The sequence below is a fragment of the Perissodus microlepis genome, chromosome 11 (assembly GCF_051167445.1).
Source record: "Perissodus microlepis isolate ML-2025 ecotype Zambia chromosome 11, ASM5116744v1, whole genome shotgun sequence".
NCBI lineage: Eukaryota > Metazoa > Chordata > Actinopteri > Cichliformes > Cichlidae > Perissodus > Perissodus microlepis.
In genome coordinates this window covers 28,100,476-28,333,284 of record NC_140471.1, presented here as the reverse complement: position 1 = coordinate 28,333,284, position 232,809 = coordinate 28,100,476, and the positions used below count along the sequence as shown (strand labels likewise).

The following is a 232,809-nucleotide window of genomic DNA, read 5'->3' as shown; positions in this document are numbered from 1 at the left end:
TGAGAGGTTGTAATTACATCCTTTAGACTGAGCAATGGATATTCCAAAGTGGCTCCTTCTCCTTAGTGAAGGATTTCCTGGGTCGAAACAAGTGCGACTCAGTCAGCCATGCAATAGATTGACCTATGCTGTCTAGGCCTTTTGCTGGAGAAAGTACTGTGCTCTTACCAGGGTTCCTCCAGAACAAAAGTCCAATTTACATAATACATATTGCTCTCAGAGATTGTAAAAATAATGGTCTCCAGCAGCGTGTTCATGTGTGGAATTATGTTCTCACAGTGGAAAGTTATTCCCTTAAAAACTCTGTAGATGATTTCATATCTTTCTCAGACACTGGGACCCCACAATCAAAAATAGATCAGTGAATTTCCCCTAGTATTGCAGAACTACAGTAAGGAGAAATGAAGAGGTCAAAAACTTCCCCATTGGGTAACTGTTGCCAGGAAAGGGCTGGGCCTCCAGCAGCGATGAGGCAATACTGAGCCCAACTGTGTATAAAAACCAACACAGTCAGCATACCATCAAACAGGAGAAGGACACGAGCTGACAAGGGTCAGTGAAATATCTAAAGAAATCCACTTGCCCAGGCAATCACCATCCATCACTGGACCTGAAGAATAAATTGAAGGTATTGTGGTGTTCTTCGCTGCACCGGCACCCATGAGAGGGAAGACCCATCAACTCTAATCTTCAAAGGGTACAACAACTTAACCATTTAAACCCCGACCAAAATGAAGGCATTCAGCATTGCAGTTGCAGTGACACTCGTGCTCGCCTTTATTTGCATTCTGGAGAGCTCTGCCATCCCATTTGCTGGGGTAAGAATTCGTCTTAAACTCACTTCATTTGCTTATTAGATATAAATGTTTTGCCAGGACGCTGAGATGCGCCTCCTCAATGTGCATAATTCATTAACAGGTGCAAGAGCCGGAGGAGGCAGGGAGCAATGACACTCCAGTTGTGGCACATCAAGAGATGTCAGCGGAGTCATCAATGGTATGTTCAATCGACTGAATGAATTAAACCAATTACCAAGAGCAAATTAAAATTTAAGTGGATGCATTTTCCCTTCAGAGTACCTTGGTATATAGAGCGGATGGAGTTGAACACCTTGCTCACGTCTTTTGTCTTTCCCACAGATGCCAGATCACATCAGGCAAAAGCGTCAGAGCCATCTTTCCCTGTGCCGCTGGTGCTGCAATTGCTGCCGAAGCAACAAGGGCTGCGGCTTCTGCTGCAAGTTCTGAGGATTCCCGCAACAGCCACAAAATATTAATTTATTATGCTTATTGTCTGACTCTTTCTTAAAGACTTTCTCCATAGCATTTACTGTGCTATACACATTTTACATAATTTTGAGGAGATGTGAATTATGAAACAGCACCGAAAAATGAAGAGCTTCTCTACTGTATTTATTTTATACATTTCAACCATTTTGTGAATTTCTTTTAAAGAGAAAGTCAGATGTGGACATTTCTTTCATTGGAAAAAAGTTGATATTTGGCACTGAATAAAGAATACAAATTAAAAGCAGCTGCAAAAATGTTTTCTGTCATTTTTATGGAAATGTTCATCTACAACAGTTAGCAAGAGATTAGGTCTCAGGTTTGTGTTATTATTAATCAATATCCTATCCCAATTTTACCTTTTGAGATTCTACTTTGTTACATTAAATCATTATATCACTAGAAACAGCTGGCATGTTGCATATGCAATGTTTAATACTCACTACACACAACACACAACGCACAACTCATACACAATTAACATCAAAATTTGTTCTGCTCTCCATCGCTGCCAAATCGTTTACACACTAGTAACTGAACTGACAGTTTATGGTCACATTTATTGTTAATTACTATACATAGTGTTCTATTAGACTCTTAAAATAATGCACAATGAGTTTTTCTTGTTGAGACAAATTACATAGTAAAAAAAAACGTTCTTGCATGTTACCTGAGGTTTATCTGGGGAACAATAAGCAGAAGGTGAGAGCAGAAGCAATATAAACATGAATTAGCCTTCTCAGCTGGGGCTATATTACAGATCATTATCATAATTTCTTATCCGCTGAAATGCATATTGTGATCAGCTCAAATTGATTATCTTTTAAAATGATCTCTAGAGTAAAGGGAAATAATGGAAAGCAAATAAAAGAAATCAGTGCTTATGTGGAAGAAGAGTCTCCTTCTCTGTCTTGTAAAGCATGTTAGGTAAGGATGTAAGAGTGTGCCGGGACCTTCAGGTTACCGTCGTGCTTAGCTAGTAGTATTAGAGTTACTACTGGTAAGAAAAAAGTTTGTGAAGTCGACTCAAACTCAAACATGTGGCTTTCACTAGTTGACCTCGATGAGGATGGTGAAAAAATGGTAACAAAATGTATTGTTTACTAATAATAATACATCAAGTTATGGGGAGTAATGAGGAGTGATGGGGGGTGTTTATGGTTTATAATAAAAGTTTAACTGATCAGGTTTCAGGTAGAATGATAAATTATTGTATAATTAGAACTATATTGTGTATTTTTGCGTAAATTATTATATAAACAAAATTTGCACAGAAAGAGCATTTCTGTCATCCTTTTATGGATTTCTTTTCTACCACTTAGTATCGTGCATATTATGTATGCTATATTATTATCACACCAGACCTTAGAATAGGTGAGCTAAATATAAAAGCTCGTACTACTAAATTATTTTGGGGAAATGCACTGCAATGCCACAGCAGGAATAAACTCACAGCAACAGCATCAAAAATGCTGCCAGAATAAACAAGCTCATAATTTGTGATAAGCTGTGACCAGCTAGGGGAGCTTGCTAACATAGCAAAGTCAGTTCAGGCTTCTACGCATATGTTTAATGATTTCCCCAGAGCAGACAACAAACACAGGCGAAGGTGCATGCATAAAAGCAGCATACACAAATAAATTCACTGGAATTAGTCAATTTGAACAAAGAATTTGTTTTATAGCAATAAATGTAAAATGGTGGGAAAGCATTGTAAAAGCACTCTCCTGCACATTGTGCATATTTTTGCATCACCACAACTGTCATGCACACTCTAGAGGAAAATTCCAACTGACACCCTTCAACATTTATTATAATCTAACAGCAGCGAGTTTAAGTGTGGCTGTTACGCCTTTCATTGGTGCATGCATGAGGAATCAAAACATATTCCTTGTGTTTTGGGCAGATTAGCAGATGAACATACACAGGAGCAGGAATAAATAGGAGCTGAAATGTTCCAGTAGGCAACAAAAATTGAACAAAAAAATAAAGATCTTAAATGTAGAAAAAGAAAAAATATATATATATTACTAGACCCTTTTCTTTCAGAAAAGCTCTACCTCGAAAGATTCAAAATCTTTTTTGAATCATTTTTACATACAGCAGTGTCTTTTCAAAATAAATTGAGTAAACAACATGCTTTTAAACTGCACTTTCATTTAAGTGCCTGGGAAAATGAAAGAAAGAAAAGAAATTGCCTACTCAATGGCCAAGAAATCTTATTAATGGCGCTATACACTATACATCCAAGCTTTTAAAGCAGAATTTCGCCTTCTTCATAAATCTGAGCTGCTATGTTTATTTCCAGTTAATTTGTGGAATGATCATTACAAATATTCATTATTTAAGTTATTATAGGCCCCAATACAGTAGATGGTGTATCCACCAAAGCAAATGTTTTACCTCTTGTGCCTTTAAGACCATGCAACTTTTAAACTAACTTTCTAATTCTAATTAGAAATTAATTCCTTCAGCCATAAGCTGCATAAAAATGTGCATACACCCCTGTTGAAAGGTGTACCTGACGGAAATGCGCTGAAATACCAAATTAAGAAAATTCTGATGTCAGGAAGTAGCAAAGGTAACGAAGCACAGCTTTCAATAGTTAGCAGAATGATTAATAGCAGCTATGAGACAATTCGGTCTGAATATCAATACACATTTTAGTGGTATCATGTATACTTATCTGGTTCTGATTCCTCAACACTGCTTCATCTTTTAACTTTAGCTGCCTGAACATCCAGCATTATATTGGACTGGATTAATAAAAGACTTCTCTGGGAAGTAGTGTGAAGAACAAAAAAATGTAACAAAGCATGGCCCAAAACAAAAAGAAAACAAAATAAAAAAGTCCAGCGCTAAGTATCAACTGTTGTCATTTTCTTGTTAGAAAAGGTAATCAAATTGAACTTTCATTCACATTTTTTTCCATAAACGTCTAAAATTCATAGATTACTTAATATTGGGTGGTTCTGTCCTTTTCACATGCAGAGCTCTGTGTTTCTTCAACACCATGCACGCAAGAGTAAGAAAACAAAACAAAGCAACATATAATGGAAATCGAGCATTTAGAACAGTCTGATACTTGGGCTTGCACAGAGGTTACTTGTGCACATACTGACCATGTTTAATATGAGCATCTATTACTGTACCAGTATTTGACAGAAAATAAGGAAAATCCAAATAGGTCAGCTCTGAGAATAATTTTGAACCAAAAACAGAATTATTCTAGAAATCAAGTGGCCTGCATTTGCTTACTGCTTACACATCTTAGGCTACCTCTGAGTAGAAGATTTTCAGAGAACCGAATGAACCTGAGTGAACTGTTGAATCCAAGCACGACTTCATGCAATAAACTCAGACCTACTTAATAAAGCCAGGCTTTGGCCTTTATTATGTCCGGGCCACTCAAATGCTAAGAGGAGAAAAGAATCATCAAAAGAAAATCAACATCACTGAGGGCAAATAGAACTTCAATAAGCATTTTTAATGACACAACAAGAATGAATGCCAAAGGCATAACAAGCACAATGATCCCTGCGTTGTCTCGTCTTTGATAGTTTAGCATTTCCACCCCAGGCAAGTTTGTTTATTGGATTTTATTCAAATTAAAGTAGCCTCGTTGAGTGTAATAGTGCGTGTGCGGAATTTTATGTGTAGGAGGGAAAGTGACGAAGTGTCCATAAAAGTTGAAGGCTTCACAGGCAGTATATTGTCAGTAAGATCAGGCTGACACCTGGCAACAAGCCGCCAGATGGACGAGGCAAACAAACAGGTAGACTTTGAAGCTCAAACAACACATAACATAACATAAGTCTAGCAAGCTGAAAAACTCCCTTTACTGTGCAGTGGGGACTTAAAGAGTAAATGAGAAACAGCTGTTCAGGCAGGTATCAAGTAAAACATACTGAGGGCATCTAGTGGACAGGTATGACATTACAAGAACAAAAAAAAATAAACTTATAAATGTAGCAAGTAATGGCCCCACCTTACATTCACTCCTCCACATGGCTGATATTGCAAATTTTCTGTGTGTCATCAAAATGACACAAAGGCTACAATGCTGAGATCAATGAAAATTGATGGAGAAGTGCAGCATGGGCTGTAGAATCTGTTCATCTATTGTGTGTTTGTGCATCACTTTCTTTGAACATTGAAAACATGTTCAAAAAACATGTTGAAGCTGTAGCTCCAAAGGGAAGCAGTGGACTGGGAAGGAACCAACCCCCTTATAGGAAAAAAGACTATAAAATCAGGGAAGCCTGGAAACATGTTAGCAGGTTAACTGAGGTGCAGAATAGCATCCAGAGAGACAGGTCCTGGAAATAAAAGGGAAAACAAGATGTCCATAACTGAGGCTCACAACCAGAGATATACCAGAGAATAGGAGAATAAATGGGCTGCTCTCCAAAGATCAATCCAGGGTGTACTCTCAATGATAAGGATAATAGCATAATAGCAAAAAGGGCAGACTCACCCTGATAGAAGAAAGAGGGAGAAAGAGGCATTACCATTACCATCACACTACTGCCAATTGGCTAATGGATCTATCTATCTATCTATCTATCTATCTATCTATCTATCTATCTATCTATCTATCTATCTATCTATCTATCTATCTATCTATCTATCTATCTATCTATCTATCTATCTATCTATCTATCTTGGACCCCTATCAAGGCTTGGACCCCAACTAATATTTGGTTAAATGCCCCTTAGGAAGCTGCACCCCTACCACATGCTTTGGTAGCCTGTCTAAACTGTTTTAACTTGCAGCATTTATCAGGGTTTGATACCTGCCAACAGTATTGAAATTTCATATTGAATTAAATGACCAAAATCTTCTTCGAAGTACCTTTATACTCAAATCGATTTTCTAGAATTAAATTCGAACATATTTTACAGTTGTGATAGTGCCTGCGGTATCAAGAAGGTAACTATTTGTCATAATTACATATAGATCTAGGCAGTACACCCTTTGGGTAGAGGAGCACTCCACAATGCATTTGTGTGTGTGTGTGTGTGTGTGTGTGTGTGTGTGTGTGTGTGTGTATGTGTGTGTGTGCTAAGATGGAATGCCAAGATGGCCTAAGGACGCTTGAGACCCAGTGTGATTTAAAAGGACAGGGATGGGAATAGACAGTTGCTCTCTCACTCTCTTCCCCGTCTTTCATTGATCACCAGATACCTCAGAGGCTGAAGAGTGAACATGTTAATCGACTCCTTAGCTGCCGAGAAACAACCTTCTCCATCCCAAAGCTTTTGGAGAACATTAAGAAGAGTGGTATTGCTATTGACCTGCAGCCATCATTGAGATTCCAACCCTTTTGCCTGAAGAAAGGATCTTCCTCCTGCTGCCCATATCACTTCTCTATACACCTTGTATAATGCATCACACCATACCATTTGCATTTAGATCACCTTTTTTTTTTCTAACATTGCACATTGTGTGTTGGGATCCGAGTCGATACTGCGGTGCGCTCCTAAGGAGAATGGATGGAGGTGGTAATGAAGGCGAACCACCAACACAAACAAGCCACCCGGCCGTTCCTCTGCCTAGCACCATGCAGCACCTGGAGTCGTTAGTTTTAATTAGGGGAGGGGAGTGATAGGAGCTCCTCACCCCCTCCTCTCCCACCTATCCACCCACCTATCCCCTCTGGTAAAGAGCAGCTGAGTACTGCTGTTCTCTCACACTTAGACTCATTCCGCATATTTTCTTTCCTTTCATTAGTAGTGCTTAATTGCTAAAACAAAAGGAGAAAATAAACGGTGCTTCTACGATCTTCTAGGTCAATATATTGGTGAGAACAGTCAGGACTAGCCAATTAAAGCCTTTTTTCCTGTTTAGTTGTCCATCCCAGTTTTTCTCTTAACATATGCTGGACTGACAAATGTACAGACATTATTTGTTTAAGTATAAGTACAGATGCCAGTGGATTAGGGCTAAAAAATTAAATACTGATTGAATTTCTTTACTCAATTAAAAGTGAAAGAGTACAGTCTCTGAAATGTACTCAGAGTTAAAAAGTATGTCTTTGAAGGATGTTTCTACCAGCTATTTCTGTGCAAAGTTAACTAAACCTCATGCTAAATTATTGCAATAATAAAATAACATCAATAGCTGGAAAGACAAAGTTTTCTTGCTTTGCTTTCCATACCTGAACACAAAAATTAATACAGTGAGGGGTTAAAATAGAATTTACCCGTAGATCAGCTGCAGAAGCACAACTCTCAGTAATTTCTATTGAGAGTTCAAGTAGATTTTCTTTGGGTACAAGCTGTAATTGGCTGACCTCTGCTGCTGCCTCACTTTGTTGATTTACACAACGAAATTCAACAAGACATTAGCAGATGCTCCACAAGCGATCTTGGCTGATTTCCATCCCCTACACTGAAAGTATGCTGTTTATACTGCCTTTATACTAGGCAGTATACAGCTGTTATAACAGTTGAACTCAGTGAATGAACCTGATGTAACCTAACACTGACCATGAACATCAAAAGCCACTGTGCGTCGGTCCGACACAATGCTTTGCTGTAAATTTGCACAGCATATCAAAGCAACCCAATTTATCCTGCACTAAACTGCTGAGTGTTTTCATGCAACCTTTTGACAAAACAAAGTTAGAATGCCTAGGTTTGTTTTGCAGGACGTTTGGCAACATAAAAAATGTAAAAGAACTTAGCATCATATGCAGATTCAAAATCTGATTTAAAAAATGAGGACACTGCAGGTTTAAGATTTCAGTTTATCGAAGGCCGCTGAAGAGTCTTTAACTTTAAATACAACTTCTCTTCTTCCTCTCCTGTCCTGTCTTTCTTACATCTTTCCCCATCTCTGAGTGAACCTATCTCGTACTCTTTTCTCTCCCTGGGGAATACAGCAGCTGGACCTTTAGCTAGCAGGTACACTGCAACGAAATGCACACAGTCTCTATGTTTGTCATTATTTGTTGAGTTGATAGAGACTTTACATTTGAAATTACCTGCCACTTAAAAAACATTACCCACTTTATGCTCCTCTTTAGCGTTAGTGCCACTTTAACCATTGAATATAGTGCTATAGAGTCTAATAATCCATACATATATATTGCCTCTTTCATCTCATGGTGCCTGTGCATGTACCACCTTTTATATGTTATTGTTCTTTCCATTCAGGCTCAGTAATATCTTACCTCAAAGCATTAAACCTAAAATAATGAGACTAAGGTACGTGTGTAGAAATGTAGGGAGTACAACAAAAAAATGTCAGATAAATAACTATGAAACTGTGAAAATTCTACCTAAGTAGAAACCGTGAACATGTGGCTGCGAGAATCTTTAGAATCTGTGCTGGCAAAAAAGTCAGTTGAGAGCGAGAGAGAGTGATATATAGTTTCTCAAGTGGACAGCACTCAATAGCTATTTCATGAAATTAACCTCCTGACAGTTGCAGAAACTCGAACAGTAGATTCCAGCATCCTTAAACATCGCTTCCCCTTTGTGACCCTGCTCTCAACACTGATAAGACCATAGTCACCTACACTGCCCTGACATTCCACCCACACACTACACAGATGCCTTGTTAGCTCAAGAAGAGGAAAAAGCAAAGGCACCGTCCTCTAAATTCAGGCAAAAGCATGAGATTAGTCAGTAGGCACTGACAATGTCTTCTGATATTTTAGAGAACAGTATTGCAAATCTCCTGTTTGTCTAATGTTACGGTCCCTATGATGGCTCCTCCAAGCTTTATCTATTTCATTCTTATTCAAAGCTGCATTTGGAGGATTTGGTTCTTGATAGAATCGCTCTGCTCTAACCCCCTCCCTCCTCTCCACTCCACTCCTCTCCATGATTTACATTACCTATCAAATCTTCCAGTCTCTTGCTGTCAAATACTTTACACAGACTTCCAGCCTATACTGCAAAAGCTTAGGCCCTACCTCATCCTCACAGTGCATATATGCCAAACTGATGGGATTGGAGGGTGCAGCATTTTTTGCAGACTTGTTTCTGAAAAATAAGTCCAGTGTTTTGGAAACCTGTAACACTTGGGTAATCACATTGGTATGTAAAGTCCTGTTCAGACTTGGTTCAGACATGTGGAACTTTTTTCTCATTTTCCAAAGCTTCTCCAGTCCCAGCCACACAGTAAAAATGTATACAGTGTAAAACTATTGTATGCTCCAAGTCCATGCTTGCACTGGGAAATGAGGCAACTTGTGTAGGAGAGGTAATGCCTCTGAGGTGAAGCAGAACTCCGAATCGTCCTCTCTTACAGTTCGTTTCAGCAAAGCTGAAAATGCACTTATGGAATAGTCTTTCTTGGATTGTGAATATACACACATCCACATGAGAATTTCCACACTGTGTGCTCATATAGTGACCTTTAAATATTTCACTGTTTGTCAAAACCTGCACAAAAAAAAGAAAAAAAAATGCTACTCTTATATAAAATATTGCACATAGCCATGTGGTGAAATCTGCATAAATCATGTCAGTGTTACTCAGACTTATATTACCCTTGGGAGGGCTATGTGTTTGAGTGCTGCGCAGTACCCCCTGGTCCATGTTGATTATATCAAACAATATGCAGCACGACTGGAATACATAAGGAGACTGGGCACACTCCCCTCGTGGCTAAAACTCTGCAAGAAGAAGCTTTATCTCAGGGCTCAGTTTAATACTCCAGACTTCGGAGAAGCCACCCTGGGGTGGATAGATAGGCCTTGTCATTGTTTTACTGGCTCACACTCCACAATGCAGCTGTATATGCTCCCCTGTGTGCCTCTAGTCAATGTAACGGTGCTACAAAATCGTAGAGCATGGATTTGTCATTCCAGATTTCACGTGTGTTTCATCTCCTAGCAGCCGAAGTGTAGTGAGTCACAAAAATGGATGTCATTTCATAAATGCCTCTGCATAAATGTAACTGTTTCATATCAGAATGAAAGAAAAAAAAAGATAATGAGTTTCTTTTTTGTGCCCTACTTCAAAGAGACACTTTGTCATTTGGTGCATGTTAATATGTTATTGTACGAACTTGTATGGATTCATACCTGTAGCAAAGGAACAGACTGTGAAAGCGTATCTAGAGATAAGTAGCTAAATTAGTCGCAGATTTATATAACAAACTAATACAAGACATATACATTGCTCGGTGATCATGCATCAGTGCATTTCCATGTAATACTGTAATGCCTTAGAAGACTTATTTAATCTGTTTTCACACTCTAAAGGTCTTTCTCTTTCTCTGTCCGTCCCTCAGCCTTCAATCACATCCATCACGGTGAATGGCCGGTGGCCTGAAACAAGCTTTCCGCCATATAATGGATGGTTCCGATTAGCCGCTTCTGCGTATATGCTCAACGGAGGCATGGTGTGTTGAGCACTGTGAGGCTGGTGATTTGTTAGGCCACGTGTGGCGGTACAGTGGGGATGGATATTAGCGAGCCGTTTGGAGTCCCAGGAGAGCTGACTCCATCAGATCTGCAGGGAAATGTGCATCTATGTTTACTGATGCTCAGTTACCATTCACACTGCTCTTGCGCAAATAGCTTCCTCCCATACTTAAAAATGAGCTTTAGTTGCATCATGCATTGATCTGGAATTCCTTTTCCATCTCCCTTCCCCCAGTGTTTGTAAGGTTCTTTGTCAAGGCATCCCACTTCTCATGCTTCAGCTTGCTTCCCTGCTACATAGTTACACAAACTGCTCTTTTCTTTTGGTGAAAATTCAATTCAACTTCATTTCAATTCAGATTGTGCCAAGAAAGTCTGGATGAGTATTAAAGAAAGAAAAAAAATATGATGGGGACTTTCTGGAAAAAAAAAAACAGCTAAAAAGGGGGGAAAGTACATTCTTTTATCTGAAAGTGGGTCAGTAAACAAGAAGATGACACATGAATATATTTTGGTGAATAGCGCATGTTCTGATTTCTGGACAGCTGAGTATCTGTGTAACTCATCTCTAGTGGTGCAGACAATCCAAGGACGCCCCAGACCAAAGCATTATGGGAAAGGAAGAAAATGCATTTGAAGCTAGTGCTGGAGGAAAATCATCCCTAATTAAGAAAACCCTTGTGTGGTTTGTTTAGTGTGCTGCGCTGTGCTCTTACATGCATACGCCCCCCAAATTCCTTGCATCCTCTTATGTAATTCTGAACTGATTCCCTAAGAGAGAGCCTTAAAGGGATTTCCTAAGCACCTCTTGAAAGGAACATGTTAACGATAACAACACAGCATTATTTGTTCTTCATGTCACCTCGAGGGGCTTTCAAGAAGGGTCTTTCTGTTTGTTCCTTGGGAAACTAGCTACAGCTTCCTTCCAAGCTTCGCTGAATAATCCTGTGTGGATAAGAGTGAACGTTTGTGAAAACTTAGCTGTTTCGTTATGATTGAAATGATCAATAAACTTGTTCAAATAGTTGTTATGTCAGCCTATGTCATAATGGTCCTCATTAAAAAATTATCATATATACACTACATGGGGGGGGGGGCAAAGACTTTCCAAAGGGGCCTCTTTACTCCTTCGGGTAAAGACACTAACTCGAAGAGGAGTTATTTATTAGAGAGGCATGCAGCATCTTTCCATCCTGCTGACTCGGCTCTCTAGTGGCACTCCAGAGCATAAATCAGCAAACCCGGGCCTCATTCCCTAAACATTCATCTATATATCCCTGCCCCTGGCCCTGTGAAGTGCTGCAGTATGTGTCTATCATCTGTTGAAACCAAATCTCCATCCAAACTAACGTTTTCCAGTGTGATTACATTCTGGGAGTCAAATGGCTACTGTACAGCATAGCCTGGAGGGGTCCCCCTGGTGCTCAACTGTGACTCTCCTCAAAACACATCCCATCTGTGCTTGCTGCTGCATGACAAGCTAAATGGAGAGGAACAGAGTTTTGGGAAGGGGAGCAAAGATGCACCCAGCTGTTCTCCCCCATCAGATGAGCTGTGCCTGTCCTGGCTTCAGTAAGGGAATCGTGTTAATCCAGTACAATCCCACCTATCCTCTGAATGCTAATTCGCATTCTGGAAGACTTGTTTTCCAGCAAAAGATCAAGGATGAAAAGAACCAAAGTGTTGGCTGGTTGAGTGGGAACTTAGAAAGGGAGCATTGGCCATTAGCATTGTGGATGGATTACTAAACATCGTACTAGCACAGGCCAATTGCCCCTTGGATCAGATTCAAATTAAATTCTTGCATTCAGTAACATGAAATTTTTGCAGCCAACTTGGAACACCTCTGGGCAATTACACAAACTGGACACTTCATTAGGTACACCTTACTTACTGCTAGGTTTGACCCTTTTTTTGCTTTCAAAATTGCCTCAAGTCTTCACGGCACAGACACAACAAGGTTCTTGAAACACTCCTCAGACAATTTGGTCCACAGTGGAAAAATAGCATCACACTGTTTATGCAAGGAAAGATGGATCAATACTTTAATGTAGTTTGTGCAAAAAGGTGACTGTAGCATCCAGATGCTGTAGCAGAAATTGGGACTAATCAAACCAGGAAACAGTTCTCCAGTCTTCTAATGTCCAGTTCTGTTGAGCATGTGCAAACTGTAGCCCCAGCTTCCTGTTCTCTGTTGACAGAAGAGGCACCTGGTCTGGTCTTACACTTCTGTGGTGTATCTACATCAAGGTTCAATAAGTTGTATGTCCAGAGAGGCTCATTTGTATACTTTAGCATTAATTGAGTTATTTGATTTACTGCTGCCATTGCAAAACTGGCCGTTCTCCTCTGACCTCTGGCATAAAAAAGCAATTTTCACCCAGAGAGCTGCCACTCATTGGATAGTTTCTCTTTTTGGACCATTCTCTGTAAACCTGAGAGGGGAATCTGATCTGCCAGTAAAATCCCAGTAGATCAGCAGTTTCTGAAATACAGAGATCAGCCTGTCTGGCACAAACAACCATATCATGTTCAAAGCCCCTTAAATCACCTTTCCTTCTTGTTCTGATGCTGAGTCTCAGCAGATCATCTTGACCATGTCTGAATGCTCAAATTCACTGAGTTGCTGTGATGTGGCTGGCTGAATTAATAAGCATTTAAATAGGTGTAACTAACAGAGCGGCAGATGAGTATATTACCTTAATGAAATTGCGTTTCAGATATAAATGGAACATGAAAATAACATGTACACAATAGTGAGTCAAATTTACATGACCAAACCATAAATAATTTATATAGCACTTTAAAAGCAACAGATGGCCAACCAAATTGCAGCAGAAATATAAAAAGTACAATAAGAACAATAAATAAATAACAATTTGATTAAACAGGGTTTAAAAAGTCTGCTGATTTTGACCTGAAATAGAATTTTAAAGAGCTGTTGCTGTTTTCCCATATATTTCAATTCAGACATTTCTAAGTCTCATATCTCCTCATCATACAATCTTTATACTAATCTTTTACTACCAGCAATGTTGGGAAGGTTACTTTTAAAATGTATGCCACTACAGATTACAGAATACATGGCCCAAAATGTACGTATTAAGTTCAGTTACTTAATCTGAGTAAAGTATTCTGAATACTTTGGATTACTTGATATATTGTTATGAATGTACTATTGCTGTGTGATTTATTCTCATTACTGAAGGCTACTCGCCACCTAGCTGACATTGTTAGCTGGCGTTAGTTCATAGACCACAGACTGTAGAGTTGATGGATAGCATTAACAACCTGCTAGCTGAAATAATCATGTGCAGTTCTGAAAGCAATACCAACTAGATTTTTAAATCTTAATATAAAATGAGTAACAGTAGGGTGGACATTAGGTAAGGCTTCACTTTTTGCAGTGATCTTGTATAGAAAACTATTTCTGTGTCAATAACATGTTTTCTTTCTGTTTGCTTTGAGAACTGCACATGATCATTTGCAGCTAGCAGGTTGTAATGCAGCCTTCAGCAATAATAATAGATCACACAGCAATAGTACATCGAAGATACTGAAGTGGCACATAACCCAGGTAGCTGCAGTAGGCTAAGGTTAATTTTCTAAAAAGAAATTACTGCCAGATGTTTCTTTAGGTTGGAGATGGAGTCTTTTGACACTGAAAGCAGCTCGGTTGCTGGCAAACAGAGTTTGCATTGCACAGTCAGATTTCTGGTCAGAACCTCTTATTGGATGTTCTGTTTGGCAATCCATGGAATTACAAAAATTAGAGAGGAGATAAAGAGCAGATAGTCTAACACAGGAAAAGACCGCCGTGTAATCCATTTATTTCAACAAAGTAACTGTATTCTAACTATCACTTATTTAAGCAGTAACTGTAACAGAATACAGTTACTCATATTTAGTATTTTAAATACGTAACGCTGGTACATGTATCCCCAACACTGATTACCAGTAGTGCAGGACTTGCTGCACTTCGTTCAACACAAATTGATTTAGGAGTGTCCATGGCTGCAGGGTATTTGAATTCACATAGCTGATACTTGAAGTCATTACTTAAGTAATACTTAAGGTTATATGTGATTCATTGTTGCATTAAATGCATACATATAAATGTAACTGTTAGACTGAGTAAGCGATGAAGCAAAGAACCAAGAGTTTCAATGTGCGCCTTAACATATTTTTTATTCAGTTTACAAATGCCTCCACTACCAATACAAAAGTACAGAGAATGTACTGCAGCTGTCAAGGCCAAACCTGACTAACTCTACAAGAAAAAAAATGTTATGCTCAGAAAGGCTTTTCATTTTCTCATCTTCTCTAAAAATAGTTTGTGTTAAGATAAGGTCCCTGGGGGAACTTGTATAAAAACCCACTCCTTGCTCTTCCTTTTTTATGTTCTCCATTATTCTAGCAAAGCTGATAAAGTATTGACTTTTGAGCTTGTAAACCATTATGACCTTTAGTTGTTTTTCTGTGGAACAATTGTGGAAAGACAAAACAAAGCCACCAAAAATTTACCAGTGACTGTTTACTCTGGCTGAAAGCTGGAAGGGAATTATAAAATATGCAAAAGTGACACCAAATGAATACTAAGAACAACAGTTACTGATTAAACTTTAATTTGAGCTTTTTATTCATATAAAAGTTTTGAAACTTGAGGATTGTCAGCAAGCTTTAGACAGCTATAAACTGATTCCTAACCATTCAAAATTTCTTGAAATATAATTTGTCAATAAATCATAACGAATAGCATTATGAATTTGAGCCTCTTTTTATTCGGTTGCATCCTAAGTGCTTTGGGTATTTTTTTTATAGAGCACTTTACTTCTCAAATGTAATATCTCTTTCTTCTCCGCCTTCTGAGCCTCCCCTAAAACATAAATCCACTCTAGACTAGCGTGCTCCATAGTCCGCAACGATTCCACCGTCTCGCAGATTAAGGCAGAGTGATCCAAACAACTTGGCAACACTCTTCCTGACACTGCACTGATTTGCAAACTGATTACCATGTAAGAGGGGAAAAAACACAGCAGTGGATCTGTAGGGGTGTCATTTTTTTTCTAAAAAGGAAGCAAATGACACAGAAAGTGTAAAAAAGGCAGAAGATGGCAGAGCAGGGAGGAGGGAATAGAGTGAGGGAAGAGGAAAAAGGGGAAAAGGAAAGCTACAATACTACTGATTGGGATGATCTATCTGACAAGATGGGAAGAAAATGGAGAGTCACAAAAGAAGATGGGTTACCTGCTTTTAGAAAAGAATAAGTGGGGATGGGAGGGGGGAGTGATGATGATAAATTTGCAACTCCTTGCAAAAAGTAAAAAAAAAAAGATGTATTTCAGTCAGCTTTTAAAGTACCTATAGTGTAGCTACTTTAAAATAAGACAAATAAGACAATAAGACAAAATAAGACAGCATGCACAACAGACATGCAACACTTTGCCAGAAATAAATGTCATGGAAAAGATAGTGTTGCCATGTGGCTGTGGGGAGTCCTAATGTCTGCTTTTGTGTATTTGTGTGCAAAGCCATAAGCTTGCAGCCAACCTCCCAACATGGAGATGGGCCACAGTCCAGAGAGCTTAGGTAATTTGACAGATCGTGCCACTCAGGCTGGTGATGCTTGCAGCTCTCCCTTGCTATGGATTGTTTCCCCAAGCTTGTTTGGCCAGGCTGGCATGCCGACATAAGATGAATAGCGGCTCCTTCGCCCGGCCTGTCTGTCTCTGATCTGTCCTCGCTGCTCCAAGGTCAGCCAGCCGCAGAGTTGTGGAGAATAGGAATGTGGGCCTGGGTGGGCTGTTTGGCTGGCAGGCTGAGTGGAGAGAGAGGGATGGGGGCAGAAGCACCAGCAGAGGTGAGAGGAAGGTATGTGTGTGTGTATTAAAGGAAGAAGATAGATTTCAGGGATTCTACAAGGAAGGTACATGACTTGGGTGTGAGCAGGTCTGCAAGTGCCCTGTCTTTGTCCTGTGTGTGCTTTTCTATTTTTGTGTGTGCAAAGAAAGAAAAGCGGTGAGAAATACATCAAACACCATCAGCATGCTGCTGTGATGGAGCCTGCATTCAGTTTGCTTGGCCACCTGCAGTTAAGTGCATTGGTCTCGCTTTGATTTCCGCAGCCTCTTGGAATGGAAATCACCACAACTTCTTCTGTTTACCCAATGCTGCTGTTAGATGAGAAATCATCAGCCCTAATAGATAATCTGCAGGAAGAGATACAGGCTGTATTTCAGTCAGAAACACTTACCTACAAAAAAACTGAAATGGTTATGTAATTTTGTTGTTGGAAACCAGCTCAAGGTTTTGAGGATGCTCTTGATGAATATGAACAAAAAAGATTAATCAAGAAGAGAGCCGATCAGCTAATAAAAACATTCACTAACATATTATCAAACAAACAAAATGCAATTTATGAAACGGTTTTCAGCCGTTGAGTTTTATGTTAGGTGACTAAAACTGATTAAAGGGTTAAAGGAAAGCTAACCCAACACATGCTGGTCTTGGATATCCGGATCTTGAAAGTACGTGATGCATGTCTAATCACCAAAGTGACATCTTTTTTTAAATTTTTTTTATCTGGTCCTCACTGAAGCAAGGAAAAGAAAAGAAATGCAGGGTTGTGATGGATTGGATGTAAAGGAAAGCTTGAAATTTGGGAGACATGTAACTTATAGGTGTTTGAGCACAGGCCTCTTCTGAGCCATAAAACGTATCATTTTCAAACCAGATGCTCAAATAAACCAGAACACAATGCAGTGCTGTGGTATGGAGGTCATTTTTGGATATGTGATTTGTTTTCCTGTGCTACCTGAGATCAAATTCTTTTTTTTTCCCAGATTGTGACAAATTTGCTTTTGGCTATTGTTGTTACTCTTTACACCCACTTGTTCAGATGTGGGTTTTATGTACAGTGTGTATCTCTGGCTCTAGTACCTTTCTGTTTGCATACCTGAGGGGTGTGTGTATGTGTGTGCATGCATGTGTGTACATGTGTGTCTGAGTGAGTATGTGAGCCTCATGAGTGTACTGTATAAATGTCACTAGATCATCTCTTTGTGGATGCGGCTCAGTAAGTATAGCTCAGAAAAATCAATTTTGTGGCCCATAGGGGAAACATAAAACCACATTTTTTCATCATTTCAAGGCATGTTAGATAAGCTTTAGTCTTAAATCGTGGCCCCTAAATCATGTGGCCATTTTTTTTAGAATAATGCTGTTGATATAAAAATAAAAATCCATGTACACTGCATTTTTTAGATTTTGAGCAGGTGACTGCTAAGTTAATTTAGGAAATTTGACAGATGGTGCCACTCCTGTCGCTCCTCCCAGCTACTTTAATCAACTTTCCTTTTACATGTCATATGATTTGTGTTGGGATGCTGTATTTATAGCAAACAATCTCTTGCTTGGGGACATGTGTTTCGAGTGGCCTCTTGAGCTTTCCAACTTCCAGTAATGATGTTTTTCTGATGTGCAGTCCGACATAGAGCCTCCTTATTTCATCAGCCCACACTTCACCCCTGTGCCTTTCACTTTTGCTCTTAACTTATTTCCCTCTCCTCTCTCTTCCACCATGCCCGCACCCCCTTGTTCAATCTCTGCACTGTCAGTTTGTGGCTCTCACCTCTCCTTCAGTCATTGATCATGGTGGCAATAGTGTAGTGTTTGCTGGTCTGGAAATGTGTGGCTCAGCAGGGAAGGAAAGGAGATCAAACACTTTAATTACAGCAGACTTGTAGGTGGTGCCAGCTACAGGCAGCAGTCATGTAACAAGGACAGGTAGAAGAGAAACGCCTGGGAAAACACGGCAGCATCAGAGCAAATACCTCCTTAATCCAGATGCACTCATTCTCGCACCTGCACACATACATTGACAAACATCATAAATACCTTGCCATTCTTGTGCTCATATATCGTGCTGACATTGATGTGCCCTGAATATGTATCAAATATGAATGCTAGTGAAAGCTCTGCTGAACATATTTATAGGAGAGGGGATCAGTCACTCATGTGTGCAAACACCGCAAGTGCATTAGCATACATCAAAAGTCAAAAACCAGCATGTGCATAGCGTACAATGCATAAACATTCATGCAGTTCATCCATAGCTCACTTACTAATCAAACTAACAAGCTTCATTAGCCAGTCTTCCACTAAAGATTCATCATCCTGTAAGACCTAAAAACCTTTTGTCATCCAGCTTTTATCGCACCGCTGATTCATTTGTACGACCTGCGTCGATTCTGCAGAGAACTACATAGAACGGAGAGAAGCCTGACACACACTGGCACTGTGATTGATGTCCTGTCTCGCTCATCCCAATGCTGATTCAGAGCTCCAGGCACTGTGGGAACCAACTCTCTACTTGACTGGTTTTTATTCCTACCAGGTAGTGCCTCACTGTCACTCAGGACCCAGTCATGACTGCACACGGTGTCAACCAGCTGATCGGGCGGGTTGAGACACCAGGACCTACAGTGCTTTGAAGACAGGCTCAAATGGTTGAATGAGGTCGAGAGATTGGGCTATGTGACCTAAAGGTTAAGAAATCAATATGGAATTGTAATCAGCTTTGGCAATGTGGTAACAGAGTGGGAGAGAGGAATAAGTGAGAGACTGATGAAATATAAGAGATAGGATCAAGGAATAGGTAAATCATGAAAAGTCAACGGAGAAAGAGCGAGATAAAGAATGGGCACTCTAATTAAGATAGCTACACAAAGCCTTTTGCTGTTAGGATTAGGTTATAATTGTTTGGCTGCTTTGTGGGTGTCTGCCTTAGAAAGCAAATTAACTCAATACTGATTTTAGTTCAGCCTGAGCAAAGTGTTTTCATTTTTCCTTGTGAAAAAACAGAATTGCAATAAAACAAGTTGGCACAATGTAATCAAGGAGCCCAATCCTGCGTTATTGTTTGTGAACATAATTGATATTTTAATTCAGATTCTCCACATATGTATTGCCCCTGACAAAGACATTGAGGACAAATTTAGAAAGATGTGTGAAATAATACATGACAACTGACAGTTGTATTAATTTTGGTGTTTCATCATTTCACATTCTGCAGTATTACTTTTTATCTGCTTAAATGTAGTGTTTCAACCATTCCCACAGAGACTGCCGAACACATATCAGCTTTATGGTTGTTTGGTCTGGCTTGCACCACAGAAATTGATTTTTTTTTTTTTCATAAAGAAGCGAGGTCTTTGATATGGAGCATCAATTTTTCAGAAGTGTTTTTCTTTGATAAACAAGGGCCTTTTCCTCACCGGCTGAACACAGGCGCAGGTTTGGACCTAACCCAGTGCAGGCTGGAACGAGAGCAGTCAAAGAAATTATGGAGAAAATAGAGAGAGTGAGACAGAAAGATGGAGGAAGGGGGGGGGGTCTTGGAGGGGAACAGCTGAAGATGGAGGCTGCAGCGATGAAGAGTAGAGAATAAATATTTATTTCCTGTAATGTTTTTGCATGACAGATTCTATATTATATTTCAATGTGGTGCTGCACCTCAACCATGAGAAATGTGCTGGCAATGAATTGCACACGCCAATAAAGCACATTGGGGGATTTGGAAAAAAAGAGGAAGGGTAAACAGATAGTAGAGCTGTGCAAGAGGGAGAAAGCTGTAAAAGATAAGTGAGAGAGGAAGCGAAGGAATAGGAAAGAAAGAAGAAAATAACTGATATGAAAGGAGGAGCCGAGGGAGGAGATACAAACAAAGCGCCGACATCAGAAATTGACATCACGGGCACGGCAAATGGGACAACGTACATCAAGCAGATCACAATAGTGTACACAGGGAAAGATGGCAAAAGAATGAAAGAGAGATTTGTGGCCTGCGGAGTGAAGGGCATGAAATGAATTGATCCAGGAACCCACTGGAGTGTGCCCTGGAGGATATGTGCGGTTGGGTCATGGAGAGGAGTGGGCTGTGGGAGCAGGGATGGTTTGGGGCTCTATAGAGCCAGCTAAAAGAAAGAAGAAGGAACAGACAAGGCCCATTAACTCAGGAATAGTAAGATCACCCAGGGAGGGGTGGCAATTTACATCTGCACTGACATGGGAGGGGAATGAGGATGTTTTAAATGGGAATCTGTAAAATCTTCTGTTTTCTGTATTTATGCCGTATCGCTTTTGGTGAGCTGCACAGTTTTGCACCATACTTACACCAACTTTAAGACACAATCTAGAGTTTTTTCTTAATATATGTAATTATAACAATATTTACTTTACACTTTGAGCCATGCTTAACAACTAAACTACAGAAATATATATAAAGAAAGAGAGGGCAGAAAGATTTTTAACAGTATCTCATCATGTGAAACTAAGGATTGTTGGAATATTTTGCCATTGTTGGGAATTGTGTTCATTAATTTATGGTTTAATGACATTATTTAGCATCGTAATGTTGGTCTGCTGGCGAAAAAAACATGGAAAACCGGAAATAAATGTATGGAAACTACATGTGCAAATTTCAGGAAGAGTGAAGGAGTGGTCATGGGCAACATTATGCAAATACTCATATAGAACTGTAGTGGCCATGAGTTTCACACCAGCAAATTTTAACAGCATAGCCAAACATGTACAGTTTAACAAACTTATGTGCTTTAGCAACAATTAAAAGAAATTATCATATACAATCTTTAAAACCTACATTACAGTAAAGACATAAAACCAGCCATGTGGGACCACAAACCAGAGTATTCCTGTGGTAGGTACTTCAAAAATTGGGAGGAACATAGGGTTACGTAAAAGAGTGGATGAAAATGTACACTGCTGGATTTATCCTCTAAAAAAGTTGCCAACTGAAGGAGAGAAGAGAGTGCAAGGTGGTGTCAGGGGAGAGTATAGCAAGGCAGTATCGAACGCTAGTCTGTAGGATGACTTTGGAAATCAAGAAGGAAGAGGGTGAAGGCAGAGGCAAGGATTTAGTGGTGAAAGTTGAAGAAGAAGAATGTTGTGCTGAATTCAGAGAAGAGTTGAGAAAGACTGTGTGGTGGGGAAGAGTTACCAGACAACTGCGAAGGTACAGCTGTACTGCTGAGGGTAACTACCAAGAAGGCGTTTGGTGCCTTTGGAAAAAGACAAGAAGAGTCAGTGGTGAAATGAGGAAATACAGGAAAGTATTCAAAGGAAGAGGTTAACAGGAAGCCCCGGGGCAGACTCAGGACACGCTAGAGAGATTATATCTCTCTGCTGGCCTGGGAACGCCTTAGTGTTCCCACAGACAAGTGGAGGAGGGGAGGTCTGTTGATTTTTGTTTAAATATCTGAAAATTAGTTTGTAAAAACATACATTTAGACACACAGTGGGTTTTTTTGGGGGTTTTTTTTACATGGACATCATATATTTTATCTGTCTGTATTTTACATATAGCTGGGACCTTACACCAGATTGTGTTCACTCATCAACAATTAATAGAACATAACATTTGTGTGCAGTTATCAGTTGGTAATAGGTTCTCTAGTGTGTGAGATAAACTGTGAGCAATAACACATACATTTGTATTTCTACATAATTATATTAACATAATATTGCCAGAGTTTAGCGATTTAAGACTTTGGCTGGTTCCTAGCTTCAGACTTTTAATGCAGACAGAAAATATGTGGATGGTACACCACAAGGAGCACATGTTTCAAACTGAGTTACAAATGTGATAATGAATGAATAATAAGAAATAATGAAATATATAACAAAGACAGACTGGAATAGGGGAAAAATCCAATTCACAAAAGATTAATTTAACTGGGGTGTATCAAGTGGTTTGTAATAATTGCAGTGCTCGATTTTAGTTTAATCCACAGGGAATCTGTCACGTCTACTCTTTCAATATTCCTTGTGCCAGGAAAAGTGGTGGCAAATGGTGGTGAAATCAATGAAGGCATTTGTGTTTTGCTGAATCAGACAGATGTGAACCTGCAGAAACCTGCATTCAGACTTACAGTTAAAGAGAAGGAGTTATAACTGTGGCGTTATCGCCAATATTGTCATGGAGAATTGGGTTAAAGGACTCAGGTGCGAGACTCCTTGCAGAGTGACAGTGAATTTATTCACAGTGAAAAGGTGAGTCAACAGTTCGAGTCTGTAATCCAAAAAGGGCAGTGCAGTGATACGGTGACTTCTCCCCGTGGTGACAGTGCAGTGACAATCCAAAACAACTCCTTGTGCCCGCTCCTCCTCCGATCCCTGAATCCTGGAAGCAGATGAGAAAAACACACGCACAGTAACGAAAACGTTCTCTCCTTCACAAACTGGGTATGCTAGTCGCGACTACGCTACCCGGTTTAGTTCAACGTTCCAGCGTTGGTTGTGACTCGACCGCACCGTTAAATAGGTCTGCTTCAGATTAGTTGTAGCCGGCGAAGTGATTACGCACAGGTGCGACGATTCCAGCTCAGGACACTCCCCTCGGGTCAGCTGCCGTTCCGTGCCACGGCTTCCGGAAGTACATGTTCCAGCAGAAAAACACACATGCACAGGATGGAGAGGAGAACACGACAAAGTACACACAAACACCACCAAAAATTGGCAAGGCGATCGGTGAGGACCATCTAGCCGTGACAAATATACGATAAATACAGTTTTAGATTTTAGCCACTTCTACTTACTGTTTTAGTTTGCTGTTCTATATTGTTAAGTCACTTCTGACTCAAAAACTCCATGTTTAACTGTGGGCAGCCACATTCATGCACACACAATCTGATTGTAGGCTTCCTGCCCAGTGTGAAATGATGGCAAGCCAAATTATTTGAGTGGCTAGTGAACACATCCGAACACCCAGGAAGCCAGAGGGAGGCAGCTGTTTTACTGAGGAGTTGGCTGACTAAAGTGTGGCAAAAGTGCCAGTGAATATTGGACTTCATTCAACAGGTGGTGAGAAAGAGACATCCAACTGAACACTTATGTTGCTCTGCTTCTCCTGTATGTGTAAGCAATGCTTGCTAAATGTTTTCTAACACATTAACACTTTGATAAATGAACTCTTTATGAGAAATGTTGCTCTGAGCTTGATTTAGAGTCTGATTTCTGTGTACTACCCATCAAACTAATTCGCACACCATTAATTTTGCCATCCAAGTTGAAGGTGTCTAACAGAATGCACTGATTAGAACGTAATAGTAATAACAAGGACAAACTCAGTCCAAAGCCTTTGCAGTTTGTTCACATTGCAGCCTTGCACTATATATGCACACGAGTTTGCCCATGCACTTAAATGCCGTACAACACTGAGAGGAAGCACTGATGTGTGACAGACTTGCCTGATGGCTGGCAATGTGCTTTGCAGGCCATATCAATGGAAGTGTCTTCCTTGCTTCCCCTAAATGCACTCAGACAGTGACAAAGACAGAGGCTGCAGTCTGAATCACTGAAATGGACAGCCTTAGGACGCTGAGTGAAAGTCAGACAGTTTAGTGGAAAGTAGTTAGAGACTGAAGCCTAGTCTCCCGGATCCTGGTGAAACAGGTGAGTGTTGCAGTGGTGCAGAAGCTGACATATGCCAAGGTGGAGGGATAAGACCTCCTGGCTTCAATGTCATCTGTCGCCATTAGAAAATATGTGCCCATGTGGTCAAAAGAAAGAAAAATTATAGAGAAAGGGCAGAAAAAAGGGCAGAAAACCTAGGGAAGAAGGAAATGCAGCTCTGTATTCAGAAAGATAGGCTGGTATATTTCATAATCCAGAGCTGACAATCTAAACTATCAGTAGTACTCAACATAAAAGTGAAAACTTACTTAAAAATCCAGCTTGACATTTAAAATTGGCTTTATAGCTGTGGATGTTGGATCTATTTATCAGAAAAACTAAAGAGACTCAATGTTATTTAATTTCAAAGTCTTAAAAGGTCTCAACCACTGTGCAGTGTCAAGGTACATTATTGTGAGGTCAAGCTGGCACTTAATTGATATATATATATTTGATAGAAATGCTGCCTATTCCTTCCCTACCAAGATTAAAAAGAAGCCATGCATTAAAGAAGCTTGATTCATTCCCAATTCTCTATGTCCCTTCAACTTTGCTCTTTTGGTACACTCTCACTGCTGTGATATAAATTTCAGATGGTGCACTCAACTGTAGTCTAAAAACAACTGGCCCTTATCTGCCCACTATCAAATGTCCAGCAAACACGATTAGAAACTGGCAGGTGAATATAGCGGTGCATTCAGCAGCTAAGTGGCTAGGTCTTTCCCTCAGCACCTGGTGTCAACCAAAACCAGGAGTAAATGAGAACTATTACTTCATGCTCACGAGACCTCTGTATCAAATTATAAATATTGTTGTGTTCAAAGGTTGTTTTCCTGTCCCCAAATGTCCCCAGAATCAGTTCAATAAGGACAGATCATTCGAAAGAATTGGACATGATTTATAGAAGAACAGAGTTTGAGTAAAAAGTTGTTTGGTGATTACGCCAAGTTACACAGCAGAGTGGAGTCCAAAGTGGTAGAAGTAGGTCAGGACCCCCCGGAATCTCGACACTGGTTGTAGCGGAAGAAATGTGGCAGGTGGAGACTTGGATGAGGATCTCTAACTGGCCAGAATGAGCTGGAGGCAGGAAGGATGCAGGTTGCACGAATGAGACCTGATAGGGGGAATGACACTGCCTCTGAGGTGTGGAAAATGCAATTAGAAAGACAGTAACGATAGCTGGTAACTTGGTGGGAATTGCACTACCAAGCTTAGAAAACATTTATAGGGACCAGGCAAATAACATTGTGAGTGATTTGAGACACCCATTTGCCTCCTCCTTTGAATTTCTACCATCTGCACAGTGCTATTGTTCACCAAAAACAGGTCTAAACGGTCTTTTATTCCTCAAGCCATCAAACTTCTGAACACGAGCAACACATAGGCTGCCAAGCTGGCCAAAATCGTCCTTGAAATACAAGGAGAGTGAAAGCCTCAGTACATCATGTGCTTTATGTGTTTTGTTGATTCATTTTTTTCTTTTCTTTTTTTTCCTGTCCTGTCCATGTAGCAACCAGAATTCTTGCATGAAGGCCAAAAAATTCCCAACAGATTAACTTTTCCAAGTGGACCATTATGGCATTTGCTATAATGGTCCTCTTAATAGTTATTAGATCTTTATTAGGAGTTTTTTATTTTGAGTTCAATTCCACCATCAGGCCGGGGTCTTTCTGTGTGGAGTTTGCAGGTTCTCCCCGTGTTTGCGTGGGTTCTCTCCGGGTACTCCGGCTTCCTCCCACCATCCAAAGACATGCAGCTTGTGGGGATAGGTTAATTGGATAATCCAAATTGTCACTAGGTATGAATGTGAGTGCGAATGGTTGTCTGTCCCTGTGTGTTGGCCCTGCGACAGACTGGCGACCTGTCCAGGGTGTACCCCGCCTCTCGCCCTATGACAGCTGGGATAGGCTCCAGCGCCCCCCGCGACCCTGAAAAGGATAAGCGGAAGCGAATGGATGGATGGATGGATGGACAATTACAGCGGACAAGACTGGGAGATGGAAAAGAAAAGAATAATGAAAGAGAAGTTGGAGAGAAAGTTAACAGAAGGGGAGGGAGAGGGAAAATGGAGAAGAAGATGGATAGAGAGAGAAGACAACAACAACACAGCTGACAAACCACAGCAACAACCGACATATGCATTAATTATAGTAAATAATAAATATTAAATGTTCCTGAACAGAATACTTGTTTTACTCATTTAGTGAGTAAATGAGCCTCAGTCATTTGGCATTGTAACAGATGAGGTTCCTCTTGCTAAACACCTTGGCCAGCATAGACTATGAAAAAGTCGGTTTCTTCTATAGTAGATTAACAAGGAATGCCGTAACCATGATGGAGAGGAGACAGCAGCTCTGACCATGTTCGGTCTAATAAAACAGGCAAGTTGAGCAGGTGCAGGCTCACCAGCACTTTCAGGTTAGCATCTATAAGAATGTCTGAATCTAGCAAATGTTGACAGTTAACCATGTCACCCAATGCTCAAGCCTTTTTAATTAAGATCGTTTTTTGCTATTGTTACATTTTAATATACTTAAAAAAAAAATTCATTTGTAAATCAGTGTTTCTGAGCTCATGAGCAACAATTTTTTTTTCAGGACAGCTGCTATAAACGTATGATTTATAGGATATGATGCTGGACATTAAACAGAATATAAAGCACTTAAAATGAGATTAATCTTAAACATATACGGAAGCAGTAATGCTAATCCATTTAACACCGATTTAAGTCTTCAGCCAGGATGGAGTGCAGAAAGGTGAAGACGTCCTGGTGGGGTACTGACAGGCAGCACAACGGAGGTCGTTTCTGCTTGCCTTTGTGTAAAAGTCACTGCACGCCACTGACATGGTGTATACAAATGTGTAATGATTTCTGCTGTAATCAAATTTCTTGACGGGAACAAATAAATTGATCTAGCTATCATTAGAAACACATGAAACAGAGACTGACTGGTTCACAGAACGCGGACCAGTAAATGATTGGGCCAGAGTGATGACGACAGAATTACGTTGTTATTATTAATGTAGATAAGGGTAAAGAGTTAGACTTCTGCTAATTAAATCAAAATGTATTTCAACATTTGGTAGATTAAAAATATTCCACAGATTAAAGAGCAAGCCTAGCTTCAACTTTACAGATGCAATAAGTAAACTTTTTTTGTCTGTTTTTCCATCATTTGGGGGCCTATGCAACGTTCTTCAGTGGCTTACAAAAGTAATTTTCACTAAATCTAAAATATTCTGTCATCACCAAAGACTTCCCTTGCAGAGCCTGAAATAAAGCTGGATGAGAAAAAGAAAAAGTTCATTCAGCAGAGCCGAACTTCAAGAAATGACACACACTCGAGCACATAGGCACTATACTTTATCATTCAAGTAATGCAAGCAATTTCTCATTTTATTTGTACTCCCCCCCAACCCCCTTTTGATGACAAGCTGCAAAGCCAGGCCCTTACATGACACACTTTCTTTTTGAGCCTATACACCTTATAACCCCTCTTGAGTTCCAATTTATTATCAGGCAGCCGAATGAATAGTAGTTGAGGGACTTACAACCTATGATGTTCCCGTTCTTCTTTTTGTAGTCAAGGTAAAAAGGACACAGCTCAGCAATAAAGCCGTAAAGCTAATCACAGCTCAATGTGTGCCCAGCATGCATTTAATACTTTAATACATTTACTGCGCAATCTACATTGTGCCTCTACCCATCCATGCACTTTTATAGGTGGACTTAATAATTAAAACAAATTTGAGGACGTTGTTCTTTAGTATAACACAATTTAATTTACTGACTAGAATTTCCAATTAACTTCACCCACATCAAAACAAAATGTTTAATCATTTGTGAATTAAATAACATATTTGGTCCTCTTTTCTTTTATACCACAATATGTATCTGTTTGGAGAGTTTGGCCTGTCAAAAAATGCTACTTAATCCGCCTCCCTCTCGATTTAGTAAAGACCTCGCTTCACCTCCATCACTGCACTGTGAAACATTTTGTTCTGAATACAGAGCCTTCTGCTTCTGCCCAGTGTCTGCCTATTTTTCTTTTTTCATTTACTTCTTTTCTTCTCTTTTGCCGCAGGGCACAGCATGTCATTGTGCATAGCCGGTATTGCTGACAGAGTGTGACGTTTAGGTGAGAATGCACAATGGCCTTGCAGGTCACTTTTATTCATTATCAAACTTAGATCACAGTGAAATATTCAGCACAGCTCTTAATACGCGTCACCTGCATTGTCACTGTCGAGGTTGAGTCAAATCTCCCGAGTGTAATATCTGCCAATAGCCAGATGAGCTGATCACTTATTCTGAAATTACTTTCCACCTTCCCCAGAGCTCTCCTGTTGTGCTTTGAAATTATCTCTCTGGGTTCTAATATGCTGCTTTCAGAGGTAATCTAACAACATTACAATGTTAAATTGCTTTTGCTTAAGACTTGTGGAAGTGGTCACTATAATAAATCATTTTCTTTATGCAATGAAGTCAAATGGATGCTTTTGTTGTTAGCGCAGTTACTTTACAATCACTGCTGAGAAGGTGCAGGTGTTTGCTTTGACTTATTTATTCCGTATGAATATATGAAATGTAATCACTCAAAATAAATATTCTGTTTGTTGACAGCCACTGTGTCTCCTACATTAATATTCTCGAATGTGACCAAATTTAGATCCAAATAGTCAACAATTTGATCGGTGCAAAAATTCAGTGGGCATGGCTTTTCACCGTGCTGGGTTAGGTGGCAGTTTTAGTGGTGTAGCTAAATCCTATTAATTAATTTGCTCATCACATGGATTATATTGGAACAATATACACACACACACACATATATATACATATATATATATACACATATACATATACATACACATATATATACATATACACACACACACACACACACACACACACACACATATATATATGTATGTGTATATATATATATATATATATATATATATATATATATATATATATATACATACATACATATATACACATACATATATATATGTGTGTGTGTGTGTGTGTGTGTGTGTGTGTGTGTATATGTATATATATGTAAGTGTTTTCATTTACAGAATTTGATCCATTCAGTTCATTAGGACTAGAAGACTGTTTTCTCCTATTGATGTGTGTGCAGTGCAGCAAATGAAGGATACTAATGCGTATGCTCTACAGGCCTTAAATTGAAGAGTCCAGCATCCAGTATTCGTTTCTGCATAATACATTAATAATGAGTCCTTGCAGGCAGTGAGGGTGATGGTGTTAGCTTTTGGTTAGACCAATCTATAATGTAGGTACGCCTTTTATTATTCTGATTTGATCTGAATCACTAGGTGTGTGAGCGTTGAGAATGACTCAGGAGGTTTTGAAATAACAAAAATGAATAGGCCTAATAATGTTATACATGAGATGATTAAGTTTAGATGTTATTAAATACAAACTGTAATTTAGGCTGATGATAAGCATTTGAGTTTATTTTAAATCCATGTTTTTAAGAATCTATTGTGTACACATGTACTTTTGAATATAAGAATATGAAGGATGGATGTGACCACCATGACATTTGTGATCTTTAAAACTTTTCAGTTGAGCCTTATGGCATTGACAGACCATATTTAAATGAGAGGGTGGAATGCTAAGTTATCAACTATTACTATCAAGTTAGCAAGCTGCAGCTATTAAGTGTATTATGAGTACAACGCAGACTATTAAAATTTCATTTTCACACACCAAAACATGACCACAGACTTCTTTGTGAGAGTATACTTCACAGCAAGTTGCATTACTTCCATTAAAAGCCATCAGCGCCACAAACACAGTGGAGAGGTCCAGCTCAATTACTTAAATTAGAGGACTTAGAGCTCAGCAGACAGCTGTTGGCTACATTTACTCATGTCGGCACACCTGACATTTTAACACACCTAACTATAAACCTTGAAAAATTCCAAATATAGGGATTTACACACAAAAAATTAACTCACCCACTGTACATTTGTTGTGAAGGGCCAAACCAGCTATAGATGAAGTTCTTCCCTGGAGTTGGACTTTTTAGAGGCAGTATCAAATCATCATTTCATGTTGAATTGCTGCTTTTGGGACTTCTGCACTGGCTTCATATTCATTCATCCAGCCATCCATTACTGTCTGCCACTGGTCTATCTGTGTTTTGATCTTTTGTGTTGGAAGTGCAGAAGCTCTCCACCCCTTTAGGGTGGAATTGGAGCCTTTTCCACTCCCTGGCTGGACCACCTGTGCCTCATCAGTTTAATCAGCTGCAGTGCAAAGGGACCAGCTCAGCCACTCAGACCTTGTCAGATTATCACTTAACTCAGTGTGCTAAACAGGCCAGTCTCTTTGCTGATCCTTTTGTAATAATTTCCTTTGAGAACAAACAATATCTTCATTATCTCTAGTGTCTGCCTCTGCCGGTGGTTTAGCCATCATACTCACCTTTCTCCACAGAACGTTGGTTATCTCTCTTTCCTTAACCAATCGGACACTCAACTGCTTCCTCCACTGATCGTCCTCCTCAAACTAACACCTGCCTGCTCACTCTCTGATGGCTCCTTCTTTCTCACGATGACAGTACTCCTCGCTGGCGCACTGGCGATGCACTTTGCCCGGTGCAGTGGAAACCGTTATTGTGTGGCGCAAGCAATCGACCCTTATCCCCTCTCCACCATAAGACTCATGTTTGTGTGTTTGTGTGTGTGAACCACAAGGACCACACTGCTGTCCTTGTGCAGTTCTTGCGCTTGAGTCCATTAGCCTCCGGTTTAGCCGGTCATGACACCATCCATCCATCTTCTTCCGCTTATCTATGACCTACCCCAGCTGTCATAGAGCGTGAGATAAGGTAGACTCTGGACAGGTCGACAGTCTATTGCAGGGCTAACACAGGGAGATAGACAACCACTCATACTCATAGCCAACTAAATGCCTTCTTACTGTACCAGAGAGAAGCCACACAGACACAAGGACAACATTGACCCCATATTGCTAATATGAGGAATTTGGAGTTATAATAACTACATTTGTTTAATTCAGTTTGATTTATTTTACAGTTGCATTAAGACAACTGAAAAGAGCCACATTTTGTGAACAGCCTTTGACCTCTGATGGGTGAGTATGTCTGATGAATGAATAATAAGCACACCCTAACTGGTCAGATGTCTTTTTGAGTTTGCCTTTGAACTCATTTGTGTAACAATAGCTAGAATATATGTTCCTGCTTTATGACTTGTGTATTTCAAACCTATAATTACTTGATATCTTTTTCTCTTGTGTATGAAAACGTTGCCTGTGATTCTATAGTTTGTGGTTCAAGTCAGACCCTAACTTGTATCAGATCCCTTGTGACCTCATATTAATTTGAACTCCTTCCTAAAGTTACTTACAGCTAGTTAAAAATACTTATTATAAAAAAAGAAACTAAAATATTTATTCAGCTGACAGTTAGATTGTGTAACTGGACACCATAGTCAAGCTAATTTTGCCACATGGATGTTAATGAGTTAAACATATTTTTCTCTGGCAGTAAATTATAAGGGTTCAAGATTGTGTGACTCACAAACCATTTGGAGCAAACTGAAGCCACACTCTTAGTCAGAAATATGAGGGAACTGAGTTCAGCAGGGAAATGCATGCTACTTGGATGGAAGACCAGCAGTGCATCTTGAAGCTAAGCTTTTGGAAGCAGCCACCCAGAAGTGGTGCCTGAAGCTAGAATTATACTGCTCCACTCTCAGAGTCAATCTTTGCTGTGGGGAAATTGGCACTTTTGGCCTACTTAAGCAGGCTCAGCATCCAACACCTGCTGCAGTCTTGGGTTACAGGTGCATTTCTGTCCCTTTAGGGCACTAGTTAGCAGCTCAGCCCATCTTCCCAAGACAGGAATGATGCAAACTCATGTCAAATGTTATCTGAAAGACAACAGAATCCATATCATGAGATTAGTGATTATTTGAAAATGCATTTGACATGTACAAGCATGCAAGCTCTTGGGAATATAATGAGCTATTTTGCATATAAAATACTTTTTGTCACCCACATTTTTCATTTAGTGTATCCTGGGAGTATATCCCCATTTGAATTTTGTGATTTTTATCACAACGCAATCAGCAGAGCAATGTGCTTATGCAACTGCCTTAAAAAAAACATGTCTATCTGGAAAACCTTGAGAGAAATGTTTTTCTCAAGGCAGCTTTTTCATTGCCTTCACAGTGAGAAACCTTTCACAGCAAGCCTTAAATGCTTGGGCCTGAACATGAGGGCCATCACTCACTGACGCCTTCTGCCAAAGCCACTTTCTACCGATGAAGCTTGGCACATCTTCTTTTTAAAAAAAGTCAAATTCTAAGCAGTGTTTTTAGAGTGTCAAGACCTCGTGTCACGTCAGTTCAAAGACAAAGGACCAGAGGAGTCCCAGAGAATCAGATTCTCCACTTTTATTCTGTCAATCGCAAGACAGCGTCACAAGCATTTCTGCTGTGGAAGGATTTTTTGAAGGCACTGGAGGGGAAAAAGGGGGACACAGAACGAGATCAGTGAACACTTCTCCACTTTCCCAGGGAGGACTTCTCCAAAGGTCACAGTGCCCATTCACACACCAATTTACATTGAGTAGCACTCTCCACAGTTCTTCTGCGCCAAGAGTTTTGCCCAGAAAGCCCGCCATAAATCAGTCATGGACTGAATCTAGCATCAAGTAAAATCTAAAATCTCTTCTTCCATATAGACAGTAGCTGCAAAGGAAGCTTTTTTTTCTTGAGATATTTCTTTGTGATGTTAGATATCGTTTGGTTTTGCTTCCCTAAGTTTAGTTCGCAATTGATGTAGATCAAAGCACAGAACATTTCACAAAGAATCAGACTGTGAATCCCAGCGGTCACTTGAAAGCACTGACAAAATCAGTAAATAAAGAGTGATGATAAATTCTCCTGACATTTATTCAGTTAATCTGTGTTTGAACATTGTTGAGCTGTTTGTATGATTAATATATCACTGCACGCTTGTCTTAATTGAGTTAAAGTGAACAATTATTATGATGATCAAGTCAGAGTTAACCCCCTATTTTGCTGTGTCTTCTTTTTGTTGCTCTGCACCTTCAGTTGTTTTCCCAGGACACCAGATATTAGACTTGCATGTGCATCTCAGCCAGCTGAATATATGCATACTACAACACATGCAAGTCCATGAATATGAAAACTGAGCACACCAGGTGGTGAGAGCCTAACAGCGATGTATGATTTTTCTTAGTATATATGTAACAAATGTGTAGTCATGTGGAACTCGGCACCAGAGCAACTGCTTCAGCATCACCACATAGACAAGCAGCATACAGAAAAGCCATTATCGCCTGTCATCACTCTCATAGTTATTGTTTAGACGTTTTTGTTGCCAATCCAGAAGGTGTGTTATCTTGCTGTGATAAACAGAAAACAACAAGTATGTAGTACACTTCAACCTTTTCAAGTGAATAAGTCAGTGAAGAGTTTCTGTGAAGTTATTAAATGCTATCCTTGAAAATGTTTTTGAAAATGAAGTTGATATTGTGGAAAGTTGTTGATGTTGATGTTTTTCCAACTCCAATCAAGTCATTGTTAGTACTTATTAATTACCTTAGTACTTATTTAGTGCCTTATTAAGTAGTTTTGTTCTCCAAACCTAACCAAAAGACTGACAATCAGGTGTCAAAGTCATGTCACTGTCATTATACTGATTAGTTGTGGTAGAGGTTTTCGTCTAACTAGAGGTATAGAAGTGATATCAACTGATAATAGCTATTAATGTCAGGTATTATTCAAAATATGACACAAAAAGCTATAGGCGGATACAGTTAGCAATTTATGAGATTATTTAATAGGAAAAGAACAAATACATGTGTTATCACAAGTTCAAATACTTTTATGTATGTAGATAGAGAGTAGCAACATACTTACCTTATGTCACTTCTAATGTAAAAATCACAGACAAGCTATGAATGCCCATATAACATGTCTTTCTTGTCCTGCTCTCTCCCTCTTCCCTTTCCACCTCATCCTCTTTCTCCTCTTCCCAAGCCTCACTTCCTGAGCTGAAGTCAGGGCTCTGACACATGAAAACGTGTATAAACATTTTTATTTATTCTTGATATTATTGCAGTTACTTACTGTCAGCAGATTAGACACGCTACTATCATCACCATCACCATCAGCAAGCTAGCTACAGAACAACAGTTGATTATAAACTAACTCGTGCCGAGCAATGTAAGGCTTGCGTATCCTATAAAATCGCATTTTTCCTCTAATAAACAGTTCAATTACATTCTCACATCATATGAGTTTATTTGCTAACCATCCAAGTCCAGCAATTTTAGATCTACTCTGAAGAAAGTTTGACTAATGCTGACTAACAGCAGCTAACAGCGGCAAAAATAACAGCACTTACTGACAGACAGCCGCCTCCAGAGTTAATGGACATCGACACCAGACATATTGCTAAGGTAAATGGCAAGCTGACAGTCTACACTCACTACAGATGAATGGTCTCCATAACTAGGATAATACACTTGATTTAGGAAGGGTAAAGTCGGCTGGTTTCAGTCATTATGCAAATGTACTGTTTATAAGATTAGGGAAACCTGCAGTCAGCTGAGACTGAAGAAGTCACTTGGATGAGTGACGAAATGTTTCTCCCACTGAAAACGCTACATCCAGATGAACACAATCAACTTTTGGAGATTTACTTACCTGGATGATTGAGCATGCATCAAGACATAATCCAGTAGATTGAAGTATGCAATGTATTGATATCTAGTATTGACATTTTACACACCATACCTTTAATAAATCATCTGATACATCCTAATTCTGATTAATATGACGAACTGACAAAAAATACATAACTAAACTAAACTAAAGACAAACTGTGAGAGCAGGAACACAAAGCAGAGAACCAGGAGAACACAGGAGGTAGACTCAGGAAGGCGAGCAGACAATCTGACAAAGACAGAGTGAAAGACAAAACTAAAGGCTTTTCTCATATCTCTAATTTGTGCCTTATTGTCTCCTCTGTCCTCTGTCCTGTGACCCAGAAATCAATCTCAGTGTGCCATGCTGAAGAGTGTCTCAGTGATATTGCAATTCCTAAAATGCATCTGGAGGACAGACGAGATTTGAGACAGCAGACTAGCTAGTTGTAATCGAGGATGCACAGGTGTGTCCTTTGCAGAAATGTTCTTACCTTTGATGACAGCATGACACACAGCTGCAATAAACACAACACAGTGGGAGGAGGAGTCTTCTGAAAATCAGTCCTTTGTATTTATAGCTCGTTTCAGTTAGGTGATCAACTGCATGACTGAAATGACTGAACTGCATTTCACTGTACGTCTGTGTGGGTGATTAAAATTGGCCTCATATCGTGTCATATTATACCGTATTGGGAACTTAATCAGAAGTAGTCCCATATATAAAAAATGTCATGAATGCTCTGAGATCATAAAATACAGCAATAGTTTATTGATTTGTTGAGCTAGAACAATTTATGATGCAGCTGAGCCTACGGTCATATTTAATTGACATGGCTTTAAAATGACAGCTCAGAAGCAAAGATGTCTCATTCAGTTAAATAACGCTGTTGCCACAGCTTCTCTCTCCTCGTGTATATTCCTCATCTCCCCCTCTTGCATCTTTGGTGAGAGACACTAAGGATGTGCTCGCAAATTTCCCTCAGAAAGTTCTTAACTGAATGAAGTAACCCAGACGTTTCTGCTTAGCCGACTATTTGGAAAGGTGCTTCAGTGCTTTCTTATTTTAGCAAAGGATACACTGGCACATCCTTTATGAAAGGAAAAGTGATAAGGCCATCCCATAATTCATAGCAACACATCATCAAACAAACCAACTTGTGGCAGTAATGGCATGTGAGTGTTCATTTTTATTTGATGCCATAAGCTGCTGATATGTTTTTGCCTTGTGGTGTTTTCAGTCGAGGTCAAGGAAAAGCGATTAGGAAATGGAGGCAGGGAGTGAATTTTTTTTTTTTTTTTTTTTTGAAAGAAACAAGGAGATAAATCTAGGATATATAACTGAGAAAGAGGTTAAATAGCCACAGAGGGTTGATTGAGATAGAGGTGGGAACAAATCACATGTGAAAGCACTTAAGGTGGGGCAGATGGTCAGTAAACGAGGGAAAGGAACAACGGCACAAAGTAAACACCACAACAAGAAACAAGGAAACCTTGTAGCACAAAAACAAGCAAAAGTATTAAAGGGACATGTCAAAACCATCATATAATAACATTTGAAGCAGGTGAATAAGACCTTGATTTCCCCCACTTATTCTATAGTTCATTATAGTCATAAAAATAACAAAACTGATGTTTTAGAGCCAAAGCCTTTAGCATCTTTATCTGCCATTGTCCTGCATTTCCAAAGCGCTATGAACACATGTAAGTAAGCCACACCTTGGGCTGCGATTCTTAAATTGTCATAAGTAAAAGTATCAAGATGGTATATCTGATATGTTAACATGTAACACGATTATATGTTATTTGTCTAGGTATGCTCTGCTTTTATATATATATGTATATATATATATATATATATATATATATATATATATATATATATATATATATATATATATGTGTGTGTGTGTGTGTGTGTGTGTGTGTATTGCAGGCCTTTTATGACTACTGCACTAAACACTCTGTCTCCCTCCTATAGCACAGATACATTCTTTTTAATGTGCAATTCAAAATTGGCTGTAGGTGTTAATGCGTGGGTTGATAATTGTCTATTTTCAGTGTTATCCCAGCTCTCACCTTATAGCTCCATCTGCTACACAAACCTAAGCTGGATAAATTGTTCAATAGGTGGATGGATGCATGGATGGATGGAATACTTTGATTGTGGCTGCTGTTTGTAAATTGTTCCTTAGAAGTCCCATTCTAACTGTTTAACTTTCCTAGAGTGTGCGACTAGTATGGGTGCTGTGTTGGTGTGGCTTAAAAAAAACCACTTCAGTATACTGTAATGAGCCGTACACCGGCATTTTACGCTACACATCATATTTGCACCAAAATGTCTCCTTCAGATGCCTCAGGATATTTCAGTAGAACCTGAGGAATTCTACTTGAACTGGCTATTAGTGCGCAAAAAAAGATGACCAAGCAAATGTTTGTGCTCCTGCTGCCTGATGCCTCACCTCGTAGTTATATTCTGCAGCGTCATCCAATGAAAACTGCTGTTTGGTCTCTGGGAAACAGCCTGAAGCCCCCTGGTGATGATCCTTGACAAGAACACTCAGACAGTTTTACACAAAAGTTGATGTTTGCTTTCTCTTCAAGTCTGAGGTCCATTGTAAAATGTCATACATGGAGGTGACCAAAATAGGCCATCTAGGGATCTAAAAATAGTAACTGGTCTGGGAAGAAGTCAACATGACATGACCTGAAGAAGATCAAGAAGAAATCTGTTTGTTATAAATCAGGTATGTTTATGATTTTTCATGACCTGCCTTGTAACATCTTTACAGTATATAGCACACTTATGTTTACGCATTAACACAAAGTGTGGACATGTAATTATTCTGGTATTTGGCCATAAACAAGTGTGGACTATGGAAAAACAAGATAAAGTTATAATTTAATGTGAGTTCTTTCAACAGTTCAGTTTCAGTTTCTCAGTTTCAGTCTGAGTCAACGTGGTTGACAAACCAGCCAATATTCCCATTCTAAGAATCACACAAGTCATTAGCATGGCTGCAGAGCAAAGTGCCCATCTATTTTAGAAAATTGAATTATATATTTGGATGCATTTTTAAAGATTTATACTTGGAGCTGAGTGGCAAACACAATATTGCTTTTGGACTTAATAGGACAAATGTAATGGTAACACCTCCATTATCCTTTTATTCAATAATTTTGTCTCATAAAAAATGATTTTCAGAGTTGGTGGCCTCCTAACAGGTGGCATGCTGCCACGGTCTCAATGCCAAAATAGATTATCCTAAAGGTGATGCTATTTTGCAAATGCATGATAATGAGATTCTCACTGAGTTGCAAATCTGTTAGCTTCAGAAATTTCAGTGAACGGCATTATAGCAACATCTGCTGTCCTGTCATGACAACTCTATCAAACAAGACAAAGCATTCGGTCTCAGTGTTCATTTCCACTCCAAATTGTCCTGTATAATTTCGCTAAGAACATTACATAACACCCAAAACTTGGACATGACATCTGGTTAAACTTGATCAATGTGAATCCAGAAAAGAGATTTTGAGGGAGGTCAAAAGCGATGGAAGAAAAAGCTGCAGGGGCTGAGAGATAGATGGATATCAGCTGGGTGATTGAAATGCAGAGCAACACGGACGGACAAGTTGAGAAGCCGGTGATGCATCATTGATTGGCACCGTCTCAGAGTCAGGACAGATACTGCATCACCGCTGAGGTGTTCGATTCAAATTGACAAATGTTCAATCATGTTTTGGAAGGGTAGAATGTGTTTAATTATTGGGTGAAATGAGGGGTATATGTGACCAGTAAGCAGGGCAGAGGGGAAGGGCAAAACTGTAACTCCTTTACACAAATTGCAGAGAAGCTTGGCGCTGTCAACAATCAATACATTAATTACGGTAGTGTGTGATAATCAAGGAGCGATGCTGATGACAGTCCTACTTTGATTAATGATTTCGCTGGGAATCGGCCCAAGCTCAAAGCAAATGTGCCAGAACCGTGACATTAACAGTATAGCATATCTGGTATACGACTGTTTAAATGTCTCTTGATAGACCGTGGTAAATGGGTTAAGGCACAGCCAAGAAATGAATGGCAGCACCATAAACAATCAAACATTTAATGGCACATTCCATTCCACTTAGCGTATTCAGTTCTGTGCAGTAATTGATTTTAAAAGCCAACTAGTTTGGTATCAAGAGTGCTGAATCTGTGTCTGGATAGAACTGAATGCACTGTAAGCATATTAAAGTCATGTTGAAACCTTTAATACTTCAGCTCACACAGTGCTTTATCTTCCTTCATCTCACAATTCGAGCCCTTGTTTTTTTTCCTCTCTTCCTCTAAATCTTTTTTCTTTGCAAGCATTACAAACACAGCAGAAACCTTCTGAGAAAATACAGTGTGGCACAGATTGATTATAGGTCTCTGTTAATACATTGGAGACCATCACAGTGTTGGGATGCTGCCGAGTTTTGAGGGGAAATGAATAAATCTAGCAGTAAATGCTTGTCTGATTGAACTGCACAAACAGCTGACTTTAGCTTCTTTTAGAATTTCGGTAAGTCTACGAACTGATGAGAAGTTTATAGCGATGATGAGTGTAAATACTTTTGTATACATTTCTGTTTGTCAGTGGAAACCTGCTTATCAATTCTCTTTCATTTTCCCCCATCAATCACACGTCCCACACTGCGGTACTTCTCGAGGCAAAAAATAATAATTTAAAAATGTTTCCAAGCAACTGCAGAACAGCTGAGACACAACTATCAAAGACAAGAATAAAAACACAGCACAGTCGTGTGCAAGGCCATTTAGCTGCTTCTTCAAAATAGTTTGGGGGTTAAGCTGAAAGAATCGATAGCTGCCCTTTCTGGTTCTTGTAAAAACATTTGTTATACTATGAGGCAGCACTGAAGTTATTACTACAAAACAACTTGCATGTTTAGCATGCTTTTGTAGGTTTAAGGGTCTCATTCATCATTCAGTGGATTTTTTTTTTTTTTTTATCTGACTTCCACGGTTGCATTTCTTTTTCAGTGTCAGAAATCATCTCTTTAGTTTGTTTAAACACAGGCAGAAGGCATTTTTAAAATCCAGGCACTCATTATTTTGAAAGGCAATGAGACATAGCTGTATATTGCTTCTGAGAGGAATGTACTGGATTTTTCATTAAGCCATGAACAGAAGTCAATATGGTACTTACATGTTTGGCAATTTTTCCTTCTGCTTTGAAAACTTGCTCCATGTGTTGCTGCTAAAGGCTTGGCAAATGATGGATTCACTCTGTCGCTTTACTCGAGCATCTCTTAATATCAGTATACTGACTTTGAAACAAACATTCACACTTGGTAATCTTTCTTGCAAAACTGTACGGCAGCCACATCAGCACTCTGCTGATAATGAACTAATGGCTGCCAACATATTGCATGCGCAGCACCAGTTCTGCAGCACAGAATGCTTAGCAATGCCAGCCACATCCAATCAAGACATTGCTCCAGAACTCTGTGGAGGTTACCAAGTACGAGGACAGAGCAAAGGAAGCACATATCTAATGAGTTGCAGTGGAAACTAGAGCAGGGTAGATAGAGAATGCGATAGAGGAGTAGAAAAAGAGTGAAACATATAAGGCGAATGGACTGGATGAGCTGGCGAGAGCGGATTGCAGAATTGCGTCAATGATAAGAAATGGTGAAATCAATTCTGCACAAATTGAGGCAGATTGATTTGTGAGTGAAAAAAAGGAAATAGTGATGAGAGTAGTTACGGGAGAAAGGAGGGAGCGATGGAAGGATGGTAGAGAAATGGATGTCACCTTTAGGTGACTAGACGCCAGTGAAGAAGTTTATTTTTAGGTTAGTTTAATGTTCTTACTTTGGACTAATTTGTACTTTGATAAAAGCATCATCAATAACACTATCATCATTTATTAACTCTTTGGTTTATTTATTCTCTTTTATTCACAATTCATTTCCTCTCTTCATTAAAGCCATGGTAATATCAGTCCCCAGTGATCTTTAAGATAAATGAGAATATCTACAGTACCATTATTCTTTCACCTCCTCTTGGCAGAGTTGCTGGACTGTGTGGGTTGCCTTGTGTGTCTGACAGCGTGTATCATCATTCGATTTTTACTTTTCTTAACTAGGGGAACCTTGGAGAAGCAATTAACAGATGAATCTGATGATTCCCAGTGGCTTAATTGTTTATTGTACTCAAATTATAGATACTGTGATAATAATCACAGATGATTTATGGATCATTACAACTCTAAAAGAGCTGCACATGCTCAGATGGTCCTAAAAAGCAACTATTAATTTAAACATATAGCTCTCATTTTGCACACAGCCCACTGCCAGTCTTGCTTGACTACAGTCACACTGAGAGGCAGGAGTGCATTTGTGCATCTGCTAAATTCATTACTGCAAATGTAAGAACTACCTGTCTGTTTGTCTGTGTCCCTGGCCTTGCTCTCTCTCTTTTTCACTCATCCACTTATTCCCTTTTTACACCTCAGGCAAAAAGCGAGGTTCCTCTCCTCATTAACCTCCCTGCCTCTCTCTAGTTCACCTCAGGCCAGCCCCACCTTAAGCTGCACTCATTACTGCTGAATGGGCTCAAGCTGGGTAGACGAAAACTGAACTGAAGTTGGGAAGCAGAGAGAAGGTAAAACGGGGCGAGACAAATAGTCGGTTGAAGAGGGAAGACAGTCATAATGGGTGAGAGACGGGATAAAAAAAAGAAAGAAAGTGAGACAACAACTGGGGGGGAAAAGAAAAGGTGCTTTAGTGTGGTTAAAGGAGAAAAGAATAAAAGAGACCGAGCGACCAAGACTTCCAGGGCAGAGAATCCATTAGAGAACTCATGAGTGGCTAAGATGATATAAGCAGACATGCTCAAAGCTTAAAACTGTGGCACTTGCCGTGGTTATCCTTGATAGATACCTACCTTCAGAAACCAGTTATTCATCAATGCCACATTTCTGTTGGAACAAGACCAACAATTCAGGCTCTGAACAAAGTGTTTCACGGTGTGGACCTATCTTTTCTAACATTTTCACCAGACTGAAGTGCTTTTATAGACCTGTCTGCAGCACCTTTATTGCTGAGTCAGAGTTCAGTAATCCCAACAGATTTATCAATGATTAATGAGTTGCTGCTTTAAGTACAACAATTATGGATAGAAATGGATGCAAAAGTACTCTTGATGATAATGAAGCAAACTGTTTTGTTTCTGCCACTGCTAAATGTTCTGCTTTTTGCTACCCAGATCTATAGGATATGTAGGTGATTAATGGCTTAAGGAATGCTCTTTAAGTGCTATCATTAAGATTTTCATCTTCTGTTTTTTTAATTAGAAGGGGATCGTTTGCGGAGTGAGAGGCAGAACTTGTTCTCAGAGAGAGGAAAATTAACAGCGCTCAGCATCAAAAGCCTCCTCAAGGCCACAAGGCAAACAGCGGACGCTAACTAAGGCAATGATGTGACATGAAACATGACTGGCCGTTCTGACATCAGTCTTCTCTAATAAAGTAATTATGCTGATGTTTTTTTGTCATTATACTTCAATAACACCAGTGACTTGGATCTAGAAAGTAAGAATGCTGCGATGATGGAAAGATTTGATAGAGTGGAGAATTAAAACGAATGAAAAATAGCAGTTGCGTTTTAAAAGCCATGAAACAGAGTGAGCGCAAAAGAAGGAGAGAGTGTTAAGCAGCAGATATGATTAAATTCCATCATCTATTACAGCTCGGCTCGACGCTTTCATCTGGTTTCAAGGCCGAACTCTCTGACGCGCTCGGGCTCCATTCTCAAAAGGTGACTCTTCCTGTGCCTTGTTTTGTCATTTATTATTACTATTACTCCATGCCTATGAGGAAACACATCCATGTATATATGCCCATGTATGCCCACACACACTTGCCCAGACACTCATCATTAGCAGGGGTAAGATCCTTTCAATTTGACCTTCAAAGGGAGAAACTTTTAGTCTCCCTCTATTCACTTCTTATTTTTTTCCTTCCATTAAACATTTTTTGTTCGTCTTTTCTCTTGTCGAGCTTGCCTTTGTCATCTTCTCTTCAGATTCTAATGCACTTTCTCTATTTCAAGGTACTTTGCAAGCATGGAACGTTGTGGCAGCAGCAATCAGCAATAAAAACAATTGCGTGCTTAAAAAGGATGTTATAACGTTAACTAGTGAGGCTCTAGCAGCAAAGGTTGTGTCAGCGGTGGAAATGAACTAAATTAGCAGGTTCTGGTTAAAGAATCCATTTTTTAAAATTAAAATCTAAAGCTGATCTATCCTAACATTTTTTCTCAATTTTAAAAGTTTGCACAGGATGAAAACCAATTAAATTACAGGCGAAGTGTTAACGTCAATCGACCTCTCTCGTCTTCTTCTGACCTACCACTCCCAGCTTTTTCCATCTCATCTTTTTCACATCAATCAAATATCCTAACACCCCCTCCACACACACACACACACCTCCCACCACACCTAGTCCCACAGATCCAGCTATCAATCTTCGTCCGTAATCCCCCATATGAATCTCCTACTTCTTCCCCATTCTTGCCTTCTTCCATCTGCAGTCCTCCATTTTCCTGGCAACAGGGAGCTCATATCACAATTCCTCTTCAGCTTCTTTCTTTCTTATCCCTCCATGTTCCATATCATCCTTTCTTGCTTTTCCCCTCCCTGTCTGTATGCTTCCTTGCACCTCTTGGGATGACATAATTCAGAGGACAAGCCTTTCAAGACCAAAGACTCTCACTCGCTCTGCCTGTGTCCCGCTTCCCTTCAATCCTTCTCTGTGGGGTTCTCAGAGGGACAATGATTACAACCAAGTGACTGATGCCTCTGCCATGCCAATTAATGTGGGGGGCTTAAAGATGGAGCAAAGAGAAAGAAGGAAAATGTGCCTGTGCCCGCATCTCCACACATTACCATACTAAACAGGCTGGTGGGGCATCTCAGCCCAACTGGTAGCTTTACAGCAGACACTTCAGGGACAGGTTTCCCCAGCCAGACGTACTCCAAGTCAGACATGTTTGCATAAACTGCCCCACTCTCTACAGACAAGCTTGGCGACGTGTCCTTCTGTGTTTGTCCTTACAGTCAAGGTGCCAACATTTGACATTATAGTATGGGTCTGCTTTGTAATTGGGTGTGAAATTACTGTCATTCCAGCCTAGGCGCTAACATTGTCTGAGTGACTCTGCCTGTGGGTGATAGGTGCATATAGTCAGGCATACACTGCACATTTGAGCACAGACAAACCTGGCCATGCTACAATGCATCATACACCAACGTGTTTTAAAGTTATAATCCATCAAACTAACTTCAATGTTCCTCCTCCTGTTGAGTAATGATGCACTCAATCCCACTGTGGCCATTCATACTCAGCCATGCATCATGACCCGCTTCGTACATTAGTTATACTGAGCAAAAAACCCAAAAAACAAAACACAGTGACTCTTAACAGTTTGCCACAAGAAAGCCAGGAAAGAATCAAAGAAGCATGCTAGCTCTGTTTAATTGCACCGCGACAGCACCGTGACGCTTGTTAGCCAAGTACAAGAAGAACTACAAGATAATGGTCACTCACTGAAGTCACAAAACATGGGAATGGTGATAGTGTAACATTTTTGTAGTGAGAATTGGATTATTAAGACAAAAGTTAGTTGCAGTAATTGGTTACTGTGGCTAAAAGAACCTTCACTTACAGAGAAATTAAAGACTGAAGCTAAAAACAGAAAATCTACTAAAGGTCAGAGCTCTGATATGACTACTCTAATTAGTGTTACTTTGGAACAAGATGAGGTCTTTCTCCTCGGCAGTGTCTCCTGCTGCACTGTCAGTAAGAGGGTCTTTTCATTCTGCTAGTATATTACAAATTTCTTTTTCTAAAAAAGGTGCCCAGTTCCTCTTTAAGCAGCCCCGTGCAGCCACTTCGCCTCAGCCAGTCTTTTGCATTACTTTGCCTTCAGCCAACATTTATAATTACTGCTGAAGTACACGCTCATGCTCATTCCTGACCTTAAACATGTACTTTGCAAGTTGTATTATGTACTTATCTTTTCGTGCTATTATGTTGATTTTGTTTCCTATTCCATTTTCTACTTGTTCATCACAAACATGTGCCCTCCATCAACACAGTTTGAGATGAAAAGGGGTCTTATTGAGCCCTTGTTTAGTGCAGCCTCTCCAAGTCTGCAGGAGCCCTCAATCCCAGCTCAATTCTCAACGCTGCACACTGATGCAGGATTAATATGATTGCTTGTGTTCTTCTCTGCAGTTTCGCCCTCCGTGGGACTGAAACCAGACACTGGACCATTAATGCCTTCAGATAAAAAATAATAATAATATTTAATAAAATAGAAAACATCAAACCAGGCTTAACAGCCATAATGACTCTAAAGTGAATAATCAGAACCTATGACGAGATAATAACGCTCTTTAATTCATTCCTGTATATTTCACCCTCAAATGATAAGAGAACCCCTATTCAGTAAATGATTATTTATCTTTGTAGCGCCAACATGAAATATCTGCCGTGTGCTCAAATTGGCACCTCTCAAAAGATGAAGCACAAAATAGGAGAAAATGATGGTCAGGCTCGTGCTGCTTTATCATCACATGCCATAAACACTAGGTGATTGTGTACAGTTTTTCAGTTGTTTATATTTATATATTTATTTTTGGGAGCTTTGATTTTCTTTGACTTCCCATCGATGTCACTTGAGGTCCTGTTGGGTAGAGGTGGGTTTATGCTATATTGCTTGTGCTGTTTCATTGTGAGACTGCAGCCTTGCCAATTTTTTTAAAAAGCCTACTGATAAATTTATATGTGCAGTGTAACACTTGTTAACCCACTTCCTGTGTGTCCTTCTGACTCATGTTTTTATTTCACTTACAGCCCACAATTTGCAAAGCTAACTTGTGTAATTTTGAGTAAAAAAAATAAAGAAACCTAAAAACAAAACGGGACAAATGATGTTTCCACTGATTCACAGGCCTCTAGTGCTCAGCAAGAATATCTAGTACCTTGCCATACTTTGGCCTCACTTTTTCATCGTGGGAGGAAGCAGAAATTTACATATGATGATGCATGTCACTCTTTGTAAAAATTAAGAAATATTCCTCTGGCTCAGCTCCGCTTTCCTGCTTACACTGTGCTCAAGGTGTCATGCAGTTTGATGGGAGCTGACGAGGTCTGAGGGTAATTGGCTGTGTAAAGTCTGCGTCAAAATGCAAATTTATGTCAACATTTTCTCAGGTGTTTCTACTTTTATCGCAAAACTTGGAACAACAGAGTACAAACAAACAGCAATTTGTGACAGGTCTATAAACAATATTTGTGAGTACACAGGAACTCAGTTGAATTACTGATTGCAATCATGAATACCATTAATGAAGCTTCCCAAGTGCAAATACTGTATCTCTTGTTTGGATCAGAGTTTTTAGCGTCACACAGAGCCAATCCTTCTATGCTAATGTGGACGCCGTAAAATGGCTGTCCTGCGGCATTTACTGAACGTCCAACTGAAGAGCAGGAGGAGGATATGCTGATTAGAGGAACAGTATACCATGCTGTGCTTGGCTGAGTTGTTTTGTGCAAACAATAGCAATATAAGCCCTTTTTAAAAATAAAAAATAACATAATTCAGGCCAAAGACCAGACCTAGACGGCATTTATCAAGCTCTTTTGTAGCGTTACTGACCACTCAAAGCACTTCACGCTATAAGCAATCTACACAGTGCTTCGTTCTATACACTTAAGTGCTTTGTTTCACATCTAAACCTATGGGCAATTTAGAAACACCAATTAACCCTGCATGAAGGTCTCTTTAATGTAGAAGGAAACCGAGGCAGGCACAAGCAGAACATTTAACTCACACAAAAAGACTTCTGGAAAGACCTGTTGTCTTTATGCTGGTGCTCCTGTGATCTTTATACCTTTGGCAAAATAAATAGAGGACTTGTATTGATTGTATGTCTCTGTCGGATCGTTTTCTTCATCACAAATAATGAAATCAGACAGTAGGATTTTAAAACAGCAGCCAATGGTTAATATTATAAACATTATTGGCTCCTGATTCACTCTACTTTATAAGATCTAATTAATATTGAATAATATTTATAAACAAATCACCCTCTATACATAACTAATGCTGAGCTTTGATTAGCTAATTCATTAATCAGAGTTTTCTTAGTGCTTGTCCGTTCACCTTCCTCCATCTTTCATCTGAGGGAGATATGTAGTCCATTTATCCCCAGCTGTATTTATTCTAACTCTCTATTATAAATCACCAAGCAAAGCTTTATTACTTATGCACTTAGGGGTAATAAAGCATTAATTGGTTATCCTGGGAATAAAGAAACAAATGGAACAGTTAATCAGCTAATATGAAAATAATAGTCTCAAGGATGTGATCAATTCTGCAAAAAAAAGAATGTACTCCAGGGCACTGAATAAGCTGTATGTTACTAACTGAAAAGGCCAGCCGATGTGATGCAATATGACTGTAATGAATTGCCAAATGTTGGGAAAGTATGCAAAAAAAAATGTTATCAAAGTTTTCTGAGATTCATAGCTGCCTATCTGTGTCTCTTTTTTTAGCTTTAAAGCAAGATGATTAACTCACAGTGTGAATGGCCCTTTAGATCTTTACAATAGGCAACTGCTTTTTCCGCTTTTAGTACCAGATGCAGCACAGACACTAACATGTTTACAAATGGCTCATTAGGACTCCTGCATAAATATAAAGTGTCTCTCTAAATGGGTTTATGTTGCCTACCATTAAGTCAGGAGCGTAATCAGATGGGGAATTTTCTGCAGCGCCACAGACATCAATCAGTCCAGCGCAAAACTTTAAAGTGTGCGGTTTTCTCGTGCTCTTCACAAACTTCACCCCTTTCTGTATCCCCTGACATATATTTACATCAACTGGGCAATATATTCCCACGACAAGATAGCCTGTCATTCTCCCTCATTTCGTTCTCATACATCATGTTCAAAGCCTACCAGCAGAGCCGATGTGGCTTCACCTGTCCCTTAGCCTTCACCTGTGTGCCCCTGTAGTTAAAACGCCTGCGTGTCCGCCCTCTGGACTGTTTTCTCTGAGTACTGCAGCATCACCAAACCGGCTATAAATCACATTGCATTATCACCGCGCCGTGCTTTGCCTCTCGCTGTGCCCGCCCACCGCACGGCTTCGATTGGCCGGTGCAGGTCCTTGGTCGGCCTCTCTGAGCGGGACATCGGCGCAATCGTAAATCCCGCCTCCTGCTTCGGGATCGGTGATTGGAAGAAGGGGTTTTCTGCTAACTGTCAGTCAGGCTCTTTTCTTTTCGTGAGTCTCGCATTCAGTGCTGCTGCCTGCGACGCGCTGAGTGCGGAGCGAGGAGACGCGCTGCATACCAACAGAGACATACGGAGAAGGCTAATTTTTTGGCCAGGACGCACACAGACCCCATCCCGCTCTGTGCCAAAAACAAATTTATATCTGGTCATTGGACAGTTTACATTTTAACCTTTCTTCTCATGCATTTTCTGAAATATTTTTTCTGTCCTTCAGTGAACTAAAAAGCCAATCAAGTGTCTGGGATATTTGTTCTTTCTGCTGTATTTTTTTTCTGGTTGAGAGATTTTGCTCCGAAGAAGATAAACAGCCCTACCCACCCTCTCTCCCCAACGGGAGTCACCAAAAGGAAAAGTCAAGACTGATGTTTTCATCCACTCACATGTAGAAGCGTTTGGACTATTACTGTTGACACTCGTTCACTGGGTCTTTGTTTTAATATATATATATTTATATATATTTAATCAGATTTCCCGCAACTGCACCCTAAGGGAGGAATACCGAGACATTTGGCTGCAAAAAAGGGAAAAAAACAAGCATAAAATCAATCAGAACTCCATCATGGGCTGCCCCCTCTTGCGGAACGTGTTTGCTGTTCTGATTCTGGTTCTGCTGTCTAAAGGTAAGTTCCTTATGAGCTACTTTAGTGATGTGCTGACGGTTCTGTGCTGCTGCGCCTCTACGCATGCATCTTTCATTTTCTGAAAAGCGGTTGTGGAGGTGAATACTAATGATGATGATGAGGAGGGGGGTGTTCTACCTGCTTGTGAATCACGCGTGTCTGCCGTGTACTACGCTCCAGCCTTCTATTTGCTTACACACGGAGATGTGGAGAAATGCTGTGTGTGTTTTTGTGCGGGCGCACACCAGTATGCGCGTACACGTGAGCGCAGCGCCAGGTTCATCTCTAAGCCAACCTCGTGGTTGAGTGTATAAGCACGAGTGATGCATATTAAGATGTTTACTACGGAAAGAATAGACTCGCATCCGCGGTCTTCTGTTAACATTCCTTTACGTGGCATGGACTGCCCGGTACCCCCGCGCGCACGACGCAGCATCAGTGCGGGTGGGGGTTGTGAAGTTAACGTGAGTAAGGGTAGTAGCAATGCAGAGAGACTCGGGAGATAGCCTGTGTTTTGTTCTCTCACTTCAAAACCAAGGTCGAGAGAGACAGAGGGCTACATGTTGAAGGATGGACAGTTGGGAAGGCTTAGGGTTTCCAATATGCGCTCGCTGGGTAGTCAAGCTTTAATTTCCTGTTTTATTACTGCTATAAAACATCCTCCCCACAGCTCTACAAAAGAGACAAACACACTTCATTCATCTCCTCTGAAATTCCTCCACTTAAAACTGTTTAGTCCTCAGATAACTTTCACAGCCCACATGATGTGGAGGGTATTTAGGCTTCTTTATTATGAGGAACACAAACTTGAGTGCTGATTTTCAAAAATATTCTAATATCTTCCTCTAATAATCTCTCCATGCTATGGGATGTCCCACCATATATTAACCTGTGCAGCAGATTCTCACCATGCACTGTAATTTCCCCCTGCCCATCCATCATGGAAAAACACACACAAACATGCACACACACATGAGCACACAAATATACACACCTGGCTCAATTAGTCCTGCCTTAGTCCTGTGGGAAATCAGTATATAAATAAATTACTCTGGCCCTTAATAACAATAATTGATGTGTCAGTGCAATAAGATGTGAGGTTAACAACCTGCAGATGCAGACGGGCCCAAGCCCCCTTCGCCTGGGCTCCTTGTGGGCAGGAGAGCCCAGCTGGTCATGGTTGGCTTGACACAGCAAGCCCCTTCTCCACACCAGGCAGCGAGCAGACGGACTGCCCTGCAGGATGTACACAGCACACAAACACAATAGGCTCAACACCTCACAAAACGAGCCCTGCAATCCCATTGAGTCTCGTTTCAGTTTTAAGCCGTTTGCGTTTGGACCCATGGGTTTTGTGATGTGAAGGTGTGACCGATAATTTAAGCCACAGTTGCGGAATGATTGAGTATTGATGGGAATTGTGCACACCAGATTCATCTTGGAGAGAGTTCCTGCCTGCTCCTATGAGTTTCTGTAGGTCCACAGTGTATCCATCTTTTGAGGTAAAGAGCATGCATTATACAGGAAGAACAAGACTGTTAAAAGGGCACCGTTCCCTGGTTGATAAATCATGCAGCAGTGGAATAATCTTTTGAATCTGTGCCCCTGACATTCAAGCAAGTGTCGTGTGCGTGGTTTAAATGGTTAACCAAAACTGTTTAGTAGATTTGTTATTTCCTGTGAGTTTTTATTTCCTGTTTAATGATGTACAAGATGAAAATCTCTAAATGGTTGTACAGCTTTTACGGTATGTTATTCATTTGAAGATATTTATTCATTTGAAGACATTTCTTCCTCTGGAGATATTTCATCCCCTTATTAATACTCATTTAGTCATTCATATCATGAATGACCAATATTTTTAAGAGAGCGGCAATGTACTTCACAGTGCCATACCAACCAGGTCAACAAAGGTCTTTTCTGTGCTGCATAACACCATTAGGCTATTCAATGGTTTCCTACTGGCTTGGCGTGTGAATGCACAAACCTCTCCATGGGTGTTGCAGCCAGACCCTGGCTTGACATCATATCTTTCTCTTCCTCATTAATTTTCTCTTTTTTCTTAAAATGCATGAGTACCATTAGGCTAGAATGGTGGATGGCCACTCATATGTGCAGTAAAATACCTGCATATTTCTTGCACAAAAGCTGTCTGCAATTACTCCAAAACTGTTTCATCAGTGAACCAGGCCAGTGATGAAAGATTAAGGCTGGAGTCGATCTCCACACACCTCCACACAAAATTAAACAATTTACCCTCTGTTCAGATGATTTCTGTTATGACAGAAACCTGAAATATCTAATAATGAGAATAACAGCCTCGCTGATTCAGTGAAAAGTGAAGATGACAAGAGAAATTGCTCCAGCTTAAAGGTCACAGCAGAGGACATTTAAGGTTATTTCAAAGGATATTATGTTAATGCTGTATTTGGATGTTAAAAGATTTCTACCTTACAGACATGGATCGGCTCCATTGCAAGAAATTCAACTTTGACAATATACTGAATACAAAACATAGTAAGTTACTAACGTTTAAATAGCCCAACAGATGGATTTCCCCACCAACATGATAGAGGTCGTTGTAAGAGGAAGTGTGCAGGGCAGGAACACAGGTGAAAACAAGTGGGGTCGCTTTGTAGCCCGCCATCCTTATTGTTTCAGCAACATATGGGGGCCAAGTGGGGTCAATGCACATTGCACATGTTAGCACGTAAGCACCTCCTTCTTCCCTGTTTCCTCTCCCTCTCTCTCTCTCTCTCTCTCTCTCTCACACACACACACACACACACACACACACACACACACACACACACACACACACACACACATTCAACTGGATCACCAGTCTTGGCTTGGAGATGAAGAGAAGGGAGATGCCAGCATCAACAGATGCCTAGTGCTCCTATTCTGGAGGGGTCTCTGCTTTTTCTCCCTCCCTTTGAAATCCATGGTCTCTCTGTGCTGTTGTTCTCCATGTTTGGCTTACAAATGCTTTGCCATTTTGGCAGGTTTTATGTATCTGCAAATGTTGGAGTAAGAGGGCCTGGATTTGGACTGAAGAGCCTTGGGGACTAAGGTTGGAGGTATAACCAGCCTTGAGAGGGCCTGTGGTCTGAATATTTTCCCTGAAGGTTTTGCTTTTTTATTTCGCTCGATGTTGTGTGGTCGACTTTAGTGCAGAGCATTGAGCGTCATAAACTGAATAATTTCCTCACATGTAGTGAAGCAGATCAGACCTAAAGAACACTCAGCTGTGACTGGGGTGGCTGTGGCTCAGGAGGTAGAGTGGGGCGTCTACCATTTGGAGGGTCAGATGTTTGCTCCCTGGCTCCTTCAGTCTGCACATTAAAGTATCCCTGGGCAAGATACCGAATCAGGAGTTGCCCCTGTTTGTTGCTGTGCTTTATTTCAAACCTCATATTAAAAAAGTGTAATAGAGGGGAGAATAAAGTTGAGATTTTTCCAGTCTTAAAGTACAAGAAGAATTTTGCAAATGTACCAAATGTTATTACTTCTGACTTAAGACGGTGTGAAATCACTTGAATTGTCTAAATTAAATGCTACCACCAGAAATGAAATGGCTATTGTAACTTTACTTGAATTGTGAATGCAGCACAATAAATTATGATTCATGGCAACCACTAGCAGTATTTGTATTGAATCAAGGTTTTAAGGATGCATCTCAGGGACTGTAAAATGCAACCAGTTCATTTTAATCTTTATTGTCTGCAGTAGGGAGCCTCTGCTTCCGGCATACAAGAACAGAACACTCCAAAGTTGATTGTTGGGTGCATAAAACAGATTAAAAGTGCAGTTGCGGTAGCAATAGTATTAAATGACCAAAAGACCAAAACAGAAAATGACTTCTGCTGTGCTGGTTCTTGTTGCCTTACTGTGTGAGGTTTTCCAGCCGTTTTCCAGCATATCCAATTAGTTTATCAGGGATGAATAACCCCTCAAGCAATGACCGTTTGATCTGTCGTGCTGAAGCTGAAATCTGCGTCTCATAGAGTTTGAAGCTATCTGAGGTCATGGGTTCAAGTCCTTTGAGGATGGTTACCTAGAGTACTGGTGTGGTTGGTAGGTGGGTTCAGCATCACCTTACTGCCCTTGAGATTGTTCCTGTCGGTCATGATTAACACTTTCATGGGCCTCACATATTGGTTTGGCAGGATTGGCAATTACATGTGATGTCAGTGTTATAAATAATAATTACTGCGAGGTTTGTTTACACTTATATTTATAGTTAAAATATAGGATATGGAGTTCAGCGTAATGGAAAGTAACCAGACTGCTTTCAACCTGGGACACGTGGTTATACAGACTAAAATTACCACTGTAATTCAGTTTGTTACAACCTCCCGTCATCTTCCTCTTCTCCCACTCCCAGCCTGAATATGAACTTTATTGGTGGTTTCTCAGTGTTATGAATCCTTATGTTTTATTTATTCCAAGTGAAGGATCATTCAAAAGGTAGCTGAGTGGGTGTATAAGCAGTAGCAAGCAGTGGCTTGCGTATTCATGTGGACCTGTGCCCACAGAGGGACATATGGACTATTGAACATATGTGTGCACACACCGTGGAATAGTCCCTTTACTCGGGCCATTGGGAAGATGAATTTCAGCAATTTTCCCACTAAAGGTGTTAGCAGTAAAATCAATGGAAAGTCAGTGAAAACGTGACATCTTTTCATATACATCAGTGTGTCTATTAATAACTCTCAATGTTCTTCTCAATAGCATTCACATAGAGAAATCAAATAAGTCTCTGAACAGTGCAAATTTCTTCCATTTGGGCCACGAGTCTTCAGTCCACAGTGCAGATTTAGCTATCTGCAGGGAAAAGGAGAAACACAAAACAGATGTTTTCTTGTTTGGTTATGTGGAGATGTTATACATTTAGGAGGAATGAATACTGTTGGAAACAGAGAGAGAGAATAGCTTGTGATTTTCTTGCCTCTATTCCGCTTCCTTCTAGTCTTTTTTTGTGCCACAGAGTTAGTGTCACTGGAAACACAATTCAGATTAGTGCAGGCGGCTTGTCCTCAGGGAGCCGGGAGGGACGAGGGTCCCGCTTTTCTCCCTGTCCTCATTACCAAAAGACAAGGAGCTCGCCGGCAAATCAATGGAAAAGGCTTAGGCACTAATGCAGGCCATGTCTGGCGATGGGACTTAGCTTTGTGTGCGTTTTTGTGCCTCTGTGTGTTCATGTCCCATTTTGTGTGTGTGTGAAAGTTTAATCATTTGTGCTACAACAGAAGGCTGGAGAAAAACATTAGTTTCAAACTACTGCTGAATTGCTCGCTGTTGGAATAACCTCAAAAGTCCTGGTTAACTGCGCTGATATTTACCATGGGGGCGTATAATAGCACAGAAGCCCTTTAATTATGCGGAGATAACGTAAGATTCATCTGTGAATCCATTTAGTCCAGTATTAACGCCGTTCCCATTGCAATTATAATGGCTCCGGGCATTGTTGCCATGGCTACTACTACTACTTCAATAGCCAGCAGTTGTGTACAACTTCCTTTACACAGGCAAAAAAAAAAGTGAAAAAAAGAGCAGCACCTTGGTCTTTCCCATCAACAGCCCCCTGCAGTGTATGTTGGTATAAAAATATGTGGAACGATCCACATGTCTCACCGCTCAATCTGTTCTTGCTCTGCTTGATGCGGCTGTCTGTCTGTTGTTCTTGCATTTGCCTTCATCCCTCGCGTGTCTTATTTTGTTTACACAGGTAAAACTACTGGGTGCAACAAATGCTAAATAATGGTTTTACGTTGTGGATTTTCAGCCGCGCTGCTGCCTCTGACATCTCGTGGTGCTGGAGGTGTTCCCGGGTCTGCGCGAAGGGGAAGGGAGAGCAAGAAGGAAGGGGGAGAAATAAATAAAACTGAGGAAAACAGATCAATAAATATTTCAGCAGCTGCTCCCTTCACAGACTTCTCCTGAAGCCATAAGAGATGGAAAGAGAGACAGGGAATGGGGAGGGATGGATAAAGTGGAAGAAAGACAGGGGGAGAACAGGGGTAATTGTGTTCCAGACACTCATTCGCAGTGAACGAGAAAGATGGAGAGTGAACGAGAGCAACAGAAAATGGGGATAATTGTGTCCCAGACTTTTATAGACAGAGAGAAGAGGCATGAGTGAGGGGTGGAGAAGCGACACAGGGCGTGCTAACGAGCACCACATACCAACATTGTCTTCCATGGGAACAAAAAAAGCCATCTGAGAGCAAGAGAGAGAGAGAGCTCCCAGACTTTGGCACTCTATAATAGTGACTATAATAGTAAGAGTCTCTCTCTTCCTGATTTTCACGTAATTTTAATTCCTGTCAGGAGTTAGCAGCAAACCGTGTGGGTGTTTGCAGTTTGCACAGCGAGTATCTCTAAATGATAATGAGCCGGTCAACAGCTGAGACGGCCAACATGTTGCTCCGAATCAGGCGTGGCCACTGTCATTGTCACTGTGCACCCACTCATCAGCTGATCTCTTCTCGCATTTCCATGAAGTCCTGGTGCCCAGGATGCATATTACATGCAGCTTTCGGTGCACGTAATGTATGTTTAATGCCTAGAGCAGAAAAGGAGAGGAAAAAGACAGAGGGAGCTTATGAGGATGGACAGGCCAGAGAGATAGAGGAGTTATGAAAAAATGATTGAAGGAGGGCTGTTGGGAGGGAGCAAGGGAAGAGAGACAGATGGTGTGAGGGAGGAAGGGGAGGAGGAATTCAAAGACCCGCAACAGGCAGTGATCGAGATGGATTGATTCTGCAGCCAGATGATTAGGTGGAATAAAAAACATGGCAGGTTTATCCTGCCAATGAAAACTGTGTTTGGGTGATATTGCTGTGAGTGGGAGTAGTAAAATTGTTTCAGGGTCACTTGTTGTGTGATATTGCAGCATTAAGGAGCTGGTGCTAATGCGATATGCCACTGATTAGGGAGTCATTCCAGTGAGGCAGCACACCTCTAATAAGACGCTCATGTAGTGTGCCCACATAATAACAAGTGGATTGGTGCTTGTCAAGAATCCAGACTACATAAAATATCATATTTAGATAGCCTTTTAAGTTGCCAACATAGCAATCAAATGTCAGCGCTACGTGTTTCGTTGTTGCTGTTTGGAAAGCTACATAATTAGGAAAACAAATCATGTTGATGCCCAGTTGCAGACAGTACTTGGTGCCATCCACCCAAGCTTGCGCTGCTATTTAGAGATATGCCACAATTCTCTTGTAGTTTGCGGCTGGCATGTGGCTCTGGCTCCAGCTGTGAAGGTGCCGGTGGGATTTCTTGTATTAAAGTGTCTATGTTAGCATGACATACTGACAGTAAAGACTCAGTTAGCCAGAATTTCACTAAGGATTTGTCTGTGACAGCCCATAAATTGTCTTGCAGGAAATGTTCCACAGCGTCTGATTCCTTTCTCCAAGCACAGTGTGTTTGATGCTTAAAAATTGCTGCAAAATCATTTTCAATCAGAAGATTAAAGAAAATATCGTATTCGTGATATCGTGGTCCTATTGTGTTAATTGGGATGTTAGGTGAGATTTCATTAAACATTCGTGCGCTATAGAATCTTAATTGGGTTTGGGAGAAGAGGCTTCCTGTATTATTGTGTTATGATATTTCACTAATTAAACGTGGAGTTGGATAACACTAAAAGCCCTTGCAGCTTTTCCCAGTTTTTGTAATGCACTGAGCGAAATTCCATTAGTGTTTGGACCAGCATCGGAACAAATAGGGGCACATTTTTCGACTCTGATTATTTAAGTCATTTCAAGGATATAGCATGCTTTTAAATTACGCTTCAATCACATTTTTCTTCCTGTATTTACTGAGGGATGTGGATGAATAGGGCTTACCTAATTTGTTGTGTAATATCATTCCTGGGGTGCCACTGTGACTTTCTCATTTCTTCTGAAGAATCAGCTTCTTTTTAACATTTCAAGGCTGTGCTACAACCCTTATCAATTACTTTATTTCTTGTCTTCTGTGCTTTAAGAATGAATATTAAATATATAAAGGGTTTTGCCCAAATTATGCTCAGTGCAATATATAATATGATTCTGGGGACGCAAATAAAATTCTCCTATCTTCCCGTCCTCATTCGGTTGCTATTCACTCCTAGTTGCAGCAGTTATTGCAAAAGTAGAGCACACGGAAATGTATCAATAAAAATGATTGCCAGAGCCTGTCATCCAAAGTCTACTGGGTTAATATAATGTTTGATATGCAGATTAAATATAGTGCTTGAAGCCACACATAGCTTTAAAATTCAAGTTTTTTAGCAACTCTCCCTTTAGAAATGACTTTGTGAAATCGTTTTGTCACAGCACCAAAACATCTCACTCTCTTCCCATCAAGGGGGCACAGGCTGTATCGATGTGACCTTTATCCGGCCAGCAGACCTTCAGTTCCATTAAGAAATAATGAAGGTGTCAGAAAAGGGCAATTAGCTGCTTAATGTTGGGCAACAGTACTCTAATACAACATAGTGTTTTTGCTGACAAGTCAATATCTATCTGACAACAAGCACTGTATTTTAGGACAGACTAAAATCTTATTGGAATAGCTGGCATTTGAGAAATGACTTGGATGAAATGGGCTTCTATGCCTCTTTAAGAAGAAGGCTATTTCTGCTGCGGTAGGTTGGAAAAACAACTATTATAGACTTTGTGATAATGTGATGATGAGATGCAAACAAAAGAAAATGTGGGAAGCATCAAGACAAACGCACGCAGACGCGCGTACACCTTTGCAAAACAACAAAACAAATTTAGTATCAGGGTGATATCAAAGCGAGACCCATAGTACTGAAGAATGAGATATTCAGATATCTGAACCGCTGGAAATAAAAAGAAACCCTTATTATGCCTCATGCTGGCCTGTTTACTGTAAGTATCTGCTTGATCAAACCTTCAGTTAGCTTTGTTTGTTATTTTGAATTTGACATCTGTAATCAGAATTGATCCGTATGCTACAGGGAGGCAGCTAAATCAGACATGACAAATGCAGGGCAGACAGTGCAGGTGCTTTCTCAATCAGGCCGACGTGATTGATCCTCTCTTGAATCCATCATGATCAAGCTTTATTGACATCGGGCTTCTATTAAGATTTCTTTTGACAGTAGAGAGAAAAGAAAGATGGCAGCTTATCACAAATGAAAAAAAAAAGTTTGAGTAAAAGATTGTATTTCACTTCAGCTCTACAGAGCATTTATAAAGCCCCAAAAAATGTTGAAGGACTTGTTCTAGTGCTATTGATTTTCCTTTAATTAGATTTTTTTTTCTTTTTTTACGATCAGACCAGTTTTGTGTGCTGAATTAATGTGAGTTATGATGGTGAGACCACACTTGTGTTAAGGCGCTGACTTCATACATGCAGAATTCTGGATGTAACTGAAACATAAACATTTGGTATAGAGCAGAGAATATGATTCACTTGAGAAAATCAGATTGATATCATGTACTCAATAAGAAGCACTTTTGCCAATGTCCATCATTTAATGCCTCATTTCTGCTCCCTGAATCACAGCAAAGCTTTTATTCTAAAAATGTCTGTTGTCAGCGTTTTGACAATAGAGTTTGATGTAGCGCGATGATTTTTTTTCTTCCTCCCCTCCTTAAAGATGGGACTTCTAAATGAGCAAAGATTCCCTTTCATATGAGTGTGCTGCACGGGCTGAAAGCAGAGATGGCACAACAGAAGCTGTCAAGCCATATAGACTAAATGGCTTTGAAATGCTGCCTCTTTGAAACTGCAACATTTCAATTCAGAGGACAGCAATTATGCAGTCAAACGTGGAAGTGGATAGAATTGCATTACAGTAGCGCCACATTTAATATAATGTAAAACCCAGCCAGTTTGTGCTTCACAAGTTATGCTTTAGTGCTTAGCCTGGGGGACCCTGCAGCCCTTCTAACTCTGCCCGCACTGCCAGAGCCCGCTCTCATCTCGTACTTAAAGACACGAGTGCATAACCTAAGGACATCTGCTTGCCTTTTCTCAGGTTCCTTTGTTTCTGCAGGGATGCGGACATATGTGATAAAAGTACCATCAGCGTTGTTAAGCTGTCTGCTCTTATTACCTGGGGAACACCACATCTTCACAACTGCTAATAAAAGCTGTCCCACCCTTGCTGTGGGGCCCCGGTAACATACTCCCTTTGCAGCAAGCTTAATGAGATCTTAATTACTTTATTCATGCCATGTTCGGTCCAACAAAGAGAGATATATCTATTGGTGAATATACTCCCCTGGCGGGCTGTTCACCTTAAATGGTAATATGGCTTTTTTCAATATCACAGTAATACAAATAGTTTTACAAAAGCTATACACAGATGGGCGACGAGTCAACGGAAAACCAAGCAGCAATGTCTTACTAGGTCTCGGGCCTCCATGTACCTCTATAACGGCTTTCAGCTTTTCTTTTAGTGTGTGATCTCTGAATCCTTTGATGAGTATGGAAATTATGTGATTCATATGCTGTGACCTTTGCAGTCACAACATCTCAACACAATTGAAAACCTGTGGGAGATTTTGGACTGACATATCAGATCGCACTCTTTAACCGTCATCCTAGATGAGAACACTCCCGTCTAGATAGAAATGTTTCATCATGTAATAAAGGTGATCCCTCAGAACAACCGGTATTGATTTGCAGTGAATCTTCCCTCTAGCTGGACACGAGGACCTCAGACCTGCCAGAAAGTACCCCCTCCCCACCCCCACCCCACAGAATAATAATGCCACTTTCATGGCAGAAGACAAGAGTTTAGGTTTTTCCTTAACTTTGTTAGTCGTCTTCTTCATTATTGTGGCACATTTATGTAAAATTGGCAGTTCCCAACTATGCTATTAAAATTAAAATCAGGATGTTTTGTTAAGTAGTTTAGTTTCTTTACACAAATTTTTTTTTGTAAACAATAGCACAGCACGAACATACAGGTTTGACCAAATTGTACAAATAGGACATCTGTGCTATGATTTTTATCTCAGTCTCTAGTTTCTTTATGAAGCACATTTCACAGGCATGTAGTCACAAAGCGATGTACGACAAAATAGAATAAAATAAATAAAAGAAGCAGGAAGAGACGCAATAAAAAAGTAGGCCTATAACAGACGAGTACAGTTAGTAGCAATTCAAAACCAAGACATGGAATAAAACAGAATAAAAGGAAATTGATCATTTAAAAAGCAGTCAACAGAAAGCTTGGTTGAACAAAAAAGTTTTTATCTGTTTCTTAAAGGAGTCCTTAGAGTCAGCTAAATGTAGCTGTATTGGGAGACTATTCTAAAATGCTGGTGCCAGTGTGTGAAAGACTCTGCCTTTCCCCCAAGTCTTCAATCTAGTATAAAGAACAACTAACAAATTCTGAGCCTGCAATTGAAGAGTACAAGCAGCAGTGTGTTTAAGGAGAGGATGGGCTAGACAGACTGGAGCTTGTCCATTTAGTGCTCTATATGTAAGTTTAAGCATCTTAAAACCATTTGTAAAATCCACCAGGGGACAATTTAGAGAATATAAAATAGGAATAATATGAGGCCACTTACTAGAATGCAACCGTAGTCTGGTTTCAGAATTTTATATTGCTTGTAGGCGTGAAAGAGAACTTTTTATCTATGCATTTAAAAAGTGCTATGCAAAATATTAACAACTGGTACCATGTTTATTTTCTGTCTTTTACACATTATATGTATTTTTTTTCTTATTATTATATACTAAAAATATGGTGCTTAGCAGTTTGGATAAAGCTAATCTAAAAACCGATCTATTAATAAAATAGATGTTAACATACACATTTATGGAAATTTAAATGCATATGGTCTTGATGAATGCTCAATCATCCAGGTAAGTAAATCCCCCAAAGATGATTGTGTTCATCTGGACGTAGCGTTTTCAATAAACTGAAATGCGTAACTGAAAATGCTACGTCCACGTGAACAGAATCAACTTTTGAGGAAATGCATATATGATTACATTTTAGTTCAAAGAAGTGTGAACCACAGCTAAATTTAAAGGATAAATCTCCTGAATACACTAACACCGGTATAAAAGGCTAGAAAAACGACAACCTATTAAACTGTGTTTTCAGCTCACATTTAAAACAACAAACCAATGATTGAACCTACCCGACTGAGGATGGCTTTTCCAAATGATGTCAAAACAAGCTGCCCATCATTTGAAAAGCAAAGTTTAGCGTTAGATGTTGGGAAATTTGCAAGACAAAGGGTACTGGTGTGACGTTTGAATTACATGGAAAAAATATTACTTGGGAACAGTCGATCGTGACAGTGCAACACTAAGGCAGTTACATTTCAGGGATACCAGGCTGTCCAGTTCAGAAGCACAAACTATTATGAATCTGTTTCACCTGCTTTGATACAAATGAAAGTGACAAGAGGAGCACCGGAGAGGCAAAAGCTGAGTATTTTTGCAGGTGGTGGTCACAGACCATTGCTCTCTCCTTATCCTTGCAAAACCATTATATTTTGGGGGGGTTGTCGTATTGTTGACTCTCCCGTGCACCTGTTGTCACTTTCATTTGCACCAAAGTAGGTTAAATGGATTCACATGCCTGATGGTTAACTGAATTTGTGTTGTACTGTGATTGAGCGTTCCCTTATTTATTTATTTAGTTATTTATTTATTTTACCAGTGTATGGAAACTGTGTCCGAAAAAGTAATGTTTCACATTCAAAGACAGGGTTGGCAGTGACCTTTATAACAATCCCAGAGACAAAAAAAAACTGCATAAATGATCATTTTTCATTTGACTGACATTTTTTTGGTAAATAGATTCATGCACAACACACAGAGGCCTGTAAAATAACTGACTTTAGAGTGACACTGAATCGAGCCCCGGTGTAATCCTTTTTACATTCAGGTCAGCAGAAAGCACCACCTGTAATGGTTCCTGCATGTAAAAAAGTGGAAGGTGAGGACAAAACTAGAAGGTTAGTGGTTTCACTGGAAAGTGTAAGGCCACTTCTGAGATGGACTGTGCTTTGTCCAAAGAATAATTGAGGCAGATAGAGTTAGCTGAGATCGAAACACAGCAGATGGAGGGTTGTGTTTGGCTGCGGTTGGTTGTTTTATTTATTAGCTCTGCCAGGTTGGTTGCTGCATTCATTTCATGCCTGTGTTACCCCACCTGCATCTTCAGTTGACTTCAAGTAGCTCAATAACAAGGGAATACAAGGTTTTCCTCAAAATAATAATTAAGCAGTGCCAAACTGTGCATTTATTGTAATTATAAATGATTAATGTGTTTAATTTGTATGTATTAGCTTTAAGCCTTTGATCGCGTGCACACACTGGCCTTTTGATCTCTTATATTCCCTTTTCAGTTATAGGTTGTATTATTGAATGCTGATTGCCTTTGATATAAATGCAAAGTCCTGATTTGAGCAGCAGCTTAACTGTGGGTGAAAAATCAACTCAGCTGTCGTGCATTGACTAATATTTACTCTTATCATGTTCCCTGGCATGTTAGCTTTACTTTCGTTTAATTTCACAGTTGTTCATCATAATGTTAATTATGAATTATGAACGGAGATTTTTTTGCTCATGACATGAAATGAAATATTTAGAGATTAAACAGTCCTCAATAGCCCCCGTTTCCAAAATGAGATGGTAAATCTGTGTTAAATTTGAGTTGCTTAAAAATCAGACTCGCACATCTGCTGTGTCACGGATTGGGTCTGTGTATTTAGATTTAGCCCTGGCCAGAAAGACAGGTTGCTTGTGAACTGGTAAATTGGCAGTGGCAGACCAAACTGAAAGGTGGTCGAGTCTGACCTCGTGGTCAATTAATCATGATTAGTTTTCAGAGTAGAGGCTGTCAGTGGCATACTTTTTCTATCACACTAAAAATAATTCCTGGAAGAGAAAAAAGCAAGCACAGCCTCAAGAATCCATAAAATACTTTCCGACATGCATAATATTTATTTATTTCATATCGTCTGTTCATCTCCTCTGCAGGTTTCCCATAACTAGTATAATAGGGAACAAGTGTGTCTGAGAACTGTACCCCACTTGGCTTCTTTTGTGTCTGTAACAGGATGACCTACCTGTCTAAAAGATTGTCTGAGACTGCGATTGAGGAAACCAACCCGAGAGTTGTCTCATGGTTCATCAAAACCTAAAGGGAAACCATTCTCTCTTTCCTTTTTTCTCATATTCCCTCCACATATCAAACAGGCAGCCACTGCTAAAAGATTCATGCATATGGACTTTAGGGTCATTAAAGAATGATCCACAGCAAAGCTGTTTTTTTCACCCTCATAATGAAATCCAATATTCATGAAATAGATTTTCCTCTCTGCTTGCCCACTCGCTCCAGTCACAGATGTGCGTTTACTGTGTATTTAGTCCATGTGTGCACAGGCTTGTTAGGCTAGCATGGGTTAATGGTATCCTAAAGGCGCATTTTCAGGCTACCCAGTTAATTACACAGGGTTGACGGATGACCTTGCCACACGTTACTTGTGTAAAGCAATGTAGAGTTGGGTCGTATCTAAGCTCTTCGAAGATTGGGGTCAGAGTAGAAAAATACATGCCAAGTGCTTCCAGTCGGAGGCGGCAAGATAATCAGATAAGCAAATATTTATCTAAAAAATATGGTATGCAAATTTAAAAATTAATATTATTATTCCATCTCATCCTAACCCAAGTGTCCTGCCACAGAGAAGATTCGTGCATGTAATGAGGGAGGAGATGCACAGTGCTGGTGTGACAGAGGAGGATGCTACGGTTAGGGTGAGGTGGAGGCAGATGAGATCATATCCATCAGTCTATTTTTAATAATGTAAAATTCAACATATGTTGGGCTGTATACCCTTTGCTGTGCATTTATCAATCATGTGGGCGTAGTACTTAAAGCTCTTTACCTGTAGCATCATTTTGCTCAAGGAATTTGATTTGCTGCATGTATGATTATCCATTAATCATACAGCATGACTCGGATGTTAAGGCATAATTCTTTTATGACGTGATACTCTCAACTGTGACAGCGCAATGTAATAATTCCTGAAACATAAAGGGAACCACGTCACAACCCTCTATCTCTAATTAGTCTGTAAAAGAGGATCTGATTTTTCAGGATCTGACCACCAGGTGGCATTTTCATATTGTTTGGTTTAACCATACCTCGATGGAACTCCTTAAAAATATGCAATTTATCAAATTTAAATTCTTTAATTTCTTCCAGACATATACTGGGCCTGAATGCCGCAGGTTATTTATTGGACAGCTCATCAGTATGGGTGACAGGAGTTAGGGTTGGACCTTCACTGTCTGAGGGGAAAGGGGGTGGAAAAGCTTAAAAGCTTAAAGTAATAACTCACTTCTGTATAAAATGGCCATGTAGGCTTAATTTAATTTTAGGGTTAGCAGTCGGATTAGATTTTAAATAAAAGAAAGCCAGTGACACCAGTGTTGATACCCCAGGGCAGTAATTGTGGTTGAATATTCATGAAGTCATATGGAGGATTGTGTTTTACAATGAGGAGCGAAGGAAAAAAAAACAAAGAACATGTAAAATCTGGAATCTCTGTGATTAAAATTGTGCCAGTAAAATACCACTATCATCACTTGCATCAGTAGCAATTTTAATCAAGTCATCTTTTTTGTCATATCATCAAGACATTATGCCACGTTTGATCCTCACCACCTTCATTATGATAACCACCAACACTGTTATCATCAACACTGATAATCAGCTGAATCTTTTCTCGCCATCTTCTTACTGTTATCTCCATCTTTATCACCATCTTTATAATTCCCAGCATCACACTCAGAGCTCTGTGTTTTGTTGTCGCAGCAAGTCACGGTGTTTTTTACTACAATTACATACTCCACTGAAGCAAAGGAGGTAATCCTTTCTCTCACTTTGATTATATTTTATTACACTCGTTCTTCAATCCACCATCACTCTGGTCATCACCCCTCCTCAATTCCATGCACTCTCTCCTGGAATTTCCTGGAATGTGACCCCTTTTTGCTCCTCTGATTTTTGACTCGTTTCGCTTTCATTAACACTTTTTCTGTCCGTATGGGTCTTCTTTAAAACTCATTTCCTCGTTTTACTTGAAATGTCTCTTTCTATGCCTTTGGGTGTTCCTCTCTCAACCCATCTGCTCATCATTTCTGTTTCATTTAACCCACCCTCCTGTTTCCTCGCTCTTATGTGATGGACCTCTGTTTCCCTTGCACTCATTCTGCGAGATTACTGTGTAGCACCAGGCATTCTTCTCTGTGTGGAGATGTTTGGGCTGCAGATGGTATGCAACAGGGGTGCAGGCTCTTCAATTGGAAGGGCAGAGTGTGTTTGTGCATATTTGTATGTGTGCATGGCCAGCATGCACACATGTACATGAGCGCATTTGTTAACCAGGCCTGTTCACAGTGTGAATCTAAGTGAATCCAGAATCCTGGAAGAAGTACTCATATCAGGAGATCTGTGTCTGTGTGCACACATCAGAATGTTCACGTATGTGTGCAGCTTGCGTGCATGGCTCCATCTTTGCGTGCATGTGTGTGACGACAGAGCGATGGGTCACGTCAGTGACGACTGAGGCTTTGAACACACAAGGAGGCTGTGAAAAGGTCAACACAGGGTAATCCCTCCTCCTCCTCTGAATGAGTCTTCACAGAAAGTGAAGGACAGCGGAGGGTCCAGTGCAATGCGTACCACACGACCCCCTGAGAGCATGGCCACCCATGGGGACAAATGTCATGTTATCTCAGCGACTGTGTCGTTCACACCTCCATTGCCCCTCACCAATACACACACACAGCGGCTGGAAGAAGAGCATTTGCTCCATTAGCAGGTGTTTTCAAATTGGCTCTGAGCATTGACAGACAGCCATGCAATGAACAAGAGCTTTCTATAAATACAATCTAACAGGCCCGCTTCATCCCATCGTGAGGTGCAGTAAAAGGAACGCTCGCATGCACACTGAATCATGCACACACACCTGGCTTCACACAGGCACACGTGTACACGCGTACGACGCACAAGTTCGACAAACAAGTGAATAAATCAAGGCTTGAATAAATCAGGAGATCTGGAGGGGTTTTTTTTTCGTTCTTTCCTGTTGCCTCATCCATTCCTACCTACTGCTTCATCTTTCAGCCCCAACAGGAAAAGAGAAATTGAATTAAAAAGTGCTTTTGATATCTCTTCCTTGCTGCAGATAAATAAAATGATCAGACCCTGTCAACGGGATGACTTCCGCTCCTGTTTCACCCTCCTCCTAGTCTTTTCAGCACACCCTCATCCTTCCATCTCTTTACCCCCTGCCTCACATCCCACTCCTTTTCTCTGATTGGAATCTGGAAACCCATTTGCTGTCTTGCTCTCAGACCCAACTCAGGCCGTGTCAGGTAGTCTGCACACGTCCCCTTCAGTGCTTGTTCCCTCATTCCCCTCCCTCTCTCCTCCCTTTCCCTTTTTTCTCTCTTTTGCTCTCCGCTTTCGTCTTTATCCCCTCGCCGTCTGCTGCAGACTCTGTGGAGAATTTGCCCAAATTACCTGTCATACTGGCAGCTACGTGTAAATAAGCCCGGAAAGTATGTCGCTTTTTCTGTGTCCCACTCCCTCCCTCCTTCTCTCTTCCCTTCCCTCTCCCCACCTCTACGCTATCTTGTCTCACTTCAAACCAGTCTTCCCCTTCGTTTCAATCCATCACATCTTTCCCCGATTTCTTTTTCTTTCTGTGGCCTCAACCTCAATCTTCCCTTCTTTCTTTTTTTGCATCTCCGCTCTCTCAGTTCTCCAACAGAACTATGGGGAGGCCGGGGAAGTCTTTGTGGTTCTTTCTAGTGGTGAAAATTAGTTTGTTGCTGGCTCTGTGGGAGGAATTGCATGCAGAGAAGCAGGCCATTGACTACCTGTCATTTAGCCTCTGGGCTTAGAGAATGAGAAATTTCAGCTTTTGGTCTGCTGTCCTGCTCCAAGCTGCTTTGGATGGTGGGGAACTGGGGAGCAGAGTGTCTTGTCTGTACTCACCAAAGAAAAACCAGAGTTTTGTGTTATTTCACTTTCATGTGCTAAATTTATATGTACTTCATCCAATAAATCCTCATGCTCGTTACTTTCCTTTTTAACTATACCCATATACCTCGATATGTAATAGTGCTTTCAGCAAATCCCCATAATAGTCAAGATGGATGGAGGTGGAGGTGTGCCAGTGAGGCCAGGGCCAACCTCTAAGTTCAATTTCTGCGTTGGAAGGTGTAATCATCTTTCACCCAGGGGTTACAGGTGCAAAGACTGTGATTTGGAGTGAGGGAAGTGGAGGATGTTCCAGAGAAGTGGAAAGAGCGATAAGGGAGAGGACATGAAGAGAAGGGGTCCTTAAACCTTGTCCTGGTAACAGTGGCAGGCTATAGCAAGCCATTTTTTAAAAAGTTTATGGAGACCCTCCCCCCACCACATACATACACACATACAAACGCAGGCACACGTGCACGCACTAACTATAAGCATGTATAGATGTTTGCTCTTGATAAATTAACAGAGTTCTTGGTTATTTCTGGGCTTTTCAGAGTCTGATGGGAGCAAACACGTTTAAAGCCTGTCCTAATTCTAGGACAGTGGTTTTAAAACCTGGGCTACTTCCTTCATCACAGTGTACTGTGGGTTTAACATCTTTAGATTGATTTAATACTGGCCGGCAGAGCTGGAACTCACTGGGGGTTTGCCTACACAAATCCAGGAAACCACCTCTGTTGCAGAAATTGAACACCTTTTTTTAGCTCTTATCCTGAAGTCCAAAAGCCCAATTTCAGTGTTCATTCAGTCTGGGATTTCACGCTGTGCCTCTCTTTGTCATCAGATAATTTATACATTTGTTCATCTTTTACACCTTTTGTGGAGGGCTATGAGTGTGAGGTGCTGGCAAAGGTTTGCAGAGATGATAGCACCTGTTAGCTAAAGGGGGCTCAATCATGAGCAGTCACGCACCACCTCACTATGATCCTGCCATGTGGGAAAGAGGGCAAGATATGCACATTGAGCCCAAGCTGTAATGGGGATGGAGTATAAGTCCCCTAATTGGGGATGGCCTGCAGGAGAAGGTGATAAAACATGGGCATTTTTGTTTGTTTTTTTGCCTGTACATGAATCTCAAAGGATATAAAACACCTTCTGAAGAAGCATACCAATACAAAATAACATATAATTTTCCATAACATCTTACTAATCAATCTACAGTAGTATAATATGTGTATGGCTCACATTTATTATGGAAGAAAACTAATGCTTCCTTTGAGTAAACTTTGAGTAAACTATTAACATGCCTGGTGTTATATGGACCTCAGGCTGTTTTTTCCACATGCGGAGAAAAAACAGAACATGTAAGAGATAAAGGTGGATGAGCAAGTGTGGGGGGACATTCAAAGAAAACAACAGGTGCTATTTCCCTGGTGCACCACCTTTTAGCTCTGCAGCTTTTTCTCAAAACCTTAAAAGATGACAGCGAATCTTAAAGGCAACACAAGGTATCAGGTGTTGTGAATTCCAACCTTCTGCACCTCCAGACTCACACACGCTGATAAAATCAGTGTGTTCCAGGCAGTGTCTTCAGATTTTTCTTTTGAGGCTAGCCTCTACCCATATTAGTCCAATCCCTCTACTAGTTAGTCAGTCAGGAAGCCAGAGCCAGAGAAGCAACAGAGAAGACGTTAAAAACTGACAGCAAACTGAGAGAGACCCCTTTGATCAGGGCAGCTCTGTGACTCCACACAGCCCTATTTACTCTGGTCTCCCTGACACACAGGACCCTCTTCCTCACTTCCTCTATGGCCCACTGTTAGTCTGACAAGCTAACGCCAGGTTTGATTTCTCCCACGGTTACTATGCCAAAGAATATCCTTAGAACAAAAACCCAAACAAACATTCGCAAATTAAAAAAGAATACATGAAAAATGTGGGAACCCGTGAGGAAAAAAAAATCTATCGGCATATTGTGCACCATTACGAGCGAAGAAGGAAACATGCTTTTCCTAATGAGCTCAGGATAAAATTCCCCTCCATGCCATGTTAGCTTTTCATGGCTTGATTTCACATCCATTTATCCGCCCCCTCACAGCAAATGGGCTTGAGAATTTATGCTTTTCTACGACAGTGGTGCTATCAAAGCGAAAGGCTGCCTTTGGATGGAAGAAGAGATAATAAAAGGGGGTATACGACTGGATCAATACCACAGCATTCGTTTGTGTTCAGGCAGCAGCATAAAGGTTTAACAGAGATTGAGCCAGATGGCGAAAAGACATGCTCTAGTAAAGAAGTTTTGTAGGTTTAATTTTGTTTCCATTTCCTGAAAGAGTAATTCATGTCCGAACTGCCAGGACATCCTTGGCTTTTTTGAAAAAGCGCCGCATTACGTTTTACGCTCTGCTGGTGTTTGGTTCAGTGTCTCCCTTTTTTCCCCCTCTCTGTTTGATCTTTTTTGTTTGTTTGTTTGTTTGTTTTCTTTTCATTCTTGCACGCACGACACAAACAGTAAGGCGGAGCTGGATCACATACAGTTTTGGCTCTCCAAAGATGATTGAATTCCTAAGCCCATTTCCCTTCAGAAAGCGAACGAGGGACGGCAAAAAATTACGCATCTCCCAGGCGCTGCAACAGTATCTTCTGCCTTTTCATTCTCTTTCCAATTTAACTGCGTAACAAAATCCCAAGTTCAGATTGAATGACATGACCTGCTTATTCACTCTTCTGTGGTACTTAATACAAGCAGAAGCATTTTTTTTTTCAAGCAGTGACACTAAAAACAAAACTTTTATTGGATTTTCTCCATAAATTAAATTTAAACTTTTTAAAAAGAAAGGGCTAAGAGACACAGGGGTTTTGAGACATTGATTTCTGCACATTTCCTTGATGGGAATGCTTTGCAGCTGTACAAATGAGAACATAATGGTATCCCCATGATGCATTCTTATTGGATTACTCCAGTTTACAGGAACGTGTCTGGTCTATATGTTGGCAGTGCAGTGAGTACCTGAACGTTCTCAGATTGGGATTGATTCAGCACCTTGCATTACTACAGCGCTTGTTACTCATCAGCATTTCCCCAACCACTAAATTCTCTGGAAAACCCAGAGCAAATTAGCCCTAATATCCAATTTACGAGCTAGCCTGAGTGTTCGTTCAACAATGTCCAAGAAACATGTCTTCCATGGTGACTCAAGGTTGAATTCTCAGAATTGTTGCAGCTGGCTACACCATTTAATGACAGTGAGTCTCCTAAGGAAAGTACATCTCCAAGGACTATTACTCATACTCTTTTTTTTGTTTTGTTTTTTACAAATGACATATTAGAGCAATGTGAGTTGATGTGATTCCTGAAGTTTGTGGATTTGTGCTGTAGCTCACTTGGAGACAGACCATAGCTTTCCTTTACTATTAAGAGGAACTCTGAATGTGCCACAGAGAATAGCTGGGATCCTGTCAGCTTCTCTACATTTTATTGGAAACAGAACTGAGTGCAAGTAAGAAGGGAGAAAGAGTGAAGGCATAAAGTGGGGTAAGATAGATGGGGAATAATACGAGTATTTGTTGTAATGGAGACAAGAAGTCATGGCAGTGTCGAGAGAAAACACTTTGCTGATGACAGCAACGCTGAAGAGTATCGTTAGCCGTGGTGGGAAGTCGTGCAAATGAAAGTGAAAGGTGAAAAATGATTGGTGAAGGTAGATGGTCAGAGCAGCTGCACATTTTACAGTGACGATGAGAAAAAAGAGACTGGGAGAAGGTGACATACAGACACAGAGACATAAACCCGGCTCATGTATTATTGCTGAACATGTTGACTAAGCTGGGAAGACAGAAAAAAAAGAGAATGACTGACTGCTGTGAAACCAGGTACTGATGGATGGGAGCAATGGATGGCAGAATGACAATAGTGTTATTTAGATGAATGAGGCATTCAATCTTCTTCGTGAACAACATTGTTGAGACTAGTGAGCATTGAGTGCATTGCATATAGTTCATCCTAACTCTGTAAACAACGCCCTTTCAGAAATTTATAAGGGAGGATTTGTTACCCTTCTAGGTTAGAGGCAGATGATCTGTCGACAGAATGATTGCTGCCAACACTCCCAGGGAGGGCAAAACGCATGTTTACCATTGCTGATTGTTTTTTGAATGACTAATACAGGCAAATGCAAAATGGTTGTTGTCTGTACCACTTTCTCCCCACAGGCCACAACCTCTTACAGAGGCAATTAGAAACTGAGCAAAGACATAGACGTGCGAACGGAGGGAGCGGTACGTCTGGCTCCTTCTCCCCTTGGGGGAAAACCAGTGTCTGTGACCTTGAGCAAGGTATGCAATTTTCAGTGAGTGAGCATGTGACAAGTGCAGCAGTTGCACTGAACAGAGTCTTATCAATGTGGGAGTGATCTCATCAAGCTGACATGCAGATAATAATATCACTGAAAGAGGAGAAAGACAAAATGTTTAGGGGGAACCGCTCTCGGCTCAGCACGTCTTTCTGCGAACAAGCTCTCGTCCTTGGCCTCAGCCCGGGTTTACTTGTTCTCTGGGACTGTGTGTGTGTGTGCGTGCAACATACCCAGCAATGTGTTTTCATTCTGTTTGCGTGCATCCCTGTGTGAGTCTGTGCGTGAGTGATCTGTGGTTAGGGCCATCCCTCAGGTGTCTGATATCTGATCGTCTGGATTGATCGGCCCAAGGAGAGCGTGACATTCAGCTCGTACTATCATGCCACACACTCACCCAACAAGAAGTCTGTGGAACGACAGTGGTGGTACAGCCCTTTGTTAAAGGGAGTTAATTAAGTCTTTTCGAATCACACGTGAAAAAAGGGGAAAAGGACAGAGTAACTACTAGGAGTTATGTTAATTTTCCGGAAGAGTAGACCCTGTGGTGGGGCTTTCCACAGCTATGATGCAGTGTTGCGGGGGGTTCCCCCATACTGCTGTAAGGTGAGTCCCCGGGGATGTCAGCTCCATCTTTAGACGAGACATAGAGGCTTTTAGTGCGGCTCCAGGCAGGAGAGGTAGTACCCTGCATTCACAGATCTCTCATCTCTTTATAAGGAATTGTCATCCATGACAACAAAATGCACCCAGGCATGTCTATAAGACATGGTGCCCTAAAGCGTAAACGTCAGAATGTCTATATGTCAAATGAAAGTTTCAGCGTGTGTGGATTGTTGCTAATGGACTAATGGAGTTTAATGGCCACGGTAAAGAGTGCATAGTACCTTTTAAATTCAGTGAATGTGTAACAGCTCTGACATCTCTGCATTTGCTTCCAGTATGTTGAGAGCTTACAATGCATATGCATTTCTATAGTTTTGGGATAAGAACCTTCTTTTGATGTTTGAGTCAAGAATTCAATCTGTGTTGCATCCTGCTGCCATGTCTTATAATATTTTTATTTTTGGTTTTATATGCTGTCTCTCTTTTGTTTTGTTTGTTTTATTTGTTTGCTTTTTGCTTTCTCATCTATGTAAAAAACTTTAACGGAAATCTTCTTTACTTATTTTATTTATTTAAAAAAAAAATCCCCTCAAGCTACCAGAGGCCTGGTAGCTTTTGGGACCTGTGCAACAACGTAGCTGTTTCTAGTACAGGAACAAGGATCTTGACAGGGATGCCAGTCCTGGGATCTGCTTGTGCCACTCACCCAGTTTGGAGGTCACTGCCCCAAATGTTCCAGTTTCCAATGGAAGGACCTTCACCCCCCACATCTTCTACCAACCCTCACCTGGCCTTTGGTATTTCTCAGGCTTTTTGTGTTCCTTCTTTCTGATGTTGCTGTTATTCGGTATAGCTGCATTTATCATTACAGCCTTCTTCTGCTTGTCCACCACTACTATGTCCAGTTGGTTAACCATCATTAGTTTGCCTGTTTTACAAGATCTTAACTTGGTCATTCTCAACTATCCTAGGAGGGGTGTCCTATTTTGACCTTGGGACTTCCAGGCCATACTTGGCACAGATATTCCTGTATACTATGCCAACCACTTGGCGTTCCATGTATTTCCTGCCTGCTAGCATCTTGCACCCTGCTGTTATATGCTGGATTGTCTCAGGGGCATCTTTACACAGCCTACACCTGGGGTTTTGCCTGGTGTGTTAGATCCCAGCCACTATCAATCTTGTGCTCAGGGCTTGCTCCTGTGCTGCCATGATTGTTGCCTCCAGGCTCTCTTTCAGTCCAGCTTTGTCCGAACTGATGTTTTGTCCACTCCTGGCATGCTTGATGTCATCCGTGTAGAGGAAGTAGCTCCTGATTCTTCCTTTCCATACTCGGTATCTGTAGCCAGTCTTGTTAATGATCTGGCTGAGGGGTTCAGAGCATCTGCTTTGTAAGTCCCACGCTTCGTGGTGACTTGTGCAATTGGCTAGAAATTGGCCTCTAATGTTGTCTTGTACATTCCCACCTCAATTCATGATGAAGGCTCTTAGGGTCCTGTTGATCTTGTATAGTTCTAAGCATTCCAGGATGTTTGAGGCTTGTAGTCAACTTGTAGTCAATCCAGTCAGTGTACAGGTTGGTAAGTTTGGTCTTGGAATCTCAAGTTTGTTTATCTCTGTTTACTAATAGCTGTGGGCCCTTCTTTGGAGGGATTTTTGCCAAATCCTTTCAATGCCCTTGTATTGGGCCATGTGCCTTTTCATTTTAGCATCTAAGATCTTTGACAGGACCTTCCATGCTGTGCTGATGTAAGTTTTTGGTCGGTAGTTGGACGGAACTGGGCCTTCTGAGGTCCTTGGGAATCAGAATTGTGCGGCCTTTGTTGCGGCCATTATGGGTGTGTTTCATCCATTAGTAGATGGTTCATTTGTGCTGCCAGACGGTCATGGAGTGCAGTTAGCTTCTTTACCCAGTAGGTGTGAATCAGGTACTGGGTAAGGAAGGTGATGGTTACTGGATCCTGATCAGGGGCTAGATTTTCCATTCAATAAAAGGTGTTGTGGCCAATAATTTAAACAAAATCTTGTGGTAAAACTTCAACACAAAACATATGATACCATTAGTGATCAAATATATAGAATATCATTTTAAGACTCACAGTGCATTAATACTGAATGATATATCAGAGATTGAAGCAACGCACAGTGCCAACATCTTTTTTCAGCAACATGGTGTCAAACTATATTCTGCACCCTAGTAAAGAATCCACTTGCTATCACACACTGGGGAAACTTATTTCAAACTGAAAATTATGACAACTACAGGGGCAATGAAATCCTATATTAAGCCAAAAAGGGAAACCGTTTCACTTCATCAAGGTCTGTTGTCAAAAGAAAAGGTGGTGCAGCACAGTGCCAAATCTGCCCATGTCATGAAATGTGCCACCGGCATCAAATCAATCAGAATAAATAAATACATAAAACAACTGAAATGTGATCTTCAGTTTTTGGATAGTTGTCCTTTAAGTCTTGGGCATACATTATTTGCAAATAATTACATGTATTTTAAATGTACATTTTTATGGAGCATACTCTTTTGAAAATAAGGATGTGCGCTTAATCATACAAGACATTCTTGGACTTCTCATAGTGCAGCGGAGGCCAAAAAAACATAAATATTGTTTACCTGTCTCTACAATTTATAACAAGGCTTTAAATACTCCAGAAGCTTGCTTATTGGGAAGGAGCTAATTAGAAAGACGTGACATTTTAATGGAAAACAGTTACTGTCAAATAAAGATCTGAGGATTTGTTTGTTTGATGGATCAATTCATCAGTTTTGTTGCTGGATTATAGTTTAAGCTTGCCTCAAAGTAATTCTGCAGATGATTTCCTTACATTCAGTTGTTCGTCCACAATTAATGTTATATTACCTTTAAATTTCCTCAAATTTGATCAGAATGTTTAGGAGAGAATTAAAGAGAGGTGAAAAAGAAGAAAAATTGAGACCAAAAATAAATAAATAAAAAGAAAAGAAAACTGATTTAAGATTTGAAGGACAAGTCAGAAAAGAGAAAACTGATTAAAAATCAGTCTCTGGCCTCACTGACAGGTAGAAAAGCAGGCTGGAAATAACGAGAAGGCAGAAAAACTTTTATGGTCTAACCTAATGATTTTTTTAAGACCTAATCTAAATCTAATCAAGTTCTAGACACAGCATTGAAACACCATAAAATACTTAACAAATGTGTTGGCAAAGGGCGCAGCTCTATGTAACAACTGCTATTTATTTATTGCTGAGGTTAGAGGGTATTTACATTAAAAGCTGATTAGTTACAGGAATAAAAGTAACCAGTCCTAATAGTTTAGTTTAGTTCACAAATTGGTTTGTGTATTTTAATTAAAAACACTGAAAATGACTATTGACAGTAAACTGTGTTTGAATTAAGTATGTTATTTTTTTCACCACAGCTCTGATGAGTGATATAATGTTCCTTTATGTGCAGTCTTTTCTGACGACAGATCTAACCCAGGCCATCAATTCAGTAAATAGTCTTTTCTTATGTGAGCCACAGGGCCACTTTCTCAAAGCAGAGCAGTGGGACAAGCACGACAGCTCTCCCCATTCAGTCTTTTTTTCTTCTTTTGTAAGTTCCCTCTTACAAAGCTTTCTCAGTAGTTGCCAATGGGGGGAAAGTTCTGCATCTGCATACACACGAAGACCTGTGCTCACATAGCATGACACTATAGATAATGATCTTATGAAGATTTTTTTTTTAATGAAGAGTCTAATTCTGTAAAAAAAAAAAAAGAATTATTAGCTGTTATCAGAAAGGTCCAGTGGTGCTAGAAGTCACAGTGGATCCCTTTGGATGTAGATCAAGAGTCCTTCTAGTTGATGATCCCACAAGACATCATTAACATTAGCTTGGATATCTGGCTGCAGGGACAAATACTGTCTCTAATTCCATTTCCTGAGTAATTCCAAGTCATGAAACCCTCTTTAAAATGTGCAACCTAAGCTTGGTCATTATGGACTAAATTAGGTAATTCAAGGTTAGTAAAAGCAGACAAAGGATTTCATGGACAACTAATGAGACATTATTCAGTTTTTGTGTTCAGTTTTCCGTGTGCTTGTGCTGTTGTTGCTGCAGTGCCAACAGTATTTTTCTAGCTGGCATTGTCTCGATAGAGCTGACATCGTAGTCTGCATTGTGCATTTCATCTGGCCAGCAGCCATGGTCATCAGTAGCCGTTATGCCCGTCTTTGATCATCAGCTGGGAGGGCAGTGCATCACACTTCACAGCACCTGGTTGCCTCACGCCCCCAGATACGATACACCTACCACTCTTCCCTGCAGTCTGTTGTGTCCTTCCAAACTCCTTTAGCTAGTCCTGCACTCCAGATGTCCACCACAGCAAACAGGATGGAAGCAGGGGTGGGGGTATGGAAAAGCAATATTTTATAAACTGGAATTTGCTGAAAGAACCAATCAAAGACTCCCTTGCCTTTCTATTTAAATAATTCCCACTGTTTTTATTACTAAAAGCAGCTATGTTGCAAGGATGCACACTATGTATTTGTTGCAATTCTAATTAGGGACTTGAAGAAGGAGCCGAAGAAGCAGCAGGTTCAGAATGAGGTGAATAATTTTTGTGGCGAGGCAAACAGTTTGTCACACTATTAGACATGTGGCCTTTAGATGTACCCTTGCTGATGTAATTGCATATGTTTAAGTCACTACTTGTTTTGCTCCCAGAGATCAAATGGCTTGACCAACAGTTTCTTAATGCGTGTATTTTCTGAGGTCAATGCCCCCTTTCTTCACCAGTCATTATATGCACGGCATCTTCTAAACCTTTCATAATTTGCTAATGTAGCATTTCAGCTCTGAGGTCTGCTGTAATAACACATTTCTCTGAACATTTAGCCTTATCCGGCGTTTTGCTCAGAAAGCACTATTAATGTTCCATTCCAATTTGTTATTGGTAAACACTGTGAAATTGCATGAGTCAACAGCTTCACTGAAGACCTGATTTGCATGAGTTTGCCTTTTGAAACAACATCCTCCCTCTTAAAGTATGTTTTAGTCGGTACCATCTGGTCCTTAGTTCAGTGCTGTATCAAGCACTGAATAGTCAATCTTGCACCAAGAACGGAAGGTTTCAATTTTCTTCTCAATATAGCCATTTGTAGCATTGAGTGTCAAAAAAACAGAGTAAATTATATGATGTAGGACGTGTCATGTCATTTGCCGTGCTGAGTAAACCCTAATAACTATTTTGTGGATGGACTAACATTCGTCTTCCCTGTAGATCTCTGATTCCCGTCTTTAAGTTTTTCCTGTGAAGAGTGTTTATTTTTCTCATCTTGAAATGCCAGACAGTACAGACCATAAAATTCTCTTCTGCATAGCAGTTGCAGTGAATGTACCTAATGTGTATTTTTATCACGCCTTTGAAAATGGGTGACTGCCAAGTGGAAGGATAATAAGATGTGGAACGTGCGGGTGAATTTTAAAACAATTCCAATTTTGCCCTCCGTTTCCATTATCATAATCTTCAAAGATGCTTGTCTTGTTCATTTTGCTCATGACCCCGGCAAGTAAGTCATTGAATTTCCTGAAATAACTGCAAATAAGAGAGCCATCATTAAGATCCCCAGTGTGTAGGAGTGATAGGACAGCAGAGACTTCAGATATGAAAGGACATCCAGTTGATGGCTTTGCAAATGATCTGAACTCCACTCATGACATGAATGCAAATCTGTCAAGTTTTCCACTTCCTTCTGCAGTGCTGGCTGACCCCCATAATTAGATGAGTGCTGAGAGATGTGTTCGGCTTGTGGCAGAGCTGATGTGAACGAGAATGTTTTTTACATAGTTTAAAGGTTGTAATACACAGGGCGACTCTGATAGTAACACTGTACCTTGAATAGACTGTACCTTGAATAGTCTCATAAGACTGCTTTACTGGGCTCTTTCTTTCCTGCTTGTTGCCAGCGCACTGCTGCCAAAAAATGGCTCCAGTATGTATAGAGGATTTTTCCATATCAGTGGTAACAATATAACAGAGAGCCCTTTTTGATCATTAGATAAATATATCAGCCTTTTCAAAGCATCTGTCTTTAATGTCATCTTTACGCAGGCAGCCATACAAAAGCTTTACATAAGCTAACACTATCCAAAGATCCAAAGACTGCTTGCATCATACCTGCTAATTAGTGCTACACAACATAATAAGAAAAATAAGCTCCTCTCCAAAAAAGGGAAAATAGGAGCACAAATTTCTTTTAAATCCTGTTAGTGCAGTAAAGCACACAGTAAACAATTTTATTTGCCAGGTAATTCGATTAAAAATGCTCCAAAAAGCACCAACACCTCAAACACAGTTTGAGAGGTCCAGTTCAGTGACTTGAATTGATACGGGTGACGCCAGGCAGACAGCTGCTGGCTACAGCTGCATCCTGTTCACACTGCCCATAACTTTAAAATCACACCCTATACAGCTGAAGGAGTAAATTAGCTATAAAGCCTAAATCATTTTGGTACTGTGCTGTAAACGTATTTATATCTGCTGTAAAGTTGGGCGACATGGAAATCTATTCCAAGATTTACTCACTTTTGGAGCCAACATCAGGAGGCCACTCGAGAAACTGCAATTTCTGGGATATCTGCAAAGAAGTGGAAGGCTGGACTGCAGTGAGCACAAAGAAAACCTAGGAGAGGTTAAGGAAAACAGAAAAGTGCATCTATACACAGAGTTTACTGTGCGTGAAAGCCAGGGGCAGGGGCATGAGGCATGACTATGGGAAGGTGAACAGATGACAACAAAACAAAGGATGCAAGACAAATAGAAATTGGTACACACAAGGTACAGAATTCACAAAATCATAAAAAGAACCTCAAGCCATTACAATTTTCAAACTTCTGGATATAAATTGGAAAATATATGCGATTACAGCATAATTAGATTAGATTTAAAAAGGATTGTGATTCTGACATTCAACATTCACACTGTACCGATTCTGAAGCACCTCGAAGCAAACTTGTGATACGTGATGTACGCTTATATAAATAAAACTGATGTGAGCTGACTTCTTACTCACAGCTGTAGTGACCCAAAGCAAGAGCAATTATGAGACAGCCACAGAGGCCAAACAACACCAAAAAAAAAAAAAAAAGGGAAGCATGCAAACAGGAAAATCACAGAAGAGACAGAGATCATGAACAGACAGACAACACTGAAAAGGACAACTGCTGGCCAGTATTGTAGCATAAAAGGCAGCCAGGCCTGCAGTAAACATGGGCAGAGGAGGGCTCAGCCTATCCAAATCAGACAGAGCTCCGAGGAGCTTTCTCACAGGCAGCCATGTAACTTTGGAACAAATCACACCTGCTCCAAAATGTGTGTAAAAACGGTTTAGTCTTCCTCATATTTAAAGATAGTTGGATTTTGTTTTGTCTATTAAAGTTTTATGGTATAAAAAAGTTTAAGAACAGGAAGAAATTTTAGCACAGTTCTCCCTCTTTGCCTTTTTTGGCTCCTATGACAGTCAGTTTTTCATTTTCTTTTCCTATTTAGAGTTTCCAATATTACTCCGTTTTTTTCCCCATCTGACATTTCTAATACCTGGGGAAAACACAAGCGTCATCCTCTTGCTGTCTTTTTTGCGTAATTGAGCCTTCATTTCCCCTTTGAGATTTTGCTCCCAGCGGTAATAAAGTGTTGCATAATCAAAGCAGTGTATCATTCCCTAAAAGCAAGCCTTATGCCTATTCAGTAGCCTACACATCCTTCATAATAATCCCAGCATTACCAGTTTAAATTTTGGAAAACACTTTCTCCATCTAGAGGAGACAGTCTGTGATTGCTTTTGTCTTTCAGAACATTATGAGGAGATCATTAGGAAAGGATCATTTCAGACATCAAGTGGAACTGGCCAATGAACCAAAATAAGCCATCCCACTTGGAGATGAATTAATGATAATAACCAATTCTAATTTTATATTTTTCAGTCTAATTAGCTGATTGTGTTGTTGTAGTCTATACACATGGCTTAAAACTCTTTTAGATGAACGAGACTGATTGAAAATCTATTTGATCAATCCCATTTTTTTATATTGACTCATTAGAATGAGTTATTTTCCTTGTGTAATGACATCTTTAGAGAATATAATCAGAAAAGTCAATATTGAGATAAAACAGGATAGTAAAAACCTCTACAGATGCATTCCAGTGGGAGTATGTTAATGATAATTGCAAAGTTCAATTGCATTTGAACTAGTTTTTTCCACCACATGTCTTTTTTCTCATGCTTAATAGCGGCGTGGTATCTGTCATTATTCATTTACATCATGACTTGTACATGTTACATATGAATTAGGACTACAGAGTTTTGTTTCTGTGGATAGGGAATTTTTGGTTGGCCCGGGGCTTCCATTGCACCGTTTTATGAGCTTCCATTGAAGTACACAAAGCCCCAAGGTGAGCTGGAGCATCCAATACTTGCCCTACTTTACTGAAGCATCCTTATTCTCCATTCCTCTACCAAACATTTCTCTTCTCTTAATACAATATTATCAAAAATGTATTAAAATATACTCCTTATAGCTTTGTGTTTGATTAATTCTTGTGTTTTACCATTCGGTGAAAATTATCCTTGAGCTAACTTTAAAAAAAGTGTCTGTACCACTTTGATTTGCTGTTTAATGAGAAAAAACCCTCTGAAATTTATATTTAAATAAGTTTTTTTTTTCCTAAAATGAGCCGCTGACCATACTAATCATTTTCTGAGACGTTTTCCATGAATATGGGAGCTGCTCTACAAAAGTTTGCTGCACTATGATGGTTTAAAAAGAGAAGAAACAGCAAATTGTGATAAGCTGCACAATAAATTATGCTTCTGGGTCTTTACTCTAATTAGCTACCATACTAGTTTCTGTTTTGAGAGTTGACTTTATGGGTTTATGAGTTATGGGGTGCTATTTTTTCACCATTTTAGTCTCAGTTAGAGATCATTCCAAATGATGCGAGTGAGAAATGTGTGCACACACCGTGCCACTGTGTAATGCAGTATTCTTTCAATGTGTACGTTTGATCTTTTTAAGAAACTATTTAATTGTGAAATGCAGCGATGAATGTCTAATTGTGTACATTACAGAACCGCATGGTGCTGCTCTAGGTCAGATGTGAGGTGCGCAGGGTTGAGGACACACATAATGGGAAATATGACTGTGCTGAGAAGCAGCTGCTGCACTTACACACAAAGTTCTGCTATAAGGCGTGCTGAATGGTAGTTTGGGATCAAGGGACACAGCAGGGGACAAAGAAAACTCTTGATTTGCTGTGTTAGAGAGCTTTACCAAGCACATTTCTACGTGGCACTGGAAAAAAGAAAAAAAAAACAAAGCTGAAAGTGGTGGAAAGAGAAATGCAGTGCAGCACTTTGATCCATTTTCAGGTTTGTCGCGGCCACATGGCGCTACGGTAATACAAATTGCCATAGCGTTACAGTAAATAAATAAAATAAATTTAAAAAAACGAAGTCGCAAGACCACATTTGAGGTTATAGGATTGTAATTTAACTCAGGGACAAGGTAACAAGCATAAAATCCCCTACACCTGGCTGTGGCGCGTGTCCAACTGGCTGTCGGCAGTGAGGAGCCAGCAGCAGGCCTAAGGACTAAAGTGACATGCTACATGCTTTTTTTCCCTCCGCTGGTGCTTCTCCCTTTGAGACTTATTGTTTTATTCTGTCACTTATTCGCCTCATGACCGCCCTAATCTAATGCAATTTAAGCCACTTACATTTTTCATACAGTGCGCATTAGCGACTTAGTACTGCCTCAATGGACCAGGTTAAGGACCTTCCTGAAGGGCAATGTCATTGTTAAATGGTCCCTCATCTTGGGTTTTATCTGTTGTCTTGTACATTTTTTCTTTACTGTTCTTTCTCCACCCTAGTGTGGAGTGGATGCAAGGGCTCCTTCATGCTGGGGTTCCTCAATGGGTGGCTTAAAACCCATTTGCAGGCTTGAATGGCCTGGTTCTGCTCCAAAACACAACCTTTTGTTTTCGTGACATTTTTTTCCCTTGTTTTGACTGGACAGTATATAACACTGCATGAGAGGAAAGGCCCAGACTGTGGTGGTATGGGGAAATAAAAAAGAAACATAAATCTCTCAGTGGCTCCCCTAAGCCAGAGCATAGTGAGTAAATGACAGAGTTGTGGCTTAACGTTAACATGACATGCACGGATAGAACAGAGACATTAACTTTTATGCGTGTTAGCCTTTATTTGTGTGTTTTTATGAACGTGTTCAGCCCTGATGTGCATATTCAACCTTGTAAGGAGACCCTCCCTTTGCTCACCTAATACAGCTTGTTAACTTATGCTGTGGCAGTCCAAGGGCAGAGCTTATTTTGCATTCAATATTCTCGATTACATAATAGTTATGTTTTACTTATGAAGCTGTGTACAGCCCAGGTGAAATAAATCCATCAGGGACAAGACATGGAGCAGAAAACAGATGTTATCCGGGGCTTTAAATATTAATAAATAAAAGAGTGCACTTGTTAATGTTGGTTGCAAAGATGTTAATGGCCTTGCACTCCACCACTCTTTTGCCCTCTTGCTTTGGTGCATTTCTGCTTTGCTTCCTTCATCTTCCATCCCATTGGTCTATCACGCCATCGTGGAGGTTGTCAGAGATGGAGGAGAGTAGTCTGGCTATAGAAACTCACATCGATCTGCTTGCCCGCAGTCCACACCCAAACCTGCTGACTCCCAGCAGAAAATAATGGGAGACAAAAAAAAAGTCAACCTTCAGCTCTTTTTATCCTTCTCCACCCTTCCATTATCACAACCATCGACAATACAGGTCACTCTCACACTTTTTTGGTCCTTCTTCCTTCCCTGTGATCATACCATGCCATTTTCTGTCACAACAACATCATCCTTACATCAGATGTGATTTTCCCTTCTGTTTGCTCTCCTATTAAGCATTTTTTTTCTCATTCTAAGATCCAATTTTGCAATTCTCCTAACCGTCTCTCATATTTCTACCTCTCATCCATCTATCTTTCACCCTCTCTTTGCATCCTCTCTGTTCTGCTTCCCCCTGCACATCTATTGCTCTGAGTACACAAACACAGATGATGAAACACACACATATGCTTGCATGTACACACACACACACTTCCATTTCGCTCCACTCCTGCCCCCCCCCCCCCCCCCCCCCACACACACACACACACACCCCTGCTGTTTGCAGCCCATATTGGAGGCTCAGTCATAGGGGATTAGCCACAGACTTGATCAGAGTCTCAGTGGTTGCCAAGGTTGAATCTGTGTGGCATGAAGATTTACACCAGACACTTAATAACACACATGTTAAGGCCTTGATCTTGATGTCTGTTTCTTAGCTTTACAGGGCAGGCCGGACTGCTCATTGTGTGCTTTGAAATTAGCTTTCTGAAGACATGAAAGGTCCATGCTGTACAAATTATCTCTACACCACCACATACAGCATTTCAACCTGAATACGTTTTGGCGTGCATCATCTATCTGATCCCATCAGTTTTACCTTCTGCCCTCTAGGTGTCACATTATCCCGAAGAGAAGATGAACGTTCCAAAAATATTCACTACAAACGAAATTCCGAAATAAAAAAAAAGAGATGTATATCTAACAGATTTATTAATGGATTAAAATGAAACAAATGAAGGTGTTTTTTGAAGATCATAACACTTCGTACCCTTGGATTTTTGGACATATTAAATGACGAGTTTCGAATAATTATTTTTTTCCTTCAAAATGGATAACACTTTGGAAAAGAACTCTTCAAATATTAACCGATCGAGGATTTCAAAGAGAAAGCGCAAAATTTCTTTGTCATGAGCCCACTGCTGTGCGATCGTGTGCACATGTGCCCTAGAAGATCTCTCATTCTTTTTCTCTCTCAGAAAAAAAGGTATGATATGAAATTCTTTGAAAATAACTTTTACTGAAATTTTCTTGATTGGTGGGATGAAATGCTTCTTTTTTTTTTTAAATCAATCACCATTTAGAGCTGTTAAAAGACTGTCAAAATACCTCAATGACGGCTGCTCTGTCCAGTGCTTGAGCATTAATTCAGAGCCCCTGTGATTTAACACATTGCATCTTCACTATCCAATAAGCATGGCAGGAGTACATTATATATTCAGTTTTCCATCATACAGCTCTAATTTATAGAACATTTTCATCAAAGCCTGAGCCAAGCTGCTGGATCAATGGGCGTCATGTCTCCTGATTTAGATTGATACTGAACGACAGGAGAATCAGTAACAATTCAGCTCGCGTCTGTTTACAGTTTGGTATGCAGCCATGCTATTACGATACAGCGGCTGCCAATGAGTTGACAGTCAGGAGGCTAAGAGCTTCCCCTCTCTCTACTGTGATAAGACAGATCTGATCCGCTCCTTCGCTTGGCTGATGTCAGCAGTATCATTAGAATAAATGAATCACCATATTGCACTGTCTCCGCTTCTTCGCTTCATGCATACAAGAGGAGGAGACTATCGGCAGAAACCTGTGTACACGCTCTGCTATTTTGCTTTTCATTTATTGACCTCTGTGCAAGAACACATGCGTTTGAGCTGTCCAAATCCAGTCAAAAAAACCCTGTTTATTTACACAAATGAGTGTCCATGTTCCTCGTTAGTTCTCCAAACGAGGACTTAATTAGTTAATTGGCTTGTTACCCCGATTGCTCCCAGGGCAGCCGGTGTGGGTTGGCTGTCATTCATAGGAGTCTTCAACATGCAGTAATAGAGGAGGAGCTCTCCAGACCAATGTGAGACAAGGAGGCAAGCAACAGGGGGAAGCACCGTGAGAAAAATGTGGTAGTTGCTGGCTGATTTAATAACGTGTGGCAGTTCAGTGGCTTGACATTCCAGAGTGGGATGCTTGCAATCTCTCAGTCTGCTCTCAATTTCACAGCAGAACAGTGGGTGAGGGGTGACTTTCAATTAGCAGAATGAGCTTAATTAATCAGTGAGGAGGTGATCTGTAATGGGGACCAGCGGTACGGCGTGCTCATCACCGTGACAGGGTGAGAGGTTTTGCTGGGTCTGTCGACATGTTGTGGTGACCTTTACTGCTGCAGATGGGGACCCGCAAAGTGCACATATGACAGCCCAGAATCACTCTCATCCTCATTACTGAGCAATATGGTTGAAGTTTTGTTCGTTGTCATATATATATTGCAAGTAACCTATGCATGACGCCATTGTCAGCTACAAGGTTTGGTACGTGACAGCAATACATAGATTTTGACTCATCATCATGTACTTGCTGTATACCTCATATATCGGAGGAGAGAGCTGTAAACATTTCTGATTAAATGAAGAGTGATCATTTCAAGGGACCAGAGAACCATTTTATTATAAAAGCGGTTATTTAACTTAAATGTGTGAAATTATGTTCAGTCACAATAAAGGAAATGGTAAATGGTCTGTATTTGTATAGCGCTTTACTAGTCCCTAAGGACCCCAAAGCGCTTTACACATCCAGTCATCCACCCATTCACACACTGGTGATGGCAAGCTACATTGTAGCCACAGCTGCCCTGGGGCGCACTGACAGAGGCGAGGCTGCCGGACACTGGCGCCACCGGGCCCTCTGACCACCACCAGTAGGCAACGGGTGAAGTGTCTTGCCCAAGGACACAACGACCAAGACTGTCCAAGCCGGGGCTCGAACCTGCAACCTTCCAATTACAAGGCGAATTCCCAACTCTTGAGCCACGATTGCCCGAATGATCGAAGGAAGCATAATATTAGCATAATGATGATATTTTACCACAAGAAGTGGGTGCAGGTACTCCTATGTCACACCAAGTTGACTTAGAATTACATAAACATAATTCACGAATATGGCTGACATAGAAGAAAATGATAATGGTTTTTGAAAAGTTTGTAGATTTTTGTGATGCCCTAAATTATTTTGGCTGTGAGTAGGTCAAAAATAAAAGGAAAGCAAAGTTGACTGTGTTACGACTGCTGTCGTAATGTTATCTCATTTGCAAATCTCAGTGTGCAGGTGCCTCTCCATGATTGGTGGATCCAGAGGACGGATCATACAGATTGTCTAACTAACTGGAGATGACTTATATGATGACACAGCTATGGACGGGCAGTCATTCATCCTCGGCTCATCCCAACCAGCAGACCTTTTGCAACATGCCCAACGCTGTTCGCCTTAATCAGGAGTTTGTAGGGGTGGACTTCCTTTTGTTTGATTATAGTTTTCTCCTGTTTTTCTTAGTTAGAGAGGCAAGTTCTGTCATTTGGTTTGATTCTTTTGGTTCGGTAAGTCTGGTAAATCCTTGAGCTCCTTTTGTTTGTTGTTTTGGCGTTGGCCTGAAGTTATAACCAGCTCCTTCTTTTGTGTCAAATAACCTAACAAAGTAATATATTGTAAAAAAAATAACTGTTAAACTTTACCAATTGTGTGATGTGGCTGCTTGGGGTCTGATGAGGATGGATCACCCTTATGTTGTGGACTGGCCACCCCTAGACAGGCCATAACAGCTGATTTTGATAACAGCCCATGCAAGTCAAAGACTACACCTCATTTTAATTTCTCCAATTTCACATTCAAACCATCTTCTCATGTATCTCCAGACCACTGACAGCACAGCTGCTGTTTTATATCACTCTTTAGAAATCTCATCACGGCCACTTTTACTGTGCTCTCGGCAACTTCACTATGAACATCAAAACTGAGGAAACAGAGCAAGCAACAACTTTTCAAAGTGACCTGAAGTAGGCATGATCAGTGGGAACAAGAGCCTGCTCATTAAAGCACTGTGAATTCATCCCCCAGGACTTGCCGATGCAAGTTTTACTGTTGTGTCCTGAGGTTTCTAGAGGAGAACAGTGCCTTTATTCTGTGGCTCACAGCACACTGAAGATGTAGGAGGATACAGCCACACCAACACAAGCGCCACCTGGTTTACCCACAAGTCTTGCCTCCTGTGATTTTGTCCATTTCCTCATGGCTAAAATCGAGTTGTAGGGTTGCTGTTTTGATCTGGAAGCATAAGTGCAAGGGGAGCAAACAAGACTTCCAGGGAGCAATCTGAAAAGTAAGAGGGAAAAAGGGGAAGTTGTCCAAAATCGCATATGGCCTTTGATTTTTATGGGCCAATTAATTCCTGTAATTTTTTCGCCTCTCAAGTTAAGTAGTCTAATGCAGTAAAGGAGGTTTTTTTGGCTTTTGATGATGCAGTGGGCCTCAGCTGTGAAAATTTCAACTCAGATGAGCTTCATAATACCTTCTGTTCTCCTCACTGTGCTGTGACGTAACAGACTAATTGGCCTGATGTGTGAATTTGCAAGGTCACATTAATACAATGTAGAGGTATGCTGGAGCATGAACCTATTTACGCATGAGTAAATATATGTGGAGAGCTCGTTTGCTGCGTGAGTTTGCTTGCTTCATATGTATGAGGTGTGTACATGAGTTACGGGGAATGGCGTGGGTGTTGATGGTGCATTCGCATTGGCAGTGGACTCGACAGATCTTCCTCTTAAGGCTAAAATGTTTGCACTTGACTAAAAGCAGAACACCCACATGCAACCAGGCTTTTCATAACTAGCTGGCTGTTATACAAGTTGAATGCTGATGCTACAGCTCCATGGGATCTCTCCTTTTTTTTCTTTTTTCTGCCTTTTCTCTGTCATGATAACTGCATCATAGATCGCTTCAGAAGCAAAGTTTCACAAATGATGTTACAAGGGTGCAAATTATTGTCAAATCCATTTGCTTTCTATTCATCACCGTAGCATTGTGTTTTGTTTAATTGACTGTGAACCTGCTGGTGTGCATCCAGCTCGTGTTCAACAGACGCCAGGCCTTGCAAATGAGTCTGGGGGGAAATAAGAGGAGGCAGCAAATTAGCCAATTCGCATGCATGTCACAGTGTTGAATTTAGGGTGACGGTGGTGTGATGGACTTGATAGACAGCAGAAACAATGTGAAAACACCAACAACTGTGAGAAGGTCTACTGCTGCATATTTTCTTCTTCACTGGCACAGAAGAGCATTGTACAGAGGTTTGTGCTCCTCTTCTCTATGTTCTGCACAGTCGCTCTCATGCTGAATAGACTACTAATTACTGAGGTACATGCACATAAAAACATTATTTTCTCCTCATTCCTGTTGCATTTAAATTTATGCCTTTGTACCAGATCCATTCACTGGAGGTGAACATTTGTGACACTGAAATTAATTTGCAAGACTACTGCATGGTGAATAAATGCTGAGCCAGAAACAAGCAAATGAAAACATACCATATGAGCCAGTTCGGATGTATATGATTTCCTTGATTTGCCAGGCGAAGTCTCTGTATGACTTTGAAAACTCAACCAGTGACATGGAGTGGCAAAGAGATCACAGATCACAGGATTTAATTGCCACTGAAGGGTCAATATGAGCTTGTGGAGTGTGTCTGTGTGTGTGAAAGAGAAGGACAGTAAAATGGAGACTAACGGAAAGTGAGTGGCATCTTCCTCCTACTTGCTTTCTGTTTTAGCTCTTATCACATCAAATGTCCTATCACTTTAACATCAATTTGTCACTCTCTCCACATCACAACTCCAGGGCCTCTTTCATTAGCTGCTATTTTCAGTTGCAGGCCTTGTTTTTTTTTTCTTTTTTTTTAAATTATACTTATTTATGCATTATGAAGCTGTCAACTTTAAGAATTCTGTCAGGATCTCAGCTACATTTGACCCTTTTTCCAGAAGGTCTTTAGTGGTGTGCAATCATGCGTCGGCTTGGTCTTACCGGCTGTCGCTCATATTGACTTCCTTTTTTTAATATCCTCACTCTAACCATTGGGCCACCAGGCATTTTTAAGCCTCCATCAAATAAAAGTGAGAGTTGATATTAGGGCTGTTCGATATAACGATATATATCGGATGACGATATAAAAACCTCTATCGTTTCATTTTACACTATTGTTTGTTTCGTGTTGTCGCAAAATAAACTGTTTACGACAATATTTTTTCATTGTTTTGATCAATGACTGTTTTCTACAGTCATTGGTTTTGATGGTCACTGTAGTGGCTATATTAATTTCCTAAAATTCTCTCTTTCTCTTATATTTAATATATCCACACTACAGACGGACAAGTGCCTGTTTTAATCCGTTGTCGTTAGCAACAACGACGGTAAAACTGTCGCGTTTCCGCTTGTTTATTTTCCACATAAACCTTTCACAATAAAGCTCAAGATCCTGTTGAGACTTTTCAAAATAAACTGAATCACGTGAAATAGTATGCAGAGTTTTGACGGATGAGAAGCAAAAAAGAGCGGTCAGGTGCTAAAAAATAAACCTTAGACTCAAACGTTAGAACAGGCTTTTCCCCGCAGCACGCTGTGTAATAAATACTCACAAAGAAAACGGCGGCCTTTAAAATATATAGTTTCACACATCAGTTAAAACACTTGACTCCAGGTACATGACGCGCAGCTGGAAACACTCCACGCAAGTCGAGCTGCCCTAGATTCACAGAATTTGCAGAAAATGTTAATTTTTTGTGATTTATATCGTTATCGGACGATAGATGTCTTATATCGGGATATGAGATTTTGGTCATATCGCACAGCCCTAGTTGATATTCCTGTCTGAGTGACATTTAAACTTGTGCAACTTGATATGCTAGCATTGGACTTTTTGTTACAGTGAGGGCTGCAGCCTACCACTTCAGGACTCATGTTTTCTGGAAGTCATATAAGTAGCCTAGGCTGTTCGGATAATTAGCAAATTGAGTGGTTTCTTTATATAAGTCAGTAAGCCCATCATGTTCGCCTCCTAGCAGGCTGACACTGACAGGCATGCATTTAATAACTATAATTAGTGATATCCCCTATTCCCTCATTCTGACAAGAGTTCATCTGTATGCAGAAAGGATTGTTGTGTCAAGATTTATGTCCAAGCTAATGTATTTCTTTGCTGTACAGGAAATCCCCATTATCCATATAACTATGGTGATTCTTATCATAGCAACACTGCTTCCATTCAGTTTTGTCACAGATTAGCTAATAATTACACAGCAGGGGTAATTATCTACTGTAATTGTTATGAATATTGTAGTATCAATAACTTTTAACTCCCAACTTTTGACTTTCAGAAACCCATGTGTACACCGCAGCTGTTACTGCAACAAATCAATGAAATTTTTTTTAGACCTGCTGTAAGAACATGTGAAGCTGACCTTGATTTTTGTCATAAAATTTTAAACCATTCACTAGGCCAGTATGGGAAATCCACCCCATGAACCTTACGTCTAGTGAATGTTGAGTGGTGATTCCCCTCCTAAGTAGAAAGTTAATGTAGGAAAATGTTAAAATTTAGTCCACAAAAGTCAATTTTCAGCATTTTAGGGGCTCATTTTAATTATACAGCTAAAATGCACGGTATATTAATAGGTTACATTTGTTGATACAGCTGGATAGGTTTCTTCTGAGGACAATTACTGGATATTACTGGTATTTTTTTTCTACAGAGCAATTCACCACCTGGCATCAAAGTCTACTTCAATATCAGCACCTCCTGCATCCACCCAAGCTGTGCCAAGAACTCATTAGAACTTCCACTGAGTAAAAATGAGCATCTTGGGACAGAGGGAATGGGGAGTAAGCAATACCACTGACTTTCAAAAATTTCAGCAAGTGCATCCCACAAATCCATACTTAATAAGGATTTTCAGCACAGGTGGAACTGGATCAGTCACTTTGGATTGGAAGAACAATTCACATGGGAAAATGTGCTGACCTGTATGGTGGTATAGGCTTAATGCATTGATTAGCACAGGGGTCGGCAACCTGCGCCTCCGGAGCCGCATGCAGCTCTTTAGTCCTTATAGTGCGGCTCCACGTGGTTTGGGAAAATAAATTAGAAGTATTTAGCTGACTGTCAATGAGATCAGTGGATGTAATAACCTCTTTGAGCCAAAGGTTCAGGCTTCACATTGCTCCAAAAGTTCAGTTTCCAGCTTGCTTTTGAATCTATATAATATCAAAAAGAGGGTATCACAATATCAATAACCTGACCTCATTATGACCGTATCATGATTATCTCAGGCTGTGAGCTGAGATTGGAGCTCCACCCACCAACTCTGGCTGACTCAGAAAGTTTTTCCACCATCTGCAGCAGATTACTCGATAACTCCTGGAGGTTGGCCAAAAATGCTTTTTCGATGGTGTAGAAAAGTTCAATTTGATTGCGTCACTTAAAAATGAATGTTCAGGACAACACTAGATACACTTTCTTTTTTCATTCCACCAACAGCCTTTTTCTTACCCAGCCCAGTGTGAAGCTAGTCCAGGCTAAAGATAGAATACAAGGCTCTTCCATCTGTAGCTGAAGGACAATGTTGAAGAAACAGAACTCAAATGACACTAACATTATTCACTGTGTGTGCCCCTGACTTAATATTTGGTCAAAATGGCTTCTGACCACATCTTCTATGAAGGCAGTGGTTGTATTTGCAATTTAGCTAACATAATTGTTTTTTAATTATGTTGCTTTTTTTGCACATTGAAATCTACAGCAAAGTTTGAACATGAATATGTAAAAACTATTAAACATAAAAGCCTAAAATTTTCACTGGTCTTTCTTGCTATCAAAGTAAATGAGAATATGTAATATAGGACATATACATGAAAAAACTGATGAGTATTGGGTAGTTCAACTATAGAAAAAAAGTCCATCATCCCGCAAAGTCAAATATTTGAGCACACACTAATACAAACAAGATTTACATACCAATTATTTTTCATGATATATATTTAGAAAATAATAATAGTGGGTTAGGGTTAATTAAACAAAAGGTCAATCGACAGGTCAATCTGGGCAGTCCAGAATTTTGTTCTATTGGGGTTAAATTATTTACTGATATGTTTGCTCTTATGGTACAGCTTGTGATATTTGTTCAATCCAACATGGAAGTTACAGTTTTTCTCAAATGTTAAAACACAAAAGCCAATCCTGTAACCCAAATGACCAGTAGTCTAAACACATTTACTAAATGTAGCCACCATATTCCAGTACCATAAACACATGTCACATGAAGACACAATTCACAAAACACAACCCTCTGTACTCATAAATCTAAACACATTTTTCCTTGCTAAAACACATGTTGCAAAACAACTCTGCTCATATTCTCAAATGAAAGCCCATGTGATGCAAAATGCTTGCCACAGTCACCAATCTTTGAACACAGGGAACACACCTGGCGTCAGTCACTACACACAACGACTCAAAATTGAAGACATGATGTGACCCCACCTATAAAAGCATAGTTTGGTGAAGATGCCAAACAATCACAATGGATGAAGGCATTCGAGCGTGCGGAAGGAGAAGAGCTGCAGGCCAAAGAGGAAGAGGGGTTGAGATCAGAGGAGGAAGAGGTGAAGGCCTAAGAAGAAGAGGAGTTCGGAGTAGAGGAGGAAGAGAAGGAGGCCAACAAGAGAGAGGAGAAGGTCCAGGTGGGAGAAGAAGACAACCTCGCACCATCATAACAGATGATATGCGAGCAACAGTAATTGATCATGTCATTGGCCATGGCATGACAATGGCTGAAGCGGGACGAAGAGTACATCCAAACCTGAGTAGGTTCACCGTGGCCACCATTATCAAGGCATTTAGACAACACAACAGGTATAGTACGCTATTGCTTTCTTTGTCACACTACAGTTTTACAGGCCTGTGAAAGTGGTCTGTTACTTTACATGTAGTTTTACATATAAATCAGTCAATTGACAACACATGTTTCTTTCTTTAGAGCTGAAAGGATGCCACATAGAGGTGGGAGGGTTGCCATATTCACAGCGGCACAAGAAACCCTCATTGCAGATATGGTCCGTGAGAACAACTGCATTAGACTCCGAGAGATCAGAGACAAAGTCATTGCAGATAATGTAAACTTTGAGAACATTGATGCTGTCAGCGTGTCCACAATAGACCGAGTTCTCCGGCGCCAACAGATGAGGATGAAACAGGTCTACAGGGTTCCCTTTGAGCGCAACTCTGCGCGACACATAGAACAACGTTACGAGTATGTGCAAGTACGTATACATCCATGTCCACAGTACAGTTAGTGGACATACTGTGTTGCTTAGTGGCCTACATTACTTCTGGACAATACTGTGCTACCTGATTGACCGTTCTGAACACCTGTACGCTTTTCCATGTTCACAGAGGATAATGCAGTTGGACGCGATGGCCAGACCCCATGAGTACCTCTTCCTGGATGAGGCTGGCTTCAACCTCCAGAAACGAAGGCGAAGAGGCCGTAACATCATTGGCCAAAGAGCCATCACTGAGGTTCCTGGCCAACGGGGGGGTTACTCTTTGTGCAGCTATGGGTACGGAGGGGCTTGTCCACCGGCATGCTGTCCTTGGGTCTTACAACACCCAACGTCTCCTCACCTTCCTAGAGGAGCTAAAAGACATCCTCCTGGACCGTCAACAACACCATCCTAGGCTAGCACATCACATGTATGTGATCATTTGGGACAACGTCCGCTTCCACAAAACACACCAAATCAGAGAGTGGTTCACCACCAACAGTGACCACTTTTTAAACGTCTGTCTGCCACCCTACTCCCCTTTCCTGAACCCTATAGAGGAGTTCTTCTCATCATGGAGATGGAAGGTGTATGACAGACAGCCATACACAAGAGAGAACCTCGTACGGGCAATGGAGCTGGCCTGTGCTGACATCCCAGTGGAGGCCTTCCAGGGATGGATTCGCCATTCCAGGGCGTTTTTCCCGCGGTGCCTAGCAAGGGACAATATAGCCTGTGATGTGGATGAGGTGATGTGGCCCAATGCAGCTCGGCGACATGATGCCGCACAGTGACTGTGTGTAATACTGTAAAAAGACCGTGTAGACAATAAAAAAGACTTCACACCCTGATCATGTTTCCGAGAGTACTGTTGTGTGCGATAGATTCTGTTTTTGCATTGAGTTGTGTTACAGTAGTGTACGTACATGCAGGATGTTTTTATAGATTTATAGTCTTCATGTGAAACTCACAAATCTAAATGCCTAATCCTCTGCAGGGTTCTATGACGATCCGTTACTGTACAGTTTATAAAAATATACATTGGCAGTTATGAACCAAAGAACCTTCTCACAAATTGAGCATTGTGTTTTCAATTGTTTTGCTGTAGTGTGTAATGCTGTGTATAGTGTTTACAGTTTTGACAGCTTCGAGCTGCTCTCTTGGTGTGGGAGTTTGAGTTTTGCAGTGGGAAGGTGTGGTTGTGTTTATGTAGCTTTAGAGAAGGGTGTTGTGTTTGGACATTGGGGGACCTGGTGGTAACGTTTGTGACATGTGTTTTAGCATTTGAGAAAAACTGTAAATGAAAATTTCATTTTCTTCATTTTTGTGACTACGAATTGACTGCTAAATAGTATTCAGTGTTTCAGTTTAGCAATATTGTGAAATATCAGTATATATTATTCAGAAATGGCCACTGTTTTTTCACATCTTAACTACCTAATGCGCAGACATCTTATGATGGATCTGTCCCAAATTATTAATCCCCGTTCTATATGATGGTAATAATGGACAGAGAAAATGTCAGGCTTTTTATCTTTAATAGTGTTTGAGATTTTAGTGTTCAAACACAGCCATAGATTTCAGTGTGCAAAAAAAGAGGCATGAAAGTAGGTTGATGGACCATTTTTCCCCAAAAAAATATGTTCTGAAAAGTAGTTGATATGCAATGCTAAAATTTCACAGCGATCATTATAAATGTTCAGATTTTCTACCATAAATTTCTTAGGCAACTCAGACACGGTCGACCAAAAGGCTCTGTTGATTTGAGAAGGAATGACTCATGTGTAAAAGTTGTTGTTCATGGACTTAATACACAGACATTCAAAAACAGCAGAATAATACTTTCCTGGCTATGTTATCTTTGGTTTTTCATGACAGAAGATCATCATTCATTTCTTTGCATTTCCCTCATAGACACCTTTTAACAATAAAAAGAGCTAGAAACATGTCTTTACAGTCTTAGGTTTGTTTTCAGAAACTCCACAAAAACAAATGTTGGCTTAAAGGGAGGGTGGACTTCAGGGAAAAGCAGCTAAACAGCTTGGTTCAGACACTGGATAAACTAAGTGGCTGCGTCGAAGACCAAAATAAGTTAAATACGGATTTTGTTTTTTGACTGTGAATCATGCAAAGGTACTCTAAATGAGGATATATGGTGCTATGATAGTCCGTCCACTTTAATTAATGCACTAATACAAAAATATGAAAACAAGCAATATGTAGTTAAAGTATAAAAAACCCTTGACTTCTCAGAGGTGCATCATATTCTATAAAATCATGTTTGTAGCATAGCTGTCCTGTGAGAACCACATATCTCTAAAGAGTCAGCTTTTCATGAGCTCAGACAGCTCAGCCCTTTTTTAATCTTTGTGACAATGCATTTTCCAGCTAATCCAAGAGGGTTATTAAATAGTTTATTTAGCTTAAGAAGTGGGGCAATTTTCTCAGCCCATAAAGCAACATTTAATCCTTCAGTTTATCACAAACATTCAGCATCACCACATTTGGATATACAAGGTTTTCACCTGACAGGAAAGGTATGAAAAGGAAAGGCAGTTGTATACATGTGTGGGTTTTTTTTATTCATATTATATAGCAAACATTTATTTCAGAGGAGAATCGGTCAAGAAGACACCTTTACAAGGTTAGAAAAATTATAAAATTAACTAACAAAGTCGAGTAAGACATATAGCATTTGCCTTTGGAATTTTGTGGCATACAGCCATCAGGTAGCACAAGTGCCTCGACTTTGGGCTAAAGTTCAGTACTTGAGTGCTTACATTCCACCACAGAGTGCAGTTAATCAGTGTTGCCTGTCCAGTGCATGTGTAATAAGGCAGCTCCAGTCTGCAAAGCAGGAGTATTAACACGCTTGAACGGACTAATTAAAGGGATCACTGTAAATCATTTCTGTGGCTGCTTAGCGGTCAAAGCGTGTCCTACGCTCTGACCTTTAGCCTTTGCCAGCCAACTCTGCTCACTACACCCGCTTGCTGGACCTGTCCGCTGGATTCAGGCTAACAAGCTATTAGACCATCCAGATGGTAACAGTGGCTGGGGAAACAGGCTTAAACAAGGCTGATCCATTGTCTGCTGCAACTCTGTGTGCGGCTGAAGCCATTTTGTCTCCCTGGAAGCCGTCTCAAGCTCATGGTTGCAGGCTGATATGAAGGGGAAAAAAATAATTCTATGCGTTTTTCATTGAAGTCATTTCACAAGCACTTATAATCTCTTTAGAGGGAAGAAGAAGAAAGCTACTGCTGCGGTTCCTTTTGTTTCCCCTCTTTCCCATCAGAAGCACTCTGGAAAGGAAGCAAACTGGAACAAAGAGACAACAGGGACCAACCACAGAAAAAAAATATAAATCTGCTGATTTAATCAGGTTGCCATGCCTGTCTCTCACCAAGTGGGTTTACTCCCTGCCTCCAGAACAGGAGGGGGCTCCGGCAGCGACAGCAAGCATCTCACTGATCTAGTGTAACCATGAGAAGAGATAGTGTCAGTCTTCTGGGGGGCATGCAAGTTCAGGTACTGTTTAATTATCATCTCATTAATGCATGTCTTCTAGACTTAAAAACTAAATGAAACAGCCAGTGTGAATTATTATCCAAATGACCAGTTGAATTTGGTAATTAAGGCTAGGAGTGAAAAGGAAATGAGCAAGCCAGTTGGACTCTCAGAGGGAAATCAGACCACACCTGGTGCTGGCTAACCTTCTCCTGCGTGATGCTCCAGCCCACGGAGCCTCAACATGCTCCCACAGCTGCAGGCCCACTAGGAGATCCCAGCACTGGAAGACCAATTTAGAGCCAAGTTGGACGATGAAATCATGGAAATAAGACTGGCTGTGCATATGAAACACATAATTTCTTGCCAGTCCTACTCACTGAGCTAATCATGAAATCCTGCAGGAGTGAAACTGGGTCTCGATGTGCTATGCAAGCATTCCAGCAGCACCTCGATGTAAATATGTGTTAGGTAATAAGGAGAAGGAATACAATGGAGGCAAAGTACGAGTCAGGTTTTGCAGCCTCCGGGGAAATCACAGTTCCAAACAGCGTCGTCACACGACAGACTGAGGTCCTCATATTAAGAACCAAAGCTAAGGTTCTTAGGTGTCAAAAGAAAGCAGGGGGCTTTGATTTAATGTGCGTCAATGTCAGGCACCTTGTGACAGCTGATGGGGAGATATACAGTGGACTGTGTACCATTTAACCCACATGACACACTCCCTGATTCACTCTGGCTGCCTGACAGATCCGCAGCCTCAACTGGGTGAGCTGACTGACATAGTAACTCACAGAAACATGAAGTCTCATTACAGGTAGAGGGGGAAACGGAGACCCACGAGGCTGTTCCAAGAGCATCTCACCCTCCCCGTGCTTCTGGAGGTGATGGGCAGGATGCTAAAAGGGCAGAGGTTGTGTTTAAAGATTGCTCTTCTTAGATCACACGGTGAAAAAATTATAATGAAAGAGTGAGTGGATGTTAACATCATCAATGGAGGCAACAAGCGGCCGTCCAGCCAGATCTGAGGGGGTGTGTTTGTCTTTTTCAGATCAATAACTCCTAAAATGATGCCCCGAAAGACAATTTATGAGGCATAAAGGACAGACACATTGGGCCATTTCCAAGTACCCAACCTTGGATTCTGAGATATCTTTGTCTGATTTTCTCATTTATTTTTTAACCCTTTACACACTTTCACATCTGATTATCCATTATTGTCATTTCATTTGTGCTCTCTTTGCCAATCTCTAGATTTGGCAGCCAAATTATCCAACCACTCTTTCATCTTTTAGTGTTTTTTGTCACCCTTCTTCATCTTTCTCTGGCTCCCCTTTATCTTGCCACAGCTACATCTCTTTCACTATCCTTCCCTCTTTCATTAACTCCTCCTCTCTTTCGTCTCTGCCCCCCATTCCTCCCTCCCACCCTGCTATGCCGCTGTGCCAGCTGTGTGATGAGCCAGGGGCTGATAAGCGGTGGTCAGCCTCTCTCCAGATGGCAGCCTGAACAGCAGCTGCCTGGGGGGTGGGCCCGTGGGTGGTGATGGTGAGGGGGGTGATTACAGTGTTGTTGCATTTCCAGGTGAAAATGGGCACGCACAAAAGAAAATCAATTGTCGGCAGCATGCTACGTTTTGCCTGTTTGAGCCACAGTTTGACACACACAGGCAGCCTCTCTGCTGTGTGGTTTCTCCTCTGTTGCCGTGGGTGCTGTGTGTGTGATGGTTCAGATTTGTGGAATCTCCATTCGAGAACACCACCGCCTCTGGTTCCGGAAATGACATCCTTGCCTTCCCATCTGACATACTTCTACCACGGCAGCCTGGAGGAAACAGTCTCAGCGGGGATTGCCGCCATATGTGGAAGAGACAGCAATCTAAGTGTGTGCAGTGTCGGGTTAAGCGGACCTGTTATGCAACCACATGAGCGATGTCTGGAAAAGGAAACACAACCTCCCACAATATTTGCTTTTGAAACAAGTCACTGACTTGTCATAATCCTAATTTACTTTGTCTGCATAGCTGGATATGAAGCAGGGCCCTTCTATTCACACCCTGGTTTTTCTCTGTGTGCATTCACAGTGTGACTCTGAGCGAGAGGCCATCGCAAGGAAAGAACTCTTAAAACAGAAACTAGTTTTAGACAAAGTGAAATTTCTCACAAAACCAACTTTTACAACTATCATACGATAGTCAAATCTTTAAAATCAAAGTGACATCTGGTACAAAACACACACACAAACAAACACATACTGTAGCCCTGGCATATACCACTGAGCACCCACTTATATTTATGTTCACCTGACTTGCTCCGTCGATTTCCCCAGAATGTTTCTGCAATTTCCTCCAGTTTCTCCCCTCTCTTAAGCCCCCCTTGTCTTAAATTTGGATCCTAACATGGGCTAAACTCTCTCAGCATCTCATACATCCACTTCAAACAAGGCCTGTTTTCTTAGAGCTGTCGGTGGGAAAAGCCAGCGCCAGCAATAGAGGGTCTCCAAGGGACTTGTATGAGAGGCATACAAGAGAAAAGGGAGTGGGAGAGTCAGAGTGGAAAGAGAAGGATTGGGAGAGAAAGGGAGTGAGGAGAGATACCCCATGTGCATGACAATGAGGAGACCATTCAATTAGCATCGCTTTATGGCCCCTGATGTTGATTACCTCAGACAGGCCAGCAAGTACCATCCTTTTACTGATTAAAACCAAGAGGAGCACAGCAATGAGACTCTTGGAGGGATTGGTCAGACAGTGGAGGCTTTCTAATTTCTGTTTCATAAGTAAGGAGAAACAAGGTCAATATATTCTTGGAAACAGAGCCCACTTGTGTTTGTCACTCCTACCTCCAGGTAATTGGATGTAAATGAAACACAAGCTGGGAAAAGCAGTCAGTAGTTGTCTTTTTTGAAATGGCCTTAGTATGTATGCCTTGCATGATTCTCATCCACCAAGGAAAGTGGTGCTCCACATGTGATTAATTACACTCAGAAATGTCATTACCCCTCACTGAGTAATCAGGATGGCTTCCAGAGGTGTTCTGCACTGATTGCCAAAATGTGTCAACAGTGTCAGGCTTTAAAGATTGTCCAGTTCCGCGTGCGTTAAGGTAGATGATTTTCAGCTTCTAGAGTGGACACAGCTTGATGCTCTCCGACTTCTTTTCATTAAAACAGTCATCTAATCACGGAAAGTTTGTGCAATCACTAGTGTATACAGTCTTCCAGACATCCCTCATGTGAATGCACGGTGAGCTGATAATTGACTCTGCCATATTATATTCAGCAGGAAAAACTCTGTCAGAGGAGCAAAAGCTTAAGATATTTTGGTGTTTGAAAAGCAAGACCCCCCACCGCCTTGTGTCAGTTTTGCACCATCAGTTAAGAGCCATCCTGTGCCATCAGGCAAAATCAGGAAGACATGCCGTTCACCCGAATGGCTTGCGAGTTCCTAAAAATATTCGGCGTGTGTTTGAGTTCTCACCTGCTTTCATGTTTGTCCTCCTCTGTTTTCATGGCTTCAGTCAAGGTGACACTGTCGTCAAATGTCAAGCGGCGTAATTGTGGGCACTGGAAAATAAACACTGACATCAGAGCCTCAAAGGCCACTTGCAGCAAAAATCTGTGTCTTATCTGCCTTCTAAAAAGGACTGTGACAGACAGCTTTGACATCCAGTATGGGGGCTGATGTAAGAAGAAGAGCAGAAACAGGAGGGATGGATGCGAGCGGGCAGCTCAAGCGTGTATGGGTTTTTGTGTGTGTGTGTGTTGTTGTTTTTTTAAATTCTCACTGCCACTGCCTGCCTGTATGTCACTGATGGTTGTTGCTTATTTAATAATTGATCCCAAAGCCACTGACCCACTCAATTAAATCCTCCGCAATTCCATCTTACATTTTCCCTTTTCGCAGAGAATATAGAGAAGACAAATAAATAAAGCAATTTCAATGTTCAAACAGTTGCGGGGAGGGATAAACAAGCGGAGGGAATTGGTAAATATGATTGCCTCGGTAATTAAAGAAAGAAGGCGAAAAAGGAGTGGAATAAAAGGAAAGGGGAACGGACGGGAGGAAGTGTTAGTCATATCTGAGACGCGTTTGTGAGGAGATTACATGAAGAAAAATAGAAGCGGATTACAATGGGGCAAGAGGGGAGGAGACATGAGAGAGGGAGTGCACTGAGGCAAGAATTGGATGAGGTCTCGGAGGCCCCGAGGTGTAGACTTAGACCTACACTGTGAAAGGCCAGTGGATGCGATGTGTGTGTGTGTTTATGTGTAACCATACAAAAAAAGCATATGGGACAAAGAGAGATAAGGAGAAATAAGGGTCTGATATAAATTAAATACACAGAAAATGTTTATAGAAAAACTACGTAGCGAGTGAGAGCTGCTGTTTGTGCACGTGAGTTTGTCACTCCACTTTTTTTTCCTTTTCCTTTTTTTTGGGACAAGGATACCCATCAAGTTCCCCATTGAGTTCCTTATGGCCTTTGCTGCCACAGCTTTGATGAGGGGGGCACATGCCAGTGCACTCGTGTGTGTATTTCTGTCTTTCTGCATACAGTGTGTGGTTGCGCGAACATTTTGTGTGGCTTTGTGAGTGCACTATGGTTCACTGCTCCTCTGAACCTCATTCACTCAAAAGTGCAGGCAGCAATGGAAAGTGAACAGCGGGAGGACGTGCAGTGGGGTGGAGAGAGGTGTGAGTCGCAGCAGTGTTGGCGGGCTGGGAGTGGTGTTTTTTTTTATGTGGGGTTGGCGGCTGGCAACCGGAGGCGATGCTGGAAGCAGTGCTATGATGGCAGAACTTGGAGGAGGGGATATGGCCAGTGAGTAAGCGGCAGACTAGATCAATGACACTGCGGGTGCGGCTAGAACAAAGTGCCCCAGCCCTGTGTGTTGATGTGGTGGAAATTGCATCTTCAAGGAAACATGCTTGATGAGATTGTGGGATCAATAGAGGACGAGGGCTGCCAGGCTGCTGAGCGGCTAGAGAGGCAAGGGAGCCGAGTCTGGGGCTGAATGAGAATGGGGAGCACAGACCAGGGCTCCACAACCTTCCTCTGATGGTCTAATACAATATGTCACCTCACCCACCAGAGGGGTTCAGCCAGAGAAGTGGGAGGAACGGGCCTGCCAACAGTAACGGCTGTTAAGGTCTTCGGAATCCAGGAGTAAATTGAACAGATTAAATTCCACCACAGCAATCTGGGGATTGGCGGAGAGGTTTTAAACAGGCTGTGGTGCTTAATGGGCCCGTTATGCATGCAGCAAATGTTAGCGATGTCAACAATCTACCATCCTATCTCGTTTACAATGATGATATGGATTAATGAGCACAAAATTTAATCAGTATCTTCACATGTCAGTGGATGGCCATGGCCACACGCAGCAGGATGATGGACGGTTTATGTTTGCATTTACTTTGTGGAAGACATTCAAAAATAATTAACAAGTACACAGCTTCTTTTTTTGTCTTTGTGTCCTTCTCTCTCTCTTTCAAAATGAACATAAAGACACACAAAAAAATTTTCCTCAACAAGTACTTGATCACAAACTCATTCATGAGGTCTCTATGAGACAAGCGCACACATGCACACACTCACACACTCACACATACAAAACACTCATCTAAGTCGAGCAATGCGGCAGAGATTTTTCCCCCTCCCCTACTATACAAGGCAGTTTCTATGGCAACAAGATCCAGTTTCTGGCACTGAAGAGGGGAAAGTTACAGGAAGTATGAGCGGCCTCCAAGAGGCGGGCATGGGTATTGTTGGAGGACTGAGTTGGAGAGTTTGGAGTTCAAGAGGAAGGCTGCTGTGTGGGGGCAGATTTCCGCTGAATGCTCAATTCAATGCATGGTCTTAATCAATAGCAGCTAATTATTCAGTCTACCCATTTCTTTCAAGCTTTGTATTTAATCTCTTATGATCTGTTTATCTGTCTTTGTGGTCTGTCCTTTAGTTTATTTAGATTCATCAATGGCTCCAGATTGACATCAAGGAATCTGCAGACAAAATTTATATGCAAATGGAGGGCCTTTGTGGTTCCACATCAAGGCCTGACATGTAGGTCAATGGTGCCTGGAGACAGACAGCTTGTTGCTCATTTCTTTCAGTATGTCAGTTTTCCGTCTTTCTCTTCCCCATTAAGATTCTCCCGCCAGTACTTTTCTCTCCTCCTTCTGGGCTTATTGAATTATTCCGTTCACTTTTGAGCTGGTTTCGTGGAAGATTTATCAATGCCTCACCTATAATCTTGGCAGCGGAGTGACCAAGGCTTTGTGATTGCTTGAGAATCCTTCAGTCCTGAATTATAACACTAAGCATGGATAAACATATTACAAATGCAGCACCATGCAAGTGTAGCTTCATTATCTGCCTTGAGAATTTTCTTTTTCTTCCCGTGAATATGAGCGTCTGTTTGTGCTGTGGAATATTTGCCTGAAGGGACAAACTAATAGCTTGGCAGTTGTACTGGTGAACAAACTGGAGGCCATTTTCACACCTAAGTCTTGCTTGACTTAGTGCAATATTAATATCTCTCTTCATCACCAGCCTCACCTCTCCCATCACCTCACTTCCTCTCCGGAGAGATTTCCAATGTGACTGCGACAAACATCTAAGCTTTACTTTTCTATCTTTTTGTTGCTCTTGGTTGCTTCGGCTTACATTCACGGTGTCTTTTACGCTCACCTTCCTTTTTGTTCCTTTTCTTTCAACTCATTGTCATTTCATTTCCTTTCTCTTTTTTTTTGATTGTGGTGTCTTTCTTCCTTCAGCTCTTTTTCGGCATATGCTTCAAAATGACTGTGATTGACATACCTAAAGAGAATCCCATAGCTTTCATGACTTTTTAAAAATGATTTTTTTAATATATATATTAAGGCAAGACATACACACGTATTTTAATACATTTCGTTCACAGCATTCCCCTCTACTTGATCCCAGTGGATTTAAAGGTTTGCACACTTAACAGCTGGTTTACAAGGTGAAATGTAGAGTGCAGTTGCAAAATGACAGTATTTATGAAGGTTGAACTCAAACATTGTACTTGCATCAAAGGCAGACATATGGGGTACTTGATCGTACTGTTCACTGACAAGACTTATGCCCAGGGTTAAGTGGAAGAGTATTTTATAAATCATGGACTTTCACCTCGATCTTCATCACATAGTAAGTTCTATTGCTGCTCTTCAATTCATCTGCCCCTCCAGGGGAAAGCCCAAGAAAAAGAACTTGACAAGTTTCCTGCCTTCTCTGTTAAACATGTCAAAGTAGTGCTGAACTATTCAGAGTTATAATTTAAACAGGAAAGATTGGGGTGAGCTGGGCTAGGACATATAGTGTTTGCAAGTACATAAACTGCCTCCACTGCCTTTGCCGCCTGAATAGAGATATCGTGCTCTCTTGGTGAACCAGTATTCAGAGTGATTTAGCTGGAATCTATCTGCCCAACTTAAAATTCTGTGATCAACTCCAAAACTTTGAAGATGCCTCTGACTGGCTTCTGTAAATGAGTTTTTCTTATATTTTTTTCTCCTCTGCTTTTGGTTCATAATCCTCCCATGAGTCAGTGTTTCTTTTTCTCTCTATGTTCTCTTGGCTTCTTTCCCTCCTTGCGTTTCATCTCCACACTCTCTCTACCACTTTTTCTGCCTCTCTTGCTCCATGTCTCCCTTGTTTACCTTTGTTCTCCCTTGAACGGACTTAGAAAAGCCCAATTCTTCTGACCCTTGGTACCCTGTCCTGCCTCCAGCCTTTCCACGGGAATGAACAAATCTGATGATCAATCCTGTCTCCCTTATTGCACACACAATCTGACAAACACACACACACCAAACTGTCTAGCAATTACCACACCACATCTCCAACACCACTACCTGTCCCTACTCCCCACCTGTGTGCCTCCATGCTTTAATCTGTTCTCAGCCACTTCCTTCTTCCGTTACAATCCACACTTAGATTAGTCTACTTTTATCACATTTAATTACTCACTGTGCCAAAGTTCGGCCTCCTACAGGGCACGGACCTCAGATTGTCTTGCACCTTCAACTCCTCCATGAATCCTCTGACAGCTCTTGCCCTGTCTTCAACTTGTTCACAATTATCACCTTAGTTTCTTTCTCTTTTTTTTCAGCTGATTGTTTGCTGCTATCTTTCCAGAGCCCTGCTGAGCAAGCACCCCGGTCTTCTAGATGTTTTTTTTTTCTTTTCTGCTCAGCGCTAATTGAAGGCTCTTTGACACGAGCACCCATTTTGTACAACTCCTCCTTGAGTGTGTAACAGACATGTAGTGCGATCTCATTAAATACGCATCTGTTACATAATGAATGCCTAACACTTGCTAATGGGTATCTCTGTCATTTAGCCTCATGTCATCTTGTGTTGTAGGAGAGTGAAGGCAGTGAATGTTTCCTAGATCAACTCAAAGACTTGAATTGTAGTTTTGCCATCAACTGTTTGCACATGATGTCAAATTTATTTATTTGTATGTATGGGTTAAAGCTTGGCAGTTTAGTGAACTGTGGGTTGTTTGATTTGCAGGCTCATGAGCTTATTGTTCTGTAAGCTTGACTAGACAGACACAGTGAGTCTTAGATTTTCTAAAAATGGTCTTCCATCACACTTCAGCACTTCATTATACTAGATATATTTTAGTATGAGGCCCCAGCTGCTTCTCTAGCATCTCCACTGCAGTGTGGGTGTGATGGCAATGAAAAATTGAATGTCCGACAAAAGCTATTGTGGCTTCGGCTTGCAGCCCTCTGAGTTCTTTGCCCTTTTATTACCTAATTTGTTTGGCCAAGTGTAGTTGGATTAGACATGTCATCCTACTAACAGGCACTGGTAGCCACAAGGTCAGTGGTTAACAGCTCACTTGAACTATCCTGCTACCTCCTGAAAAGCACATTTTTTCAGTTGGAAGGTACTTTAAAAGTGAGAGCAAGGAGACCCAAGGGCTGGGAGGTTAGAGGACATGTCATCCAGTTAAAGCTGTTTACATTTAAGCAAGCCTTAAGGAGGGAAGGCAGGTCTATTGCTGCTGTAAAACAAGATTGTCACGATTGCTGTTATATTTCCAAGAAGAGAGATGCTTGTTTTTGCCTTATTGTATTCATTATAAGTCAAAACTGCTAGTCTAGAGCCCTCAAACCTCTTTGATAGCCCTTTTCCAGCAAATAGAAACAACCACATTGAACAAGGATTAGCCTTTCTGTACAGGTGTCAGGTTGTGTTAACAGCAGAGCACTTATTTGTCACATTCATCTGTAGTGTTTTTGACCTCTTATCCTCCATCTGAGCAGCCTGCATCCTCCTTCTGACTCTTCACCTCAATTTGCTGCTTCACATCCACAAGGCCCAGGCTTCAAAGTTCTTGTGACTGATGTGCCTGTCTCTCCTTGTGTTTCAGAAGTTCCTTTTGAAGTAAAAGTTCAGTCTGGAACATTTCACGACCAACTTATTTTCTAGCTGTTTCCTTGATTTTCTATTGATTCCCATCTGCCTTGGTCGGGTGGAAAAGGAGATGAAAAAGAGAAAAAGGAGAAAAAAAAAGGCAACACCCCCGAGGATGGTGGTGGATCGATGCTAGCTTGACCTCCCGTGGGGGGTAAGGTTGGGTGTATTTCTGGTGAAAGTAATTAACCATTTCTGGCTTGACAGTCTGACGTAAAGCAACATACTAACTATAATAATTAGGATTTTATTGAAATTTCCAAAGCTACCTCAACATTCAAGATTTCCATGCAGCCCCCTCTGCCATCTGCCTTCATATTGAACTCACAAATTGTGTGACCGCGAGACGTTGGTTGTTATTGAAAATCATTAAAGAACATCAAGTTGTGTGCTCAAGGCCAACTTTGAGAATGATTAAGGCAAATATCTGTATCCAAAGTAAGCACAGACAATGTAATGCACTGCATTACTAAATCTTGCCTTGCAGCAGTTTCTCTACTTTTATTGCATCTCTGAGTCTGCTGTCACCAGCCTGACACACTGATCGGGAACTCGGAGCACTTTATGCTACAGCCGTGAACTACAGCGCAGGGGGGAGAGTTGCGTGGAGAAACAGAATGATACTAATCACAATCCCAGATGCTTTCCCTTAAAAATACAAATTAAATTGACATGTTTTTGGCAAGCCACTTATTAATTATGGTAATATAGTAGACCTCAAAACCTCAATTCACAAACTGCACAGCTGCACGCAGGAGTCTTCTCTGTGTACTCTGTATCCCAGCGCTGTATTCCTAGAGACTCCTTACAGCGCTCCCTCACCAGTCGTCCTCCATGGCTTTGGCCAAGCGTGCAAATAGCAAATGGACAGTGGGCACCCCAGTGGCCCTTTCAGTCCATGTCTTATTCATGAGCATGGGTCAGCGCGATGCCCCTCGTCACACACCATGTCAGCAACACACTCTGTCCTGTGCACTGAAGCCTCTTACCACACTCCCCCTCAAAACCTCTTTCTACCCACTAAAACTCCCGTGACATTTTGACTTTATATGCTGCTCTGCCGCTATCCTGCCTAGCAAAGTAGGTGATAATAGTAATAGCGAGTCGTAACAGCATGAAACACTCAGATGAAAAGTAATCCAATGCAGCATTCAACTCGCAGCTAGTCACTCCTCCACTCTAAGTCACACAGATGCTGCATAAATATGATAATGTGATTACTGGTGGGGTTTTCTTATATCGCAGCACATCAGTGAGGAAAATGTAATGTTGTGGTCAGGCTTCAGGCAAGAATGCAGCCTGCCCATCCCATCAAGCATCTCATAAAGAGCAGAGAGGGGTTAGATGATTACATGGCTCTGTGGTTTCATGAAGATGGGTCCAGTTTCCCGGGAACCATGACATCAGTAGGCTGACATTCAGGATAAAATGTCTACTGTGCAGCACTGGCACTGCTAAGCCAGTGAAGTCAATAAAGTAATAAAGTTGTATTGAGTACCGGGCTTTGTTTAAAGGTCGGGTCTCTTTTGGTGGCCAAGTGAAGGTGCTGGAGGCAGTCGCATTGTCAACAATAATATGTGAGCTTCAGAGAACTGCAGCATTAATTGTGTTCAATCTAAGAGCAAAAAAATTGAAAAAAAGTCCTTTGTCATTTTGACCCGATGTTGCAACAGTGTTTCTCAAAGTTATTCTGCTGTGCTCCGTTTCCAAGGCAAAAACAGTTACAGCCTACACCCCACAATTTCTGTCAGTCACTAACAATAAAGCATCCATTATGAATCTTTGTGCAATAAACATCAAAATGATAGCATCGATTAGGCTTTGTTTTCATTTGTGTGCTTCATGTTCTGTATAGATATATAATTTAAAAAAAAACATTAAGTGCTGGTGCCATGCCCCATCAGTGGGGCACACCCTGCATTTTGAGAAACACTTTGTAAAAGCAACAATACTGACAAGAAGTTTCCCCCTAGAGACTTTCTTTTAGAGGGTGTGCATAGGTGAGTAGAATGAAGCCAAATTAAGGAACTTCACCTTTATAGTAGCTTCATCTTTTTTTTCTTCCTTCCCCTAAGTTCTGGCAGCTTCATTGAGAATCAATTGATCGATTAAATTTTAATAAGACACCAGTGATGGGCTCTCTGCAGGGTTTAAACATCCAATCTATCATGGCCATGGCACTCCTTCTTTCGCCTTGTACTCAGCTCTATCCGTCTCTTTCTTCTAAATGGTTTGGGGAAGGGAAAATTATCTCTTGATTAAAATTTAATTAAAAGCCATTTAAAATGTTCCCTCCTCCTTCAATGCCCTTAACAGAAACAACTTTCCCCTCTAGGTGGGGAGCATCCCACTTTGGTGACCACTCAACTATCCCTGGGACAATGATTATTTCGCAGCTTCTTTTATTGCACCTATAGATCAGTGCAATTAAGGTCCAAAAAGAAGGTTAATGAAAATGCCTTTTTCCTCTTGCTATAGTAAATAAGCACTCTCTAGGGGATCTGCATGGAGATCCCACTAACTGTTCACGACTATCAATCCTGTTTCTTCCCCAAGTCTAGTTTAAATTTTAGTTGAAGAAAGCAGAAATCAACTCTAATCCACTCTCATTTTATTGATTATAGTGGCTCTGACCTCTCTTGCTCTAACTCGGCTTTGGCTGGAGATCGTATCTTGGGCTCTGTCCCCATGCTGTCCCGCTTGGGTCGAGTGAGATGCAGTGGCAAGGGTCAGGATGCACAGCCAAACAGAGGTTGCAACGAGGATCCCATCTTCTCAATTAGCCTCCTCCTGAGTCTTCTGGGCCTTTGGGGGCTCAGGATTTAATTAAGCAATTGAATCGATGATTCCCATTTGGCTGGCTCAGGCTACACTGGCTCCCCCTGTGGAAAGTAGCAGAAAGTAATGTGCATTTATGTGGACAGCGTGCCATATCTCTCTCTCAGTCCCCTTTAACCACCCTGGTGGCAACGAAGCAGTACTGCTTCTTTCTAGTAAGTCACATTTGAGTGTCTGTGAGCTTATGGATCAGTGTGCCTTTGTCTGTTCATGTGTGTGTGGTCATCCTCCGGCTGTGCTGCTGTGCCTTAATGACCCGTGCAGTGCCTGGGAACTGGGGGTGTCACGGCATCGTGACTAACAGCCTGGGCAGATTGGCTGTTGCCAAAGCCACATCGCACTCCTGGCACACACACACACAGGCACACCCACGCAAACACACATTTCTACAGTGTGTATCCTGCTGCTTAGATTCCTCTAAATGTGTTTATGTTGCTGTGGATGGCTGCCTTAAGACCTTATTATGAATTTATGTGTCTCCAGGCTAAAGATGTGTGTGCGAGGGCAGAAACGTGTATGCGTTGAGTGCATCAGTATGGAAGGATGAGATTGATTGTGCAGTTGTGACAGACCGCAGCAGGAGGGAACATGTATGTGTATAGCTTAACAAAACATCAAACCAGAGCTGAATTAACCTGCTAGGGGTTCCTGGGGAAAAATAGTGTCCCCTTTATAACTTCCTGTTTTTTCTTTCACCAGGTAAAATGCGCATGTTGAAGCAGAGATTTGTGAATCATTCTTGCTGATTTATATTTATATAAATGTAGACAATTACAATCGTATTCAGTGATACTGCCCTAACTTTAAGGCATCAGTCACCGGGTCATTTTAATAATCAGAAATTTTTCTTTTGGAATGGACACTATAAGCTTGAATGATTAGGATTTGTTATTAAGATTCACTGTGCATTCCGGCGCTACACTTGTGAGAGTACAGACGGCTCCCAAGGCATTATTTGTTTTTCTACTTTAGTTGTTTATTTAAAAAACAGCCTCAGCACATCTCTAAAGCATAAACATTTTCAAAAAACAAAAAGAATTTTAGCCTAAAACGAGGTCTTGAACTAACAGATGTTATTGTTATTTTGAAAAAGTTTGATCAGATATTGCACTGCTGAACTATTATTCTTCAGTCTTTTTCCAGATGACACTAAGAGAATATTAAAGTCAAATTATCCACCATTAAGCTGTTTTTGGACATGCTTAGGAGCCCTGAACTTTCTAGATGTGATAATAATAATAATGATAATCTGTCCATCCATTTTCTTATCCGGTTATCCTGCTTACGGTCACACATTAGTTGCAGCTGACATTGGGTGAAAGGCAGGGTTCTCACTAGACAAGCTGCCATTCCTTCTAGGTCTTACACAGACAACCACACGTATCACATCTTTACCGATTTAGAGACTCATAAGTTAAGCTAACCAGTTTGTCTTTGGCCTGTGAGAAGAAAATGGGACTAGATGAAGGAAATCTATGCAAGCACAGACAGAACAAAGTAACTCCATTGTGCTGCCCCAAATGATATGTTGTTATAATAATAATAACTTCAAAAACATTAGTAGACCTCTCTCAACAAACTTTGTTTTGACAGTTAAAAGTCATGATCATCTACACAAGGAGAAGTCACATGGTGGTGATATAAGTGTGACCAAGGATAAGCAGACTAACAGCTGGCAGGGTACATAAGGTTTTTAATGCAAAACGTAAACAGTGTTTAGCGCACCACCTTGAAATACTCTAGCAGAAAGAACTCCAAGGCTCAGTTTTCCCCCACAGACGCTCACATGGACGAACCATCGCCCTGAGGCACTTTTTTAAAAATCCCTAACAGTGCTTAAAACTATCTTTTTGCGACAAAGCTTGACTCCACGGGTGAAGGCATAAACCTTTGCAGATTTAGTCCTCTGGCACTTTTGTGGCATCAGGTAATTTCTTCATAGACGATCACAGGCATCTCACTAATCGACAAGGTGGAAGTCTATGGCTTGGTGTTGAGTTTTGGCTCCTTAACTCTTCTTTGTTGTCAGTGTGTTCAGTTTTCCTGAACACACAGAAGTGAATCAGTTTAACATACAGATTTCAAAACAGGTTAGCATACCAGTGAGCTTGACAGTTGAGCTAGATGGAAGGCTTTTAAATGCAGTTGCCGATCGAAAACCCTTACCAGCAGTAGTCCTTGAGTAGCGGATGATGATGTTTTAGTACATGAAGCTAATGTTTGCTAGCATACCACTGTTGTCAGATATTTATGTCTCCCAACCATTTTCTTTTCCAGAATCATTCAGCCTGTAGTGTTTGGTTTTCTTCCTGTGAAATATTGCTTTCACTTTAAATCAGTTGAGGTCCCTCTCACACATTAATTTTAATAATATCCTGCAGTGTGTGTTGAGCTATTATCTCCAAATCTTGTAGCATGTACATGATTTAGATCTGAGAGAAAGAAATTCTCTGAAGTTTCCCCTTTTGTGTGCATGATGCAACCTGATTTCTTAACTGAATGGGATTTTAAAACTCCTGTCGTTTGAGCCCAGCATTAGTTCTATTCTAGGTAACATTTAAGAGACCAGAGATAGAGGATCTTAGGGATCTGAAAGAAGCATACTTAACAATCAGATAATTAATCACGAGTTAGTCCATTTAAGTACTAAAAGGAAATCTTAACATAAATTCTAAAATACTGAAGAGCCTTTGAAATGTGTTTTGTTTTGGTGCATCATGAATCACATGTTTGCATTAGGAACTCTTAGGTAGGACTATCCAAGTGGATCCACGTAATGATGAAATACAAGTTCTGGGAGCTTCACAGACAAGATAGGTTGAGGCAAGGATTCAAATTTTATTTTCAATTACAAGGTTGGCTTCCACATATGTGCTGCATTGTGTTTCACAGTGATTCTCAATGCAAGCTTTGCGTTTCCCTGAAAGTATGCAAGAACTCCAGGCTGTTGTGGGTTTTCCTTATTGTGAGGCAAGATAAAAGGACCTTTGGTCAACAACAATAGAAAAATCAATTAAGCTATTTGGAAAAACATTACTTTCAAGGAGTTACTTAAGTTCAACAAATATAAGATGACAGAAATAACCCTGTTTCTGATTTTGCCATAATCAAGGAAACTTCTAAGGAAACTCTTGTGACGTATGCTGCCACCACCTCATAATAGAGATTGTTAAGGTTGCTTTGTCTACAAAGAATAAAAAAGCTGACAGCCATACATACACTAATAGAGAAGAAAGTATGTGACATAATTGTCACCTGATATCACAGTCCCTCAAGACTAAGTAAAAAGTAAAGGAGGCCACTGGTCCATTTGTTGATGTTACACTTGTGTACATTTTATGTGTATTGTTTAGTTATTTAATTTAAGAATGAATATCCTTGATGATCACCTCTGTTCAAGAAAGACGTAAGCCACGGAACCACAAGTCAGTATGTGTGTGTTTGCCTGGAGTTATTCCTTTACCTTTTGAATCTAAAATAAATCTGTTAGAACAGGAGCATTATAAAAGCATCTTGGTTATTCTAAGGCTTAAAAAGAAAAATTAATACTCAGACACTAATCGATTATATTAGATACTCATTTGCAACCGTATTGATCCCAGCAGTGCCATCTTTACCTCCTGACTCAGTCCATGAACAGAGATTGTTCACCTTCAGCCCAAAGATTGTACCTTACAGCTAAAGCCAGCACGATTCAGAAGGCGCAACTTCTACTTTAAAGATGAACACTCTTCAGTTTCAGCTCGCACTCTTCACAGTCTCACAACTGCTAAGCGAGTAGTTGGTTAGTGTTTGCAGGCAAGCTGGTATTTACCATATAATCTGTGCGTGACTGTGGCAATGGCAAGGAGGTTTTCAGTGTAGCATTGAATATGTTGCTAACAACTTCAAGCAAACCCTCGGCAACCAGTCAGGCAATAAACATTTTTCCCTAGTGACTGGTGGTTACCATGGGGTCAGTGACCAATCTTTAGGCCTGCATGACCGGAACTTAGCAATCAATTTCACAGTGACCACCAGCAACCACTCACAACCTGTTGGGGAATGCTCATTTTTCCCTAGCGACTGGTGGTTGCCAGGCAGTCGCCTGTGTGAGTGAGACCTTTGTCAAAAAATACTTGAGCTTAGGAATATAATACAATGTCACTAAAATAAAGTAGAGGGCATATTATTAGATCTTTTGGTTAGTCTTTGTTTCTGCTATTAAAATAATCATAAAAAATGGTAACATTGGGGTTTTTTTTTTCATGTTTTTGTCAAATAAAGTGCAAGAAGGTGGTGGAATCATTTATTTACTATATCATGCATGCACTTGTAAAATTCACATATGTTCAGTGTCATTTAGTCTACATGGCAGTTCACATTAACAATCTTTTTATAGTAAGGTGGAGCCCCTGAAAAAGACAGAGTGAATGATAATCCAGCAATCCTACAACAGCAGGCAGGGAAAACTTCTTTTTAACATGAAGAGAGCCATAACCAGGCTCAGGCAGTGTCAGGAGTGAGGGGAGAAAATACAGATAACAAACAACAAACATTTCAAACGAGACATCAATCTTTTACTTGTTATCTTCAATATACGATGCACAGAAACACCCCGGTGTGCATGCTTTCATTGGCTTGTGCTGGCCTGCATGTGTGTTCACATGTACAGTATGCTGAGCAGCTGAGTGATGACCACTGCAGTATTTTGGTCAAAGAGCTTTTGGTTAGAAATCACAGGGGACTGAAGGGACTTGATTCACCCTTTGCTTCGTATAGATACAACCCCTTCTCACAACACACACATGCTCGCTCGCACACACAAACACGCGCACACCCACAACTCTTGGAGATATGAAGAGAGCGAGGAAGAGAGAACGAGAGGTGAGGGGAAGACGGAACCCACATCCTTTTAACTGGGTCTCATAAATCACAGACAGCAGCATGGCAGGATTACGTTGTCAAGTAAAAAATTGTGTGTGTGTGTATGTGTGTGTGTGTGTGTGTGTGTGTGTGTGTGTGTGTGTGTGTGTGTGTGCACTATATAGTTACTTTTTGCCTGGTAGGACAGGTGGCATTGGTGCAGCATTATTCTGTTGTTGTTTGTTGGGGAAAGAGTACATAAAGCCACCTCACAAGGTAGAGACAGCTGAACAACTTGAAAAGACTCAAATGAAAAGCTGAACAGGTGGAGAAGAAGCTGAGAAGGAGTTGTAAAGGTTTCACGGTGAGGCAGAGGGGGGCACCCAGTGTGTTTGTATATGTATGAGAGAAACTGAGAGTGTGAGAAAAGAATTAGGATGGTTCAGTTGATTCATCACGAGAGAGAGAATGAAGAAAAATGCTTGAAAATGCATTTTGATAGCATGGGGGAAGTGAAGTGGGAGTATATTTAGAGGCGGAGGAGAAAAGATGGAACGAATGAGAGTGAGAGAGATGGCGGGGGAGAGAGTCCATCATAGATCTGTGGTTGCAGCCTTCAATCAATTATTAACGCCATGCAGATTAGCAGCCGAGCCGACAAACGATGCAATGATGGCTGTCAGTTTCCCCCGCACCGCCGCCTACCTCAGGGAATGATGGAGAATGAGAAAACGACAGAGGGAAAAAGGCAGAGGGGGTGAGCAATGATGAGAGATGAGATGGAAAAAAAAAGTTGGAGCAGACTTGTTCTGTGGTGTGCTTATTCCTCTCAGAGAAAGACTGAAGGAGTTACAGCGTGTCTGCATGTGAGGAGTGTGATATGTTAATAAGGCAAGCTGAGCAATGAAGTACAGTCATCTGCTCTCAGCGCTGGATACGGTACAGTTTAGTTCAGTAGATAGAGATCCCGAGGCTTAGTCTAGGAAGTCGTTTGGGAACATGCTGTAAAAGCTTTCTAAGGTACTTATTGTGTTAAAAACTCTGCTCTTCATTTTGGGGCAATATTGTAAATCAGTAAGTTTCGTAGCTTTTTGTGCTTTGGCAGATTTGATAATCAGTGAATAATTTAAGCCATCTTTCAAAAAAAGTGCAAAAAATTATCTTTTGGCTTTTTAAAAATGTAAAAATATGCATGTTTTATGTCAAGGCAGAGTGACTATTGATGGCTTAATAGATCGTGGACTTCAAATGTGCTGTTCAATCAATTTTTTTAAACAGAATAAATCACTGTCAACTGATAAAAAAAGAACATTGGTTGTTAATAAAGTAATCGCTAGTTTTATCTCTAGACTGCTCCATGTTGTAGAGATTATACATTTACAGCATGTAGATCTAATGCATTGATTTTAATTATTCAATGCACTCAAATAAGCAAAAAAAAAGCATTGCCACTGAGCTATTTTTGCTACTTAGTTTCACAAGCCAAATCAGTTCACATCTTTATGAAACCTCTAAAAGCTCATTTTAGTTTCTGTTGGTTCATTTTGTGGCTGATAGTCTCCCTGTATTATGTTCTTCATGTCTTTTATCTTTTCTAAACAATGTTACTGCCATTTGCTTTAAAATGATGTAAAGCACTTTACAGACTTTTTGAAAATGATCTTTTCCTCCTGTTTTTAGAGTCACACTAATAAATTTCCTTTGCTTATTTATTGTTTTAAGCTGTTTCTAAATTGTATTTCCAGACTTAGAGATTTGTGAAATTTACAAATCTCTAAGTCTGTGATAGAAGATTACATCTGTGCCTATCTACTGTTTTAGTTTAAGAAATAGTCATTGCAAGGGGGGTTTTGTAATAAATAAATAAATAAATAATAGTAATAAATAGAAAACATAGTGACAAATTATAAAGGAAATTTGGTTATGTTACATAATATGGTCTACTAGTAACTGAGGATGTAGCACGGTATAGGTGTGAAATTTTAAATAGAGTGCAGAAGCCACAAAGAAAATCATGTAACACCAAGGAGAACAAATATAACTTCAAGTCTGCATCAGTAGACTTGAAGAGACTGTTTCCCTGCTGAAGACCCCAGTGTCTGGGATTTTCTTCCCATTTTTCTTCCCCCCCACGGGTACTTTGTCTATAAATGTCAGTAGTAGTATAAAAACGCAGCAAGGTGATGTTGCCCACTTTTCCAGAAAGTTGGGAAATATATAAAAAGACTTGAACTTCAGACCTCTGCTTGGGAGAACGGTTTTCAGGTGCTGCATTGCAAGAAACCAGCATTGTCAAGGGAAATGATGATGATGACGATGCAATCTGCAAAGGTAAGAGAGAGAGACAGGAGAAAACGGGGGATAAGAGAAGGCAAGTAGGTGAAAAGAGGAGAGCAAATCTTTAGACTGTAGGTTTGTTTGGCCCTAAAATATATAACATAAGGTCTATCAAGGTCACCACAGCTTGGATGCCCTTCATTTGGCACAATTAACCCGTATGCCCATTAGTGCTATATATAGCTATGTATAGAGCATAGAATAGTGTTGAGCGATGCCCTTTCAGCATGTTAAATATCTCAAAATTTAAAAGTCACTTTGTATTACCCCAGAATGTACTGACCATATAGTACATAATGTTCCGTCCTATATTTACATTATTATCTTTATTCACACAATTATGTTACACTTGGCTAGAGGAAATAAAACACGCTTACCTGGTGATTACACAAAGGCTCAGTATAACTGGTAGACATTTTACATGTCACCAAATCTGAGCTCTATCTGGAAATGAAAAGCTCACACGAAATGTACATTTTGTCCTGCTCATTTTCTGTTTTTAATGTTAATGTTTAAAGTTTTACATCAGTGGTTCGTAACTTTTGCACATTATAATCTCTCAATATGAAGTAAAGTTCACTGGTAATTACTGCTTTCAGTGTTGTAAATGGCATCAAGCTGTAAGCAGATCTTACACTGAGGCATTTCCAGCCTTCTTTTTTCTTTTTCTTCTTCTAATGTTGTTTCAGTTGAGTCGTTTTTGGAGGCCTGAGGCAAGAAGAACAAGTAAAAGTTTCCAGTTTTTGGAGGAAAATGCAAAAGTCAAGAAAAACACAAAACAATTTTAAGTGCATAAATAATTTTTTGTAGTCTTCTCTGTAATATAGTGTTATCATCTGAGGTTTGTCACAAACCACTGATAGAGACGATCTGGAAAACCTAAACACTGATTTTCTGCCACACCTAATTTAGTTATAACCAGGGATTAAGGTATGATGTGGCAGGTGAGGGTACCCCAGGATCCGATTTAGTAGTGCAACACAGACCCCTGTCCTTGGTTTCTTTCTTTATTCCTTTCACTGCCTCGATCACCTGCTTCGACACTCATCCACAAACAACATCCTTTATTTCGACACATACGCACCATGCGCTCAACGGCAGCACATTTACTTCAGTCAGACAGCGCACACAGTCGTATAGGATACACACACTTAAGCCAAGCCTACTCATATTAGTAAATATGCACACACATAGTCAGACTCAGGGAGCATCTCGCCACACATTTTTTCTCTCTTTATTTATGAACAAGTGACGTATTCTCTCCACCTGTCTAAGCGACGCACACAGCATACATCCCTAGTTATACACAAACATCTATGGGTACACTGAGGTTCATTACATGGAATATAAATGGAGCTGGCTCCAGAGAAAAGAGGTTAAAAATATTTAACCAACTCAAAAAACTAAAGGCAGATGTTGTCCTTTTACAAGAGACCCACAGACCTCTTAGAGGTTCGAATGAACTTAAAACACCTGAGTTTCCTAATGTGTTCTCAGCTTGTTATAATTCTAGACAAAGGGGAGTAGCAATTTTAATACATAAAAACATTAATTTCACAGTACTTGATACAGTTATAGATCCAGAGGGCAGATTCTTAATCATTAAACTATCTATACTTGATAAAAAGCTATGTATTGCAAGTGTATATGGTCCAAATGTTGATGATCCCTCATTCTTTCACGGTTTTTTCAGTGCACTCTCTGAACACTTAGATGGCACACTTGTTCTTGGAGGCGACCTCAACCTTGGACTAAATGAAGACATGGATAGGCTCAATACAGCAGGAACTCAGCGTAATTGGCAGTCCACAAATATAATCAAACAGTATATGAGCGACTTTGGTCTTTGCGATGCATGGCGCTCCCTTCACCCCACCAGTAAGGAATATACTTTTTTCTCACATGTCCATCACTCCTACTCTCGTCTGGATTATTTTTTGGTCAGCAGCTCACTGCTGAGCGACATTTCAGACACTGAGATTCACCCTATAGCTGTCAGTGATCATGGTCCTGTATCTTTAACACTAATGCACAAGAATAATACTACGCCAAGAAAAAACTGGAGATTTAATATATCACTACTTAAAGATGAAGACTTTATTAAATATTTTAAAAAAGAGTGGACTTCATTTTTAGACTATAATGACACTCCCGAAACATCAGCTTCTGTTTTATGGGAAGCAGGGAAAGCTGTGATGAGAGGTAAAATAATTTCTTTCTCATCACATAAAAAGAAAAAAGAAAACAAAAATATTCAGGAATTTGAAAAAAACATCAAATCACTAGAAGAAGCCTACGCGTCCCACCAAGATCAGGAAACATTGAACAAAATACGCAAAACAAAACTAGAATTAAATGAGATAATTGATAAAAAAACACAATTCTTAGTACAAAGACTACGCTTACAAAATTATGAACATGGTAATAAATCTGGTCAATTTCTAGCAAACCAGCTAAAAATAAATAAAGAAAAAACAACTATATGTGCTGTTCAAGATTCATCTGGGAACACAATATATGAACCGATACAAATAAACAACATTTTCAGGGATTTCTATAAAACGTTGTATTCACCACAAATAAACCCATCTACAAAAGAAATTGATCAGTTTTTGGACAACATAACTCTTCCAAAATTATTAGACACTCAAGCAATGGCACTGGATTCACCACTGACACCAGGTGAACTCCAGGAATTCTGATAAGTATGCCCAATAATAAGGCTCCAGGTCCAGACGGCTTTCCTGCAGAATTCTACAAAGAATTCTGGTCGATTCTAGCACCAGTTTTCTACAGAACGTTGTTGGAAATCAAAGAAAAGGGCAGACTTCCATCAAATATGAATTCTGCAAACATTAATCTCCTGCTAAAACCAGGCAAAGACCCTGTATATCCCTCAAGCTATCGTCCAATATCCCTTATAAATGTAGACCTTAAAATAATCTGCAAAGCTCTCTCAAAGAGACTGGAGAAAATAACCCCCCTCTTAATTCATCCTGACCAAACTGGTTTCATAAAAGGTAGGCACTCATCAACAAATACACGTAGATTACTTAATTTGATAGACTACTCATACAGTAAAAACCTAGAAACTACAATATTCTCTTTAGACGCAGAAAAAGCATTTGACAGAGTTAACTGGAAATTTCTATTTGCAACTTTACACAAATTTGGTTTTGGATCCTCTTTCATAAACTGGTTAAAAATATTATATAATTCCCCAACAGCTTGTGTCAGAACAAATGACCAGACATCCTCCAGCTTCTGTCTCTTGAGGGGCACCAGGCAGGGATGCCCACTCTCCCCTTCACTGTTTGCAATTTTTATTGAACCACTAGCAGCAGCAATTAGACAGAATTCAGTAATTAAGGGCATAAAATGCAAGAACGTGGAACATAAAATCAGCCTTTATGCGGATTATGTGTTACTCTTTCTCCAAAATTCACAAACCAATATCACTGGGGTGATTGAATTGATAAACTCTTTTGCAAGAATATCAGATTATTCAATTAACTGGTCAAAATCTACAGTCCTACCGATTAATTGCTCCCTCCATAATTCCTCTTCTACACCACTGCAATCGGGAAATATAAAATATTTAGGTATTAATGTTTCTCCCAAGCTTGCAGATCTAACTAAATTAAACCATATCCCACTTTTAAAGAAGGTAGAAGGTGATCTGGCTAGGTGGAAATGTCTACCCATATCACTCATGGGAAGGGTTGCCGCTATAAAAATGATGGTCTTACCAAAAATAAATTATTTATTCTCAATGATCCCAACTAAACCGCCACAAGATTGGTTCAGATCTCTAGATTCATGTATGTCCAAATTCCTTTGGAAAAATAAACCCCCACGTATAAGCTTAAAAACACTACAAAAGACCAAGGATAAAGGAGGATTAGAACTACCTAACTTTCAGCACTACTTCTTAGCCAACAGGCTTCAGTTTATCTCAGGATGGCTAAAACATACCCTCTTAGATGAACCTTGGCTAGATGTAGAACAGGCACTTTGCAATAATCTAGAGATTTCAGATCTACCATTTATCAGCTCAAACATCCAACGACATGAATGCTTTAAAAGCATCAACATCAGCTCTTCTCTGACAGCATGGTGGGAGTTTCTAAAATTGACGGAGTCTTCATTAATCCCATGCAAACGTACACCTATCTGGAACAACCCTGACATATTACAAAACAATAATATGATAAACTTTTCAGATTGGAGTGGTAAAGGAATCAAATATTTAGAACATATACTAGAAGGAACAGAATTTATTTCATTTGACGGACTAGTTACACAATATGGGATCAACAAGAAAAGATTTTTAGAATATCAACAAATTAAATCCATAGTAAAAAAGAAATTTAAACCGGGTCAAGTTGAACTACAAACACCACCAAGTGTGGTTCAATTTCTTACTCTTAAAACCCCCAAATTACTATCCAAAATATACAGAATGTTTTCTAAAACAGATGAATCAATATCACTTCCTATTGCAAAATGGGAAGCGGATTTATCAGTTAACTTAGACCTAAACTTCTGGTCTCAGATTTGCTTAAAAACCTTTCATCTAATCAGAAATCCCAGTCTTCAATTAATTCAATACAAAATATTACATAGAGTGCACTATACAGGTCATCGGATGTTCAAGATGGGCTTTACGTCTACCAACAACTGCTCACACTGCCAAACCAATTCACCGGACAATTATATCCACGCTCTTTGGTTCTGTCCACCAGTTCAGAAGTTTTGGCGCGAGATATGTGAAGACTTATCAAAGTGTCTGAAATGTAACATTCCAACTTCCCCCTTAGTGTGTTTGTTGGGCAGCTTAGATAATGTCACTTCAGAAAAGAATATAGCCCATATGGTTTTCACTGCCCTATGCATAGCCAAGAAAACAGTCCTCATTAACTGGAAAAATAAAAATAATCTAATTCTAACCAATATAGAAATTATCTATTAGATTACATTAGTCTTGATACAGCCTCTGCCACCACATCAGATCAATTGCTCTGGGCTCCTTTGATCAGCTTCATCACCTAGTGGGGGTGGGGGGTCATAGTTTGGTCCCGCCTTCACTGTTGTGATTGGTGTGGGGGTAGGGACAGGCTTAGGGCGTCGGGGGGTTCCCCGGAGGCATCTTTCTTGGGGGGCTCAACCCGGGGTAGCGGTCATGTCCAATTAGGGGCTCTGTTGGCTCTCAGGTGACGGTTTCCTCGTGGCTGCGTGCAGCGGGGCTAGGGGAGGGTCTGTGCTGACGGACGTGGGTTACTGACCTGGTAGCCTGGCTGCCCCTGGGTGGGTCCGGGATGGGCGTGAGGTTCTGGGGGCGCTCCGTCTCTGGGCTGGGGCCCTGGCCGGGCCTCGGGGGCTTGGGTCTTGGTTGGTGTGTTGCTGGGGTTGTGGGCGGGTGGGTGCATGGGGGCCCAGCCCTGGCGCAGGGTGCCGCCGGTGCGTCGAGCCACCTGGGGGGCTCTTCAACTGGTGAGGGAGGTTGTCATATCTTGCAGGAGCTTTCCTCTCTTCAGGAACTCTCTCTGCAGGAGGGGGAGATACAGGAGAGGTGGAGGAAGATCTCAGCCTGGGCGTCTATTGTCTTATGTAGTCTGGAAGATGAGTGGATGGTGGGGTGGGTGCAGTTTTCTCTGTGGTGGGGTTGGGTGGACTGTCCCGGGCTCTGTGGGGCCGGGCGGCGCTGCTGCACTGGTCCCCGGTCTGGATGGGCCTGGGCCCCCTTTCCCTGGCGGGTCGCAGAGTATGGGGGTGCCTACTGGGGTCAGCGGGGGAGCTGGCCCCAGGGAGGGGTCACTTGCCCCTCCCTTCCTTCCCTCCCCATCTCCAGCTGCCTCCCTCTTCCCGCTCCACCACAACCACCCACACATGCAGGGCCTTGGAGTAGGGGTGTGTCACCAGGGTGCAGAGGAGGCTACCCCCCCCCCCCCCCCCCCCCCCCCCCCTCTATCCCCTTCTGGCTGCCTCTGCCTCAATTTTATCCCACAACTTAGACATTCACATTACTCACACTCTCATTACACATACATATAGGATCTTGGGGGTGGGCACGCTACACGGATTCCAAAAGACCATCAGGGTGTACACCTTACCCCTGGCGTCGTTGCCCACCTCTCAATTTTAAATACACGTAGACATTGAGGGCTAGCAGGAGGGACTATGCGCTTACCTGCTGCTCTCTGGCAGGTAGCTCCATGCCCTCCTGGGTTTTAAATGCACCTTAGAACACACATGCATCAACACTACAATGAGCGGGTGGAGGGAGGTTTGGAGTCTTCTCTCACCCCCGTTCTCTGCGGCCTGCTGGAGCGGGGGGGCTAGAAGGAGGAGTTGGCCGTCCGACTGCGGTCTGGAGTGTGGGGCCTCCCTGCTGCTGCGGAGTCGGGGCGGTCTGCCTCTCCCCACCGCAGGGAAAAGGGTTACACCACCTGGGTCTGGGTGCAGTTCCCCCCTCCAGGGGCAAGGGTACCTAGACCCGGTTCGTAGAGTACGCTTGGGGAGTGTGATCGTGTGTACAGCGTCTCTTTATGTTTGTCTCCACGTTGGTTGAGTGTGGAGTAAGTGCATATGAGAGCATGAGGGTGGGAATGGATGTTTGTATCTGTGTGTGCCTGTATGTCTGTGTCTATATGTCAGGTTGGGTATCAGACGCCACCTCTCTGGGGACATCTCAGGCCCTCCAAGGTTTGGAGGCCTATCTCCCCCCCACCACCACTTCCCCTGCCAGTGGCGGACTCCCTCAGACATCGGTGCGTTGGTGGTTCTTTGTGTCTGGGGATGGGCTTCCAGGTACACATCGGCTCACTCCTTGGCGGCCGCTTATCGGGACCTGGAGCCTGGGGCTCGCTCGGGCCACTTCGGAGGTGGGGTGCCCCCGGCCTCTCGCCCTGGGGCTCGGTCACTCAGGCACAGCTGGCTGCCGGCGGAGCTCACGGGCGCGTCACTGCAACCCCCCCTGGCTTCTGCTCCGTGGCTGCTGGGTGAGCCCTCATCTGGGACTCTCCTCAGCTCTTTCTGGGACAGTGGCACGGCTGCCCCTCTGTTGGTCTTCCTTGGTCTCTTGTGTTCTGGGGGCCTCTGGATGTCTGGAGTTTTGATCTCCTCCATACCTGCTTCATGCCCTGGAGGACGGGGCAGTGGCTCCCCACACCCTCTAGCAGATCATTACATGAAGGAACCTTTTAAAAAAACAAGCGCGTCCATGCTCACAGGTGTACACACGGGTGATCACACCCACAAACTACACCCTTTTTGGCTCCTACCTCAAAGCACACTGTGTTCTGTTGATCTTATGTGCTGCACAATAATGTTTAATATTTAGTATTTACTGTCATATTCCCATATATCATTGTGATGTTGTTTATTCTATTACTCTTGTTCTCCTCTGCTTGTTTTCTTTTTTCTTTCTCAACAGGTGATCCAGGTGATCGATAGATGCATTTTTTTTTTTTTTCTGCCCATTCTGTTGGTTTTTGTTTTTTGCCCTTGTCCCTCTTCTCAGCTGTTTCTCTTTCCCTCTTTCTTTCTCCCCTTCTTTCCCCCAGTCAAGTCTGTCCCGTATTCAGCAAGTGAAAATAAAATAAACAATAAAAGGTGAATCAAATGGACCATTACGGCAAGGCTGGGATGGTCAATTTGGTAAAGTAAATCCGTTGGGCATCTTTCTTTGCCTTTAGACAGTAATTCTGATGGCAAAAGAGCCAAACGGGACAGTTTATTCCACCACCCAACTTTTTTCCTTTTTCCTCAAAAATCTGTTGTACAGAAGCAGACACGTACATGCTGCTGTGAGATATAAACTGCTCAAAAATGCCTGAAATGATATACATTAAAAGTCAGATTTGCAAATGAATGTTCATTTCATTTTTTCCCAGTTTCCAAAACATTTAGAATTGTATTTCAGTTATTTCATTTTACAGGGCTAGGTTTGAATAAGGCAATACATGCACCTGTACTCCACAATATATAACCAGCTACCACTATCTTGCTTCCTTTCCTACGGCTTGCCATAGTGAAAAACTTGAGAGTTTTACTAATGAGCGCTATCAGCTTGAATTCAAATTGATGACGCCACCCTTGACCTAATCCAACAGTGAGCATAGAAGCATCAGGCTGACCTGCACCAGGCAAATTTTACCAGGCAATAGTCCAATACTGTAAACTTTAGAGGATCGCTAACCACCCAGTTCATAGCCTGCACCTACTGCCCTGCACATCTTACACAGATTTTGAATAACTTGAATAATTATTATTTCATTTATTGTCAAATTCATTTCAAGTTGTGAAACCAAAAAATCCAGCAACACATCAACTGCAGAGCCCCCGGGTGGTTCAATGCGTTCTGAATGAATGATTTTTACACACTTTTAATTTCATCTAGTTTATCAAAATGTCAGTTGCTGGCCACTCTATATTTCTGAATATTTTTCCATCTTACCCTTTGTCCTCTCATTCTTACATCTCCAACGCTGCCATCTGATAAGTACCAAGGCAGCGAGCCAAGTTTCACATTAAACAGATTGCACGTTTGGTGCCATTTGTTTTTTTTTTTCTTTTAAAAACAGCCAAAATTATCAGTTTTAGCCTGTTTCCCTTCTGTGGCTCTAGTTAGATGTATATGATATGATCTGCAGCATGTGTCTGCATGGGATATAATCTGCAATAAACAGGAAATGGGCTTTTGAAGGTATTCTAATAAGGCTTCGAAGCATTTTGTAGATCAAATAGTTGTTACAAATCTGTCTTCGTCCAACACTTCACGCATGCTTTCATTACTGATGCCTTTACCCATTCCTTAATGCGTTTGTAGGCTCTCAGAGACCAAGGGCAAAATAAATTAAGCATGGAGACCTGCAAGGTGTGTAAGCTGAATTCTAAAAAAATATAGATAAGGGTGTGGTGCTGGTTGAAAAGTTAGAGTGTGAAACACAAGTTAAGGTTTGCTTTCCTTGCCCGAAGGCTCCCTTGCAGGAAAAGAGGTTTCAGGCTTCCCAGAAAGGAACAAGGCTTTGCAATTAACCAGAGTGCCACTGATGGAAAAAAAAGATGATGAGAGAGTGCTGGTGAAAAAGAGCGAAATGAGAAACTCCTCAGGAAGAAAGTATGGGGTATTTGTGGTCACACTGACCATCTGACTGAAGTGTGTATATATCAGTATCTCCACGGACTGGATGAAGTGAGGTTTAAGTAAGGTCACATTCTCCAATGTGTTGGTTTCTATCAACTTTTGAAAGGAGGTGATGGCAGGCTGTCTAGTGCTGCACCGCTCTGTCTGTCTTTCTTTCTCTCTGCCTTTCCCTCTTGTCAAGCTAGGGCCCTGATGCCAGTGGCTGCCTGCTGCACCATCTGTAGCTGAAAAGTGCCCAAAATTCATTAGTGAAGAGAGGCAAGGGAGACGAAAAGCAAAAATCCACCAGGAGAGTGACACAGAGGGAGAGAAAAAAGCAAGCAGGGAAAAGAGGGGACTGAGAGGGCAGGGGCAGGCAGGGTAACAGAAACTGAGTTATGAAGCTTTTTAATGAAACATCTCTTTCAAAGGAATGCAGAAGAGTTATAACAAGGAAAAGGAAGAGCAGAAGGGAAGGGACAAACTTAGAGAAAATAGAGTCAAGTAGGTGCTCTGAGAAAATGAGAGGAGAGAGAGATGAGGCAGAGTAAAAAAGAAAAATGAGAGGAATGGAGTGAAGCAAATGGAGAAATGAGGCGGAGACGAAGTGACAACAGAGAGAAAAGCTTGAGGATAGGGGAGCCAAAGAGGGGAGAAGATGAGGAGGACTAACGGTGGTGGTGGTGGTGGGGCGGGGGGGGGGCCTCTGCGTGACAGCAAGATGTTCCTTGAGCCTGTCAGAGTCTGACTAAAGATCAGGATTTGTGTGACACATCTGTACTAAATCTCCAACAACGACATTCTGCCTGCCTCTGTCTTTATCTGGGGAGCTGCGTCTCTCACTCATTTTTATCTCATTTCTCTGTGTTTTTGGAGGGATTTAGTTGTTTTTGATCTGTTATCCCTGCTCTGTTTCTGTCCTGCTTCCGTTTAAAATTACGTCATGGTATTTCTGCTTTGTTTGACATAATCTGCAGCGGTAGGTGACACAGAGCATAAGAGAGCAGATTAAATGCCGTAAAGATTCTGAACCTGAAGACTCACGGGTAGCTGGATTTATTCTGCCCATCCAAAAGCAAGTCTCTTTCATTTCCCTTGTACATTATTTATTTTTTGACTCCTCAGATTTCTATTATCTTTGCCCTCTTTTCTGCACTTCATTGCATTTCATTTTTTTCCTTCGCCCCATTCTCTGACTACCTCAGCATTCCCAGGCACTGCTTCCTCGCCCTCCACCTCACTTTCTGTCACCTCCCTGAACCTCCCGCACCCCCGCCTCCCCAACCCTTCCCCTCCCCCAGGCAGCTCTTACGCCGTCATCTATCTGCAGCACTGACTCATGATTCCCACGAGGGCTGCGAGGTGACAGGGATCATAGAGCTTTGTGGAACTTGTATGCTCAGATAAGCAGCTGAATTAGACGTAGGAGAAGATCAGCTGTGGCATTGCAGGGGAGAAGAGATGAGCAAGGGGTTGAGAAGATAAGAAAGTAGTGAGGGAGAAAAAGGAGGTTGAAGAGACATGGCAAAAGGAAGAAAAAAGGGACATCATGGCTGGATATAGCAAAGTATTTGCTAAGATGTTTTACAAAGATTTTACATCATTGCAAATGCAAACACAGACAGATGCAGACATCACAAATGTGGAGTTGTTCTAGGCAAGCGGAATTGCTACACAGACAAGTATGCAGCAAACGCACAGAGCCTTTGGCACAACTGTGATAAATGAACACTTGGGGTTAGTTGGGAGTTTGTAAATAGAAAAAGGAACTGGTGAGGAGAGTTTCAGCGGTTAAACCTGCTGAGGTCTACACTACTTTTGGCAGAGTCATTCCGACTCTCTATTTGAAGTTGCTGGTTATCCTTGTTTCAACATTTTCCAGTGGCCACATGAGGCACATTGTTATTCATTGTTACTGGTGATGTATAGCGTACCGTTTTTTTCTTTGTTTTTTTTAGGTCAGTACCAGGACAGGTCTGTCTATATTAGCATAAATTCTGTTCATATCCAGGACCAGCTACTCACACAGGAAAACCACCATGTCATGATGGTTCTTGTTTGGTAGGTTTATTTATTAGTTTTGCTTCTTCTGAAATCAGAAGTGACCATATTTGGATCAGACAGTGGAGTTACTGTAATAATAGTTATTATTATTAATAATTATTGCAAAGTAGAAATATTTGAATTCCTCCCATCAAAACTGGAGCATGGACTTCTTGGACTTTGGACATTTTGGAGGAAGTCAGGTTGGGATATTTTCCACATTTAACCTGTCATGTGTCATAAAGCAAGAAATTGTCTGCTTTAGACACGTTTACAATGCTGGAAATGCTTTTGGTTCTTTTGGGAGTGACCTGGTTAGTGTGAGCAGGATGCAGCACTCAAGATGACCACTTGTTAACGGCAAATGCACCGACCTGTTTGCTACACTGTTCACATTACCCAGAGTTTGCTCTAGGAAGCTGGCAGGTTAAAGAAATGTCTATTCCAGTTGCATTCTTACATGCAGCTCTGCCAGGTGATGTCCAGAAAGGTTCAGGACTGCAGCCTATGTGTGAAAACTGCTTTTTCAACATCACAAGCTATATTATTTGCAAGGAAATTGTATTAAAAATTCTACAAAAAGACCCAGAAATGCTGTCAAATTCAGTTACTCTAAGTAGCTGAGGTAATGACCAGTAGATGCAGACTGTCGGCATCCAGCTGTCAATTCAAGTGGCTACGCAATAATGCAAATAATAGTGCAAGCTTTCAGCCATGATATCGTTTAAGCTAGTGAGTTGTAAAAAAAGAAAATGTCAGGTTTCAAGGACATAAGTAATGTTTCCTGGATCTGACTTTCTGCTCTCTTGCTCTAAGAATGCAATTTTAGGGAACTACATGAAATGACTAGCTTTGAAATAAAGTCCAACAGCCATATTACTACAAGGTAGATATACTAAGGAAGTAAGGAAGACTCGTTGATGAAATTGCACAACAGCATAGAAGAATTATTGAGTTTTCTTGAAAAATATTAATCTGATCTTGTTTCTCGTTATTGTTTTTGTTGAAAAATGTCTTTTTATTTAGGCCTAAATGTACTGATTCAAGCACAATCACGTCGTGCAGGTGGTTAACTTATCTCAGGGGTTCGATTTTAATCCTTTGCTTTACACTCATGTGCAAATTTGGGAAGAAAAACATCTGGCTAATGTGTTGTCGGGTTCATTTTCGAATCAAGTCCGTGCCGATTCAATAATGAGTGAGTAAATAAATGAGACACCTTGGAAAAAAGGTTTGAACCGCAATAACACTATAGCCCCTCAGTCACTAGCTTAATAGCTGTAATAAATGCAATTTAGAGTTAGTCTCGAGTCTTGATTTTTATGTTAAGCTAAACCTATAAAAACATTTTGATTAGCAGCATTCAACTTTAAAACTTTTAATCTGTTTTTTGTAAACATTCCTTGTAGTAAAGAATATGCTTTCAGCAGTCATTGCCATACACACCAATTTTAACACAGTTTTTTGACATTTGCAATACACCCTGGTGGCTGTGCGTGTTTTATTATTAATATTTCAATTTATGTCTCAGGAAGATGGTTACGTCTTGATGTCCCATTGTTCCCTGGTGCATTTTACACAGGAAATTGTAACGCACTTGAAAAAAACTAATTATTCTTCAGTTCCTTTTGCTGTGGTTGTCAACAACTGTCAAGGCGATAGAACAAATAAATTGTATGCGTGTATCTAAATTTAATACCTGCTATTATATTGTCATATCGTTATATGCATTTGAATAAGGGATGTCTGCAGCCTTCACATGCTTGTGCGTGCTTTTGGGCACGCAGTAGTAAAATTGTTTTGCAGCTCATTCACACATGAGGGAGAAGGAGCCAGAGATCATTTTCAGTGCTCCACATGAAGGAGCATTAATCCAATTCAAACAGCTCCAAGGAGACGGCCCTCTAATAACTTATGGTGACTTAGGAATTTGTTTATATTTGTAACAGTGCACTGAAAGATTAATAACGTCCACAATAGGAGTTATACGGCAATATCTGCAAGAAAACACAAAAACAAAATGCAGAAACCTAATGTGTAGAGATAATTGAAAGGCAAATTAGCCAGTGGCGTTGTATTTAATTACACATTACTTCTGTCACAGCTGTAGTTATGCTACTGATTTCCTCCTATTCCTCGGTAGCCTCGGGCTTTGGTAAAACAGCTTCATCAGGAGCATGAGCCAGCAGATTCATAAGTGGCTCAGTCCACCAGGGTTGACATAAACGCACAGCTTAGTTTCGCCCCAAGTAACTGGCTGCATGCTTGTTTCCCCCTCAAACAGACTATGACACATTAATTCACCTTTACCTCTCTTTTCATCTTTTAGTTTTTCAGTATTTTCTGGATGCCAAACACAAACCCCTCTCAGTTTTGCTCAGCTGCAAAGATTAAATGGACTCTCTATTGATTGCTCTTTTCAAATGCACTGGCCTTTCTAAAGGAATATCAAAAGCATACCATCACCTAGTGAAAGAAGGGGCTGGAGGGTGAAATAGGTGGAGGTGTGGGGGGCCAGACTTTTCTTCAAAGTCTGAATTTTTTTTTTAACTCAGTGGGCCTCTTTGCTCAGCAAAATGAAAAGGCCAACCAGTTATCATGTGAGTGAGACTATCATGCTGTCGAGAGAATGGATAAGGGCTTTTCTGCAATTGAGCAGTGGCAGTACGCTGGCGATGCCAAAAGCTAGCCGGGGTGTCATCCTGCTCCCATCTGGTGTGCAACAAGGATGCTGAGAGTCAGACAAGGGAGCCCCCGTGATTTGGTTAAGGAGAATACATTCTAGCCAAGAAAGCCAGGTAGCTCATAGAAGAAAATGACGTCAAGCAAGCTCCCTCCAACTTACAGGCCTGAGCTTGTGCTGGTGGCTTGAATTGCTGCCACGTGCTCTCCAACACAGCTGTAGCCAGACAAAACTGGCACAGCGGCTATGTGTGCAGGATCTAGTGGTGACAACTCACAGCACTGGAGCAACAATGGTGAAAGCTGCTGCGATTCCGAATGCAAATGAACCCCATCCACAGCTGTAAGGATAGCTGTGGGCACAGCCAGGCGGGATCTAACTGCACACAAACAGGGAGAAGTGTGCAAACAGTTGCACAAAAACACACACTTAAAATACACACACACAAATATTCACAAACATGCGCGTAGCAAACAGGTTTATACAATTTTGCAAATGCACAAATTCACATTCATTATCTCTTTGCCCCTCTCCCACTCACAGGCACACACGCACACACACACACACACACACACACACACACACACACACACTGATGCTTACTTCATCTTTACTTGCCAGCATCTTAGTGCACTGCAGCATGCCTTCCTTTTCTCTACCTCTCCCATTCGGTCCCTCTGGAGCTCCCTGCTAAGCAGGTGTTAGCTGATTTCTGTTCCCTCAGGTAATTCTGTTTTGTTCTTCGCAGCAAGTACTACTGCTGTGAATTATTCTGACAGCACCTTACTCTTGGGCTCTGGCCCTCACCTTCTCCGCCCTCCTGCCCCAGACTATTTTCCTTTTCTTTCCCCGAACTCTGCGCCTCCATCCGTTCTTCCATGCTTGGATCTCCTCCCTTACCATCCCCTGTGGTGTGGATAGCAAAACCTATGGACAAGCAGCCCAGCGGTCCAGAACACATTAGCCTGCACACACAAACACCCGTGGCTGCCACAGTGAGTATACACACCCTCAAAAATGTTAACTCAAACACACATGTCGAGAAATGTACACACATACATCAATTCACAAACACACACGTCCTTAAATGTAATTCAGGGGCACTTGAAACCATCACATTCCAGCAGTACACGCAGTTATTTTTGCATTCATTGAGCTTCAAGTGTGTTGATGGAAAAATGTTGCCGGTTTTCAGTTGCCAAAATTTGGTTCCCTCCTGTTTTGCTGTTTGCAAAAGGCAGAGACAAAGAATGACTTATTTTAGATTGCTCATTACCACGGCAGTTTCAGACACCAGCTAATTGCCCTCCATTCAGTCATTACAATTAACTGGTCTTTTTGCTCTGTTTGAGTATATTACATATTTTGCATATTTCAACAAAAATATGTCATTATCAGAATGAAATGAATGGAAGTGGGAAAATTAATAAGCTAAGTCAGTAGTTGTGCTGTAAAGGCTTATGCATGCAAAAAAAAATCTAAACAAAAGCTAAATTAAATCTTTTATTCTGCTCCACAATGACTCCAGACTTTGTTCGAAATTCACTGAATGTATTTGCAGCGTATCTTTTGTCTTTCGTGGAAATTGCATGATTTCACTGTAAGTTAATGTCCAGATTAACAGAAGTGGCAGTAATTTTCAGGCTTTTGTCAGACTCTGTTTTTCTCATTATTCCTACTTTTCAAGTCTATCATAAATGACCATTGGCAGCTTATATTGCCGTGGTCATCCATTTCACACGCATACGGCCCAAACACTCGACAGACTTTTTGATGCCTCATTCCTTTTGACTCCACTTTACAGCCAATGGTCCTATCAAAAATAACTGTGTCCATGCTATTACACTTCTTTGTTTCCTGTCACAATCGGCCGGTAATTGCTGTTTTTATTGTAGCCTCTTAAAGGCTGGAGTGTAAACTATAGGGCAAGCCTCGCCACTGTGCTGGAAGCTTAATCGCGTGGCTGGAAATATTTGCTCGGTCTCTCAGCGTTGCATGAGTAGATGTGCCATAAAGATGAAAAATATGGAAAATCAGAACATAGTGAGAGTTTTATTGCATATTTTATTGTGAAATGTGGGTAACTTTTATCTTTATTTACCTTATAAAAATGACTCACTGTTTTGTTTTACATGTAAGCTTTGTGTTCGGTAATTTGTAACAGTAGAGGAAAGTTAACAGAGTTAAAAATGAACATTGTGTGACATTGAAATGTCCTAGCAAGAAAAGTGACAGGATCAGCCATTTCAGCAACTGACGAAAACAAATGACAAAGCCTCCGAGCAGATGTAGAAATTATGACTGTTGCCCATCGGGAAATCGACTCCTGTTCATTTCCAACTTCCCTGCCAAGACTCAATGCTACTTGAAGGATAACTTTGGTGTTTTATACGTTTTTCTTATTGTCGACAGACATCAAGAAAAGATAAAAACTAGTATTGTCTTTTTACTCCAAAAGCCTGATTTAGCTATTTTCTTGGTGCTATAGAACCTCGCTATTATCCCCAAATTAATCAAAACACATAACTCACTCACACTACTATACAGCATGCTGTATTTGTGCAGTATAAAAAATGTCAGTACTATTTGGAAAATGCTTCACAGTCTAATAACAGTAATCATTTTCGCAGTTGGAGAGCCTGTAAAGTGTATAGTCAGATGCATGTCTCTTTTCTTAGCCTATTGTGTCCATATGTTTACTTTGGGCTACATTTCCTTTAAAGGTGTACATGTGTTCAGTCCAACAAGCATGAATATATTGTACTATGTGCACTCATCAGCCACTTTTGGTGGCAATCAGAGATTTTGGTCCATATTGACGTGATAGCATCAAACAATTGCTGCAGATTTGTCAGCGGCTGACTAACCAATGATGTGAATCTACTGTTCCACCACATCCCAGTGGTGCCCTATTAGATTCAGATCTGGTAACTGTGAAGGTCATTTGAGGCCTCCAGTGAACTTACTCCCATGTTCAAGAAGCCAGTTTGAGATGATTTGAGCTTTTGACATGGGGCATTAACCTGCTGGAAGCAGCCATTGGAAGATGGGTACACTGTGGTCATAGAGGAATGGACGTGGTCAGCAGGCTGTGATATTTAAAGGATACTCAGCTTGTACTAAGTGGTCCAGAGTCTTCTAAGAAATGTCCCCTACACCATTACACCACCATCACTAGTCTGAACCAGTGATAGAAGGCAGGATGGATCTAGGTTTTCTTATTGATTGTGCTAAATTCTGACTCTACCAGGCAACATTTTTCCAGTTGTCTATTTTGGAAATTCAAATTGTAGCCTCAGTTTCCTGTTCTTAGATGACAGGAGTACGGACTTCTGCTTCAGGGTTTAACATGTTTTGTGTTCTACTGCATACCTTGGTTGTAAAAAGTGGTTATTTAAGTTATTGTTGCCTTCCTGTCATCTCAAAGCAGTCTGGCCATTCTTCCCTGACTTCTGGCATTAACAAGGCATTTTTGCTCAAAGAACTGCCACTTACTGGGTGCTTTTTCTGTTTGTTTTTTTTTCTGTTCTTTTTCTGTAAATCCTAGAGATGGTGAGCAGTTTCAAAAATTGCACACCTACTGGAACCAGTTGCTTCAGTCCCCTTTCTGCCCTACCCTTATGAGCGGTTTGAACTTCAGCAGGTTGTCTTGACCACATCTAATTGTCTAAATACAATGAGTTGCAGCAATGCAAGTCAGGCTGCTTAGATATTTGCATTGGCATTATTATTTTTATTTGCAGAACTGTTTGGTCACTTTGTTAACCACATGTTAAAAGGCAAGCATGACCCACATGCAAAAAGCTTTCCCTCTATTTTTTCTTTAGTAGGGTCACGATTCCCACACCCTGTGGCGTGATGGAAACACCGAATTCTACTTTACTTGGACTGTGATGGCTTACAAGTGACATCAGTGACAACGATGAGGCCGCCTACAGGGAGGAGGTGGATCGTCTGGCTGAGTGGTGCGACAGAAACAACCTGCTGCTTAACACCGTGGACTACAGGAGGAATGCTGACCCACATCCACCCATCCACATTAAGGGGATGGCTGTGGAGCGTGTGAGCAGCTTCAAGTTCCTGGGAGTCCACATCTCCGAGGATCTCACCTGGACGACCAACTGCTCCAAGCTGGTCAAGAAGGCTCACCAGCGCCTCTTCTTCTTGAGGACTCTGAGGAAGAACCACCTGTCCTCAGACATCCTGGTGAACTTCTATCGTTGCACCATCGAGAGCATCCTGACCAACTGTATAACAGTCTGGTACGGGAACTGCTCTGCCTCGGACCGGAAGGCGTTGCAGAGGGTCGTGAAAACTGCCCAGCGCATCGCCGGAGCACCACTTCCTGCCATAAAAGACATCTACAGGAAGCGGTGTCTGAAAAGGGCTGGGAAAATCATCAAAGACCCCAGTCACCCATCACATGGACTCTTCACCCTCCTGCCCTCTGGGAGGCGCTACAGGAGCCTCCGGAGTAAGACCACCAGGTACCGGAACAGCTTCTTCCCCACAGCTGTCAGACTCCTGAACTCTGCCTCTGACATCTGACCCACGTTAACTCATGGACTGGACATACACACACCACAACCACCTACACACACACACAATGGACAACTGTACCCTCAAACACACAATAATAACATGGACTGAACCACCACTCACAACCACTAGCACTTTATATAGCCTCTGTAGGAATTATATCTCACTTATCTTAACTGTACTACTGTATAGCTCTGTGTAAATAATCATTCTGTACATTCGATAATTTTTAATCCTACAACTGTTTACAACTTGCATAGTTCCCATTTCTGTATAGCTGTATATCTCAGATTTCTGTAAAGTTATTTATTTCATATTCTGTATGGTTTTTCATATTTATATCCTGTACATAGCTTGTACTCACTACAGCCTGTACATACTTATAGTTATAGAATATTCACAACATACTTCATACCGTGTACATTATAACATACCATAATAGACCCATTTCTGTAATATACTTAAATATCTATATTATTGCTAATGTATATTGTAATATATCTATATCACTAAAGCACTTCTGGATGGATGCAAACTGCATTTCGTTGCCCTGTACCTGTGCATGTGCAATGACAATAAAGTTGAATTCTATTCTATTCTATTCTATTCTAAGAGCCTCACAAGAACTACACTTTGGACACTGTGTTTGTAGTAGATTCAGATGTAGTAGAGCTCAATGGAAACCAGCATTAAGCTAAGAAATGTCAAAAGAAAATTTATAACGATCGGTGCTAATAGGATCAGAGTTCACTTTGTGAAGTGTCAGGGATTTGTAATATCCAGCAGTCCATTTTCTTATCCATATTAGGGTCTGGAGGTTATCCAAGCTGTCATATGGTTACCAGTTAATCATAGCGTAAACACAGAGAGACAGACATTCACACCTAATAATGGCCACTGTTGCTTATGTAAACTGCAGCAAGCGCCAAAAGAAACATCACAACCGCTGGCACGCGCTGTGCTTTGATGTCGTTTTGGCTTGTTGTGCATCTCTCGATTTTTGTTACTTTGGTACGCTCAACCAGGTTGGAGACATGAGTGTACGAGTGGGTTGGTCTTTGGTTTCATTTCAATGATCAATGTTGAAGCGCAAAAATCCCCAGATTGAAGAGAGAGAGATGCAGCAACAACTTGAAAAGTGAAATATTCTGGAGAAACCTTTGAAACGCTTAAGTTAATGATATCAAGTGTATCTACAGAGTATCTCTCTTAGAAGACCCACTGTAAAATAGAAAACATACACACAAAATAAACTGAATGTAACACCAAGGTGCACATCTGCAGCTTTGATTTACTTGGTGCCATAGAAGGCATCATGCTGCTGTTAGGTTGTCTTGCTGTAGGTATGATATTCCTTTTGCTTCCAATAAAGTATGTTATTGTCAGAGGAAGTTGGATGGTGAGCTAGTTGCAGTGAATCAGTATTTTAAGCTTCTCTTTTAAAGCTGTGACAGCACTTAACCACAAATCTGTCAAATTACCAGTGCACTGGGTGTATTTAGGGGGGTCTACAGGGCCTTGTGTACGGCAGGCAGGAAGGCAGGCCGGCACGCGCCTGTGTGCGCTCGCTGAAAAAGGAAGTAACAGTTTAACTGCTATATTGATCTCAAGAGTGCTAAGGGGTTTAGGCGCCAGTCCAAGGAAAATAGGGGGTAAAAGAAAGCGGTGTGGGGCTCGTCCCTGGTTTTAGCACGCTCGGCTTTTCTCCCCAGCCACGCTTGATTCAATGGTAAAGATCTGTGGCTGCCCATTGAAGTTGTACAACTGGTGCATTGAGTACTGTATGGCTCTGTGCACTCTGCAGTGCTCTATTGATTGATGTGTGAAGAGGGATTAGTAGGTGGGAGGGAGCTGAGGGAAGGGAGACGCTGGGTGGGAATGAGCGATCAGAGGCAGAATTGTGGATGCAGCATGTGTACAATAAAAAGGGGCAGATGTCACATCTTTGGTGAGGCCAAGCTAGACACCCGGGGGTGATGACCTGCTTTTCTGTACATGTTGATGGTTTTCATCCTTGTGAGTTCAAGCAGTGTTAGCAATTGTGTTTTTATATATCTGGTCCCTGCAACAGCAGAAAAATACACGACCTTGAGTGACGAGCAGCTAAAAGTCCATCCTGTCCTCTGAATGCCTGAGAATGAGCTTACTAGAGCACTTAATGCCAAAATAAGCTTCAGTCACGTAAACACTCATTTTAGTCATTCCACTGCGTTGCTTCAGCAGGAAAAAACATATTTGGTCTGAAAGGGAAAAAATTATATTACCAGACAGATTCAAAACAATTCATTCACCGTGACTTCCCTGACATTTCTTAGATTTCCTGTCAAGTGGAATCCCGCCGACATCCATTTTGCTTCACCAGCAATTGTGAAAAGCAAGCGACCTGCATATCCATCTTGTTGTGCTGTTTGAGTGAGGGATCCAGGTGGTTTCTCACTGCTTGCCCATCACTCTCTCTTTGCTCTCCTGTTGCTCTGTCCCTGACAGGTGGTGCTGAGGGTGGAAACAGCCAGGAGGGGAGTCGGGGATTTCATTGATAGGGTGTAGACGGTTTGAATGAGCAGTGAAGTGAAGGAGAAGAGGACAAGGAGGAAGTGGGTAGGAAAGGGGTTAGTGGTTGGGGAGCTCCAAAGAGGTGGACATGAGGTTGGATTTGGGCCGTCCAGAGTTAATGGGATCAGACGAGGTAGAGAAAGGGATATCGGTGCTGGTTAATGTTTAATCCCCCCATCCCCAACCCCTTGTCTCTTGCCTGCAGTTCCCTGCATCTGATAATCCTTGGGCTGCCTCTCTTCATCATCAAGGTGTCGAAGGGAAGTGCCTCTGTAAATATTTAATTGGCTGCAGCATGCCGGTGTTAATTATGCGGGTGTGTTTTTCCTTTGCTTTGCTCTCTGCCCCAGCATTTCTGACTATGTCCTTGCACTTTTCTCCCCTTTCATATTAATATTTCCCTATTGTTCCCGCTTTTATGGTTACTACTAAGGCCAATACTGGTATTATCATGCAAAACTACTGCTACAAAACTGCTATATCTGCTTCTGTTGATGTAGTTACTGTCAGTACATGCTGTAATTCTGTATTCCACTATAGCTTTTTCTCTTTCTCAGTAACTTTCTTTCACCTCGCCCCGGTTATCAATCTTCAGCTTTCCCCTTCCACCTTGTGCTATACCTCTCTCCTTCTCTTTTCAATTTCAAAACCACAGCAGCCCCCTTTAAAATGGATTATTGTTATGGGTTTCATTATAGCCTCTGCTGTTATCCGTCTTGACGCCAATCATGCTTTCAGAAGTAGCTTTCCCTCCTCTCTGTGTTTATTTGATCGTCAAGGGCAATGCGAAATAGATGAACAGTACAAAGACAGCCTTTCAAGGACTTTGCAGGCTAAAGTTGTACAGCTCAATAGGGCTATACTCATAAGTGTCTGCCAGTAGCAAGTGCAATTACAAACAGGCGCATGTAAAAGTCAAGAGAATACAAATCACATAATAGATGTCTCGTGGGTACTGAGCAAGCAGCCTTGCAATGCTTTTACAGACAAAAAGACACAATGTAGGGGAGCACAGAGACAAAAACACTGGACCACAAGTGAAGGGAATTATGACCAAGTCTACATTATGGGCAGCAACAGATAAAGTGTTATCCACAGATGAGCAAAAGAGGTTTCTGCTTCTGCAGGGTGTATAAAAACAGAATTGAGTAGCAATGCAGTAGTATTGTGTAATCCCCTAGGCATCCCCGTACAATTTTATTCTCTTAAAATGTCAAATCCAGACTTGAGGCTCAATGCTATGTGCAGACAAAGGCTTAAGGGGGTCATCTGGACAGGATTCAAGGATGCATTTGTGTCTATGCATGTGCATGTATGATTCTGGAGGAAGGAGGTTCCATTTGTGTGCTAAGCAGGTCGTAGCAAGGACGAGAGATACCAGTAGGCATGACAAGACTGTATCTGGCGTTGACAGCAGCGAGCAGGGAAATTCAATATGCCGGTGGCCACACCAACACCAGGGCTGGCTCTGTTCTTTATTATTCATTCTCATCAATGTTTTTCCCCATCCTTGTTTCAGTGTAGTAAAACAAAGTGAAGATAAAATATTTGTATGTGCGTGTGTATGTTAGGTAAGCTAGGTAGCTGATCATTCAAGATTCCCCGTTGGCAAGCACATTCCTTAGCTGGGTGTCAAGATTTCTGAATGATCCAGGTGGGTGCAGTTTATCATCCTATATGCTGAGGGCCCCAGGAGGGAGAAGAGAAAATGGAGGATTTGAGTTAGGGATCAATAAAGCTGAATGCAACAGAGAAAAGTGACATCTGAAGATTCTGTTTTGGCTATGAAACAGCACAATAGTGCTTCCACACAGGCCTCATTATTGTTTCGTTTGGCCGCGTCTGTTGTGTTTGACCAACGACATTTGAATTAATAGCTTGAAAGGAGTAAACACCATGGTGGGAGACACATGCTGTCATTCAGTAAGATGATGTTTACATTTTGTTTTACACTCAACACTCCCAGTTCACACTGCAGAGCCACTCTTTTTGTTCCTTCGTCAGAAGCAGGTACTGACTAATTTCCATCAGAAAACATTGTTTTATCAGGTAGTTTAGACACATGTACTGCTGCGTGTAGGACACAAATTCAGATCAGGTAATGCATGTTTGTGTTCATGACTGGATGACTTGGACAGTCATTTCAAAAAAGGAGTACAGTGAACCCAAAGCACATATATTTCTATTTACAGATTAGGGCTGCCAGAGACAATTATTTTGATAGTCGACAGTGTCACCGATTATTTTTGCGATAAGTCAACTAATCAGATCATGCATCCATGTGCACATGTGAAAACTATAACTTTAATCTGAAAAAAGCCAAACAATAACATTTTTAAGTTATCGAAGTGACCTATATATCATGTTTAACCTGAATAGCAAAGGACCGCGGGGGTTCTGAAAATGATCTGCTAGGAGTCCGGTGTTCTCACTGGCTCTAGTGAGCCTTAATCTTCCGGTCAGCTCATCTCTAAAAACATCGGTGCACTTTTGTTATGTCCTGATAAACTGAGCAGATATTTAAAGTTTACACAGCTACATTCTTGCCTGAAAATATCTTAAAAGTTTATTTTGTGACTCAGAAAGAGCAATGAGAGTAATATTAAAACTAAGTAGCTGTCGTCATTGTTGGAAATTGGAATTGGCTCGGCCGCGCTATGAATCCTGGGATAGGTTGGGCCGCGAAGGATACACCCGACCCATCCTTCAAATCTGCGGAAAAGGAGGACGCATTTGTTGGAGTCTTCGAATTTGGACATCCTTCCTTGCGTCACTGTCACGTAATCAGCCTATAAATGCGAAGGATGCAGCCCCTGAATTTGGACACAGCTACGATACCGAGCTCCTTCTTCTTCTTTGGCATTTAACGGCAGCGGGCATCCTTGTAGATGCATTGCTGCCATCTTCTGTTTCAGTCCGTTATTACACTCTTAAATGCTACTGCTTATTCCTGTGTCCTTCAGGATCTTACAAAGCTTCAAACGACGTGTCAGCTATTAAATTAGTCATCAACGATGACATAATAGTGACTAGTCGACTAATCGTGGCAGCCCTATTACACACACACACACACATATATGTATAGATAGATAGATAGATAGATAGATAGATAGATAGATAGATAGATAGATAGATAGATAGATAGATAGATAGATAGATAGATAGATAGGCATGTAGCCCATCCCTGTGGACTTGGTTTGTATGCTTTGCCGTCTGTATTTTTATCAACACGGAGTCGTCCACCTGTCAGGCTCATAATATTATGACTGCTTTTTACAGAATACTTTTCAGGAAAGTGTATGGTCCCCGCACTGCTCCGAGGGCACCTTTGTCTCAGGACAGAAGTGTTTTCTCAAATACAAATGCTGGTCCCGTTGCATTGATGCATTCGAAGTGACAGGGGTCAAAAAGGGTTATACAGTGGTGAGCGTGTGCTTGAGTCAGGTAGATATTATGCTAAATGTTTGTGTAGGTGTGTTCCTCTGTGTCATTTTTTTGACTCCCGTGTGCCTACATGAAGTCACATTTGTATTTTCCTCAGGGAATGCGAAGGGAATCTTTTCTATTTTTGTTGTCACGGTGGCCTCCTTTATCTCGATGGGTTTGGTTCATAGAAGAGCGTGTGGGTGTACTCACAGACTTGCTCGTCTGTGATTTGTCCTGTGATTCACTGTGGGAGAGGAAGTGTGTGGTGAATGTGTTGACCTGGTTATCATGTTTTGCGGCGCTTAGGAGCGCAGGCAGGGTGATACAGGTTTTAGAATGCAAGGTGCCAATCGAGCTGTGAAAATGGGAATTGAGTAGGGAAATGGGAATAGCTCCCTGCTGGTTTGTAACCTTCGCAATGTTGTGTGGAGCATTCAGCGTATGCACACATCTTTTATTCAATCGATGTGAGTGCATGTGTGTGCTGCATGCGTGTCTCTGTGCTTACATTATTTGATAGAGTGCGCCTTTTCTCTGCATGTGCGTCTGTAATTGTGTCTGTGGGGTAGCATATTCATGACATCATGTCACACAACAGAATTGAATTAACCTAAATATAGTCTAGTGGGTAGAGAGTATAGAGCACTTGAAAGGGAACAGCTGAGGGCTTGAGCTGAGGACCATCTAAGTCTTAGATGGAAAGCATAAGCACTGCAACGGTATGCAATATTACTCCAGAGTAAAAACCACAGACAGCTTTTAAACACTGGACATGATGGCTAATGCGCTACGCCCCTCCTTTAAGCTGTTCTGAGAGGAAGGGAGAGATGAAGCCAGTTCTGGGATCCTTGGCCAGCCTAGATAGCGTAGCAGCAGCACCCATTAATGCGATTACAGCTTTTAGTGGGAGATTTTCAGGGCCAGTTTTATTCTGAGACATCATTAGTTTATCCTCCTTTCTTGTTCCCTGTCGGTGTGTCAGCAGACAAATATACACATTCACATCGAGGAGCAACCTAAACCTAGACACTCTGATTGCTTATACGCAAAATGAGCCGCATATGCACTGGTTCACATGCATGTAGCCAACGCATGACTTAATGAACACACATGCGTGATTATAGCCTATATTTGCCATTGTGCAGCCACAGAAGTTATTCCACACTTATATTTACAAAAGGTCCAAAGAGAACAGGCACAATTAGTCTTTATTTAAGAGATGATAAATTAGTCTGTAGTGCAGTTAGCACAACTGTCTGCGCTGCAGTTTGAAAACCTTTTGATTAGCGGTCCAAAATGTGCGTTATAATTCAGAAGCCTTTGTCATTATTCTTTGTAATCAAAACATGATTTCACAAAGACCCTCCTTTAATTTAAAACTCCCATTTCCTATTTATTTAGTGGTGCACTGCCATTCATTTTGGGTCTCATCTGTTCGAAAATTCTTATACGGTATGCTTAACATGTCGTGGAATTTGTGTGGCTGCCTAACAAACCGTGAGGTTCTTCTTAGCAACTCAGTGCAGCAGGTTCATTTCATAAAGTCACCATATATTAAACCTCAAGGCTAGACAGCAGCAAAAGCCTATATTGAGGTCATCTTTCAGGCAGTGGGAAGAAAAGATTGTCAGAGATGGAGGGAGGACACAAGCCGCGATATCTAGTGTCATGCTGTGTTTTGGCAGAGTTTAGATGGACAGAGCCAGGCGTCTTACTGGGGAGCGGCTTGCCTCAGTAGGCAATATCACTGCCAGCATATAAGGTCTTTGAGTGCGGTCCAAAAAAGTTTGCGAAATGACTTCAAACTGTTTACTTTTTTTTCTTCGTACCTGAGTGTGTCAGACACTCAGGTAAGCACTCAGGTGCTCTCAGGATTTGTGTCTGTTCTTGTGTCAGTTTGTAATATATGTTTGTGCTATTGCAAGCATGTGCCTGTTTTCTGTGTGTGTGTGTGTGTGTGTGTGTGTGTGTGTGTGTGTGTGTGTGTGTGTGTGTGTGTGTGTGTGTGTGTGTGTGTGTATTGGTAGGCAGGATGAGCATCCCTTCTGTTACCGTTGCTGTCCCTTCATTTCACGCTCCGGCAGCTCCGCGTGAATCCTCTTCCCTTTGCTCATTATCAGTGCTGTTCAATGAACGAGCAGCCCACCAGAATGCAGGGTAAAACCAAATCATTATTCAAGTATGGGGGTCAGTGCAGACATTGTGACTCTTTTGTTTAGTATATTTATTACTTTCCCTTCAGAGCAAGCAGGATGCAGGACACATCTCTGGCCTGAATGATTTTGTGAGGTGGTCGATCTTTAAGTATCTTACCTGAGATAGATGAACACTAGCGGAGTGTCTGGTGTTTTTATTGGATGCTGATTGCACTCTTCTCTCATTTTTCTTGGCAGGGTCCAGCGTGCACGGAGCAGAATTCGGGCACCTGCCGGACAACATTACAGTGCTGGAAGGCGAAAGCGTTACTTTGAGGTAACTCTTGATCCTACACCTGCACCGACTGATTACATGAAAAACATGTTTGCCTTCCCACCACCTGTCACACTGGTATAATTGCCAATCCTCTGTCACATAACTTCAATTAGGCATCCTATCCTGTGCCATATCTTCCATCTCTGTTTATTGTAGCTAACTGACTAATATCTGTCAAATGTCACTGGAGTCATCCAGTCCTTCTGCAGTCATATTTTCTTTTAACTTAGATGTAACAGTAATGAAGTCCAGTCCTGCTCGGTTGGTGGACCGTCTCTGCATCCAACCACAACTACCTAGCTGTGAGTGATAAATCAGAAATCACAGCTTTTCCCTGCTCCCAACCAAGCAAAAAAAACAAAACAAAAACAGCCAACTTGCTTTTTTTTCTCCTTGCATAGATGTGACCAGGCTTGGCAGTACACTCAGCAGTGCTAGAAAAATAGTGCCCCCCCCCCAAAAAAAAAATTCAAGTCAACATTACTTCCATCACCTTTAAACCTACATATCTCCAACAGCTCTGAGCAAATTCTCAAGTTCCCTTTTCCTTTAAAAGAAGACTGGCCTTCCACAAAGATCAGAGCTATTATTCTGAAGCCAAGTACATTCTGTCAATTTTCATTAACATGAAAATGTCTCTCTAAAAAATTTAAATTAAAAACGCTGGAAACTCCATTCTTTTCAGGAAATGTAACTTTAATGGTTCTATTAATAAATGAAGTAATGTGTATAGGATTGTTTTGACCCCCCCCTCATTTCCTTCATACAAGGTCTTTTAAAGTTTTTCTTTAGACACTGGCTACTTTTTTACAGTCCTTGTACTTGAACATTTTCAAAGAAAGGTTTTATTGTTTGTTTGTTTTTAATGTATTTATATATTTATCGTATGTTTATTTGTTAAGTCAGTTAATGACCTATGAATCAGTTATCTGTAGAAGAAGAACCTACCTCAAGGGATAAACCAGTATTGTGTCTTTACAGGACAACAGAGAACCAATTTTGAGGCACTTTGTTACTAGCAGCCTGTTGCAAAAACACATAATTTGTTCTCATTTCTTAGTTGAAACTACAGAAAGCAGAGTTTGACAGGCGTAAAATAGTTTTTTTGCACCAACAAAGTGATTCTCACAGAGCTATTAGCCAAACAATATGACATATCTCAGCCTAGTGTGCAGTGTGTCTTTAAAAAATTAAGGAAACTGGACGAGTAGAGGACAAAAGTGGCAGGCCTAAAATACTATGTGCAGCAGATAACCAGTATCTGAAAGTCATGTCCTTAAGAAATTAGAACAAATTCAGCAAAGACCTGACACAGGACCTGAGAGATGCATTTGGCAAGTGGTTGATCCATCTACTGTTCACTGAAGCCTCATCAAAAATGGTCTCGGTGGAAAGGTGGCTGCCAAAAAGCCATTCTTAAGGAATGGAAACAAGGGGAAAAGGCTGAGAGAGAAACATCTGAGGTGTGCCAAATTACTCATGAACTGGACTGAAAATAAGTGGCAACAGGTTTGACGCAGTGATAAATCCAGATTGGAAATCTTTGGGTTCAAGTTACTGTTAATATGTACAGAGGAGGTCAGGAGAGAGATACAGCGATGAATGTTGAAAGCCATCTGTAAAACACAGTGGATGCTCAGTCATAGTGTGGGGCTACATTTCAGTCAGCGGTGTTGGGTATCATGTCAAAATTGATGGAATTATAAACTCAGAAAAATGCCATCAGATTTTGATCAACCATGCAATACCATTGGAAGGCGTTTAATTGGGAGCACCTCCATTTTTGAGGATGATAATAATCATGAACACAGCCAGTGGAGTGAATACCTGGATAAAAAAACACACACAATGGAACACTATCATTCATGGATTGGACTCCCAAGAGCCCGGACCTTAACATTGTATTTCATTTCAAGCAGTAAGGGATCATCTTGACACAGTGCGGAACAAAAGACAGCCAACAGCCAAAGAAGAGTTTTGGAAAGTCCTAAGAAGCCTGGTGAACTATTCCTGAAGACTAGTTAAAGAACTTACTTGAAAGTTTGCCTAAGAGACTTCAGGATGTGTTAAAGGATAAAGGTGGTCATACCAAATATTGGCTTTCAAGCTCATTAGAAGTTCATTATACAGTATACTGTATTTCCATTTATATTTTCACGTTTCCCATTGTCTTAAAAAACTATAAACAAATGAGGGGTGGCTCAAGACCTTTGGCTTATTCTAACAGATAACATGCAACACCTGGTGATTGGGTGTGGGTTGCACTGTCACTTCACAGGGTATCTTAGAGAGTTACCCCGTACATGGGGAATAACGAAGTTGAGAGATAGTCTTCACCTGATAAAGAACGTTTGGTTATTTTGTAATGTTGGTTCTCTGAATGAGAGACTGTCCAGCCTCAGGCTGCTTGGAGACACATTCCGATTATACCTTTACTGGTTTCATGTCTGCAGAGCTGTTTTATACGTAAGCTGTGGGTCGTGGCCGGCCTAGCCGGAGTGTCTTAAAGAAGTATCAACTAGCCATGGCCTGGGGGGCCGAGGTAATTCCCTGTACCTATGGAATATGTAAGGAAGTGGAGAAATAGCCTCTCAATCAGAGAACTAAGGTTTCAAAGTAACCGAATGGTCCCAATGTTAATTAGAGGGTTTAAAAGCTTCGACAGTGGGGCTGTGAAGGCATGTTTCTTACTGAAATGTGTGTGCAAGTTTAGTCTGTGCCGGTCAGCAAATATCTGTCATACAAAAGACTAAAGAGCTTTATAAATAAACTACATTTTAATGTAAAATCACTTGTGCCCAAGTGGCACAAATACTTGTGTTATGCTTGAGACAATGCTGTTTTGTTGGCTTTGATGCGGGCCATTAAGATGAGGCGCATTTGATGCTATTATGGTGCTCATTTCCTCTGGGCTTGCAGTCCTCTAGCAACATCATCAGTGCAGAAGTGATTAATTTTAAAAATAGATTAATAGAGCATTTGTACACAGATAATGAATTTTTATGATGTATTCTTTCTCAATTCAAGCACACAATGCACAAACAGAAAACTAAGCATAATTTAATCTTAATTATTTCTCTTCCTTTATTTCTCTACCTGCTAGGAACACGAACATTCGCACATGTCTTCTAGGGCATTGGTTAATAGTTTTCAGGTTTACCTGTTTTATGGGGGGTTTTCTATTATGGTGCTACTATTGCTGGCATGGCAAGTGATCTAAGATTTACTTTAGTTAAAATTTATCCAGATCAAGTCAGTTAAACATAAAGACAACAGTTGAAGCTGGGTAAGGACATATAGTGGCCAAGCCAGGAATTAAAGTCTCACCTTTGGCACCTTACACCTCTTCTGCACCATGCCTCAGACTTTCAGCCACTTTTACTCAAACATGTCAACAGGCTTACATCAAGACTTAAAGAGTGTGTGTTTTAGACTGCATTTAAAGTTTTCTTCCAGAGAAAAACAATGTAACTAAACTGTAACTAATAATTTACAACCGCTTTTTGTAGTAATGTGTTGCTAACAAGCTGTTTTATTTATAATACCATTAAATGTCAAAGAGTTTACAGACAAATCCAATAAAAGTACAAGTAAAAGAAGCCTGTGGTATTGAATGGAGAAACATAACAAATACAGTTACATAGCCTGCGGTTACTGAATGGATTGATGAGTATGATAATGAGGTGACTCATAGGCTATAGCCTTGGCAGTCACAGTCTTTCCACCTAATTGAACAATCAACGCTCACTATCATTATGAAAACACCAGAAGAGGTACTATTTTAAGAGACTGTTGTTTCTTTTACTAAAACTCAAAGACTGAAGCACACATTCAGCTGTAACGTGCAGGCTGCTCTGGTGGCTCGTCGATGCTTAACACTGTACTAAAAGAGAGGATATGCCTAATATGGTCATCAGGGGCATAACTCTATAAGCACATAAGTCCCACCCATCTCCTATTTGAACCGTTTGCAAGGGGCAGCCAGTCAGAAGAAATGGGTCTAAAGGGAGGAGAACATGAGCTAAAACAACTCTGTTTACAAGGATGAAGTGAAGGGCAGCAGCCAGAGCAGATAAGTAAGGATCTGTTATAGTCCAGGATTAAACATGTGGAGCTTGAAATGAGCATGTGTTTTATATAGATAGATATAGATATATATAGATAGATATATGTGTGTGTGTGTGTTATTTGTAAATTTACCAGCTTTCACCTACACCAATGAAATATTTCAGCAGGTTTAAATATGTGGGATCAGCCATCCAAGGCAAGTGACAGTGGACAAGAGAGGTGAAGAAGAGAGTGCAGGCAAGGTGGAGTGGGTGGAGACAAATGTCTTGGTGATTTGTGACAGAAGGATAGCAGCAAAAGCGAAAGGTGAGGTTTACAAGCTGGTAGTCAGACCTGCTATGATGTATGGTTTGGAGACGGTGCCACTTACAAAAAGACAGGAGGCCAAGCTGGAGGTGGCAGAGCTGAAGATGTTAAAAATTTTTGTTAAGCGTGACCAGGATGGACAGGGTTAGAAATGGGTACATCAAAAGGACAGCTTAGGTTGAGCAGTTTGGAAACAAAGCATCGCAGAAGCAAGGCTGAGATGGTTTGGACATGTGCAGGGAAGAGATAGTGGATGGGACAAACAATCGTGAATATGGAGCTGCCAGACAGGAAAAAAGAGCACGACCACAGAGAAAGTTCGTGGATGTTTTGAAGGAGGACGTGTGGACGGCTGGTGTGATGGAAGAGGATGCTAGGGGTAGGGTGAGATGGAGATGATTCGCTGTGGTGACCCCTAAAGAGAGCAGCCGAGAGAAGCAGAAGATATACTGTTTATATTACACTTGTTAATTACTTCCTGTTTTCCCCGCAGATGCCGTATTGACGAGGAGGTGACCCACAAGGCCTGGCTGAACCGCTCTAATATCCTTTTCACGGGGACAGATAAGTGGTCTCTGGATAGGCGTGTGACGCTGGTCAATAGCAACAACAGCGACTTCTCCATTCATATTGACAAGGTGCAAGTAACCGACGAGGGGCCCTACACCTGCACCTTCCAGGCCAATAACAAGCCGCGCATCGTTCATGTCTACCTCATTGTTCAAGGTCAGCAGCTGGGTTCAGTCAGAACAGGAATCTATTATAAGTGGCTGTTTATTGCATCCGGTACTCTTAGATAATTTCTCCAGCACGAAGGGTGCAGATTTGATTGCCAGTGATGCCGCAAAAAAGTATATATTACACCCATGGTACTGTAAACTGCCCTGGATCTGATTAAAAAGTTTAATTAGGCTTTTTGCTATTCATCCAAACATAGTGCTGTCAAGAGGGTGTGATTGAAGTCTGATTTCCATGGAAGCAATTAAGATGGTTTCTATGGCAATGTGTGTCAGCATTAGTTTTCTGTAAAATCATGATTGAATGTATACCTAAAATCTATGATAGACAACTTAGTCATTAATGTTTATGATGTCTTGGTGTTTAAGGTATTTATATTTATATGAATGTGAAATTACTCGTGTCTTCAAAGCTCAGCTGGCCTGTGTATGTGTGTGTGGCTACAGTGACGGAAGACTAGTGCAGTGACAGATGAGCCCATTTGTTATTTTCATATGGGCTGTTAAGATTACTTGTCTTTATAAAAAGAAAGTTAGGCAGATCAGATGGATGAGCCTGTATGTTGAGTAGATGAGGTACACAGGAGGCTGTCCAAGTGCCTGACTAAATAACTGACAGTACTGGACCTCGACTGGAGCTCAGTCATCAAGTCAGCAGCTAAGTGAGTGAGTGTGTGACTGATCCTTAGTGACATGATGTATCGATGCAGGACTGCCTGGAGGATGGATCTAAGACCTTTTCCCCCTGCATGTGTCAGATTGTATGCATATTTTGGGGCTACGGAGTGCAAAATGTAGCCATACATCACCGGCAGATTGAGACCAAAAACTTTTAATAGGATATATTAGGTAAAAATTACAGGGATAAAAACACGAGGTCTGGCTCAAAGCTCACAGGTGGCAGAGACAATGTCATCTGCTTTGCTGGAGATTTCTCATCACACTGCAGCCAAGTAACACTCTTGTCTGCAGGGTCCAAAGCTTGGCACAGATGACCATATATACCCAATTAAATGCTCAATTCCAAGTCGCCCACATTTCCCACCCTTGCTTGATAACACACAAAATAATTACACCCTCAAGTCAGTGTATCAAGCAGGAGCAGCTTTACCACCACTCCAATCTGTACTTTATTGCTGCAAGTATTCAGCTCCAGCAAGATAGAGAAAAGTATCTTCAGTAGATGTCTCACAAAAAAGCAATCTCAGAGCCAGGCTCATTAAAAACAATGATAATGGGCTATTTAAATTCAAGGGCCACCTCGTTATCAAACTAACTACATGCACAGCATCCCCAACACTTTGAGTTAGGGCCAAAATGGTTTTCAGGGGTGGTCATACTCACTGAAACAGTAGAAGTAAAAATTCCTCCAATACCACTTTTGCAAGTGCCCTTTCTTTTTCAAGACAAAACTAGAGTTAGTGTCAAGAGAGGGAAATGGTAATATCCATTTGCAGGAATTTAGGATTGCTGCAATGGAATGAAGGGAGAATATTGTTGCACAGTTCAGTAAACACTCAAGCATAGATCATTAATCAGCGGATTGTGTGTCTGTCTAAGCTGCAGAGATTTGCATCATATGTTAAACACCTTAATAGGATGTAAAGCTGTACCTTATCAATAATGTATTTCGAGGTCATATTTTAATGGTGCGATCCTGTTTTTCAGTGCCAGCCAGAATCGTCAACATCTCAAAAAATGTGTCAGTGAACGAGGGAGAGAATGTAAACCTCTATTGTCTGGCAGTCGGCCGGCCTGAGCCCACTGTCACCTGGAAAGAACAGAAATGTAAGCTACCCCTTCGTGCTTGCTTGCCTTAACATACAGAGATCTAATGTTCACAGCTTCACCTTTATCTCCCTGCCTTTACATTCATCCCTGACACTCATTCGCCTGTTAAAGCCTTTTTTTTCTCCCAGCCTATAAGCTTATCAGCATTCAGCTCATGTTCACGTCTTTATCCCTGGCTTCTGTGTCATCATTCTTAAACCCAGCTGTTTAGTTTGTCCCCATCTTAAATTCATACTCCCGCATTTCTCCATGTCCCAATGTTTTGTCCCAAATAACCACACATTATACGTAATTATCCCCACCGCGCCGCCCATAATCATCAGCATCTGTCTTCATCCACCTTGTCAACCAGCATCGTGACGCCAACAGCCACTTTTGGCACCAAATCAGCTATTTTAAACCTCTTCTGGTGTGAGGAATTGGAGCTTGTTCAGGGTGGTCAGGAAGCGCATCTTGATAGATGAAGTCAGTCAGTCCATTTGATCTAATCAGCGCAGCATTATTCCATGTGAGCTCCCGTCTTCATCATCGGCGATGTCCAAAGTCAAGCAAATAACCTTTACGTGGTCTCTAGAGATTGAAGAGTTCATTTTTTGGTCTTTTACTTTTTTGCCAAATTGCAATTTGTAGTTTCTGTCTCATCTGTTTGACACATAAAGAAAATTGCTATGTACTGAATATACCACTGTGCTATGACTCAGAGTTTCAGCTGTTTGTTTTCAGAGAAAAGGTTGGGATGTTAATTTATTTTCTTGCTGTTTCTGTTTTGTGGGATAAACTGGAAGCGTAGGAGCTCTGTGACAATGGGTGAATTATCAGAATTGAACTTTCTTGTTTATAATATCAGCATGTGTGCTAGAAAGTTTCATAATATCCTTTGCAACTGACAGATGAATATAACAGGAAGCTACGAAGCAATAAGGATCATTATTTTACAGTTTTTCATTTTTTATTGTTGGTTTCAGCACTTTTTTGCAGACTTTTTTTCACACAACAGAATTGGCTAACTTGTAGCCTGAGTACAGCTGTAGCAACACAGATCAAATGCAGTAGCAAGCAGCAGTAATAAATAGGTCCATGTGAACAACTACTGAACAGGATGTAATTATACTGCCGATAAATGCACAACCTACTGTAGTGCTGCACTTACAGACAGCTTTGGGCTTACCCAGAGGCCTGTTCCTTCTCTCTTTCTGTTTGTGACTGGGTTATCATGCTGTGAACAGTATGTCCTTCGCTGTACAGTTAGTGCTTATGAACCTACACAGTACACTACAGTACCTCAGGGAGGGACAAACCCAGGAGTGATCACACACACCCACAGACACACAAAATATAGAGGAGAAAAGGAAAGCATGCATGAATGCACACCTGCAGCAAACACGCACACAACCTCACATCACAAACTCTGTGCAGTTGTCCTCTCTTGAAAGTCTACAGCATTTCTCCTCTCTCAGCAATAATCCTCCCTCTCTAACCACCCCACCAACTCAAACTGCTTCCCCACCCCCCTATAACCCCTCTGCTTGCAGAGAAAGAGATAGGGCCCACATTGCTATTCCGTAGGAGCCTCTGCAACCAAGCCATCAGTTGCAGAGGACCAGGGGTGGTAGAGAAAGGAGGGGGGTCGAGCCCAAAGAAACAGCAAGAAGCTGCCGGCCATCTGTCCCCATTACTCAGAGACTGCATAGAGAAACTGCAGGGAGGGGCGGTGAGAAGAGGAGTTGAAAGTTGAGCAGAAAATGCGTATGCAGTACACCAAGACGTGGTAGAATAGGAGGAGGAGAACCACCCGAAAGGTGAGGGGGATGAGGGGGATATGCTAAAAGTCTTTGACCCCTTTGCGTCCTGTCTGCAGCTACCAGACTCCTTATTCACATACAGATAGTAATACCGCTTGGCGCTGTTATTTGCAGGCGCCGTCTCCTTCATCTTCACCAGAAGCACAGATACAATCTTTTGCACCCATTCACTCTCTCTGGCATCCATCAGTTGACCCACACAGAGGCATACAGGCATTTTGTCTTATCCAGTTAAATACACCAGCACAGCCCAGGCTTATCATTTGACGTACCATCCATTAAACCCTGCAGTAACTCAGTCTTAGAATAGATGCTTATGGCTGTGGAAGGAAGGTGATATTCTTTTGGTGCCAACTAAAACTCTCGGACAGGATGATAAGTATAATGGTTGCGTATGCTTATAGAATATATAAATAGGTTAGTTACAGTTGATGGCAGTAGATTGGGCTTTGATATTTCTGGTAGGTGTTCTATGGGCTGGGATGCTAAACTCAACAGCAGTGCCATCATAATTAAAATATGGTTTGTTTGGCTCCAATTCAGTTCGAAGGCTGGCAACAGGAAGGCGGTAAGCAGAGGGAAACAAATCCAAATGGGCGACAGGCTTAAACACTATATGGGCACAATAAAGGATAGATGACTAGATGATAGATGACTGTCAGATGATCTGTGTATGTTGGCAAGAACACTGAATACTGAGTACAATTTATCATGCACATGTAATTTGGGAATAAGGAGCATGTGTGCAGGTGGGTGGGGAAATTAGGTAACTGGAAAGGAGGAAAGAAGTCTGATGGCTTCCAGTCAACAGGTGGTCAAACAGTGTTCCCAGAAACACCTTTATTTTTTCAACTGTGAAGTGTTTCCACTAAGCATATATGTCGAACACTGTGCTTTCATAAACAAATGTTTATGGATTTGTGTTAACGTGCAAGACTTGGACTGCGTTATATCTTGATTTAACAATCTGTTAATCTATTTCCTCAAATCATAATACTTTCCCAGCTATGAGCACATTTGTTCATTCTAAACACAGTAAAACTTTAAAAAATTGCTTCCAAATATTTAATGAGTCCCCCAAAAGACCTGGGAACTGTGAAATGTAGCAAATGTTAATAGGTTGTCCTTTGTTTTTACATCCCACGATCAAAAAGGAGCTTGAAATTTAAGTCCAGTACTGATCAAGCAACATTTGACAGATCCGAAAAAACATGGGAAAAACAATTTGAAGCGTTCTTGAGGAATTTTAGTCATACACGTGTAAAGCACTGGGGTGCACTGGCCTTGAAATTCTACTGTATCATTTAGATCAATTGACACACATTACAGCTGCTGTATGCTACCAGAATGACTGGTTTTATCATTTGTTAGACTGCCCTCCCATCTCTGTTTTAACCTCACATCAGACCACTCTGCCTTGACTGTAGTTTTTGTAATGGAAATGGATAAGAGGAGCCGAGAAATCAAGTGCCCTGGTAGTCTAGTCAAGCTCAAAGTGCTGCCGGGGAAATAGTTCACTGTTGCGGGCCAGAACTCTTGATCCTCCCCCCCCCCCTTATTCACAAACCCTGCCTCTTCCAAGGTGCAATCCAACTATCTCTGGTGGTCAGGAGTCAGGCTCCTTCAAAAGCCATAAGTGGTTCATGGAGCTGTATTTTACAGACCATTGTGGGAGTGCCAAGGGCCGGCTCCGCTCAGATATGATCTCCCACCAAAGTGGAGAGAGGTGTGCAATGCAGGTCCAGAGATCTCAGGGGATGGAGAGGGAGGGGAATAAAGGGAGAGTGCAAGGACTGCTTTGCGATATTACATCATACATAGATGCTATGGATGAAAAGTCCATGAAAAAAACCTAATATCAAATAACCAACCTGACATCTGTCACTGTTTCTCTCGTTATGTTGCCATTTCTCTCCTTTTTTCTTTATCTGTACATCTGTGTATCTCTTTCAGTCTCTTACACGGTATCGCTGTCAAATTACCACACTCTGTGTCTGTAATTCTCAATTTATAACTCGATTGCTCTCGGGTTTTTTTATTCTTTGCTTTGTCCTTTTGATTTCTTTCGTCACCTGTAACAGCCTCGTGTGTAATTTCTCCAGTGTTAGTTGTCTGATTCTATCTCTTCTCCTTCTTCCCTCTACGCTGCCACGGCTCCCTCCTCCTTGCAAAGCTGGGTGCTCTGCCTGCTTGACAGAGATGTCACAAGAGAGCAATATTTATTAGACTAATCGAATGAGTGAATAACATCTCACCCACCCCACCCCATCAACCACAGCTCACCCGGGTGGCACAAGCAGCCATCACGGCGGTTGTCGCTCGCTGCTCAGCCTCTGCTGCAGCAGCTGCAAATAATCGTCTCCAGCTCAGTAGCCGCACTAATAATCCTCCAGTATAATCTTCAATTAGAACCGCCACGCTAATCTCTGACAGGAATAATCGTGGCGTTTAGCGTCTTTTTTATGTGTGCGTGTTTGCGTTGGTGTTCCTCTCAAACGTACTCAGGAGCTGTTTGTGTGTTTGTTAAGGGAAGTAAAGGTCTGCTGATTGACAGTGGCTTGGTTTGTGTGTTTTGGGAACTGGGTGGGGGCTTTGAAAGGGGAAAGTGTGCAGCAATTTAAGAGCTGGATTTCCTTGTTAGTGGTGAGATTATATATTATGTCGTGTTCCACAGTCTGACTTCTTTAATGGGGTAAAGGCAAAAAAAAAAGGCCTAATGGTTTCGGAGGCTGCGAGACAGCTGGCTGCTGTGCTTACAGGAGGAGGGGGTGCACACTCGCTATCATTCTTCTTCTCCTTGCACTCTTTCTCCCTCGCTCTCTTTTCCACTGTCGAACCAATAACACCCACAGCATCCATTCCCTCACATGAAGGAGCAATAACTTGTAGCCTGTCCCCTCGACTCTCCTCTCTGAAGAGATTCTGTGGCTGTTTTGTCGCCCAAGGAAAAAGACTGAAAGTGTGAGACTGACTAATTTGTTTTTTTGTTCACCTGGGAGTTTGTCAACATCAAATAACCGCCAAATATTCTTGCTCGCCGCGTAATGTGGTGAATGAGCAGTCCCCCCCCCAGTGTGTCCAACACTTAGAAAGCAAAGCTTACAATTTCCCCCGACACTATAAAAGTAGTAAAAGAGTCACTGCTGTCACATTGTGTTTACTTACTTTGCATGTGCGAAAACATCAACTGAAGAAATGAGCATTTGGGCCAGGAGATAAAAATTGAATTATAATATTTTTTTCGTAATTATACACACCATAATGCTCATAATAAGTATCATCATGCACTGTATTGTGGCATTGTTAACTATTTAAGGTTTTTCTATAATCCAAATTAATATTTCTAAATTGCGATAAACAATAAATACATGAGGAAGTTGCCATTTGAGTATTGATAATAAAAGAATGTACATTCAGCTGTTCCTTTATTTGCCATGGGGTCAGATTTCACACCAGGTGCCCTTCCTGATACAGACCTCCCATTTATCCAAGCTTGGGCCGAGCGCTTGGTTTTGACCCCCTGAGGCTGTTTTTGTGTCTCATCTTGATCTCAAACTGTGAGTCTTTCACATGTAGGGCGAATGTGTTAACCACAACTTAAGTAGTAACCAAGGTCAGCCCAACTTCACTTCTTGAAAATGTTCTTGAATAATGCATTATATGTTGTCATTTAATATGTGCATCTTGGCCTCTTAAATGACATTAGCCTCAGCTAAAAAAGCTTAAATCTGTTGCCTGCATCACCTTGCATATGATTTTTAGTGACCTTTGACTTCTACCTAATAGATGGGACGTTGCGTGAGGGGGAGTTCCTGGAGATCACAGAGATCACAAGGCAGCAGGCGCAGGACTACGAATGTATCACCAACAATGGTGTGGCCCCTCCAGACCAGCGTAAGGTCATAGTCACAGTCAACTGTAAGTATCCCACCTGTGCGCTGCACAAAATGAACTCCATGTCCACAGTGATGTATTAATAATATATGTTAATGATTAAGATGCTTTATTATGTATACATTTTAAATTTGTTCTCTGCAGGTGCTTTTTAACCTTGTGGCTAGACCTGCCTTTTTGGTTGAAGTGAAGCTAAATGTATACACATTACTCATTCCAGTCTCTCTGTTTGTGTTTTCTCCTATCCTTCTCTACCAGACCCTCCCATGATCACAGACATGAAAAACATGCCAGCCCATTTGGGGAAGACAGCCATCTTGCGCTGTGAAGCCATGGCAGTCCCGCCAGCCTCCTTTGAGTGGTACAGGGATGATCATAGGTGAGAACACTGTCAATTTAGGTGCCAATTTGTGTGCTATTAAGCCTCCTGAATCTTTCAGTTATAACATTTGGTACTGTTCTACACGGAATAGGCAGACTGGGCGAAGATCACGTATACACTGGTTGAGGCAGGTGTACCTGTTTGAAGCCTGATATTTGCTCGCCAAATCAGCATTCCATTTAATATCACAGTGAATTACAGGTGCGCCCTGCTTATCAAGCTAGAAAGACATCGCTAGCGTTGGCTGCAAATGCCTGAGGGGAACTCCAGCTCTCATGCAGATTTAGTCATGTCCTGTTTCACAACCTTAGCCCACACACGAGTGGGTAAACTCATGGTTGCTCATCTCCATCTTTTACATATGATCTATGATCCACATTTAAAATATCCTTTTTTATATATATATACATGAGTTGAAGCTTTATAGAAAATGCTTTTCCCCAAGTGGTTACGTTAAGCAAACAACTTGCAGGTGTCATTAACTCATGTTTTGTGGCATTGATTTGATTGGTTGACAACTCAGTGCAGCGCCACAAAAGTAACAGTTTGTCTGGTTAGAGGGAGTAAGTATAAGCCACAGCCAAACCACTGTTTTTTTTAACCATCTGTCGATAAACAGTAACAAAAAAAATGCAATAATTAAAATGTGACTTGAGGATTATTAAAATCCATCCAGTGCGCAGCAGGTTAGAGAAGAGGGGGGAGAAAGAAAACAGATTTAGCCATTTAAAACTCAATAACGTATTCATCTTCTTTTGCATTTTTGTTTTAAAACCCCCAGAACAAGGAAACATTATTCATAAAATTTGGGTAATTTTGTGTCTTTATTCTCATAAGAGAATGGTCCAAATTGAACATTTTCAGACAGAGAATTCATTTTTCAGTCATTTACTGTAGATGTGGTTTTGGCTGCTGCTGATGTACCTAACCTCTGGCATTAGTATATATCTGAGATAATCATGTATATATTGCCATCTCCAGAGAAATATTAGCTTGTTGGCAACATATTTCCTCTATATTACAGACACATAAACTGCCCCTCCAAGTTTGTAAAAGGTCCCAGAGAGCGTAGAGGAGTCAGGGTGATTTGGCATCAGGCGAAGCACGACACAGAAGTACTTAGACAAGGCTTTGCTAGCCAGAGAGAGTTGTTAATAGAGTATAATAGGCCCCAATAGGAGGTATCAGTTATTTATGGGCTGAGACTACAAGGTGAGACAGAACATAGAGATGAGGGCTATTTTGCACATTCGTCTCTCTGAGCAAAAAGTTTCTTGTTCACACTGACTCGAGTGTGATGTTATTTTCTGTCACCAATTTTCTTGTCTTTCCTTTCTACTTTCTCCCTTTGCTTTTGTTACTGCACGATGGCTACCCAGGCCGGTAGAGAGTGACAACACCCTAAGGATCAAAAATGAGAAGACACGCTCGCTGTTGCTATTCACTAATGTGACAGAGAAACATTTTGGCAACTACACCTGCTTTGCCTCAAACCGTCTGGGGGCTTCCAACGCCAGTATGCTGCTGTTTAGTAAGTTATCACACACGACTACCTAAATGCAGGGGCTTCAGCACACAGCAGGGTATATGTATGCAAAGAGATTTCAAAAATACACTTACGTTTGACATCAATCATCGTGCAAGACTTGAAACACGCATGACCCACTACCACAAAATTATATGCAATGACATACTGTTTTTCCCTCTTTGCCCACTCTGTTTACGCTCTGCACACAGCACAGCATTTTCACAGCCTTTTCCTGCCTCCCTCTTCCCATTTTCGTTATTCTCCGCCCCATTAAAGCTTTGCTTGCGTATATTACCATCTCTCTTCCCCGAGTTCCTTCAAACTCTCCGTCTCTCGTCCGTACACATTCCCGTCTGCACGCACACACACAGATTGTCGCTCGACTCTGTCCCGTTACCCAAGAAGTTGTCATTTCTCTCGGAGCCCAATTCACATTAACCGTCCCCAATGAGCGATTTCCTACCCTTCCATTTCCCGACACCTCCCACCCCCCCTTTGGTGCATTCAGCATTACCATCTTAAGTGAGTCCTTCATCTATCCCCTTTCTTCTTTCATTCCTGTGCCCATTATCTCGGCCAGTCTCCCTTCAATGACTCACTCCTCCGTCAGACCCATATATCTTCCTGCTCTCTTTTTCCACCACCGCTGCCACTTCTGTCAGCCTATCTCTCCATCATCTGTCCTTCTGCCTCCTTTTTCCTTCCTAATCTCCTCCTGCCATCATTAGAACACAACAAACTCCTTTCTGTTCTGGACCGGGCACAGAAAATCGCAGCATAATCGGATACCTTTGTGGCATTTCTATTCATACCCTGTCCCTCACTGTCATTGCCTTCCCTGACTTTCTTTCCCTGCTTTCATACAGATTGTTTCAGCATTTAAAGGTGCCACATGCAGCATTTTAACATCAACAACCACTATCACATCAAAATTGGCATATTATCATAATTACCCCCTACCAATGAGTCCATTACTGAGACCATTGGCAGTCTGTACTAGGTTTCACTTCACACTGATACTTTATAAGCCACCAGGTTAGATTTTTGAAACCTAGTAGACTACATAAAAGCACAAGAGTGGGTTAATTAAGGGTTCTTACAGTTGCCCATTCAAGCATTATGCAATGCCTTACTGCAAGTACCATATTCTTGATGGTATGCTGAGTTACATTGAATAAGCTGCTGTATTAACTTTTATTCATGACTGTTCCTAAACTCTTTTAATAAGGTTATGCTGTATCTATAGTGGTTCAGCATGTAAGCTCCATAGATCCATCTCTAAAATAGGACTACACATCCCATCTCAGGCCCACCTTATCATAAACAACACATGTGCCTAGCAGCACAGAGGTGATACCTGTGGATGGAATCTGACTAAATTATAAATCAAAACACACCCTGGAGGACCAACAACAGAACTCCTGCTTAGCCTGTCCCTGTACTATTAATCCAGTTTTAGGTTATCACTCCAGCATTTAATGGCTTTGCAACTTCAGATGAACCACTTTAACTTTCTTAAGTTTCACAATAGCCTTTTTTCCCCTTGCTTTTACCACACAGGTGTAAAAATGAATAATTTATCTGGGTCACACGTTGTGTGGGTTTCCAGCGCCAGCAGTGTTGCACTGTTTCGCTGTTTGACAGGCTAAATGGAGTGAAGCGTGATGAATGTTATTTACATTTAATATGTCAACCCTGAACATGTTTCATGCAAGCTTTTCATGGGTTGTAACTTGACACTGAGTATATTTGTGTTGCTAAATTAAGAAATGTAATAATTTAGATCTCATGGTGATTATTTGGATATGTCAAACTGGTAATATTAATAATTGCTAAATTTCATTTCAAATGCCCCTTTCATTATGAATGTTATGACATGTCAGAATCAGGCGAAACGTGCATCCATTTCTGGCTTTTCAGTGTCATTTGAATATATTAAATGCTGGTTTAATAGCGTTACTTTCTTTTAAAATTAACCCACCCCTTATCTTTTTTTATAATTTACCAAATTATAAAAAATACAGAAAAGGTGCAGTGATTTACTGAAACATGCAAATAGAAATGTGAATACAGTATATAAGGCACGTACTAGATTGTTAGAGTAAAATTCTAACAACCTTGAAAGTCAGTATTTGGTAAAACCACCTTTACTTTTAAACACAGCCTGAATTCTCTTAAGCAAGTTTTTTTGTCATTTCTTTAAGTAGTCTTAAAGAACAGTTCTCCAAGCTTCTTGAAGGACATTCAAAGCTCTTCTTTGGATGTTGGCTGCTTTTTATTCCATTCTCTGTGAAAATGACCCTTCAGGAACGTCAAGGTCCACAACTGATAGTACTCGATTGTGTGTTTTCTATCCAGGGATTCTTTTACTCTTTTGCCAGTGTGTTTGGTATCATTGCCACGCTGAAAATCAGACACTTTCAAGATGGATTACATGTTTGCTCAAAATCTGATGGTCCTTTTTAGTGTTCGTAATTCCATCAGCTTTCACAAGCTCTCCAACACCACTGGCTAACGGTGCGTTTTGAACTCACTTCCTGTGTAGATATTTCAACCAAACATTCTCTCATTTTGTATGTCGAGTCTTTGATGGATTTTTCCTAGTTCTTGAGGACGTGGCTCTCAGTTACTGTTCAGTCACTTGCCCTTTTGTCCTCTACTTTTCCAGTTTCCTCAGATTTTTTAAGAACACACTGCACACTATATCAAGATTTTACTTAATAGCTCTTTGTTAATCACCTTGTTAGTGCAAAAATACTATTTTATGTCTTTCGATCTATGTTGTCTAAAACTTTGAACTACATAAAGAGGAACACATTATGCTTTATCAACAGGCTGCTACTAACAAAGTGCCTAAAGACACAGTTAGGCAGCTTTAGTTGTGCTTGAATGGTTCAGAGGTCAGTGCTCACAGGTGGCTTAACAAAAAAACAACAACAAAAAAAAAACATTCTCCTGAAAATGGCCAGGTAGGGGTCAGAGGGGTGGATCAAAACTTTTGCACAGTACTACATGCTGATTACCATTTCCCTACTAAGTACACAGTGATATCAAATGAGACCAAAAGCTCGGCTGTTTCATCACAAAAACAAATACCCCCCCCCCCCCCCGCCTTTTCCTAGCACTTAGAAAATAGGAAATGTAGTTCATATTTCAAGAAACACCATTTCCCTAATGTACAACACATTGTTTACAGTAATTATGCCAGAGTATCAGAATTAATTCTGTTAATTAACTGTAATATGTTTAAAAATTTATACAGGCTGTCACAGAAATAGACGCCTCATTTCTACCGGTGGTTGTAGCGTTCTTTGTGTTTTTAACAATGCGCTTCCCCGCTGCCCCCCTGTCCTCCCCTCTCCTCTTCTTTCCATTCTCTCTGTTCAGGACCGGGGGCCCTACAGGGGCGAGGGACCGGTTTACACGCAGGGATAAGTGTCATCGTGTGCGTTTGGGTTTCCCTCTCTGCTGCTCTTCTGCTGAAGGTGTAATGATCAAACTCCACCTGGAAACGTCCCTGAGCACCCCACCTCTCCCTCCCCGCCCTCTCTCCCACTCAACGGAAGGAAAACGGAAATGAAATTCTTTAATTGCGAACCCATCACTGTGAACAAAAAGAATATGCATTATTCCAGGAGCCATTGAATCATTGCATCAAACACAAAACTCCCCCATCACCTCACCCCACCCGCCCAATCCCCCACCCCCACCCAGCTCCCTCAATTGAATTTTAAGGTCAGCTCACACTCATTATCTCTTTCTCTCACTCTTTCTCCCTCACACACATACAGTCTTTCCTTTTGTTTCCCAGAATGCCTTGCAGATTTCTCTGACTTGGTACTTAGCCTCTTTGTTTTTCCCATTATTACCCCTGGGCTGATGTTAATAGAGAGTGTATATTAAAGATAATTGTGTTAGTGATCAACAACAAAATAGATTATCTAACAAGCGGAAGATCATTTATGTAATATAATACATAGACTATTGACTGACCTACAATGTTTGCCTTATGGAAATTATACGTGAAATCACAATGTTACGGTGGATATTTAATGAAATTATATGATGATAATGATGCATTATGATATGGCACTGGCGGTCATGTGACCTTTTTAAAAATTGTCCAGTTGGTGGCCGTGTGAATTGTCACCCTTTGATCTCACACCTTACATACTCACACACACATACGCGTATGTTTTTTTTTTATTTTTAACTGTGTAGCAGATAAACTGCTATGAATGATGTCAAAATGTATTTTAAAAAAATGGCTGGGTGGTGATGGCGTCAGTCTTAACTACCCCTCTATGTAATTTGGGGAGTTTATATTAAGGTTTCGCATGTAGACTCGCTCACTACCCAAACCTTTTTAGCTACCCGACTACCCCTCTGTTCAGCGTGCTCTGTCTAGTCCCCCCTCGCATCGCTGTAGTGTTCTCTGCTCTATGTCTCCTCCTCCCTCCCTCCCTCCCTACGCTTCCCACCCAGTGTAAATATATGCAGTACAGAGGCCATGCTGGTGACTTCAAGTTGCCTCGGGAAGAACAACATCTCCCAGAAGCCTCGACTACGCTCCAGTGTTCTGAAGCAGCAAGAGACTGTCCACTGACAACAATATCTTCTGTTTCAAAAGCTGAGGCTCCATCCTCTTTGTCGCTTGTTGATAGCATGTACCGGTTAGAGATGTTCCTGTTGTGAGTCCATACTCCCTCTACACTCCCTTCCTTCCCTCCCTCCTCCCCTTCTTCTCCCTCCTTCCCTGCACTGTGTCTGTTTTTCTCTGCAAGGTTACCTGCTTTTACTTTTTTGGTGTTAATAATACTACAGATGATGACGATGATGATGTTAATAAGTATTTGAATAACTATGAATAGTAATTCCATGTGAGAAAAAAAAACGAACAAAATCTGATGGTAAAGAGTCGTGCGTGGGGAAAAAAGAGTTCTTTTGTACTTTACTCACACACATTGAACAAGTACAACGAAAAAACAAAACTACAAAAAAAAGGTGTAAAGTTTTCAAAGTGACGTGCTCTATTTTACCATGACAAGCTTTTTAAAGACACATTTGAAACACTCTGAGGGATCATTTCAACCAGCTCCAGAAGCTATGAATGATATTGTAATTTATAATTTGTAACAGTTTATGTATTTGACTCTTTTTGTCATGCTGTTAGCTGCATCTCACACACACATTTACTGCACATTCCTCCACTTATCATAGTGTGTCTTTCTCTGTTTTGACCAGCTAGATAAATGTCATCCTCTGGTCATGGCTGTAAGTCATTCCTAGTTCTGCCAGACCGCACTGAGATAAAGATGTAATTAGCCATTACCTGTGGCTGGCTAAGTGAAGGAGTCCGGGCTCCACCTGTCCTTCCTGCTACCCAGTTATGGCCCCTATAAATCAAGCTCAGCCCTGCAACTGACAGGAATCCTCTTCAAGGACAACCTCACCTTGGTGCACCAGTACTCCATCCACTGTGTACCTGTGACATGCAGGCACGGGCACTACCAAACCCCCATGGCACAATTATCCAGCCACTTCCCCCACACGGCACAAACAGTGGCAGGAAGGCATATATTTCAATATGGCAGAGCCCTTTTCTCTCCTAAAGCACTGTTCCACTCACATGCAGAGACTATATGCAAATTTGCCATAACGAGCCTGAACATCTCCCTGGCTGAGCCCTGACTACACCGACATGAAAGAGGAATTACTCGATATTGAATCAAATGTCTGAATGTGTGTGTTTTTTTCTTTTATTTATTTGTTATTTTACTCAAATTTTTGGTTCAAGCCAGCAATAACCCCTAATTCTACTGTGCAAGAGATGTCAGTCATGGTTAAAGCTGTGGTGTAATATCTGAAAATCTGCCATTAACAAGGTAAATCAAATAAGTCTGTTGTTGTACTTTTATTGTGTACAGTACTCTGAAATGATTGTGAAGCTCTGTTTAAATGGCCCTTATTCTAAAACATTACAATACATGTTGTTCTCAAAAGTCTTGCCCGCTGCAATGTATTTGGGTCGTCTGCGTGACAAAACGCCCGTTGTGCATGCATCTTGTTGCTTCATAAACAACGACGGGTTCCATTTCAAGAACAAGAGCAGGTCATTTGGTCAGTGTTTCTTATTTTTTCCTGTCTCCTGTCACTATCTACATGCCTCTTATGCTTTTGTCTTTAGTTTTATCACTTACCGTTTTTGTTCCATGTAAGCGTCCCGCTGGATTTTTCAGTGGCGTATAACATCTCTATGTACATAATCTGTCCTTGATGAAGAAAAAAGAAAAACATAAAAAAAAAAACAAAGAAACAGAAGAAAAAAAAAGTGGATAAAAAATAACATACTGTCATGTTTCTCAGTGTGGGTTTGAAAAAGCACGTCAATATTTGTGTGTGGATGGATTTTGAAAAAAAAAAAAAAGAAAAAGAAAAACAAGCAAATAGTCTGTTTTGTTGAGGTCTGTGGGTAAAGGGTAAACGCGGGGGAAATCGGGGAATATCACCTGCCGTGGAGTGGGTTAAACTGATTGTGAGAATGTGTATAAAAACAATCTGCAAAAGCACACAATTTCATGCCTCATGATGTATGCGCGGTGCTGTGCAAAGGTTTTAAGTGTTCTATTGATCATACAAATTTTAGTTATTAGAAATTACTAAAAAAAACAGTGAATAATTCACGAGACCACTGTGTGCTTTTAAGACCCACCAGTTCCTCTAGCAGTTCACGCTTTTTGCAGTGTTCTTAACATCAAATGAACTGCGGCCTGTGTGTCTGCTGTCGTTTTGTGTAACCTCATTGAAATGTGCAATCGGCGGGAGTCACAGCTTTTCTTACGGGATTTTCTCCGACTCTGGCTGCATCTGAAGCCATCCTGATTGGTATGTGATGGATAACAATCAGAACATCTAAAGCACATCTGTTAAAACCTTTGCACAGTACTGTAAACAAGTCACACTTGTAGTGTGACAGAAGGAGAGAGTGTTAGTAAGAACACAGCAGATCCTCTGGGTGCAACAATCTGAGGGTGGATGAGGAGGCTGTTGGGAGAGCACCCGGTCTCATGGACCAGTGGGAGGATAGCCTGACAATGTAAATCCAAAAGCTGAGAGCCAGAGGGAGATGGGATGACACTAACCAGACTGAGCTCTCCATTTAGGGAAAGAAGACAGACAGGCACTCATATTGCATTTCCAAATATGAGAGCTGTGGTCTTTCCCAGGGGAAGGTGTACCACACTATTTATGGTTGCACTATGTAATATGAATAGAATTAACATAGCCTTCATCACAAACACAGCCTGGCCTACTTCAAGTGGATAAATAACACCCAACTGGGGTTCAATGAGTTTACAGAGATATATAAACAAGACGTTTCCTGAGCCCCTAATTACATTCACTGCACCCTGATGAGAAAGTGTTGATTGGCTCCTGTAGCTGAAGGTTGTGATGATCTGTTTACAGAATCTTTTTTTTATTTAATGTGGCGCCTTCAAACTGTTCTCACAAACCTCATCTCACAGAACTAGCAACTAGTGCCATTTTACAGTATATTATATAGTAGTATCTTATCTGATGGATTTTATGTTTGTAGTTGTGGTTTTTTTTTCATCAGTTTTTTTTACAGAGTTATAAATTTGTTTTAAGAGCAGGGGATTTAAAAATGACTTTGAAGTACATTTCAAAGCACTGTGCTGTTTGCTAAAAGGATTCAGGTAATTAAGCACCAAGCTGGGGTGTAAGGACAGATACTGCACATCACTCCTGAAATGTTGCAGTGAAATATTAAAATCATAATTGTACTTCAAGACTGAATAGTGAAATAAATGTTAGCCTAAATAAGGTGTGCAGGTACCTCTTTCTTTGTTTCAGCTGCAGCCTTTCTGCAAACACCCTCGCTACATAGCACAGATCCCGGACAGACTTTCAATTCAGAACGCAATGGTTAATCAATACATTCGACTGAATGGCTTTGGAATAGAGCAATTTCTCCCTGGCTTGCCTTACCAGGTCCCCAGAAGCTGGATTGATCAAGTGTCTATAGACCAGCCTTAGAACAGAGAGCATAATTTATCATGCCTGATACAAGACACCCCTAATTGCACATTGATTTTAAGCCCGTCTCTGAAACTATTTGCGCAAGTTGTAATGTCAGCTCAGTAAACTATGTGTTCAGGGCTGCGGTTCAGATCTGGGGAATGAAGAATTAATCATTTGTTTTTCTTTTCATGTCTATCCAAGATGGTATTTGTTGTTTCTTTTCCCACCTAAAATACTGTAAACTGTAAAAAATGAGCCTTCCTACACTGTACGTGTAATTTATTGGGTGCAGTAGTGCTGCTGTATTTCATTAGTAATGATGAGATATAACATGGAGATTTTGCAGTTGCCAGTGTCAGCAGCCATATCTAGAGGCATATGTAATAATAATACACACTTATAAGGTGTCGTTGTGTGCAATACAATAATAAGACATTATGTGTGCTGTAATTTGATAATGTGACAAACTGACGGCATGACAACACTAGAGTCAGTGCACCAGAGGGATACGCTATACAGACTAACAATTATATATGAATGATTTTCATTGTGCTAAATCCCCTGCTCATGTCCTTTACTCCAAAGCACGCCAAATTCCAGTATATTATCCTAATTATCCATTGTTTACCAAATATCTACAGGCTCATTCAGTTCTCATGGGCAAAGTCAATGTTGCAAGTCTATTAGGGCCTAGTACTTTTCCATTAGCACAGCCAATAAATGCATTGGTATACAGCTTGGTACACAGGATTGGTAAGTGAAAGCATGAGATAGATAGATAGATAGATAGATAGATAGATAGATAGATAGATAGATAGATAGATAGATAGATAGATAGATAGATAGATAGATAGATAGATAGATAGATAGATAGATAGATAGATAGATAGATAGATAGATAGATAGATTAGGTGTTTTGTTTATATTTTAAACCTCAGCTTGTGGCGAAGATGTTGGGCCACAGAGTGATCAGTTCGCCCTCTTCCTCTCTGTGGCCACAGATGGAGCCTTGTCAATCACTCACCTCTAAGAACTGGAGCGTCTGGCTAATTAACAGCATGCTGCACTCCGCCAGTTGAGCAAAAGCAACATTCGCATGGACTGTGCAACACAATGGAGGCATCTCGCCCACCATGTCTCCCCTAGTCATTAAGTCGCCCACCTCCCATCTCCAGCATAGAAAGAGTCCCATTACTTGGCCTCTCTGAATTACCATCCTACGCCTGGCATTTTCCTTGTCAGTCAACCGAGGGGTAAATATTGGTTGTGGTGCTGAGAACTGACAGGGGAAACTTGGATTTCTTTCACAAGTGACAGCACCAACTGGTGTTTTTGTACTGATTTATACCGCAGTTATGAAACAGAGGGGACGCCAGACTGTGGTGAAGTTACAGATGCACCATACACGAGTGTTTTGTGAAAGATGAGCTACAGGCTGGCATACGCGGCATGATATATTGTTGGCACTGGTCAAGTGCTATGTGCATCAAGAGGGAAATAACAGCGTTCAGACTGCAGGAACCTTCCCTGCAATGTAATGGAAAAGTGTCTCATTTAGAAAGTAATAACAACTTTTACCTGGAGAGTCCACCGTGTATAATTGCAGGAATGACCACACTTGGGTTAGTGTCAAATGTGGAACCCATCTCGCCTTCTTTTTCTCTCTGCAGACTCTCAGTTTCTTTTAATCTTGCTTTCCTCATTTCTTTTTGTGTGGCGATAACCTCTAGAAATGCTCTCCCACCCCTCAGTGCTCCAGGTTTGCCCACTCTGCTGTTGTTGAAATAAATGGTGTGTGTGTGTGTGCATGTAAGTGTGCGTACCCAAGTGTCAGTGTTCAAGTGTGCATTGTGCTCCACGGTGAGCATGAGTAATTTAAGAGCCTTCGCGAGTAGTATGCAGCATGTCTGCATCTGTGTGCGTATATGTGCGTTCTCTTAGCTCCACAGGGCAGGTTGTTTGGTTCGTTCAGATTACACACCTGAATTACAAGTGTGTCTTACATTTTTCATGATCTTATCAATGTAAGCACACGAGACAGAATGAAAAGAACAAAACATTTGTCTTCCACCCTGACAGATGTTCAGTGCTGTGAAGCGATGATTATACTTCTTTTTGATTCGTTTACTTGCTGAAGTTGTCTTTTTTCTTTTCCCTTTCTTCTGCTTTTATTTATTTTTGTATTTCTTTCCTTCTATTTTTTTTTTTCAAAATCCATGAAGTGGAGTTAAAAATGATATCAAGTGGAGGGAGATTAAAAAAAAATAAATAAAAATCATTTTTGTTTTTAACAGAACTTTTTGTGTGGTTTGTCGCCGGAAGCGGGGCTCTCTGTCGGCCCCTGTGGTTAGAAAGGAGGTGAAGTCAGACAAGTTTTGCTTCAGCTTGCTTTTTTCTTCCTGCTGAGTACGAAGCATCCGTTTTTGTTGCGTTTGCAGGTTTGTCTCAGAGGCCTTTTTATTTGTTTGATTGTTTGTTTTTAGTAAGCTATCTGAATATCTGGTTAGATGGGACACATTTTCCCGCAAATTATACAAATGTTATTAGTGAGTAATAACTTAATGGTCTGTAGCAATTACCAGCCATTAATATGGAAATTATGGCTGTCGCAGTGTGGTTGGAGGGAATTTCTATTTTGCAGCTACAAATTAGAGACTTATGCACAGGTGGAAACTCTTCATTTGTCCTCCCTTTGTCAATGACAATCATCTGAGGCTCTTATCTTCAATATGAACGCAGCTTAACATATTCAGTAATGAATTATCAAAAAAAAAAAAATGATAATAGCGTTGGGGCTCTAATCTGTTCTAATTACTTTTCAAAAAGCAATATAAGCACCATTCCCTTTGATCTTTTCAGCGAGGAAAACCATCAAGTTGTCTTCAACATGTATCCAGTATGTTTTCATGTAACTCTATGCTTAAAAATGCATATATAGTTTCTGCTTAGTTTTTGTCACACTGTAAAATCTAATTAGTTCCCAGAACTCAAAAAAATTGAGGAAACTCGTTGCCTCAAAAAAATTGAGTAAAGCTTAGCTAAAAATGACTAAATTAGAACAACTTATTTATTTTGAGTACTCTGTACAAGCTCATTTGTTCCCAGAACTCAAGAAAATTGGATCAAGTTTACTTAAGATGACCAAGTTAGGGCAACTTACTCATTTTGAGTACACTGTACAGCCTTGTTAGTTCCCAGAACTCAAAAAAATTGAGGAAACTCGTTGCCTCAAAAACACTAAGTAAAGCTTACTTAAGATGACTGTTAGGACAACTTACACATTGCAAGTCTGCAGTATTAAGAATAACTTGATATTTCTGACTGTACAGTGCTAATTGTTTACCTACTGACAAACATTTCAAGTTCAACTAAATGAAAAAACAATTTGTGGTAACCTGAATATGATTAAAAATAATTAACAACACTTTTTGTAATGATGTTAAAATCAGCCGAACTTTTATTTTCAAACACAACAAAGTATAACAGCCAACATACTGGACACTGTTCTGCTGAACAACAAACAATTATATTGCCATCACTGTTATAATCTTACAATGAAACAAAGTCTCAGATGTAATTATTCTGAAAATAAGTTTAGGCCTACCACAAGTTTGTTTTGTACTTACATTACTTATATAATCAAAATAAAATATTTGTTGTTCTGTCACAAGTGCAGTCTCTAATTTAAACAACACATTTGTTTTCTGCCTGAATGACTAACATGGATCGAGGTGATCCAAATGTAGGTGCAGAAGAAAGTCTTTAACTTCCCTTAAGTACAGTGGCAGTGGATGTGGGTTGGAGATGCAATGAGCTTGAACCTGCAGGCGACCAGCTTCACTGACCACACCATCTGTGACGGAGGACTCATCTCTCCTGGTGTCCTGCAAGCAAACAATCATATTTTTTGGAACATGAACTTAATTGCTTTCTTAAAACATTTTTTCTGCATTTGGTATAAAACAGACTCCAATTTAGACAATCTCAGGCTCCCTCCCCACCGGAGAGGTGACATTCAATGTCCCCCCTCACCACCGGAGAGGTGACATTCAATGTCCCAATTGTCAGTCTGGATAGCCCTGACCCCCACCCAACACACAATAATGTCATGAAAGCATCCTTTTAAAAAGGGCTATGCAAACATGGCCAATGACTTTCATTCTAATGATGTGCAAAATGATTTGGGAACAAAACAAATTTTGCTGTTAGAAAATTTGCAGACTTCACTATATACAGTGTAGACCCTCTAAACTAAGTTTGGGGGATGTGATCTTTCAAGAAATGCAGACCAAACTGTTGTTGTTTGTTTACTTACACAGCGTGTCTTGTAGAATTAACTGGAGTTACCAGCAACAGCATAGTGCAGTCATATCTCAAGTCTAATAACAGAAGACAGGAAAAGATCAGTAAGAAACAACTTCCCCAAACCAAAGCACAAATAAAACAATAAGTAAAACAGGCTGATCTAAAGTATGATTAAAGTTCAGCCTGATTAATATAAATGTCACTGACAGTTGCTAATATATTGGAAAACCAAAATATTTACCACTGAGTTGATGTCTTTCTGTCCAACAACAGGAGTGCTGGTCCCGAGCCTCAAAGACAGTAAGAAGCAAGCAGAGGGAGAAAAAACAGAACATTTTTCAGAAACTGATTTGATCCTTAATGGCTGTGCAATTATTGTAACATAGAGTTTGCTTATGTTGTTAAATAAAGGCTAGATTTGACATTAATAGATGCCACAGATGTTCAAAAGCTGCCACAAAGCATGAAAAAAAAATGGACGTCTCCGAAAACATCGGAGCATTTTTGCAAATATGTGATGTCTTGATAAATCGAGCAGCTATTTGAACTTTACACAGCTACATTCTCGCCTGAAAATATCTTAAAAGTTTATTTTGTGACCCAGAAAAAGTAATACGTTTTTTAGCCGCGCGCCTCCGCCATTGCCGCGCTACAAGTACGAACAGGCTCCGACAACCTGCCGACAAATGCGATCCTCCTTTTCCCCAGTTTACCCGTTCTGGGTCACAAAATAACCCTTTAAGATATTTTCAGCCGAGAATGTAGCTGTGTAATGCTTAAATATCTACTTAATTTATCAAAATATCACATATTTGCAAAAGTGCTTCCACGTTTTCGGAGAGCTCTGTTATCCACCAGCGCCATAGCTGACCGGGAGGTCAAGGCTCGATAGAGTCCGGGAGCACAGCTAACTCCTGGCGTATTCTTTTCAACCCCCCTGCACTCTTTTGCTACTCAGGTTAAACATGATATATATATAATTAGTTAGTTAGTTATGGCTATGGATTGAAAAGACACCCCACCCCTAACGGCTACACCTCCTGAAGAATTTTGTCTGGGCTCTTATCTCACTTTTTTATTTCAAACAATCAACAGAAAATTTCACAGACATAGTTTTATGTAAGGTTTTTAAGGCTGTGGTGTTAATTTTTAAGTAAAATGAGCCCAGCCTCAGCAGCAATGCTAGGCTAACACTAACTAGTTAGCAAGATTATAAACCTGGTGCTAAACTAAGAGAAGCCACAAAATAAGAGTAAACATTTACTCACCAAGTCAGTGTATCAGGTAAAGATCCACAGCAATGACAATAATCTCTTGAGCTGAGGCTTCTCCAGGTTTGCTCAACATATTCCATAACAAATGCTGGCACCATGAACATGCGGACGAGAGGGAGGAGGACGGTAGTCACGTGGCATTTTCAAAACACATCTTTCATCCTTCAGCACTGAGAAGCAAAACTTCCACCTTACTTAGTTTTTCTAAGTTAAGACAACTCAAATAAATTGAGTTTATCAGCGTTTTTGCATAAAAAGTACTGGTAACTTATTTAAATCGAGTTCTAATAACAAATTGATCAAAATTGAGTTCAGCCTATTTAATATTTTTAATTAAACACAATATTACATTTTACAGTGCAGTTTTTCTTTTTAAAGAAAGAGCTGGTGAAGCCAGTATTAGAATTTAGAATTGGCAATCTAATACATTAAATAAGTCACTAACTAAGTATAAAGTGCATACATTATAGAAGTGAGCTCATTCATCAACTGTAGGAGCTCAAAGGTGACACTTTGACTAATATATTCAAGTTTTTACAATGTGCAGCGCAGCGTTGAGCATCACTGAGTAATAAGCAGTTTCTCACCAACTTTCTGCCTTTCAAATTCGCCGTCTGAGCTGGGCTGTCTAATTTGAAATTCAAATCATATCCATTGCAATTTCTGATGTTCCTTTACTTACGAAAAGCAAAGCAATGCTCCTTTAAGTTGCTGTAATGATGGGGTTTTTAGAGTTGACCCTCTAACATTTCGATTAGGTTAATTAAGTTTTAAGCAGGCCCTTTCCCCTCTGCTTGAACTTATATTTTGAACTCTCCCTTTTCCAGCTTTAATGATGATTATTTCACCTAGCATTACATGTTTCCTTCCCTCGGAGGACACAGATATGAATTCATTACACTGCTGCTCATTAGAGCACTGAGGAAATTCATTTTTATCAGCTACCGCATGAGGAAAAAGTCAAAAAACAAAATCAAAACAAGAGTAATAACACACATATTAGTGCGCTTCAAGCCCTCGACAAGAGGGGAAAATTTGTTGCATGACTGAAATCTCATGCTCGTTACCTTCACATGCAGGTTACAAAGTGCTGTTGGATTTCTTTTCTTTTCTTTCCTTCAATACTGACACACATATTTTAGAGAGCCGTAGAAATACTGTGTGAGAAACAAAAACCTGTAGACTAACGATAGATTGCTTACCGTTGCACTTTCCTGTCAACGTGCAGACAAAGTGCCTGTTTGTTTGCCAAGACACTGACATATGTAGTTTTTCACCCCAGCAGTGTCTGAGATCAGGTTTGTGTTGAAGCATGACCTATTAATGAACTATCACCTCTAACCATAGAGTGCAAAACAAAACAAAAAAAGAAAGCTGACACCATCAAATTTTAATGCTCACCGAGCCTTCAGACTTTAAGAGTGCCTGAGAAATAATTTCACCACTCAAGTTTAACAGGGAACAACAGCAGCATGGAAAAATGGCCTCAGCTGTGCTTTTTTCTTTTGCTGGCACACCAAGTACCAGGTCAGTCTGAACATGTGTCTGTTGTGTTATTGTTATATCTTTTTATAGCTCCTTTATCCTGTTAAGCATACACATTCAGTTTTGTTTAACCATGAATATATTATAATTATTTACTTTTTAGACATTTTAACACCCGTGACAGTGTTCATTAGTAATCTTCAATATTTTTGATGAGACATTTTAATAATTGATTATAAAAGCTGCTACAAGTGTGAGAAATCCTTCCATCCTATGCATAAACCAAGGCCCTGGATCCAGAAGAGCATTTAGAACTTAATTAGTTTGCAATATTTTGTCTAGGACATCAAGTGGACGTCTCACAATTTCTAATATTTCAAGCTGATATGAGTTTATGAAGGTGTAGCTTGAAATGCCCAACCTTCCCCTGTCTTGCTTAGCTACTACTAGACTCCACTTCTAGCTCTCTAAATAACAAACAGACACAAGCAGCCAATCACAAAACCTTCCTGCCAAAAGTAATTAATATAAATAATGTGATAAAATTTTGTAGAGTAGGATTTTTGTGGTTGCTGATTTTTTTTACAACTCTACTGTTGAGTGTTTTACCGCTTATCTTATCGCTTGTATTTCATCATTAAACTTAATGATCACTGCTCACACTTGGCTATATAAGCAGTTGCTACAAATAAATCTCTTCAAAGCTGGTGAGACCCTTTGTGTTTGAGTGTTTCTGCAGAAGTGTTTTTTTCTATTATCTTTTGTTTTTCTCAGTGGAAGCCATTTAATAAGTTGCGTGTTATAAAAACTTCACTAAACTAAGTAAAGTCACTCCTCCGTTTGTTTGAGCTTTATGTCTGATCTTCTCTGTCTGGCATATCTCACTCCCAGCTGTCACCCAGGCATACTAAACACACATTTTAAAGTATTTGTAGTTGACCCAGAGGTCTGATCTGCACTTTTTAAAAAGTTGCTTGTATGACACATTGTATTAATGGCTCTGTCTTTAGCGCTGACAGCGACCCCGGAGGGACTGAGGGTTAGGCAGCATCCTCCATCCCTCAGTGTGATGCGGGGTGAGACGGCAACTCTGTCCTGTCATTTCAAAGTTGAATCCCTAAAGTATGGAGTTCAGTGGTTCAAGTCAGAACAGCAGCTCATCTCAAACTCATCCAGGCAAATCGTTGTGGCGAAGAATCAAACTTCCTCCCTGATGATCACTAACACTACAATTCAGGATTCTGGGTGGTATTACTGCGAGGTGAACGTCCTGAAGAAGGACCCAGAATGGGGCAACGGCACCAAGCTGGTCGTCTTGGGTAAGAAACAAATCGCTGGTTTCAGAAATGAACATGCCCACAATTTATTAGGACCGCTCCGCCCGGGTGATGTTGCCATGCTGGTAATTATGTCTCATTTGTATCTTTTGTACACCGGAGCCACGACGTTCAGTACGAGGCAGCTCGATACAAGCACCGGCAAAAAACATGTATCACCATAAAACGAACGTAAGGGCTCAATCTATAAAAATTCAAGTCATGTGAAATTCCCTCAGAGTTCATCTTTTTGCCTGAGCAGTTTCATGACAGATCTAGAAATAATCACCCCGGCACCATACGCAGTGCCTTGTATCGATCTTGCCCAGGGAATTGAAACTCCCCAGAAAACAAGGCAGGGAGGGATGGCCAAATTATTATGTGGAAATCCTTCATGCGGAAGAAAGCTTCCTTTTGATATTCCCTGATTGCAATGCTGGCTCCACCGAATAAAAATGGATACTGCATGCTTTTTCATTTTCATTTAATTTCTTATTCAAGATTTATTCTGCCGATTTGAATAATTTTTTTTAATCAGAATGTTATTGATATAAGTCTACTTGTTGTTAGTAATCTACGCAACATTGCTTTCAAATTATATGCAGTTCAAACTGCAATACTGGACATCAGTAGTAATTGATTCAGTGTAGCAGTATAGAAGACCCTATGCAGCATTTATTAATACACGATTTCTTTTACTACTAGCACCACCTTCTGCTCCAAAAATATACCTCCAGATTCCCCCAGAACCACACACCGATCAGTGGGCTCTCCTGTGTCTCACCGGAGGTTTCTACCCCAGTAGACTCACTCTCACCTGGACATACCAAAGCGCAGCAGCCGTTATCGATCACCTCTCAGTCACCAATTGCACCCTTCCTGCTGACAAGCCTCACAGCAACCTGTCTGAACATCCACCCAATGAAGCCCTGCTGTCTTCAGATTTGTTGGTGAACTCTGAGCCTCGGCGCCAGTCGAAGTGTCTCCAGGTGATGGACAACCACAGCCGGGAAATGTATCTCCTCAGTGTTTTCTCTCTCCCAAATAAGCAGTCCTTGAAAACAGGGATAACCTTCACGTGTTGGGTGCAGGACCACCCTGCCATGACAACTGCTCTGACTGCCTCCTTCACTTGGGGTAAATAAGGCAGGAAAATTAATTAATTTCCTAAATATGTTAATCTTATACAGCAGAAAAGTGTCTCAAAGGCAGCTATTGAGATAATGAATGTAGGATTTTCTTTTTTTATATAATTTAAATTCCCTTTTGGTATTTTTTTTAATCAAATTGTTATCCTCCCAATGAAAAATGGGACTTTATGCCACAGGTTTTAATTATTTATCTTTGTTTCTGAAAAAATGTGGTTTTTCTTCTGTCGGTTCAGCATGACAGATGGTTCTAAATATTACGATACCTACTGTTTGTTAAGGAGAAGGCTGTCAGGGGCATGAATCACTGCTGTAGCAGATTTAGAGCTCATGTCACAGCACAAACACAGCTCCTAGCTGCTGAATTCATCTAACTTTGACCCAGAATAGGAAAGTGAACTAATTTAAACTACTGAATGAATTCAAATGTTTTAGCTTCAGCCTGTTGTTAGCACTTCACACAACTTTAATTTGATTTTTTTTTATTTTTTTTTTTGAGAATGCAGTAGACTATTTATGTAAACTATTGATTAGCTAGCAGGTGCCCATTGTTTATTAATGTCACATAATGCTCTTATCTTGATATTTTTCTGACATCTGATAAATGTGGGCTCGATAATGTCTGTACTTTCAGTTCTGACAAAACCAGCCTGCTTTTTAGCCAATAAACCAAAGACTGTGTTCACTCACTGTCTGTTAGCTTTGTGCTGTTAAGTGTTTGAGGTAGAAGAATTGGGATTTTGAAAGCTTATGCCCGAAGCGTCTAAAAGAGCAGAAAGTAAAATGGATTAGCAGATTTATGTGTAAAAGAACAACAACATATAAAAACACACAGTCAACAAAACAATGAGCTAAAAGCACAGTTTTTATTATATGGACATTAGCACTGCAATGTCACCCTCTGGTTTGTGAAGCCCTTGTTTGAAGCCTCTATATTAGCATTTTAGTTTTTTTGTTATTACATATTGTTCTTCTGGAGCCAGAAGTGACCATATTTGGACAACGGAGTGGAGTGCTCAGCTATCAACTAACGCAGGCTTGATTAGAAAGGTGTATCCATAGGCTGTATGCAGGCAGGCAAAGAAACCTGGTAATCAGTACAACGCCACAAACACAGTTGAGAGGTCCGGCTCAGTAACTGAAATTAGCACAGGCGACAGCATCCACCTCTCTACCCTTTCCACTCCTAATTTAATCGTAACAGTGATTTTATTTATTGATTGCTTGTTTTAAAGTTTTTTAACATGAGATTTTATGAGACAGTATAAAAGGTGGACATAGCTACAATGACATCAGATACTGGCTTGTGAAGATCCGTATTGAAGATCTGTACGAGGTTAGCGCTTCCACCATCAGCATCTTGTGAAACTTCATGCTTATTGGTTAATGACTCGTGATGGACAACTCATTAGCCAATGTCGCAGTCTTTTAGGCAATTCTACATTGTCTTTGTTTTTATGGTCAGAAGTGTACGTGCACTCATCATGGGCATTAATGCCATGGTAAGTTTGGGTCTTTAATGATTTCTTTGAATTGTTCTTTTTCCAGGGTGGAATGGTTGTACAGCATGCATCTTTAATGACTTTAAAAAAACAAGAATTTGGTGAACAAGTTTAAAATTAATTGTACATATATACACACCCACTAATATTCCCTTTGCAAGTTGCACTTTGAACAGAAACCTTTGGTAGACACAATCAGGCTCCTGGTGTAATTGTTGTATCGATATTTGACCGGCCTTCTTCGGAGAATTAGTAGACTTCATTTAACTTGGTTGGTTTCCAGGCACGGACATTTAAGCATTTGTAAAGTCCATTCCAGAAGAAATTTCAAAACAACTTCCAAGAGCTTCTGTTCAAAGAGCTGTACATAGCATACATAAGAATACAGTTATTCTGATGTGTCAGTAATTCAAGATGATGAGAGGAAATTGGATGGGATGTTCAGGAACAACCCAGAAACCACCAACACTCAGGCCTGCTATGAACTGGAATCTGCTGGAACACCATGTTACTTTCCAGAGTGAAGCCAGTTTTATATCATATTTGACTCAAAGGCTGTCACAGAAAATATTAATGGGGGTGTATGTATATATTTTAGATTTTATGTATAATTTTGACCCTGTGTTAGTTACAGAAAAAACCTTAGACTCAAACCATGACATTCATGCCTGTGATGAGTCAAAGTAAGCTTGTGAGTTTCACTTTTGTTGCCAGCCTCAAGTGGCCAGTTGAGGAACCGCAGCTCTTGCACAGTGGATTTCATTTTTTAGCCCAGGAGACAGTTGCTTCATTTATAGATGCTATAACATAACCTCACAGTAAAGGTAATTACAGGCTCATGTCATTACTTTAAAAATTTGTTTGAGGAGCTTTAGTTTTTTTATGTATACAGGCCTGTGTCTTATTGTGGTGGGGCGTGGTCTGCGGTGCCGTGCAGGGAGGGTGGACGCAACTGCACGGCATCCTTGATCACGCCCGCCTAGTTATAAACACGGGGACTCAGGGGTTGGTGTGTTGTGGTGTGACAAATATTGAATAAAATGGCTCAAACCTATGATCCCTGGACCCTCATTCACACCACACTTACATTTTATCAGTCTGATATTTGTAATGCAGTAGCTCTGCTTACAAAACAAAGATTCATCAGGGGATTTTTTTATATTCGTCACAGGCTCAGAGGGGCTTTAACCACAGGTCCCGTTACTTTGTCAAAGCAGACTTTTTTTACTGGGATACCCCAAATCTCTTTTTAATCTTCTTTACTGATCAATAGGAAAAACCCTTTAATAAAACAATGTCTTCACGAACCACAGGTCCTGAAATACTACCCGTCACTTGCTCAGTATTCACTACCACTTCACTCTTAATCTGGGTCACACATTGATCATTCCAAAGCAACAGATTGCCTGCAATACTGCATACTTGAACAAATTAATGATTTTCTCCAATCAATCCTTACACACCTCTCCTCCCAGGGAGGAGGAGAACGTCCGTCAGCCAAAGCCAGCTCGACCTCCTTGATTTAAATCTGTCACGCTCAATAACATGATAAGTCTGTGCTAATCAGTGTTTATTTTCTTCTTCTTTTTTTTACAGATGCCCCACCTAATGAGCTGATTTTATACTTGAACATTGCAAAGATGTGTTTCCTCTCTGCAACGACCGTTTGTTTTTTATTGAATGGTAAGAGTAATTCTGTTTAGCTAGAATTGCATGTAGTTGTTAAAAAAAATGTTTTTAATTTTTGTGATCATCAATTTTCTCAATCTTGTGCCACATAGCAGTCAGAAATATCTGGGCGAAGGGAAAATGAAATCTGCCACGTGAGTACTGTATTCTTCAACCTTTGACAAACACACATAAGTACACACACACACACACAAGACTGATTTTCTTATTGTTTTATCCCTGTAATTTATCACACATCATTAAGGAAAAGTCAACAGTGATGCAATAACCAAATATTGTGTTCCAGGAAAGACAAAATGAAAAAGGAGAAAGGATTGCCGGCTGTTCAGCTGAGCTCTTCTCATCACACCAACCTTTTACAAACAACATTCAACTCATCAGGAAAAGAAAAAACAATTATCAGTAAATGATGTGCATAGGTCCGTCTCACTTTTCCATGTGAAAAATTCTCCAGATTTTAAACCACATCTGTATGTATGTATATTCTGCTGTGCTCTTTCATAGTGTATAATCTGTAATCGCTGATGTGTACAAGTGATTCATCCCTGTAACTTTTTATCCTATGGCATGCTGACTTGCAGATTTTTGGATTTGTTCGTCATGTCAGTGGCTGTTAACCCACACGTCTTAGTCATTCACTGGGGTCTGTTTGTCAAAATGAATGATTCATGCACGATCCACCTGTCAAACAGCTACAGTGATCGGCTCAACCTCTGTGCAGGCCTAATCCTCGCTAAATAGGATTACAGCCGATGCCAGCGCTTGCTTGTGTGATAGCATTGTTTATGTTTGCAGCGTGTGGGGTGAGATCTTGATTCACTTTTTGGAGGAAGTTCATTTTAAATTTAGGCCTGCCCACACTGCCAAGAATTTTAAAAAAAAACAAATACTGGCAGAAATGATGAACATTGAACAGCTGAGTGAGCTGATGGATCTTCAGTATAATCAGATTAGTGACATCAAAAATCAAAGAGGCAGCTCAGTAAGCTTTCTATTACTCATCCTGCTTTTATGTGTAAATACATAAAATGTGCATAAAAACATTTACATATGATATGACTGATCTGCCGATGGCAACTGTTGATCACTTGATGCAGGCGGTCTTTACGGGCATTTTTCATATTTCTCATCCCCCTTCTTCCCAAAACAAATTAGTCCTTATCTCTTTTCTTCCACTCACTCATACGCACACAATCACCTTGTACCTGTCTGATGCCCATGTTGAGGTTATTAATTAACTCAATTTATTATTGTACAGTTTGTTTCTGAAAATAATGTTTGTGCGGTTTGCTTTTGCTTCCATCAGTCCTTTCTTCCTTTTCCCGTCATTTACACTCACACGTGTGTGTCCACACAAACACTGTTTACACCTGCTGGCGTGGTTTCTTTACAAAATAATGCATGAGTCAGACATCATGCAAAATGTATAATCTTATTTGAATATGAAAATAAGCTTTATTTATGTGTTATTATATTATTACAACCCCCTTTATGCATATATATGTGTACATTCATACATCTCTCTTTCTTTATATATCCCATATAAATATAAGAACAGCCATCATCATGCAAAAAACATTACAAATGCAAACATATGTACAATTACAAAGCGAACTGCTCTCTATTTTCAGCATGCTTGTATCTGCATGAAGATGCCACGCATTTTCTCTTTCTTCTGCTACTTCTTCTTCAGCCACCACTGCTTGACACATAATGACCGTATTGTTGCAAACAATATCCTGTTCACGACTAAGGATGTTGGTTGGAACATTTAATCTCCAATTGCGGAGAGATGACGTGCAACGCTGTTGCTTAGATATTCATTTTGTTACAGTCTCTGCTGCAATGCTCCACAACACCTGCCTGCATTTAAGGGTCTCTGTACTTCTGTTACACTGTGCGAGAAATGTTGTTATGTCCTGGTGACAGTTCAAAGTAGGCTGTCTCTGAGGTTTTACCCGATGCGCTGCATAAAAAATTGGCATGGCGTGCTTAGGAAGACTGAAGGTTACCTGTCTTGTCTCATTTCCAAAAAGGAATGTCATCAAACAAAAATACACTGCACTGTATAAAGCCAAGTCATTTTCTCACATGTGTAAACATTAACATGGCATTAATTTTCTGCTCCCAGGGATGAAGAAATAAGACAACAGTAAAGGCAGCCACTTACAGGTCCCTTTCTGTCAGCTCAGATAGCATTGATCTCCTCTTGCGTGTGTTCCTTATCTTGTGCAGTCTTGGTAATTCCCCCGCACAAGGCCTGGAGCAGGTGACAAGACATGCACCTCTGGAGACGGCTTTTAACCCCTTCCATCACACTACCCACAGTCCCTCTCACAGCAGAGGAAGAAAAGTAGAAAATAAGAGGGTCTAGACAGGCATTGAAGGTGCTGCACAGTAGGGCCTTGTCTCTCCACGCCGGACTTTTCTTGTTTATAAAACCAATGATGTGTGAGACGTTGTAGGGTCCAAAACATAGAGCAAACACCACCAGGGTTCCCAAAGCCATGCCCATGGCTCGGATGCGCCGGCGCCGGTCAATGTGTTGCAGCTTTGAGAGAATTCTGATGAAGTTGATGTAGCAAAAACTAGAAATCAGGAAAGGGATGCAGAAAAGCACCACACAAAGCTCCAGGCGCACAGGCAGGAGGACGTTCAGCTGAGACTCGGTGAAGTTCTCATAGCATAGTTTTCTGCTATCGCTGCTAGGGTGAGCTGAGGCGTTGAGGCGTTCAGTGGGGATAAAGGGCACGATAAACACGATACTAAGTTGGGCGGTGGAGAAAATCCAGAAGAAAATGCTGGCAGCTACAGCATACACAGGTCGCCGCTTCAGAGTGTGCCGAATGGGGAAAGCCACACCCAAGTAGCGCTCTACACTGACAGCAGTGAGGAAAAAGGTGCTGTTGTAGATGGTCATGTAGAAGATAAAGCCAGACAGTGGACAGAGGGCATAGGGCATGTTCCACATCATGCCGTTCATTGCTTCCTGCATCTTGAAGGGCAGGAAGAGGAGGAAGAGGAGGTCGGAAATGGTCAGGTTGAGGAGCAGGATGTCAATCGGGGTGGGTTTCTGCCTTACTTTCTTACAAAAAGTGTAGAAAGCCAATACATTGGCCGGGAAGCCCAGCACAAAGGTAATGACGTAGACAGAGAGACAAAGTGCTGTGTGGCACCGCTGCGTGTTGGGCTCCATGTGAATCTTTCAACTCGGTCAAGAATTGAGATGTGTCACATTATATCCCCGACCCCGGGGATGAATAGACTGCAGAACAAGGAGGTTTTATCTGTGGGGCAGCACCGACCACAGAAGACGAAGGCTTCTTATTGGCTCAGTGTCCTGGAACAAACCCAACGAGACAGAGCGGTTTTTCTGTCCCCACCAATAAACCACAGCTCATCGTTTCCTCCAGGGCTTTGAGCTCTGCTGATAAGAGAGAATGAAAAGAGATTACCACACAGCACAGCAAACTATTTTAAACTATGAGTATAAAATTGACACTTCATTTGAAAACGTGCTGTTCATACAATAAATGCTTTTCCTACAACAAAAGGTAGGAGGCATCCCAAAGTATGCTGTAATTCTGTTTTTTCTATATTCTTTCTTAATTTTCTTCCACATCACTACTTCAGAGTTTATTGTGGTTGTGTATTATCTCTTAATGAGAAGACAGTGTTTTAACCCGCCACACGAGTTTGTATACAAACCATAATACTGTGTTATTGCTTGTTCCTTGTTGTAAATACAGTGCAGCAGTGCTTTTATCATTAAGTCCCAGCCCTTGTTCTTACTGTATACACAAATACTGGACATGTTGTGAAAATGATAACCCTCATAAACTTAATGAGTTAACTACACGAGGGAAATTAGCGTCTCAAAGCTTTACTTTGCCACGACTTTTACAACACGGTTCTATCTGTATCTGTTTCCTGCATCATCCTATAAAGGAAATAAAAAGTCAAGACAGCGGTAAGGAAAGTTTTATAATCTATAAATCAACCTATTGGAGGAATATTAAAATGAAACTAGGTTCTTACCCTTTATGGGGCAACGTCCATCGAGTGAATATCTGTGTCAGATGCTCAGCTCTTATAGTCCAGTGTCTGAGAAGAGGAACTATTTTTTTCTAACTATTCTCTATAGTGCTGTGATGAAACTAAAGATTTTACACCAATTTAAGCAACTTGGACAAGTCCACAGTGACAATTTTTGTCAGCTCACAAATCCTCACTCCTGCAACAGACTTCCCATTTTTGGCATTTTTCATGAGCAGCGTGGCTTACCTCCCAAGTGCGTCTTCCTTGCTGTTTTGTTTGATCACCTCTGCGCACCTCACCTCCAAGCTGCTGTCTCTTGGCACATCCCCCTATTTACCTGTTAATCTAAACATCCAGTGCAGATAATAGAAATGACTATTAGTGAGATATTGCTGCAATTTATCTCCCACTCTCGCCAAACATGGTTTCCCTGGTAACAACTGGCCTTTTTTTCAGCATGAGCGGTACAGACTGACTCTGTCAGGCTGTTTGATCGTAGGTTTTCTTTACTACATTTAGTCATCAATGCCCAATGCTTCTTTACATTTCCCTCTTTAATATGAGTCAGTGGAGATAAGCATTGGTCAAGGGAGATGGCCCAGTGACAGAGCTATCCCTCCTTTTACAGCATGTGGTGAGAACAGCAATGTGGATGATGTTGTTTGAATAGTCATATACTGCACACAGTAATAAAAAATCTAATAACCCGTGGCTGACTTGAAGACTGGCTTTACTTTTAGAGATAATTCTGTATCCTGCTGCAGCTCAAAAACACTCTGAGATATCAGAGGTCAGAGGCCCTTTTTTTGTATTTACCACCTGCTGCTTGACCCTGCTCTTGGATGGTAGAGCAGGGTCAAGTTTAAATTGAACAGGTTTAAATGGAGAAGACTGGTTTATTTCAGAAGCAGAGACGTGAGCTTCGGAAGTTAAAATGACTCAAAGGTGAACAAAAAGTTCTTTTGATGTTGCTTAATGTATGTAAATCACTCAGAGGCGGTTTCACTTGTGCTTAAATGCCTGACTCCAATGTTTGACTTTTGGGTATTTTGTCTGACCTAACTTCATGTTAGTTATTTATCCCTTTACCAGGTCAGTTACGTCTTGGTGATGCTATTGATCCCATTTAAAAGCCTCCTTTCAACTTCCGTGCACCCCAGGCAACGAGCAAACAAACAATGTGTGCGGTTCACGCAGTGCAGTTATTTCAAAAGTCACACTGTGTTGCACAAGCTGTTCTGTCCCACTGTGTGATCTGATTTTACAGAGTGACATCACGTAGTTTCTAAGATGCTATCTGTCCAAAAAGTTTACTTTAACGCTTTGTGGTGTTTCATCATTGGAGGACAATTTGATTTGGTGAACAAATCAAATCAAATCCAGGAACAAATTTTTTTTTTAAAAAATTGGTTTCATTTTTCATTTTTTATTTTACATTTTATTCTCTCCTGTCCTATAAAATGAAATCATATTCAGATTATTATTTATTATATTACAGTTGCTGTCACTACCAATGGAAAAAGTGTTGTAACAGAAACCTTGCCAGGGTGTCTTTGAACTTTTTCTTATTTTGATCATAGCTTTGAGTACAATAATGAGTTTCATCATTCTTAGCAGAAAGAGGAAGATAGGGGACTTAAAAAATATTCCCAAAATTAAATTTCTCAACATTAAGATCTTAGTGAGTTTTCAAATCCACACAGATGATGACAAAATTCTGGTGGTCAAATACTGATCTGATTTTACTTCCTTAATCGTCTTAAAATTACTTAACTGGAGTTCAAGTATTGGAATTTCAGGAGTAGGACCACGCCTCCATAAACGCTCCTTTCGGTTCTCTTCTACATAGGTTCCCCCTGTTCTACAAGCTGTTCATTCTTGTTTACGTCACCCTCCCTCCCCTTTTCAATTCTTTAACTTCTTCACTTCTATTTAGTAGATGGGGATCTGCCAGGCCCGGGAGCTGCTGCCGGTACCCTTCGAGGCGTTCCCCAAACCGCAGCTCAATTCATGTCCAAACCATTCACCTTTACCTGCTAAAATGCTGTTAAACCTAAAATAAGGACGTGGGCCCAGCTATTGAAATGAGTCCTGAAATACTTGAATCACTAGCATACTACCATATATGTTTTATGGAAACATTAGATTAGATGAAACTTAGGTTCCTCCAGGAAACACAACAGAAGTTGCAGAATGTGAGCAGAAATATACCATATATACAGTTTCACTTTAACTTAACCCAAAACTCAAGACAAACATCAGCCAGTAATTCATTGACTACAATTTTAGAATTATAATCCAATACAGCACAATTTCAGTTTAAGAGGTTTGTGCTTTACCTTTTAGCAGGGCCCTTTGTAGTCAAACGAACCACTGGGAACGTCTGTCCGTCCGACCACCTCCTGGCCTCAAGGTTCTCCCTGAACACCTCCAAAAACACCTTTATTGCGTCAGCATCGCCGTACGGGCCACCAAACTGTCACGAGTTCGAAAATGTTGAGCAATGAAACAAACCAACAGAGGCCCAGGAGAGTGCAATCAAACAATGAGTTGATTAGAACACACGCAGGAGAAGAAGTATGCCGCATCACATCAGCACACGTCTCCTGCTAAGAATACACTTGAAAATGATTTTATAACATCAGGGTTAACGCGTCCTTCTTGCGTCGATTACAGATCAAATACATCGATTACAGTAAATGGTACATCTTAGATGGCTAAAAACAGACACAGAAGTTCCTCTTTCTATAACACCTTCCGTACATGGCAATAATTTTCAAGCCTAGATGGTCTCTAAGGGCTTGTCCTTTTCTTAACTGGTCTTCTGTCATCTGTTACTACTGAAATGCAGTTAGAAGCTAAATGAGTTTCGGGCCTTTGGCCTCGCAGGCTTCTGGATTATATGTGTGTTGTAAGCGTGTATGCTGTCTATCCTTCTATGCTCCAGGTCACCTACACAATAGATTGTGAAGACATAGCGCTTCACAAAGCTTAAAACCTTCTTTAATAGACTGAGCATCAACACTGAATGAGCACAAACATGCAATGTGCATAAAATAATCATAGCTGTGTAATAAAAGGTTGGTGGCAATAGCTTTAATAAACATCTTTAATGCAATATCAAGGCTGTAGGATATATTATTAATGCAATGTTAATAATGCAGGTTATATTCTAGCAGTAAAATAATTTCTGTATCTCCACAATACACATATACACATATACACATATATAAATACAGAGTATATAATAGGGATAAATAGAATAAATAGGAATAAGAATACCAGAGAACTGCACATTTCAACTATTGTGAGTCTATTGCACCGTTAGATATTAAAATATATATATATATTGCACAGTGAAAAAGGCACTACAGCTTAGTTGTTCCCGCTCTCTTTGTCCCCGTTTCCCCTCCCTCTCCCCTCCAGCGAGGAGTTAAACAGTTTGATGGCGGTTGGGACAAAGTCTTTAAGTCTGTTGGTCCTTGACTTTGGGAGAAGCAACCTGTCACCTAACAGGCTCCTCTGGTTGTTTATGGCTGTGTGCAGAGCATTGTCAATAATGTCCAACTTAATGTGCACTTCTCTGCCACTGTCACCAGAGTGTCCAGCTTCATGCCAACCACAGAGCCAGCCTTCCTGATTAGTTTTTCCAGCCTGGACACTTCCTTCTTTGCTGTGCTGCTCCCCCAGCACACCACAGCATAGAACATATACACTATACTACTGTACTCCACAGAAAACTACATACTTTATTAGGTACACCTCGTTGGACCCCGTTTTGTCTTCAAACTGCTTTAATTCTTCATGTCAGAGGTTCAACAAGGTGCTAGAAACATTTCTCTGAGATTTTGGTGTCCATTTTGACAAGATAGCATCAGCAGATTTGCCAGCTGCTCATCCATGATGTGAATCTCCCGTTCCACCACATCCCAAAGGTGCTCTATTAGATTTAGATCTGGTGATTGTGGAGACCATTTGAGTGCAGTGAACTAATTTTCATGTCCAAGAAACCAGCTTGAGATGAAGAGCGAGCGGCATGGGATGTTACTCCACTGGAAGAAGCCACAACAAGAGATGAGCACACTGTGGTTATAAAAGACATGGTCAGCAACAATTCTTAAGCAGATTAAATTATTCTTTTACTGTCCAATTTTGGTGAGCAAACTTAGTTGATAAGGTTGGCCTTCTTCTGATAAAGCCCATCTGCCTCAAAGTTTGGCATTATGGGCGTTCAAAGATGCGCTTCCACCTACCGTCCTTGTAATGAGTGGTTATTTATGGTGTTGTTGCTTTGTTGCTTTCCTATCAGGTCAATGAAATCTAGCCATCAACAAGAGATTTTCACCCGGAGAACTACAGCTCACTGGATATTTTTCTCTTTTTCTGACCTTTCTCTGTAAACCCTACAGAGAAAGGTCACCTTAAATCACCTTTCTTCCCCATTCCCATGGTCTGCTTGAACCTCAGCAGGTCTTTACCATGTCTGTGTGCCTGATTGCACTGAGCTGCTGATTGACTGTTTTTGTCAACAAGCAGTTGAAAAGGTGTACCTAATAAAGTGACAGGGAATGCATAATAGTTTTCCAAACAACAACAGCATCAGTGGGCAAATACTGCAAATCAACATCTGTTTTCAGTCAAAGCCTGCTATTATCTGTGGTATTATGACTGGAGAAAAGGAGGAAGATAGGTGACATTATCACAGAGCGACTAGTCTGAATAATGATGGGGTTGAGGTGGATGGATGGATGGTGCAAAAGACTTTTATTATTACTGGTTATTAGTCTAACCATTGTGATGAAGGCACCATAGCATTAAAAAAATAATCACTTTGAGCCAAACCACATTCAGACCCTTAGGCCAAATCATAAAAGAGAAGTAACTGTGATGATTGTTAGGAGGATCAGATTAGAACATATAAAGGTGCTAAGATCAAACAAATGATATATTTTAACCTTTAATTTAAAGAGCCTGTTGAATAATGCTTATTTTTATCTGGTAGGATGTGCAGCTAGGCAGTAAGTAGGCACATTAGCTGTGTTATTGCTAGTGTACTTCAGGGGCTGTGATGAGCCTCGTGGAACAAAAAAAGGGCTGATTCATTCTTTCAGGTGTGGTATGTGTGCTTCTAAAGCCACAAAATAAACAAGCATTGACGTTCCAGGCAGGTGTTGCAGGTATGTGTGTAAAAGGGAAACAAGGGATTTTCCCAGCGGTACTGGACAGGTTGAGTGGTGTGAAAACAGGCTGTGAATGGCAGCAACAGACTCACAACCCTTAGGTGTTTTTCAGAGCTCTGAACACTGGGAATGTAGTCAGACAAAGCTGATGCAATAGGATGATATTTGTGACAGTACACACAAAATAGAACAAGGACATGACTCGGATGCAGAATGTCGAAGTACAGAGAAAAGCGTTCAGAGCGGCGGTCTGTGTGGTGACTGAAGCAGCAGGAATAAAATCAGGCGTTATATTAGCAAGGGTTGGTGATGAAAAACAATATTAGAGTCCTCTGTCTGCCTCAAAATAATAGCTTTTATTTGTGCATTTATTTTGTATTATTTTACCACAATAAAATAGCTAATTACCCACAGGAGACTATTTTTTTCCTCTGAGGCAGTATCCCAGAGGTACACGACACAGAGTGGTGATAAAGTGTTAATGCTCCTGCTAATTATAAATTGGGATTTATTTTATTCTGATGAAGTTGGAATATTTATACCAAATTTAGGAAAAACTAATATGGATGTTAATATATATTAATAATTGAAGATTTTAATAATTGTCAGCCATGAAAAAAAAACTGCTTGAATTCCACACCGTCGTGTGAAATGATTAAGATAATAAACTAGCCGTTCCAGCGTCCATCTACTCTGTGCTCAGTGGGAAAGGCCACTTTGAAGTTCAATTGTCATGGCTGTTACAAAGTGTCAAGTGTTTGTATTGCTGGAGAGCACAAACATGAGCAACAGAGACAAGAGCTTTGCTGTCTGATCAACAGCCTTTTCAAGAGAAATTGCAAGCGGTTAGAGATGCTCACGCAGTGGAATAAAGGGGACACAACTACGTGCTTCACCTTCACGTTTCTCACTAACTGGTAAAAATACAAATTAGGTCAGGTTTCCGGAGTCTTTATGAGAAAGAGGAAGGAAATAAAAAACATTTCTGTTTAGGTAACCACGGCTGTTTGCAACACTGTTTTGTTTTTCTAAGATACAATGACTGTGAATGTTTTCCACCAGCTTCTAATCATTTCTGTGTTTGAACTAAATACATTTTCCATTTAATGTCCTGTGGAAAGAACAACATTTTACAGTCATACAGTCGGCTGAATGTTGGGCTATGGTGGAACTCAGTAATCATAAACTAGTGGTTAGGGTTTGAGGGATCATCAGATGATTAATGGAACAGGCAATTTTTTGTTTTGTTGCAAATTTTAGGAAATATGGTTGTTTTACTGTCTTTTGACCTGTTTTTGTTTGTTTGAAGTTCTTTTTGGTGAAATAAGTCATGGTCCTGGGTTGGTGACCCAGTGTTTTGTGTTTTGAATTAATAATAGTCTTTGCTTTCGATCGTGGGGCGATCGTGGCTCAAGAGTTGGGAGTTCGCCTTGTAATCGGAAGGTTGCCGGTTCCAGCCCTGGCTTGGACAGCATCGGTCGTTGTGTCCTTGGGCAAGACACTTCACCCGTTGCCTACTGGTGGTGGTCAGAAGCTGCCAGTGTCCGGCAGCCTCGCCTCTTTCAGTGCGCCCCAGAGTGGCTGTGGCTACAATGTAGCTTACCATCACCTGTGTGTGAATGTGTGGATGACTGGGTGTGTAAAGCGCTTTGGGGTCCTTAGGGACTAAGTAAAGCGCTATACAAATACAGGCCATTTACCATTTGCTTTCATTATTATTTAGAATTTCTAGTCTCACAGTTTCTGTGCCTTCCCCATGTTCCACGTTTAGTTACTCTTGTCTCCGTGTTTCTTGTTCCCTCTGTTCCCTCTGTTCCCCTAGTCATCATGTCTCCGGGTCTCAGTGTCTAGTCTTGTCTCTGTTTTCATTTCCCCAGTCACAGTGCTAAACTCCCGTGTTTTGTCTGCATCTATAGTTGTCATGCTTCCTGTTTTATTTTGATAGTCCTGTGTTCAGTATACTGAGTTCTGCTTCTCCTTTGGCTCCTTATATGTGATTATTCCCAGCTGTGCTCTCCTCCTGTCTCATTCCCTCCTTACCCCCTTCTGTATTTAAGATCTGTGTTTTCCTCTGGACGTTGTCGTGTTGTCCCATGTGCTATAAGTTTCTCTGTGGTTTTTCAAGGTCCTGGCAATGTCTAGCTTCCTGGTCTCTACTCTTTTAGTCCTTAGCCTTCCTGTTTCCAGTTTAGATTTCGATTTCGTGACTTTCAGGTTTTGTTTGGTTTTCTGCTTCAGTGCAATAAAAGCTGCCTCTTTAACTTCCCCCTTCTGTGTCTGCGTGTCCTGAGTTTGGGTCCTCATCCTGCCTGCCACTTTCTTTTTTTGTAACAAGTCCAGAGAGTTGTCCGTCTATCTGTCCATCCATCCAGCAGCAATCAAGGTGGAGGGCTGGAGCCTTGCCCAGCTGTCATGGGGTGAGAGGTGGAGTATCAGTCTGTTGCATAGCTGGCACAGAGAGACAGAAAACCATCCGCCTTCGAATTCACACCTACGACTCATTTAGAATCACTAGTTAACCCAGCATGCATATCTTTAGACTGTGAGAGGAAGCCAAGTACTCAGACAGAGGCAACACGGTTATAGTTTTGTGTGTCTTTAACAAATTATACTATATTCAGAATACTGAATACTGAGCTTCATTATAATGGAGAACCAGCTGTACATACGTCACATTATACTCTTAATTTCACAGTTTATCTGATCACAGGGGCAGCTGCCTCTTAAGAGTACATTTGTTTTGGTCCACATTTGAAGAGACTAAAGATATCCTAAAGCAAGACTACATGGAAAAAAGAAATGTTGACTACTGCTAAATTCTGGTTCCATGTTAAAAGCTATAAGACCTTGGATCATTTGAAATAAATTAATTAATTATGTTACATCAAGTAGATATTTCAACAATGAGGAGACTGCTGCTCTGCGCTTCACAGACTTGCGCATCCCAGAAGCTTCCTCGCTAATCCCCCTGTTAATACCCAGAGCATGAACCTATAAGCTTCCTTATGTTTGTAGCAGGCAGAGGGAAAAAATAACAACATAATTCTCCCATCTCTGCAGAAGAGTTCAGTGGCTGTTAGCTAACATATTTCTATTTGAAGAGTGACTTTGGGTCCGACATAGCTGGACTTATTTAATTCCCAGTGATACAGTAATGAAATAAAGCTTGCTATGTTGAAAAGATAATCCATTTGGCTGGCAACCTTATCAAAGATGAACTAAGTCTAAAGAATAGCTGTGTAAAAATAGACACCACTAGAAGTATCACAGCAAAATAAATAGATCTTCAGTCCCTGGCTACCCATCCATATCAACTAATCACTTTTATAATCATCACTTATTTTCTTTTTACATAGAAATACCAAGAGGAAACTCTGTAGTCTCATTACAAACTGCTGTGCAGTTTACACTCATTGCCAAACATGTGCAATTAATGTTTCAGCCAATATGTCCTTTGTGTAAGCCTCTTTAACACAGAAGCCATTATTAACTCTCAGTATAACTCAGCATGACCTTCTTTCTATTGGGAAAAAGGCCAAGTCCCACACCTGTACAATGAAACCAGTCATGGACATTTATTGGATTATCTGCTGTTGCTGGCAGTAAAAGTAAAGCTGATGTCGAGACTGCTGCATGAACGGTTGTTGTTTCGTGTTCTGAGATCTCAGACATGTCGTGTTTATAGTTTCGAAACACTGATGGTCTCACGTCATCGGCCGCTCATCACAAGCCAGAAAGATATGAATATGCAAAACAGGAAATGACTTGGTGATTATTTATGGAACTTGAAGAACTGAGCTCTTTGTGTCACCTGCCAGCCAGCATAATTTATCTGCTTTTTATTTACAGTACAATTAGATCTTTGATTACTCTTGTGTTGCAGTTACTCAGCTTTGATCCAGGTATTGAATACAGAGTACTTTCAGTCCTTTCGTTTCCATTAAAGAGGGGTAAGCTGTTAAACTGCTAAATGAGTAAAACATATTGAACTGGATAGCTAGATGTTGAAAAGACGCCGATCCTCAGACCAGAAGCTTGGATCTCAGAGATTAGACGAAAAAAAAATGTGTCTAAGGATCAAAAAGCATAGCAGTTAAAATGCATCTCATTATAGGGGCAGAAGAAAGTTAAATCAATGGTTTTGTCAAACAGCGGGTGATTGGCAAGATGAAAGGAGCCTTCGATTGGACCAAAGCCACAAGACCGACACATTACACTTATCCTTGAAGGTAGACGAAACTTGAAAGTCACTAGTCTTGTGGATCTGAGTGTGAAAATTACTCGGTAACAACAGAGAATACGCTCTTCAGAGTATTTGCAGTGTAATACAAAAGAAAGCAGGAAAGCAGCTGTGCTTCCATGTTAAGATGAGATGAAATTTTAATGATCGCCATGGGGAACATTAGCCACATTTGGGAGCATTAAGATGAGAAGTGAGCTGGTGATGACCTCACACCAGCACTTTTCTGTAAAAGGAGTAGCTCTAATACCAATAATTGCTCTGCCTGATTTTGCTTCTTAAAGGAGATTAGAAAAAAGGTGACTGGCTAAAAAAAAATGTAAAAAAAACCACAAAAAAACTCATAACTGAAAATCATTTTGATATATAATTGAGGAAGACATTCCTCAGTGGCAGAAACCAGCACTAATAATTAAAACTGGAGAGCACAAACATGAACAACAGAGACAAGAGCTGATTTGCTGTCTTATCAACAGCCTTTTCAAGAGAAACTGCAAGTGGTTAGAGATGCTCACACAATGGAATAAAGTGGACACAACTATGTGCTGCACCTTCACGATTTTCACTAAGTGGTGAAAATATAAATTAAGTCAGGTTTCCAGAGAAAGAGGAAGGAAATTAAAAAGAAAACTTTCTGTTTAGGTAACCACCGCCATTTGTGACACCTCTACTTACTTTAATTTACTTTACTTTTACTTATTAGAGGCTCAGCTGCCTCTTAAGAGTACATTTGTTTGGTCCACCTTAGAAGAGACTAAAGATATCCTAAGGCAAGACGACATGGAAAAAAAGAAATGATGACTGCGTTTAGATTCTGGTTCCATCTTAAAACCTATAAGACCTTGGATCATTTAAAATAAATTGTGTTACATCAAGTAGATATTTCAACAATGAGGAGACTATTGCTCTGCACTTCGGACTTGAGCATCCCAGGAGCTTCCTCACTAATTATTTTCCAACTATTCCAATAATTTTACAACTGGGAATTATTTTTAACCATAACTACTCTAGCAGAACCCAGAAAAGAAAAATATGGTCCTGGAAATTAGCATAATAGGTCAATAATAGGACAAAATCAGCAACAATGACTGATTTAGTTTTTGATCATTTCTTTCATCAGGACTCTGTGGGAATGTTTGATCAGAATTTATTGATAGTAGCTCCGTAATATATTACAAAAACCTGGCCACTGACATCAAATGTTCTGAGCTCTGACTGGTGCACGGACTGTGTGACATCACTTTTGTGTAATCTGAGGAAAGCAAAGCACAAAGAAAAGAAAAACCTTTCATATAAAATAACAAAGGATGGTCATCATTTTTGAATATTTGAGTTTTCATACATTTTCATCCTCCCTGCGTCTGTGTGTGTTCTCTCCAGGTACTCCAGTTTTCTCCAGCAGTCCAAAGACATGCACAGGGTTAGCTTAATTGGTGATTCTAAATTCACTGTAGGTGTGAATGAGAGCGTGAACGGTTGTGTGTCAGCCCTGCAACGGATTTTTTTGTCTTTTGTCCAGGGTGTAACCCACGAGCCACCCTATGACAGGTAGGGATATGATCCCCAAAGATTTGAGTGCTTTCTGATATAAAACATATATTTTCTCTGTTTCTTTGTTTTGGGGGATTTAAAATATGTAAACTGAAGAAACACGTATAGCCAAAGATCCCTATGGTATCAAAAAGTCTTGAGTGAAATTCCTTCAAAACCTACAAAAATGAGGGTCAACATAAACTCTACGAGGTCAAAATTCTGCCACAGCTATTTGCAGTCATTTGAGATCCATTTGGGGTGAATCTCCTAAAAATAGTCCAAACTAGTGAAAATAGAAACCCATTTTAGCTGGAGATGCCCATTCCTAGAAGGAAGAACATCTATTTTCACTTACACAGAAAACATAACATTCACTAGAAAATGTGTTTTCAGGGCATCTAACATTGAAATATTGATTATAGCAGCTTAACATAAATGGACTAATGACTCCTAATTGAAGCATCCACATGGAAAATGCACTGCCATGCTAAATAAACAATTTCATCTCTTATACATATTACATATTGACCACTAAAAGAAACTAGGCTTTGAGGCCTCTAAGCATGCCCTGCAGAATTTAAGATAAATAAAACATATTGTATATAACAGTGTTCCTGGCTTTTAAGCGCTCCTTATTCAACGTCCTCTTTGAAGGCTGATAGAACAACAGAACTTTTTGTAGGTCAGAAAAATGTCACTTCGTTGAGACCTTCAACATACATTACAATGTCCTTATCAAAAGCAGTTCAAATATATATGATAGAGAGCAATTTTATAAACGTGAAGCCTGCCAAAAAATTGTAAATGTCACTGTTAACTCCCCCAGAGGCCTGCTTAATGTGAGGTCACATGGCACCGCAGTGGCATTTTAAAGGGGCAGAGATATTACGAGATTCCCCGGGACTTCACTTTTTTTGCAACACAAAGTCGAGGCAGAATAAACTGAAACAAACTGCTACTCACAACATGTGTAGCCAGTGTTGATTTTCAGTGTGGGTTGTTTTTCTGATTAAACGTTTAGCTTTAAATGCCACAACTAATAACAAAAGCCAGTCATGGGTTTGCAGAAGTCATGTCTGTGATTAACTTAGTCTGGAAAAACAAATTATTGAAAATGAAAACCAAGATCATTTTGACGCAAGACCAAAGCAATCAATAGAGTCCACCACACCACCTGCACTGCTCTCATATATTGATTGGTGTATGCGTGCACTTATCTTGGGGTCTGCTAATTTTTATAAATCTTTTTTTCCTTTTTTTCTGTGACCTGTTTTGTTGTTTTCTTATAGGTCAAGAATAAAATAAGCAGTAGGAACCATTAAACTGTAGTTCCCCTTCAAAACATTTAGGTTTTGATCATTTTCACCTGCATGATAACTTAGGAACTGTTCTTTGTCTTTGGGAGGTCCTTGAGGATGACAGTAATGTCAATGGAGTAATTGACTATACAAAAAATTAAAGGAACTCTTAAAAAACATCTCAGTGGGGGAAAAATCATCCTGGATATCTGTACTGATACGGACTAACTAATGTGTCAGGAATGAATGGATGCTATATCATTTGATGAGAAGGGAAATTATCAACCTTCAGAGGGCTAATTTCAAAGACATCTCGAAAATCAAAGGGGAAAAATGATGCGGCAGGCTTTCCCTGATAATATCGGGACCTGCTCATAATGAGAGAACAGATGGTGTTCTGGAGGATCTCCTCCCAGATCTGAACCAGGGCATCACTGAGCTCCTGGACACTCTGAGCTCCAACCTGTCAGTGTGACAGGTTGAAGGACTACTGCATATAAAACTGTTCAGTTAATACTAATTCATATCAGTTGATATAAGGACGAAAATAATGTAAATATGGTAAGAAAATGGTTAAGAGTTTATTATTTTTCATGTTATATTAATGGCTTTCATGTTACTTAAGAGAACTACAATCTATACATCTCTGATCCGCTAGTAAGCCTTTTCTGGGATCGATTAGTAGTGTCTCTATTCTCCACTAGGGGGCTTTCGCGCGTTCTCCTCACTGCAATAAACGACTGCATGAGAGACGCAAGTCATAATCACTCTCGTGATTCTTTTCCCCCTGTTTTCAGGGGTGTAACATCAGCCTTGGATGGGCTGAACCATAATGTTACAGAGGTGTTAGATTTAGGTCAGGTGAGTGTGGAGGGGCCTTCATCATCCAGGAATTTCCACATGAGGACAAACACCGAATTACAGGGGGATGTTACCAAGCCTGTAGAGGTCATACCTTCACTGACCTGCCTCACAAGACCATCACTGACCCGCCCTCAAACCTGTCTGTTGAACAATGTTATAAGCAACATAATGTTCTACACTGCTTCTCCAGACCCTTTCACGTCTTTCACATGTACTCAGGGTGAACCTGCTGTCCATCTGTAAAAAGTACATGGTGGCAGTGGCTGACCTGACAATTCTGGTATTCTATTGCAAATGCCAATCGGGCTCCAAAGTGCTGGGCAGTGAACACAGGGCCCAATAGAGGACTTTGGTCCCTGAGGAAAACATCATGAAGTCTGTTTTTGATTGTTTGGTCATTTTGTAGCTCTCTGGCCATGTTCATGCTGTTCCTCCTTGCACAAAGGAGCAGATACTGATCCTTTTTGTGGTGTTAAAGAACATTTGAGGCCTAGCCCATATCTCCTAGAGTAACTGCGTGTCTCCTGGAATCTCCACCACGCTCTTGAGACTGTGCTGGGAGAAAAAGCAAACCTTATGGCAGTGGTACATATTGATGCACCATCCTGGAGTAGTCTTGGTGAACTTGGTGCTCTACTCTGGTTAAAAACTATTCCTTTGAGCCGTGTGTATACAATTGTTAGCCCCAGAATTTACATCTGTGTAGATGATGATGCTGCACCATGTTCATCAAGTTCTGTGCTAGCCAACAAATTCTAAGTCATGTTTTGCTAAGCGTTCAAATTTTACTCAATGCATGCAAATCAGTTTTGCAAATTTAGCAGGTTATCACATAATTATTTCCCCCAGTGTAGATTTGGATTAACACTCTTTGCTATCAAGGTAGATAAGGGTCCTGTGTGAAGGATGAGGAAAGACAGAGGGTGAGAGAGCAAGCTGTAACCTAATGAGAGTTCCTCTGGGATGCAGTTTGAAGGTGAGCCCTGGTGCTGTGTTAGCTAGCAGGGTCATGCTAATGTTGCCACATTAGGTAGATTTCTCCTTTTAGAGCTTGTCTGGCTAAGTAAGTATGTGAGTGTTGAGATGCCCAGGAATGCTGACAAAAAGTGGTTGAGTCCTAGTCAGTTTTGGGCTTGACATGGTTCTCCATTGGCAGTGCATTAGCAGACCGCAGGGAGCTACGGACAGCCGGTCTACTTGCAGAGAGTGTCTGTTGCCAGATGGCGGCAGTGTCCAAAGTATGTGGTAAACTAGTCTGTAGGCCTCTCTTGCTGCTGCTAGTCCATCAGGCAGCCACAGCAAAAAGCAAACTTATTCAAAGAACTGAAGTGAAACCAAATGTTAAAAACCAAGTGTCTACTTCAGCCACTGCCTGTGCTTTTCATCCCATATTTTTCACACTTCTCCAATTCCAGGTGAACTCCAGAACCGAAGAAGCCTGTCTTCCTTCTCCATTCCAGCCCACCTGTTACCCAATCAGCCGACGCACAGTTGGGACACCTTCTGTTGGGGTTTTAAAGAACTGCACAGGACCACTTTTGTGTAGTTTCCCGAATTCTTTTATATGAGGATGAGAACAAACAAATACTGGTCCAGATGAGTTCAGTCAAACAATGATTTTATTAAACACACGCGTGGGGAGATGTACACCGTGGCATCATCAGCATAGATATCCGCTACAAAGCACACTCTTGATATGTCAGGGTTCAGCCCCTTCTCGCATCAGCAAATAATATAACATGCATTAGTTACAGTTAGTAACAGTTAGACAAGTTTCTGTTATCAGCAATTTATATATATACATATATATATATATATATATATATATATATATATATATATATATATATATATATATATATATATATATTACCATACAAGGCTATTTCAACTGTCTTACCCTCCAGATGTTTCCTGTTGATTTGCACTTCTTATGCTTATCTTTAGCACATTCTGAACTGTTGCTATGTAGGCACAAATGCAGTTACAAGAAAAATATATATCTCTCCTCTAAACTAAAACTTCATCTAGTCTTATTTGTGTCTGTAAGCTTGTTTGCATTGGCCTTCTTGCGCTCTCAGTCACTTACACAATATGTCGGCCTGAGCACTCACGCCAGACGAAGCTTATGACCTTAAATTGGACTGAGCGCCAACTCTTTATGAGCACATTTGCAATGTCTGTATAAAATGACTACGACTACACATTTAATAAAAGTTTTAATAAAATGCCACTAATAAAAGCCATGTTAGCAATGATATATTTTCTTTTATTTCCACAGTAGGTTGAAAACCCCTCTCCAGACGCTCTTCATATTCAAATACCGTCGTAAACAGATACAACCGTGGTACCATCAATCAAGCATTAGAACCTCGGCATGTGAAGGCATTCGCTGCCCTTTGTTCTCTACATTCAATGTGTCACATGTAATGTAGGTGGTTAGTAATTTGATTTGCTGTAGTTTCTACTAGGAAGCCATTGAATTCTTGAGAACCCCGGTTACCCTGGCTAGCATAACAATTTGATTTGGCACTACAAGCTTATGCTATGTCTTTGTCTTTAAGTAGTAACATGGTGTTTACACTGACTCCTACATTTGTGTGGCCTAACCTATTTTCTTATTTTCTTGGTTAAGATTAGTAGTATTCAGGGGTTGAGTTGTATTGAACTAAGAGTAATTGCTACTGGTATCACCCTAGTGTTATGTCCTTTCTTCTGTTGCCAAGCCAACTGTTAAAACACTATTATACTCCTTTCCAGTGCAGCGTGTTTCATCACTGACGTATGCTGTGGTGCATATCAAACAACTGGTAAGATGTAGGCTAATTTAAAAGCACTATTGATTTTTCTCCATTGTAACCTGAAGCCATGTTTTATTACTTTATCTAAATCAACATGTCCCTCTAGTAAAACTGGATCCCTACTTCACTGTCTCATGTTTTTACAATTTTAAAGAAAGGAAAAAAAAAAAATCCATCCATCCATTCGCTTCCGCTTATCCTTTTCAGGGTCGCGGGGGGCGCTGGAGCCTATCCCAGCTGTCATAGGGCGAGAGGCGAAAAAAAAAAAAAAAAATATATATATATATATATATATATATATATATATATATATATATATATATATATATATATATATGACAAAATACATTTTCTGTCTTTTTTATTTATTTGGTGTTCAAATCAATATAAAAACATTTTAAGAAAATACTTGAATAATGTTATCATTAACGTTTTGTATTGTTTTCTTTAATAACTAAAAGCCCTTTAAGATTAAAATTGTGACTAAGGTCTTTGCCAACAAATCGCCCTCGACTTTCTGCATACTGCCGTCAGAAATATATAATTAATTACTGGAACACAGATAAATTTGTTGCAGCTGACTAATCTGTCACTCAAGACCAGTCTCGGTTCCTACTGTGGGTGTAAAAGATATATTTAGAGTTTAAAAGTAGTCACTGTTTCTGCCGAGCCCAAATAAGTAGGTCAACACATCCATATCAAATAACATGCTGTTTTTAACAAGAATATATATACATGTACATAAGAGTCTGATTGTTAACATGCTGTAAAACTATAGAGGATACAAACTCTATGAACTTGAGAACGGTGGCATCATTAAGCTTGTGTGTTCAGCAGGTTCTTTATTTTATTGTTCCCTGCCAACACGTGAACTGATATAGCAGCATATCACACAGTGCAGCTGTAAAGTACCTTTCCTTGAGTACATACTATACATTACAACTGCCGTCAAGACTCTTTGATAAGACGATATGAACAATCCCCATTGCTTTTATACTGGTCAGGCATAAATAACCACCTAAAGAAACAAAGTCTAAAGACTTCCTGGCATCTGGTTAACAGGGAGGGCCTGTTTTTGGTTGTGTTTGCAACTCATGCTTTGTAGTCACAAGAAAAGTAGGGCAGTGGCATAAACCAGTCCAGGAGAATGCAGTCCATCCAGCTGGTAGCATGCAAACACAGTAACCAAGTGAAGGATCTGTTCTGTGGGGTATTTAAAGCTCCACTGACAGCCCTTTGATTAAAGGTATGTGGGACTTTACTTTCCGTGCTTGATGAACACATTCTTACTCCCAAATTGTCACACACAAAGTCATAGTCAGGACCTTTTTTGTGTGTCATTTCAAAGCACTAGTATTACCTTAAAATAGTTTCTGAAAATTACTATAAAGACTCTAAAGTCTCTGGACTTCCACCTGGATGACAAGAGTTTTCCTACCAAGTGTTGAACCACTATTCTTAGCCTGCGTTAGCTGTGTGACAAGTTGGAAATGAGACCGCTCTGCTGTATTTAATTACGCTGCTATTGCAATACAGGCTTACTGCACCCTACCTCACACTGGTTTTCAAAGGAGTTGGCTACAGTGATCTGCTAGAAAAACGCAAAGTCTCCGAGTTCTATTTTTACAGCTTATCCCATGATAAACTGTGCAACGTGGAGAACGGCAGAAAGAAAAACAAAACTTCTGCGAACGCTGTGGCTGCAGGTTTACCTCCACATTCATCATCTGGTCCCCATCACCGCCACCTGGTATGCTTGGATGTCTGAATTTGAACTATTTTAAGATCTGTGTTATTTTACTGCATATATTTCCTCATACTTTGAATGACACTTCTTCAGAAAGAAGAAATATCACAACCTTTCTCTTAAAGTTGAACTTGCTCAAAGTTCATGTATTGGAAATCATGTGCAAACTTCTGTTCTGACTCTGTTCACTAACTTTATGACTACTTTCTGCTTGTGCACACTACATTTTGGCATTTACTTTTTCCTCTGCAAATGTCACTTGTGGCCATTATATATATACAGTCAGCCTTGCTTTACAGTTTTTCTCACTTGCTTTGGCTCAGTTCTCAGATGATCCCTGATGCTGGCCACAGCGTGATAGTTTTACTCTGCAAAATATAAGCAATCACATGCAGAAAACAACATCTAACTGTCAAAATATAGTTGATCTAGATCCATGCAGTGTTTTGTGCATTTTCTTTTTATTTCTGGCATTATCCTGTGTTGTATGAACATTCTCATTAGCCTCCTGGTTAGGCAAGTGTGCATTGTTTACAAAGCAGGAAGTAACACTTTGTCTCCTAAAATGGGCCTCTGAAGAGCATTCAGTGTAGATCACATTAGCATTCTCAAAAAAAGAAATTCTCAGAAAAATAATAGTCTGATATCGGAGCTATTCACTGCCAGAGAGAACATGTGGGACAAAAGTCACTCTGAAAAAAATATCTGAACATTATGAACACCATGGTTCACACAGTCTCAAAAAGACTCTTTTTTTTTTTAAGTTTGGTTAGTTATTCAGTAACATAAGACTCTATTTTGACACATGAATTAAAGGTTGCAGCTTATCTTATCTAGTATTTTGCTGCACGTAGCCAGTGACTTTTCAAAAATCTTTCAAGAAAAGTGCCAAAACAATAGAGAAATACTCTAATTTCTAACATTTCAAGCCACTCTTTGCTGCAATGAAGACTTAATTCCACCTAGAAGTATGTTTTCAGGGAGCGTTTGTGCCTAGAAAATGATTGGAAAGGTTTTTAAATACAAATTACATGGATCAAAAAGCATTGTGTTAAAGAGCTCTCTCTCTAGCAAGTATCTGCAGTGCTGCATGTTTCACTGTTCTTGGCTCACAAGTAGTTTTACTGAGTTGCGCATCTGCTCAGTTTTGCACAATCATCTTTCTTTTTTTCTGCTGATGTTGGATTTTTCACAACTTAATTATGAGAACTATCTGCACAACAACTCGAAGAATCTGCTTTTTCTGAACACCAAAGATGAATGTGCACATACTTCTGGGTACCTCCCACTCCTGGTTGCAGCTTGCATACAAGGAACCTCCGTTTCATTTGAAAATGTTGTACACGTTAAGTTTGGTGTCATTCTAGCAGACGGTGACATTTATGTTCAGTTTCATAACCCATGCACTATTCTCAGCATCTCTAATGAACGTTTAAGGCAAAGCTCTAAACTATAGGTTATTTCTACCCTGAAACTTCTGCTTCAAAAAAGGGAAGTGTCCATGAATGTGTCTGTCTTCTTATAGAAGAGTATTCACGACAAATAGATTTTTTTCATTGCTGTCTGTTTATGCCGCAGTAGATTTGTTGAATAGGTTTTAAGATACAGAATTTCTACAATGATTCAGGCTTGTTTTGGATTTACGTTACTGTGAAAATATCAATAAAACAATCTGCCTTTATTTGATAGCAAAAGCATGGCGAAAATATTAAACACAGCACGATATGCTCAATTGATTAAACTGAAGATTACGCTGATACACAAAAGTCTGTGAAGTTATTGTATTTGATATGTATCCCAGAAGGCAGAAGGCACCCTTATACTTCTGTAAACAAGTCTGTGACAATTAAGGATATTCCTAATGCTGTATATTGAGCTTTTTTTTTTATTGTGTTTTAATTTTCTTAGCTGGACCACAGACAAAAATTACTTTGCCTTTGGCTTGCATTTAATTTCAGCACACATTGTCACAGTTGCACAGATGGCGAAGGCCTTGAGGAGGAAGAAAAGTGGTAGAAAGCGATCAATAGAAGTGAAAAAAAAAAAAACTTCTCACATGGCTCCCCCTTGTGGGTTAGGTGGAGGCATGGAGTCTGTAGTTGACACAGTGCAGTTTTGACTTATGATTTACATTTTAGACGCTCCCGTCTAGAGCAATTTACAGCTAGTGAACTGCTGGGGATTCACTGTCCTGGTCAAGGACATTTTCCAAGGATAGATGACTGTGGGACAGTCTAGAGTCATAAATTTAGACTCATAGCCTTTTTCAGTTATCCTGTGTGCAAAGTTTAATCATAAATTTGTTTCATTTCGTATTCCTCTGACACTCATATTCACATGCTGTTTCACCGAAGGGGTCAGCGCACAGCAGCAGGGGTTCAGTGTTTTGCCCAAGGACACTTTGAGAGGGATGAACAGCATTGATCTCAACGGGCTTTGCAGCTCATCTCAATGATCATACAGTCTTATGAGGACTGCCGTGCCTGGCCTCTTTCTTTCGCCTTGTGCTGGAATAAATCACCATCAATGCTGTGAACAAAAGAAAGGAGGTATCATCAATTTTTATTCACTCTGAGAGGTTACTTAATTGAACTAAATTTGGTCTGGGCTTTATGGCCATTCCCCTGTTATTTCCAAACTATAAAATGTCATCAAATATACAAAAAATATGCATGCCTGCTGAGCTGCGCTGAATTTAAATTAAGATTGGATTAGGATTATATTGGCCATCTTGTGGCATTAAGGTTTTCTGGGCAAATCTACTGCAGTCTCCTGAGTAAAATCAACACTGGCTCTCTACACACTTGAGTCAGGAAAGCTCGCTGCTGCAATTTGACACACTCCACAACGAGCATTCGTCAATACAGAAAAATGCCCTCTTTGCACACACAGCACTTGAGCTATGTTTTCCTTTAATTTATGCCACCAAAGGCATGCGTAAACAATTACAATTACTTGCGGCAGTCACAGTAAATCACTTTAAATCAGTATACTAAAACAACACGAGCAGATTTACATGCAAATTGGCCCAGGGAAGGTGGCGACATAAGCTTTTGAGGTTTACTGTGCTGCGTGTTCGAAGACTCCAGAATGTCTTGCAATTTCCATTGAGCTGTTTAGGAAATAAACAACACACATCCCTCCAAAGATAGCAGGGGTAGCATAGTATACAAAGTACTTCATTTGTAAAACTGCTCCAAACTTTTCATAAATCACAGCTTTCATCTGGAACCGGTAGGCAATGGTGTAACCTATTCTGGTACCAGGTACTCAAATGTACTCCATCTCCACTCATTACAGTGCTAGACTACCGTGAAGTGTCTCCAATAGTGAGCAGCAGGCCTGTTCATCAGAGGTGACGTACAAGTGGGAGCAGGGGATTGGGAGACTGATGGAGCTGTGATCCAAACACACACTCCGCACCTCCACAGCAAGCCGAAGGAACAGATTTATCTGAGCAGAATCAACAACAGCACTCGGTATACACAGGCGCCATGAATAATTAGCACTATAGACACAGTGAGCAGAAATATGGCTAGACTGCAAACAGCTCTGTGATACAGAAGAACACCAGAATAAATAGGCGCTTATATGGATTGACTTACTGTCAACATGCATGCATACAGGAGGTATTTTTGCACTGGAAATCCAAAATCCTCATGTGTTTGTGGGGGTGCATTTGGCTGTGAACAGTCCTTGAAAAGTGTTGTCTAGCGCGATGGCAGTGAGACGACAAACGCAGTAGCAAAATATCTTTATTTTTATTGATAAAATAAAAATACAAATCTGTTCATTAATCCCAAATATATACACATTCTTCTCATGATAAATACTGTACTTTTATCATCTCACTTGGAACATCTGTATGAACTGTTTACAAGCATTCATTTTCCAAAACAAGAACCAAAGGAATTATGGTGCTCCAGATGTCTGGTTGGAGCTTCCATATGCGCTCAGTAGTTTTTCATGTTGATTTCAAACGCTGAGCTTATTCATTTCAATATTAAAGAACAGACTTGGGGATATTCTGTGATTTGTATTCTTAATGCCAAATAAGTTCCAGGGGAAGAAAAGAGACTTTTCAATTTCTTAACCTGAGGCTTTGATTGACATATCCACTTTTTGTCTGCTAATAATAATAAAAAGGTCACAAACACATGCCCTGTTTTTAAAAAAAATCTTGCAACACATGCATACTAGCGGTAAATGGTTTTGCTGGAGGCTCGGGATGTGACATTTTAAACCCTTTGAACTTTTAGCCAGTACAAAATTTATGTGACACAATTCATTTCCAACTTTTTGTTACAAATTTGGTGCAACACAGTGCCCAAGCTGTTGGTTCTGTTAGGAGAAACAGAGAACTATATCAGTATTAAATAAAACATACAAAACAACACCACTGATATCAATTAGTGCAACTTAAATCATCAATATAAAATTATACCCTGAGTTTTAAAAAAAGCATAAATACCTAATAAAGCTAATAACGACAATCTTTCATTTTTAATGAGCCGTCTATGAACCCGTAAATTGTTACACTGCTTTTTCAGCAGAAAGTGTGGTGGCTCAGGTTTTTTGATTTTTTGTGCTGACCTCATTCGTGCACGGGTATGATTATTTTCCAAGTCATTTAAGTCGCATAAAAGCATTTAATTAATAGGCGCCCATCCATTTGGGGGGATCCCCCTCATAGTAAGCAGAGCATTATTTCCCAGCACCACTGGAGCGAATCCCTTTAATTGAGAAGTGTCATAAGAGGCATCTGTAAACAGAAGGCACGAAATAAATAGCTCCAAGTAAATCAAGACCACCCCTGCTGCTAATTTCATCATTCATGACTGCTCCCAGGGGCCGAGTCCATCTTGTGCAGGGTCCTTTCTCATTTATTGTTTGTCATTATTGGCTCAGGTAGTCACGGATATTCACGCAGCTACCTCGTGTGCATTTTATTTGGGCAGTTTAGTTGTTTAGTGCTGCTGATGAATAGATGAGAGGACATGAACTTCTTCAGGTCCTATGGATCACTGCACTTTAAAAAAAAAAAAACAGGCCCTTGGCAAATTGTGATACATGACCTGTGCTTCAGAAGTACAAAGCAGTCCAATAACTGGGTCTGGGACACAGTTATTGTATTTCCAAAGGTTTGTTGATTATGGAGCTTTGTAGTAAGTGTAATTTTTTTACCCTTAAAGGAGGTTCGAGCTACCCTTTTTAAGATAATTTCTAATATCTTTTCAGAAAACACTTCTCACCCCAGTCTTCATATTTTTTTTTCTATAAAAAAAATAACTGATTTCAGGAGTCAGTTATGACAGCGTTTGACAGCTTTTTAAAGTGCTAAACCCCGTGCAGTCAGTCTTGCTTGGTGGTATATTGGATCTCGTCTGTCGGCTGTTTGTTCACAGGACAGTTGCAGAGTGTAGTTTGCTGACATCTGTCATCATCTTGGTCTCCCTCTGTGAGCCTGTTGCTGGAGACACACAACAGGCCCTTCATTGCCAATGTGACACACACATACACCAAAAAAAAGCAGGACACCTGACACACTATGCTACTTTAAAAACTGCCACAATGTCACAAACACTCGAGACTAAATACAATTTTACGGCACTGACAAACACTGTCAACCCAAAAAATGCAACACTTTTTAAGACTGACTGTCAAGCATCTTTCAAAAAAGAGTGAGGCAGCAACTGTTGAGCAGACAGTGAAAGAAGGAGCAGGCCTCGTATAAATGCAAGTACACAGGAAGCAGGACAACACAGGCACAAAAGTGCACGTCAGAGACAGCCGCATGCTGGAAATCTGCAATATCAAACATATGGCATCTGTTGGCTGCTATTGTGCTGTGTCTCACACTCACCTGCCTTTGGTGAGCTAAGTGGGCAGGCTGCCCATGGCCATGAGCATGAGCGTGGCCATGCCTGTGTGCGGTGACATGCATTTGGCCATTCCGAGGTTGGTGATGATGGTTGGTAGGCATCACGGTGTGATGGCGATGCGCATCAGGTCGCTGAGCCACTGGCATATTAACTGGAGGTCTTGGGGGCTCCGGGCCTCTACCAGGGGATTTATGGTGTTTGCGCTCTTTAGGGAGCGTTTGAAACTCTCTGAGGGGGATAACAGGAGGAGGAGTTGGTGGGTGCTGATCCCCAGCAGCTGGAGCTTGAGTCTGTGGTCCGGGGTGAAGCAGGGCAGCCTGGGTCTGCTGTCTCCGATTTTGAAATGTCTGAGCCCTTGCAGTGTGGACTTTGAGTGCAGCCTGGGTTAGATTACTGGGTTTTTGCTGGGTGGAGGGATATGGGGCTGGAGCAGTGCCCCTTTGGGGAGCTTGACCAGCACCATGTGTGACAGGCTGTGTCTGTGTACCCACGCCTTGTGGTGCTGTTTGAACTGGTGCTGTTTTGTTTTGCTGAGCCATGTGTGCCTGTTGAAGATGATTAGGATCAGCCAAAGCTCTTGTGTCCGCACCCTGCGGTGCAGTCAGTCCCTGTTGTATGGTGGGTCCTTGTGAGACAGCAGAGTGGCCTACAGAGGCAGAGGGAGGCAGTGCCTGGGGGTTATTGCTGTGAGTGGCTTCCTGCCTGGGGGCAGACTGGCTACGAGGCGAACCTCTGATGTCTCGCTGAGCACTTTCCCTTTGTGTGTGGGGGCTTCTCTGTGTGCGTTGTGAGGACTCGTGCTGGGTTAAAATGCCAGAGAGTACCTGCTGAAAATCAGCCGAGTGCTGCCGCGAGCGTCTGTCAGCTAATGATGCATCTTGTCTGGGTGGAGTCCTGCTACGGGAAGCAGTTTGTCTCTGAGTTCGAGGCTGAGATCTGTTTGTTGTTCTTCCTTCGCGTATGGGAGCATGGCTGGTATAGTCTGTAGTATCACTGGTGTACTCAGATGATGTCTGTCCTCTGTCTTGCGTGCCGTTGGGATACGCTGGTGTCCCTCTGAGGAAATCCCAAGACATCTGTCGACGGGAGGAACTAGGAGTGGCCTCTTGTCTTCCAGAGTTCCTGTCAGACCTCCTGTGAGACTCTGGTTCCTGGTATGTTTGTGTGTTGGCATTCCTCTGTGAAGTGTTATTACTGTTATAATGTGTGTATCCAGTCGGAATAAGTCCTGGTTGATCTTGCTGATATGCGTTTACTTGAGCATCCTGGGGGTCACTAGGATAGGGTCTGCCACTTTGCATTCTGGGATTAGACTGCCCTGCAGGCATCAGGCTGTGTTGGATTTGTGAAGCATTATTATTGGCTGCATTGGTAAAGGGAAAAGAAATGTCTTGCTGTGTCTGTTGGCCACCAGTTGGATACGAGTTAAGATTGACATGAATGGCGGGCAACTGTGCATTGTTGTTCAGCTGGGTAGTTTGCGGCAGCGCATTAAGGCTGACATGAACCGCCTGCGGCTGGCCGCCGCCCTGGGCAGGGCCAGTCTGTATGAGAATGTTAGGATTTTGCTGCTGTGTGTTTGGGAGTGTGTTTGTATTCTGAGCATCGGTCTGCACGAAAGCCGGGTTGTCAATGCCATTATGTGGATATGAATTGGTGTTCTGAATAGCATTGTGTAGGAGTCCATTTGTGTGCGTATGGCCATTGTGTTGGCGTGTGTCAGAGTTACGCAGCCCATTTGGCGGCAGTGTCTGCAGGTTGTCAAGGTTTTGGCGTGCAGCTCTGTATAAGCGGTCAGAGTTGTGTTGATAGAGGGGAGGGTTGGGACCTTGATCCAAATCCCTTCTACCATTAGGCTGTGGATCTGGGGGCTTAATGGAAAGACACAGAAAAAGGAAAAATGGAATGAGAACAAAAAAGAATTATTAATAAATCAGATCTGTAGTTAAAATTTTAAGGGGCTTACCACAGGCCTTTGATTTGGGTTGGTCTTTGGAACCAGCGCAGTTTCCCTTTGTCTTAATGCTTTAATAAAACAAATAGCATTGCAACATTGCAAGGAAAAATTAATGGACTACTTTTAAAGTAAAGATGCTAATAAAGACTGTGATGAAAAGTGTTTTGCTTCACAAAATATACAATAAAATATTTAAAAGTGGACAAACACAAGGTTTGTGGTCATACACACACACGAACTCACCCTTCCTTCTTCGCACAAGAAAGAAAATGAGCACGATGAGGAGCACGATGATTAAGATGCCCAGGAAAGAGCCAATCACAATCCCCGCCACTTCCCCTCCGCTGAAGCATACGTCTGAAATAGAAGGAATGGTGTCACAGGGGGGAGAATTAATAAAGATAATGAGTCTGGAGGCTCTGACAAACAAGAGGAGGCAAAGAAAAAAAATGAGACAAGAGGAGGTGAAGATTCTAAAAAAGGAATGATAAAGTAATTGCAAAGAAAGAGGGGGGTGAGGAAACAAGTGAAAATAAAGGGATGAGTCGGGCTGGTTCACTGAATGACTTTGACCGCATTCTCAGCAGATCAATCTCCCAGGATACTTTCTGTCCCTCTCCTGTCGTGAAGACAGATATGAGGACGTAGTCCAAAACTAACTGTCATCATAATCAGTCAGAGAGAGGTCAGCGTTCACCATAACTCACCCACGACGGCAAAGACTGTGCTCTGGGTTGACGTGTTTCCAGTGATGGCGTTTCTGGCCGTGCAGGCGTATCGGCCGCTCTGATTTTTCGAATAAGTCTGAATGGTGAGTGCCCCGCTGTCCGGCGGGCTATTTGTGATAGGCTGTCCGTCGAGTTGCCAAGAGAAGAGCGCAGGAGGCAGCGAGTTAGACGTACAGGTGAGACGTGCCGTCTGTCCCACCACCACGTCCCCTCCCCCGACACACTGCTTCGGGGTGTCCTTGGTCAGCACAGGGGTGTCAGGGCCATCTGGTTTGTTGATTATTAGAGGGCAAAGTTATCAGCACCCGAAACATTTACTTCACAAGTACAATGAGGACAATTTTATATCTCAAAAAGCAAAGGCACGGATTATATGTTCAGCTAAAGGAGTTATCATTTTGTCAATTTTATTTTAAAGTCATCGAGATAAATCACTCTGGTGAACTGTCTTTAATCTTGGCTGCAAATTATTCAGCTAATGGAGTTTTGCCATACGGAAAAAATAAGAAAATGTTCTCTCTAAAGGTTATTTTTACATGTATTGCATGACTTGCATGCCTCACAGTATAATTCACTCACTGAAGTGGCCGCTTTTGTATTTTTCTTCTTAAAACATGATTATAAGCTAGTACGAATCAAGTACGACTCAAATAAACACTGTGTATGTTGTATATCGGAAATATGGATAGAATTTCTCCCACATGATGCTTGAAAACCAGGTTGTTTCAAACCGCTGTGTATTCCCAAGGACACTTTGGCAGGTTCAGTGTCAAAAGGACTGAACCACCAAGAATGCAGTTAGTGGGCAAATATTAACTACTACCCTAAACTCAGCTGGTCTGATGTCAGCACAGCTTAACTGAAGAAATGCATTAATTAAAAAAAAGATGGAAACTATTGTAAATATTTGCTTGTTATAGTTTCCCACATGCAGGCTTTGCAGATTTATGGTTGATTTCTGTTTTTGATTACTGCCCAGTTCACCAAACTGGGAAATTGTGGTTGAAATTGAAAAACTGGCCTGAATAATTATTGGAGAAAAAAAAATAATCAAGACATAAGGTGACATTGAAAGTAATCATTAGCTGCACTTTTAGTTTTACCAGCTGTTATCAGTCTACAGTAGAGCAGCCCCTGTTGATGAATACGTCTGTGGCTACAGAGGACGGGATTTATTTCGGACACACAAAAAATACACGTTAGATCTTTGAGGACACCAATCAGAAGCATAGCAGTTGTAACATGAGAATTACTGAATTACTGATGTGCTCGAGACAAAGCCAGAAGCACAACAATAAGCTTTTGGACAATGTTCTGTGCACTCTGAGTGCACTTCAGCATACTGTATGCAGTGCAATGGGGGTAAGCAGATAAGCTACTGCTATTTGCAGTGGCTACAGCAGATTAGCTTCCTCTTGTCTTAATCACTACAAACTCACAGTAGATAGTGAGGCTCTTTGTGGCAGTTTGGGCACTGACAGGGTTGCTGGCTGTACATGTGTACTCCCCCGCATCACTCCGTCTGGCTGGGTTAATGATGAGAGAGCCACCGGAGATGGTGATCCTGGAGTCAGCAGTGACTGTTGAGCCTCCTTTGCCCCACTGGACTGTAATCTCCGTCCCAGCAGTCCATGTACAACTCAGAGACACATTTCCCCCCTCCAATGGTACTGAAGGCACAGACAAACTCACTCCGGCTACGGCATCTATGGGAAGAAAAATAAACTTTACCAAAGAGCCGCAAAAGCAGAAATGTCGAGAAAAGATTTTAAAATTAACGACTACTATAGGTATGAGCCTGAGTGTTTGAGAGAGAAAGAGAACGAGAGGGAGCTCACTTCAAAAGTTGGAGTGACAGAACAATAGAGGGCAGCTTTATGTATCTGTTGAGGATAATTTATTGTAATCAAAGCAAGTGAGAGCTGAGAAGGGACACCGTTCAGATAGAGGCACAGATGGCGAATAAGGGGGCAGACGGTGTGAGTGGTACCCGAAATGCCTCTTGGCGAGTAGCCTAAGTTAAATAACTGGAAAAGGAGAAGAGGGGGCATACGGATGGAGGAGGAGGAGGAGGAAGCGGTGACTAAGAGAGAACCGCAGCAGCTACAGCAAACAAACAAAAACATTCGAGCAACTACTAAATAACTCTAATCACTCCTGTTTTTGCAGATCACCTGTGAATCAGCAGCAGGATTTATATTTTAGCATTTTGGCTGCCTTTCATTTCAAGAGGAAGCTATGAACGAGTAAGTAGGAGGCTGAGAGTCGTGCAGAAGGACTCGGCTGTTCCATGACATGAACTTGCTGTGGTGAGTTTGGAGAATGTGACCTTTCAGCAATAATAGACTAGTGCCTCTAACAATTCGGTCTCTCTGGCACCCTATTAGCACTGGTGGTAAGAAGGTTGAGAAAATCTCTACATCATCCCTGCAGCGTGGGCAGCTGACTGAAAATAAAGAGAGACCCTCAGCTGTTCGGGCTCCATTACAGTACTGAATATAAATGAATGCAAATACAGTATGTACTGTATGCAAATGCAACGCTACATTAAGACCGCTATAATATCAAACATCTAAGAGCATGAATGCTGCATATTGAATGAGTTTTAATTAGCATAAAGCCCTGAGCCACTGGTTTCATCCCCTCCTCTTTTTTCATTAATTTTACCTCGCCTACTATGGGTCACTAATTTCATTATACCTCACAGCCTAATTCTCTTACTTCCCGAATCCTCCCTCTTCTCTTTTTACTCCCTGGTATTCCTCCCTAACATTATCGCTTCCCTCAAAACCTCTCTCCCCCCACACACTCTACGAGCCCTCCGCTTTCCCTTCTCACCCCACTTCCCAACCCTCTCTTAAATCAACTCACAGGGGCACTTCTTTATCTCTTACCAAACACTCTCAGCTGTACTGATCCGGTGTTCACAGACAGGTTTGTGCTAGAAGTGGGAAGCACCGTTGCCTGGTAGCTCCCTGCATCCCGGAGCTGGGCACTTCCAATTCTGAGCGTGTTGGCAGTGATGGAGACCCTGCCCTGGAACTGTGGTGGTGGTTCAACCGTTGAGGTCCCTCCAGCCCACACGCCCAAAGGGTTGTTCTCATACGACCATGTGATGGTCAGGACACTTGGTAGGTTCAGCAATGTGAACACTACATCAGTACCAGTTTGAGACAACACTGGGTTTGTCTGGAAATTGATCACCACCGGTTTCTGACCCAGTACACCGACGGGGAGGAGAACTAAACAAACAAACAAACAAAAAAAGAGAGATATTAAAGATGCAGTGCTTACAATGTTTATCATTTCAATTTAGGGTGGAGGAAATGTTTTATATTTCAAACAACGTGCAGCAGAACCTGATAAGAATGTAATCTTTTTTTACGAAAATAAATATACTAGACAGTGAAATTAGCCGTCATCATAATAGCACCTGAGGACACATGACTGTTTACATCAAATTTCAGGGTAATCCAGGCAAAGATAAGCATAAACACGGTGTATTTTTTAAAATTAAATCAGTGCATCTCAGTGTTTTTGTTTTGTGACCTTCTGCAGAAATTAGAAGAGTCTAGACAAAAGAGTCTTAGAAAAAACTAAGGAATAAAATCAATGTATGGCCTTTTTATTTCTTCTTTCCTCAATAATGAGTCATCAGTTCATTCAACAAACAAGTAATTTAAAACCAACATAAACAGCAAAACGGTTCTCATACTTTGATGGTGACGCATTATAGTGTCATTTGAGAAGCTGTGGCTTCGACCAAAACCAGAGGCAGATGGCGAAAGTTCAAACAACCGCCTAGCTGAAAATGGAGAGCCAGTTTAACTATTGGGAAGAAAAGTCACCCTCCAAAAAGCCAGGCGAAAGCAAGGCCATCCACTGCAACAGCCCACATTACTTAGATACTCCCACAAGGGAACGGGTCATGTTCAGGTCATTTTTCACTATGAAAAATTGGTCAAACTTATGTCTGAGCTGGATTTGGTTTCTGTTCTGTTTACAGCAACAACAAAAAAAGAAAGAAAAAAAGAGAAAAATAAGCATCTAGTGTTGGTTACAGTAGCAAGTACTGAAAAGAGGGGATTCTCTTGAAAGTTAAAAATGCTATTAACAGTCCGTGGGCAAATACACTCCCACTTTAGTAGGTACAGCTGTTTAACTGCTCATTAATATCTAATCTAATCAGCCAATCATATGGAAGTAACACAATGCATTTGGGCATGTAAGCACTGTCAAGACGACCTGCTGAAGCTCAAACTGAACGTCACAGAAGAAAATGTGATTTAAGTGACTTTTAACATGGCATGGTTGTCGATGCTTGACTCACTGGTCTGAATATTTCAGAAACTGTTGATCTGCTGGGATTTTCCCCACACAACCATCTCTAAACTTTACAGAAAATTATCCAAAAGGAGAGAATATCTGGTCAGCAGCAGTTTTCTGGGCAAAAATATCTTGTTAATGTCAAGAGGTCAGAGGAAAATGGTCAGGCTGCTTGGAGCTGACAGGAAGGCAACAGTGACTCAAATAAGGACTCGTTATAACCAAGATATGCAGAAGAGCATCTCTGAATGCACAACACGTCAAATCTTGAGGCAGAAGACCACAGAGGATGCAACTCCTGTGAGCTGAGAACAGGAAAATGAGGCTGTAATTCACACAGGCTCATCAAACTTGACAACAGAAGATTAGAAACACTGACTGATGTAACGAGCTACAGTTTCTGAAGCAACAGAAAAGCATGGATCCGTTCTTCTTTGTAATAGGGTGGTGATGTTTGTGTAGTAATGCGGGGGCTCCTTAGCACCAACTGAGTCAAAGCCGACCTGAGCATTGCTGCTAGTGTACCCATTTTCTGATGAGGTTAACATGTCGAAAAGCTCAAATCATATCAAATCATCTCCAAGAATATGATAGTTTGTTCCCTGTATTAAAATAACCAGATCTCAATTTAACAGAGCACCTCTGCAGCAGATCAGGAAATTTGCATCACGGATGTGCAACCAACAAATCTGCTGCAACTTTGTGATCATATCAATATGGTCCAAAATCTTTGACGAATGTTTCCAGCAGCTTGCTGAATCTGGAGAATTAAGGCAAGTACTAGCATAGTGTCTGGTGTGTGTCTGCATGTTTGTGTTACCGCGATATAATAATGCAGATTGGTGAATAAGAAGGGGAAAGGTGTGGGACACATCACTGAGCATTTTTGTTTTGGGAGCAGAATGGAATAAAACGGTACGTAACATTTCTAAATTAAAATAATAATAATGAAAACTGAAAAAAATGGTATTTACAAAAATGTTTAGGTTACAGAGATGCACATGTTTTTGAGAATGAAAAGAAAGCATCTGCATTTTCACTTATATGGGGTTTTGGAATACTTCTAATAGCATAGTATTCTTAAATTTGTAGTTTTACTCCAAGGATCTGAGTACATCTTTCACCACTGCAGAGGAGAAAATCTATAGATACACACAGTGGGCTCAGGGGGTAAAAACCCATTAGTAAGGTACACACTCTTTCCTTCCTCATGGATTTCACACCATGATTTTTGGATTGTAAGTGATCCCAAACTAAACATCTATTTTGTGTTTTTGTTAGCCTGACTTATTGTAAGCCATGTCATAATCATATTTGCTGTATCTCTTCACAAAATCAGTGGTGCATACGCGATTTTTTAAGCAACTACGTTCCAAAGAAAAACTGAATTTAAGTTCTTCTGCTGTTTGCATGTTTGTCAATTTGAAATCTGCATGGGAATAAAGAAGGAAATATGTGCTTTTGTCTTTAGCTACCATTCCTCTCTGTGTGTGTTTTGTGTTAGTATTGCAGATTGAAGCTGGAAAAGCCCTGCTGAATTTTCAATGCCTTTTTTTTACTGGCATATAAAGCTTCTATGCCACAACACACCAGCCAATGATTTATAGTGAATAAATCAATATGGTCCTGATAAGTCTCGCTGGACTGCCTTTATACGATTTTCACAGGAGAGCAGAGAATAAAATGACACCAGTGAAATGGCCTGTATTCAGGTTTCCCCGCTGATTTGTTAAAGACAACAAAAGTGTTTTAGGCTTTTAGGTTTGTTGTCTTCTTAAAAAAAAAAAGTCAGAATAAAGGCTAATGAGTCAGAAGTGAGAAATGATAACGAGTGAAGCAGCCCAGAGCTGATGCTTTCATGTGCGGTTGTAATGTTTTTACAAGGCCGTTTTTACAAGGGCACCTAAAATAAGATGCATTTATGGCATCATTAAGAGTTAGACTTTAATAAGTAAAGCCTGTCTAAGAAATCACTATTAAAGTGATTTAGTTGGATACATGGATCTGAAATGAACTGCAGCAAAGAGTCCAGAGGCCATGCCAATTGCAGCAAAAGTGGAGTGATGATGAAACTTTCACCTGCAAACTTGTACCCAAAGAGGCTGCACTTTAAATCTGTGGGTTGCTCCAGTGGGTGTGGCGGTTTCTTTTGACAGTCCTCGTTAAGTCACTTTCAGCTGAACAACATTTCTGAAGATGTAAACTAAACAGCTTCTTGTTTACCAAAGAATTGATCAGAAACGCATCCACCAAACCGCAGGCACAAGAACTGGAAAAGTGCTTTCATGAGCAGTGTAGGTTGAATGAGAACTGTGTAGAAGCAGCTGCCGATAGCAGCAAAATGAATATTTAATCATATGAAAATGTTGATGATTATTACTTTAATAATTATCTCTCATGCATGAAGAACAGCCCTTAGTTAATGAACAAATTAAAATATAATTTACATTCCTGGCGCTAATTCGCTTTCAGAAGCTTGTTGCCTGATCTTTTTTGTTTTTGAGCAAAAGGTTTTCACAAACAGGAAACACAAGGCGCTAAGTGCGGCTGGCATTATTTTATATTTTTTGCTATCAACAAACCCCGTGAAGAAAAATCGCGTTATTCTGCCTCTGAACCTTTTCTGGGCTCACTTGTTCCTGCTGAACTCATAAATCTTTAAAAACATTTCACAAATACATAGCATCACTCCCTCTCTCTTTTTTTTCTTAAAATACAGTAGATCTAAAACAAACAAAACAACAAGAAAAACAGAAAAAAGGAAATGTATTTTTTTTTAAATAAAAATAACTGAAACAAGAGCAAACTTCGCCTTTCTTGGGACTTTTGCAGGCGTTTGCTTTTTTATGTCATGTTTTCAAAACAATAGCCAGGTATCGATGCTACTAGTAGTCCTATTGTTCATATTATTGTTTTCAAAACCTGTAGACTCGCCCTTCCCATTAAAAGAAAAAAAGACACTGTTCGTTGTGAATCACGAGATGAAAGCTCAGATGTTTGAGCCTGTAAGCAGGCCCTGAAGGCATCACGTCACTTAGTCGGAGCAACGACGGGAATGCAGCCGCGCAGGTTTAAGAGCGGTTAAAGGCGAGCTTTCTGCTTGAAATGCAGTTGTTTTAAAACGTGCCTGGAATACCACGGCGTCTTTTCCCTCCACTCTCAGCACAGACTCAGTCGAAACTCTTTGGACTTTACAGACTTTTGTGAGCTGTTTGAACCTTGCACGCGGGACATGAGGAGAGGTGACTGTCAGTGCAAATTGTTTTACCTGCCAGCGACAAGCTGATAAGGAGCAAAGGTTGTCTCATGTCGTCAGTCAGGCCAGTCTGTTGGGAGATTAAAGCATTAAAACCTTCACTATACAAATATATATATATATATATATATATATATATATATATATATATATATATATATATATATATGCACACAATAAATGTATGCATGTGTGGATATTTTTAAAAATCCCTAAAGATATTCTCTCCGGTAGCTGGGATAGGTGTGGATATTTTTTCCAATAAATGCTGTGTGGACATTTTATCATATTGTTACTGTGCTGGCTGGCTATACATCTAGTTCGGTTTACATCTGATTTATAAACAAACAAACATAAACATCTTAAATATAGTATGTAGTATAGGTTATATTATAATAGGCTTACCTCTGTATAGCCCCTTTGTCCACATATTAGTTTTGTGCTGTAAAGACGAAAACACTTGTCGGCTACTTCCTACATTTCTGTTCATACCTGTGACGGACACGCCTGTTTTCTTAAAGAGGACGCAGTCATTTGTTTGCGGTAGAACGGTCAGTGGGTGGGAAATAACTTTGAAGTAACAGCTGTTGCATTGAAGCGACAGCATTTGGAGAAAGTCGATTCCCTTCACATTCATCATTCATCGGCATTTTCCTTCCGGTAGGTGATCTCAGGTCAGCACAGTGGTTAAGATGCAAGACTGAGATGCTTTAGACGTGTGCAGAGGAGGGCTACCAGGCAAAGGATATTGAATATGGAGCTGCCAGGCAATTGAAAAAAATTAGACCACAGGGGAGATTTGTGGATGTAGTGCAACAGGTTGACAAAGGAGAATGTAAGGGAAAGAGGGTGAGATAGGAGATGATCCGCTGTGGCGACCCCTATAGGGAGCAGTCGAAAGAAGAAGACATGATCCCCTAGAGCACCAGATAAAATCATATAATTGCACCATCTTTACACATTTGAGTCTTTGATTCAGTTGCTTGCTTGTGCAGTAACACATTAGCAAACTGAAACAACCCCAGCAAGTAATTCATTTGCATATGGAGCCAGAAGCTTATAGATGATGTCTGCTGAGGAAGAAGAAGGAAAAAAAGAAAAGAAAAAAAAGCTGATATGAGGGCTAACAGTGTTGATATTTTTCAGCTGTTGTATTAGTGCCACCCACTGGTTAATTCCAACTAACAGCACTTTTCTGTAGACTCAGTGGGGGCCACAGCTGTGATTCCCATGATTATTCGTAAATCCTTTGCAAATACAAATGGTTTTATAATCATTTTTAAATCGCTCATTATATCCGTGCCCCAGGATGTGCTCCCCAAAGTGAGAAACTGTGGAGCTAACCTCTGAATAAGTGATGTCATTATGCTTCAGTGCTCTAGTGGTGTAAGAGACACGTGTGGCAAAACAATCTCGTGTCAGAGCTGGTTCGGAGGCTGTTGTGGCGCTTTCGATCAAATCGTCTTGTTTGATGGATTCATTTGTATCCGCTCGCAGTTTTTTTAAAACAGCTAGCGATCAGATTTTAACACAAAGCTAAACTTTCCCAGAGAATGAAATCGCTGGTATTCCCCTTAACGTGCTTGAAGAGGTTTCTCAGTTGCAAGCAAGGGACAATTATTGGAAGAAATAAAAACAGAGTAAATCGTGTATTAGTTCCTCTTTACAATTCAACACCAAAACAATGCATTGTGTCTGCAGGGCAACTAGTGTTCGTGCCGGATAAGAAGCCCGCAGTACAAAACCTATTTTGTAAGAATGCGTTTCAACATTGTCAGTGATTTCCTTCCAAAGAAAGCCATTTCTTTTTATCACTATTAACAAACAGCTCAGAAGCAGCTGTGTGAAAATCTAGAATCAAATATGCTGTATTGTCCAGGGAGCGTATGCACAGGCCCAGGAAAGGAGCAGGGTGGTGCTTATAATAAAAAGGGGGTGGTTTTACAATAGACAGTTCAACTTATTTAAAGCACAAAGCAGAAAAGAGCATTGACTGTACAGGAAGTGGTGGTGGGGTGGGAGGTAGACTGTTGGAAAAGAAAGTGACGCCTACGTGACACACAAGAGTTGGACATGACGAGAAGGCGGAAAAGGCCAGAGAGAAGAGAAGAAGCTCCAGAAGACATCTGGCTTTACTGCTGTTTCAAACTGGAATATTTCTTACAATGGCAAGCGCTTTAAAGGTATTGCGGTGTTTTGGGCCATAATTCTTCTCACTGAGGTGAACTGCGCTGCACTTTAACCTCTGAGAAAGTCAACACAGAGCAGAAGACCTCTGACTCAACTGTGCTGTCTGTCTCGGGTTTAGAAAGGTAGGTGAGTCCCGCTGCAGAGGGTTTTGATGTGGATAACTTCAAGGTAAACAAAAAGGGGAATTCTAGGTTATATTTAATGCATGCAGGTTGGGTTGTGTTCTTGCACCGTTATCTCTGTTCGCTCTCTGTGTTTTGCTGTAGCAGCTGTGCTTGAGGGGCTTCATTTTAGTTTTGGCAGCAGATGTGTCCCGGTTTTGTTCCAACTTCTGATTTTACCGCAGTCTGCAATGCCAGTACTGTTGTTCTTTGGATACTTCACAAATAAATTAAGAGGGGAGAAAAAAAAAAGAATACCCTAAACATTTGGCTTACATTTTTTTTAATAGAAGGACATGCTGGCTGTAATTGTTTTTGCTCTCATTTTAATTTCACATTTTCTCTGGAGGTGGTGTTATTATTCTTGCTGCAGTGGCACCCCTGCTGCCTGAGTACAGAGGAAATTGTGTGCCGCTGCTGAGGTCATGGACAAATTCCTCTTTCTCTACTCTCCGTCTACATCAGCAGGTGTTATGGATCTACAGTATTTCCTGTGCTGGAGAGTTGCCCCACTGTTTCTCTTGAGTAAGCCTTTTTTGTTGTACCCGCCATATTAATGATTTTGTCATTAGGCAAAAAAAAAAGCAAAGAAGGGAAAAAGTATTGCTATGTTGCTTTGCCCTTTTTTCTTTGTTCAAGCTGAGACAGTGGCACAGTTTCTGTTCCTCAGCCACACAAAGAATGATCAAAACAACCCTAAGACGTTGCACTGTTACGCAAAAGTGCCTCTTGCGTTAATGACCGCACTTGCATTATTTACGTTTCCCCCATCCTTTGCCTTTCAAGTTAAGACACATGATTAATAGCTCTCATGGTAAATGCACACAGGCTTACCAGGCTTTGACACAGATTTTAGGATATTGATGTGGTTTGATGGATATCACATTAGGCATGGCTGTCATGCATTATAAATCATAACTTGACATTATTTGACAGCAACTAGCTATAGTATATTCATAAAGCACATACAGAGAAGGATGGCGATGACATATTATGTTATTGTTTGTTTCATTAGCTTTCTATTTTGTTCGTACAATGCAAACACTCCAGAGGCAAAGGTCTGATTGAATGCTGCAGGTCTTCATGGCCAGCGCAGTAGAAATATGCACTGTATGAGTCATGCAAGTGAAAGAGGCACAGAAGACGATGTAATAAAGAACAGTGCGATCTTTGTTCTCAGTGCCATGTGGGCTCCATTGTATGTCAGTGCACATCCTCAATGAAGAGCCGGTGTATGTAATCCCCGGATCCAGCCTGGATCTGAAAGCCCAGATCAAGCGTGGATACCTGGAAGACATCTCCACAATAACCTGGGAACACGAGCCGGAAACGGGGTTTAATATTGAGAGAGTGACACTGGCCACGTGCTCTGGCAGGAGTCTCAAGTGTGCTGGTACGAGGCCAAATGTCCGTGTGAGCACCGAGCAGCAGGAGACGACACTCCAGATTAATGGATACACCACAGCGGACAGCGGCGTGTACATTCTGACTGTGACAGATCGCCAAGGAGCCAACACCTCCACACAATGCATCGTCAGGGAATACGGTACAGTATGACGGTCGGCACGTGAGAGGATTTATTGTGACAGCCTTAGATAAATCCCCTTTTGTTAGTAAATTATGTGCACAGTCACTTTAGTATGCTGTCCATTGATCCAGGTCCCCACTCCACAAAGGCTTGTTGTAACAGACGTTATGGAGAAATTTAAAGACACTGCTGGTACAGTGCAGGGATACACAACTGCTTGAGTGTTAAGATGCTCTATATTTACTATAGTTGATCATTTAATTCAAATTATGAGCATTTAAAGGTTGTAGCGTAACCCCTCACTGACTCTGGTTCTGACAGAAGTTTCTTCCTGTTAGAAGGGAGTTTTTCCTTCCCACTGTCGCCAAGTGCTTGCTAAAAGGGGGGCGTTTAGTTGTTGGGGTTTCCTCTCTATTAATGTAGAGTCTTTACCTTACAATATTAAGCACCTTAAAGTGTCTGATGTTGTCATTTGGAAGCTTATAAATAAAACTTCAGGTTCAAGTTGACTTCCTACCAATCTCGGTACCTCCAGGAGCAGCTGGTCAGCTGACCTCAGAGACCGACAGGGTGTGTGGAGATGAAAAAGCTCAGAGAGGCAAGGCGGGGCAAGACTGTGAAAGCATTTAAAAATAAACATAAGAATTTCAAAACTCTAAAAGACACAGGCAGGCAGTGCAGTGAGGCCAGGACAGGGGTTATATGCACTCTTTTACGAGTTCCTGTTAGGAGTCGTGCAGCAGCATTTTGAATCAGCTGCAGACGTGAGAGCAACGACTGACTGACCCCCACATAAAGTGAGTTACAGTAGTCCAGGCGGGAAGAAATAAAAGCATGGCTCACTATTTCAAGGTGCTGCCTCGAAAGAAAAGATTTTACTCTTGCCATTCGCCTTAAATGATAAAAACTGGACTTCACCACTGCTCTGATTTGGTTGTCCCATTTAAAATCACTGTCCAACTTAAAACCAATATCAGTAACAACAGGTTTAAAATAAACTTCCAGAGGTCCCAAAGATGCAGAGTAGGACTCACAGGGACCACTGGGTCCAAACACCAACAACTCTGTTTTCTTTTCATTAAAATTTAAAAGGTTTAGAGCCAACCAAGCTTTAATGTCATCTAGACATGTCATGAGAGGTTTTATGGAGATGCCACCCTTCTGCTTCAGTGGCAAATAAATTTGGCAGTCTTTGGCATACCAATGAAATGCGATCCCATGCCTTCTAAGGATAGAAGCCAGAGGCAATAAATACAGTAAAAACAGTAGTGGCCCTAAAATTGAGCCCTGTGGGACACCGCATGACAGAGGAGCTGAAGATGAACCGAGAAGGCTGACAGAGAAAGTTTGATCTGACAAAGAAGATTTAAACCAATTAAGTGCAGTGCCACCAATACCTACTACATCACTTAATTGAGAAATTAGAATATTGTGGTCTACGGTGTCAAAAGCAGCAGTTAGGTCAAGCAAGACAAGGACAACATGGTTACCAGAATCACATGCCAGAAGGATGTCATTAAAAACCCTTAATAATGCAGATTCTGTGCTATGAAGTGTTTTAAAACCTGACCGAAAAACCTCAAAGATGCCATTATCATCTAGAAAATCTTTCAGTTGACTAAAAACAATTTTTCTCTAAAACCTTGGAAAGTAAAGGCAGCTTGGAAATAGGCCTATAGTTCGCTAAAACTGTGTGATCAAGGCCAGGTTTCTTAAGCAGTGGCTGCACTACTGCATGTTTGAAATTTGCAGGAACCACACCAGAAGACAGACTGCTGTTAATAATTTCAAGGACATACTGCCCTATACTAGGAAAAATGTCTTTAAAAAATTGTGGAGGAAAAGGATCCCGAGGGGAACCTGTGGGCTTAATATGGCGAACCACATCCTCTAAAGTGGAGAGCGTCGCAAGTTCAAACTGAGTAAAAACAATTTTGAATAATAAAAGCTGAGGTATCCTGTTCAATTAAACCTAAAGCAAGTTAGAAAAAGTAGGTTTTTAACAGCATTTTAAAATGATTGAGAGGCTGGTCAGCTCTTATTCGGAAAGCTAAGTTGATCAAAAGATGAGGAGCCACCACTAAAAAGGCTCTATCACCTCTGCTATTAAGCTTGAATCGGAAATATCTTAAAGCAGTTGGTTTGTAGACGTCAATGCTCTGGCAGGATTGTAGGGTTGCAAAAGTTCAGTTAAGTAAGGTGGTGCTAAATGACTGAGACTGAGAAACATGTAATAAAAATTTTAATTGGATCTCGAAGTCTGCGTAAGGAGCAAGTGTAACAAGAATATAGGTGATCACGTCATTTCTGTTCTGTCAAAAGGCAAACTTCTGCATTTTGCACATCCCAGAGGCGATGATGAAATGACTGGTCAAAGTCAACATATAAAGAATTACAATAGTTTAAACAAGAGAGGTAATAAAAGTGTGAATTACTCTCTCAAAGTCATGCATCGGGAGAGGCCTTCACCTTACTGAGATGCCTTAGTTTAGCAACAGAGCTCACCTGTTTATCAAATTTTGAAGCACTGTCAAAACGGTAAGAAGCTATAAGACCAATTAGCAGAGAGATACCCATCTAACATGTTGGGTTGCCCAAATAAAATATCTTGCTTTGGTTTTGTTCAGCTTGAGGACAACAATGGTGGGCACAATGAAACATTATAAATAACAGGCAATAAGTTAACTACAAAAAGAAGTGTATGGATTATCTCATAATAAATATTCATTAACAACAGACCTAATTCTAGATGATACACAACAAAAAGTTTTTGCACAGTAATGAATGCAGATAATTAAACACTGATGTCTTTGAGGAAAGAATATTACCAGCAAGCTACTGTACATTTTTTACTGTGTAATCCATTATTTTGCCTTTAACAAGAGACAAGAGACTCATGAGAGGGTATGAATTTTTAAGTATAAATCATTAAGTTAGAAGCGTTTTGATGGTTATATCCACTGATTGTAAAATTATGGTGTAATTACATCCATGCGTCATACCTCCACCTGGTACTCGTTTAAAGGTTCAATACGGCAGCAGTAAATGCTAAAGCAGCAGTAAATGCTAAAGCAGCAGTAAATTAACATTAAGACGTCCCAGTGTAAAGACGTGGGAACAAAAGGTCCTACTACATAGTGGGGCTGCTGGAGAATATACCAACAGTTAGTCGAAATATGAATATAAATGTTGTTTGCTTTAAATTATTTGAATATGTTGCTGCGGCAGTTTATGTAAAACTCGGCCTCTTTACATGAATCTCTCTGAGTAATTACATGAAAGAAAGAATACATCAAATACTCTCCAGCTGACTCTGTTGTGGCCTTTCAAGTGTTAACTCCAATAATTACCAACAGTATAACGAATGCGCTTTAATTTCACAGTAGAAAGCATTGTTTTCTTCTGTTGGTAGATGTCTCATTTAATAATGTAACACTTGGAATTAAATTTGCCTACAGGCTCCACTTTCCCGGTCTTTCTTTTTGTGTTTGTCCCTCTAGACGAATCCAGTCTCGCCGTAGCTTCTGTGCTTTTACTCTCATTTGTCTGCTCTAACAGTATCAATTCATCAGCTCCACTCTCCTCTACATCTGCTCTCTCGGCTTCCAGGGTTTTCCATCATCCCATTCTCCAACATTATGCCTCTCTCTCTGATCTCATTATTGTCTCTGAAACTGAGCCAGTTTCTCCTGACAGCATTAAATGTCTCTCATGATTCTTTGTCTGAGACCCTCTTGGACAGCCGTGTGCCATTATTCTTATTCTATAACAGATAGATGCCCACGGCTGAGCACTTCATATATCCTCTTGTTTCCATCCAGCGCTGCGTTCTTTACCTACATACTTGTCACATATTTCCATATTTCACCTCTGTTTGTCTGTCTTTCCAGAGGCAGTCCACCACGTCTCCGTCAGCATTAACGTGTCCCACTCCTTGCTTGTGTGTACCGAGGCCTGGGGGACTGATCCCAGATTCAGCTGGCGCCACGAGAGTGCCGACATCACCAAGGCGGTGGGCAAAGTCTCCAACAATGGAACAATATTAATTATTACCATGTCTCCACTCTGTGGCCACTTCACCTGCATTGTTAGCAACAAGCTCGGCCATAGTTCCGCCACCTACACTGCAGGTACTGCTTTACCTTTTTTAATCAACACTTATGACATTAACAGTGGAAGTGTAAAGGGAAATATCCCCCCCGCAGGGATGAAGCCACTGATAATTATCACGTCTTGGGTCTGTGGGTTATTTTTTAGCTTGGCTTTTGTGGTTCACTGTCGCTGTTCTTGACTTAATTTCCAGCTGTTGTTGTCATAAAAACACTGAACTCTTCCTGTCTGACATCAAAAGACAGACACACAAAGTCAGAGTGAAGCTGATAAATGTGATCCAGCATTGAGCAGCTAAACAGATAATGGAGACCATAAGAGGTCTAAAAAGGAGCGTGAACATTGGGTTTTTGAACTCTTAAAATATTCTAATTATAAACTTTTTTTGGAGTTGTTTTTACAATTTTGAGATGGATCTATTTACTTGAACGTTTCTCTTAAAAATCCTCTACATTAATTTGATCACTGTCTTGTTATCTTGCAAATTGAGACATGCATAAATTTATCATAAAGCAGTTGAAAATCATCTATGGCTAGTACCAAGCTGTGCATATGTGTGAATAAAACATTTTTTAAGATATTACAAATGCTGCATGATCTATAATACATCATGCAATAGACTCACATTGCAGTAGACCACTTGTTTTTTTATGTGTCAACAAAATGCTTGTAATACTCAAATTTTATCAATAATTTTGATAAACTTTGCACAAAATTAAGGAGGTTTGTGTTTGGTTGATTTTTTTTTTTGTAACAGTGCTCCTTGGCAACAAATCTTTCCCTTAAATGGCATCACGTTTGTAAGAAAAATGCGTTTGTGGGTTGAGCAGCAGAGTTGAGCAGTAGAGTTGAGTATGTGGGTTGTGGCCATGAAAAACTTGTCAGAGCTATTTGCGATTGGCAGAGAAAAATTGGAAAGTTTTTAATGGACACAGCCCACATACTCAACTCTGCTGCTCAACCCACAAACGTATTTTCCTTACAAATATGGCGTCATTTTAAATAAGCAGGCTTTTCAAGGTGTACAATTTATTGGCAAGAAATAATCTACCAAATACAAATTTCTTTACTTTTTGTGTTTATATATAAAAATATACTCTCATGGACTTAAGTCAGAGTTTTCTTTGACTTGTAATGCAGCACTTTTTTCATGGTCATACTGCATTTACTTGGGATCTAAATCCACATTTCTCCACATGAGATTAAAAAACTCAATGCTTGATCCCCATTTGGCTGGAGCAGGCGGTTCGATGTAAAGGTGGCTACGCCTGTTGACACTTCATTTAAAGCCCACCGTGCTGTGTCATGGATATTCAGGAACCGGACTCCTGTACATAATGCATTGTGTCTATTGAAGCTGTGTCCTGATTGCGCTTCTGTTCTGTTCTGTGTATTGTATCACCGGTGGTGTTTCAGTGATAAAGGATTTTCCAGAGTGAAATCAATAAATCACTACCAACACTACTGCCACTGCCGCTACCACCGCTGCTAAACAGGCAAGACAAATGCAATTCCTCGTATCTGCCAAGAGGCATGATGATCCAGCGACAGTCAGGGTATTTTAGGATGCCTCCTGTTATCCCTTGGTGTTCCAGTCAGTTTAGTGACTGTGTGGAGTTGTTGCAGGGGACCTCTTTGCCCTCTAAGAACAGCCATGTCAGATGACCTCTGTTTTTTGTTGTCTCTTTGGGTTTGTTTTTCTTTGTTCCTCCTCTCATCGGCTGTTTTTTCCTGGTTGACAGCACCTTGTGAGACCGAGAACAGAAGTGCGACGGCAGCTGTAGTCTGTCTCCTGCTCCTGCTGAGTTTAGGAGGAGTGCTCACATTTCTGCTGTGGAGGTACGGTAAAGCACACAGTCACTGGCAGACACAAGCACAAATCTCATTTCAGGCTATGCTCAGTTGATAAAGCCATATGCAGCAAGAAAATAAGACACTGGTAGTGGATGCTTTAGAAAACGACAAGGAAAAAAAAAAAAAGGTGATGGTACAAAATGAAACGGCAAAATGTGACACGGTGTCTTCCCACACAATACTCTGCAAACATGAGGCGTGACAGGCCAGCCTGCGTCTGCTGACAAAACAATTGTCATTTTTACTCGAGCCAGTGTACAGTTTGTCACTGTTGCTGCACTAAATTGAACACTTGGTTTCTTTTCAGGAGGTACAGGCACAATAACAGAGGAGAAAGGCTGCACGAGCATTTAGATGACACCATCTAAAAAAAAAAAAGGGCCTGAGCTACATTATGCTGCTCAGGTGTCTCAGAGAGGAGAACAGGAAGAGCACTGGCCTACGGGGGAGGGCCTTCCTGTCCTATGACCTTTCACTGCACTGAAACAATGTGAAGAGTGAACCGCTTCTGGACAGATAAAAAAAGTGGATATGTGGATTGAAGGGCCAGCCTTATACTGCCTCCCGCTGGGCTTTACCTGAAACTGTTTAATAAGCATTCATTTTGTAACCTTGTGTTAACTAAGCACTGGATTGAAATGTACTGTAAAATATTGCCTTTATGCTGAAATCCCTCTACGTAATGTGATGGAAATCAACAGATCACAAAGATTGTTTAAATTAACGGTGCTTTTTGTTATTTTATTTCCTTCAAGCATGTATTTTCACAGATATGCGACAAGCTTATCAGCCTTCCAATAAAGTTTGAAAGCAGGATTTGGCGTCTTTATGGAAAAAAACAAACAACTCTGTGAATGAAAACTGTAATCACTGATGGTCATGTGATTATTAATTTGAGGAAAAATAGTATTTGGTTTGTCTGAAATACTTGGAGAAGCAAACATTTGATCCTCTTTGATACTTAGTAAAAGCTCTACTTGAATAACACCGAGAGACAAAAATATCTTTTTCAATCCATGTGATGTTCTACTGTGGAATAAGAGAGTAAGCCCTTGGCACCAGAAGCTACTTTTACCCCCTTTAGCTAAAATACATTCTGGCAGGTTTCTTTGCATAATTATCCAGACTCTGACATCAGCTTACTGAAAATTTTACCCGCCTTCCATGCAAAATTCCTTTAGAGGCAAGATCTTTAAGAGTTTTCATGCAGTTTTTGTGGTTTTCAAATCCCTCCATTTCCTCGTTTTGAGTCATTCCCTGGTGGACTTGCTAGTGTGCTTTGGATCATTATCCTTCCAAAATACCTACTTGCTGCTTAATTTTTCAGGCGAATGGGCTAACATTTTATTCAAGTGCAATTTAATATGATGTAGAATTTAGAGCTGAATCAGTGACCATGAGCTGCCCAGTCCCCGAGGCAGCTAAGCAACTCCGGACCATACTTCATAGATGCCTCGTGGTTCTTATCCTGAGAGGCTGTCTTTGGTCTGCACCAAACAACTCTTATCTTTGATTTGTCTGTCCAGAGCACATTATTCCAAAAGGCCTGGTCTTTGCTCACTGTCAAACTGCAGTTTATCTTTTGCTTGGCACACCTCCCATACAGGTCAGATTTGTATAATCATTTTTTGATTTTAAACACCTACAATGATGCCAGCAGTTTCAAGAGTTACCTGCAGATCCTGAGATGAAAATCACATTTCGTTTTTTTGTTACAACTGAAATTGGGGGCTGAAATTGCTCAGGTAGCCGTGACTGGACAAACCGGCTGTGGTTTGAAATCTATGCCAGCTATAACTGATTTTCCTAAATAAATTTTTTCAAAAATCACTGCCAAGCTTATAGCCATCTACAATCTTTTTTTAAGAGGCTAAGGGAAGAGCTTTCCATATCATGACATGATCACGCTACACATTTTAACAACAAAAAGAACACCATATCAGTGTGTGAGGTCTAAATTAAACAGGTCCCACCTGTCACTACTTAAGGATATTCTAATCAGCAGAACATAATCTGGGGCACTGATTATACCTTTATGTGTTTGAAGGTGTGATAAAGGTAGAGGTGTACTTCTTCCATGTGACTCATCCATTTTTGTCAGGTACTCTCACTTTCCACCACAGTTCAAAGACATGTTTGGTTGGTAGTCCCCCTGCAAGCCTACGGGTTAACAGGATAAGTGGTTAAGAGGATGGATGGATGGCCTTTATTAAACCAAACACATATTTATGCACAAATTTATTATTAAAGTAACCAAGAAGCAAAATTCACTCAAATTCAGTTTTATTTATATAACACCAATTCTCATCAACAGTAACCTCAAAGTGCTTTATATTGCAAGGTGAAGAACCTGCAACATTAGAGGGAAAAACTCAACAATCAGACAGCCTGCTATAAGCTAGCACTTGGTGACAGTGGAAAGGAAAAACTCCACTTTAACAGATACGTCTAGCAGAACCAGCCTCAGGGAGGGGCAACCATCTGCCATGACTGATTGGGGGTGAGGGGAACAGAAAAGAAGTCATGAAGAAGACGTCATGTAAAGAAACGGATGATAAAAGTGTAAAATAGTAATAACATAAAAGCCTGATGAGTACATATGAGATTGTCTAACAAGAGGCAACTTGAAACCTCTGGATTGTTTGTTTTAGGTAGTGAACACAGGTTGAATCAGTTCCTTCGGTCCAGTGGAGGTCCCAGCCCACTATGAGTTCAACTTGTGTGATTAGGAGAGTAAATTTATCCTCTGGGATTCCTGTTAGGTTCAGTTTTGTTTTTGTTTTTCTTCCTCTGGCTGAATGAAGTGTTCTTGGTGTTCATCCAGAAAGCTGATTGTGTGTGCAAAATAACACTGTGGACACATAATCAGTTTCACGGTACACCCATCACACTAAAATCCTCTAACCTCCAGCAATGTTTTTGCCGTGCAGTATAGTGAGTCACACTGAAGGAAAAGGAACCAGAGAGCCAGAGGTGAAGAGGAGGACAAGTTTTATCGGGTGTGGGAGGAAAAAAACGCAATAGAACATCAACATGAAAGTTTCGGTGTGCCTCTGGGACTGTTAGCCAAAGAGTTTCTGCTTTCTATGCCCTGAATATTTCAAAAATATCAAAGAAAAGTCATTCCATTTTCTACAAAAGTCCTCTGTATTGCTAAATCCTAAATTTAAACAGGGATATTAGCTATTAGAGCTTCCAGCTCCCTAAAGCCATATCCAGAGGTAGAAAAGATAATGATGACATATTATGAAAATGGAAAGAAAACCGGAGTTACAAGTGTAGAATACAAATCACACTGCTGAAGTCAGACAGTGTGCACCTGCTTTCTTAATATGCCATGCTGCATGAAACCGAAATGCAGGCTTCACAAGAGTCTGCGAAATGCAAATGTACCCAATGTATGAAGTCTACATAAATAGACTGGACTGGCCTGTGTGCAGAGAATGCATCTGAAGAGCACTGAGTGTATATACGTGCACAAAACGGAGGAATAACATTTCTCAAATAGCTCTCTCACTCAGATTTGTGCTAAAATCCCGTCTGTCGCTAACCCATTAGCACTACTTCCATTGTACTGTTAGCCTACCCTGTGCTACCTTGCATTCGTGTCCCTCCCGCTAGACTACAGAGAAGATGAGGTGCAGGAGAGGCACATTCATCATCAAGTAGAGAACCTGAATGTTACAAAGCTGAAGCTGGATGTACAAAAAGTGAATGTGTTACAAGACATCCTCAAGGTTGCATAGATCCAAAGGTAATGGAAAGGTTTAAAAAGGAAGGAAAAAGAAAAGTTACCCTGGGAGATAAATCTTAATGTATCATACAGTTTAATGTTGTCTAAAAAGTGAATGATAAATTTATCAATTTACTGCCTCTATAGCCATAATCCTCCAAACAACCGGACCCACTTACTTCAGTGATGAAATCTGCTCCTGTATTTGTCCATCACACAAGGTCATCTGATAAATGTGGCTGAAAATGGGTCAGTGGGTGTTTCTTTTTTTGTTACTGAAGGTATAAACTAGTAATCCATTTTCAGATTTCCTCTTAGTGATGATGAAACTTTTCAGTAAGAGGGAAGAGGCTTGTGGTTGAGAGACAAAAATAGGCACATCTAAAAGGACGCTACAGAAACAGACTTTATGGAATTTGTTGAGGAAACAAAAAATATCACCAATGGAAAACTGTAAAATAACTATAATAAAATTGCTTCTGTTCTAACATTTTGGCTGCCGTCATGTTGGCTTTTGTTGGAGGAAGAATTGACAAAATTTTCAAGCTTCTTTATCGAGGCTGCGATACTGCATCAAACAGGCACACATATCTGCACATTAGTGATGAATAAAACACTAGAATTACACTCACCAAAACTTGAAAAGTGCAGTTTCTTCGATAGTCCGTTAATTTCTCACATAATCCCTCCAAACTGCATATATTATAGTGAGGGCATAGGAATGGAGGAGTTGAAAGAGGAGAAAAGGAAGGGACATATAAAAAGCAAAACCATCAAGCGTGTCCTTTCTTGTCCCGTTGAGCGTTGGGTGCTGTGCATCTGTGGTCCACCTGTCTGCACAGAGCATTCAAACCTCAGTCGCTGTGATGGTAATGACCCACACACCTTGGCTCGTGTGACCCTTAATCGCTCACGTAATCACGTAATCAATAGTGGGTCAACGAGTTACTCTTACTTTTTCCCATAATTCTGCACATTCATGTTTATAGATGGGACCAGCCAGTGAAGGGCCAATGCCTAGATTTATAATCTAGGCATGCTATGAGCTTCTTAACCTTTTAAACATCAGTTTGACATTTTAGGGAAAGAGGCTTATTTGATGTCTTGCTGAGTAGTAGATAAGAAGACTGATAGCACTGTCATATCTGCAAAGTAAATATGAATCCAGAGAACAAGGGAAGCTGCACAGAACTCATTGAAAAGCTTGCACTTTTTAAATATTTTTATAAAGTGATTAAGAAAGATATGAGTTCTTTAGTCAGCTTAATAGGTCCTGGTAGGTGGGTCGGCAGACTTCATTAGGCTTTGCATGCGTCTTTCTGTCAATTTGCCCTTGAAAATGAAGTTAAATTCTACCATAACCTGATTACAGGACAGCGCATTAGATAAAAATGCATTTAAGGTTTTCAGCAGATTATTTTTCCACTGAAGAGAAAATGACATTGGGCCTTGACCGTCACTGCAAGTTAGTGTCAACCATTCTAATCAGGGAAGGTGAAAGGCAGATTCGCAGTGATAGCCTTACTTTTTGTAGGCAGAAATAATTAAAATTTACAAAAAGTAGCGGAAAAAATAACAACTCACACAGCTAAGTACAAAAATAAAAATTGCCTCATTTGAACTGAAAACCACCAGCTGCTGGTTGTAAACAAACAGAAGAGTGGTATAGATCTGTCTTCCAGCTCAGAGCGAATAAATGCATTTTCCCAATTATCATTTTGGCTCCAATTTAAAAAGAGATGTCCAGTGAATCAAAGTGCATAAAAATTGATCTACATTACTTATTCCCTTTCCAAAATCTATTAAGAAAGGTTTCTGGGCAGACAGTCAATTTGCATACTCAAAGATAGTAAAGCAGTATTATTAAATCAATATTTGCTGCTGACAGCGCAGATGCCAAATCTCATGCTGGGATGGCCTTCTGCAGTTTGTTGATTCTCTTTCACAGGCTGACTTCTGATAATTCCCTGTGCTACCAGGTCGTTTGTCATTTGTGAGGCAGGAGACATTGGTGTGTGGCCTGGGAGTCAAATGGTTTTTCCCTGCACATCGTACACACTCCTAACAGAAGCACCGAGGGAGGTTAGAGGTAAAATGAACACTCAAAATACAGCGCTGAAAAATAGATGTCAACACGATGTGATATTTAAAAAAAAGAAAGAGGAAGAACTTTACAAATCATGGTAAATATGGGTCTTAGCCACATGTCTGCACATCCTTGTGTATTCTTTTTTGTTTCTGGTTCAGCCCTCACCCCGGTTTCCTTCAAGTGTCTGACCTCGAACAAATACAGACACCACCTTCACATCCTTTTGTACACTCTGCATGAGCCCTGGCAGTGAACACGTCTCTCCATCTGTTTCTCAGCCAACCAGAATTTTCCTTGGTGAACTGTTCCCACTCCTGGTGAGAGGTGGAACTGCAGGGTAGATTCTATTCAAGCTGGTGATGAATGCAAAACAAGAAGATGGACAGACATGATTAGTAAAGTCCCATCTGCAACTGAGACTGGATCCTCGAGGTATTGGATCATATTTCCTCATACAGTCGCTGCCCTGAAGAAGACCAACAATGTGTGTTTTAAATGAAAGAAAAGAAATATTAGTGACACTCATTCCTCAGACAAAAACATTTGTGTTACATTTAAGTGTTAGGCCACAATTCATTTCACTGTTTTTAGACAAAACATCACACTGGAGATGTTTTGTATACACTGCCCATTTTTTCTTTTCTGTGCCCTTTGTGGCACACCATGTTCTACATCATTTTTTTTTTACCAAGCAAGCATATCAGCAGGCTTGCTTCTTTTAAAAAGAAAACAATACACTTCTAACAAAACCTTGTTTTTCTTTCTTTTTTAGCTGCTGGGTCAAGGTGTTACGAACAGCATCTAATCACTGATAGGTGATTAAGGAAACCTGGTGTGAAGACAGAAAGACGCAAACTAGAAAAACAAGAATATCAGACGAGCGAAATGCCAGCAAAGGGCAACAAAAAAAAAAAGATTTATTCCAAAGTTTTTAGTCAAAACAATCGTTAATGATAAGAAAGATGAAAGCGATATATTGTAAAAGAAGAGTGTAAATCTTATTCAGTTATTCAGTGAGCATCAGTGCAGCTCCAGGGTGGTTCAGTCAGACTGTTTCTGCATTTAATTTCCCTGTAAACTAATTTATATCAAGGGCTTTATCAAAACTGACATCTGATTTCAGTTGGTATTTCTTTTCATTAGAATCTGTTATGGAGCTTATTTGATAGTTCTCACTTTCTAATCAAGTGCTAAATTGCTGGCGCATCAGGAGTTGGCTCTGGACAGTCAAAAATGTAAGAATTATAACCTGTAAGAGTCTAAAATACTGTTTTTGGTCAACCAAAATATCTTTTTGGGTGACAGTGCCTC

At 40.8% G+C, this 232,809-nt stretch overlaps 6 protein-coding genes across 9 annotated transcripts; 4 read left to right on the top strand and 2 right to left on the bottom strand.

Moving 5' to 3' along the window:
- Nucleotides 1-514: 514 nt before the first annotated feature.
- On the top strand, nucleotides 515-1,559 carry hamp (hepcidin antimicrobial peptide). The gene is made up of 3 exons (XM_084944237.1): nucleotides 515-818; nucleotides 919-996; nucleotides 1,140-1,559. Exons 1-3 carry the CDS (start codon nucleotides 732-734, stop codon nucleotides 1,245-1,247), a joined length of 273 nt encoding a protein of 90 aa, XP_084800363.1. The 5' UTR covers nucleotides 515-731; the 3' UTR covers nucleotides 1,248-1,559.
- A 46,669-nt stretch (nucleotides 1,560-48,228) lies between these two features.
- Nucleotides 48,229-167,560, top strand: iglon5 (IgLON family member 5). The gene is made up of 8 exons (XM_084943853.1): nucleotides 48,229-48,856; nucleotides 142,635-142,713; nucleotides 147,581-147,813; nucleotides 149,493-149,612; nucleotides 155,204-155,335; nucleotides 155,570-155,690; nucleotides 157,073-157,224; nucleotides 160,609-167,560. The coding sequence occupies exons 1-8, from the start codon at nucleotides 48,796-48,798 to the stop codon at nucleotides 160,710-160,712; spliced, it is 1,002 nt and encodes a 333-aa protein (XP_084799979.1). The 5' UTR covers nucleotides 48,229-48,795; the 3' UTR covers nucleotides 160,713-167,560.
- Nucleotides 92,474-93,430, top strand: LOC146378099 (uncharacterized). The gene is made up of 2 exons (XM_084944773.1): nucleotides 92,474-92,885; nucleotides 93,019-93,430. The coding sequence occupies exons 1-2, from the start codon at nucleotides 92,613-92,615 to the stop codon at nucleotides 93,301-93,303; spliced, it is 558 nt and encodes a 185-aa protein (XP_084800899.1). The 5' UTR covers nucleotides 92,474-92,612; the 3' UTR covers nucleotides 93,304-93,430.
- A 10,648-nt stretch (nucleotides 167,561-178,208) lies between the features above and the next one.
- On the bottom strand, nucleotides 178,209-182,256 carry LOC146378097 (free fatty acid receptor 2-like). The gene has a single exon (XM_084944851.1). It carries the CDS (start codon nucleotides 181,177-181,179, stop codon nucleotides 180,172-180,174), a length of 1,008 nt encoding a protein of 335 aa, XP_084800977.1. The 5' UTR covers nucleotides 181,180-182,256; the 3' UTR covers nucleotides 178,209-180,171.
- A 20,870-nt stretch (nucleotides 182,257-203,126) lies between these two features.
- LOC146378096 (uncharacterized) lies at nucleotides 203,127-216,412 on the bottom strand. Its single transcript, XM_084943823.1, has 9 exons — nucleotides 216,239-216,412; nucleotides 215,846-215,903; nucleotides 211,146-211,493; nucleotides 209,691-209,957; nucleotides 208,231-208,518; nucleotides 207,767-207,880; nucleotides 207,533-207,591; nucleotides 205,548-207,437; nucleotides 203,127-205,154 (listed from the first exon to the last, which is right to left on the bottom strand). Exons 2-9 carry the CDS (start codon nucleotides 215,883-215,885, stop codon nucleotides 205,125-205,127), a joined length of 3,036 nt encoding a protein of 1,011 aa, XP_084799949.1. The 5' UTR covers nucleotides 215,886-215,903; nucleotides 216,239-216,412; the 3' UTR covers nucleotides 203,127-205,124.
- LOC146378095 (uncharacterized) lies at nucleotides 215,618-226,492 on the top strand. Of its 4 annotated transcripts, none has more exons than XM_084943825.1 (6): nucleotides 215,618-215,819; nucleotides 218,650-218,709; nucleotides 219,365-219,730; nucleotides 223,603-223,842; nucleotides 225,565-225,661; nucleotides 225,984-226,492. In XM_084943825.1, the coding sequence occupies exons 1-6, from the start codon at nucleotides 215,810-215,812 to the stop codon at nucleotides 226,042-226,044; spliced, it is 834 nt and encodes a 277-aa protein (XP_084799951.1). In that variant the 5' UTR covers nucleotides 215,618-215,809; the 3' UTR covers nucleotides 226,045-226,492. The 4 variants fall into 4 exon arrangements, with proteins under 4 accessions (XP_084799951.1, XP_084799953.1, XP_084799952.1 ...); XM_084943827.1 differs by lacking the exon at nucleotides 215,618-215,819 and adding an exon at nucleotides 216,463-218,145 and having other exon boundaries at nucleotides 218,653-218,709; XM_084943826.1 differs by lacking the exon at nucleotides 215,618-215,819 and adding an exon at nucleotides 216,463-218,145.
- Nucleotides 226,493-232,809: the final 6,317 nt, after the last annotated feature.

Bases quoted from the DNA above. Each gene is read 5' to 3' on its own strand.
- hamp (XM_084944237.1), top strand. From the start codon at position 732: ATGAAGGCATTCAGCATTGCAGTTGCAGTGACACTCGTGCTCGCCTTT. The intron at 819-918 runs GTAAGAATTCGT...ATTCATTAACAG, and splicing joins CTGCCATCCCATTTGCTGGG to GTGCAAGAGCCGGAGGAGGC. The intron at 997-1,139 runs GTATGTTCAATC...TCTTTCCCACAG, and splicing joins TGTCAGCGGAGTCATCAATG to ATGCCAGATCACATCAGGCA.
- iglon5 (XM_084943853.1), top strand. From the start codon at position 48,796: ATGGGCTGCCCCCTCTTGCGGAACGTGTTTGCTGTTCTGATTCTGGTT. The intron at 155,336-155,569 runs GTAAGTATCCCA...CTTCTCTACCAG, and splicing joins GGTCATAGTCACAGTCAACT to ACCCTCCCATGATCACAGAC. The intron at 157,225-160,608 runs GTAAGTTATCAC...CTCTCTGTTCAG, and splicing joins CGCCAGTATGCTGCTGTTTA to GACCGGGGGCCCTACAGGGG.
- LOC146378099 (XM_084944773.1), top strand. From the start codon at position 92,613: ATGCCACATAGAGGTGGGAGGGTTGCCATATTCACAGCGGCACAAGAA. The intron at 92,886-93,018 runs GTACGTATACAT...CCATGTTCACAG, and splicing joins AACGTTACGAGTATGTGCAA to AGGATAATGCAGTTGGACGC.
- LOC146378097 (XM_084944851.1), bottom strand. From the start codon at position 181,179: ATGGAGCCCAACACGCAGCGGTGCCACACAGCACTTTGTCTCTCTGTC.
- LOC146378096 (XM_084943823.1), bottom strand. From the start codon at position 215,885: ATGAGACAACCTTTGCTCCTTATCAGCTTGTCGCTGGCAG. The intron at 209,958-211,145 runs GTAAGAGATAAA...TTCTTCCCATAG, and splicing joins AGTACAGCTGAGAGTGTTTG to ATGCCGTAGCCGGAGTGAGT. The intron at 207,438-207,532 runs GTAAGCCCCTTA...CTTTCCATTAAG, and splicing joins ACCCAAATCAAAGGCCTGTG to CCCCCAGATCCACAGCCTAA.
- LOC146378095 (XM_084943824.1), top strand. From the start codon at position 218,610: ATGGACAAATTCCTCTTTCTCTACTCTCCGTCTACATCAGCAGGTGTT. The intron at 218,710-219,364 runs GTAAGCCTTTTT...CTTTGTTCTCAG, and splicing joins TGCCCCACTGTTTCTCTTGA to TGCCATGTGGGCTCCATTGT. The intron at 223,843-225,564 runs GTACTGCTTTAC...CCTGGTTGACAG, and splicing joins TTCCGCCACCTACACTGCAG to CACCTTGTGAGACCGAGAAC.